The following is a 255,865-nucleotide window of genomic DNA, read 5'->3' on the forward strand; positions in this document are numbered from 1 at the left end:
CTAAACATAAGCAAACACACACGGGGGAGAAACCTTATAAATGTAATAAATGTAGTGATGTTTTCTGTCATAGTACATCTTTAATTCGACATCAAAGAACTCATTTTAGAAATGAAATCCTATCAGAGTAATGCATGTGGGGAGCTGCAGCCATAGGTCATCACTTATACCTGAACACTCAGTGGTAAGAAATTCCAGGATTGTTAATGCAAGAAAAACTTTAGGCAAAATGTTCATTTTGTTTGTACTGAGAAAAAGCATTGTTCTTGCAATTAATCCTGAAAATGTGTTCTCGTTCAGATAAAAATTTATAATGGAATTATCCCCAACATGGTTTGTTTTTAAAAACATATTTGGAAAATTATTTTTAGAAATAATTTATTACATATTTATTTATTTGCTTATAATTAAAGGTTTTTCAGGCACAAAGTTTTAGTGGGATGATGAAAATTGTTTATATATCATCTTTTATCCTTTTAGTAATTCTCATGTTATTCTTCACTGTTAAAGAAGCACCTTTATAGCAGGTTTGAGTTTTTTAAATTAACAAGTTTGTCTAATAGCCATATAAGAGAATACGTCACAGAAAAATGTGCATTATTTTCTAGTATTCATGAAATATTTTTAATGGAATATATACGTGTGTGTGTGTGTGTGTGTGTGTATAGTTTCTTGCCAAAGTGTATCATATATATACATAGTCCATTAAAAATATTCCATGAATACTGGAAATAGGTATGTGTGTATATATATACATATATTCCATTAAAATATATATACACTAAAGTGTATACACTTTAAATATAAAATATATATAAATATATATAATATAATAATATATAATATATATAAAATATATATACACTAAAGTGTATATACATATATTTTTATATATTTGTGTACATATATGGTATATGGTCCATTAAAAAATATGTCTACAAAGAAAATACTAAACTCTTCCTAAGGGAAATATTCAACCCTTCCCATTTTTTTAAAACCACAATAAGATAAGAAGTAGATATAAGTGGCGCCTGGGTGGCTCAATGGGTTAAAGCCTCTGCCTTCGGCTCAGGTCATGATCCCAGGGTCCTGGGATTGAGCCCTGCATCGGGCTCTCTGCTTAGCGGGGAGCCTGCTTCTCCCTCTCCTCTGCCTGCCTCTCTCCCCACTTGTGACCTCTGTCCGTCGAATTAAAAAAAAAAAAAAGTAAATATGAATGTTAAAATGGCAACACAAAACTTATTTAAAAATCACAGAATAATTTTGTAACTTTTCTGTTAAAGGATAAAGCCAAACAGAAAAAAGACAGTTATTAGAAAATAATAAAATTAAGGCATAAGTTATGTATTACATTACAGAAAAAGGAAACAGAATAATGATGTAAAACCAAGGAAAATAAAAGAAATGCCTCAATAAATATAAAAGTACACATCAATGAAATAGGTACAAAAATATGTTTGATGAGCCAATAGACAAACTCTAGCAAGTGGGACAATGGGAAAGAAAGGGAAAAAGCAATATCTATAAGAAAAGGAATATAAATATAAATAAAAGGAAAGTCAAATTTTCTAATTCAATGAATAACAAGCCAAATCTGTTTTGTAAAATCAATACTGAGATATATCATAGGACTTCCAAACTAGTTCAAAAGTAGAAATGTACATTAAAATAAAGAGAATTTACTTAGCAGATGATATAAAAATATTTGGCAAAGTTCTACAGGTATTTGGTGTTTTTTAAATTAGGGATAGAGGGACGCCTGGGTGGCTCAGTTGTTTGGGCAGCTGCCTTCGGCTCAGTTCATGATCCCAAGTGTCCTTGCTTGGCAGGGAGCCTGCTTCTCCCTCTGCCTCTGCCTGCCATTCTGTCTGCCTGTGCTCACTCGCTCTCCCTCTCTTTCTCTGACAAATAAATAAAATCTTAAAAAAAAATAAATTAGGGATAGAAGGAAACCTAACTTATGTTGATAAAGGATATTTATTAGAAACCTATGTAAACATTATGAATAGTCAGAAGCATTCTTATCAGAAAGAGGAGTGAGAAATGATGTTTGATGTCAGTACTATTGGCATTCCTCTGAAGGTCCCAGATAACTTAATAAGAGAAAAAATTGAGCTAGTAATATTTGAAAGAACTGACATCATTTGAGATGGTATGTTTGGTGACTAGAAAATCTAACTAGAGGGGCACCTTGGTGGCTCAGTTGGTTGAGCAGCTGTCTTCAGCTCAGGTCATGATCCCAGGATCCTGGGATAGAGTCCTGCATCAGACTCCCTGCTCAGTGGGCAGCCTGCTTCTCCCTCTCCCTCTGCCTGCCACTCTGCCTGCTTGTGCTCTCTCTCTCTTCCTCTCTGTCAAATAAATAAATAAAAAGAACATCTAATTAGAACTTGTAAGGTGGAGATATATAGTCTGTCAAGAATGTGTAAATAAAAAACTATCTTAAGTAGAAAAATAGAAAATGCGATATGAAAAGTGACAGTCACAATATTGACAAAAAATCTAAAAATACCAGGAATAAGAAAAATCCAAGAGATGTTTATAGGAGAAAAATTTCCAGAAGAACATAGAATAATGTAATAAATGAAGAAATGTATTTGAAAAATAATATAAAGATGTCGATTTGTTTAAAATTTATCTTTGATTTGTAAATTTAAATCAAATCAATGGAGTTTTAAAAAAGGAACAGTTTTATTGAGGTGTTATTCTCACACCAAAAATTTTGCTCTTTTAAAGTACAATTCAGTGGTGGTTAGTATATTCAGAGTTGCGGTACCGTCATCACTATCTAATTTCAGAACATTTCACCACCCCGTTAGCAGTAATTCCCCATTGCCCTTCTCCCTACAGCCCCTGGTCACTACTCATCTACTCTATTTTTGTGGATTTGTCTACTCTAGCCTTTTCATATCAGTTAAATAACAGAATGTGTGTCCTTTTGTGACTGGCTTCTTTCACTTAGCATTAATATTTTCAAGGTCCATCCATGTTGTAACAAGCATCAGTACTTAATTTCTTGTCATGGTGGAATAAAATTCCATCGTATGGGTCTACCAGATTTTGTTTTCCATTCATTAGTTTATGGTCGTTTCAATTGTTCCCATTTTTTGGTTATTGTGAATAATGCTGCTGTAAACACTCATGTATAAATTTTTGTATGGACGTGTTTTTAGTTTTCTTGGGTATATACCTGGAAGTGAAATTGTTGAGTCACAAGTTAACTCTATGTTTATCTTCTTGAGGAAATGTCAGATTATTTTCTAAAGCAGTTGCATCATTTTACAAGCCCACCAGAAACATGAGGGTTCTTATTTTTCCACATCCTCATCAATACTTGTTTTCTCTGTTACATGTATATTTTAATAAATTTTTCCACACACATACAATAGGTGTATTTTTCATAAATATTTTTATAAATACACATAGATATATATTTTCTTTGGAGAAATGTTTTTCCAGATCCTTTGCCCATTTTAAATTAGATTATTGTCTGTTTGTTGAATTTTAAGAGTTCTTTATACTGGATACTAAACCCTTATAAATGTAATTTGCAATTTTTTTTCTGTTCTGCAGGTTTTCTTTGATGATATTTGAAGCAGAAAAGGTCTTAATTTTTATATAGTCCAGCTTACCTATTTTTTTCTTTTATTGTTTGTCCCTTTGATGTAACCCAAAGTTGAAGAGTTAAGTGTTTTCTTCCAACAGTTTAACAGTTTTAGCGCTTACTGTTAGGTCTATGATCCATTTCGAGGTAACTTTTTTGTATATGGTATGAGGTAGGGGTCCACCATTATTCTTTGGCATGTGGATATTCAGTTATCCCAGCACCTTTGTTGAAAAGACTATTTCCCGCATTTAATTGTCTCAGCATCCCTGTCATTCAATGGGATTTTAAAATAAAATTTAGCACACTAAATATAAGTATATTTGAATAACTAAAAGAATGTTAATTAGGAGCAACAAATGGGGCTTGCCCTCCAAGCAGTTCAAATAGGAGACTGTAGGAAACAAAATAGTTGGTACACTGCAGATGAAACCATTGGATCTGGACAATAGAAAACAGAAAAATATGTGAGAATTTAGTTTATGGGAACAGTAGCATCCCAAAATGGAGAAAAAATGGACCAGTCATTAAATTATATTTTGCTTTTTGCCCCATTTTGCAGTTCTCCAAAAGGAGACTGGCCACTTGATAAAGTGTTAAAGCTTGTGTGTCTCACCTAAGCGGTCTCTTTAAAGCCATTTTTAACAGCACAAAGAGAAGTTGGTGACAAAGATCTGGAGGGTTCCAGAGCTGCTTTGGGGACTTTCTCCATCTTACTCCTCTCAAAGTGAGACCAGCGGGGGTTGAAAAGATCCCTATGGGTAGAAACCACCATCATGTGGGACTGGGGCTTTAACTGAACTCTCCCAGTGCGCCCTGGCAGGACGCCCCTGCCTGCCCACCAGCACGGCACGGGCCCAACCACCCCTGCCCCCAGAGAGGACGTGCCAGGGCCAGCATCCCAACACTGAGGGGCACAAGGAGACCAACGGAGAGGAGCGGTGGAGCCCTGCAGGCAGCACCCACCGGCTCAATTTATTTTGAGCTTACTTCGCTCTTCCACGAGCCTCATAAAGTGAAACGTTAGGGCACTGATTTTTAGAATTCTCTTCTCAAAAGAAAAACATTTATAACTACAATATTTTTCCAAACAGGGCATAAGCGGCACCCCCCACCCCAGATTTTGATATGACACATCTTCATTGTTATTTAACCGACCTGAACATTCTCTAATTTTGTTGTGATTTTTTTTTTTTAAGATTTTATTTATTTATTTGACAGAGAGGGAGAGAGATCCCCAGTAGGCAGAGAGGCAGGCAGAGACAGAGGCAGGCTCCCTGCTGAGCAGAGTCCAACGCGGGGCGTGATCCCAGGACCCTGGGATCATGACCTGAGCCTAAGGCAGAGGCTTTAACCCATGGAGCCACCCAGGTGCCCTGTGATTTCCTCTTTGATCCGGGCTCTGGCTGCCCCCTCGGGCGGCGCTGGTACCAAGCCCTGGATGACTTCATTTAAGCCCGGGAGGCCTCGAAACCGTCCCTACCTCCTGCGATCCTGCCACCAAGTGCTGGGCCTTGAGGCCCCTCGCGGTCCTCGCCAGAGCCGGATGACCCCGTGCGGGAACACACGCGCTCACCGGCACACCGCACCCTGCGGAGCCGAGCGCGGGCCCTCCTGCCGTCCTGCGCCGGTGGCCCCAGTCTCCCCTGGGTTGGAGCACGTTCGCCCCGCCTCGCGTTCTTTCCTGGATCCCCATTTTCTTCCTGGCGCCCAAGGGGTTTCTCGACTGGTCTCTTTGGCCGACTTCCAGGGCTTGGCGAGGGCCCCGTGGGAGAGAGAGACGGAAAAGAGCGGGTGGGGGGCTAACCTCGCTCAGGAAGTCTGGCGGACAACTAATTAGACCCCCGTGGGGTCGCGCTGGAAGCGGTGGCCCCACGCACGCGTGCTTTGTCTCCGCCTAGCGGCCACCAGCCTCAACTACAGCCTCCCTGGGCCGTGTCTTTAGGCAATTGTGGATTCACCCGCGGAGAAAAGGAGATTTGCCTCTCATTTTAAAATGGAGGTCCAGGGCCAGGGAGAGCTCTGCTGGCTTAGCAGTGGAGAGGGAGTCAGAATTTAGACTGTGGGGTGTGTCAGTCAGAATGGGAGGACAGATTCTTTCAATTCCCATCTCAAAAAGCTCACAAAAACATCAAGATAAAGAAAGAAAGGACAGAATAAAAATAAGAGATTAGTGATGTGTAAAATAGGAAGGTAGTAGAACTAACATTTAAGTCAGAATCATCATTCTCTGGAAAAAACGAGGAAAAATTAGACAATGACTAGTTAATGTAGTTGAGGCAAAGTGAGGAGAGAGAAGGAAACAAGAAGACACTAATGAAAAATGCCAAGGGAACTGGACCTCAGAAGCAGAACTGGCTAACTAATTTGTGGGGCCCAGTGCAGAATGAAAAGTCAGGAATCCATGTTCAAAAAAGCAGGGAGGGACGCCCGGGTGGCTCAGTCGGTTAAGCTGCTGCCTTTGGCTTGGGTCATGATCCCAGCATCCTGGGATGGAGTCTCACATCAGGCTCCTTGCTCAGCAGGGAGCCTGCTTCTCTCTGTCCCTGCCTGCCACTCTGCCTACTTGTACTCTCTCTCTCTGACAAACAAATAAATAAAATCTTCAAAAAAGCAGGGAAACTGTACCCTGAAAGGTACAACAGTAACAAACAGGTTTTTTTTTTTTCCTTCCTGTGGTCTTCATTGTCATTTATTAGCATAAATTTTCCTTTTCATCTTCCTATTGTGCAATGTTGGCTTTAAATGCAATAAATAACATTCAGTGCATATGTAGAATGACCAAAATTAAACGAGTTGGGTTTTGTAATTCATGTATGCAGATGCATTTCATTCTCCCAGAACAGTAGAATGCCACACAAAACTAACTCACTTTTCATTTCATTTCTTGACATGTGTGCATTCCACGAACACGCTCTCTGTCCAGCTTCCGGATGAGTGAGTAAGGACCACTTACCCAAAAGGATCTCCATGTCATGCTACCTTTTCTTTCCTGTCTTTGTCATAATTTTCAGCCTTAGTAAATGCAGGGATGTATCTCTAATGAAAAAGGACAAGATGCGGTTCCTTGGTGTCTTTTGTATTTCTTACACCACCACTGGCTTCTTGCTGAGAGGGAAGCGAGTTTCTCCTTGGAACAGAAAGCTCGGCCTCTCTTTGGTCGTCAGCACCTGTATTTCCTCAGTTGTCCATACAACACACTCCACCTTTCTTGAGTCTCACGGAATTCCTTCCTACTCACCGTGGGTCCACTGCGATCCTTGTTCGTGGGACATGGGGAACACCATATGCAAACGGAGAGCGAGGAATGGCAGACATACTTATTGTGCGAACATCCGCTGTCCATGCACCTGCTCCTTGTCCCAGTGGGCCTCATCCCGGGGAAACGAGCCCTGCCCAGAAGCACATGGGTTCACAGCCCCGTCCACGTGATCCGCCTGTCGGTTTACAGGTCAATCCCTGCTGCCGGAGTGCAGAGCAGAGCATGGATCAATGACCCACTGAACCAGGTGCACCGTGGGGCTCTGGGCCACGCACACACCCAGAAGCGTGAGTCTCCAGCCCGTCTGGGGCTACTTGTAGTAAATAACGCTCCCATGGGTAAAGAGCATCAGTATCGGCCTGGGCTCGCAAACTTCCAGACGGGTGGCTGCACTCACAGCCTTACCTTATGTGGTCCCTCTTAATATCACTTATACTGGAACTCAGTGGTGTAATGTTATTACACATCTTTTCTTCCAGAAACATCCATTTTCCTTAGAGTTACTTACTATTTTGTAGTTTTACTTTCCTTATGTATCTCTGTCTTAATTCGTTAAGTATGTAGTGGAAGTATAAATTGCCTTTAAATTATTTCTTTTCTTCCTCTTCTTCCTGTTTTATCTTCCTTCTCCTCCTCCTCCTTCTTTTAAACTCCGAGGTGCAATCCTGGCGCTTAAGCCCGTCTCCAGTCAGGTACTTGCTCTTGTCTGAGAACGTTCCTTTCCCGTTATTCATGGCTCTCCCCTTGCTTCTCTTGTGTACCATCCCGGGTCCACATCTTTCTTTTTCTTTGCTTCCTTCCTCATTTTGTGACTCTCTTCCTCCAGAAACTTCTCGATAAATGATTCGTGGAAGTGAATATGTTCAACTTTTCATAGGTGAAACAGTGTTGATCCTATTTCTACATTTGAGAGTTTGGCTGGATTTTGTAAACTGTTCAAAATTACATTCTCTCACGAGTGTGAAGTTATTTTGCCATCATTTCTGAGCTTCTAGGGTTTTTGTTGAGAATGCCATCTGAATTTGCGGACGGGGTCACGAGGCTGGGCTTGGAGAGGTCAACACCACGAGCCCTTGGACGGTTTTTCTAGGAGGATGGGAAGATGAGGGTTTTGAGCGGTGGAGTACAGTGATCTCGTGCCTGTTTTTATAAAACATGGTCTCTGGCCTCAGAAGAGGAGAGCAGAGAGTGCAAGGACTAATATTTTCTGGGAACCTATTGCATTCTAACACTTTCTAAACCTTTTCATGTTACCTTTGCAACAACTCTTTGAGGAAAGGGAGGCTCACAGGGGTTCACTGTAGTCAGAATTTGAATCCAAGTTTTTCTGACTCCAAAGTCACTATTATCTTTTCAATGGAAAGTTGACTCTCTGGGTAACTTGGGGCCATGTGCACATAAGTACTTGCTGAATTTTAATGAGCGGCTCTGGATTAATAATTAATTACTTAATAATTAATAACCCCAGTGGATCACTGGGATTATTGGTTTTCTGACCTAGAGGGATCCTTCATGCTGGGGTAGAAACTTGACATTAGAAATTGATTTAAAATGAAATTATTAAATTATAATTAAATTATTAAGTAAATTATAAATTATAATTAATAATAATTAATAATTAATAATCCCAATGGATCACTGGGATTATTGGTTTTCTGACCTAGAGGGAACCCTCATGCTGGGGTAGAAACCTGACATTAGAAATTGATTTTTAATTAAAAAAAGGAACTCCACCCCAAAAAAGAAAAGAAATTAGGAAAAGGTTCTGCTTTCACTTCTGCTTCTACCTTATGTGGGACGAGAACTATGGACCTCTTTTGAGGAGACTCCTCATTTCTGGATACTAAGATGGTGTGCCAGACGTGGAGAGTCACTGCTCAGATTCCCCCTCCAAGAAAGGGCTCCTGGCTGAGCTGTGAGGAGTGTGGTTAGCTGACAGCCTTCACTGCTCAGATTTGCCTCAGTTCTTGAGCTGAGGTACTGGTCTTCTTGAGGTGGCTCCGGCCAATGACCGAACATGACTGTGGTACAAAGTCCTATCTAATTTCTGCCTGACGCAGGGCTCTTCCAACATCCTTCAGAGCTTCCCACTGGGCTGACAACTTTTGTTGGATCTATGTCACCTTTTCCTAATCCTCTGTAATCCTGCCTCCTCCTTTTTCCTTTCACAGATGTTGCTCTCTGGTAAGCCTTTTACACCCCAAATCTGTCTCAGTATCTGCTTTCCAGAGGACCCAGCTGACACAGATGGTATGTTGTTAGCTCCAACCAACCTTTCATTCATAAAGGGCGTGGATATTTTTGAACTGGATTTGAGTTGGTACCAAGAGAATAAATAATCATGCTGGGTGCTAGGGACCAAAAAATACTTGCATTCTGGCACATGAATTAAATAAGCTTGTGTTTCTTCCTATTCTTGGCACTGAGAATGTTTTGATATTATATAACACGGCTTGGATGTTCCCACTGGCTTTCTCAGTGAGTGATCTGTTCAATTCATTGAAAGTATGACTGAAGACAAGGTCACTAAGTCCATTTCCAGTCAGCCAGTTTGTTTCAGTCGAGTTGCCTGGCTCTAAATGGATTGTTATCCATTCAGATATGGATTCCATAAGCCCCTTGCCCACACGCTGAGTCACAATGTAGACCAATCGTTTCTCAACCACATGGAAGACTGTATCTGGTGTATCTGGTGTTGTATCCTGTATCTGGTGTTGTGTGAGGAAGTCCTAATGTGTTCATGACCAGGTTCTTCATTTGAAGCCATGAATGAAAGGGAAGAACTTTTCCTCTTTGGTATGGAAGTACCTCCTAATTCCTTATAAGAAGAACAGTCTTTTCATATCATCCATTCAATTAGCAAATGTCCATTTACTAAGAAGAGTTGTTACATGCTCTTCACTGGGTCAGACTCTTGGCGGCTCCACCCAGATTTCTACGTTTCTGAGAAATCCGCATGTGGCTTCCCCAGTTGTAACCACCAGGCAGATGCCTCTGAGCGTCTAAAGCATTGCTTGTTCCTGTTCCATTCGTCCTTCATGTTAGAAACATCAAGCTTTAATCTTCGACAGATGAAGTCTTAAGAGTCGGGGTTCTGGGATCAGACAGTCTTAGCTTCAAATACGGGTTCTCCTACAGACTGACCGTGTGATCCTGGTCTGTTTAATTAACCTCTCTGAATCTTAGTGCATACCTCTGTAAAACAGGATAATCCCTATCATATAAAGCTCCTATGAGGATTAAATGAAAGAATATTTATAAAGCACTTATCTAATACTGAGTTATGACTCTATTTCTGACATTAAAATATTGTTTTTGTATATCAGGCTCTTGGACAGATGATATTTGTACTGTTGCCTCCTCATTGTAACTGTTTGCCTTGGTGAGTGAATTCTGGCACAATCCCATCCTTGAACAAATGTGACTTTGAACAAGACCTTCTTTCTTTGATTACCAGATTGTTCCTAAGTTTGATGAAGCCTGAAAGCCTTAAATATAAAAGTTGCTGATGCAACTTTACCGTAATATAGCAGTTTGGATTCAGGCTTCATGTTTGAAATGTGGCTATAGGATTGACTATTTGCTCTCTGGTCTTAAAAGATCGGTAGATATTTGGGGCCTAGGCAGTTCATCCCTGGAATGACTGTGACAAGAGTCAGGACCTTACTCAGCTGATCCCATAAAAGATAAGGTACAAAGACTAGCTTCCCAATACAGCGTCAGAGGCAAAAAAAAGTACCCTTAGCCCATCTGCTGTCATTGTGCTGGCTGAGACAGCCTCATCAGAGGTGCTGTTTGTCCCCTAGCAGAAGGGAAGGGGTCCACGTCTTGGGGCCCATAAGCTGGAAGGACAAGTCCATTCTCAGCTCTTTCCCCACAAAACCTTGACTTCCCAGAGACCCTCTCTCTCCCTCTCCACTGGACTGGGAAAGGACGGATGTCTATTAAAGCTTATGTTCCACTCATCTGAAGGGAAGAAATTCTGTCTCTGCTCCTGGGTTTAAGTGGTCAGTCTTTAACTGAGTCAAATCACATTTTAGTCTTTCCCCTTTTATTCCTCATCTTCATTACTATTACCTTGCAAATAAAAAAACATATATATATATATATATATATATACATATATATATGTGTATATATATATATACATATATATATGTATATATATATATATATAATTGCAAGTGTTTTCTCCCAAATTGTCTCTTTCATTCTTTTGTGACTTTTATAGAACAGAACTGTTTAATTTTGATGCTATTCTATTTATGAAATTGCTGTTTTAGGACTCATCCTTTTGGTATTGTATCTAGAAAATCTTTGCCTAACATAGGGTGACAGATATTTTCTCCTCTGTTCTGTTTGAAAAGTTTGTAGTTTTAGGTTTCCAGTTTATGTCTATGATCCATTTTGTGTTAAGTTTTGTATATGATGTAAGGATTGAAATTCATCTCACTGCATGGATAGCCAACTGTTATAGCATCATTTGTTAAAACTATCATATCCTATGACAAAAATTAGTCAGTCATTCATATAGGTGTTGCTCATGCTAATACCACACTGTCTTTCTTATGGTAGTTTTATTTAAAAATCTTGAAATAGTATATTGTTAATCTTCCAACTTGTTCATCATTTCCAAATTTGTCTTGGCTATTCTAGACCCTTTGCGTTTTCATATAAATTTAAAATCTATTTTCCAGTTTCTAGCAAAAAAAAAGTCCCTACTGTGATAGTGATGTTGCTTAAGCGAATGGAGGAGGTAATGTACACAGCCTTTGCCACCAATTCAAGGTCAAGTCTTCCATCAAGGGGCAGGAAAACCCATAGCCAACCCATAGTGGCTAAAGTTACATAGAACTCAAAATCCCAGTGCCTGGACGCTGGTTGAGCAGGAATTAGGAATAGTCACAGGGGCTGGTGTGAACTTTTTTTTTTTTTTTAAGATTTATTTATTTATTTGAGAGAAAGAGCGAGGGAGCTAGCACAGCAGGAGAAGGGAGAGAGAGAGAGAGAGAGAGAGAGAGGGAGAATCTCAAGCAGACTCTGCACTGAGCACAGAGCCTGATGTGGGGTTCTATCTCAGGACCCGGAGATCATGACCTGAGCCAAAATCAAGAGTGAGATACTTAACCGAGTGAGCCACCCAGGTGTTCCTGAAGTGCCTCTTTCAGTGGAGCTGCAGATAGAATGCCACAGTTCCTAGGTTCACTGCCTTGTGCACAGTCCCGTCCATGACACCAGCCTCTTTCTATTTTGGGGGGAAGTGCAGAAGGGGGCAAGGCGCAAGGCATAAATGAACCACGGTGTTTGACAAGCCCCAGCTGGGCGCCAAGACCCTACTCACCTGCAACACTCTTCCCACATGCCCTCTGCATCTTCTTACCCTCCCTAACTTTCAAGACCTACGCCAAGTCCCACCTTCTCCAGGAATAATTCTCTGGCCAGTATGTGCCAGACATTATGCTGAGGGTTCTACACACATCATCCCATCGAATCCCTATAGTAATCTATGAGGAATAGATTTTGAAGATTTTGAAGAATAGATTTTGAAGCCTTATGGCTTCAAAATGGCAGAGATAGGAAGGAAGCCCAGATCTACATTAACTCCAAAGCCAGGTTCTTTTTTTTTTTTAATATTTTATTTATTTATTTGACAGAGAGAGATCACAAGTAGGCAGAGAGGCAGGCAGAGAGAGAGGAGGAAGCAGGCTCCCTGCTGAGCAGAGAGCCCAATGCGGGACTCGATTCCAGGACCCTGAGATCATGACCTGAGCCGAAGGCAGTGGCTTAACCCACTGAGCCACCCAGGCGCCCCCAAAGCCAGGTTCTTAAGCCCTTTCTACCTGATACCACCTCCTCCGTGTTATCCCTTTTCTGACCTATGATGGTTTGGACTTAGTCTTGCTCAGTTGGGTTATTTCATACGCTTGTAGAATCAAGTTTTCATTGAGGAGATGAAGCATTTCCCCAACTCCATTGAAGGTTGCCTGCAGGAACAGATGACATCTTGCACTTCTCCACCTCTCTTACAAGGCCCTGTGGTCTAGTGAGGTATACACAGGGTTAAACAATTTGTCCGTTCATTGTGGGGGAAGGGGGAAACCACAGTGGTTCGGAGAATAAGGAAAAGAAATTAAAATATACTGAATACCAGAAACCATATTTCATTATTATATTTGATCCTACTTTGATGAACTCTATTTTAATGTTTCATGAAAGGTACTATCATCTTTGGTAGAGATAGTTTCTTTGCTTCTGAAATTAATAACAATGGAGCGGCATGCCCAATTCTGCACACTATGTGAGTGGTCGAATGTAGACCCCTACACACCCCTCTTCCCAGTTACAATGCGTTCCCACCACACATCATCGCCTTTCTGATTTCAAGCCAGATCCATGGTTAAATTTGGTTCCAAAAGGCAGCTCTTTTTTTTTTCCCCACTATTTTTCTTGTGTATATGTTTCCGGAAATTTAAGGCCACCAAGTAGATCTAAAAGAGATGAGACTGCCAAGTTTCAAAAGGGCAAGAACAATTCTTGGCTCCACACCAGTGAATGACAGACCATTTCACGGAGTGGGAGGAGGAAAGGTGGTGTCCCCTGGACAAAAAAAAAAAAAAAAAAAAAAAAAAAAAAACCAGATCCAGACCAGATACAAAAACAGAGGAGCTGGGGAGTGGAGCCACCATCCAGGAGAGACTCCCGCTCAGCGACTGTGGGGAAGACAGTACCATCTCCTGCCAAGATGAAGCTGCTGTTGCTGGGTCTGGGGCTGACTCTAGTCTGTGCCCATGAGGAAGGAAATGATGTTGTGAGAAGAAACTTCGATGATTCGAAGGTAAAGTTGGTAGAGTGCAGTAGCTTCGTACCTGGGGGATGGTATGGAGGAATCTGGGGCAACATGGCCATACTGGAGGGCTGGTGCTCAGACTTTCCACTAAGAGCAGTTGTCCCATGTGAAAAGATGGCAATGTTTGGGGGACCTCTCTTCTCCCTGGAGGGACAGTCGAAAGAGCCCTAGATGTGGCACTAATTGACCTTAGGTCTAATTCCATGTTCATGTCACCATCATGAGTCCCAGCCCGCAGGCCAGGGTTCACAAAGACACGTGTGTCTCTGTGGTGTTCCCTTTCCTCTTTTCTTACCCAATCATTTTATTGATTTATTGCAGATTTCTGGATATTGGTATTCCATTCTCTTGGCCTCTGATGTCAGGGAAAAGATAGAAGAAGGTGGTAGCATGAGAGTTTTTGTGAAACACATCGAAGTCCTGAGCAATTCTTCTCTGCTCTTTAACATGTATACAAAGTAAGTGTGGCCTTTTTCACTTGGGAGAGTCTCAATATGGCGTTGGACCTCTGCGTGGGGCACACAGGCATACACATATATCCCGGTTCTGTACTCAAAATCAGAGCCCATTACCTCACACTGATCCAAGACCTAGAGAACCTGGGCCTTTTATAGACTCAGAGAAAAGAATCATGACAGAAATATATGAAAGCAGGAGTAGAGGAATAAGGGGTAGAAAGTTTCAGAAGCATAAGGAGTGTGGCATAGGTTTGGAGCACAAGATTTGGAATTGGCACCCTATCTCTCCCTTGAACCTCTCTCTTACTACCTGTATGACCAAGAAACTTCATATCTTTCCACCCCGACTTTCCCTTGGGTAAAGAGGATAATAATAATTCCCTTGTGGTGTTTGGCAAGGACCATGTGAGATAATGTTTGTAGAGCACTTTTCTGAGAGGTCGGCACATGGCGAATCCGTGGCTAATTATCTAACCAGGTGTTTGTAGTAATAGTGGGAAATGGTGGCAGAAGACCAGTGATGGAAACCATTGATTCATTCTTAAAGTGTCACCTGAAGTGAAGTAATGCAAATAAAAGCTCTTTGGAAACTGCACCCCCCAAGTGTTCAACAGTTAAGTGGAATCAGAAACTCATAAGTAGAGTGTGAGAGAGCCAGTCCATCAATACTCTGGGATGTCAGCTTATTCTGTTTTACAGAGTGGATGGAAAGTGTACTGAAATTTCTCTGGTTACTGACAAAACAGAAAAGGATGGTGAATATAGTGTTGTGTGTAAGTACATGAAAACGTCTTTCTATATTCTACTTCCAAGCCCAAGAATTTACTAAACCCCAATATCTTCAGGATCTTGACCCATTCCTGATCAGTGTTTATGCACATGATATAATGGGGCCATCTGATAGACAATATCCTGAATCGGGAAGAATCTTGCATACAAAAGCCAATGCCTGGCACATTATACCATCAGATAATGAAGGCAGTTTGGTTATATATACGTCCACCAAGGAAAGAAAATTGGCAGAAAAACAAGTGGCAGGACAGCTTCTCATTCCCTGCCCAATTTCTGATGATGTCTGGTGGGCCATTGCCACAGCACATGGCTCAGCATATAGCACTGGGTATGGAAAGCCAGTGGGGCTTGTAGAGAGGACAGAGAACCAGTGTTGGCAGAGATGGTCAGGAGTGGTAGGTGAGTCTCAGGGAGGATGCTAGAGCATAAGTTGACACTTGGGTTAAATTTTTCTACCACTAGTAGTCATTGTACCAATATCCCTTGGGATGTTGCCTCATGAAGCAACGGGAGATGTAGATGAAGGCATTAGATATCACTCTCTATCTCTTCCACCATATGCACTTGAATTTGTTTTGTGGATGAGACCAGGTAAAGGGTTTCCCTTGCTTCCCATGGACCACACAAGCTCTGAGCTGTATTCTGTTTCCTCCACAGATGATGGATACAATTTATTTAGCATTGTTGAAACAGACTACACTGACTATATTATATTTCATCTTGTGAATTTCAAGGAGGAGCACACATTCCAACTGATGGAACTCTATGGTAGAGTATTTTCACACTGACACTCATCTTGGGGTGGGGAGGGAGAAGAAGGGAGGTAAGTCTGGAGACAAAGCAGTCCTCCCAATTTTATCCTGGAATGTCTTAGCTCCCCTGAAGACAGATGCTCACCTTTGGTAATCCCTCAGATTTGGTGATGGGAAAATGATAACATCTTTCATCATGCCAGAAGTATATCCTGAAGATGTCACATTCAAGACAGGTTATAACTCATCCCCAAGACTTCCACCTAGGCACCCAATCAGTGCTCTCCATTTCCCCATCCATCTGGAGCCACCCCATCACAAGCCTCAGTGACATCATATGTAAGACACAAGAATTCCTGTCACTCTTCCCACAGCTCGAGAACCAGACGTGAGTGAAGAAGTCAAGAAAAGGTTTGTGAAATATTGCCAAAAACATGGAATTGTCAAGGAAAACATACTCGACCTGACCAAAGTTGGTAAGTTTAGCTATTTTTGGTTTTCCCTTCCTAAATTCCGATGTTACTGAAGAGGAAAAAACCAAGAGAAGACAATCCCCCCAATCAGTTTCCTTTGTCTTACCCTGGGGTCAGTGTTCTCATGTGCTCTGTCTTTCCAGATCGCTGTCTCCAGGCCCAGGGGAGTGAAGAGGACCAGGACTCCAGGTTGGTGATCTCTGGTGGAGAGGGTGGCCCAGGGATGAGTGCCTTCCAGAAGCATTAGGGGTTTGTGTCTAAAGATGATAATGAAAATAATTTGGTAAGGAAGCTTATGGGGAGAGCTTGAGATGTGGAATTGGAGTGGCTGGGTTCAGGACTCATTCCTACCATGAGCTTTTGAACAAATGACCTAAAAAATACGAGGGGAACAACAATGTCTCCCCTACTGAGTTACCTCTAGGACATAATGCTGGTGAAAGACTGATGACGTGCTAAAAATGATTAAGACTTAAACATTTGAAAAGGGGGAAAGAGTAAGAGGGTGTGAGTTTCATACACATTCCTGAAGATTCGTGCTAACACCCATTCCTGTGTTCATGGTCTATCTTCCGTACCCAGAAGCCATCTCACCCTCTAATGTATGGCAAACATTTCTTCCTTCAATCTCTGCACATCTTTAACGTCTCATCTCAGACTAGAGCTGTCTGAATGCCTGCTTGTCTTGTAAGCTGGAAAATAGACTCTGAATTTTCTCTTTGGTTTCCTAGCTTAGATATATTGTGGAGCTTCGTTAAGATACTGTGGGTTGCATAAAGTCAGCCTTTATTAAAGGTAGCTATGGCTTTGCCATTATCTCTCCATTTATCTAAAACTCTTCAGTGGCAGAAACAAGCCTAGCATCCCTCTTTGCTTCCTTTCTTTGTTTCATAGATTAGTTTGGGGAAGATTAAGATGGAATCAGCAACAGAAAAAAAAAAGGCATTTACTCATTGTCCTCCCTCCCCTATTCTGGCAAATAATGTAGGTTAGAACACAGGTTGATATCTTCTTCTTCACCATTTGGCTTGATAATAAATTTTTTTTTTTTTTTTGCTCCGAATTCAATCCATGAAGTGCTTAATACATTTCTGTGTTCTCTTTTTCATCTGCTGATTTAGTGCTGAGTGAATACTTCCTCATCTGGGCTCCAGGATCTTCCCTTCCATGGTCCCCACGCCATCTAGTAACAAGTTTTGATTTCCATTATCACTTGTGGAAGAATTAGCTGTCTGCATTTTCAGGATCTTCCCTAATTGTCTAGGAAAACTCATCAACCGACCAAGAATCAAAGATTTCCTCCTAACTTCCAGCTCTCTTTGCCATACCCAGGAGAACTCTACCATGAATAAGACCTTCTTCTACCTGGGCAATAAATGATTAGCCTTGCAGTCCTGTGGTTTGTCTTTGTGTATATGAGAGACGTGGGGCTGATGACAAACAAATGGGGGGGTGACCTCTGAACCCATAGTCTTTCTCTAGCTTCTCAGAATCGTTCCTGAGTTTATCCCTCCTCTGTAGTAATTATCTGTCCCTGTGAATGCCACTTACCCTTTGATTTGTCTATTTCTTAGTGACCTGATAAGACAGCCATGCCCAGAGTTTGCCCCATCCTAGAATTCTCTTTTTCAATGGTGCTGACAGACAGATGCTGCTGACCTTGGTACCGGCTCAACATGTTTCAGGACATGTCCCCATTTCTCAGCTTCTCCATGTCATTCATTCTAGGAGATGGTCAGTGTCCTTCCATTCTCTTGGTAAAGCTCTTTCAATCACTACACTTATCTACTGTGAACATACTGAGTGAAATTCTATGAAGTGTGAGCAGTCCCTACGTTCCACAGTTTGCACTTGCTACAGTCAGGAGGCATCAAGGGGGCCAAAATGCCATCAGCCTCTTCTTTGGGGAGCTTATGAGCTTTGGGGAAAGGGAAATTAAAGATCCACCTCCACTTACAAACCTTTTGCAATAGCGTAAAGCTTAGCAAGACCTGGGTGGGGTTGTCATACAAAAGGAATGCCTTGGTCATTAAGGACATAAGGCTAATGAGGGAAGACTTTAGAGGCATGTGGCTCTCCCCACATTGTACTCTGCCTCCAGGTCAGAAGAATAAGTTAGGTTCAGACTGACTGCTCCAGACTTCAGCATTTGGTCTGCTTGGCTAAAATATGGCGAAAGGCTATGTAAAAAGTCAACTAGTCAGGGGGAGATCCCTCATTTTTTCTTTAACTGAAGGATGGTTGACACACAATGTTACAGTAGTTTCAGGTGCACCACACAGTGATGCAACAAGTCTGTCAGATGGAGTAGCCATCTCTCTGATGTCAGATCTCAAGAAAATCTAGGACCCTCGTTTCCTAAAAAGATTGATTGATTGATTGATTTAAGGGGGCAGAGCAAGAGAGAGAATCTCAAGCAGACTCCCCACTGAGCATGGAGCTCAACCTGGGGCTCGATCCCAGTACCCTGAGATCACAACCTGAGCCAAAATCAAAAGAATCAGATGTTTAACTTATTGACCCACCCAAGTGCCCCTAAGACTCCTCTTTTTTTCTTTTTTTAAGATTTTGGGGGCACCTGGATGGCTCAGTGGGTTAAGCCTCTGCCTTCAGCTCAGGTCATAGTCTCAGGGTCCTAGGATCAGGCTCTCTGCTCAGCAGGGAGCCTGCTTCCCCCTCTCTCTCTGCCTGCCACTCTGCCTACTTGTGATCTTTCTGTGTGAAATAAATAAATAAAATATTTTTTAAAAAGCTTAACTGATTAAGAAAAAAGATTTTATTTTTTTATTTATGTCAAAGAAAGAAATAAAGATTATTTAATCTTTATTTAATTTAAGAAATAAATAAATAATTTAATTAATTTAATTTAATTTAATAAATAAAGAAATAAAGATTTTATTTATGTCAAAGAAAAAAAGATTTTATTTATTTATTTGAGAGAGAGAGAGAAAGCAAGAGAGAAAGAGAGCACGAGTTGAGGGGAGGGGCAGAGGCAGACTCCCCACTTAGCAGGGAGCCTGATGCAGGGCTTGGTCCCAGGACCCTGAGATCATGACCTGAGCTAAAGGCAGATGCTTAACCGACTGAGCAACCCAGGGGCCCCATAGAACCCCCTCATTTTTAAATGTTAACACTTCAGGGATAGAACAGCTAATACCCAGAGGGGCATGGTTTAACATACCCTTGAGAACACTTAAGACATTACCAACAATAACAATACAAGGAAGGCCCCATTAATGACAAGAGATGGCTGGATAGCATCATATGACAGCCAAGAGGGAGGCACAGAAAGACCCCCTGTTGTTCTCAGGTCAAGATGGCAGCTTGAGCTCACATGAGACCTACCCTCCAACTCCAGACACTTGATGCAAATGAGCCAAGAAATGTTCAGAATACTGGAAAGCAAGGAGTGAAGATGTCTGTAGATCAGAAGCAGAGCAGTCTTTCTGGAAATGGAAGGGCAAGGCAGGGGAAGAAAGAAATGATGTGGGCAAACAAGCCAGAGCAGCAGAGCCCAGTCCTCTCGGTTCTGAGTACAGAGTTGGGTCCCTCATGCAGTGACTCATGCAGGGTTGGGAGCAAGTGTCACAGTGGCCAGCGGGGTCACAGAAGGAAGCTGACTGCCTGTGGCCTGCAAAGGAGATACCACCACCCATTTAAGAAGGAAAAAAACAGGCCCTGATATTCTGGAACCAGCCTGACTCCCACCACTAGGCTTCCGTGTTATCACAAGTTGGCCATGATGCTCACAGCTAGACCACTATTGATCCAATTAGACATCAACAACCTCATCAAACATCAACATCAGACTACGTCACTCTGAGATCATAAAAACAAGGTCATTGTGCAAATATGCCCTCTCTCTCCTAAAATGAGTGAATTCTACATGTTTATTCTCAGGTTCATGTCCTCTCCTTATGGATAAGATTTATTAAGATAACCAATCTGACTCACCCCTGCTTTCTGACTGCACCCAATCAAGAGTTTCCCCAGATCCTCCCCAAATCCTGTAGTAGGTTCTTCCTAACCCTCTCTTACCGAGATGCTCATGGTTCCCCATGGTGACGCTCTTCCTTCCTGCAATAATTAACCCAACTTGTTCAACTCCAGTATGTTCCTGGTGATCTTTGTTTGAAGAGTATTAATCTTTTTAGGACTAGAACTGGGACCTACTCCATGCATGTGCTGCCTGGAATTCTGGGAGGCACCAAGCTAAATCACAAATGCTAGGTCTGCTTTAATGCTATGCATGCTTAGGGGCTAGGACATAGGACCCTCCAAGGAGTTTGGCCTGGACAACTAGGAGGATGGAATTGCCATTTTCTCCAGTCAGCTGGAGGAACCGGTGTAGTGGGGAAGGACCTCAAGATCTCAGTTTGGGACACTTCATTAGTTGATCTACCTTGCCTGCTATTAAAAAAAAAAAAAAGAAAAGAAAAAAAGGAGGGAGAACCCTACCATAATCTATGATGAAGATAGAATTAATTTTGCCCTCCCATGAATAATCTGAAGCAAGAGTTCCAAGTGGACTGGCAATTCTGTTCTTTCTATCTTATTTCTCCAACTCTAGGACAGTTGTCTTCAGCCGAGTGGTTAAGCGGAGTTGTAGGAAGTGAGAGAAAGGAGAATGTGGTGGAAACATGGTCTTATGCCCACTGTCCTCTGTGGCCCCTGGCTCTGGGAGCTTCTGGTTCATTGCACCATCAGCCACACCCACGTTCCATTTGTCAAAGCTTGGAGAGACTACTTTGAGGATTAAAGAGTCACATGCTTTTGCTACAGGCCAGACCTAAATTTCTTTTGGCAGTGCAAATGTCTTCAAAGAGGGCTTCTGATGCGTTTAACTCTTGACTTCTCCTGAATGGATAACAAGATCCCCCAAAATCTTATGGAAGCATAGATTTAAGCCTGGAAACACCAGGATTTTCTAGATTGACATTTATGCCCTTCCCACCCCATCTCCCTTTCTTAATTTAAAGTGGTTACTTTGAGCCCATTGGAAACAAAGGATTTGGGTGCAATGGGCCGTAACACCTTCTTTGCCTGCAGGCTTGTGACCTTTTTACAGCACAGCCTTACGTCCTACTTCTGTCCTACTAAGACTTGACTGCCACTTCACAGCTGCACTTACAACTGCTTCACTTCGGGGTAAAGAAACCGTGACCTTCCCTGAGATTCTGCTTTCTCATGAGCTCCCAGAGACGCCAATGCTGTGCCACCCAAGGGGTGCCGTAACACAGGTGAAGTGAAACTATTCCTTTAACTTTCTTCGGTGCTTCTAGTCTTGGATTATGTTGCTCCACCTGGGTGCTGGAACCTCCCAGGTGTACTTCCCAACTCCCACCGAGGGATTCTCCCCCACGAGTGGTGCCTGAAACAGGTGATTCTGTGAGGGGATGAGGGCTCACACCGCCTCTTCCGCCATCTTGCTGATGTCAACCCAAGTGGGTTATTTCACCAAAAAGACATACAGAGAGAAAGGCATCATGTTTTCAAACCCATTTAAACATCTTCTATAGTATCTAATGGAATCAGGAATCCTACAAAAGATGGCGGAACCTGGCACTACCAGGAGCTATGCTACTGCTTCTTGGTACACTTTGTTCAGGAACTGGAGGTCCCAGCTCCCAGCCAAGTCCGACCAGGAATTCTCCACCATGATACTTAAATCCTAAGTTTTTTTCTTTTTTTTTTTTTAAGAATATTTATTTATTTATTTGACAGACAGAGATTACAGGTAGGAAGAGAGGCAGGCAGAGAGACAGAGGAGACAGCAGGCTCCCTGCTGAGCAGAGAGCCCGATGTGGGGCTCGATCCCAGGACCCTGGGATCATGACCTGAGCTGAAGGCAGAGGCTTTAACCCACTGAGCCACCCAGGCGCCCCAATCCTAAGGTTTTTGTTTTTGTTTTTATTTCTTATCATCCTAACTATCACCTCACTGGCCATCAACACATTTTTAGGGCCTGAAAACAAATTGAGTAAAGGAAGGGAAATAAATTTGCTGCAAAGAGCCCCAGTGAGCAATATTTCAAAGGCAGACAAGTGCGTATTAGGATTACTCAGTAGGTCATATATGCCACGTTTCCTTCCAGGAGTTAAAAATATATGCAAGGAAACTCTGCTTGGGCCTCAAAATATAGCAAGGAAAGTGTATTTGCATCCAGTGGAATAGGAGACATGTGTCCCAGGTTGATTTTCTGTTTTTGTTTTGTTTTGTTTTAAAGATTTTATTTATTTATTTCACAGACAGAGATCACCAGTAAGCAGAGAGGCAGGCAGAGAAAGAGGGGGAAGCAGGCTCCCTGCTGAGCTAAGAGCCCGATGCGGGGCTCGATCCCAGGACCCTGGGATCATGACCTGAGCGGAAGGCAGAGGCCTTAACTCACTGAGCCACCCAGGCGCCCCTGATTTTCTGTTTTGCTTAACAAGTCACCGCAGCACAAGTTTTGAAGGTCACAAGACTGACACAGGGTTCACTGAACCAACACAAAGTGAACCCCAAGTCTGCTAATTTATTCAGATCATCTTCTGTCTTTTTTTTTTTTTTTTTTTTTTTTTTTTTAGACTTTTAAAGTTTTCTCCTTAGTAATCTTCTTGTGTATTCATGGTTGGTGATTCCTATATGCTTCGACTCTCTGTTTTGGTTTTTGGTTTTTGTAACCACTAGTTGTTATCATGAGTTTTCGCTAGCTATAGAGAAATGGTATTGGTTTTCATAAGTTGATTGCTTTAGTAAGCTTGATGACAATTTTTGATTAGTTACAACAAAATCAGTTCTAATACTTTATGGATTCTGTTGGTTTTATAGGTGTATGGTCATATTATCTGCAAAGAGTGTCAATATATGTCTTCTAATCCGTTCAAGTCTCTCTCCCCTCCCCCTTTTTTCTCTCCCTGTAATGTTAGCCAGAACCTCGGGCCAATTTTAAACATTGAAACAATACTTCCTATACCAGTGGCTGGCAAACCATGGCCTGTAGGCCAAATCCTTCCATCTGCCTATTTCTGTATAGCCTGTGAGCTAAGAACATGTTAGGAACACTGATTTTCAACCCCAATTAAGCAAAATATTATCCCTCCCAAATCCATCCTTCTAACCAATAGGCCTCTGTTAAAAATAAATTGTACTCAATATTATAAGTCTCGTCAACAATGTGCTTTCTGTATTATTATGTCAGTACCTACATAATATCTTTGATTTTGCCTCTTAACCAACAAAAACTAAAGTAGTTACTCTCTGGCTCTTCAGAGAAGCAGATTGCCAGCCCCCGTTTCTATACATGGCGTCTCCCTCCCTATTATCCGTGCCGCATTTCCCCCAAGCAGACAGGCTTGTCCCTGCAGCGCGCCTTCAGTAAAATGAGCCTTCGAGCATAACACTGTGGGACAAGGGGCTATTTGCAAGCTGTCCTTTTACAGCTCTCCTTCAAATAGCAGGACTGTCTTGAGCCTGAAAGGAGGAAATTTAGATGAATGTTTCCAGAGTAAATATCAAACCAGGACACCCTGAGGTTATTTTGGGGTTTAAGGACAAGGATGAAGATTCCAAATCTCTATGCTGGGCTCAGAGGACTTGGTCATCTGTTCTTCTTGTCCCAGGACAGGACTTCGGTGCAGACTATGGTCCTGGAAGCGAGCCCATCGAGATACTCGCTGTTGTTCTTAAAAATTAACACTTCAGGGGCACCTGGGTGGCTCAGTGGGTTAAGCCGCTGCCTTCGGCTCAGGTCATGATCTCAGGGTCCTGGGATCGAGTTCCACATCGGGCTCTCTGCTCAGCAGGGAGCCTGCTTCCCTCTCTCTCTCTGCCTGCCTCTCCATCTACTTGTGATTTCTCTCTGTCAAATAAATAAAATCTTAAAAAAAAATTAACACTTCAGAAACACTGTTCTGTTGGATTCAAAAAACATATGATGGATCAGTTCGGGTTATTAGAATAATAGACAATTACTGGCTAACTTCTTGGTAAAGCCAGAGAACTGGAGTGCCCCGTGGCTCCCGAGAGCCTGGCCTGGGAGATAAGACCTGGCCAGCAGCGCAGACGCCATTAACCAGCAGCCAAGATCCCCATAGCCTGACACGATGACCTTAATTCTCCACATTTCTGTTAAGCCTGATTAGTTACGCACACCGTTTTCCTCCGACACCCCACGAGCAATCCCATCTCCGCACCCTTGCCCTTGCTGTTGCCTCTGTGTGAAATACTCGTCCCCCAGATAGCGGCCTGGCCCATTCCCTCGCCACCTTCTGGCCCCTGTGCGTCCCCCCTACAGAGGACTCCTTCAAACCCCAAGGATCAAGTAGTACTCTTTCTCCACCTTCCTTGACTGGCCTCTCCCTTTTATTTGTTTATAGCTTGGACCCCCTCCCTCAAGAGTGTAAGTACAAGGAAGCCAAGGAGTTTCTTGTGTTCACCACAGTAGCCAACACCGGCAGCATGCTTAGCACGACACAGGCTCCCCATGTTCGCTGCCTTAATAAGTAGGCTTCTCTGTCCTGCACAGGAAGGATCAGAGAACCCATCTTCTTTCTCCCTTGTCTTGCCCTAATCGTTTCAGGAGTGTCTCAGCTCAGACCAAAGAATGTGGGACCTTCAGAATTTTGCCCGTTGGTGGAATTGGAGAGATGGGAACACTGGGCTCTTGGAGGGGGACTTGGCTGTCTCGTACACACCCAAGAAGAGCAGGCCTAGCAACTGACCCCTGAGGGAGGAAGAAAGGACCGATTCATGCATGACCTGCCTCCCCACCTCCTACAACCCAGGCCAGGGTGCTACCTCACTGCCATTTCTGTCCAGGCTCCCGGGGGGCTTGAAAGAAGTTGTAGAAGTTGAGATTCAAGAAATGAGTAAAATGGTAGACAGAGACTTGGCCCGATGGAAGGACATGGATGTTTCTGAAATGTGATCCAGTCTTCAGAGTTGAATCAGGGAGACCTGAAGGCACCAGAGGTCTCTGAATCTACAGAAGAAGATGGAAGAGCAGCTTTGCAGGGTTCCGAAGAAAGGGAGGGACTGAGGGTGTGGGGAGCTGGGGGGCAGCCTTTACCCCTCCCTGACTGTCTCCCTTCCCTCAAATCAGCTTCGCTGGTTTGACTCAGATTCTTACAGCCCCTACACATATGAACCTCCACTCAGCAAAAACAAAGAGATGACTACATTAGCATCATCTTGTGTGATACTTAGGTTACTCCGCCTTTCCCCCAAACTGACAGCAGGGCCTGCAAGTCCACATTCCCTTAGGGCCAGGAAAAGATGCGCAGGAAGCATCTGTGAGCAGCCATTCTCCATTCGCATGTTTTTCATCTCAGCTCTAAAGCAAGGAATATAACAAGAATCCACGCATTTCTTCCCCATCTATAAAAGAGGGATAGTAAATAGTAACATCTAAATAGTAGATCCTTGTAAATATTAAATTAGTTAATATTGCAAAGTCTTTAGAACAGTGCCTGACACACAGTAGGCACTATCTAAAGCCTTTGCTGTTATTATTCCTTTACTACATTTCTGCAGTTTGCTAATAATTTCATTGTAATTCTCGCACACACCTCCACAATTGAGCTTCATCCATAATGTATTTTTTTAAAGATTTAATTTATTTATTTATTTGACAGAAAGATCACAAGTAGGCAGAGAGGCAGGCAGAGAGAGAGGAGTTAGAAGGCTCCCCGCTGAGCAGAGAGCCGGATGCAGCGCTCCATCCCAGGACCCTGAGATCACGACCTGAGCCGAAGGCAGAGGCTTTAACCCATTGAGCCATCCAGGCGTCCCAATCCATAATGTATTTTTATATGATGATTCTTATCAGATTTTAAGACAATGCTCACTTCATAAGACACATAAGGGAGCTTTGCACCTGAAAATAATTTGAATAGCTTCAGGGTGATCTATTCTTTAGAGTGTATCGTTTAAATTAGAGAGAACTTACCTATAAAATCCCTGCCTCATCTTCTTTGGTACCTCTTTTTCTTTACTAGTTTTCTATTTCTCTTGGGTTGTTGTTGTTTTTTGTTTTTGTTGTTTGTATTTAGATTTCATTTATTTATTTATTTTTAAAGATTTTATTTACTTATTTGACAGAGAAATAGCACAAGTAAGCAGAGCAGCAGGCAGAGGGAGAGGGAGAAGCAGGCTCTCCGCTGAGCAGGGAGCCCGACATGGGGCTCAATCCCAGGACCCTGGAATCATGACCTGAGCTGAAGGCAGCAGCTTAACCAACTGAGCCACCCAGGCACCCCTAGATTTTATTTATTTATTTGAGAGGGAGAGAGAGCAAGAGAGAGCACAAGCAGGGGAGAGAGGGAGAAGCAGGCTCCCGGCTGAGCCCGCAGGCTGACCTGGGGCCCAATCCCAGGGCTCCAGGATCGTGACCTGAACCGAAGACAGACGCTCAGCCAACTGAGCCACCCAGGTGCCCAGAGGGCTGTGATGGTTGTGCTGACCACCAAAGACAGCTGTTTCCCCTGGGCATCCTGAAACTAGATGTGGCTCTGTAACTTTCTTTGATCAGTGAAAGGCGAGGGAAGTTCCAGATGTCCCGGGGAATCTGGATTTTTCAGTCCCCCCCAGGTGATTCACAAGTACAGCCAAAGTGAAAACCGTTTGCGTAAGGACGGAAGGATCTTTAAACCAGAATCTCTAGAACTGTCGCTGCGGAGAGGGGATGCCTGGAGAGGCCCCAAACCAGGGCTTTGCCGCCGCGGGGCGTCGGTGGATTGGAGGGGAGATCGCAGATGGACCTTTTCAGATCGGCCCCGGTGCCCAGAGGAACCCAGAGAACGGCTTCCACCCCCTCACAGGCGACCTCTCCATGCCTCGGCCCGGACTTGTCTCCCTGCATTAGGGCGAGATGTACCTGGAGCGCGGCACGGCCCGCGGGCAGGTGCACCGCGCGGGAGGCCTGGCGCCGCCTGGTGGCCGGCTGCGCACATCGCAGCCACCGCCGCCGCCCCCTCGCGCGCGGCTCAGAAACAGCCCCGAGTCCGAGGGAGCCGGCTGGGTCGGGCTCGCACGGGTCCGAGGAGGATATGGGCTACTTTGGAAAGCCTCTTCCAGAAGGACTGGGGCTCACGTCGGCTTTCTCAGATGGTCTGCAAGCCGAAAACGGCAGGTCGGCGCCGAGCATGGAGCGGAAGGCCGCCCCGCAGGGATGTGGGGAGACCAGGAAGTTTGAGGCTACAGAAGGCTTAAGGGGAGGCCGGTACAGGTGCTTTTAGAACCTAGGGGTCAGGGAGCCCCCAGAGCCTTCTGGTCTCCTCCCCCGACACCCGCAGAAGTTGCAGAGTTCAGAATAAGGACCTGCAGGGCCCTTGGGCTGGGAGAACTTGTGTGGCAAGGTCACTAGTCCTGTATCCCGCATAGAAGCATTCTCCGCTTAATGTCAGGAATAAAAAATCATGTTCATGACCATCGGATGTTCTATGCGAAAAATGCTAACTGGAAAGTTATTTCCTCTTTTTAATAGGGGTGTGTGTGTGTGTGTGTGTGTGTGTGTGTGTGTGTGTTGAGGTGTAATTGTCAATCGACTGTACGTTTTTATTTTTTTATTATTTTTCATTTTTAAAAAGATTTTATTTATTTATTTGACAGAGATCACAAGCAGGCAGAGAGGCAGGCAGAGAGAGAGGAGGAAGCAGGCTCCCTGCTGAGCAGAAAGCCTGATGCACAGCTTGATCCCAGAACCATGGGATCATGACCTGAGCCTAACGCAGAGGCTTTAACCCACTGAGTCACCCAGGCGCCCCCCCCCCACCCCGCAACTGTGCATTTTTAAAGTATAGCATCTGATGAGCTTTTATGGAGATACACCACAGTCAGAATAGTGAGTATATCCCTCATGATGGAAAGTTTTCCTTGTAATTCCATGGTCTGCCTCCAGAGTTTGCATTTTCTAGAGATTTATATCAATGCTGTCATGAGTGTGTACCCTTTTTTTGTTGTTGTTTTGGTGACTTTCATCTCTCATCGTTATTCTGAGGCTTATTCATGTCGTGCTCACCAGTAGTCCATTCCTTTGTATTGCTGAATAGTGTCCTGGTTTATGGATATACTAAAAATTTTTACCCATTCATCTGCTGGCAGACAGTTGGCTATTAGAAAGAACACACAATGAATATTCCTGTACAAGTCTATCTATGGACACACCTTTTTTTTTTTTTTAAGATTTCATTTATTTGACAGAAAGAGAGATCAGAAGCAGGCAGAGAGGCAGGCAGAGAGAGAGGAGGAAGCAGGCTCCCTGCTAAGCAGAGAGCCTGATGTGGGGCTCGATCCCAGGACCCTGAGTTCATGACCCCAGCAGAAGGCAGAGGTCTAACCCACTGAACTACCCAGGCGCCCCTGGACATACCTTAAAAAAAAAAAAAAAAAGATTGTATTTATTTGACAGAGAGTGAGAGAGAGAGAAAGCAGAAGCAAGCTGAGGAGGAGGCAGAGGGAGAAGCAAACCCCCACCCCCACCCCCAGCTGAGCAGGGAGCCCCTTGCTGGGCTCAATCCCTGGACCCTGGGATCATGACAGACATTTAACTAACTGAGTCACCCAGTCATCCTTCCATATCCATTTTAAATAGGAAAAACTGTAATGTGTTACACAGAACCCCACACTTCCGAACGGTTTCCTAAAATCCAAATAAAACCCGGGAAGTGCAATGTGGAAATGGCACCAGCAACCAAAGGGTTAACAGAACTACCGGGCACAGCTGAAACTTCTTACCCCGAACTTTCTTTGCTTTGCCTTCAACTAGCCCAGACTGTCCTCCTCTCAGGAGGTGGAGTTGAGGCGTGCTGCCGGACTCCAGGGTTGGTTCCCTCTGCAATACATCTTTTCCTTGCTCTGTCCTCAGTATCTCAAAGTTTGGCTTTGCTGCCAGTTGGGCCCGCCAGCCCGGATTCAGTTACAAATGGGGCAAGTCAGCCCCGAGCTCACTGTTGGGGGTTCGGCCCCCTCAGCTTACAACAGGAGTCCCAGCAGGAGTGCAAGTAGCTGCCCAGGCTCTTTGTCCTAGGGACCGTCCCCAGGACCCCACCCTGACTCCTCACCACGGACCTTCGATGCCTACTATAACTCTTGTGGCAAAGAAACCATTTTTGGTTTCCGTGTGGACAGACATCTCTTGGTGAGAACTCTGGGAGGGCAGGTGAGTTTCTCCTTCCTCCGTTTGGTTTGGCTCTCTTAGCCTTTTTTCTTGCTCCATTAGTAAGGGGCTGGGGCACCCGGGTGGCTCAGTCGGTTAAGCAGCTCAGGTCATGATCTCAGGTGAGATCCAGCCCCATATGAGGCTCTGCATTGGGAGGGGAGCCTGCTTGAGATTCCCTCTCTCCCTCTGTGCTCCTCCAAACCCCTTTAAAATAAATAAATAACAATCCTTTAAGCAAACAAAAAAGGGTTATCTAGGAAACTATTTGGTTCAATTGGTACAGCCCCAACTTTCAGGGAGGAATAAATGATGCTCCAGAGGTACTCTGAGCTTCTTCGGTTTGCTGCTGGAGCTTCTGGTGTCTGAATAAAACCAGCCTTGTTCTGATTGAAAAATGGGAAATGACGATCAGCGCCTGCCTGCAGCACTTTGGGCTGTGTTCTCCAAAACTGTGCAATCTCTCCCCCCGCCCCAGCAATGCTTGGTAACAATATTCATCAGGCTCTAGAGGAAAATGGCCAAAAATGGATCCATAAATTATAATACCACCTTGAGATTTTTATTTTGTAAAAGGTAGGTATTTGGAAATTGGGCCTCTAAGATTTTGTTCGATCTTACTTGTGTATTTGTGTGTGGTCCCTGTATGTTGTAAATGTAAGCTGTTTTCTCTAACCTTGGGTGGTTTTGCTAAAATTGGTTTGTGCAAGAGCTCTAGGTATTCTAAACTCTGAAAGACATAAACTGACCCAGATGTTTTTCAAGTTCATGTCATCTAGGAAAATGGGCAAAGTTCATTGGTTTAATTAAAATGGACACGTCTTTAGAGTTATCAACATCTGATATAAAACATTCATTTTTGCCCGTGTTCACAAGTCAGGTAGGACCCTGTTATTCATGTTATCTCTGTTGTAAACTTTGTTGGGGGGGAGAAGGGAAAAAAACCTAGAATTTTGTGTAATGTCCTATGAAGTTTTATGGATAATCTGCTCCGTTTTCACTAGGAACTACAGTTTCTCACAGTTTGTTTTTGCTTTGAATTTGAGGATAGTTGACGCACAATGTTCCATTAGTTTCAGGTGTGCAATTTGGTGATCGACCACATTTACTAAGAGTTGGGAATTTTAATAAGGGAAACAACTCTGCAGGGGAAGCGAGACTGGTTATTTAAAGGGGTGAAAACTTAGGGCAAAATCTGAATTTAAAAAGGAAAGTTGTAGAAGGTTTGTGAGAAGGGAATCTTGAGAAAGGGATTTTTGTGTATGGTCGGGACTTAGAGTACGGAGAGGAGTAGGTCAAAAAGCTTATTATCGAAGTGAGGGACACCTGGGGAGGAGAGGGGAGGGCACGGGAGCAAGGTTAGGTAGAAGCTGAGCAGATTCTCTGAGCTTCCAAAAGCTGGGGTGCCTTTGAGAACCCTCCTGAACTGGAGCAAAAGAGCCAGACTTTGCTACCCTCTTATGAATGGTCACTGGATGGGACCACCTGGGAAGAGGCTATGACCTTGGCAAGGCAGATCTTCGGTCAAGACCATCCTTGACGGCCTCTGAGGGTTGAGAACGTCTGCTGGCGGCCTCCCCACAGCTGAGACTCGCTCGTTCCTGATGGGGGCTCTGATCAGCCCATTCTCTCGCCCACCGCCAGAACAGAACGCAGATCCAGGAGGCGCCTCGGTGTCCTTGTCTCAATGAGCCTAGATCAACATGCGAGATGACCAGGAGGAAAATAGGGACTGCATAAATTATTTTAAAAATTCGTCTTCTGGGTAGGCTGGGTGGTTCAGTTGGTTGAATGTCTGACTCTTGGGCCTGGCTCAGCAGGGAGCCTGCCTGAGGTTCTTCCCTTTGCCCTTTACCCCACTGGTGCACACTTGTGTGCTCTCCCCCCAAATTATCTTTAAAAATAAACTTTTTGGAATGAAATTTTTTTAAAAGATTTTATTTATTTGAGGGGCATCTGGGTGGCTCAGTGGGTTAAGCCTCTGCTTTTGGCTCGGGTCACGGTCTCAGGGTCCTTGCAGTCCGGTCCCAAGTCAGGCTCTCTGCTCAGCGGGGAAGCTGTTTCTCCCTCTTTCTCTGCCTGCCTCTCTGTCTACTTGTGATCTCTCTCTCTCTCAAATAAATAAATAAATAATCTTTTTAAAAAATTTTATTTATTTGAGAGAGAGCATGAGTGGAGAAAGGTCAGTGGGAGAAGCAGACTCCCTGCTCAGCAGGGAGCTAGATGTGGGACTCGATCCGGGGACTCCAGGATCATGACCTGAGCTGAAGACAGATGCTTAACCACGGAGCCACCCAGGTGCCCTAAGATTTTATTTTCTTAAATAATTTCTACACCCAGTGTGGGGATCGAACTTACAACCAATCAGGAGTCCCATGCTCTACCAACTGAGCCAACCAGGTGTCCCAACTCAACTGGTGGGTGCTTTTTTTTTTTTTTTAAGATTTAATTTATTTATTTGACAGAGAGAGAGAGATCACAAGTAGGCAGAGAAGCAGGCAGAGAGAGAGAGGGGGAAACAGGCTCCCTGCCGAGCAGAGAGCCTGATGTGGGGCCTGATCCCAGGACTAAGCTGAAGGCAGAGGCTTAACCCACCGAGCCACCCAGGTGCCCCTGGTGGGTGCCTGTTAACAGCAGATGTGCCTTGTACTACCTGAATCCTGGGAACGTGGTGTTTGTTATTAGAGACCTGGAAAACGAACCACTTGAAGGACCAACTCCCATTTCATTGGACAGGACCCTATGAGGTGCTGTGGGCCACCCATTCTTCAGGGAAACGAAAGACCCGATCCACTGGAATTTGAAGGTTGTTACCACAATATACCATACATATCTTGCCTAGTAGATGGCATCCATGTTGGACACTCAGGCTTTTGGAAGAAAGCAAAATTCATTTAGGTATTCAAGCATATTACCAATAGAGTTATCCTTCATACTCTCATGTATTTTGTCATCATGTCTAATTATGTTATTAGGTATGCTGCCTTTCTTAGTCTCATTTTTACTCTCATGCTATCTGAATCAGTCTATCAGTGTAAAATGAATAAATCTTTAAAAAAATTTTTATTTTAAAGAGGAAAGGAGTTTTATTCAAGCCGAAGTTAGGACAGCTGCCCAGATTACATAGTCTTCACAAAGAGAATGCTCTAGGGAAGCAACATTGTTGCAGGGTTATATATCTTTTTTACATAAAGAGTCACAAATCATTATGACAAAGAATATTCCAGAACATTACAGGATTTATTTTATGTTTTTAGTATGTGCAAGGCTATATGGCCTTAATTTTTTTTTTAAGATTTTATTCATTTATTTGATAGAGAGAGAGATCAGAAGTAGGCAGAGAGAGGCAGGGGGAGAGCAGGCTTCCTGCTCAGGCAGCCTGATTTGGGCCTCGATCCCAGGAGCCTGAGATCATGACTTGAGCTGAAGGCAGAGGCTTAACCCACTGAGCCACCCAGGCACCCCCTATATGGCTTTAATCTTATGGGACAAGGTTTGTTTGTTTTTGTCTTTGTTTAGGATGTTCTTTTTAAGGAAGCAGATGTACAGTGTGTCCTCAGGGCAGAAATAGAGCCCCTGCTCTGAGGTTTTGCCGACTCACTTTGACCTTGGTAAATGTTAAGGTATAGTTTCTCCGGGAGCCCAGAAGCAGCGCCTGTAAATGTCAAAGGGTGAAATTTTCCTTTATCAGAACTTACCAGGGATTTATATACTTTACTGGTCTTTGCAGAGAGCCAGTTTCTGGTTTTATTTGTTCAGCTTTTTCTAGTCTGTTAATTTCAACTTTTCCATGAAGGGAGGGGCCAAGCATAGCAGTTAATGCCACAGACTCAGAACAAGACGGCCTGGGTTTGAATTCCTCCGAGAGTTTAAGTGTGTGATGTTGAGCCAGTTTTCTTTTCTTTTTTTTTTTAATCTTCTCTGGGCTCGTTTCCTCCTCACCTGCTTCATCTGGTTTGTGTAAGGATTGATGCGTAAAGCAGCATCTAACAATTGCATCTGTTCAATGGTATTACTGTTTGTTTTTCCCCATATACTGAAATTAACATTTGGTTCATTAGAACATTTCAGTCTTTTTTTTTTTTTCTTAAAGATTTTACCTATACTTGAGAGAGGGTAAGAGAGTAGAGAGCCCAGTGTGGGGCTGGATCCCAGGCTGAGATCATGACCTGAGCTGAAGGCAGTCGCTTAACAAACTGAACCACAGGAGCCCCAGAGCATTTCAGTCTTATAAAAGACCTTTAAAGCTAATATATGCTCTCAAATTTGTCATTTTTTTGGTATGAAATTCCCTTTCTATAGATAACTTCTACTTTATTAAGTTGAACATCTGGATCAAATAGGAAATCAGGATACTCTCTCAATTCAAATTAGTAATTATTTCTTACTGTTCAGAAAAAAGCTTTGAAGTGTTAAAGAAGTAGTCGTATGTGTCCTGTTTTATGTATTACGCAGGATGTCTGTTCTCCGAGTACTTTACTACAGAACTGTTAGATTACTGTAAGTTTATTTTTGCCTCTTAAGTTCAGCATGATTGTTGAAAACCGGTCTTACCAAGTTACATTTGTGTTTTGAGTGATTTTTTTTTCTTTTTTTCTTTTACAGGTGCCTAAATGTAAGCCAAGTTTCACTATTGTATTTATTTTTTAAGAAAGGACTTTTATTCATTTCAGAGAGCGCAAGTGTGCACAAGCAGGAGGAGCAGCAGAGGAAGAGGGAGAAGCAGGCTCCCTGCTGAGCAGGGAGCCTCTTGTAGGACTCAGTCCTCAATCCTGGGATCATGACCTGAGCCGAAGGCAGAGCCTTAACATATGGAGCCACCCAGGTGCCCCTATATTTTGTATTTAAACTGCAAATTATATCTATTTAAACTGCAAATAATTACATCCCACCTATCTGCTGGGCCCGCTCCCTGTGCTGCCCCAGAGAGGTTCTCAGGCCAGCGATCAGGCCAGATGCCTGCCCTCGTCTCTCTGCCAGCTTAAGGCTTGTCTGCAGGGACTACAGGTGCTCTGGTGTATGGTTCATCGCTCAGGGCAGGAGTCCCTTTGGAGGGTGCCTGTCCTTGCTGGGGCTGCTTGCAGGGTGTGTGCGGGCACACAGTGCCAGCTGGTGGCTGTGGCTCCCACAGGTGTCTGCCTTTTGAGGACTAGCTAAGTCTCTACCAGCTCTTTTATCCTTAAAGAAGTCTCCCTTCCCCCTCCAGTGTGCTCGGAGATTAAATTCCTCCCGCCATGCTCTTTAAACTGCTACCTTGCCAGGTGTCTTTAAGGAGGAAGGCTCCGTGGCCTCCTGGCTCTTCCAGAACTAAGCCTGTAACCAAACCAGGGGCATTTGTGCACTGGATGCACCATAAGCCAAGAAAAATGGACACCAAGCTTCTACAGTGAAGACAGGCTTTTTATTGGTGTGGCCCGGCCCAGGAGAAAGTTCCCAACTCCCCAATGGCTTATAAAGCAGGGGATTTTAAAGGGTGAAAATTCAGAGTGAGAGCTGCAGGGTCTTGAGTCCCACTGATGGCTGATTAGGGACTGGGTCAGGGTAGGATTCCTTTCTGGATTATCTTGTCCCATCTGGTGCCTCCAGTCCCCTCTGGCAGTCCATTCTTCGGCTTCAGCGGCTGGTGCCGCACCACAGCTCAGGTGCCTACGTTAGTGAGTCTGGCTCCGGACTACAAAGGCGGAAGTTCCTGGGACTTGGTAAAACTCAAAGCTTCTTCTTGCAAACACAGCACCTGACATTTCTTAGGTCAGGCAGAACAGCATCCTACAGGCTGTTTGGCAGGCAACTTTGTTACTATTTTCAAAGATCTGTAAACCTTAAAAAAAAATAAATAAATAAAAATAAAAATAAATTAAAAAACTAAAAAAAAAAAAAATGGGGGCGCCTGCGTGGCTCAGTGGGTTAAGCCGCTGCTTTCGGCTCAGGTCATGATCTCAGGGTCCTGGGATCAAGCCCCGTATTGGACTCTCTGCTCAGCAGGGAGCCTGTTTCCTCCTCTCTCTCTGCCTGCCTCTCTGCCTACTTGTGATCTCTCTCTCTGTCAAATAAATTAAAAAAAAAAAATTAAAAAAAAAAAAAGACCTGCAAACTTGTCTCCGTGACTCCGTTCCCAGGCAGGTAGAGGGACAGGTCTTCGTGGTGGGGACTGCAGGGCTTCCCTCCCATTTCTCAGTGAGGAGGGACGGGGCGGGGACAGGCGGGAAGAAGGACCAGTCTAGCTCCTTTCTGCGGAAGAGCTGCTGAGGCCCAGACTGGAGGAAAGAAATGGTTTTGGTCCTGACTGTAAGCCTGGTTCGGTGTCTGGCCTAACTGTGGTGCTTCAATTCCTGATTTTGCCTAATTTCAGGAGCAGGTAAGTCACAAAAAGAATAGGCCAACGGAGAAGCTCATTTTGGTTAATCCCCAAAGCCTAGATAACCTGCCCCCATCTTGCTCCAGGGACTTGAGCAGGAATCTGTCGCTGCAACGGGCTTGTTCTCTATTCTTCTCTGGGGGACTGGTCCGCTTAGGCGGGAGAATTAATGTGAATGCGGCAGGAAGCTAATTACCTGGCATGGCCCTCTCCTTGTTCTGCCAAAATCTAACCTGAGGTCTTTCTCTGGTCCAGCACTACCCTGGGCGCAGGCATCAAATTGAATGGTTTTTTTGGGGCAGCTCATGCTTGAGCAGGTTCATGGGCCAACGTGCCTAAGGGCATAAAAAGATTTTTGATCATGTGTTCATGAGCCCTTATTCCCCACCAGGGTAAAAATGAAGATCAAGATTTCTCCTCTCGATAACGAGGCAAGGAATCCCCATTCGGAGTTGATTCCCTGGTTGTTCAATAAGAAGTTTCGTCAGGGACTAGCCCTCTAATTCCACTGGAACTGCGAACAGAAAGGGCCAACCAAGTTCCTTAATAAGTAGATCCCTCTTGTGTTTCCAACTATGGAAGGGGAGACATGGAGAAGTGCTGAGAAGTGACGGGAAGGACCTACCTTGTGACCCAGATTTTTTCCCCCCCCTCAGACGAACAGTACGGATCAACGTTAATCCCTCCTAGCCAGAGTTTAACTGTTCTGGACCTTCGGGAAGAAGTCTGTTTCATGTCTCATGACAAAGCCAGTCTTGAGAACAAGTTCAGTTAAACAGAGGTGGGCTCTCGGAGTTAGGCCTGTATTCTACAAGCAGTCCCACAATAAGAGGCATTTCTATGGAAACAAAGGAAAAATATGTGATTGGTTAGAACTGATTGTTAACCCAGTACCTGAGTGCCAAGGGCTGCCAGGGAGAAATTTCTAGATGTCAGGTGTGAAGCATCTTTAGCTGGAGTGAGGGCAGACAGTGGCAAGCTGACAGATCTTCCCCAGTCTTCAATCCGAATGCCGCCGGTGGTCCTAGTGGCCCATACAGCAACCGGCACAAAGATGGTCTAAGCGTGGGCTGTTGCGGCAATGTCTCTGACATTTACCTGAAATTGTCTAGCTCTGGTTTATAGGGCTTCCGGGAAGAGGGCGGGGGAGTCCAAGTCAAGTAGGAGAAAATTGGAAACCTTTGAGAGTCCTAGTCAGATGCTCAAGGAACCTAGAAGAATTTAGGATCCAGCCCAGTTTTAGAGGCAAACATTCAAAGGCAATGAGAATCAGAATTTAACATCCACAAAGGTAGGTTATTAAAACAGGATTTCCAGAATTACCCTCAGCCCAATTAAGACTAACTTGTTGTCAAAAGAAGCCCAGTTTTAATGTCTGGGCCAAATTATGTAAGTGCAACAGGAGTACTGACTGACCATATAAGCTTTTTAAAAATCTTCTTTGCTGGAACTTTGTGCAAGGAATTTTAGACTGAACTTTCTAAAAGTCTCTCAAGACACGTGCCCTCCGATTTTACCTGTAATAGCTATAGATTTGGTTATTTAATCTCTTAGGATCCCCCCAATATCCTGGGGCTTGAGACTGCCAGGAAGGGACTTTTTGACTCACCAGGTAAGACTTCCAGGGGCCCTGTCAACAAGGTAGCAGGTTGATAGTTATTTCCAATGGGCTTCCTTGGCTCCATAATGTCAACCCTAGTTCCTTAAGCTGTCTGGTCATGTCTGACTCTATGCTTGTCTCGCTCAAATATGACCTTCCAGTCAAAGCTTTGGTAACAGAACCAGTGGTTTCCTGTTACAAGGAAACAGAGTCTTACTGAACTTGTGAAAATAACAAATGCTATCAAAGGAGACTCAGGGAGAGTTTCTGAATTCTGGAGGGATCAGGCAGGGAGAAAGGTTTCATATTAGTTTACGAAGGAAACTTTTACCAAATTTGTGTAAGTCCTAGAAGGTTAAGAGGAAAAGCTTCCTTAAATGTGGGAGAGCAAACCTTAGAAACAATAAGGTTTTAAGTAAGAGTCCTAAAAACTATAATCTTCCTCAATTTCTCTGGCCCCCTGTTAATTCTCGTTCTGTTTAAATGAGGTTTTCCTACTAGTTCTAGAAATTTAGTTTTAGGATCTTAAAGGGATCAGAAACCTGTATGTGTCCAAAGTCCTTTCCATGGATCTCCTTGAAGCTTAGACAGTTGTAAGAGGATCAGAGTAAAATGGTGACCATGAAGACCATTCAGAGGGTCACCGTTCAAGCACTAGGGAGCGTTCATAATGCAGTTGACAAGGAATGTTTCTGTGACCCACAACATTTCAATGACAAGGACAGATCATGACCTTATACTAGGACCTGTCAAAACTTAGGGATTTCCTATAATTTCTGGAGCAGTTCTAGCATTCACCCACACAACCTAACCTAAGAGGATTTATCATCACTTACTTGACAAGGCCTCCCTTGTAATTTGACATACCGAGTAAGCCTACCCAAGACTTCATTTAGAATCTGAATTTTGGGAAGTTTGTCAAAAGTAAGATTAAACTGAAGTAACGCAAGACCTGATCAAGAAAAAACATGACTTTTTTGGAGCACATAAAAACCTTGGTTTATAAGTTGTCAAGAGTAGGCCCATCATCTAAGAACTTTGTCATTTTAACAAAAACCCAATTCTAGTTTTCTATTGCTGTATATTTTGATACTAAAATTCATTCAACTCCATCTTCTGAGGACTCAATTCTTTTCCAAAAACTTTCTATAACTTTTTTACGTTTAGATTTTGTCCCACATTTCTTTAACTGATCTGTTTTTAGGATTGCTTTTTCCTTGACAAAAATGTATTTCTATCCCTCGTGTTTTTTGTTTTTTTTTTTTTAACAAAACCACATCTTACTTTCTTTGCATAGAGTCATTTCCCTTAGTTCCAGGAGTTTTGATTATACTTATTAGAATTCTGAATTCTTAGAAACCTTAGTTTCTAGTGAAAATGTAATAAGCAATTGAACTGTTACAGCAGAATTTAGATTATGAAACAAATTTGTCAATTTCTAGAAATGTTTTTATAGTAGCTTAATAAAAGCACAAAATACATTTAACAGACCCAAATAGCTTTAGTTTCTCTGTAATAGGAAACCAAGCGCAGATAAACCTATATTTAGTATTTGATTCATTATTGATCAGAAATTAGAGATACAATTAATTTAACTTGGTTTATCACTGAACCTACCAAAACTTCAAAGTTGTAGCTTGTAAAATCTTTGGTAACCTATCTAAAAATTCTTAAAATTTACTTTTCTTAACTATGCTTAGATTACCCATAAAAATGTTTATGTTGGTCAGTCTCTCAAACTATGTATGTTTTTTTTTTTTAAGATTTTATTTATTTATTTGACAGAGAGAGATCACAAGTAGGCAGAGAGGCAGGCAGAGAGAGAGAGGAGGAAGCAGGCTCCCTGCTGAGCAGAGAGCCCAATGCGGGACTCTATCCCAGGACCCTGAGATCATGACCTAAGCCGAAGGCAGCAGCTTAACCCACTGAGCCACCCAGGCGCCCCCTATGTATGTTTTTTAAAAATACATATTCTTAGTTAAGCTTGTGAAATAAATTTGAATTTTAATCCTGATAATTTTAAAGTCATGTATTTTAATTAAACCAATGTCAAAGTAGCTTTAATATTGAATATTTCTCCAGATCACATGGACTTGAAAAACATTTATCTGAGTTATGGAATGCTCAATTCTTACATACATTTGCCTTTAAACCAATTAAACAGAGCTCTTCTTAAAAAGTTTAGTAATACCTTCTAGAAATAGAGAAAAATCCTATAACACCTGCACACCCACAAAATAAATGCAAACAAAATCTAGCCTTTGGTTCACTGATTCTTGTGGAGAGGACATTAAAGTCGCCATAAACCCCCACAACTTAAATGTATGGCTCTTAGCACCCTCTGACCAGAGTCCCAAAGCCCTTAGATACTGTTAAAGAAAACTGGAAAATTGTCTCGGGAAATAACAAAGTAGCTTCCCCAAAAGTTTGTGAAATGCTGTTCTGCTGGGAAAAAAACACAATGTGCCATGTTTGGGAGAAAAAAAATTTTTTTTGCAGAATAGTAATAGTCACAGAATAAAGAACTTCTGTCTGTCCTCTAGAGAGGACATTGCTAATGTAATCTGCTGAGAACGTCTGGCAGGGCCAGGCTGAAGCTGAAGCACCACCTCAGTCCAGTCATGCCGAAGCCAGACGGGACGTCACCAGAAGGGACAAGATGAGAAAAGGAAGTACTGCAGGTATCCTGATCCCTAATCAGCATGATCTAAGGCCCAGAGACCCTTACCCTGAACTTTCACCCTTTAAAAACCCTGCATGTGGGGTGCCTGTCCATTAAGCAAACCACTCTTGATCTTGGCTCAGGTCATGATCTCAGGGTGGTGGGATAGAGCCTACGTTGGCCTCCACACTGGGCTTGGAGCCTGCATAAGCTTCTCTCTCACTGGGTGTTGTATGCAAATGATGAATTCTTGAACTCTACCCTTGAAACTAATAATACATTCTATGTTAACTAAATTGAATTCAAATAAAGAATTAAAAAAACTGACATAGGGTATTATCTCCTTTTCTTTCCTCTTATAAAACAAATCTAATGGTAAGGCAGTGTGGTAATTTAAGGATCCACTTTCTGGCCAGCGTCCTCCTGATTCTAGACCATACTGTGGCTATGCCCTGTTGTAAAATGATTTTTCCTCTTCAGGGGTTCATAGCTAGATGGAGCCCAGTTTTGTAATGTGCAATGCAGAGGACCACAAGGGATAATGAAATCAGTTCCCCGTGGTGAACACGGGACAGAACCCAACCAGAAACCAGGGTAACCTCTCAAAAGGCTAGTCTCTTATACAATCAGAAGATGTTCCCCCAAACCAAAACCACCCCGAAGGAGTTTATAACAAATGAAAGTTTGGGTCATCACACCTGTGGTGACTTACCAGAGAGGTTTTCTTGGACAAAGGACGCCCTGTGCCTTGTTTCCCCCAAAGCCAGCCCCAAACGCCGGAGGTCCTGGACACGGGTCTGCGGAGCGCACCTCAGCCCCGCCTCTGGAGGAGCGGGGTCCGCACTTCTGCGCTTTGCCCCAGATCTGCAGCCACCAAACCACAAGCAGAAGTGTCTGTAGGGACAGAACCCGTTGTGGTTTCCAAATGTGTAACCAAACCTGAGTTCATCCACCGCTTATGCTGCCTGCCAGTAAAAACTGACCAAGAGCTTCCACCGTGAAGAAAAATGGGCTATTTACTGGTGTGGCGCCACCCAGGAAAATGAGTTAATGCTCAATGTCCCAAGCTCCCTAATGGCTTACAAGCTTTTTTTAAAATATATTATTTGTCAGAGAGAGTGTGTGCACAAGCACACAGCAGGCGGAGGGAGAAGCGGGCTCCCCCCTCAGCAGGGAGCCCGATGCGGGGCTCCATCCCAGAACCCTGGGATCATGACCTGAACTGAAGGCAGCTATTTAACCAACTGAGCCACCAGGCCTGGTGTGGGGTCTGATCCTCTTGCTTCCCTCTTGCAGTTTTAAGAGGGAAGTTTACACCAATACAGCCTACTTCGGGCAGTCAGGAGGGTCTGATCCTCTTGATTCTCCATGCTTGTGGTATCTCTCCCATTTTGGGTTAGTCTCACTAGGGGTTTGGTTCCTAACTGCACCTCCACACCCCCTGCCCTTCCCAATCATGAAGTCTGCTCTGCCCATCTTCTGGTGATTTTCAGAGTTAGTTTCACTAACTGTGGCTGTTACCTTGGTATGTCCATGGGATGACGAGGTGAGCTCAGGATCCTCCTACTCCAAGTTAAAGATGAGAAATAAAGGAATCCAAGCAGAACACTAAAGAAAGCCATCATCAAACCACAAAGTAAGAGAGCAAGAAATGAGGAACAGTTAAGAACTGCAAAAAGAACCATAAAACTGGGGAAGCTGGGTGACTCAGTTAAGTGACCAGCTCTTGGTTTTGGCTCAGGTCATGATCTTGGTGTCCTGGGATAAAGCCCCACATTGGGCTCCATGTTTAGTGGGGAGTCTGCTTGAGGAGTCTCTCATGCACTCTCTGAAATCTTAAATGACATAATGGCAATAATACACAATAATAGTTACTTTAAATATAAATGGATAAAATGCTCTAAAGACATAGGGTGTGGGCCACCTGGTTAGCTCAGTTGGTTGAGTGTCCTACTCTTCATTTCAGCTCTGGTCATGATCTTAGGGCCATGATATCAAGCCCTGGTCAGGCTCTGTTCAACACGGGGTCTGCTTGAGATTCTGTCTCTGCCTCTCCCCGATCACTCACTCTCTAAAATAATACATAGGGTGACTGAATGGATAAAAAAGTGAGACCCATCTACATGTTTCCTGTAGGACACTCACTGCAGACCTAAAGACACATGCAGGTTGCAAGAAAATGGATGTAAAAGCATTTACCAAGCAAAAGAAAGAAGAAAGCGGGGGTAGCAATATTTATATCAGACAAAATAGACTTTAAAAAACAAAGACTGTAACAACAGACCAAGAAGGACACTGCATAATGATAAAAGAGAACTATCCAAAAGAGGAAAGGTAATAACTAAGTTCTCTTGTCGATGGGAGAACCTGAATACATAGAGAAACTATTATCAGACATCAGGAAGTTGACAGTAGTAGTGGTCTTAAACACCCCATTTACATCTATGGACAGATCATCCGGACAGAATATTAACAAGGAAGCAGTGGTTTTGAATGACACATCAGACAAACCTAACAGACACTCAGAACATTCCATCCAAAAACAGTGAAATACATCCAAGCACACGTGGATGGTTCTCCAGAACAAAACACAGGTTAGGCCACAAAATACCTCTTAATTCTAGACTGAAATCCTATCATGCATTTTTTCTAATCAGAATGTTATGAAACTATAAGTCAATCATAAGAAAAAATCTGGAAAGAACACATATATAATAGGTTGAACAACATGCAACTAGACAATGAATAGGTCAACCAAGAAATCTAAGAGGAAAATACATGGAGACACATGAAAATGGAAGCACAGTGGTTCAAAAAGCTTTGGGATGCAGTAAAAGCAGTTCTAAGAGGGAAGTTTATAGCAATACAAACCTACCTCAAACAACAAGAAAAATCTCAATCTAACCTCATACTTAAAGGAGCTAGCAAAAGAGCAAAGCCCAAAGTCAACAGAAGGAAGAAAATAATAAAGAACAGAACAGGAGTGCCTGGGTGGCTCAGTCATTAAGCATCTGCCTTCAACTCGGGTCATCACTCCAGGATTCTGGTATCGAGCTCTGCATCGGGCTCCCTGCTCGGCAGGAAGCCTGCTTCTCCCTCTCCCCCTGCTTGTGTTCCGTCTCTCCCTGTGTCTCTATCAAATAAATAAATAAAATCTTAAGAAACAAAACAAAACAGAGCAGAGGGCCACCTGGGTGGCTCAGTTGGTTAAGTGTCTGCCTTCAGCTCAGGTCATGATCCCAGGGTCCTGGGATCAAGCTCCACGTCAGACTCCCTTCTCTGTGGGGAGCCTGCTTCTCCCTCTCCCTCTGCCTGCTGTTGCACCTACGTGTATTCTGTCAAATACATAAAATCATAAACATCTTTAAAAAAACAGAGCAAAAATAATAGACTTGAAAAATGAAACTGGGAGGTTAAGATAAACAGAATGGACAAATATTTAGCAAGACTTCTCAAGAAGGAAAGAGGACTCAATCAGAAATAGAGGAAAAATAACCAACAAATACATAGAATCATAAAATTATGAAAAATGCCAATAAACTGGACAACCTAGAAATAAATTCCTAGAAATATAACCACCCAAAACAATCAGGAAGAAATAGAAAATGTGAACAGACCAATTATTAGCAATGAAATTAAATAATCAAAAAAATCTCAGAAGTCCAGGACAGGTGGGTTCACAAATGAATTCTACCAAATATTTAAGAAGTTATCTATTTTTTTCAAGATATTAAAAAAAAATAAAAAAGAGGAAAGAATGCTCCCAAATACATTCCATGAGGCCATCATTACCTTGATACCAAAACCAGATAAAGATATTACAAAAAAAGAAAACTATAACCCCATCCGTCTGATAAACATAGATGCAAAAATCCTCAACAAAATATTAGCAAACAGAATCCAATAATTTATTTAAAAAAATCATTCATGGGGCACCTGGGTGGCTCAGTGGGTTAAAGCCTCTGCTTTCGGCTTAGGTCATGATCTCAGGATCATGGGATTGAGCCCTGCATTGGGCTCTCTGCTCAGCGGGGAGCCTGCTTCCTTCTTTCTCTGCCTGCTTCTCTGCTTACTTGTGATCTCCCTCTGTCAAATAAATAAATAAAATCTTTAAAAAAAATCATTCACCACAATCAAGTGGGATTTATTCCAGGGATGAAAGAGTGGGTCAATGCTTGAAAATCAACATGATATGTAAACAAGAGAAAGGATTAAAACTATATGATCACCTCATTAGACATAGAAAAAGCAGCTGCAAAATTCAACATTCATTCATGATAAAAATTCTCAAAGTACGTTTAGAGGGAACATACTTCAACATAATATAGGCCATATATGAAAAACCCACAGCTAACATCATATTCAGTGGTGATAAACAGAACTTTTCCTCTAAGATTAGGAGTAAGGCAAGGGTATCTATTCTCACCACTTTTATTCAACATAGTAGCAATTAGACAAGAAATAGAAATAAAGGAAATCTAAACTGGTAAGAAGCAAAAATTCCACTATTTGCAGATGACATGATACTATGTATAGAAAACCCTGATGACTCCACCAAGAAACTATTAGAACTGAAATGAATTCAGTAAGTTTGCAGGATACAAAAGATGCAGAAATCTGTTGAATTTCTATACAATAATGAAGTAGCAGAAATTAAGAAGACAATCCCATTTATAATTGCACCAAAAACAATACATAAAAATAAACTTAACCAAGAAGGTGAAAGACCTTTACTCAAAAAACTATAAAACACTGGTCAACAAAAGTGAAGTGGACACAGATGAAAAGATAGGTTATGTTCATGGACTGAAAGAACCAATATTGTTAAAATGTCCAAAGGACCCAAAGCAATCTACAGATCTAATGTAATCCCTATCCAAATACCAGCCATGTTTTTCATTAAGATAGAATCAATAATAAGTTTGTGTGGAACCACTAAAGACCCCCAAATAGCCAAAGCAATCTTGAGAGAGAACAACAAAGCTGGAGCTATTAAGATCCCAGATTTTAAGGTATGCTACAAAGCTGGAGTAATCAAGACAGTAAGGTACTGGCACAAAACACACATCTAGGGGGCACTTGGGTGGCTCAGTGGGTTAAGCCTCTGCCTTCAGCTCAGGTCATGATCTCAGGGTCCTGGGATCCAGCCCCGCATTGGGCTCTCTGCTCAGCAGGGAGTCTGCTTCCCCCTCTCTGTCTGCCTACTTGTGATCTCTGTCTGTCAAATAAATAAAATCTTTAAAAAACAAAAAAACAAAAAACCCATCCGTGGATCAGAATAGAAAACCCAGAAATAAACACACACACTTGTATGGCCAATCGATGACAAAGGAGGCAAGAACATACTTCAGGGAAAAGACAGTCTCTTCAACAAATGGTGCTGGGAAAACTGGACAGCTATATGCAAAAGAATGGAACTAGACCGTTTGTTACACCATGCACAAAAATAAACTCAAAATGGATTAAAGACCTAAGTGTGAGACCTAAAACCATCAAACTCCTAGAAGAAAACACAGGTAGTAATCAGCAGTAGAAACATTTTCCTAGATAAGTCTCTGCAGGCAAGCAAAAGGAAAGAAAATTAAACCCCTGTGACTACACCAAAATAGATTTTTTTTCATAGCAAAGAAAACCAATAGAGCAAGGCAACTTACTGAGTGCAAGAAAGTATTTGCAAATGATATATCCAATAAGGGATTAATATCTAAAATAAAGAACTTACACAACTCAACACCACAAAAAAAAAAAAAAATTAAAAAGTGGGCAGAGGACCTGATAAGACATTTTCCCAAAAACATACACATAGCTGAGAAACACTTGAAAAGATGCACAACATCACTCACTAATCATCAGGAAACTGCAAACCAAAACCACAATGAATACCACTTACAACGGTCAGAATGGCTAGAATCAAAAACACCAGAAACAAGTATTGGCCAGGACGTGGAGAAAAACGGAACCCTTGTGCAACTGCTTGTGGGAATGCGAACTGGCGTAGCTGCTGTGGGAAACTGGATGGAGGTTCTGCAGAAAAACCTTAATAGGATTACCATATGATCCAGTAATGCCACTACGGGGCATTTGCCTAAAGAAAACACAAACACTAATTCAAAAAGAGATATGGGCCCCTGGGTTTATTGCAGAGTTATTTACAGTAGTCGAGATACGGAAACTGCCCGTGTCCAAGCACAGATGAATGGATAGTGTGCTGCACTTTATTCCACACCATGGAATGCTGGTCATAAAAAAAAAATGAATCTTGCTATTTGCAACAACATGGTTGGACCGAGAAGGTATAATGCTAAGTGAAATAAGTCCAAGAAAGACAATTTCACCCATTGCATTTTAAGAATCAAATGAACTAAGAGGGAAGAAGAAATCCAGACTCTTACATACATACAGAGAGCTGGTGGTTGCCGGAAAGGAGGTGGGTGGGCGGGTGGGTGAAATAAAGGGAAAGAAGAGTAAGAAAGTTATTAAAATCCTTGTCTTGTTAATGCATTAACTGTATGATCCTTCCTTAAGCACCGATTTGTCCAACAGCATTCATTCCCCAACCTGTTTTTAATTTCTTTGCCTTTCATTAAGTCACTCTAAAGACTCACAACTGTGTAGGTGTTTTTTTTTTTTTCCAGGGATTTATTCATTTTGGAGAGAGGACGCAGGGGGTGGGAGAGGGGCAGAGGAGCCCCAAGCAGACTCAGCGCTGCATGGGGAGCCCGACTCGGGTCTCAATCTCAGGATCCTGAGCAGAAACCAAGAGTCAGATCCTCAACCGACTGTGCTACCCAGGCACCTCTTACTATTTTTTGAAGATTTATTTTAGAGGGAGAGAGAGTGGTTAGGGGCAGAGGGGCAGGTACAGAGAGAGACAAAGCAAGAGTGTCTCAAGCCTCCAGTGCAGAGCCTAGGGAGGGCTCGATCTCACAACCCTGAGATCATGACCTGAGCCAAAACCAAGAGTCCGGGGCTTAACCGATGGCACCACCCAGGTGCCCCACATAGCTGTGCTTTTAAATTCATGCCAGTGGTGCATTTGGAAGTAGAAGGACTCACCTGGCTCCCATTTCAGATTGCAGTCCTTACATTTCCTTTTTTTTACTGCTTATTTGGTCTTTGGTCGGATCACATTCTTCTTTTTCCTATTAAATGACAAGGTCTACAATCTTTAATCCTAGGAGTTCTGGTCCCCTTTTTAAACACACTGTATTGCTCTTTGCTGCATTTCTGTCCTAGAACTTGCGTAATAATCTAGGAGGCACAAGGAACTATTCTGAAGAGATTAACGATCCTATACATGCTGAACTTGATTACAGCAGAATTCCAGGGGAAGAAAAACCCTATTTTGTTCACTTGACTCCAGCATACCACACACGATAGGAAGTCCTACTGAACACCAAGAACAGGATACATGCCTAAATTTGTAGAATAGAAGTGCATAGGTAAGAGAAGCACATGGTTATCAGAAAGGACAGGAACAAACAGAGCAAAGCACATATTTACCAGTAGAGTTCTATATTCTAGAGGATTCTTAGATATTACCTGCATTAGAAACCTTAATCTCCACCTTCAAATTACTTCAACCTTCTCAGGTCACGCTCTCGATGTATTTAACATAGTTTCAAGCTCAATGTTACAGCAACATTTCTGGTGCTTCAAGGCAGGGTTCATGAATACATCTATAAAGCGTCTGGAGATGGTGTTGGGGAGCCGCACAATCAGCTCTGGTCTGTAGGGCTGCCTCGGTTTCTGAGGTTACTGTTAGGACTTGCAGTTACACTTGGTGTGCTGGGCGGACGATTGCCCCTGCTGCCTCTTGAAACCTCACTACAGTGAATTTAAATGGCAGAAGGAGGGGAAGTGGCATCAGAATCTCTTAAAAACAAAAGAAGGAGAGAGAAGGTAATAGCCAAAGAGGGGCAGACTCTGCACTGAGTGCAGAGCCTGACTTGGGGCTCGATCGCACAACCCCGAGATCACCACCTGAGCAGAAACCAAGAGTTGGATGCTCCAATGACTGGGCCACCCAGGAGCCCCCCCAACCTTTTTTTTTTTTTAAGATTTGAGAAAGATGGAGAAAGAAGGAGTGGGTGAACAGAAGTACAAAGGCTGTCTTAGCAAACCAGAGAAAGCTGGAAAGCCGAGAAGAATCTAGATTCTCAGTGCAGCACTCTGGAAAGGCTCCATCCAGGGGCACAAGGCACATGTGGAATGAGGGCTCTGCGGCCCCCTGTGGCATCACCTCAGCGGCAAGCCGAGAGAGGAGACGATCCAGGTTGGTACCAGGATGGGAGGAGTAGAGGCAGGGAGACCTAGCAAGGTTCTGGATGCACTTTGAAAGATACCCCACAGGATTTTCTAATGGGTGGGACACAGGCAAGAGGAGAAGGACATCTTACTAGGATTTTACCCAAGCAACAGGAAAAACGGAGTTGACATTAGCAGAAAACAAAACAAAACAAAACAAAACAAAAAACACAGGAACTATAGGTTTAGAAGAGACCAGAAGTTCCTATGTAGTCATGTTAGGTTTGAAGTGCCTACTGGACATCTCAGTGACGATGGTGAGCTGTTGTCAGTGGTCAAGAAATAAACATGCCTTCTACCCTTCTGTCTTTGCAGTCTATCTGTCACCTACACCCAAGCTAGGCTCTCTTTTCACATAACTGGTCCCAAGATATACAGAAAAGCTATTGAGGATTACCTGCTCCCTCCCCAAACAATATCCATTCTTCTTTATTTTTTCATTTGAGAAAGAGCGAGTAAGAGCACAGCAGGGGAAGGGTCAGAGGGAGCAGAGGGAGAAGGAGAAGCAGATTCCCCGCTGAGAGGGAGACCAATGTGGGGTTTGATCCCAGGACCCCAGGATCATGACCTGAGCTGAAGGCAGACACTTAACTGAGTCGCTCCGGTGCCCCTATCCACTCTTCATTTCTGTATGGTCTTGGCTTCTGGCAAGTTTTCCTATGAATAATCATAATGGCTCACTGGCATAATTAAGCCAACTGGAAACAACACCAAATCCATTCAATTTGTATTCTAAGCAACAGAATCAGAATCTGCAATACCATCAGCTCTGCTCCCAGGATTCCAGCTGAACCAAGCCCATGAAGCCATTTGTGTCCACCCTAGACAAGTGGCTCTCTCTAGAAGTTTCTGTATCTGCCTGAAGCATTAACCCAGAAGGACAGGCTGCATTACAGACACACAGATTGCCTTAGCCCCTGAGGAGCAGGCTTAGGGCGATTCTCTCATCCATAACAACCAGGCCAGAAAATTAAGGCTGACCAGGGTACCTGCCAGGACCGATGTGGTGTTGCCTTAAACACTTCAGGTCACCTCTTACGGTGTGAGCCATGGTGTTTAAGTAGAGAAAGAAGCCACAATGCCACTTCTGCAGAGGCAGCAGAATCCCAACAGAGAATACAGCATCCCTAGGAAGAGTTTTGTTTGGGGCGGCCCTCTGAACTGGGATCTATGTCAGTCAGAAAGCACAGCCTCCCAGTAGCTTCAACACAGCCTCCTAGTCAACTGGGGAGCATTCCAGTTCCCAAGTCTGTCCATTTGGAAGGTCTGAGAACAGGGTCATTTGTCCCCAGCCCTATGTGGGTCACAGTAACCACTTCATAGGACAGTCAGAGCTGTCTGGCCAAGGAAGGAAGACTCACCATGTAGTTCAGTTGCTTTCACCAGTTGAAAGACACGCCATGGGCTTTCTCAGCACAGCTGAGGGCAGTTCTGAAAGACATGTCCTTCATGCCCTTCCTCGCCACCTCTCAGCTGCATTGTTACTCTTCCTTCCCACCTCCCCACACCTCCTGTCCCCTGCCAGTAGCTATAACCACCCTTTATCCAATCTCTTACTCCTGCCCAAACTTTTCACCTGGAGTAATCATGTGAAAGATATGGACATTTTTATAAAACTTAAGAATTAAGTCGGAGTCCCCTAGGCCTCCGTCTCAGTGCAGAGGAAGCTGATCAGTACCCTGAAGTAGTATCAGGGGTGAAAAAGCCCCTGGAAGCCACAGAGGGGGTCAAGGGCTGAGGAGGCTGACCTGTAGGGAAGGGGAAGGGGAAACCTCGCTTGTGATATGGCCACACCAACTGTGGGCTGGAGTCCCAAGGCTACCATACAACAGTAGCCTCCAGGTCAAGGGCAGAGTTAGGTCCCATCAGCTGCTGATTTCAGGAGGTCTCAGAACCAGTTTTTGCGACAGACATTTAAGTGAGTGACCCGGAGAATTCGGTCAGCAACCCAATTTGTTTCCATGGCTTGGGGAGCATCCCTGATGGGTGTTCCACTTGGAAGAGTGCAGACTGCCCAAATAGCTAGGCCCTTGGCAATAGCCCACAAGTCTGAGTCCTGCCCAGTGAATGGGATGACTACATCCATTTCCAGCTCCATGGGGCTGACTCTCAGGGTGCACAGCTCCATGGACACTGACAGGTTTCAACTTATCCAAGACCTCATCAAGCCAGAGCCAGGTAGACTCTGCAGAGGGCACCATGGGATCAGTATCTTTGACTCCAGGTAGGGAGGAAAGAGGAGGAAGAAGTTTCCATAGGGACATATGTGTTTTTCCCCCAAATAAAGACAAGATACTGCTGGGGTCAGGTCACTTGTGTTTTTTAACAGATCAGGTCATTTCTTGACCAGGATCTTTGGAGCTCTTTCTCCTTGTTAGCCTTTGAGTCCAAGTTGACCAACCCCAAAACAGCAGCTGGGGGAATGAGCATCTCAAGGCCTTCATGAGTCAGTTATTCCAATTCCCTAAGACTTCCAAAATGGGTCTACTTGGTAGTCCCCCTCGTGTGGCTACAAGTCCAAAATCCCAAGGGCAACTCTAGGTGAAAACTGTCTCGCTTTGTTAGAGGCTCCAATTTGCAGAGTACAACTTCTGTCTCAGATGCTTACAGAATCAAAGGTGTTAGGGCTCCTTTTGTTGGAGGGAGGGGGTAGAAGTTAGGGCAAAGATAGGCTTTTCCTCCCTTTGAGTACCAGAGATTTGATGTCTTGAACTCACCCATATACACCTCAGAAACTATAGCTGCATCCAGTCCCCAAGTTTTTTCAGGTTTGTCAGCCATACCTGCTAACAGAAGTGTGCTAACATGAGTCAGGGCCATGGAGATGGAGATTTCTCTGACTGCCAAACCAATAAGGTATCCATGTAGTGAAAATTTGGACATCTGAAGATGGAGGTTCTTGTGCTGAATTCTGTCCCACCTACTGGTGGAAATGGCAGGGGAATTAGGGATTAGATAGTTGGACTATCAGGCTAATCCACCCTAGGATGGGGAAAGGCAAGCACATAACAATTCCTACAAAGTGGTTCTAAGAGGGAAGTTTATAGGAATACAGCCATACACCAAGAAGAGAAGTCTCAAACAACTTTACACCTAAAGGAGCTAGAAAAACAAAACCCAAATCCAGCAAAAGGAAGGAAATAAAAATTAGAGCATAAACAAATGGCTAGAAAAAAAAAAAACCAATAGAACAGATCAATGAAACCAGGAGCTGGTTCTTTGAAAAGAAGAAAATGGATAAACCTCTTGCCAGACTCACTTAAAAAAAGACCCAGTACACAAAACCACTAATGAAAGGAGAAATAACCCATACCACAGAAATACAAATAATCTTAACAACATTATGAAAACCTGTATGCCAACAAATTGAAAAACTTAGAATGGATAAATTCCTAGAGACATAAGCTACTAAAACTAAAGCACAGGTAGTAATTGCGGACATCAGCCACAGCAACATGTTTCTAGATCGGTCTCCTGAGACAAGCAAAGTAAAAGCAAAACAAGCTACTGGGACTACATCAAGACAAAATGTTTTGCACAGCAAAGGAATGGAAGAAGATATTTGCAAATGAGGTGTCTGATAAAGGGTTAGTGTCTAAGATACATAAATAACAACTACAATTCACCAGCCCCCCAAAAAACAATCTAATTAAAAGATGGGAAAAATGCATGAACATACATTTCTCCAAAGATGACCTATAGATGGCCAATAGACACATGAAAAGATCATCACTCATTGTCGAGGAGCTGCAAATCAAAAGTCTCAAGGAGACATCACCTCACACCTGTCAGAATGCCTAAAATCAAAACCATGAGGAACAGAGACACCTGGGTGGCTCTGTTGGTTAAGCATCTGACTCTTGGTTATGGCTCAGATCAGGAGATTGAGCCCCAAGTTGGGCTCCACACCAAGTCTGGAGCTCACTTGAGATTCACTCTCTCCCTTTCACTCTGCCCTTCCCACCCTGAATCCTATGTGCACATGCGCTCTCAAGAAGAATCACCCCTCCCCATGCACACAAGAAACAACAAGTGTTGGTGAGGATGTGGAGAAAAAGTATTTCTCTTGCACAGTTAGTGGAAGTGCAAAATGGTACAGCCATTGTAGAAAACTGTATGGAGTTTCCTTAAAAATTTAAAGACAGAACTACCCCATGATCCAGTAATCCCACTGGGTATTTACCTAAAGAACACAAAGACACTAAATTAAAAGTGTGCATGCACCCCTGTGTTTATTGCAAAATCATTTACAATAGCCAAGATATGGAAGTAGCCCACAATTCCTATAGTCAGATGTAGACAGAACAAAGCAAGCATAATCAGTCACCCCAAAGGATTCTGTACACAAGATCACATTAGTTTCTCTCCCAGCTGTGACCCTGAAACTCCTCCAAGTATCCTTTCCGCCTGTTTCCAAGTAAGATGGGGACGCTGGTGCCTATGTCCAACACAGCCACCATCTTGCCCCCACCCAAGGTTCCCTAGCATACTTGGATTTTATCTTAAAGTGTCTGGTGGGAGGGCTCCATGGGGAAGACTGGAGGGGAGAGACCAGCTCTGCACTGGTAAGCAAAGCCCATTACGCTTTCCAGCAGCCCATCAACTCCTCATAGCATCTCCCACTGGAAGAGGGAGCCACCACTAAAAGCACTATTGGGACTTCATGTTTCGATTCTACCTCCCACCGCTCAGTCTCATCCACAGTAGAAAGGGTCAGACTCTTAACTCACCACCACTTGGGCAAGAGACATGCCACCAGATCCTAGGGTATTTGCTTCTCCTTTCCCCTAACCTAGCCTGCAGGGTCCGTCCCTTCTTTCCCAGAAAGTTAGGTCTTAGTTGGCACCCCATGCTCACCACCAAAACTGTCAAGAACTGTGGTAAGTCTGAGACTCTACCTTCCTTACAAGCTGTCCAGTAGACCTGCCACATTCTACACGCTTCCCATCAGGCAGCATGAACTTCACAGTTGCATGGGTTCCCCTTACCCCACTCTCCAAGTCCCCTGGCAGCCACATGGAACAGACTTAGGTTGATAACTATACAGAATGCCAGTCACAGCAGGGGAACACTAGTCCCAGGAAATCACACTCACTTAAAAGGGCTAACCAAGTGTCTGATTTTAGCCATGTATCAAAATAACATTTCCTCAAGAGTATTCAGGGACTTAAAAATGAAATTCTGGCAAGATGAATATCCCTTCCAATAAAGGGACCGTGGTCTAACCTGTCCCTACTGCTCTCCCCTCCACATCTTGCTATAGACTCTAACACCAACCCTCAGGTTGGTATGGCTAAAAACCCAGAACCCTTTTTGGTTTCTACCAGCTCTGTGGTGTGGTTCTGACAAGATGGTCTCCTTGTATAGGAAATTTCATTTTTTCTTTGATGGTTTGGTGCCTTGACTTGCTCAATGCTGTCGGAGGAACCTATGAAAGCAAGTGTAGATCACAAACAGAGGGAATATTTCTTCCCCTTTCCCAGGGAATGTTCTCCTTCCCCAGCCTCCAACAGAAAGAGCCGAGAGACCTACCTTGTCCTGACATGATTTTTCTTTTCCCATTCCTTCCAAAATGAAGATTTCTTTTTCTCTTCAGAGTCCCAGTTCCCATTAGTATTAATTTCCTCAAAAATCCAGGTTTGAGGTCTTTGGAGTCTGGGGTCTGTCAGGAAAGTCTGCTGGTTTCGTGCAAGAGTAGAAGAAACAAGGTCCTGCGGGCCTGGGATCTTGGCTGGCAAATTGGGATTGGGGGATATGAAAAAGCCTCTTTGAGGTTTTAATTGGGGTCTAGACTCAGGTCTGTGTTTCACGTGTAGGTCTTGAGAAGCTCTCAGAGGATTAAGGTTGTCCTAGGATGTAAGAATTTGAAGCCAATAGAGTTAAGGAGAAAAGATATCTCTTACAAATTCTAGAGTATGGTTAATTTAAGGCTCAAGTGTAGACATCGCCCCAAGAGGGATTTTCCTGAGGAGATGAAACTTGCATGAACTATTGAGGACTGAAGTTCAGTTACGTCCGTGGAAGAACAGACCCACTGCAAATGTCAAGTCTCCCACCCCAGACTCTAAGCTCCGGCTCTCAAAGCACCGAAGCCGCGCCCCGCCCACGGAAGCCGCGCCCCGCCCACGGAGCCGCGCCCCGCCCACGGAGCCGCGCCCCGCCCACGGAAGCCGCGCCCCGCCCACGGAAGCAGCTGAAATTTACCAAGCACCGCACATCACTAGACAGGGCTCATATTCTCACACTTATGTGGAAATCTTTCCTCCTGCCACCTTTTAAAGCTGCTGGTCACCCAGATTCCTAGACTCCCTCCAGCCATTTCCCTCTGGGTTTGGAGGCAAAGCCAGGTGGTGTCTAGTCAAGGCTCCTGCTCCTCGGAGTCTTCTCAAGCACAAAGGAATCGGAATCACCTGGTTGTTTACTAGCCATACCCTGAGGGTCAGCTGCATGTGTTTTACTTTATGCCCAAGGACCCTACACCTGGGAAAGCGCCTTAGCACAGTTCCCACTGGTGGGGGATTGCTGCCCCCAGGGGTACATTGGCAGTAATTGAAGACATTTTTGGTTATGGCCACGAGGAGGGGGAGGCTACGGACATCTAGTGCGGAGAGGCCAGAGATGCTGCTAACCATCCCAAACGCAAAGGACAGCGCCTCCCCACCCGCAGTAGAGAATTATCTAGCCCCACAGATCAGTGGCGCCAAGGAGGAGAAACTTGGCAAGAGGTAGGTGTAACGCTACCCTCAGAGGAAGGTGGTGGGTGTTTAAGGCACAGACCTCCCTCATCCAGACCCATCACAGGTGCACTGAGTTTTAAGTGGTAGCCATATTAGCCTTACAGAACTATTTTTCTGACATTTTCTCTGAAGCTCCAATTTCTGCCTCCAGCAGAAAACAGTCTTTCTGATTCAAAAAAGACCTTGACCCTTTCCGTTTGAGACGGGCTCTCTTTTGGATTAATACCCCGTGCTTTTTGGATTTCTCCCTTATTTTTTTTTTTACTCCCTGAAGAGCATTCCTAGGGGGGCTTCCATACCGTTCTCGCTTTAGGGAAGAGGTATCTGGGCGACTGTCCTCAGTGCCCACTCATGCTAACTTTGAGAGGGGTCCGGCCCCCGCTGGCCTCTGTTCGTCTGGCCCATTCCTGTTGGCCTCCTTGCTGAAGGCCTTCCCAGCCCCATGGCCTCTCACTTCCCCCTCACTGCTCTCTGCTCAGCTGCCCTTCCAACAACTGGGGCCCGTCCAGGTACCCCTCTTCGCTTTACCAGAGGGTTGCTGGTCCAAATCAGTGAGGATCAGTCTCCTGCTCTCCTACGACACGCTGGGACTCTGAGGACTGCAGGGGAGAAGGTGGTCTCAACTGCCCTCTGGGCCGGCACCAGGCCTAATACCCACGACAGAGACACGTAGACACAGAGAGCAGGGCTGCTGTTCTTCCAGACCCTGGGACAAAACTTACCCATTGGAAGTCCCCCCAGCAGCCTAGGGGGAGCACAGAGGGAGTCTGTGCTCACTGATGTATGAGCTGAGAAGGCCAATTCCAAAGTCCCAGCAGGGGCCAGGCTCATTTGGTTAAGTACTGACGCCAGCTGGGTGGGGGGCAGCAGCAGCCCCTGATCCATTGCTGATTGGTTCAGGAGCCTTTTAGGAACAATCAAGAGGAAAGAGGATTCTGCCTCCTGTGTAAGATACCGGTACACCTGGGCTTAAATTGTAAGCACCTGGTGCATGAAAAAAAGTGGTGTTTTTTCCTTGTAAAGGAAAATATGTCCCTTACATATGTTAAGCCTTTTGCTGCATATCCATGACTCCTTGAGAGACAGGTAGCATGTTTTGCATGAATTAAAACTTTATGTCAGTAGTGTCACTTGTACTTTTCTTTCAGCAAGTACTTTTTCCCATTCATATCCTGGTTATAAGATGTGAATAAACAGAAATGGGTGAAATCATAATCGTAATGGAATTTTTCTTTCTTTATTGTGGTAACATACACGTCACATAAAATTTACCATCTGAACTATTTTCAAGTGGACCATTTAGTGGTACTAAATACAGTCACAATGATGTGCAACCATCACTATCCATCTGCAGAATGTTTTTCATCTTGCAATATCAAAACACTACACCCATCATAGGAGAAGAATAAATGAAACAAGATAGGATTGGGAGGGAGACAAACCATAAGTGACTCAATTTCACAAAACAAACTGAGGGTTGCTGGGGGGAGGGGGCTTGGGAGAAAGGGGGTGGGGTTATGGACATTGGGGGGGTGCGCTGTGGGGTGTGTGGACCTGGCGATTCACGGACCTGTACCCCTGGGGATAAAAATATATGTTTATAAAAAATTAAAAAATTAAAAATTAAAAAAAACACTATACCCATCATTATAAAATATTATAACTTGGAAAATTACAGAATAACAAAATATAAAGCTATAGAAAATTTAAATAATTCTTATTTATAATCCCAATATAACACACACACACACACACACACACACATATAGAAAGAGAGGACTATGAAAACAGCTTATATTCACTGTTTGCGGGCTACAAATATCGGTGGTCCTATTTTAGGCCACAAGGAAATGATTCATTAATTCTGTGCTTATAGAAAATTAAAACAGGGGCACCTGGGTGGCTCAGTGGGTTAAAGCCCCTGCCTTCGGCTCAGGTCATGATCTCAGGGTCCTGAAATCGAGCCCCGAATCGGGCTCTCTGCTCAGCGGGGAGCCTGCTTCCTCCTTTCTCTCTCTGCCTGCCTCTCTGCCTACTTGTGATCTCTCTTTCTGTCAAATAAATAAATAAAATCTTAAAAAAAAAAGAAAATTAAAACATAAAAACCTTTATTTAATCTTTTTAAAAAAATCTTTTTAAACTCTAGATGCTAAGTCACAGTGGTATTAAATGGGAAACCTTGAGACATTATAGCCTTGTTCATGCAAGTATTTTGAGAATCAGGAATTCAGTGAGACTTCCAGGTGCTAACCATGACCTATACCCATTATGCTCAGAAAGGACCGTCCTATAAATAACAGGGCTCAGAAGGGGGCTGTTGAGAGGCTGCCTATGCAAACGTCTGTAAGCTAGAACCCACTGCGAACTTCCTGCTCCTCCTGGGATGTGATCCTTCTGTTCATCAGTGGGACTAATTGCTTAAGAGAATGCACTCTGTTCTGTTGAAGGAATCAAGTATCAACCAAAAAACACTAAATCACTAAATCACTAAAGAGGACAGTGGAGAAAACAACAAAATAGAAAATCCAGATACGTAACCAAGTACATATGGGAATTTCCTATAAAATAAGGCAATATATCTGGTCATTGGGGAAGGAAAAACTTTTAATAGGTGGGGTTGCCACAACTGACTAGGCCCATTGGAAAAGAGAACACTTCAAATGGATCAGAGAGCTATATGTAAGGGGGGCAAAACCCAGGACTAAAAACAAAAAAAGAAAATATTGATAAAACTGACTGCACCAAAACATCAGAAAACTTTTGTGCGACAAAATACGCTATATGGAAAACCAAGAGACACTTAACAAACTGAGGAAAAATGTTGGTAACATATCACAAAGTGAGAATGGCCCTACTCTTCTTGAAGGCTTTTAAAATTCGAAAAGAAAATAATCAGTGACAGGGAAAAATGGGGAAGAAAGAGGAACAGATCCCAGAAGAATAAATGCAAATGACCTTCAAACAGTAAGAGATGTTCACTTAGAAGAAAAATGCAAGTTAAAATGATCCCGAGACACAATTTCTTACCCATCCAATTGGCAAAAACTCCCAGGCCAACAATCAGCTGTGTTGAGGAGGCAGAGGGCAGATGGACAGTTGCCCCCAGAAGGGGCAGGTGGTCTTGGGGGGCGGGGGGAGGGTGGGGGTGGGGGTCAGGGGCGGGGCTTTCTCCGGAAGTTCACGTAAACCAGCCCACAGGATCACTCCTAAAGTTTGTTGCAAACGTTAAAAAAAAGAAACAGATGTTCTTTTTCTCTAAAGTCGAAACAACTGGTAGAAAGGGTTTGACATTTTTCTTTTCTCGTCGCCTCCTTTAAGCCACTGGAGAAAATGTGTGTATTAAGCCTTTTCAATTATTTTCCCTGGGTTTTCTAAAATTTTCATCACTTCCCTCTAACTAAAACCGTTGCCTGATTTATGATGTTTTCCCCTGTGACCCGCCTCATTCCATTAAGAAAATCACACACTGCCAGCTGTTATTGTTAGTAACAAATCTCCAGTGATCTTTAAATATATAAGTATATTGATAAGGAGCACCAACAGGAATGTGATGTGATGGATTGAACATGGGAACACATATGAACATGGGAACATACATGAACACAGGAAAATCCACACATTAGGCATCTAACATACTGCTGCGCCTTTTGATTTCTACGTTTGAGTCACTTTTGGATGAATTACGGAGCGCTGTATGAAGATGACAAAGAGAGCCCCAATTCAATAGAGATTGGGAGGGTGGTCAAGAATATTTGTCAATGAGAGTATTTTACAAGGTACTTTGTAGTTCCCGAATGAAAACTGTTACAATGGCGACATCTGGTGGCCATCATCTTAACCAAATGACTTGATCGATAGTGGGACAATCCCAGATGTTGTGTGTCCTTGTGTGATACAGTGTAAAGTATATTGCATTACCTTTGACAAATTCTTGCCCCAAAATGTCTAACTTGAGGTTAATAGAGCCTTCAGCCCTAGTCCCCAGCTTACAGGAAATTCAAGAAATACAGGAATAGGTTAAATAGCACTACGGAGAGACAGACAATTCCAGAAGGTAGAGCATTACAAAATGAAAAGAAAAACTGGCCTATTCTCTCAAAAAGCAATATCATTGGGGAGGGGGGGTCAAAGATGTAGGGAAAAAAAGTAGGAGGACTGTTCCCAGGATACTACTCATCACTGGCTTATTACTTGAAGTTTCTGGTAAAGGTTCACTGTAGGCGATAGGGTTACGTTTTTTGGTAGATGAGGCGAGGAACTGCATGGTGCCTACATCTCACAAAATCCCAGAAAGCTACAGGACATTACCCATGAGTCTGAATTTGAAGGACCTTTTCTAAACTATCAAGTGTAAAACTATCATCACATCGAAAAGTAAAAGAGGGCGTGCAACAAACCTGAAGGGGAATAAAAGGTATTAGAGAGATGCATCAGGCAGTTCATTAATGCAAATACTTTATTTTTCTGCCTTTGGGCTGTTTGAGGTATCTTTTGGCTTTGTGAAATTTGTCATTTGTTGTGACTTATTTTCTCATTCTCAGTAAGTACTCACTTGGGTGTCTCATTTTGTTTAAGTAATTTTGAATTTTATTAAGAAGGTCCCCCAAATGATATGAGCTTCAGGCCCCATAAAATTTTGATCTGAATGTGATGTTAGACAAGGTGATCTCCCTCTGAGCCTGGCGGGGGGGAGGACTGGTGGGGCAGGGGCTGTAATGAACCTGGAGAAGTGAACAGAGGGCGAACTGTGAAAGGTCCTGGTGCTAATAGGGTTTTTTCTCCAGCAGGAAGCAGGGAGCCAAGAAGTGCCTTAGGCAAGGGAGTGACCTGATCAGGACTTCCATAAGCCCTACAGGGGAAGCTCTGGGATCAGGGAGACCTGGGGCAACCTAAAGTAAGAGTCCAGGTGAGAAAGGATGAGAACAGATTTTCAACAGCTGGGGATCCAGCCATGTGATGAGCTCTACCCAAATTTCAGGAGAGACCATGGCAAAAAGGGTTGCCTAAAATCTGATAGAATATTCCCCTTTAAAATATTTATTTAGGGGCATCTGGTTGGCTCAGTCGGTTAGGCGTCTACCTTTAGCTCTGGTCCTGATCCCAGAGTCCTGGGATCAAGCCCCACTTTTCTCTCCCTGCTCAGTGGGGAGCTTGTTTCTCCCCCGGCCTCTGTTTCTCTCTCTCTCTCTCTCTCTCTCTCTCTCTCGAATAAAGAAAATCTTTAACAGTTTTTCAATCTGGTGTTTACGCATGGATGTTTGCTTCATTTCACTTAGGGGGAATATTCTAAAGGTGGCTTACTTTAAGCCTCAGACCACATTTTGGCGTGACATCTGTCATACAACTTAGAAAAAGAAAAAAGGCGGGTTTTGGCTTTCGGCTCAGAGGAGGCAAAGGTGCAACTGTCTTCAGTCTCCCAAATCCAGGTTCATCCGACACCAGCTGCCTCCACCATACCACCTAAGTTCGACCCCAACAAGATCAAAGTCATGTACTTGAGGTGCACCAGTTGCAAATTCAAGTGCCATGTCTCCTGGCTCCGAAGACTGGCACGCTGGGTCTGGCTCCAAAAAACGTTGGTGATGACAGCTGTAGCCATGGCGAGTGGTGACTGGAAGAGTCTTGAGGATTCCAGTGAAACTGACCATTCAGAACAGACAGGCCCAGATTGAAGTGGTACCTTCTGCCTCTGCCCAGATTATCAAAGCCCTCAAGGAACCACCAAGAGACAGAAAGAAGCAGAAAAACATGAAGCACCGTGGAAATATCACTTTGGATGAGATTGGCAATATTGCCCGACAGATGCGCCACTGATCTTTAGTTAGAGAACTCTCTGGAACCATTAAAGAGGTTCTGAGAACTGCCCAGTCTTCTGGTTGCAGTGATGGCCACCACGCTGATGACATCAATAGTGGTACCATGGAAGGCCCAGCCAGCTGATCACAACGGAGAATAGTTCAATAAAGGATCATTTGACAAACAACAACAAAAAGAGCTCATAGTGCAGCTTGTAAATCAAATTTGATCACAATGTGTGCGTGCGTTTCATACAGTGGACCAGGGTCGCTGCTGCTGTGATCAGCCTGGGCCGACTCCCTATTTTATAAAATAAAAACTATCTAGAATTGTTGATTTGAAATGCCGTTTGGTTCTGAGAGTCCCCAAATCACCACTAAGCCATTTAGCATTCTTCTCAAACGGAGAGAAACAGATCTTCATTCTCTCTCTTTTTTAAGTAAGCTTTTTACCCAACATGGGACTTGAACTCACAACCCCCAGAGTCACATGCTCCACGGCCGGAGCCAGCCAGGAGCCCTGAGAAGCCGACACTCTCAATAGCCATCTTTCCCCCGCTGTCTTACAAACAAGCCTGGACTGGCAGCCGCTGTTTGAGGGGCTACAGATTATAAAACAATTGCTTTGGGGCACCTGGGTGGCTCAGTGGGTTAAAGCCTCTGCCTTTGGCTTGGGTCATGATTCCAGGATCCTGGGATCAAGCCCTGTATCGGGCTCTCTGCTCAGCAGGAAGCCTGCTTCTCTCTCTCTCTCTGCCTACTTGTGATCTCTCTCTCTGTCAAATAAATAAATAAAATCTTAAAAAACAAACAAATAAAAAACCAATTGCTTTGAGGGGATTACCCATTACCCAACAGTGTTATGTGACACTTCAATTCAGCAGCTAAACTAATAGGTCTCTGGCCTTTATTTCCCAAATGCCAGAATCCTTAAAGGTTTTGATTAGACATGAGCAAAAGAGAAAGATAAGGGACCCTTGCATAGAAAAGCTGGGGCTTTTTCTGTTGATTCTAGGTCATGTTTTTGTTTTGTTTTACTTTTTAAAGATTTTACTGATTTATTTGTCAGAGAGAGAGAGAGTGTGTGAGCTCGTACAAGCAGGGGGAGCAGCAAGCAGAGGGAGAAACAGATTTCTTGCTGAGCAAGGATCCCAATGAGGGACTCAATCCCAGGACCCTGGGATCATAACCTGAGCCAAAGGCAGATGCTTAACCTACTGAGCCATCCAGGCGTCCCTCAGGTCATGTTTTTAAACAAAAAGACCTTTATACTCATTCGCCTGTTAAAATATGAATAGAGACATTGTTCTTTTCAAATATTTGATTGGAAAGTGAGCGCTTATATTTAACAGAATTCATGATGTATAATAATACATTGCGAGACGCTTAATTATATGCCATTTTAACCATGTGGACAACATTTAGACTCATCAAAACTCTGAGAAATGTTTATATGGCCTTATATGGGGGGGAGCTCAGATCTTAACAAACATGGATTTTCTGCATACCCCCCTTCCTCTCCCACCAAATAAAGTGGATTCCCGTGGGATGTTGTCTGAAGCTGACAACAGACAATGCTCGTAGGATGCCCCTGGCTGATCAGGCTGAGCCCACTGGTCCAAGACCTCAAAAGCACGAGAGAGGCAGAGGCAGGAGTGGCCGCAGGCCAAGGAAGACAAGATCAGAACTTCACGCAAGGAGGGAGAGAGGTCTCTGTCCGTCTCCTTTTTGTACAGAGTGTCCTCATCGACAGTGGGGCATTTAATAAAACACAAGCTTATACACCAGGGGTTACGGTAGGTCGCAAACATGGTCTTAAGTCTGAAATTAGAATGTCCACATTAATATATACCTCAACATTTTGATGCTCGTTGCAAAGACAGGGCTTCTCCCTTCTCCTAGGGCTGAGGCCACTCTGGCCAACGGCAGACTTCAACGGGGTACCTTTCTCTCTTTTCCCCCCGCTGCTCCTCCTTCAGATTCCCAAGAGTAGCTCCCCGCCTCTCCGAGGTTGGAGTGCAAGGAGGGAGAAGTGAGAACGTAGGCGGATAGGACATTAGATGGCTTTGCGTTCTCTCAACTTGGCAGGTGGTTAGAGCCGACCCTTGGGATCTCCTGACTACCACTCCGGGGCTCCTTCGACTTGCTCCTTCTTGTCTTTGCCCCCACCCCCACCCAGCATCTTCCTATAATGTCCCAGCACCTTCCCTAGAAGGCCATCATTTTGGGCAGGGTTCTTGTTAATCCTGGCCGGTACGTTCTGCGACCATTTCTGAGCCCCTGGCTTTGCCCTGCCTTTTGTAGGGAACGCTTTTCCTTTGCAAGCTCACACTCCCCTGTCCCCATGGCCACTTTGGCTTTTTCAGCAATGAGTCAGACACTGGTTCCCTGGGTCCCTGACAGCAGAGAACAAGTGTTCGGATCCATCAGATGGACTGGATCCCCAAAGGAGGCCTTTGCCCTCAGTTTCTGAGAGGTGATCTCTAAGCCCTTTAGAATATTGCCCCTGACAGGATGCTTTTGTTTACCCAGGGGCCTTGGGCCACACCAGACAGTCTAATAGTGTGATTTATTTATTTTTTTAAAGATCTGATTGATTGATTTATTTGTCAGAATCAGAGAGAGAGAGCAAAAGTGGGGGAGCAGCAGGCAGAGGGAGAAGCAGGCTCCCTGCCGAGCAAGGAGCCCAGTGTAGGACTCAATCCCAGGACTCTGGAATCATGACCTGAGCCTAATGTAGATGCTTTAACCAAGTGAGACAGCCAGGTGCCCCCAACAGTGTGATTTATGAGGGGGGGTTGGGGCCACAAAGTATCCACTCGACCTCCAGAAGGCCTGGAGATGAAAATGCAGCCACATGGGCTCCCACCCCAGTCTGCATGACGGAGCTCTAAGAAAAACTCGGAACACCAAGGCCCTGGTGAGCTTCTCTGGCTGGCAATACTCCATGCATCTTGTCACATGCTTTTTCCAGAAGAGGAATGCCACCCATGTTCCCTGGGGAGAGGACCTGTGCAGGCTCTGCCCTAGGCACTATTTTCCCTTGGCTGATTGAAATCTGTAACCTTCTGTTGTAATGAAGTAGAACTGTGATTATACCTACGTTCATTGAGTTGCACAAGTCTTTTGAGTCAATTACCAAACCTGCGGTTCATCTTGGGAACTCCCCAAACTCACCATTGGGCTCAAAAGTGAGGGTCTTGCAAACGGTCTGTCTCATACTGCAAGGATCTTGCACAAACAAGATGTTCAATAAGTACTTTTTGAATCAAGGGAGAAATGAAGGAATTTCTATATCTACCAGCAGAGGAAGCCATGTCACTGACCTCACAGTAGTGTTTTCTCAAATACAGCATGATAAAGTTTTGTGTTCACATGATTTGTGTGACAAAATTCGACTTTTTAATGCTGTGGGTTCTCTTCCCAAGTCCACTTGGACTTTTCTGGTCCCATCTTAAACGTATTTCAATTACCACACTATTTCGAAGTCCAAAAACCAAGCAGTTCTTCTGCCCAAAGAGGGGGAAATAACAGCAGTGTTAGAAAGTTCTTTACAGATCACAGACAGGCTTTGAGGCTGGCCTGGAAGAGAGCTGTACCTTCTCCCAGAGCTACTTCAATGGGGACACCCAGAAGGCAGCCGGCCACAGGAGAAACTGCCCTCCATCTGTAGCTGGCAAGCACTTCATAGTGAGGACTGACCACCCCGAGAAACCTCAGGGGCAAAAAACTACCATCTGTGGAAAAAATGAGGTCTCCTGTCAGGATGAGATGTTATTTGTGATCCCAGAGAAGATAAAGCCCAGAGATGTAACTTTGAGGACTTCCTCCCTGTTCTCCTTTCTTTGGGGACATCAGGGAAGGTCCTCTGTGTCTCCTTTAGCACTTTTGACCTCAGGGACTGGTTGGTTACTTTCCACAGACACTTCAGAGCTGCCATTTCCTCCCGCAGTGTTTTCAAGAGTGAACAGCTGTGAGGCAGTTGCCATAGAATCACATGAGAGAACAGAGCGTTCGGGTGATAATGAGGCCCAGCCACGGAGAAAAGAATATCGTATTCCTGATGCCTATCAGCTTCCTGAAGATCTATGTGAGTTCTTCCAGGAGTCAACCCTGGCCTCAGAAATCACCACAGAAAGACTGGTAACATTACCCAAGACCTAGGATTACTGCCCTTTCAACTTTCAGGTCCCCAGGCAAGCGATATAGTTTTGATCAGATCTCCTCAGGTAATGCAAAATTTTACTTCAGACTCCCAGACTCTCTTTCCAAGAATCTCACTTCAATCCCAGAAGTTTAAAGTCATCTTCCATTTTCAAGCTTCCCTAGTGTGTCAGTTCTTCATTAACATAATCCATGCACTAGGTGGTGCCTCCTCACCTTTAAAGTTCTAGAAAACACTGGCTGGCACCCTCTTCTACAGTCTACAGAAGTCCAAAGCTTTCTCAGCATTCCCTACGAGTTCCCAGGGGACACATCCTCAGCGTACTTGGCTTCCAGTCTCCTGGTGGGCTGCTTTTCTCTATTCAGCTTCTTCTCCAGTTTTCGAAGAATTCCCACGTTCACAAACAATGTTAAGTGTTTTATGTATTCTCAAAAATGTGGGGCAATTCAGTCATGGAAGCAACCTCACATTGACCTTGACTTATCACCATTCTCAAAGGTATCCTTTAAACTACCAACCACACAAAACATCCCATTTGATCATACATGCCATCTCTCTCCATCCTTTCTTCACCAACCTGCCCCAACACATTTCATTCTTTCTGGCAGCAGAACAATTAATCATTCTACCTTTTGCTGTTCTTGTTCTTGAGTCATTCTCTACCAATCAACTTATCAAGACATTGTCCTAAACAAAAGACAGTTCTCTGCCTGAAAAGAATTCTTTGTAAGCAACTAAAGGGTTTTTAATTCATTTCATAAAGAACTCTTTGGGCACTAATGAGTTCAATCAACCAATCCTTGATTATCCCTGCAAACCACTCATTCATGGACATGGACACTGTTTTACACTGGGTTCTATACTGGCCTCCCTGAAGACAGACTCTGAAACAGTGAGTTAGAAGGTTTGTCGAGGAATGTTCTTGGGGGCACCCCCATGAGGAAATCATGAAGGCAGGATGGGTAGACGCAGTGGGATTGCAATGGGATTGCAATGGACGCCATAGCTCTGGAGCTGTGCTTCCTGGGAATGATATGGAAATCTGGGCAGAACGGTTCATCGTGCCATTTCCAGGAGAGCTACAGATGTGGGCCCGCAATGTCTGATATTCCCAGTGACTGCGAGCAGATGCACTGACTCTAAAGAGGGGGTCCAAGTAAATTCTATAATATCCACTGAACTTACCTATTCATCTCTCAGGTGCACCTAGGAATGACTTCTCCATAATTCTGGTTGGCTTGGTTTCCTGGGAAACTTAAAAGAGAAGGGTTAGTGAGACAAACTACAGACCCCTCCACTGCCACAGCTAAACTGAGGTCATAAATGACCGTCATCACCCCATCTCCACCTCCCATGACATACTCCCCTCACCACCTCTGTGGGTCTGTGGACTTACCTGGTGAGGTGATCCAGACCATCATTCCTAAGGTGGCTGTGCCTAAATTTACTAAGTCTTTCTCAGGTTGTGGCTACTGCCCTTGACCATTTACCATTAAAACTGGGTATGGGCATACCGAGAGGCCTACCATGGATCTTTTGAGCACCAAACATATTCTTCCCTGCCCCACTGAGTAGCAGCAGCCCTAATTACTCCTGAATTTCCTTTTTTTTCCCTGCTGATCTCTTGATACATGGGGCTGGAAGTGCCTGAGCAATTGTTGTAGCTCAAATAAAGTTCAATGGAATTTTCATAGGAAGAATCCTATGTTCCCTGATGGAAGTGGTCCCTTCTAGACCTGCAGAGCTAATGCTACAGGGATGGGAAACACACATTCCCCAAGAGGGTCACTTGGAGTGATGGTACATGGGGCCGTTTCTACTTCCATCTTTTAGTTCCCAGACCCAGGGATTCTGTACCATATCATGGTCATTGATTCAGGCTGTGGATATGGTACCTCATTCTTATGGAATGTTAACTCTAAACTGGGATCTTGGCTGGTCAAAGACTATTCTACTACTCTACCAGGCTGGTGGCTCCTAGAGGATGAAAAATTTGATAGAACTAGTGGATCCCATGACCATGCACCAACTACCATGCTTGTTTTACTGTAAAGTGGGACCCGTAGCTTTGATTCCTTGTTTATACCAAATCTGATAGGCTAAGAGTACTATATAGTTGGATTTTTGCACTTTACTAATGAGGCTGGCCATTTGCTTAACACTCTGAAGGTGAAAATTACTTCTTCCTATTTGAATTCTTGTCATTTGCTCATTGTAATAGAAGCTGTGATGCGCAATCCAGCTCGCTCTTTCAGGACTGAGATGCTAAGAGCATTGATGGCTTCCAGCTGCCTACGGGGTCCCCTATGGGAACTGGTTTCAGCTGAGAAGAGCTGCCTTGCCCAAAGTCACATGCCCTTCTCCAGAGCAGCCTGAACCCAGTGGCTGATCAATGTTGTGGGAAGGGGAACGTAAAGGCTTCGTAGGTGGGACGACTCTGAAGGATCATCCTAGCTCCCCATAAGGTCAGCTGAGGCCTTATTGCACTGCAATTGCAATAATTCACCTCCACCCTCTGACTGTCCCCCTTCTCCCCCTCCCCCATGGCCATGGTCCCCACAGCACTCCGCGATAAACCTCCCACACACTAACCTCTACCTCCGAGTCCGCTCCATAGGGAACCCAATGTAGGCACACATTTTTAAAACCCGAGAATGTTTGTCTTATTCCTAATGATTTAAAAAAAAAATGTAAAGAAAATCCCTAAATGTTATATAGATAAAATTGTTTCTCATTTCATTTTTTTTTTTTCAGAACAAGTTAAGGAAAGCTATTTTGATACGTAGGTGAGCTAGAAGAACAAAGAAGACAGATCACGCTCAGGTAAGAAGGGATAAGGGGGTAGCAACACCCATGTGCGTGTAGGGTGACGACTTGCGTGTAGGGTGACGACTTGGGGGGAGGGCGGGATGAATAGCGAGCCTCATGTGACCATCTGAGTCTAACCACCAGCTTTGCTCCTATGATCTGGGAGATTTATGTAAGAGACCTTAATAAATGTAGTTGATGCTAATTGAACATTGGGTGAGTGGTCTGTGGAGAAGGTAATGATGGGACCCCCTCCCCGTGATGTATTTGCAACAAACACTATGTAAGATGTGAATGAAAAGGTTGTATTCACACAGCATGGGCTTTCTCTGAGCTTTAGATCGGTCCCATTCTGGGCAAGTCTTATGGAAGGAGTAGTACAAATGACCTTCCCCTACAATATGACAGATTTTAGTCTAGTGACATGCACCCTAAACCTACTTTCAGCCTTGACTGCCTCTCAGTCTCCAACATAGAGAGTCTCAGAGAGTCCTGCTCCTTAGCCCAAGACCCACGTGTATTCCTCCTCCAATCCCAGACTCAATACACACACACACACACACACACACACACACACACACAGCCCTTTCCCTGGCCTTGACAGTGGCATGTGGGTGTCCTACCTGGCCAGCTCTCCCTGGTCTTCAGAAATGATTGCTCCTCTCTCATCTGTTAAAATGGGACTGTCCTCTGAAAAACAATCTTAGGGTTTTGGAGGGGCAGGGGTGGGAGGTTGGGTGAGCCTGGTGGTGGGTATTATGGAGGGCATGGATTGCATGGAGCCCTGGGTGTGGTGCATAAACAATAAATTCTGGAACACTGAAAAGAAATTTTAAAAAACTGGGGAAAACATGGGACTGTCCTCACCTACCTTCCCTACCCTGCTCTTCTGAGCTAAGATATGATATGGAAGAGACTGTTAGCCCCATCCGGGGTCACTTGCCAACTCCTGAACTGGGGGTTCCAGTGTCTGATCCCTTCTCTAAGGACAAAATTGGCACGCCGGTGTCTTGGTCCTCAGAGGTAGTAAGGTGGTAAGAGATTGAGCCCTACCTTCCTACCTCTAAAGGGAAACTGAAGCCTCAACTAAAAATGATTGAGGTCCAAAGATACCAAAATAGCACCATAGAAGCCTGGGGGTTTGGAATAAGAGGAACTGTGTGCTATCAGGGAATCAGGAGAGAATTCCCATACTGAGGGAAGAGAACCGGCAGTAGGGAACTTCTGTTTGTCCTCTGAGCCCAAACCCTGCAAAAAAGTCTAGGCTTGCACTTGCTGGTCTCCTGTATGACAGGGGGACAGAGTCCAGAATCTGATTTCAGAAAATTCTGAAGAATTTTCTCATATCCTTTGTGAAATGTGGTAAATTTGGGAAAACGTACTCATATAATATTTTCCCAAGACATGTCAGTAAAAAAGAATTTATCTTTGAGTAGTTTAAAAGCTCAAAAGTATCCAGAACCCAAGATTTTCTTCTCCCTTAGGATGCCTTCTTCCCACATAATACCTCATCTGCGTCCAGCCCGTCGCACCTTTTCCCTGTGGCCCCCTCCCTTTCAGTGAAGCCAGTGCCCCCAGTTCTTCCTCTTCCCTGTAAAATCTTGATCCCTCACTTGGGTCCTCAACATCCCAAGTCTTCAACCGGTTCCTTCCCAGGGGCTCTCTTCTTTCTGTCCCAAACCCTCCCCAATCATCATTCTTGAAGGCCAGGGACACCAGGTTGCCGAACTCCACGAGGCGCCATTGACATCACGGTGAATGTGAATGGGACCTCCTGGAGCTTAGCGAAGCGCGTAATAGAATGTGTCAACCGCGAGGGGCCCGTGAGGGTGGGGAAAGGCGAATTTCCTCTGGTCACCAGGTGGCGCTCAGGCAGTTTCCAACCACGCGATGTGACAAAGGTTCAGAGATGGACCAAGGCAATTCGGTGAGTTTCTTACCACTTTTTTAGTCAAGCAAGCTTCTAGTGCAAGGGCCCTGGGATTATAGACTCAGATTCTTTTAAAAAGAGCTTTGAGTTTGCCTATCCTCAGAGTTAAATATCTCCAGGAGAAGCAGCGTAATTCCTACCAACACAGCTCATCAGCTGTTGGGTCCTCCGTTCATGCATTCATTCTAAGAAGCATTTACTGAGCACCTATTCTGTACCAGGCACCATGCTCCATAATGAGGACTCAAGTGAGGCTAAAAAAGAAGAAAGCATGATGTCTGCACTCATGGGCCTTACAGGCACTAATCAAAAATTCAGGCAAATACCATTAAATTATAACAGCGGAAAGAACTGCACGCAGGTGAGAGGTACATGATGCTACAAGGGCATCTAATAGCCCAGGACAGGAAGTCTGAGGGAGGCTTCCTCGAGAATGGGAAGCCTCGAGGCTTCCTCCTGAATGAGCATGTGAAGGGAGAGTCGGCATTGACAAGATAAAATGCAAGTGGCATGTCATAAGCAGAGATAAAAGCATGTTCAAGGCCCCGTGGGCAGTTTGAGGAAGCAAACGAGGAAGACCACTGCGGGTGGACCACACTGTGAGCGAAGGAAAGTGTCCAGTGAGGTGTGGGGCGGGGGTGGGGGGCACAGGAGAGGGACGACGGCCAGATCCAGAGAGCCTTCCAGGCCACGATCCAGATCGGGGTCTTTATTCCAAGGATAACTGGAAATCCTTGAAAGGTAATAAGCACGGAAATGATGTGATCGTGTGGGTGCTTTACAAAAAGACCTTTGGCTGCAGCGTTGCTGTGGTACTGGAGGGGCCTCCATGATGTGGGAAATAACGTATGAGATTATTGTGGTAAGTGGAAGACACAAGCTGGTGACTTGGAGTGAGGTAGGTTTGGAAAGCTCCATTAGGAATTCTTGCCTTCGACTGAAGCAAATCTTATATCCAGTGGCCCCAGCTCATTCTTCCGGGATCACAAAGAACAAGTCAACTCCCCATCAACATGGCAGTCCTTTAAGTAGATTAAGGAATGCACTGTTCCCTTTCCCTCTACCCCATCTTGCCCTGGTCTCTTAGTCCCCCTTTCTTCCTGTTTAAAAAGCACGATTCTTCTAACAGGTCCTCAGATGTCCTGAAAAGTCACTCACCATCCCTCAATGAGCCAAGCTTCTGGAGATTATTATGAACACAAAAGATGGGACTGACATGGTAAGCCCTGATCACAGAACAGAAACAAATAGAGTTAAACCTACAACCTGGCAGCAAGATAATTATAAATTAACATCTGACTTCTCTGTCAGGCTGACAATAATAGAAATTAATAGTTATAGAGACTATGTTGAACATATTATATACATTAACTTACTTAGTCCTCATGACAACCCTTAGGATAGGCCCTAATATTATTCCCATTTTACTGATGAGAAAAATAAGGTATGAGAGACTAAAATCACATGGCCACCAACCATCAGAGCCAGGACTCAGGAACTAGCCTGACTTCAGGGTCTTTGCTCTGAACCACCACACTAACTTGCCTTCCCGGGCAAGGAAAACTATTTTCAAACTAGGAAGGGAAAAACAAATGTGATTTTTAAAAAGGAATTAAAACCCAAAATGGCTTAGGGATGAAGATAACCAGAGAATTCAGAATTATTTGATTAAATTCTAATCTAAAACCCAAATGAAAAATATTTTAAGACTCTGAAAGAAGAGTCAGATATAAACCCAAAATAACAGTCATCTTTAAGACATATTGGAAGATGGCTAGAGATGCTCAAGGAATTAAAAAGACAAATTTCCGAAGCAGAGATACGATCACTTTTGGGAAATTGACTTACTTTATATTTCTCTCCATCTTACCTCACTTCCATATTGTTATCTTTTATCATTGCCCAGGAGGTGACAAAAGGCTATTTAGAGAAGGCTTTGAAATTCTGACTCTCTTAACTAATCACCCACTCACTTTCACAAATATTTATTGACTATCTGCTACAAGCCACACAGACTGCTTGGTGCCGGAGAGACAAACAGACAGGGTTCCTAACCACATGGGACTTTCTAGTGAGTAGTAGCATTATGACATAATAACTGGAAAAATATATGCCTAATCATAAACTGAGTCATAAATTGAATGCATTATAATTATTTAAGAAATTGGTCCCAGAGAAGTTTCTAGGTTTTTGTTGAAAAGCCAAGCTGTAAATGGCTCTTTTATTAAATTATTTTAATGAAATTTACACAACAGAAAACCATATTTTAAATCTTTCAATGACTTGGAACACCTGGGTGGCTCTGTTGGTTAAGCGTCTGGCTTTGGCTCAGGTCATGATCCTGGGGTCCTGGGATCAAGTTCCACAAGAATCCAAAAGCAAGGAGCCCGCTTTTCCCTCTCCTTATGCTCTCTCTCTTTCTCTCAAATAAATAAATAAAATATTTAAAAATAAAGACGTAAAATCTTTCAATGACTTAAAAGTTTGAGCATAGTCTTATAGTCTCAAGACTATAAGATTATGCCTAAAATTAGAATAAAAATTAAGATTGTAATGTTATATTACACAAATCATTGGAATATCATTAAAAACCTTAATTTAAGAAATGAAATTGGAGCATGTGCTGTATAAGTCAATTTTTAAAACTTACTGAGATGTAAGTCATATACCATAAAATTCATCCCTTTTAACTGTACAGTGTAGTGGATTTTAATATTCACAAGGTTCTGCCACCATCACCACTAATTCCAGAGCATTTCATCACCCAAAAAAGAAACCCCACACCCATCACCACCCTTCCTATTACCATTTCCCCATAGTCCCTGGCAACCACAAATCTAGTTCCTGTCTCTATGGATTTCCCTAATCCGGATGTTCCATATAAATGGAGTCACAGGATAGGAGCACTTTTGTGTCTTACTCTGTCACTTGGGATGTTTTCAAGGTCCATCTATGTTGTAGCATGTATGAGCACTTCATTGTTTTTTATGGTGGACTAATATCTCTCGTACAGATGCACCATATTTTATCTGTTTATCTGCTCATCAGTTGATGGACTTTGGGGCCATTTCCATTTTGGGGGAGGTATTATAAATAATGCTGCTATGAACATTCATGTGCAAGTTTTTGTGTGGACACAGGTTTTCGATCTTCTTGGATCTATACCTAGGAGTAGAATTGCTGGAACATATGGTAACTCTATGTTTAACCTTTTGAAGAATCGCCAGAATGTTTTCCAATGTGGCTGCTCCATTTTCCATTCCACCAGCAATAGACAAGTAAGAATTATTATTGCCTTTTATTATTGCTATAGCCATCCTAGTGGGTGTAAAGTGATATGTCATGGTGTTTCAATTGGCATTTCCCTGATGGCTAATGATGTTGAGCATCTTTTCTTGTGCTGATTGGTCATTTGTATATGTGCTCTACAGAATTATCTGTTCAAGGGCAGGGCAGGTGCCTGAATGGCTCAGGGGGTTAAAGCCTCTGCTTTCGGCTCAGGTCATGATCCCAGGGTCCTGGGATCAAGCCCCGCATGGGGCTCTCTGCTCAGTGGGGAGCCTGCTTCCGCCTCCCTCTCTGCCTGCCTCTCTGCCAGCTTGTGATTTCTCTGTCTGTCAAATAAATAAATAAAATCTATAACCAAAAAAAAGAAAAGAAATAAATATCTGTTTGTATCCTTTGCCCATTTTTAAACTGGGTCATCTATCAATTTTTATTGAGTTATAGAAATTCTTCTTATAATCTAGATGCAAATCCCTTATGAAATACATGATTTGCAAATATTTTCTCTCATTCTGTGGGTTGTTTTTTCACATTCTTGATGTTGTTGTTCTTTTTTTTTTTTAAGATTTTATTTGAGAGAGAAAGAGATTGAGAGAACAAGTTGGGGAAGGGGCAGAGGGAGAAGCAGACTCCCTGTGGAGCAGGGACCTCCAACACGGGACTCGATCCCAGAATGCTGGGATTGTGACTGGACCCCAAGGCAGACACTTAACCAACTGAGTCACCTAGGTGCACTTGATGGCATTCTTTACAGCACAAAATTTTTTTTTTAAGATTTTATTTATTTACTCAACAGAGAGCGCATGAGTGGCAGGGAGGGGTGGAGGGAAAGGGAGAAGCAAACTCCACATGGAGCAGGGAGCCTGATGTGGGGATGGGTCCCAGGATCCTGGGATCATGACCTGAGCAGAAGGCAGATGCTTAACCAACTGAGCCACCCAGGCACCCCTACAGCACAAGTTTCTGACCTGGATGAGATCCTACTGACCAGTGAGTTTTGAGGGAAAGTAGTGGATGTCACTTGGGCTGACCATTTAATTACCAGTGTGAGAATCTCTAGAACTTTCTTTAAATGGTGACCAGCGTGTTTGAGTTGGTGGTGGTCCTGAAGAATTACAGTGAGCAGATCCCTCTTGCTAATCCATGATAGAAATATAGCCTGAGAGAGAAATAAATCTTGGACATTTTTAAACCACTGAGATTTGAGGATTATTTGTTACCACAGCATAACCCAGTCTATCCTGACTGATCCACAAGTCTTTTGCAAATCCATTAGTTGTCAGCATATTATCAAATAAGAATCATTAGACTTCTATAAATTAGATTGTTACATGAATTTAAAATCCCAATTTTATGAACTATTGAACACTTTATATTTCTTCCCATACTCAGTCAAGAATTTCATATAACCATTTCATGATATAGGAAAATGCCCTTGATGTTTGAAGTGAGAATAAAAACTTTTAAAATTTAAAGATAAAGTGCTAGAATGTTGACAGTGGTCATGTCTCTCTGTTGGATTGGATTTTTAATTTTTCTCCAGAGCCTGTCTGTATTTTAAACATTTATAATTTTATACTCGAAAAACACTCCCTTATTTAAAACATGTTTCTGCCTTAGAAATGGCATTTACATGTTTATTATTGGACGAAAATCTAGGATGAAAGATGTCAACCACTCTGGACACTTACCTCACCATCTAACATTCGTAGAAAATCATGACAAGAATGTTTACCCATAATCAACAGAAGATATATCTTCTACCACATTTAAGTGATCAGCCAAAGGACACAATTTTACATGTACGAGGATTCAGTGCAATGGTCCACACTAATTTCATAGTTTTCATTTAATTTCTGGATTTGGGAGTTAAGTAATATAATCACAAACATCGTTTGTGTCCAATGAACCACAAACTACCTTTATTCTACAAGAGCATGGACACTTCAAGATATAATATGGCTTTTATCTCCAGATGGTGCATGGATTAAGATGCTTTACCTGTCCTTCCTTGAAAAATATCATTGAAGGCAGAGGGAATACAGATACATGTAAATAAGAGTAACTCCATCAAGTCAAAGGCAAAGAGGAGAGATGCCGTCAGTGAACCAGAATGATCAAGGGACATCTGGAAAATGCTGAGGAGAGTCAGACTGAAGGCAAAATCCACAGAACAGAGAAACCCCAAAATGCAAGCTAGTTGAAAGAGGAGAGAGAGAGCACTGTTTACCCTCATAAAAGGGGAAGTCAAGAGGAAAAAAAAACTCTCACTTCAGTATTTGAGGACTCAACCTAACTAATCAAAACACTCACTTGATTTCTGGAAGGGGAAGCAGATGCACATTACTTCCTCCCTGGCCCTTCTGTGTTTCTTAGGAGTCATAACACCTCCATGTGGGAAATGCCCGGGACTGTTTCACCTCTTCCTCTAGACTGGCTCCAGCCTTTCCCACAGGGTTTGTGTCTCCCTGACATCAGAGAGTGACTGTGTCACTAACTCGATTCAGCTCATCACAGAGGTGTTTCCAGGCCTGTCTGACGCCTACGTCTCTCCACAATCTACTTCTGTTTCACGAAGCAAAATCTGACTGATAAAAACAATAGCACAAGCCAGCAAATACTGAGTCAGGGTGACTCACACACACACAAATATTTCAGGTTTAAAATAGCAGGAATGTGGCCCTTTCCCCCTTGCTTTCTATCCTCCCTGAATTACACAGCATGGTTTTTGAGATAAGACTGAAGTACTGAGGAACAGAAATTTTTAATTTTTTTTTTTAACATTATGAGGATTTGTACTTGGGGGTAGCTGGTCACGTGTTGGGTGAGGAGTGTAGCTTTGAGCCCCAATCCCTAAATTAGGGAACTTCGAGTCTCTATCAGCACCTGAAAAAGGGGAGCTTTTGCCCTAGTAAATCCCTGTGGTGAAGAGCCTGAGGGGAGGAAATGGTGCGGTAAACTTTCAGACTTTCAGCTGAGACAGTGAGAAGCTCAAGTGTGTTGAGAGTTGTTCTATCCTGACCGAGAAAAACCAACAAGAGCTGTTTGGCTGAGATGAATGGGATCCCAAAGCCTCCTTCGCCAGAAAGCTTTCCTGGCGTATTATTATATGAGGAGCAGCCAGAAGGTAATGAGACAGGAAATAAGGAAGAATGGTCTGTAGCTCCTGGCTGTACCAGTTGTAAAGAATAACTAACATTTAACTTTCTTCTCTCTAAAAATTTTGACTCATGGGTTCCCCAGACAAGAAAGATCAACATAGTACAAACAATATTTATTCACTTATTTAAGAAACACTGATTGCATACTTCTAGGTGCCAGACAATGTGTGGGGCTCGGAGACATTGATGCCAACAAGACTATGGTCCCAGCCCTCACTGATTTTGCAACCCACTTGCACCAAATATAGGAGCCAAATTGATCACCCAAACAACTGTAAAGAGGTGCCTGGGTGGCTCAGTGGGTTAAGCCTCTGCCTTCAGCTCAGGTCATGATCTCAGGGGCCCCACATCGGCCTCTCTGCTCAGCAGGGAACCTGCTTCCCCCTCTCTCTCTGCCTGCCTCTCTGCCTACTTGTGATAAATAAATAAAATCTTTAAAAAAAAAAAACTGTAAAAATCAGAACTGTGACAAGAAGAGGAGTGATATGATGTTAAGGGATCCTGTAATGGGGGAGGAGTGGAATGACTTAGCTGGAAAAGTCAGGGAATGCTTTCCTGAGGAAGTAGTTCTTGAGCTGAGACCCAAAGGATAAGTAGATGTTAGCTAAGCAAAACCAGGACGTTAGCAGGTTCTAGATAGAAGGAACAGCATGGGCAAAGGCCTGTGGTAGGAGGAGCAAAGAACATTTGAGAATTAGAAAGCCAATATGGCTGGAGTTGAAGGGAGATTAAGAAGCAACAGGAAAAAAAAGGAAGCCATAGGAAGGGAGCATGGTACAGGATGAAAGGGGGAAGTAGGTAATGAATACACATGCAAGGCTGGCAGACCACTATGGGGGGATTTGGCTTCAGAAGAGGTTGTGTATTTTGCAGTGAGAAATCTGGTTTCAGTACTGGAGAGGAATGAAAATGGGTACAGATAAACCAGTTAGTAGTTTATTATGGAGGCCAACAGGAGATGATACGTCAAAGTGCAGTGCTGCTCTGAAAATGGAAAGAAGTGAATGGATTCCAGAGACATTTAAGAGGTGAAATCAACATGCTTCAATAAGGGATTGCATAAAGAATGCTAGAGAGAGAAAGACATCAAGGATACCTTTCATCTTACAGCTTAGACATCTGGAGGGATGGATGGTGCTATCTCAGTGACAGGGAATACTGTAAGGGTCAGGGGGAGGAGAGTATGAGTTTGGTCTTATGTTGAAAAGATATGCAGTAGGTAGTTGGTGTATCTGGATTGGAGACAACTTAGTAAGTCATCTACTTATAAATGGTAGTTCAAGTCCCATATGCAGACAAGACTGTTTAGAGGAGAGACAGAGGGGGTAAGCCCATGACAAAGGCCTGAGGAATTCCAGTTTTAAAAACTGGTTAGGGTTTGAGGAGTCTCCAAAGGTGAAAGAGAAGAGTGGTCAGAGAGGACAGAGATATGCAAAGGGACTGTGGTATTACTGAAACAAGTGAATACACTCAAAGGTTTAGGGAAGAGGTTGAAATGCTCCAAGGCTGCTCAGAGTCAAGTAGGATGGTATGGGGTCACTGATGATGTTAGAAATTCCATGTCCTGACATGACAGAGCTGGAAATAAAACAGAAAATGGTAGAAGGGCTTGAAAGCCTGAAGAGAACAGCAAATGTCTGACCTGGTAATTTTAGAGAATGGAAGGCCGAGGGTTGCCTGGAGAGACAACGCAGGACCTCCAGCTGGTTCTGAGGGCTCATTTGAGATTGGAGTTAGTAAACGTCTCATTAAAATCTGCCCTGTGGTGACAGTTCTTCCAACAGTCCCTGTTACTTAAGCGCCAGCAGATAACTGGGTTCGTCCAAGGTTGATGCGCACTGAAAACACAGAAGCACCAGAGAGTCTGGTCTATTATGAAGGGTGTTGTTGAAATAATGTCCCAGGAAATCGAAGTTAAGTAGCAGAGGAAGAGAAGAGAAGGAAAAGGCTACGGTTTGGAACATCTTACTTTAGTAGAGGGGTACGTAGGTCCCGGTTAGATCAAAGAATCACGGAAGTAGAAGTAGTTGAAGCAGCAACACTGAAGAAGAGGAGCCTGTGGTCAGAGTGAGAGGTTTGATGAGGAGATCCAGGATACAGGGGGGTTTGTGGCTGAAGAAGGGGCAAGGTCACTAGAGATGAGAGGCTGTGGGTTTGACTCCATCAAATCTCTTTTGTTTGGACTTGATAGAAAACCCAAATCAAACCAGCAATTAAAAAGGCAAAAACCTGAGGAGCAGTTTAGCCCCAGCCATAGTACATGTGATGTCCTCAGGATCTGACCCCTCTTTCAGCCCCCCTCTCCTCTCCATGGGTTCCCATCTCAGGCGAGCTCTTCTCTCATGGTAACAAAACAGCTGCCAGCACCAGGCTTTCAGCCTCACCAGTCCAAGACCCGCAGAAGAGAATAATGAGCTCTTCCCTATTTCAGCCCAAATCCTGGGCCTTGTTCTTATTGGTCTCCACTTACGTCACATTTCCGTCTCTAAGCCAATCACTGTGAGCCCAAGGCACTGGCTGTGATTGGCCAGAGCTGAGTCCCATATCCCCGTTGAGTGGAGAGCGGTTCAGTGTGGTGGTGTTATCAGAGGAAGAGTTAATGTGTCCCGACCAGCAAAATCATCAGACGTCCTTCTTCTACGGTGTCGAAGACTTCTTCTACAGTGTTGAGCCGGTTATTTGAGATGCGGTTCAGGGTGGTAGCAGAGCTTAGAGTGGAGAGGAATCCTATAAAGCCAGAGTCTGCGATGAAGGGGGAGGCAAGACCAGGCATCAGCGACCTCACGTGTGACACGCAACTTGGAATGTTAGTACAGGTGCCATCTTATAACTCTGCAGCCTGAAACATCCTTGAGGGCAAAGGATTTTGCAACCCTGGTACCTGCTAGTGGGCTGGATACTCAAAGAATGCTTGCAAATAAATGGATGGATACATGGGGTGGATGGATGGGTGCATAGGTAATGAATGAACAAATGAGGCACTGAGTTTGAAAATATTTTCAACAGGAAGAGGCTCATGGCATTTGATGGAAAGTGTCCAAACGGCATTTGATGGAAAGTGTCCAATAAAGAAACTTTGTTTCATCAGCACATAGAGAGGAAGCCATTTCCAGATAGGGCCCCAAATGAACCAATGTAGAAAGGCAGATAGATAAACCAGAATGCCAACTTATTAATTTACTATAAGGAATTATTTGGAGTAGGGGCGCCTGGGTGACTCAGTTGGTTGGGTGTCTGGTTTCAGCTCAGGTCATGATCCCAAGGTCCTGGGGCGGAGCCCTATGTCGAGCTCCTTGCTCAATGGGGAGTCTGTTTGTCTCTCTGTTCCTCCCCCTGCTTGTGCTCTCTCTGTCTCTAAAATAAATAAATAAAATCTTTTTAAAAAGTATTTGGGGTAATTATTCAAATAACTAGCGCATTTCTCTCTGTGTGCACCTATATTTAGGAAGTAAAATCATAACTAGAGGATTGCTTAACGTCATGCAAGAGGACTGGGGCTGCCTCTTGCCAGTAGCGGTGGACTGGCCGCTGGAAAACCCTTCACAGACAGGGCTTAGCTGGCCACTGACAAGGCTTATCTCTGCCTCCTGGGCTCAATCTGTACATCTTCACTTTGTTCCACTGCATACTGCTGTCTCTGAGGGCATCTATTCCCCTCATTTGCAATGTCTTGCGAAAAGACCAAACTCGTCCAACAACAAAGAGCATAACACCTCCCTCATCATCATAGTCTGCTGGGCAGCTGCGAGGGTCTCTCTGGCCCTCAAGATCTGGGTCCATGGCTTAACTCCCCGAAGTCCATAGCCTGTGAAAGTCCTAAGGCAGTCCCAGATTCCAGCCAAATTCCCCGGAGGCTTGTGTTCTTGTGGTATCCTCCTCCTCCTGTGTACTTGCGACTACTGCTCAGCATTGTGTCAACCCCAACGGACACCACAGCTTCTTTACCGATTTCCACAAAGAAACTGCCCTCACGTAAGACATTCATCAGTAGACTTTTCTAAAGAACCCAAGAGGCAGGAAGCCCTCTCAGGAAGGTTTCACAGACACACAAGAGACAGCAAGCTGTTTAAACCCCCTATTAGACATTTCTATTCTTCTAAAGTCCCTCAGCCCACCCTGACTTGCGGGGGGAGGGGGGAGGTGTTCCTTTCCCGGCCCCAGTCTCACTGTCCCCCCCTCCACCTCTTTCCCTCTCCCGCCCCTCCCTCTCCAGAGCCTCAGCCAAGTTCCTCTCCTTGACTCATTCTGGGAGCTCCCACCCCCTTTCTGGAGCGGCCCCGGGCGGCTGACACTCAGGCCTAGGGATTTCACCTTCTAACTGATCCCATGCATTTCCCCAACAAACACAGTTCCTTTCTAAAATGAAGTTCGGAGCCCTCTGTTAAGAAAATGAAAGTTGTTTCCGACCTGACTGTAAAGTGCCTGGGATACACATTTGGTAAATAAATTTCCATCCACTCCTTTGCTGCTCTCCATTGTGTAATACAGGGTTGACGGACAGTAAGTTCGTCATGACTAAGGTGTTCCTGCTCCTCTCCACATTCCTGTGCCGGCTGAGAGCATACCCTCAAATAAGATCCCCTGCTGACTGTGTTTGCCACCTAGCTACAGACTTGCAAAGATCAGTGCCTAATATGGGCTCCCCAACTTACTAGCTGTGTGGTCTTATGCATATTACTTAACCTCTCTGGCCCCAGTTTCTCCAATCGTAAAATGAGGTCATAGACTAGCGGATGGACTTCTCGGGAGGACGGTGTTCATTCATTCCTGCCGAGTGCTAAGTATACAGTGAGGGCTCAGTAAATGATAGCTGCTCCTCCCCCTTTTTTTCCTTTAAGTGTTTTGCTACTCAAACAGTATGACTTCATCAATCTAAAAGATGAGCGAGTTTAACTTTTGCACTTGAACAGAGCCAACCTTGAGCTAGAGACTTAAAGTGGCAGGGCCAGTGTTCAACTTGGCTCAAGGGCATACCCTGCCAGAAGCCTAGGCCACAGAGGATGGCCAGGCACTACAGCAGCTAAAGCCTGCAGTCAGAGATGGAGGGGTTCGAGGGAACAGGATGAAAATGCAATGCAAAACAGAGTAGCCCAAACTGGGAAAGGTACTGAGGGCTCTCGGTCTAAGTTCATTTCTGGGCCAGAGGATTCGGGTCCAAGCCTGGAGGCTCCCAGGGCTGGCTAGCTAGCATCACGGTGTCCCAGCTCCCACTAGACCTGTCCTAGATCTGGTGGGAAGCTCTCCGAGGCCCCTCAAATTCCCCTAGCTTCACAACAGGGAGAACTGAGACAAGAGGGAGAATGACGTGTACCCTCTCGAGCCCACAACCCCAAGAATAGACAGACCCCTTGGTTATGTGGCCAGAATGGTCCGTACGGTTCAGGCTGTCTGTGACTCTCAGGGCCACATCTGACTGCTGGGTACCACCTTCCCCTAAAACCTCCGCATCCCCGGGAGCCTCTGCGCCTCACAGGAACAGACTGGTTCAACTGCTTTTGTTCCAGCCTCTGAAAAAACAGGGGTTAAGAATGGAGTGGGAGAGCTGGGCATGGGCTGAGTGAAAACAACCCCTCCCAAGGTGGGCCTAGGTGAGGGGGAGGTAGGAGCGGGAGGAAGAAGGAAGTGGGGAAGCTTTGAGAGGGCGACCAGGCCAGTTGCACAGGGCACATCGTACAGGGAGAGACTAGGTGGGTCTTCCTCTTTGCAGAAAGCAGACTTGTCTGGGTTGGACACAGTGCCAGGGAGAGGGACAGAAGATGGGAGCTCACCTACAGCGCACAAACCTACACAAAGTCCTTTAGCGTTGAGTCCCGTCTCCCATGAATACATGATGCATTTGGCTTTGCAACTTCTCCCTGCACAGCTGGGTCTTCTCCCTTGGGTAGCTTTGGGGTCGTGTTCATCCATGGTGCTGTGGCTATACTAGTGTTGAACTGACAAGGAGAAGGCTTGTATGTTTTGACTCTCTACCCGTGGGGGTGACCCCGAAGAGGGGTCTTGCGTCTTGGATCATTACTGTCCCTGCGCCACCCATCAGCCTGGTCCTCTTCGCAGAAGTGTGTGCTTAAAGGAGGAAACAAGGCGGCTAGGAGAGCAGAGGGTTCAGGCCAACCGAGGACAGTGGGCCCATGAGATGGAAGCACAACCGCAGAGAAAGAGAAAGGGCCCTGGGGACCTTACTCAGAAGCGGATGACCTGCTCACTCTCTTCTTCCTGGTGGGATCTACCCCCTGCCAGAGAGTTTTATCATCTGGAGGGACACCCAGGGCTGCAGGACCTCCCTGTCTCTCCCTTGGCCCCGGGGTTTGAGGCCGGGCCCTGCAGGCTGGGGCCTGCACTAGCTCCAGGCCAACCAGAGCCGCTGCACCTGCTCCCACTCCATTCTCAACCCTGGTTTTTCAGACGGTGGAACAAAAGCCGTTCAACCAGCTGCCCCCGTGAGGTACGGAAGAGTCAAAGCAGGACTCTTCTCCCAGAGGCTTCTGGCTTGGTGAAAGGGCTGAGCCTTGCTCCTCCCTGAGGTGTTGTTTGGATTCTTTGTTAGTGGTGGTAAGAACACTTAACATGGGAGGTCTAGCAAATTTTTAAGTTTACACCGTATTATTCTTGTGCGCTGTTGTACAGAGGACCTCTGGAGCTTGGTTTTTTGCTGAACTGAAAGTTGATGCCATTGATTAGTGATTCCTCAGCCTCTGGCAACCACCATTCCACTCTGATTCTTGAACTTGACTGTTTGAGATAACTCATGTAAGTGAAATCATGCACTATTTGTCTTTCTATGACTTGTTTATTTCCCTTAGCACAATGTCCTCAAAGTCCATCCATGTTGTCACCAATTGCAGGATTTCCTTCTTTTTTAAAGGCTGGATAGTATTCAAAAAAAAAATGTATATATATATATATATATAAAAAACACGTTTTGTTTATCCATTCACCTACTGATGGGCATTTCTGTTATTTCCCCATTTTGGTTATTGTGAATAATAAGAGTGAGTAGGGGCGCCGGGGTGGCTCAGTGGGTTAAGCCTCTGCCTTCAGCTCAGGGCATGATCTCAGCAGGGGGCCTGCTTCCCCCTCTTTTCTCTGCCTGCCTCTCTGCCTACTTGTGATCTCTCTGTCAAATAAATAAAATCTTGAAAAAAAAAAATATTGCAGCGAGTAGAGGACTGCCGACATCTCTTCCAGATCCTGAAAATAAACAAGTGGGACCCCATCAAACTAAAAAGCTTCTATATGGCAAAGGAAACAACGGAGTGGAAAAGCAACCTACAAAATGGGAGAAAATATTGCACACCTTACATCTGATAAGGGGTTAATCTCCAAAATACATAAGGATTTAATTGTGAGTATGTAATTGTTTTCTACAATTTAATTGTGAGAACACAAACACAAACTAGGAGCCCGACTGAAAAATGGGCTGAGGACATGAAGAGACATTTCTCCGAAGAAGACACACAGACAGCCAACAACGAGGAAAAGATGCTCAACATCACTCATCATCAGAGAAATGCGAATCAAAACCACAGTGAGATACCTACCACTCACACCTGTCAGGATGGCTATCCTATTTTTTTTTTTAAAGATTTTATTTATTTATTTATTTGAGAGAGAGACAGTGAGAGAGAGCATGAGCGAGGAGAAGGTCAGAGGGAGAAGCAGACTCCCCATGGAGCTGGGAGCCCGATGCGGGACTCGATCCCGGGACTCCGGGATCATGACCTGAGCTGAAAGCAGTCGTCCAACCAACTGAGCCACCCAGGCGCCCCATGGCTATCCTATTATTAAAAAAGAAAGAAAAAGATATCAAGATAAGAAGTATTGGTGCTGGTGTGAGAAAGTGGAACCCTTGTGCCCTGTTGGTGGGAATGCAAAATGGAAACCAGTATGGAGGTTCCTCAAAAAAAAGCTACCCGCCCCCCACCAACCCTGCAGCGATTCTACTGCTGGGGATTCATCCCAAAGAACTGAAATCAACATCTCAAAGAGATATGAGCAGTTCTCTCAAAGTCTTTGCTACCGCGCCCCTGTTCCTTTTATTTTATTTATTTATTTTTAAGATAGATTTATTTATTTATTTATTTATTTATTTGCAGACAGATTACAAGTAGGCAGAGAGGCAGGCAGAGAGAGAGGAGGAAGCAGGCTCCCCGCTGAGAAGAGAGCCCAATGCGGGGCTCAATCCAGGGACTCTGGGATCATGACCTGAGCCAAAGGCAGAGGCTTTAACCCACTGAGCCACCCAGGCGGCCCTACCCCCACCCCGTTGCTTTTAAATCTAACCAAAAAAAACCTCCCCACCCCCTGCCCCACCGCACCCCACCGCACCCCACAGCCCCTCGCCCAGACCTGCCCGCCCCGGATAACTGAATTTCGCTCCCTGCCGGGGCGTCTCGGCCCTGGCCAGAACACGCTTGGGGAAGGCGCCCGCACCCCGCGAGAAGCCGGGGCATGCCTAGCTGGGGGGGCCATCGGGCCATCGTCAGGCGGCCGCGCAAGCCAGAGCAGCGTGACACGACGACCCGGGGGCGGTGACGCTGGGGGCCGAAACGGGGCGGTGCGCTCCCGGGCGCCTGGCTTCCTGGGCTGTCGCCAGCCCGGCTGGGCGGGCGGAGGCGGGGGCCGGGCGCGGCCTTTTAAGGCCGGGAGGAGTGGCCGGGCCCGGGGGTCAGCCGCGCAGGGCCGGCCACTGTCACAGGCGTCCCGCGCTCCGGCTTGGTCCCGTCCTGCGCGCACCCGGCCGCACGGCGCACACTCGCGCTCTGGGACCACATCCCGCCCCTCTCCGAGAGTCCTCATGGGGCCCGAGGCGGCCTGCCCAGGGAGGGGCCTCCTGTCTGGCCTCCAGGTGAGGACCTGGATCGAACCCGTGGTGGCTTCCACGCAGGTGGCCGCCTCCCTCTACGAGGCGGGGCTGCTCCTCGTGGTGAAGGCGTCCTTTGGAGCCGGGGCCTCCTCCAACCACAGCACCAGCCCGTCGCCCCGGGACGCCCTGGAGGACCAGCAGCAGAGGGCCATCTCCAATTTCTACATCATCTACAACCTCGTGGTGGGCTTGACGCCGCTGCTGTCTGCCTACGGGCTGGGCTGGCTCAGTGACCGCTACCACCGCAAGATCTCCATCTGCGTGTCCCTGCTGGGCTTCCTGCTCTCCCGCCTTGGGCTGTTGCTCAAGGTGCTGCTGGACTGGCCGGTGGAGGTGCTGTACGGGTCAGCGGCGATAAATGGGCTATGCGGTGGCTTCTCGGCCTTCTGGTCCGGTGTCATGGCCCTGGGCTCCCTGGGCTCCCCCGAGGGTCGCCGCTCTGTGCGCCTCATCCTCATCGACCTGATCCTGGGCGTGGCAGGATTCTGCGGGAGCATGGCCTCTGGGCATCTCTTCAAACAGATGCCTGGGCACTCCGGGCAGGGCCTGGTGCTGACCGCCTGCAGCGTGAGCTGGGCTGCTTTTGCGCTTTTCTACAGCCTCTTGGTCCTGAAGGTCCCTGAGTCGGTGGCCAGACCCAGCAGGGCGCTCCCCGTGGTGGACACAGTATCTGGCACGGTTGGCACCTACCGTGCCCTGGATCCTGATCAGTTAGACAAGCAGAGTGTGGTGGGGCACCCTCCAGCCCCTGGGAAGGCACAACCCCCAAGGACTATCATTGCCCTGCTCTTTGTGGGTGCCGTCGTATATGACCTGGCTGTGGTGGGCACCGTGGACGTGATGCCCCTTTTCATGCTAAGGGAGCCTCTCAGTTGGAACCAAGTGCAGGTGGGCTATGGCATGGCTGCAGGCTACACCGTCTTCATCACCAGCTTCCTGGGTGTCCTGGTCTTCTCCCGCTGCTTCCAGGACACCACCATGATCATGATCGGTATGGTGTCTTTTGGGTCAGGAGCCCTCCTCTTGGCGTTTGTGAAAGAGACATACATGTTCTACATTGGTGAGTCCGGCTTTCCTGGGGAGGCAGGACAAGGAAAATGTAGACCCCTAGGGTCATGGGGCTGACATGGTGTGGTGTGGCGTGGTGTGGCATGGTGTGGTCTAGGTGTCCCAGCTCAGCACCAGGGATGGGACCTACTATCTTACGAAGGGAGACAGGATTACATGCGGTTGAGTTAATGTAGTTGCACTGTATTGTGTTATCTGTGTTGCCCACTGAAAGGTTATTGGAGCCGTGCCCGTGGCTCTAGGTCAGGGGAGGGTCAGTCAGTGGTGTCTGCAGTCAGTAGGGAAGGTTTTGGGTTGGCCTTAGGAGAAGGGGTTAGATTTTTTCTCTTCAGTTTTAAAGGGACAAAACATTGAAGTAATCAGGCTGGAAAGATCCCTTCATTAAAATCATTTCAGGCCAAGCATGGGCTGTTTAAAAATGGATTAAAAACTCTCCATAAATGCCTTTCACAACCAATGTAATAAATTCTCTCAAAGAAGTAGAATGAAGTTTCCATCTGAGGACCACAGGCAGAGAGCTCTAGATCCAGGCTCTAATCGAACTTTCTACAATGATAGAATTCTTCTGACATCTGTGCTGTCCAATATGGTAGCCACTGGCCATGTGTGGCTCTTGAGCACTTGGAATGTGGCTAGCACCACTAAAGAACAGAATTTTCAATTTGATTTTAATTTATTTATATAGTCACTTGTGGCTAGTGGTTGACATATTAGAAAAAACAACTTTAGACAGTCACCACAGGCTGTCCCTTGGCTGAGGGCCCATGTTTCCGAAAACACCTAACAAAATGGCAACTTCGGCCTGGCCGGCTCCCAGTTAGACAGGCTGCGTGCAGAGGCCAGAGTACCTGTCTCCCTTCCTACCACCTCTGCCTCTCCTTTCCTCTCTCCACACACTCACACACCTAAACACACACCACACTGGGATTATGGATAAGGAAGGAAGGGTGCGTGGCAGCTGTGTAACGTGGCACACATTCCTGGGTGCACTTTGCCAAAGCTCCTGCAACTGTCTCCCAGAAGGGGTTGTGAGTGGTGACAGAAGACACCTCTGTCCCGGCGACAAGGTGAAGAGTCCTGAGTCACTCAGTGACATCAGCTCCACTTCCCTAGATGCCACTTAAATCTGCCAGTGAAGACAGCCTCACTATCCATCCCCGTGCCAGCTGTGCCCTGCCACCTCGCAAATGGGTCTGTGGCATCAATGGCACCGTCAGAGCTCAGGGACTCGGCCTGCCTGGGAGGGGGGCGGGCATTGGTCCACTAGTGGAGAAACCACTAGATCCAGGGCAAGCCCATGCGGTCTGTGGGGAAGGGGAGATTCCTGGTAAGGCTTTTTGCTTTCTTCTGATTTACTCCTTGGCCAAGGCAGGGCACATGAGGAGTGTTCTTGTGTGATTCCCTTCCAGCTCGAGCTGTCATGCTGTTCGCGCTCATCCCCATCACAACCATCCGATCAGCAATGTCCAAACTCATCAAGGGCTCCTCTTACGGTACGTTAAAGAAATCTCTCTGAAATTCTCTGCCCAGCCCATTTCAGAGCTGCTTGGGTTGAAGCACAGGGTTCAGACTTACAGAAGGTCTACGAGAGAGTTCCAGAAGCTGCCTTCAATACACTAGGGACACTCTGGGGTCCGTCCAGGGCAGAGGGGGTGAAAACAGGAGGATGGGAAAGAGTCAGAAAGTCAGTCACTGAAAAGCCACAGTCAGGGGAGGAGGCTACTATCTGTGGGTTGCGGAAAGATCCAGCTGGATAGAGGCAGGAGTCCTGGCGGAGTGAGCTGAGACTGAGAGGGAGTTCTGGGAAGGACGCAGAGCCTCCTGAGAGCTCCCTGGAGACTCAGCTAGTGGGTAACAAGGAAGGGACAGTAGCACATCTTCTTGGTAACCCCTGTCCCTTCCACAGGAAAGGTGTTCGTCATCCTGCAGCTGTCCCTGACTCTGACCGGGGTGGTGACCTCCACAGTCTACAACAAGATCTATCAACTCACCATGGAAAAGTTTGTTGGCACCTGTTTTGCTCTCTCCTCCTTTCTCTCCTTCCTGGCCATCATCCCAATTGGGTAAGACAGGAGCAGTGACTGTGGTTTGGGCTGAGGCCCTGGGGCACATGTCAGGGCCCGCTGGACCCCCTCCAGCCTATTAGCATAAAGAATTATTTATTTGCAGCCTTTAGGCAGTGGGTTCTGGGTCGGCTCTCCCACAAAGAAAAAGTCCTCCTGTTCCTCAGGAGGAATCTGGCAATGTGGGAAACCCCCAAAGTCCTGAATAATGAACAGACAGCCACAAGCAGCTGGCATACTTCCTGGCAGTGTGGTAATTCACTTTGTTTATGAAAGCCTCATAGACTTCCTTGTAATCAGAGGCTGGGATTAGAAACCCTTGTGAACCACTTCCACCCCTTTTGTTTAGGTCCTTTTAGATGAGAACCATCCTGCCTCACTTCTGGGTATTCTTGGCATGCCCTCCAAAGGCTTGACAACTGGCGGTCTCTGGGCTCAGCCACTTCCCCACCTGCCCCAACACTCTCACATGCCACTGGACTGTGGGAGCTCCCTAGAGGACTTAGGCAATTCCTTTGATCTCTCTGGGAGAGTTGTCTCATTGGTCAAATAAGAGCAATCAAGTCAGAAAAATAACAGGCAGGAAGACCACTGGAGAAGCCAAAGAGAGGAACTCCACTCCCAGGGTAAGACCACCAGCTTTGGACATCACCAAAACAGACCAAAATGGTCTCTGACCAGCCCTCTCTCATGCAAGTCACCAGAGCAAGCCACACTGCAAGCCATATATGCAATTGTCAATTTTCTAGTAATGTTTAAAAATGATAACAGGTAAAATTAATTTTAGTAACACATTTAATTTGACTCAATATATCCAAAATATCACTCTAATATCTAGTCAATTTACAAAAGTATCAGTGAGTTTTGGTTTTTTTAAGTCTTTGAATTCCAGATGTATGTTATGCTGATGGCGCATCTCAGTTTGGACTCCATTTGCACATGTTTCAAGTGCTCAGGGGCTTGTGCAATAGTGGCTACTCCATTAGCACAGTCTTGGATGGTTTAAGCCCATTTACCCCTTCTCATTCAGTGAGGTCCTCTCGTGCTTGTATCAATCCCACCACAGGAGAAAGGAATACAGTAAATATATCCACACTAAGGGGCAAGGGATTTGATAAGGATTTGCATTTTAGGGGACCTGCCTGTTAGCACAGAGAGCTCTATGCATCAGTAATGGTGGCATTACAGACAGCCCAATAGAAACCAATCGAGGGCAGCCTGGAAGAAGCAGGAAGTAGATGGCAGTAAGGCCTTGTGAGAATTCTCACATCGTAATATACGCCCCTGCCTACACAGGTTGATGCACTTTTTTTCTTTTTTAAATTTATTTATTTGACAGAGAGAGAGAGAGAAAACACAAGTAGGGGGAGCAGCAGGCAGAGAGAGAGAGGGAGAAGCAGCCTCCTTGCTGAGTGGGGAGCCCAATGTGGGGCTTGATCCAAGGACTTTGGGATCATGACTTGAGCCCAAGGCAGATGCTCAACCAACTGAGCCACCCAGGCACCCCAAGGCTGAGCCTCTTGAGCCATCAATCATGAAGGCTCTTTGCTCGACTTCATGGTTGAGAAAAGAAAGATGGGCCAATGAGAAAAGAAGGAAGGGAGGGTGGAGGGAGGGAGGGACAGCGGGACAGAGGGAGGGACGGACGAGGGAAGGCCTTTTCCTGGGCCCTATTTTTATGTGAGTCCTGGCTGAATGGGTTGGGCTCAGCTAGACCTTAGCATGCAATGCCAATTTCCCAGCTGTTTGCCCAAGTAAGTGATAGATTAGTAGCTGTGCCACTTGGAAGTCACCCAGTCCTATTTGGGAGATGGGCGAAATAGTCTCCTTAACCTAAATAAACAAACAAAGGAAAACAGAACAAAAGAAAACAAGCCTGAGTAGTTAATGTGTGGCATAGTTAGATAAATGGACCAATGAAAGCCATGAGAAAATACAGTAGTTGGTTCCTTTCTACTGTTTCGCTGCTTCTTGTGTGTACTGAGTGGGATGCTGGTCTTGTGTAAGAGACTTCTACGCAAAGAAGGAGGTGGGCTTCTCTTGACCTCTCACCCCAGGACACTATGTAATGTGTGCTTGGATTTGGTCAGACTTTCCATGCACGGTGTCTTCCTTAGGCCCTGAAGGGTCTTCGTGATTTTCTATCACAGATGCAGGGACAGGATCTTGAATCTATCAAGTAAGTACCTGAGTGCTTATGTGAATGAGGCACTGAAGTAGTTGATCATTATTTCTCTCTCACAGTCATGTACCAGTAAAGAGACACATGAGAAAATAAAGCCTCATTGGCTATATGCTAGAATCACCTAGAAAGCTTTAAAAGTCTCTGGATCCTACCCCCAGAGATTCCGACTCAGTCGATCTGGAGTGCAGCCTGGGCACAGGACTTTTTAAAAGCTCTCCAGATGATTTGAATATACAACCAAGATTGAGAACTCTGGTACAAGTGTTTCCATTACCTTTCCCTTCCATGGAGTCCCTGAATGAACAAGATCTTGAAAAATTCTTACAGTTAGAAGAGGCCAAGGCGGTACCATCAATCAATCAAGTGAGAGCACCGGGGGGAAAAAACAGTAGAACTTTCCAACCACAGAGAGAAAAGCTACATTCTAACGACATAGAAGCCCAGGAAGGCATGTGAGAGCAGGGAACAGAGGAGGCAGCAGAGGGCAAAACCCTGGAGGAATGGTCTCTGGGCCAGAGCTGCCAACAGCCTGCTTGCCAGAAGGGACTGTGTCCCCGGCCCTTTCTGGTCCCAAAGTGAGTCCGTTTCACATTACTGTTGAGAACCGGCCTTCTCTTACTTGCTCTTCTTACATGCAATTGGGAGACGTTAAAGGAGTAACTCTCTGCCCGTCTGTGACCTACTCGCCACTTGATTCTTCTCTGCCCTCCCCACCCTTTTTAAATTAATAGTAACAATAGCAAACATGTAAATAGCCCTTATCATGGGCCAGCTACTACTTAAAATATTGTATATATTTAATGAATTTAATCTTCCCCCAAAGTTCTTGGAGGTCATTACTATTGCTATTTTTGCAAATAAGGAGATAGACACTCTAGGGTGTTCTGTAACTTACCAAATGTCCACAGCCAAAAAGTGGCAGAGATAAGGGTTGAATCCAGGCTGTCTCTGACCCACCACAGGGCACTGCTTCTTAGAGGAGTCACCAGTGTCAGGGTGCCACCTGTCCCGTTCTCCTTAGAGAGCTCCCTCCCCGCGAGAGCGAGCTGCTCTCTCCTGAATGCTTACTGAACTGACATGTGATCTACCACCCAATCTCTCCTCAACCTCCATTGGCTTCATGGTCAGCTTCTGCAAAGGCTGGTGTGCCCCTGCTGCGTCCTCATCTCCCACCTATCTGAGGCCCCCCTCGACCACCAGAGCTCTTCTCGTCAAGGCCACTAACGACTCTTCAAGGCTGAAGCCACTGGACTCCCTGCGGTCCTCACCCCACATGATTTCCTCACGGTCCCCACACCACTGGTCTCTCTCCACTGTCATTGGGCGTTCTCAACACCTTGTTGCTTCTTCCTGACAAACCACCAAATGGAAGATTCTTTAGGGCTCTTCTCTGGGTTCTCACTTCATATTCTCTCTCTAAGCAAACTGAAGTACTTTCAAAACTTCGAATTACCATCTAAGTTTCCAAAATTGGGTTCTTGATGCCTTCCTACGTCTGCTCCCTCTCCAGTCTGTCCTACCTCACTAAAAGGCACTGCCACTCTCTCAGGAAGAGAAACCCAAGTCACCAATGTCCTCCCTCCTCTCTACCTCCCCTTACTGCGAATCCATCAGACCTCATTGACTCCATCTTCAAAATAAGCCTATATTTCATCCTTTTCTTTTTATTGCTACTGCTACCACCCCGAGGCCTGAGCACTTGAAAAATTGGATTAGCCTCTGAACCGTTACCCCCATGTCCACTCTTGTGCCCACCCCATCCTCCCTCTACCAGGTGCCCAGAGCAATTTCCCTCAAGTGTTTAAACAGATCATGTCATCTCCTGCTCAAAGTTCTGCATTTGGCTTTCACTGCTGTTAGGATACAACCTGAATGTCTTTCCATGGACCACAAGGCCCCACAGAGTCCGGGCTTGCCAACCTCCCTGGTGCCTGCTGCTGCTGTTTACCACCCTCCCCGACCCCATGCGTCAGCCCCAGTGGTTGCCCCTTGTGTCCTCCTCCCTTCTGCACCGTGTCTCCTTCTTAACCCAACTGGCTATGGTCTTAACCCATTCTTAACCTAAATTAGGTCTTTCTATCATATGCTCCCAAAGCTTCCTGTACTTTCCTTCATAGCATGACAGCTGATGAATAGTGATTGCCTTTTCATAAGCCTGCTCACTGGATGGTAGGCTGCCTGAGGGCAGGAACCACGGCTTTCTGGCTCAGCATGGATAGTCTGTGTCCAGCAGAGAGCCTGGCATGTAAAGAGTACTCAAAAAGGATCTAAAGCATCCTCTGTTGGAAGGGTGTGGCCCCTACTGGCCAGCATGGTGAACCTCCAACCCCCAGAGCTGCCTCTTGGCTGACCTGAAGGCAGGGCTGGCCATCCCATCGGGTCTGCGTGGTCAGGTCTCTGCAGGATTCAGCTGGAGTCAGGACTGCAGCCAGGCATTCACGGCGTTGTGGGTAGCTGCCTCCACTGCTGGGCTTTCCTGCTGGCTTAGTAATACAATGAGTTTTGTTTCAAGTACAGTAAGTGCTTCTCCCTGTGGATCCCTGTGGCTTATGGAAGATGGAAAGTCAGAGTTTTGGGAAGAGCTCACGAAGCTCTCCCTTAGAAGGTTTGGATTCTCATTCATACCCCACGCAGCAGCTCCAGGAGCTGGCCATCAGCCAGGAAGAGCTGTGCTCTAACTTAGACTCTGAGGCTCCTAGGGCTCAAACACAGGAAAGACCGAGGACCCCAGAGGTGGAAGGACAGGCCAAAGTACAGGCCGAAGTACAGGCCAAAGTTCACATAGATCCAAGACTTGGCCTCAGATCTCCTAATTCCTATGCATCCCCTTAGCTACAAATATTTGCAAACACCATAATGAGGATTTGTGGAAGGGGGCTATGGAAAGGCAGAAGATGAGATAGCCAATTCTGCTTGCGATTAGCCAGTCTTGACCTTGAAATACACGTGGGAGGTCATCATCAGGCAGAAGTGAGATGGAGAGAGATTCTGGGAAAAGGAAAGTGTAGACGTAAAGGTCTTGAGATGTCTTAGGACTGGAATGGGCCTGGAGTGGGAGAAGTTTCCTCCCGCCATCTCCCAACTCCAGACAGCCTCCTGGGCATGAGGGACAGAGCCTCTCAGGTGGCTGTTGGTGGGGAGGAAAAGGCACACCCTTTGCCTCATTCCAGTTGTTGGCTTGTAATTCTGTATTGTCAATTCTTACAGCATCGTGGCCTATAAACAAGCCTCATTGTTGCAATATGGTGACATCACGGAGACATGATGGTGCTGACCTACGGGAGCTGTGAGGACCAGCAACAGCGGGACCCCTTTGAAGGCAAAGGAAGGAACTGAGTGCTGGTGACCAAGGCAACCCACCACCCCCAAACCCCGAGTTCAAGCCAGAGTTGGCCTCCGAATGACCCGCTCTGGCTCTGGGGTCCCTGGTGGGTGGGGGAATTTTCTTGGTGATAGAAAAACTTTCTCAGTTTTTCTTGGTGATAGAAAAACTTTCTCAGTTTTCAGATGTCCCTGCTAAACAGAGATTGGGTTCAGGGCTCAGGAGAGTGTGAACATTCAAAGGTTATATGTAGGCTGCATACACAGTCACGCCAGATGCACCCAGGGCTTCAGATGGCAGCGCCCTTTCTTCCAGGAGCTGTCACCAGGGCTCCAAGGTATGGCTAACCAGTCACCCAGGCGCTGCGCTGGGAGGCCCACATGAGAACTCCAACCAAAGCACACATTTTCAATAGCCTAAGGGGAACACAGAGGGGATGTTTTATAAGAACTCCCAATGTTTTAGGAGATTTGGGGCTCCGGCTCTTGGATTCAGGGTGGTTTTATTGTTGTTGGTACTGTTGCTTTTAAGAAGCGAATATCAAAAGACTTTCTTTAGTGGAATATTATATTGAATATTTCCAGTCAACAGTACTCCCTCCAGTGGGTGGTGTGAAGGGAGAGGGGAGAGGAGATGTGCTAAGAGTCATTTTATGTCAAGGTACCTATTTTTATAGGCTATTTTACTTACATAGAGAAAAGCAGACTCACTTCCCAATAAAATGGACATTTATTGTATGTGTGTGAATCGCTCTGCTCTGGTCAGTCTCCCTCTATAACTACAGGCATGGCATTCTCATACTGGGGTCAAACTTGAAGCTACAGAATATATTTAAAGCTCCAAGAATTTGGGCTCAGAGAGTCTGCATCTCTGATCCCTTGCAGGGAAAAAAAACTAAACTTTCTGGCACGTGTCCTGAGGTCCTAGAACCAGGGTCCTAGAACCAGGGTCCTAGAAGCTAGAACCCGAGATATGGCAAGAATGTGATTGTTCCTGTCCCAGAGCCCATGTCTAGCAGGTGCAGCAGATAAGAGTCTCCAGCAACAATGTATCCTACAACACATGCTAACCTAAGGAAGCAAATAATCCAGATTTAGGAAAGCACGGAAGGCTTCTCAGAAGTGGCACATGGTAAGACTGGAAGGATAAGGAGTTACGGAGGCCAGAAGTTAAGGGCCAGTCCAGGCAGAAGGAATCACAGCTGGAAGGCCTGAAGGTGAAAAATCCTGGGATAGAGGAATTCAATATAAGGAGAAAGGGAGGGGGCAGATACCAAAGGAACAGGATCAAGACACGAGACTGGAGAGGTAAGGAGGAACAACACACAAATAGAGCCTTAAAAAAAAAAGTTTTTCTTCCAAGTTATGGGGCTAGCTGGTGGAGGATTTCAGGCAGGAGCACGAACTGGGGGAGGAAGGAGCAGAAGGAGCGAGCACTACTTGCAGAAAGGAGGCAAGAGCGGAGATGCAGAAATCCAGGTGATGGACGATGGAGGACTGATGCTGGAGAAGGAGCTACAAGGATCGAGAAAAGTGAGGGACTCAGAGAGATCCTTGGGTGCTGGTAGTCAACGGGAGTGGGGGATGGATGAACCGCAGAGGGTGAGGCAGATGGAGGCAAGAATGCTCAGATTCGGGGTTCAGGCAACTAGGAAGAAGGCAGAGCCTCTCACTGAGACAGGCAACATGGATGGAGGAGGGGGGATGGGAAGAGGACTTCAAGGCCACGCTGACCTCTCTAAACTCTCACAGTCATGCTCCTTGCCCTGGACTCCTTCCCTCGTGTCCCAGCCTGATTGGCTCCCCGACCTGGATGAATCTCATTGTTGGCTGCTCCATTCCTGCTCCTGAAAAACTGGCTTGCAACATCCAGAAAACATTTCTTTACGTGCCCACACTCATCCTTGCTGTGAGCTTGTGGCTTTTATTTTAAAATTTTTATTGTGTTATGTGAGTCACCATACAATACCTCGTTAGTTTTTGATGCAGTGTTCCATGATTCACTGTTTGTGTAGAACACCCAGTGCTCCCTGCAATACATGCCCTCCTTAATACCCATCACTGGGCTCATTCATTCCCCCCACCCCCTCCTCTTGAAAATCCTCAGTTTGTTTCTTGGAGTCCACAGTCTCACATGATTCATTCCCCCCGCTTCACTTTCCCTTTCCTTCTCCTAATGTCCTCCATGTTACTCCTTATGCTCCACAAGTAAGTGCAACCATATCATAATTGACTTTCTCTGCTTGACTTATTTCACTCAGCATAATCTCTTCCAGTCTTGTCCACGTTGATAAAAAATTGGGTATTCATCCTTTCTGATGGTGGAGTAATATTCCATTGTGTATATATACCTTATCTTCTTTATCTATTCATCTGTTGAAGGGCATCTCGGCCCTTTCCACAGTTTGGCTATTGTGTACATTGCTGCTATGAACACTAGGATACATATGGCCCTTCTTTTCACTACCTCTGTATCTTTGGGGTAAATACCCAGTAGTGCAATTGCAGGGTTATAGGGTAGCTCTATTTTTAATTTTTTTCAGGAATCTCCACACTGTTTTCCAAAGTGGCTGCACCAACTTGCATTCCCACCAACAGCATTAGAGAGTTCCTCTTTCACCAAAACCTCTCCAACATTTGTTGTTTCCTGCCTTGTTAATTTTGACCATTGTAACTGGAATAAGGTGGCATCTCAATGTGCTTTTGATTTGAATTTCCCTGATGGCTAATGATGAACACTTTTTCATGTGTCTGCTAGCCATTTCTATGTCTTCATTGAAGAAGTGTCTGTTCATGTCTTCTGCCCATTTTTTGACTGGGTTATCTGTTTTTTTGGGTGCTGAACTTGAGAAGTTCTTTATAGATCTTGGATATCACCCCTTGGTCTGTAGTGTTATTTGCGAATATCTTCTCCCATTCGGTATCTTGCGGCTTTAACCAGAGCTGGGCTCTCCAAACCCAGCACTGGCTCCTTTTCAGCCCCACCCACCTGTTACCAACACAGCAGTTTTTGGACATTTGCCCCAGGTCACCAATTCCTCTAAAGGATATTCTAACCCCTTTGATGTTCTCAAAGTGTTGCTTCTGGACCAGCAGCATTAACACCCCTAAGGAACCTGTTAGAGATACAAATTCTTGGGCTCTACCCAAACCAAACTCTAGAGGTAGAGGTAGGGTCCAACAACTGGTGTTTTTCACAAGTCCTCAAGTTTATGAACCAATATTCTTATCTTTGGGCCATTTTCTCCTTAAGAACTTCGCCCTTGCCCTCCTCCTCCTCTCCCTGCATCCTTAATTCCTGAGGCCCAGAAAGCCCTGCCCTTCGTACTCCCCCCAAGTAACCTAGTCTACTCCCAGGGCTACCAGAATGTTCCTTCCAACAACTGGCCAACACCTCCACTTAGATTTCCTTAAACAAAAGTCCAAACCAAATTCTTCTCCCTCTCCACCATCTGAGTTCACTCCAACCTTTATATTTTTCTCCTGATTGTTTTCTTCCATCAGTGAATGGCATCACCTCCCAGCTCCCAGGCTGGAAACCACATCATCTCTGAGCCCCTCCCCTCACCACAGAAATCTCTTAAATCCCTCTCTATTCCTACCACCTCTTGCCACTTTTATGACCTATTCCCACCTATTCCCTAGGGCTTCAGTCTGACCACAGTCCTCCAGCATACTATCTCCAGCAATTTCTTAAAGCAATTACAAGAAATACACACACACCCCTTTAATTTTCAACTAACAAAGCAAATGGGAATGATTATTATGGGACTACTTGATATTTAAGTTGGCCATACTCATACAAATAATAGAAGAGTTTTCCCATAAGAGCTGTCAAATAGTAAGTGCTAGCAGATACTTAGGTGCTTTGCAGACTTTATTGCTAGTCCTATCGGCAACTCTTCTGGGAAAGCAGGTCTTCATTTCAAAGGCCAAAATACTAACATTCAGAGAGATCTGAGATATGATCCCAAACCTCTCTTATCCCACCTTGCCGCCTCATTTTGGTATGACTGCAGTCTTGTATTGTCAGTTTAAGTCCATTTCTGGTGGGCTGCGGTCATTAGGTATAAGATGGACTGAGGATTCTGGTCTCTCTTTGAAACACACTAACACTCTAACGAACCACAGACGATTCTTCTTGCCTTACAGATTTAAAACAAACAAACAAACAAACAAAGAACCATCATGGCAGGGGTGCCTGGGTGGCTCAGTTGGTTAAAAGTGTGACTCGATTTCAGCTCAGGTCATGAACTCAGTCATGGGATTGAGCCAGCCCTGCCTGCCTGCCCATCAATCACCATGGTTACACACAGATAGCAGGTAGTTTCTTCATCTCTCCAACCTGTAAGATGCAGGAGAAGGTAAACTGAGGATAAGTCTATAGGGATGTGAAGAAGAATTAAAATAGTTTAATTACATATTTTTCCTGTAGCTCTGCATATCCTGATTCCTGCAGGCACACTCCTTATCTCTGTAGAGAAAATAAGAAAACATAATACAAGGCACACATGTTTTCCTGGTGTACAAAGTGGTATGAATGACAACAGGACTCAAGGTAAAGAAAGCATCTTTCATAGGTTTATTGGTCCATTACTTTAAGTTAATTGAGGAAAAGAAACCTCTTAAATTTACAAGCTAACAGTTTATCAAGCAATACAAATTCTTTTGTTTACCTCAAAATGTAATACTAATTTCATAGTAAACAATGGACAGAATTTTTTATACACAGATATATGAAAAAAGTGGACAAAAACCTCGTGCCAGCATCAAAAATGCAACAAAAACTTTATTTTTCTTTTTACAATCTCTGGGTTCCATAACAAAGGAAAAAAAAAAAAGGTGACATTCTTTTTAAAATTTGGTAGCTTCATGAAACAGAGACTTTGACCTGGAAATAAATCACTTTCTCATCTACACACATTCTTGAGCACTTTTTTTTTTTTCACAGCTTTTGATTTGGCTTATTGGCAGCATGGAGAGAAGAGAAAAACATTTATACAGAGGACTTTATCAATACCTCGGGGTGGGGGGGTTCTGTTAAATTTTTAAAGAATGATTTCTAAAAATAAGAAATACAGTCCATCCTTTGGACATGACCTAATAAGTAAAAGTTTTGAATTTCTTTTTCAACAGTTAAAATACAAGTTAGAAAGTTTGCTGGCAGTTTATTGTGTGGGAAGATATCAGGTGGACATCAGCTCTCAATGCATTCCCAACGCACAGACACCAAGGGGATCAAGCACACGGACGTACAGTGGACAGGGCGTCTACTGGACAGGACCAAAACCTCAGGAGTGTCCCGGTGAATGGTGCTGACTGTGAAGAGCTGCTGGTTTGTTGTTCCACGAAAGCCCAGCTGACACACGTGTCCTTGGATCACACCGAGCCACCTTTTGTTTGCAACCTCCTCTGCCCCCTGCTTCCGCACTGGGAAAACAGCCATCCCCCTTTCATCCTTCCAGTACCACTGTGACTGCAGGGCTGGTCTGAGACTGTGAACCACCCGTCGAGCAGAGGTGTGGACGGGTGTCACCTGCTTTGACCTGGCCCACAGGGAGCCCGGGATCACCTGGGGAGAGAGGCGGCACAGTCGGGGGGAGAGTATGTGTGTGTGTAATACTCAGTCACCGGCATTCATGGGGAAAGCTCTGCAGAAACGGACTAACGTACACGAGGCGACACAGTAGGGCTTAGGTTTTTGGCATTTCAACCTGTGGAGAATTTCTATCTAAAACACACTGATCTGAGGCCCTCCTCCCACCCCCACACACCGGTTTCCTGGTTATCTTTTTAAAAGCTGTTCTGCAGAATCGGGGTAAACCATTAATACTGTCACAATCTAGAGTTCTTTGTGTCTCTGTGATTTGTCGATGCCGGATACCATATATCCTCTACAATCAAGAGGGTGCCAAAAGGCACTGAGTTCATCTTTCACACTTTAAAACAAACAAACGAACAAACAAAATGGTTTAGTGGTCCCTGTGTTTCCTTACATTATCAAAAATATCATTTGGCAATAGCAACACTTAGCTTTCTCTTCCCAAAAGGCAGCCCTATTCATGAACCTCACTTTCTTCTTAAGGAGGGCTGAGGATGGGCTATGTTAGGCCTCTAGTATTAAGCTCAACAACCAATTATGTGTCTAAAAACTCCTTGTACCCAGAATCTAAAACACATGAGTTGAAGAATAAGGCATATGAAAAGGTGTTGATCATTCTCAAAAAGCAGAGTTAGGCTTTCAACAGTCTGTGGCATTTTTAAAAGTCTGGGTTTGTTGATTTTCCAGTGCTAACTACAAAGAATGTTTCTGACTCAAATACCTTATTGGCTTTCTTAAAGTTATTTTTTCCAAAGCACGCACTTACAGGCTACCTAGAGTAATAAAAACTACCCAGATGACTTATTTTTGCTGCCACACAGAAAGGGTTAGACAGTCATATCCAGAATGCATTTCAAACACACATGATTAAGGGACAATAGTCAAACTCCCTGCGACAACAGGCCGTCCTCCGCCTTTTCTAATGCGGACAGCCCTGCACACATCCTCCTCTGGGCAGCTGGAGGGAGACCATCCTTAAAACAGAAAGCTAACCACCTACTGGGTGAACTGATGAAAAGAATCAGGTTTTTGGTTTATTTGCTAAATCGAAAAACCACGAGGAAGCGGAAAACAACTCCAATACACCCAGCTCTATAGGTCCGTCGGGCGCAGGGGATGACATTTTCCTCAGATCTATGGACAAATGCCACCTGTCATCTGAATGGAGAAAACACAAGAGGGCCTGTCCAATCTGTCACCATCTTGAGAACTCCTGAAAGTGAGAAGGCAAACCCAAATTCCCAAAACATCCTGTAAGCGGGGATCACCAAAGCAAGTACCAGCCTTAGAAGACTGCCCAGCTTCCATGGGCCTTTCAAGCAGGAGTCTGGGAAGGCAGGCGGCAGGCCTGCTATGCCGGGCCCTGACCAGAGGTGGCCCACCTTCTGAGCAGAGGCGTTCTTTAGGGCAGCCAGAGGAGAATCCAGTTCTAACCTATTCGGAGACCCACAGACACGAGGCTGATATGGACCTGGGGGGCTATGATGGGTCCCACTCTCTAGCTCTCTCTCGGGACAGAGTCTCAAGAAGGACTACTCTCATTCCAATGAATGGTTTCAGAACAAAGCCAGGGCCCGGATTTCAGTGCTGTGAACAGCAGGGCCCAGGCCCTCAGACTCTGGATGTATCCTGGGCTGACACCGGCCGTCCCAAGAGAGAAACCCCACTTCCATATGCCCACCCAGCCACCACACCCTCTTCTCAAGGAGGACTTCCTACCATTTCAACACAAAGGTGGCCTCGCAAGAGTATTTAAAGACCTCGCGAGGAAGGTGACTGACAAAACAATTCCGCAACACGCAGCACACACACTCCAGCTGTGGCTGACATCTGGCAGGAAGACAAAGTTCCATGACATTCACCACGAACCCCTGGAGTTGGATCTGTTACTGTTACTCACCTAAAGACAGGTGTCTGGGGAGTTCAATGAGCGGCACAGTGATACGAGCCAATCCTTTCCATAATTGCACTTAACTGAGGTCATCGGGAATCATAACTAAGTCTTAGAGGACAAAACCCAACCCCAAACGTGGCTGTGTAACATGTTCCCTCCTTGTTCGGGAAGAACCATGGTTCTTTGCTTTGGGCAGAGTAGCCTAGAATCTTCTTGTGGATCCAGCACAGGAGGTGGCGGCCAGGGTCCACGCCTGCCACGAAGCACACTTGGCGGCTTCAACACCTGCCTCTCCAAAACCTGCTCAGTGTCTGGGAATTCTCTCTTCTGCCTGAGCCTGGATTTTTAACCTGGATGAACGCACCTTTCACTTCCCACATACGGGGGACAGTGGACAGGGATCACTTTCCATTCTGTGGCCATGTGCTCAAGATTCAAAACCTGTCCCAGTCTGTCTGCCTGAGGTCAAGCGTGTCCTCGAGCAAAAGCCCCCTGGACAGAAATCTGAGAGAGGAGGCAGTGAGCTCTGCCGCACGACTGTGGAGCCAGGCAGGATGGGGTGAGGAAGCCTCCAGGAGGCAGTCTTTGGCACGGAAATCTCTGAGTCACTTCTCACCGGGAATCACCTTTGTGCCCACCAGGAGGAAGGGGCAAATGGCCCGGACCGGTGACCCTCGGGGGCTGAGCCTCCCTCACTGCCCACCGTGCCTTCTGTCTAGGCCAGCCTCCTCGCCTCATGTGACGGCAGCCTGAAGAGGAAGGGGCGAGGGTTCCTTCCTGGGGAACAAGTGTCTCTGCAGGGAAGTCTGTACTGTGCCCTGGTTCTCCCAGCTCTGCTGTCAATGCTCCTGCTCTCCCTGGTGTCTTAAAGCACAGAAACATCGTAAGGGGCACAAAGAGAGAAAGACAAATCCCAGGATGCCTGCTTCCCCCGAGCTCGTCTTCTGCCTCCAGTGGGGTAAGGAATGACTGTGTTTCCCCCACTCCTTTTCCATGTGTCCCAGCGAGGAACCCAAAGACTTTTTGGAATGGCTGCCTTCCTTCCCAACTAACCTTTACACAGGAATGCTCCCGGGCTTTGGCAACTAAGCAGCAGGTGAGGTTCTGGTCTTCCAGTAACTCTTTCCCCTGTTCTTTCCAAGCACTCGTTATGCTGGACAACATTTTTAAAGCACACATTCCACAAGGCAAGGCCTGGCACATTCCTGCAGATGAGCACTTGCTGCTAAGGTCAGTCTAGTGCCTTCCATGAAATAGCAAGAGAGGACCCTCAACCCTTTATTAGATACACAACCCTGTTCTACCAGCAAAGTGTCAGGCTGGACCCAGACATCCAGACCTGCACTAACGTGATGGTGTAGAGGTAGTGTGAAACACTGACTCGCCACTCTGGGTAGAGAGCCCGTCCTTACCGTTCTGCTTCAAGGGATCATTTCTAACTGTACCAAACTGAAAATCTGCACTGCAGGCTTTTGGGGATGCCACGAGTGGGTCTGACAGCGCAGGCAAGTACCAAATGATATGAGACTTCTCATTTTAAACTGTGACTTATTTGAACACGATGAAACAGAACTGAACGGTTCTGTGCCATCCTTCTGCCGGGCCACTGATGTCACTATGGCAGCTGTCCAAGGTCAACGCGGCAGGTGGACGCGGGACGGAGCACTGAGCACATGCTGCACGGAGCTCCGGATCTGCAGGTTAGCCAGCGTCTGCACCAATGTCTCAACACAGCTTGCCTCTATGAGGCTCATACTTAGACTTTTGGAGGGGCTGAGCCACAGAACACAAGGGAACCTAGGTAGCTTCATTTCAGGAGAAAACAAAATGAGTTAGAAGATAGATCCTCTGGTTGTAGTGTGAAGTGAAGATGGGAGATGCCGCAGGCAGTCGCCAGGAGCTTGGCTCCTCGAACGGAGGAGAGTCTAGCTTATCTAGAAGCAAAGACATCTCTGTTACGCTAGTCCTCTCCAAGCCCCATGCGGTTACGGACTTCCACTCCTGACCCGGGACATCATCAAGGGTTAAAGCACTTCATGTAGAACATTCACATTGAGTTTACAAAATCTTGACCGTGTCACGACAGCGCTGACGGCCTCTCAGCAAAAGTCTGCGCAAACATTCAGTGGACGCGGCAGGGAACACTAAATGGGGACTTTCGGGTGAGGTGAAGGCAGACGGCACGGGGCAGGTGTGGGAATGAGGCCTGCTGCAACCCTGCCGATCCCCGCTCCCGGGGAGCTGCTCAGACTTCCGGCCACATGGATTCCCCATGACGGGCCTAATCTCTACTCTGACGGCGTTTTACAAGCCAAAAAACAACATCGAAGAACTTCACAGAGAAAAATGCACCTTTTTTTTTTTTCCATCTTACACAAAACCAAGTTTCCGATCTACTGCATTCTGGTGCGAGAAACAAGTCTGGGGAGCACGGCCCCCCTCGGCTTCCCGAGGTGGTGTGCAAGGCCAAGGAAGCCAGCTTGCTCACTCCAGCACAGACACTGACGGAGACTGTCCTGAGGGACCCGGGAGCCAGAAAACGGCTGTCGTTTATCACGAGTGGCTGGCGGGCCACGCTCACGCTACAGGCCACGGTCCATTAGGGAAGGGCTTTCCACGGAGCTGCCAATGCTTCCGCCTCAGCTGTGATGACTCAGTAGCCCACAGGGTCCATCCTGGAGTCACCCTGTGTCCACAGAACACAGGGGCTGCCTTCTGTTCACGCCTTCCTCATGTCCTCGAAAAGCAAAAGCCGGGCTCTCTCCCAGCACAGGCAACGCTGCAGGCCCCCCAGACAGGAGCCTCCGTGATGAGATGTCGGAATGTCAGCCAGGCTGGCCAGCTGTACGTCTTCTCAGCTGTTCCATTTTGTCGGCTCCTTTGAGCCACAGAGGTAAGCTTCTTCTGCTGAGGGATGACGCCAGCCCTGCGGACTCCACCAAGGAATAAATACTAATGGAAAACCAGCGGTGGATGAACAGGGAGAGGCGGGCAGGGGAAGAAATACACAAAGGAGAGATGCTTCTGTGGCTGTTTTCTCAGTGCCGGGCCTCTGGCACGACAGGGGCGTTCCGGGACGCCATGCCCTGTGTAGGTCGAAGAGTCTCTGTCCCAGGAGGGAACTTACTTGGCATCTTGCTTCTCCTGCAGTAGTGGAATGATCGACTCCCATGCCGTGAGGCACTGCAATGACAACACACACAGACACCGTATCAGCACCAGCGTCAGGACCAGGCGCTTTATTCTCTGTTCATCTTACCAGGTTCCTCTGCCTTCTGTACTGGCTAAGGAACGTACGTATGCCATGTCCGACGTCTACACGTACTATCCATCGCTATTAGAAACTGGGGCAGGTGACAGGTGTCTGCTTTGAATACGACATCCCCATCTCTACGGAAGACAGCCTATGTGCAGTGTCCCTAGAGCTCACGGCTGGTGAGCAGAAATGTTCTCACTGGAAGACAGTCTTTTCCTTCCAAAAGCAGAAAAGGTAATAGGCTCCAAGTCTTCCGTGTGGCGGGCCGTCCTCAGCCAGGTTAAAGACATTGCTCCAGGTGTGGGCAGGACTGACTTGCGGAGGACGCAAATCATATGGGCACAGCCCAGCCCCTGATTCAGAGGGGGTGGGAACCCCGCTCCTTACTGATCTGTTTTGATTGTATGGGCCACTCCTGGATCCCAAAAGGGAAAATGGCAGCTGACGGGGGGGGGGGGGGACCTCTATTCATTGAGTTTCATTGGGTCCAAATGCCATGATGTGTTTTACATTCACTACTGCTGGTCCTAACAATTCTATGAAGTAGAAATATCACTTATACACACACACACTTCACAGATGGAGAGAATGAGACCCAGAGAGGTTATATAACTTGCCTAAGATACGTAGCTATAAAGTGACAGAGCTGGTAAGTCGCAAAAAAAAATACATTCTTTTCCCTACCCCAATCCCCCTTCATTCCAGATTCTTGTGAAAGGCCAGTGTCTGTATGCCCTGAACTTAGAGATGGATACTGTCCTCTAGGAGCACCCTCCTCAGTGAAATGGTCCTCCCTTCAAGCCATCTCTTGCACGAAGGGCAGACCAGAAGAACCACACAAGGCCTTCCTAGCAGCTCAGGGTGAAGCAGGCCTTTGCAGTGAGTCATCTGGGGAGGAGCTCTGAGCAGGCAGGAGGGAGAGGCATTCTTTGGTCAAGCTGGGGAGCAGGGTGGTGAAACTGCTCCACATCTCCTTCCATCCCACCACGTGGGCTTGGACCCTGCCCTCCACAACAAAGGCTGGGAAGCTTCTAGGAGCTTGCTTGCACTGAGAGACCCCATGCAGGGTCCATGGCACCCTGGGCCCTGCTCTGTCCCTAGGCCATCATCTCAGATCTAGAAAGGCCCTTCTATGTCAGTGGGACCAAGGCCACGTCAGATTTCTTTCCAGTCTTCAAATGCTCAAACTTCCTCCCACCCCAAGACCCTTGCATATGTGTTCCCTTGGCCTGGGATACTTTTTCTCCAAGCCTTTGTCTCTGGGACCCAGGTTAAACGTTGTTTCCTCAGATTGGCCCTCCCTGCCCACTCCACTTGCCTCCTTCCATCCCTGACCTGAACTGTGCCCCTAGTATTTTCGCCCCAGGTTTCCCGTGCTTTCCCTCTAGAGCATGAATCTTACTCTGAAGGGACAGGATTTCTGGGTTAACGTGTATCTGCCACTGTGCAGAGGGCTCCTTAATGGCAGGAGGCCTGCTGTTTTGTTTAGCAGCGTATCCCCAGGCCCTGGTGCACGGCAGGGACACAGCAGGTAATATTCAATGTATGTGGCAGCCCTGAGACAAGGCCCCTATTCGTGGTATCTGGGAAGACATAAGCTCTGGGTTTGAGTTCTGGGGCCGGGGCCTAGGGAGTGCTGGGATCAGTCATGGGGAGGAGCGATAGACACATCCCAGCACGTGGGCTTCCGTGCAGTGGGAGGGCTGTTGGACAGCAGAGGGAAGGGGAGGGGATGAGGGAAGGTAGAACCACTTACGGACTATATACCGAGTGGCACATACGGTCTAGGGACTCGGGGATGCATCGTTTCACTGTGTCTCCACAATCTGTTTTACGGGGAAGAGGGAGGCACAGAGAGCCGCCCTGCTTAAGGCACAACCCGTGGAGGAATGAAGCCTTGGCTTTGCACGGAGGGATCTCTCTATCTTTGGGGGAGTCATGACTGGTCCCAAAGATGCACGTCCCCTGACTACCACACCAACAATGTGTGTGAGTGGGAGCTTTCAGACTTGTGGCCTCAGCAGAACCCAGTCTGACCCTAATTCAGTCACTCAAGCTGTGTCACCTGTGGCAGTCTTAAAAACTTACTGAGCCTCTGTTTCTTCAGCTTCATATGGAGAGTCAGAAAACCTTCTTCACAACATATGGGAGGGGGTTAAATTTAAGGAGGTGACATATGCACAGCATCTAGCTTAGGGTCAGCAGACACAGCAGGGGCTCTACAGAAATGGTCCTAGGGAACAGAGACCGGCACCTTCCCCTCTCCCTCTCGAACACTCCTTCCAAAGGCCTGGCCAGTATGGCTATTCTGTGGCTGTTCTCCCTAGTTCTCCTCCAAAGAAAAATGTAGACACGAAGCCTTCAGAAGATATGGATTCTTCTAGCCTGGGATAAGGACTTGTTTCTGGAATTGCAGTGGGACTAGCTGAGTTAATGTTTACCCCACATGGTTTCACGTCTACAGATACTTATGGAATTGTGACTGGGCCATGTTTCATCTCTCACTTTAGGTTTTCAAGGAATCTTAGGATTTCTCAGCGGAAACGATCTGGGTTTAGCTAGGCCAGAAGCAAAACCTGATCGAGGAGACTTTGCCGGAGTTTGATGAGTGCCCTCCGTGGGTTGTGTGTGTGTGTGTGTGTGTGTGTGTGTGTGTGAGAGAGAGAGAGAGACAGAAGGACAAGGCAGGGGTACAACTCTACCAATCAAAGGGATTCTGGAAAAAAAAAACCCTGTTTTTAAAGTTTTCCTTTGTAATCCTACATACTTTGGGGGAAGCTATTTATAAATAGTATTTTGAAGTCTTAAAAACAACCGAATAGTATTTTGATAATACTGTTCTATGGCACTACGAGAGTGAGGAACCCCTGTATGTAGAACCACACAGCAGCCTGGGGTTACCTCAAAGCCTCCTTACCTGGAACAAGCCCAAAGGCAAGTCTCGGACTCTGGGAAGCAGCTGGCCGCCAGGCCCAAAGGGCACAGCAGAGAAAAGTGCCGCTTCCACAAGTGCCACGTGCTTCCAAACCCAGCACCCCAACTTGCACAGCGGGGGCAGCCTCCCCCGCAACGTGACCTGCACAGTGAGCGGGTGGTCACTAAGACCAGACACACAAAATCAGGGAAGCAGGTGGGGCTGGCTGGCCCTCGCAAAAGGCTCCAGCTACTCCGAGGGCTTCCTCCACGGGAGGCCTGGGGTCTTGCCGGCACGCTCCGTACCTTCTCATAATACTGGATGTTCTTGTCTGCCATTCCCATGAGCAGCTGCCGGAAGTCCTGCCTCTTGTTGTTCTGCCATCTCTCCATGTCGGCTTTCAGGTCTGCATTGAAACACTCCATCCGGTCCTGACATTTCTCAACGTCCGCAGGCACCTGGGAGGGGGAAGTGGAAAGGGGGACTCAGGATGTGGAACTGGCGACCCCATTCCTCAAGCTCCCTTGTGAAAGGCCAAATCCCTACATGCAACGCTGTGAAAACAGCCCCTCCACGGGGGGGCATTTAACTGAAGGAAGGGCCTTGGGTTTTCAGGACTAAAAGTGCTATCCTGACCCAACTCTCCAAACCCACCCAAGCACAACAGAGACTCATGGGGGAAACACCCCCCTATTTACAAATAGGGAGAGGAAACCCTGCACTTCAGAGTCATAGACGTTTGGTTCCTCCTTTTTCCCCATCTGTATGTAAAAATGTGTGTAAATTCTGCAAACATACAGTAGCATTTGGCAGTGCCCCTGCCATTCTCCTCAGTCCGATAAGTGAAACCAGAAAAGGTTTCCCCACATCACAGGAACTACTCCATCACCTGTGACATTTGATAACAGCTACCGTCATTAATCACACAATTAACTACACACATAAGACTATCAGCCCACTTCTTCCTCTGAACCCCACATCACAAATCAACTTGAGACCGATTTACGCAACCCCAGGTTGCAGATAATCAAAAATCATGAGTTTAGGTTAGGGAATTCTGAGGAAATGGAAGGAAAATCATTTACGTGTGTCAAAAGAATCTGAAATACGAAGATGAAGAAAAATACAGTGGGCTATTTCAAGTTTTTCCCTTCTTTTTAAGATTTTATTTATTTGACACAGAGAGAGTGAGAGAGACAGCAGAAGAAGCAGGGGGAGCACTGGGCAGAGGGAGAAGCAGACTCCCCGCTGGGCAAGGAGTCTGACATGGGGCTTGATCCCAGGACCCTGAGATCATGACCTGAGCCGAAGGCAGATGCTTCACCAACTAACCCATCCAAGTGCCCCTCAAGGTTTTCCTAAAGAAGTTTAGAAGACTTTCTCAAAAATGGAACTCTGTCACAGTCAGAGGACCTTATGGCTTACCCGGGTCCCCAGAGCACAAAGCTGGCTCCTCTCCTCACTCAAGAGCTCCACAGGGCCCTGCAGGTGCCCCAGGGGTGGACGAGCCTAAAACCGGGTCAAACACCCACATGCCAGGTGCTTCGTGACAACAAATGAGGACTTGAGTGTTCTGAGTGCCAGCATCTATGATCACAAATGGCTTCAAGCCATGGGTTGCCATCAGGGGTCAATCTCTACCCACCAGGGAAGTCTCTCCCCAAGCCTCATGGGTAAGGGGAGGACCCAGAGAAGTCAATAAAGGGAGGGCCAAGGCTGTGGGAGCCCCACACGTTTGGGGCTTCCAGAAGTGCCGAGGGCCCCCCAGGTCCTATGCAGACGGCTGCGGGATGCAGAGCAGGGAAGTGAGCAGCCTGGGGCTGGGGCGTCACAGGCCTGGCCGGGGTCTGAAACTGGGTGAGGCAGGAGGAGCTGGACAGAAAGCCAGACGGAGGCATCCTGGGCAATTTTTAAAAAAGGAACTTTCCTTCAAAGAGGGAGGAAAGCCTTTTCCAAAGCACCTAGCCTCTGGAAGAAGAAAGAGGACCTGACTTTTTCTTCTGACGTCCTGACCGCAGTCACTTCTGCCCTCCCCCGCTGCCTCACCCATCGCTGTTGTCCAACTCAGGGGAAACCGAAGAACCGGTGCAGCCCCACCCGCCCCCGCCCTCGCCCCTCCAGAGCCTTCCCCACAAACACGCAGGGAACCAGCCTCCGTGGAGGCCTCACTCCCCAGCAGACACCGTCCAGCTCCCTTACTCCTCTCCCAGCCACTGCTCATTTTAGCACCGGGTGCAAGTTCCCTGGAGCAACTTCCCTTTTGCTTAACAAAAGCGCTGTGGCCAGCAGGAAAAGCAAAGCTCTGAAAAGAGAACTGCATCAAGGCCCAGGGAGAAGAGGAAGTCCAGGGCCTGTGATCCAAAGGGTCCAGCTCCTGGGTCTGTTCTGAAGACAGGAACTCTGGGGGACCCACAAAAATGAAGAGTCAAAACCACAGCCCTGGATTTTATGATGGCCGGAGCCTCACTGGGGAAACATCGGTAACCCGTGATCTTCACACCGCAGTCTGTGCTTGGCACAGAGGGAGACCGCGGGGCTTCGGGGTCAGGCGGCCGGTCTTATCTCAGGCTGCTGCCGACAGTCTAGCTGGGAAGAAGTGAGCAGGGCTGCGCGCTCTGAGGAGAGGGTACCGGTACTCTCGCCTCACTCTGAGCCCGGTGGTAAGCACGCGGCGGGGGGAGCTGGAGGGCAAGTCCAGCTTGGAGGAGGGATCGCGCCTCCTGAAGAAAGACCACTCAGGCCGCGGTGCCTGAGTGGCTCGGTCAGGTGGGTGTCTGACTCTTGATTTCAGCTCAAGTTGTGATCTCAGGGTTGTGAGATCAAGGCCTGGGTGGGCTCCGTGCTGAGCAGAGAGTCTGCTTGAGGTTCTCTCTCTCCTTCTGCCCCTCCCCCTGCTCTTGCACACGTGCTCTTATGCTCTCAAATAAATACATCTTTAAAAAAAAAAATAAAAGAAACACCACTGAGGCAGCCGACAAGGGGAGGGCTCTCTGGAGTGACAGCACATGCAAGTGAGAGAGGAGAGGCTGTATCTGGACCCACCTCAGGAATCCTCACAGGCCACAGTGCCCACGGTGGACAGACAGAGAACCCCGGCCAGCAAGATGGCAGGGGGCAGAGGGAGACAGTAAGGAGATGAGAAACCTGGGTTCTTGAGTCCAGGTTTTCACAGTTCCACTTAACATGTGCTCCCCTTTGGGAAATTAGAAAAGCCTTGTGCTTCCTATAACTATACAGAAAGCTCTAGAGCCAGATTTCCAGAGTTGAAATACCACATCTATAACCACCTCGATGGGTGACCTGGGGCCTCTCCAGCCGCAGCTTCCATTTCTGGATAACACCAACCACCTCCTAAGGTTGTTATGAGGCTAAACAAGATATTATATATAAAATATTTAGTGTCTGGCATAGATTAAATGCTCCACAAATATTTCAACATTTCGATCAGCGTCAATATTATAAATTGCTGCTCAGAAAAGATAATCTGCCACGTGCACAGCACACCCCAGTCAAGAACAAATGTTATGAACTTCATTCCATGTCATATAAAAAGTTTACCCCCCCCCCAAATATAAAATACTATTAAATACATTTGTTCAAACTTTCCACCACTCTTCACCCAGGCTACCTCACCCTGAGATTTCACCAGAGATCAGAGATGAGTCAAAACCAAAATATATTGGCATGAGATCACCCGGGCACCGTGGAACCGGGGTGGTGGCTCTAACAGCATGAGGTAGAGGAAAGATCAGGCCAGGCTGGTGGAGACAGTCCTGACAGATGTGGCAACAAGCTGCATGTGAGAAATAAGATACAGGAAGTCAGAGGGGAGCCCGAAGTCTGTAGTCTGGGTGGCCAGAGGGGCGGCAGCACATTGGAGGGCTCAGGATAAAGGTCGGGTGCACAGACCAGAGAAAGGGGCCTGCTACAGCCATGGGAAGGGGGAGCCCCCCCTCCACAGAAGAGACAGAGACAACTCAACAGCAACCTGATTTAATATAAGTAAAGGATTTGAACAGACGTTTATGCAGAGAAGATCTATGAATGGCCAGTGGGCATAGGAAAAGGTGCTCCATGTCACCAATCACTAGAGAAATGCAATTCAAAACCCCAGTGAGAACCACTGCACATCCATTAAGATGGCTACCGACAGTGACGAGGACAACAACAAAATGACAACAAAGGCAGAAGCGACTCAAGTGTCTGTCCACGGATGGACGGGTAAACAAAAAGGGGTATGTACATACGGTGGGGTGTAATTCAGCTTTCAAGAGGAAGGAAATGCTGACACAAGCTACAATACAGATGAACCTTGAGGACATCAGGCTAAGCGAAATTAGGCAGTTACCAAAAGACAAATATTATATGACTCTACTTCTAAGAGGTAGTAGTCAGACCTACAGAGACAGAAAGCACAACAGTGGTTGCCAGGGGCCTGGGAGAGAGAAAATGGGGATGTGTTTCACGGCTACAGTCTCAGTTCCCCAAGATGAAAAGAGTTTTGGAGCTCCATTGCACAACACTGTGGATTTACTTAACACTACTGAACTGTAAGCTGAAGAACAGTGAAGGTGGTAATTTTGTTTATGTGTGTTCTGCCATGATTCAAAATTTTTTAATATATGGGGAAATCACAGAGGAGGTTGGGGGTGGTGGTTGAAGGTTAGAATTCATGGAGAAGCCTAAACGTGTAGGGTTAGTACAGGGATCAGCAGAGGTGGCTCAGAAAGATGAGCACAGAAGCAGGAAGTGAGTCAGGGTAGGCGGAGCCACAGAAACACGTGGATTAGGAGGAGGAGAGGTTAGGGGTTAGGAGGAGGAGAGGGGGAAGGGCTAAAAGGAAGAGATGAAGAGGAAGTGGGAATTGGGATGAGCCTTCCGAAGAGACCAGCTGAAGATTCCCAACTTAATGAAGAGGAAGGTGACTGGCATTCTTCTCACTTTTGTCTCTTTCTGGATGGTGTCCTTGTGACAATCGGTTCACTGACCAGGAACATCCAGCTTCGCTCAGCTCAATGTTTTAATTTTTTGACCGAGGTGTCGTTAGAGTTGTGGTATCTTGTGTCTGAAGGATGTTGAGATAGAATTACTCAATGCTAGGCTATCACTTATCACAAGACACCAACAAGAAACTACCAGGTGGGCCCTCAAAAGACAACATTTCTAAATAGAGGCAAGGTTGTATTTTCCACAATGGCTCCCTTCTCTCTCATGAGAATTTCCATTACAGAATATGGGTTGTTGGAGCGATGGGAGAAGGGTAATGTGGGATGAGCTTAAGCACTTTTGTGTGTTGGGGAGCAGGGTGGGAAGCAAATTCGCTCAACACTCATTTAAAAAATGAGCTCTGCCATGTACCAGGCATTTCTAGGCCCTACAATATAAATACCTAAATTTCTTTCTTGGAGTTAGGCTGGAGTTATCACATTATCTGCTCCCTTGATGACAGTAGGTTAATAAAGTCCCTAAATATTATATAAGGCAGACATGATCCCAAGGCTTGGGGGAAGAGAGAAGGTTCTGGCTGTATGGGACAGGTCTCAGGACCAATGACAAAACCAGTTCAAGATGGTAGTCTTCTCAGCCATGTGTGCTGAGGGAAAGGTGGGGCAGAGCTTCCTCACTGGTGCGGTGTGAATAAACAGTATCGATCCCCAGCTGGTCACCTCATTTCAAGCAATCTGTCCTGTCTATCCAGGTGTACTATACAAATATTTTCATTTTCTACGTGAGTCAGAGATGAAAAAAAGTTGAGAAAACACTGAGACAGGGTAAAGATCAATAAGAGGCTACTGAACTGGGCAAATAGGAAGGTACTGGTACCCTGAAAGAATGCTTTAAACACACACACACACACACACAGAGAAACAAATTTCAGAGAAGGGCCAGTAAGGAGGAAGAAGTGAGTGCCCAAGCCAGGCAGAGGACAGGCGCACTGAGAACAGAGGAGCCATGAGCTCACCTCCCTGATGACTGGAAGGAGCTCAGAGACACAGAGATGAAGACCCAAGAGAAGGTCTAATTCTCTCCCCCAGCCCCACTAGTTCAATCTACACACACTTACAATAGCCGGAACCTCTACCTCAATGGAGCAAGGCTTGCTGGGAGCCCCAGAGTGGGGATAAAGGGTTCTAACATCGGAACCAGACACATCCAAGAACCAAGTCCAGTTCCACGCCTTGTTAGCTTTGTCTCGTATACTGCGTAATTCCCCTGAGCCCGGACGCCTCATCTGTACAATGCGAATAAGGACATTATAGAAGGTGTTGCAGGAACAACATAAGGAAGGTGACAGGGTCCTGCCATTTCTTGGCTGGTGTGACCGCTGGCTTTCTACCCCAGGCTAGGATGGCAGCCACCGTGGAGAGAATGGGGAGACATCAGGCACGTCTCTCTTCACTCATCTGACGTGTCTGAAAATGACAGATGACTTCACAAAACTCTTGGGTCTGTAGAAGCTCCACATGAAGAAGTCTCCTTGCCCCCATCTCGCTTTAGAACGAGAGTTCTTGCTCCCGGCCACATTCCCCGGCCCAGAACGGTCACTATGCTGGGTGTTCAAAGAGCTCTGCAAGGTCCATGGTCTTCAAGGTGTGTGCAAGCGACCCCGAGTTCCAGTCCCCTTCCCTACCTCTGCTCAGTCAAGGAAGCAACAGCTCAGTACATCCTGTTCTCTGCTCCTACCCTTTTCCACGTGACGCACCTTCTCACCTCCAAGACAACACTACGTGTTTCCAGCAGCTTCTTCACCTGCCGGACCTACGACAAGGCCACTTATGGGTCAGGGCTTAAAACAGCATGCTTCCCCAACCCCCCCACTTCTTTTTATTGTTTGAAGATAACTGTAAGATTTTTGTATTCTCCCTTGGCACCCCTCCTTTGTTCTTTCTGGAATCACACGAATAGATTAGCACTGAAAAGAGCCCATCACAGAATGGAGTAAAATGTGCAACTTCCCTCCATGGTTTACTCTTACTGTTCAGGTTAGTGTGTGAGCTCCCAGCCAGTTTTAAATGCAATTCCTCATTGTGTCTAGTAACAGCTCTGATACCCGCTCTGGATTCCAGTGGGGGGGGGGGGGGCGGGATTCACATGTGAAGATTTACATGAGTCTGGGGCCCTGACAAGCGCAACGTAAGGCAGCCCACTAAATGCCTGTCACTGCTCTGACCTCAAAGTTCAAACGAGACAAGCCAAGTCCGCATAATCCGAAGGTCCCCTCACTGGAGAAGAAACCCCCTCAGGCTCTGCTGACTTTTCTCAACCCTAAAAACAAAACGAAACTTTGAATTCTGTGATCCTCTCGGCCCATCCCTGCACATGGCCTCGCCACAGTCAGCAGCGGGGGCCACAGGACACCTATCCTTCCTCCTCACATGGCCTCTCTGGTGTGAAATTCATAGAGGAGGCTGTGGAGACCCACAAGGCCATTTCTTTCTGCTGGGTTTTGGAGAAGTGATCGGACTCTGATACCACTTCCCGGCTTCACAGAAACCAACTTTCCCTCTCTCTTTAGAGCAACTCTGCAAGACTTCAGCCTCAAAACAAGGCAAGCCCCTAGGCTTGCTAAGACCCTCAGATGTTGTTAACGTGCCCAGAGCCCTGTGAAAACCGCCCGTCTTCAGGTAAGAATCCTTTCCTTCCTGGCATCCCTGGGACCAACCTGTGAGCAATCTTTTTTTTTTTTTTTTTTTTTTTTTTAGAAATTTTATTTCTTTGACAGAAAGAGAGCAACAAGTAGAGGGAGAGGGAGAAGCAGGGTCTCTGTTGAGCCAGGGAGCCCGACCTGGTGCTCGATCCCAGGACCCTGGGATCACGACCTGAGCCGAAGGCAGCTGCTTCACCAACTGAGCCACCCGGGTGCCCCATCGAACCTGTGAGCAGTCTTGTTCCTGCTCTCGTCATGGACAGCAGGGCCCACTGGGTCTTTGGGGTAAGAATCCGTGCTGACCCACTTCCTGACACCCTGCCTTCTCTTGCCAATAGCAGCTCTCAGCAGAGCTCAAAACCAGACAAAACAACAAAACACAGCAAACATTCACCTGCTGATGGGCTGCAGTGGAGGATAGGCATTCGGGAGGGCTGGGAAGGGGAAACTTTAGAACACAAGGTCATCATGCCCAAACAATAGAGTGAAAGAAAAAAAAAAAGAATTAAGCAAAAATTTAAAAAAAAAAAAAAAGCCATAAGGGCAACAGACCAGGAAAAAACAAAGTTCGCAGTCAGCATTCCTCCTGGAGACAGGCGGAGCTGGAATGGGAAGCCGAGGCCCCTCCACAGAGCCTGTTTCTACATCAGACACTATGCTGACCTTCACAGCAGGAAGCCTACAAGGACTAATGAGCAAACCAGTCCAGGCTGGAGGACAGAGCTGGTATTTGAACCCAGGGCTGTCTAGGTCTAAATCCTCTCTCTTTCAACCAAACCCTTACTCACTGGGGAAGACCACCAACGGAGCCCTCCGCTGCCCCCCAACGTAGTTGCTGTCCCAGATTCAAAACTGGTGGCACAATTTCTGCCACTCCCACCAGGAGATAACACTCACTGGTGCACCAGCAACTGAGAGCCCGTTTGGTTAATTACCACCATCTAACTACGGGCAAAATTAACATGGGCATGGCTCAGCACCCCACCAGAGAGCGGGAAGACCAAGACTGCCTCCCCACAGTGTGCTGAGAGAATGTAAGCATGTTCAGACGTCCTGGTTAGTCTCCCTGGCTGGGAAGAAACCCTTCCCCCTCTTCTAAGAACTCCTGTGGTCAAGGGAGGGTGTCTTATGGGTGATGCTTTAGGAAGGTGGAAACAGCAGCAGCAAGAAGATTTCAACACCCAGGGGTCACCCAGGCCGGCAGGGAGCATACAGCAACGAGGCAGGAGCCCAGCAGCTTGGCTGGGTGGAACGTGGGAGCCAGAAACCACTGTTGCCTCGGCTCCATCTGCTCCCAGGTGGTGCGACCTTAGGCAGCCAGCACGCCACGGCACAGTCCGCATTCCACTTGGCCTATCAGTCATAACCTTCAGCTCCTGTCTTTACAAAGGAACTGTTCCGTACAGAGCAGAACACATATTAAATGACAAACCAGCCTCCAAGAAAGCTTGTATTCGGTGCTGAGCAGGGATGAATGCTGACGGAACACCTTTTATTTATTTAAATTTTTTAAAAAAGATTTTATTTATCTATTTGTCAGAGAGAGAGTCAGAGGTCACAAGTAGGCAGAGAGGCAGGCAGAGACAGAGGAGGAAGCAGGGTCCTTGCTGAGCAGAGAGCCCGATGCGGGGCTTGAACCCAGGACCCTGGGATCATGACCTGAGCCAAAAGCAGAGGCTTAACCTACTGAGCCACCCAGGTGCCTGCAACACCTTTTAAATACAAGATCTTCATCTCCCCAACTAGGTCAGCTGCAGAACTTGCTGTCTCTCCCTTCCTCCCTCACCAGGAAAAGTGACTTGTTATCTATGTCGGAAAGCGAAATTGTTAGAATGAAATTTCATAGGGTGCATCGGTGGCTTGGTGTCTTAAGCATCCGACTCTTAATCTTAAGGGCATGAGTTCAAGCCCAGCATGAAGCCTACTAAAAAAGAAAGAAAGTTCAAAATATACAAACACAGTATTTCATGTCATTCCTTTAAATGGCAAAGTGTTCCAGAATATCCCAGGAATGGCTCAGAACTAGTCGAGGGAACAGGCAGCTGGAGGACAGGGTGTGGCTGGTCCCCACGGGCCCCTCATTACACACAGGACAGAAGCAGGCCAACCTGTGGTGAGAGGAACGGATGAGAGGTGCCTGGCCTTCTGGCCATGTCGCGGTGGCACGCACCAGGCCGGTGACAAGAGTCCCTGTCCCTATCACCTGACTCTCCATCAGCTGTACCTTCACTGTCGTGTGGGTCACTACGGGTGACACATGAACCAGTGCAACAAACGTGGATTATAGGCCTGCTGCACACTGGGTAAAGACCCTGGGTACCCACAGAGCTAGGCAATTTACCCAGCTGCTCTGTGGCTCATTCCCCACCCACGAAATGGGGAAAGAACAATGCCTTCCCCCTGGGCCACAGATGGCTATTGTGGTGATCATGGGAGGCAATATCTATGTGTGTGAGTCTGACTCTCTCACACACACACACACACACACACACTATATGGAGTCAAGGTGTGCCATTTTTGAGGTGTGGGTTACAAATTTCCAAAGCTGGTTCCTTGCCAGGTGCGTCTCAGCACAGCTGTACCAGCAGCCGGAACCAAGCAGAGGGAGACAAACTGTTCTGCTGCCAATCCATTTCTCTGAACCGTGCACCCCTGCGATTTAGCTTTCTTTTTTTAAATCTTTTCAATAACATTCCCTCCCCCCACCTCTTCTCTGAAAACAAACACACCTTCCAGTTATACCTTCCAAATACAAGTTTTCCAAAGACTACCCAAAAAGGAGCACAGTAACACAGGGGCACTGTTCCGAAGTCAGAAGCTGCAACATTTACTAACTTCGAGATCTTGGGCCGTGGTTTGCTCATCTCTCAAAGTGCATGACTGTTGTACGGAATCAGTGAGATACTGTCAACAGTTTCATGCCCAACCTGAATGCTGGCTGTTATTAATCTTGTTTTTCTCTTGTTTTATCCCAGGAAGAAAAAGGCAACAAATGGCAGAGGGCAACACAAGGGATGTGTGTGTTTACCTCGGGATCCTTTGTCTGGACACAGAGCCCTTAAATACACTCAGTCAGTGCTTTTTAGACTGTGGGAAAGGATCACTATCTGTTGGCTTTTCTCCCCCAGTATGACAAAGTCGTAGACCTACTATGTGTGACTCGTAAGCAGTTCGCTCCACATGAGCTAGCTGGACAACACTCCCGCTGCGGGTTCAACAACTATCAACCTGCTATCAAACCGCTGACCCTCAGCTTCTACACCTTTCTTGTCATGGGTCGGTAACCGTGGATGAGTCAGCAGACCACACTTCTGAGAACAGTGATCTAGACTGCTCTTCCCCCTTTCTCCTCAACCCCATTTTACAGAGTGAGGAACTGCCCCTGCATGGCAAAGCTGAAAGTCAAAACAAAACCAGAAAAAAACCAAACAAACAAAAACCCCAAAAAACAAAAAACAAACCAACCCAACCCTGAGGAAACAGCAGAAAACCCCACGTACACGTTAGAAAGTTCCAGAAAAATGACATCAAAGAGAACAAATGGAGGACAGTCACAGCACAAACACAGCTCAGCTGGGCCTGACCACCTGAGCTGCACGGATCTAGGGACAAGACATCACTTGGCACCAGCGGGGCAGCTGCGGCTGCAGCCCCGAGGGCCCAGCCCTCCCGGGGAGCCTCCCTGACCTTGGGGCGGTCTTCCTTCCTCAGAGCCACAGCTTCCAGTTTGGCTTCGTACTCCGCTTGCACTTGGTCCCTCTTCTTCAGGACGCTCTGCGGGACGAGAGAGGGGAAGTGTGTCACACTGAGTTCGCAAAGGAGCCTCCCAGCCCCCAGGCAGTTGCTTCTCTGCCCCATTCCTCCCCAGGTCATGGCACACCCAGGCCCCGCCACCTGCTCCCAGGACAGTCCAGCTGCCGTGTGACACATGACATGGACTCTGGGGGAAGCAGGGGTGGAAGACGGGTGGCACCGTCCTCCGAGCTTTCTAGCACAGTAACTCAGCCTGGTGCTGGAGGTGACGGATGCTCTGGGTGAGGACAAGCAGGGGAACAGAACCACCGCAGCCACACTGATGAGAGGACTCGGCTGTGCTGGAATGTGAGGCTTGGCAGGGGACAGCGCAGGCCGTTCTCTGGACCGTTCGTGGAAAAGTCTAAGTCAGGAGAGTTCTTGACTCTGGTTCACAGAGTTGATCCTGGTGGGCTGATTTGCTCCATGATCTGTGAGCTGCGCATCTGTCCCCCTGCTCTGGACCAGGCATCCAAAGAGCAAAGAGTTACCCCGCACCGGCATCTCAGGGGTTCCACCACGGGAAGAGGTGTAGACACAGCGCAAAGGTGCATCTATGCACAAGTCCAGAATCCCCAGAACCACACAGTGAGCCTGCGAGGGGCAGTGGTACCTGAGCTCAAACAGAGCCAGCCTCGGCAGGGCTCGGGCGAGGCGAGCCAAGCTCCCAGGACACAAAATTGAAGGAGATAATCACTCTCGGACCCCTGTAAGGTTGGTACCTGAGCCTGAGCGCCTCCCTAAATCTGTGCTCTGGGTGCCTCCCTTGCCCCCACCTGCTGCCGGCTCCACCACGGAGACCCCACTAGGTAGGACAGAAAAGAATGCAATCCACGGTCTAGGAAAGCATCTGTCTTATCAACAGTTTCTTTTTTCTCCTTTTAATAGAAGAAGCATGAATGGCAAATTGAAAGTGGTAAGAATTTTCCTTCCCGCTAACTCAGAAGTCACAAAGCGCTGCGAAAGCTTCTAATCTCAGGCTTTTCCCACACAGTATGGAATCAGGCAGGAAAGGAGTTTTGGCTCCTTGGCTAAGCAGGGGCCACCTTGTGTCCCTGACGTGCTAAAAAGGGAGAAGTGGCTGAGCAGTTGAGTGCACTTGGGGGGAACCTTCTACTGCAATGGGTTAACGCTGGGAACCTCAAGCCTTCCTCTGAGGTAAGTATTTCCTTTGAGAAGTGTTTTACCCTGTGAAGAATGTGAGGAAAAAACCTGTAATAGAGCAGCTTTTGTTTGCCACTTGTCTTTTTCCCGGATGCTTTGAAGCTCCCCCCGAACCCACTCCTCAAGCATTGAGTAGCAAAGTCTCACAGTTGTTCAACAGGACTCTCTGCTCTGATGGAAACGTCCCATCATCCGCACTTAATCCAGGAGGCGTCAGTCCCACCCGCTGATTGAACTCCTGCAGCGGGCTGGCGTGACTGAGGAACTGGACTTAAACTTTTGCTTAACTAATTTGAATTTAAACTTAAATAGCTGCCTATGGCTAGTGGCTGCCATACTGGACAGCACACAGATACATAAAGTAAAAACAAAAAAGTCAGGGGTCCCCTCTGGATTTCATAGAACCCAGAAAATTGTGTAAATCCACTAGTCTGGTACGAGCAGGAGTAAAAATCGTAATCTCTACCTAAACACACGATGCTATCCAAACAGACCCAGACATGATTCTCCAGGGTACAACGGAACAGCAAGGAGGGGCTGACGAATGAAACCCTTGTCACTGCCGTGGGCTCTCATCACGGGACACCTCATATCTTACTGGAAAAGGCACAGACCCAGACTAGGCATGGGTTGGGTTGTCCAGGTGATGCTGTCAGTGTAACCAAAGCTAGAAGTGCTCTCCAAGCAATGCTTTGGATCCTAGTCAGTACAGTGTGGGGCTTCCTGTCCCTTGTTCTGCTCCAGGACTCTCTGCCCTGGGTGCCAAGGGCCCCAGGAGGGGAGGGATGGCTAGAGCTCCACACAGCTAGAACAGATCAGATGCATCTCTTCTCCCTATCCTACAGCAGGCGAAGGGGCCCCAGGATTCAGCTACACTCCCTCCCCTAGTTAGCATGGCCCTCCCTGGCCCAGAGGAGAGGTTGGCTTCTGACTCCTTAGCCACTGCTACCCCCATTGTCCCCTGAAGCGGCCAGAATGCTGCCTTCTCATGCTGCTGCTGGAGGATTCGCACCACCATCCCCTACCTTGCCGGACAGCAGAAAAGACTCACAAGGAGCCTGAAGAAGTAAACGGATATTATCCCCATTTTATAGACAAGAACACTAAGGTACAGTGGAGAGGCCTGGTTGAGGCCACTCTGCTAACCTCATAGCGGTGACTTGGGCATTTCCTGCCGCATTCCAGGAAGGCGCGTAGTTCCCCAGTCCGAGTGGAAGCCCAGCCCCACTGCAGATTGGGAAACAGGTTTTGAATCGAGCTAAACCAAGACTACCGTCCTTGTTAAAAGCATCTTTGCACACAGCAGGTGATGATCTGAATGGACCAGCCTTGTAGCCCCAAACAACACAGGTTCTGTCAATAAAACGGGTCAAACCAGCCTATGGTTGACGGGGCCTGAGCTTGAGACAACAAAGGGACCCGGTCAGCAGCTACAGAGAGGTCCCTCCACCCCCGCGTGACAAGCAAAAGCTAGCCATCTCCTGAGCGGCTCCCAAAACCCTGTAGGGTCTCTGATGCTGGTGGAGAATGTATATGTGCTGCCAAAGCGAGCACAAGAATGTAAATCAAAAGGCAAAGCGTGGGGAGATACTTTCCTAGCTCCTTTGCGACCCTCTGCCACTTCCCCGTCAAGCCAGCCTCCCCCTGTCTCTGCCCTGCCTTTATGTGCCTCCGTTCAGAACCCCGGTGCCGGGGATCCAACAGAGAACAGAACACACATAACACTTGCTTTCATGGAGCTTACGTTCTAGAAAGGAGGCAGATATCGCAAAGGAAAATATATTAATGTATGGGGAATATAGCTGTGTGGGATGCTGAGTGGAAGAGGAGAAAGAAAACAGGACAGGAGGATATAAAGGGCCAAGGGTTTGGGGGAAGCGGAATTGTACCTAAAGCAGCCAGGAAGGGTCTCGATGAGAAGATGGTTTTAATTAGACGTGAAATATATTTTTCTCATATGCTGTGCTTTTTTTTTTTTAAATGTAGAGAGGAAGAATGACCCCATTTCCTTAACAAATAAATTGCAGAGATGGGGAGGGATTTTTTTAAATACTTAAGAAACATATCAAGTGAAGTATGGATTTATATGGGTCACGATTTCAAAAAATACCTATAAAAACAGTATCTGAGACAACTGGGGACAGGGATGGTAACTGGATATTTTAGGTGCAATAATAATGTGGTTCTTCTTTGTTTTAAACAACACTTGTACTTTAGAGCTATGTACTAAATATTTTTGTATGAAGTGATCTGATGCCTGAGATTTGCTTTAAAATAACCCAGGGCGTGGGGGTTGGAAGCAGGTGGGAGCAGAGCTAGAGCAGGGTGGACCCTGAGTGGGTAACTGCTGGAGCCAGCTGATGGGTGCATGGGGGGCTGTGATACCTCCACTCTACTTTTGGATGTTTCCATAATAAAAAGTTAAACAATGGAAACATAATACTGGTCATCCAAACTGTTAATAACAAGCTAATAATAACCACTGAACTACAATGACACCAGCATGTGGAAGTTAAATCACAGATACGTGTTCCGTAGTTTGGCTTTCAATCTCTGTACTGGCTTTCTTCCAAGAAAATACCACAATAGTCAGAATCAACTGGAAGCCTCAACATTCCCTCTCCAGCCCCGGAGCTCATGCTCACGTCTTCCACCAGTGAGACTATATGCTCACAAACTTACAGGATGAGGAAGAGATAGCTGCCAAGATAGCCCCCAGTGCGAAAGGTCAGCAGCTACCAAAAAGCCATCTTGAGTCTGGAAGGTTTTTAAGAGTCAAATCTTTTTTGTAAGAGAGACAATATGACACAGGCTTGAAGAAGCAGATGAGAGGAGCAGGAACAGCTCATCCATGTGTAGAAGACTGTAGAACAGAATGGTTCCTCTTCTGATATGCCAGGGGCTTATCCCAAGGGGGATTCATGGAGAATTCTGAGTGTTCAGTAACAAAGATGCTCAGACAGGAATAAAAATCAAATACCCAACATAGCACTGTGGCTGGTTTGGGAGTGGCCCCCTATGCCGGTATCTCCCTGTAGACAGGAACATGAGTCTGACCTTGGTCCTGATGACATAATTTCTGATTAAATGATTGAACTCAGATTGTCCCTTTCGACATGAGCTTTTTACACCTTCGTTCTATTGAAAATGGACCACCTATGAGTTAAATGTTTTAGGGCGATGTGGGTAATATTAAAACCACACATTTCCCTCTAGTTCAAAAAGATACTTATCACAGAAAATCTGGAAAATAAAGAAAAACATAAAAGAGAGGTGAAATCTCATCTTCCAGGCACAACCAGTACACCTTATGTCTTCTATTTTTTTCTCTTGAGTAGACTTCTTTGATGTTTCCCATTTCTGTGTCTCCCCTTCCTGGCAGTCTGTTATTTAGATGTTGGATACTGAGATCTGATCCTCTCATTTTCATATTTTTTTTCTCTCAAATTCTCTATCTTTTTGTCTCACTGTACAAGTGATTCCCTTATCTTTTTCTTCTCTTTTAATTTTTTTTCATTTCTATCATGGTTTTAATTGCCATGATCTCTTTCTGGATACAAAAAAAAGTCTTCTTTTATGGTTGTGACATCTCTTTCTGAAGATATTAATGATTTTTTTTTCCTGGAGATTTTCTTCTCCCTTAAGGATGTTTCACTGAGTATATGCTTTTCTTTTTTTTTTAACTTAATATTCATATTAAAATCTTCTCTTAAATATTCAGAGACTTTGTCTGCCCACTCATCCAAGGAAACAGTAAAAAAACTGATTGAAAGCTCTCCATACATCGAGGGCTTGTTGACAATTCTCTACAGGGATCCTGTTGGTCCTTTCATTGAGGATCCTTTCCCCATTATCAGTATCTTCAAGTCTCATCTCTTGGCCTGTTTAGATGCTTATAGAAAAGGCTCTTCTGACCCTTACAGAGAAGATATAAGGCTGAGAGCCGAGCAGAGAAAGATGACTGGGAGTCTCCGCATTTGGTCATCTTTTACTTAGCATCCTGACTTTAGGATTTTAGCCCCCTGCCTCAACTGTGCCTAGGGTCCCTCTGTCCAGAGACCTTCTGTTTTACTCCTCCAGAGAATAAGCCTCTAGTTCTGCCAGAGGACAGAAGGGACAGTGGCCTCTGTGTGAGGAGGGAAGTCAGAACTGGAAGCTCTAACTTCTTCGTAAGTAGATTCCTGACTCATCTTCCTCTTCAGCTCTCTCTCGACCCCATCCCAGAGGCACTTGGTGCTGCCAATTCTCCACATTTCTGAAGGGTCCCACAGTGTAAACCAGGTGGTCTCTGAGTTCTTTCCCCCAGAGTCAGCCTCAAAGGCAGTTTTTGAGTCACCTACGTTGCTTATCACCTCTTGGTTTGCTTTCCAGTCTCCACTGTACTGCCACTATTTCTTCTCCTCCTGCTCTTTATCTTTGCAGGTGTAGACTTCAAACAAATGACCAAACAAACCACTCTAGTGTCATCTTGGTGCGTTTCACGAAAAAGTTTATATATCTAGTCTGCCACCAAGAGAATCTCAGACTGCTAATTTTTATATATTTGTCTAACTTTTTTAAAAACATTTGAGATCATGTACATGTCTATATCCTGCTTCTTCATTTTTCCAGAAATTATGTCCTCAATCTATTAAGTACTTTTGTTTAGAAAAGACGACCTTTTTTTCCTCCCCCCGACTCAATCTTCCAGAAAATTTCTGATTCGGGGGCTCCTGGCTGGCTCTGTAGGTTAAGCATCTGCCTTCGGCTCAGGTCTTGATCTCAGGGTCCTAGGACTGAGCCCTGAGTCGGGCTCCCTGCTCTGTGGGGAGTTTGCTTCTCCCTCTCCCTCTGTTCCTCTACCCTCCACCCCATGTTCACTCTCTCTCTCAAATAAATAAATAAATAAATAAATAAATAAATAAATAAATAAATAAATCTTTAAAAAAAAGAAAGAAGAAATAAAATCTGTTTTTGTTTCCAAAGAAACTAGACGTGGCCAACCTGAAGCTTAGTCATTCGACTCCTTAGCTCCACCGTGTGGCTCACGGGGGAAAGGTGGGCAGGCTGGGAAAAAAGTGGCAAATAACTGACATCTGGAAAAAGCTATCTGGGAACACTGTTCAAAGTATCTCCAACTCAAAGAGAAACTACGTTGTTGTTTTGTTTGTTTGCTTGTTTGTTTGTTTGTTTTGAAACAAAGTCTTTAAAACCAGACTTCTGCATCCACATCTCACACCTCTAACCACAATCACCAATGACCTCCGCATTATTAAATACAACAGTCACTGTGGACCATGTTCCTTTTAAAAACATTTCTCTTGGCTTCCTCTACTTTCTTCCTCCTGCTACACGACCAGTCCTTCTGAGTTTCCTCTTCCGCTTGTTCTTCCTCCTAGTTAGGTCGTAGGCCACTCGATATGGTCATGCCCCTGAGCCAGGCTGGTTACCCGGATCTCCTCTCACTAGACGGTCCACTCCCCTCCCACGGAGTTAAACGCCATCTATATGCAAACAACTCCCAAATTTCTGTTCCCGCTCGGAACTAAACTCATAACCAGCTGCCATGGCAGCTCTACTTTAATGACCAGCAGGCATTTTTGAACTCAGTACGGCCAGAAAAACTGAATCCCAACTGACCAAACTGCTCTTCCCCGAACTTCCCCATCCTAATGAAAGCACTGTCCAGCCAGTCACTGAAGCCAGAAACCCAGGAGCCATCACCAATCCCTCCTTTTCTGACTTCCCATTAATATGGCAGCAAGTCTGACTGGCCCTTCATCCAAAATCTACCCTAATCCACCACTGCAGCCCAAGCTCTACCACACAGTTATCTGCCACGTGGCTCCCTATGACGGTCTCCCTAAAGTCTCCCTGCCTCCACTCTCGAGCCCTGTGACCCGTTCTCCACCTGGCTGTGGCACCAGCCGTCTTCTTAAAGTGAAAACCGTATCTTGTCATTCCCCTACATAAACCTGAATGTCTTCCCTTTTGTGTTCCTAAGACTAAAACCCAGACTCATACCAACCGTGGCCTTTAAGACGCTACTACTATGCTGTGTCCACGCCCCGACCTATCTCTCTGAGCTCGCCTCTTCCAGTTTGCTCCCTTGCTTGCTGAACTCCACTCACACAGGCACCTTTCTTTACTTTTTTTTTTTTTATTAACATATAATGTATTATTAGCCCCATAGGTACAGGTCTGTGAATCCAAAGGCACCTTTCTTGATCTGCAAAGACACCAAGCTCATTTCTGCTTTAGAACCTTGGCACTGGCGCTTCCCTATGCCTTGCTCTGATCCTTGCACAGATAACGCCTATATGTTTTTCAAGTCTCCAAGCCACCTCCTCTGTGTGGCTTCTCCTTACCACCCTCTTTTGACTCAACCCAGCCTTGTCATTCAGCAAAACCTCTGAGATAAGCATGCTCCTAGACTCATAAGTAAACCCATCTCTTGAAAAATTACAAGATATGGGATATCCAGTAGTTATATTTCTGTTAATGTTTCAAATTGGCCACATGTCAAATTCAACTAAATATTTGCTAACCACCTTCTATGAATAAAGCAGTGTGGGAAATAAGGTGGTCCTACTCTAACCTTCTTAAAGCTTCTCCTACTGGTGTCCTGGTCATAATGATGCCAGTACCCAAAAGGCATTCCCTGAAATCTGTAAGGATTCTAAGATGTTCTCTCCCAGCCCATCACTATCTTAATTATTTCTTCCTCACACATAGTCTGTAGAAAGTGAAATCCCATATAAGGGCTCACATGTACATGTCTTCAGGGTGTTTAACTTGAGTTCTGGGCCCGAGGGTAACTTTGGTACCTCTCTCTGTCACACACTGTTCACCCTCTCTCCCTGGCATCTTTGAAATACATGACCTCGGTCATCTTTCTAGTACAAGCTGTCCTCATTTGTTCACCAAACACGGTCCATGTGTCCCACATGGCCCGATAACACCCTGCTTTTTCCGTGCTTTCTTTCTGCCTCCAAAGCGAACAGAGTGTACCCAGCCACAAGTGCACTTAAAGGGAGACAATTTGAGACTCCGCCTCGAAAAACAGGCACTGATCCGGTTTGCTCTTTAGCCAAGAGTAAAGACACAGGTACAAGGTGCCACTCATTCAAACTAGGGCCAACAGAGAAAAGATTTATTGATGGGGCTCTATTTCTTCATCTATGCAATGAACAAGACAGATATGATGATCTAGATCTAGGAGATGAAGTCACTGGCAAGACCTTTTCAAACTCAGAGATGGCTTCGATGATCTCCAGCATTTTCTCCATACAGGGCTCCGCTGACCCACAACTACTTCAAATTCCTAAGGCGCAGGCCTCTCATTTCAAACAATGAGGATAAATACTCACTTTGGTCCACTCAAGGCCATCATAATGGAGTAGACTGATAAAACGTCACCACACCAAACCCTCCCCACCAAAACAAAACCAGAAGGACTTGCTCAGTTAGAAAGACCATGCCATAGTTGATACTGAACATGTCACAGGCAGGCCTTCAGCAAGCTTTCTACCTTATATTTTGTTTTCATAATGAAGAGCAAAGTCAATCCCACCTATCCCCCAAAACAGAAAGGTATTTTGGAAATGGAACTGTACGACTCTCTCAGAGGAATACAATTCAGCTAAGAATTCTTACAGAGCAGCAATATCACAAGACAAAGGCCGGGGAACCACTTAAGACCCCTATCCCCTGGTGTCTTTAGACCTGGCCACACAGACCTCAACCGTCATTAGGGATTTGAAATAGCTGAACGTCAGTCTAGACTTGCATGGAGAAAATACTTGAGATCATGAACCCAGGCGGTCCTGGCTTTGTCATCAAGTCACTCCTGTCTTACCCAGACCACTCTGCAAAGACATTTTCCCTTTGGAAAGAATAGGAGTGGGCAGACCTCGTTTCTTTCTAACCATGCTCAGCCCTGCACACCAATGGGGCAGAGCTAGGGTTTCAGAGATCGCCAGTCAACACTTCCTCCTTCCTATGCCCTTCCCAGAAGATACTGTATACACTCCCATTCTCCCAGCCTGATTAACCTGATTAATGTTTATTCAGGCTTAGGGAACAAGAAACTCAATACATACGCCTCACAAAGGGGTGAAGAAAGAGAATAAACAAACAAGTGTTTCTCTGATGTAGACTTCAGTTACTCACATACACTTATGCCTCACTATAGAATAATATTTTAGTAAAGATGCCAGTTAGCTAAATGACAATTAGCTAAATGACAATTTCAAATCCTGCTTCAAGTCCAAATATGTATTAAGTACTAACATACCTGCCACATGTAAGAACAAAGTAATTGTATTGTAATATCCCAGGACTGTGTATGCATCAGATTTTCAGTCTGGCAAGGTTAAGAGAGCATTTTGAATGAAGTCTGTGTCTATACAAGAGATCAATTCAAAGACACCCCAGGAATTGTAAAATTTTATTTTTGTTCACAAAAATAGATACTATTACAACTTTATAAGTAAACCAAAATATTCTGGCTCATTTTAAGCAAGTTAGGATGCCTTTTTTGGAGATGCAATTGACAGACAACATTATATTAGCTTCAGGTATACAAAATAAAGATTCATATATATCTTGTGAAATGATCACCGTAAGACAAGTTAACATCCATCACCACACATGGCTATAAATTTTTCTTTGATAAGAACTTTAAGATCTACTCTCCCAGCAACTTTAGAATATATAATGTAGTATTAACTATAGTCACCATGCTGTGCACGGCATCCCATGACTTACTTATTACTGATAACCGGAAGTTCATACCTTTTGACTCCCCTCACCCATTCCCCCTACCCCTAACCCCAGAATGCCTTTCTACACTTGTTTCAGCCACAGAATTAAATATGCCACGTGTGGGTCTCATTAAAAAGCAAAACAAAACAAATAAACCCAATGCAATAGAGGAAAATGAGTAGGAAATTTGTGACAATCAGGAGTTGTGGTTTTCAGCTTCAGTTCCAATAATTACCAATAAAACTGCCTTAGGCTAATGATGTCACCTGTGAGTTTTATCCTTATCATCACCATAACTACCATCATTTCTACCTTACAGATAAGGAAATTCATACCATTGCCCAGACCATTGTGAGATCCAGACCCAAGCCTGTCTTTGAAAGTATTTTATTTTCAGCTCTATAGAGTACACATGAGACAATGATTCATTCTAGCAGGAAAATTTTCCATTGTCCACAACTTAACATGTATCAAGAGCCTTAAAAGGTTCATACCCGGTGAAACAAAATGGAACACAGGTAATGGGTATATGGGAATTGGTCATATTATTCTCTCTGCTTCTATTGTATGTTTGAAATTTTCCATAAGGGTTTTTTTTATTTTTTATAACTAGTTGATTCATTACTTTTTACTCCTTAAGGTGTAGAATATTTTCATATTGCCATGATTTTTCTGGTTTTCCATTTTTATAACCCAAAGTTCTCTGAGGAGTTTCTCTCAAGAAATTCTTGTCAATCCTTACCCCGATCCTTCTAAAAGGGGTGCCTTAGATCTGCTCCCAAAATAGAACAATAAATCAGAGGTCTCCTTTGGGAAACAGGAAGGGGGCTACTTGGGATGTTCAACACAGTGCAACATAATCTTTTCTGTTGGTCAGGAAGCCTGACACTTTTCTCTCACGGGTGTCACACTGTAAGAGTCCCTGAAGCTGTCCTCTCAAACAGGTCTAAGGGCAGGCTCGGGTAGTTTCTAGTGCAGGCATTAAAGCATCTGATACCATCCTTACTCTGCATTTAGAATGTGGGGTTGGAAATCATTTGTCCTCACAGTGCCTATCTTTTCTTGTCCATTGCTGCTAGATCAAAGCCATCCTGATTCTTATTCACTGTACATCTCCTCCATCTCCCTCTTTCTTTAAAAGCTTTTAAAATCGTATAACTTTCATTCTAAAATTATACAGTGATACGCGGTGGATTGGCTCTCTTCATTACTTTTGCAGGGCAATCAACATGTCTTTTCATTTTATTTTATTTTTTAAAGGATTTTATTTATTTATTTGAAAGAGAGAGAACGAGAGACAGAGAGAGAGCACGAGAAGGGGGAGGGTCAGAGGGAGAAGCAGACTTCCTACTGAGCAGGGAGCCCAATGCAGGACTTGATCCTGAGACTCCAGGATCGTGACCTGAGCCGAAGGCAGTCACTTAACCAAATGAGCCACCCAGAAGCCCAGCATGTCTTTTTAAATGAAAACCCACATCTTTCAGCTCTGGATGATTTTTTTGTATTATCTCTTTCATAAGTTCTTCCGTCAGTCTTTTTTCTTCTCTCAGGAACTCTGGTCAGACAGATGCTGAACCTTCAAGAGTAAGCCTCTATACCTCTTACCAGTCTTTCACATTTTCAGTATGTTTGCATTTTTGTTCTACTTTCCAACTATTTGGTTTCCTTTTTTTACTTTCCAAGATTTCCTCAACCTCATCTTCCAACTTTTCTCTTCAATTTCATCTCAGCCAATCAGATTTTAACTTCCAAGAGCTCTAATTATCCAAATGTTCTTTTTTCACAGTATCCTGGTCTTGTTTAGTAGATGTTTTACCTCCATGAACTCTTAGCGAACATTAGGAGTTTCCTCCACACTATTTTTCTTCAATTATTTCTCATACTTGGTTCACCGTGTGCTCTATTTATATGCCTATGAGGTGAGTCCACATGTATGATCCTTCCCACCCTGGAAGAAGGAAACCTGTACCACGTGCCAATAGGCAACAATAAATTTTTTTCTGGAAGTGACTAAAACAAGGAACGTACCTAAGTGCACAAGAAGTGAGCCAGCTTACCTTCATAGAGTCAGAGTATAAAATATATTCCCTGAGCACAGGTAGGAAGTCTTCTGTCATGTCGTCTGTCAGCTCTTCCAAGGCTGTGGAGCAGTTGCCAATGCAAGCTGACACCCCCTCCAGGGGCTCGGCCAGCTCCCCCTCTAATGCACTCCACGTGGAGTACACAGGCCCATATTCTCGCAGCTCTACAAGGTACTCTATAAAAGGAGAAGAGAAACTAATTAAGACTTGGTGGGTAATTAAAACAATCCCTGGTATTACTGACTCAGTAAGAACTGTAGCCAAGAGCTCTCTAGAGCAAGATGTTATTTCCATGGTCAGTCACTCACCAAAGCATGCTCTCTTTTAAACACAACATTGTTTATAATTTTTTTTAATCTCTATAAACCCAGCATTTTCTGGTTTCTGATGTTATGAAACATCACCTGACTTCACCCCATAATGGGAATGCCATGCTTTTGGATAATGGGGACCACAGTGCCTTCTGGGGGAAGTGGGAGGAGCTATATCCACTGCATATCTTCAAAAATACCCACTCACCTACTCATACAGCACAGGAAACCAGGGCAAATGTTGATTTATTTCCCCTCCAAAAAAAATCTAGCCCACATTTGTCACCAGGATTTCTTTTTTTTTTTTTTTTAATATTTTATTTATTTGTCAAGAAAGAGAGACAGGGAGAGAGCACACAGGGGGAGTGGCAGGCAGAGGCAGAAGCAGGCTCCCCGCAGAGCAAGGAGCCCGATATGAGACCCGATCCCAAGACTCTGGGATCATGACGAGAGCTGAAAATAGATATAGCCAACTGAGTCACCCAGGCATCCCATCACCAGGATTCTTGCCATTACAAAAAACACGCTGTTGCCATTTTTTAGTAACCAATGGATGGCAACTACGGGAGAATCCCTTTGGGTATGTTTCACATCTTGTGCCAGCAGGATCATTGACATTGTTCCTGTTTCTCTGGCCTACATGTGTGTAAGAAGACGAAAGGCCCTAATGTTCTGGGATACAGAAAAGCAGGGGACCACAAGAGGGGTGGGGAGGGAGTGGTGGCAACAATCCAGAAGGTTCTAGAAAGGTCTCATAACTCCCCAGGTCAGGAAGAGTAGGTCTGAAATGAAGCAGGGGTGGGGCAGGGTGAGTCAATTGCAAGTTGAAGTCTCAAAAGAACCACCACTTTGGCAGACACGGGTCTCTACACTTTTAAACCATCTTTCTGCCAGAAAAGGTACCAAAATTTGTTTTTTAAATTATTATTCCTATGAATGATGGGAAGTTGACTCAATGTCTTCACTTTGAAAGCTAAAGTTGAGAGAGAGAGAAGGGAAATGCTTCGGGGCTGAGAAGCAGCTGTATGCCATGCGGAAAGCAAACACAAGGCTGGCGAGCAGGGCGAAGGAGGGAGCATAAAATTATCCTCTGGTCACGATGAACCCCTCCCCACCTTGTGCTCGTGTATTAGTTTTGTAAGCATGGCCTCATTCTGTCAGGCCAGTGTTTCTGCGGTTGGATTCTGCTGAGCCGAGGGGAATGCCATTTCTGCACACATGCTCCCTGGGCGTGATCAGTGTCTGTACAAAGGCTCACCTATTTCTTCTTTGATGATCCTCTGAGCTATCCGGTCGATGGTTCCCAGTTTGAGCGCAAATGTATCTAAGTAGTCGCCAATAGCTGCGAACTCAAGAGGTCGACTCCTCAGCTTGTAGCCTCCGGTGACATGCTTGACAGACTCGCCCACTCTGGTCAGCAGGGCCATTCCCTGCTTCTTGTAGGCGTTCAGGTCCTAAGGAGGACACATGAACAGACAGTCTCAAGGGGCTCCATCACTCCCACAGCCAGGACTTGGTCAAACCAACTGCTTTGGGTGGTTTCTTCTTGGAAGTGGTAGATTCCGAAAACAGAAGCTGAGTCAGAGGACTAACCATGTACACCACCATCCTCTCCCCTCGCGGTCGGAAACAACAAAAGCACACCTGAACCCTTTCTCCAGAGCCGGACTCCTACCTTTCTAATCTGGCTCACTCACCTGAGTGCATTCTCCTGCACACTCAACACTAAATCTAAAATGATGCTTTAAAGCCTCTGACTGGGAGAGAAAAAAAAAAGAAGAAGAAGAAGTCCCTTACTCTCATACAAAATATCCTAAGTTATCTTTAGGAGGAACATTCTAGAGCTGAAGTTCATTCCATTCATTTATTTATATCCCAAGCAAAACCATACAAAGGAAGGAGGGAGAAGAGGGCAGGAAGCAGGAAACAGTGACAGAAAATGCAAGGCAAGAAAACCCAAGGCAGGGAGAGGTGCTGAAAACAACACAGCACTTTATCCTGAACGTCTTGGTCAGGGCACGCTCGGGAAATCTGCTGAGCTACACGATCCATTGTACCTAAATTTAAAATGTGTATCAGTCTGCCAGGTCAAATGAACGTCCTCCTGTCCTCCAACTCCAGGAGGAAGCTACGGCACCTTCGCGTTGTTCGACATCACCTCCTTAACAGGGCCTTCAAAAGTGGTTCTACAGAAGATCGGGCGTCTGCTCCTTATATCCACCCTCAACACACACAGAACAGGAATTCCTGGTCCGAGCAGAGCACGTCTACAGACAGATAAGGGAACGAGGCACAAGGCCATTGCTTTCTGGTCACCTTGTCTGGTTTAGGGATGGAGCTGAGAAGAGGGAATCACGCTTAACCCAGATGACTGGCAGCCCCCTCCCATCTGACGGCCATAATCACAGGCTCTGGTCTCCACAAGTGTCTGAAGGGTAGACCACTCCTGATTTCACTTCCTCCTTCCTTAGGCAGCCGAGGCCTTCACTTTGACTTTTGATTCCACTCTTTCCTAGCTACACCTCGCTGACAAGCAAGGCCCCTGCCCATCAACCATTCCTTCTCCTGCCTGTATCTTCAACGTCTAATCCTTCAGTGGTGATACATACCCAGGGCTCACCCAGCTTCACAACAGCAGCAATTTCCTCCGGCTCCCCTCCTCCATTTCTCTTCTTCCTTTCAAAGTCGGGCTACCTGGCCTGAGAGAATGTTCTAAAGATTCCATCTCCCCTTCTAGCTTCATGTACCCTAGACAAGCAAACGTCCCTGTAGACACCTGCCTTTCACAAGACGGTAACAGAAGCCTTGCCATTACTGGCACTGCTTCCACAGTGTTGTCTGGAGCACGGCTAGATCCAAACGGCCTCACTGGACCGCAGAGGCTCTCAAGTAGAGGCTGACAAGAGAACCTCCCCGTTAACCAAGTCGATACTCTGAATGGAGTTACTTGGTATCCCTCTCTCACTGCTGCACCCTTTCTGCCAAAGATGAAAACACTGATCTGAACGCAGGCGGTACTGAGCGTCCCCCCACCTCTCCCAGCATTACTGGCTTCTTCCAAAGACACTCCTGGTTTGTGATAACATCAGGTTATCGTGAGAAGGAGGAATGCTTCTGCCTTCACTGTGGCAGAATACGTCAAGGCCTCACCTAAGAACAGGACCATGTTACTCAAGGGGTGTTAGAAGATGGGGAGCCCGGGGAGGGGGAGATGGGGAGCTCCGGTGGTATCACAGAGCACAGGAGACCACCACGTTTCAGTTTCACAAGATGAGAAAGTTCTGGAGATTAGTTGTGAATATACTGAATATTAGTTGTGAATATCTTAAAATGGTTAGAATGGTAAATTTTTTACGTATTTTACCACAATCTAAAGGAAAAAAGAAAAAGATGGGGTTATTTAGTACACTCAGTTGAGCAAATAATACTGAACTAGGCTAGGATTTGTTCTGTGTTAGAGCGAACACCCCAGCACTCACTCACAGGAAGTTGGACTGTGGTTAAGACACTGAAGGACATTTTTTTTTTAATCATTTATATGGCCTACAGATAAATACCACACCACACACACACACACACACACACACACACACACACACTTTTCCTCTCTACCCATCACATAGATTCCTAATGACCTGGGGCCTACCAGGTCTACAGCCTGAACCATGCATGAGGCTCGCTGGAAAATCGGATGGATTTTACTCTGCGTTAAGAACTGTATCTGAGGATCTGCTCACCAGGAAATACTTATTTTGAAACAGAACACGAGTTTGATGTTGTTGGGGGGCGGGAATGGGCCTCTAGGAAAAAAGAGATGAATGGGAAGGTCATTGGTGGGGCTTAAAAAAAATGTCAATGGTGGTTTAAAAAAAATACTAAAGGACTTCACCATGTGGTTTCCATTGTCTGGAGAACGATACCCTCCCTAAAATCTTTAACGTCAGCTGATAGTATCTGCAAATATTTCTCAATTTTGCCATTCTGAAAAAAGAAAACTGGGAGGTCCTCGAGCCTCAACACCCTTGCCAACACGGAACAGAGCACCCATGGCCCAAGGATAGTAATGTGATTCACAAAGGTAAACAGACGTGGCTACAAGGAGCTGGCATGAGAGTCTGGGCTTGAGATCCCATTTCTGCAGACACTTAGGGCAGAGCACCTCTGACTTCCTGCCTGTTCTGCCAAACCTGGAGTGCACAGAGAAGCCAGGGAATGACCAACGTGGGTGTGAACACACAGAACCTGGCAACTGTGTGGGACCCAAACGTTTCTCTGCAAATGCTTGGAAAATGCCCACCCAATAGGAACGTGGCCATGGGCAAGTAGCTGAGCTCGTCGTGGTGGGGCTGTCTAATACAGAGGGGAAGTGTGGCTTCCAAAGCCATACAGACCCAACCTCAAAGCCTAGTGATGCCCCTTGAATATGTACCGACTCCTTGAACTTCAGTTTCCTCATCTGTAAAATGAGGTTACAAGTCAGCTCTCACAGGGTTCCTGGAAGAACATCCTTACCAAACCACTCACTAGATGTTCTTTCGCTCTGTTCCTTCGGCCCACTGTTGGTCAGAGTGGTCTCAATGCGTCAAGAGTTTAAGGAAACACTTACCCCTCCTTCTGGTGAGTGGGAATACTCTGTCTTCCCCTGCTGCTACAAAGGGGTGCTTCTCCTGAATGCTACACATGGAAACCATGCTGATGCAAATGAACACCAAAACACAGAACAATTCAATGACACCCATTGTAGTGGGCCATTCATGAAGGTGGTCTGTGAGAGATCAAAGTAGCTTCCGAGAAAGCCCAAAGAATCCTAATTTGGGGGAAGAATATGAACAATTCTGTTCTTACCTTAGCAGTAAGGAAAACATTGAAGTGTTCATTGAAAGAAAGCACGGGATGGTCTGTAATTCTTTTTAGGAATTTATCCAAAGCTTTTCTTCTGGTCTCCACAAACTCTTCTGAAAAACGATCTACAACACCTTTCACCACAAACTTCTCAGGAAGCGGCTACAAAGATAGGAAGAAAAACATTGAGTACTTGATACGACAGTGGAAAGAAAAGCCACAGGCTAGCAAACAATTCTGTCCAAGAACAGACTCCCTATTCGGTTAGAATTTTACTTCGTCATCAGTATAAACCATCCTGAAACATATAGGTGGAGTAAATCACAGCTACCCTTCTCAGCTTTATAATAACCCAAGAAGTAAAATGCTAGGGACCCTAGTCAGTTTTCTGACCCCCTGGTCAGAAAACAGTCAGTCAATGTGTATCCAGTAAATCCAATATTGCTCCCTTTGGCAGCACATATACTAAAGTTGGAACAAAACAGGGATTAGCATGACTCCCGCACAAGGACGAGTGTAAATCCTAAGGTCCAGCTATCTGTACATTGCTTAAGGCACACGTGGTATAATGAGAAAGTCAAGGCCAGAAAGACAGTCTAGGGAAAGAAGGCAGACAACATTAGCCACACAAAAATGCATTTAAATAGATTCACATTCCAACCCCAGCTCAAGGGGTGAAAGAACTTGGTGTATGGAGGAAGAAGTATATTGGGCAAACCTACGTATCTAAAAAATACCTTTTCCAAGCCACCTTTTGTCTAGGTTTACACTCAAAAGTTCTTAAGAATGTAATTTCCTTTGCTCCCTTACTCAAACAAATGTCTCCGTAATGTTGGCTTCAAGGCAATACTGCAGGCAATTTAAAACTACCTGGTTACTAAGGGATCTTTGAGCTTTGACCTATTTCCATAGTAGCTTCATTAAATGCTTGATTAAAAGGCCTTCCTCATTACTACCACCAGAGACAGAGAGAGAGATTACTAGTGTGTAATTTGAACATGTTTGGTGATGAAATATTAAAAGAACATTTACATTAAAAATTGGGCAAACAATTGGTATATATTTTTCCAAAGATCTACAAATGGCCAACGAGCACCTGAAAAAATGTTCAACGTCATGAGTCATTAGGGAACTACAAACACAAACCACAGTGAGATACCAGTCCACACCCATGAGGGTGGTCAGAATAAGGGGGGAAGAAAGAAACAAAAACAAAACAAAGAACAGAACAAGTATAAGTGAGGATGAAACAAGGTTTAAGGCCACAACCTCCTTCTGCCCCATATTCTGGTAAGAAAGAGGTCTGTTTCTTTAATTTTTTTTAAGATTTTTATTCATTTATTTGAGAGAGAGAGAAAGAGAGAGAGAGCAGGGGCAGAGGGAGAGGGAGAAGCAGGCTCCCTGCTGAACTGGCAGCCCAATGTGGGGCTCTATCCCAGGACCCTGGGATCATGACCGGAGCCAAATGTAGACGTGTAACTGAATGAGCCACCCAGGGGCCCTGGTTCGTTGCCTTTAAATTATAAACCTTCAAGCGCACACACATGCACACTAAAACAGACGCAGGGACATCACCAACCCGAAGAAGTGGAATCCTAAGGTATGTGGAGTGGAGAAATCAAGAAGCGATCCCAACCTAGAACCCGTTCAAAGATTTGGAGACTGGCTCTATCAACAGCCCTGGAACGAAGCACTTGGAAGAGCTCTGGAAAGTCAGGACGTTTTCCATCTCCAGAAGAGAGACCGTGGGTTCACTCTTTCTCCTTCTGACAAGCTGTCTGTCTTCGGTCAAGTTCTTCAATCTCCTGGTACCTCAGTTTCTTCTTCGTTTGCAAAAAATAGGTAACAACAGTGCCAGCTTGTCAGGGTTGTCACGAGTATTAATTTAGCTACAAGACTGAACATGCTTCACATAATTCCTGCCACGGAGGAGCACCAACAAAAGTTCGGAGAGGGGTCTTTGCTGTTGGAGGGGCAGCAGCTTCGGGAACTACTAATCTTTGGGGATGGCCACGTCCAGTTCCATCTTGAGATGGTGGCAGGGCACAGAGAAGAAGCTACACTGACAGGTTTGTTGTTGTTGTTTTTTAACCAGATCGGAGTTCCAGAGGGCATGGTGGAAAGGTATGGAAATGAAGAAAGAGAGGGGAGCAGAGTCAGGCATAAGATTACAGAGCCCCATGGAGACAACACGTCCAACTTAAGATGGCTGGCAGAGCTTACATCTGGGGAGAATATTAGAAACGGGTCCTGGGTCAGATGCACAGGGCCATCCAGACCAGTGTTCTGGCCCAGTCAAAAGCACCAGGGAATCTGTCTTAATAGGGTATGGTTGTTCTTTAGGATGACTTCTTTGTTCTCAACAGTTCTCCCATTCCCTTAGGAATTCTTCTTAAACCCTCACTTAACCCCAACCTTTCACGCAAAGCACAGCACCATTTCTCCGACAGAGGAGCCAGGTGTAAGGGCATCACATACACATTTCCTGACCATTTTGCTTCCTCCACAGAAACCCATCTCCTCTCCATTTCACAGGTCCCTGTGGACAACAATCCCCACCCCCAACACACCACGAGGCTAACTCTTCTGTGTCTTTGCCCCATTAATTCACTCGCAAGCACGTGCTCTCATCAATTAATCATACCTTCTTTTCCCTGTATTTTCAACATTTCCTCCTCACCCGGCTCTGTTCCTGAGTCTACAAATACATAGCTGGTTCTCTTTCTACCCAAAAATAATAAATTCAAATATCCCTTGACCTTACATCTTCTTCTCCACTCTCCTTTGGGGCTCACTCAACCTTCCTGAAAGAATCATTTGTCTTAACTTCTACTCCTTCCATCCATGTCTCAACCCCCAACCTGCCTCCGCCCCGGAACAAAGCTGTCTTTGGTTCTGCCTTCGGATGCTGCATTTCTCTGCCTTGTCCCTACCCACTGCAGACCATTCTTTTAAAGACGGCCGATGGCTTTCTAATGACCAAATCCAGTGGATGTTTTCCTGCTCTTCACTTCATGAGTCCTGGGGAGCACGCTCTGGTTTGCTTATGCTGAACAGGTCTTGGGAGGAAAGCGTAATGAGCAAATAAGTGGCGAGGTGCGCCTCATTTAACAGAACAGATAATCTCCTGAAATAGTTATTCGTTCTTCAGGCTTAGTACATTGAACTTGAAGTTTAATGAATCAGAGAAGCTGGCTATTTAAAGGAACCCCGGGGTGAATCCTTCTACAAACAGAATTTCCTTCTAAGCATTATTATGCCCAAATGTACATGGCTTCGGAAATTTGTTTTTTCTTATTTTGAGCCTTAAAGGGGACACGCCTCCTCTCAGTGTCACCTTTATAATTACCTTCTGGTTTCTTAATGCATAGGAATCTGGGTTGCTGATGAAATCAGGGCCTCTCTGGACTGTGACTGAGCTGTTGCAAGTGAAGGGCTCAACACAGCTCCAAGCACATGGCAGACGCCACACGCGTGCCAGCTGTTTTTATGACCCTGTAAACACCGAGAACGGAAGGCAGAAAGGGAGTGGACCAAAGGGTAGAATTTCCATACATCTTTGAGGCCAAAATGTTTTTTTAAAAACCCTCTGGGATCCATACCTTTTCACACCCACTAGGATGGCTATAAAAGAGGGAAAAAAAAAAAAAAAAGAAGAAGTACGTGGAGAAATTGGAAACATCTTCCATGGTTGGTGAGAATGTAAAATGGTGTGGTCTCTGTGAAAAACAGCTTGGTTGCTCCTTAAAAAATTAAGTGTACGGGGCGCCTGGGTGGCTCAGTGGGTTGAGCCTCTGCCTTCGGCCCAGGTCATGATCTCAGGGTCCTGGGATCGAGCCCCGCATCGGGCTCTCTGCTCAGCAGGGAGCCTGCTTCCCTCTCTCTCTCTCTGCCTGCCTCTCCGCCTACTTGTGATCTCTCTCTCTCTCAAATAAATAAATTAATTAAATTAAATAAAAATTAAGTGTAAGATTAGCATAGGATCCAGAATTCCATTCCTTGGCATGCAGCCCAAATAACTGAAAGCAAGTGTTCAAACGAAGACTCGTACAATTAACAAGACTTGTACAAGAAGACTCGTACAATCAAGTGCAAATAGCATGATTTATAATAGTTGGGTGGGGGAAATGGGGAATGAGAAGTGACTGCTTCATGAGTATGGGATTCTCCTGTGGGGGATGAACATATTCTGGAATCACATAAGGGTGCTGACTGAAAAACATCGTGAATGCACTAAAAGCCACAGAGTTGTACACTTCTTAAAATGGTGAATTTTACATTATTCAAATTTTACCTCAATTAAAAAAAAAAAAAGCTGTGGTGACGGAAGCAAAAGTCAGAGAGGAGAGATGACTCTGTGCTGCCAGCTTTGAAGATGGTGGAAGGGGCCATGAGCCAAGGAAAGTGGGAGCCTCTAGAAGCAGGAAAAGTCAAGGAACCAAGTCCCCCCGGAGCTTCTGTGAGGAATGCAGCACAGGGATATTAATCCACAGAGACCAATTCTGGACTCCTGACCTCCAGAATATAAGGTGATAAACTTCTGTCTGGACTCCTGGCCTCCAGAATATAAGGTGATGAAAATCACTTTTTTTTTTTTTTAAAGATTTTATTTATTTACTTGACAGAGAGAGATCACAAGTAGACAGAGAGGCAGGCAGAGAGAGAGAGAGGGAAGCAGGTTCCCTGCTGAGCAGAGAGCCCGATGCGGGCCTCGATCCCAGGACCCTGAGATCATGACCTGAGCCGAAGGCAGCGGCTTAACCCACTGAGCCACCCAGGCGCCCGAAAATCACTTTTTAAAAAGAAAAAATCTTACCCGGTATGAGGGTGTGGATAAGGACAGAGATGAAACAAGACTGGCCACTGGGGCTAAATGTTGGAATTGGGCGGCGAGTACGTGGCGGGGGGGGCTCATTGCACTGAATCACTCTACTTCAGTATTTCTGACATTTTCCATTATGAAAAGATTTTTTAAAAAACTATACACGCATGTATATCTTGGAACCTACAAAAAATCCCATTTGTGGGGCACCTGGGTGGCTCAGCTAAGTATCTGCCTTCGGCTCAGGTCATGATCCTGGAGTCCCCTGGATGGAGCCCCACATTTGGCTCCCTGCTCAGTGGGGAGGCTGCGCCTCCCTCTCCCTCTGCCCCATCCCACTTGTGTTCTCTCTCTCTCTCTCTCAAATAAATGAATAAAATCTTTAAAAAATATATTTTAAAAGAATCCTACTTGCAAAGCATATAATAACCTATTAAATATTTCAAGGTTTAACCTTACAAAATATTTACATTTTTATAGCACTTGATACTTTGGTCAAGCACTTTCATATGTATTATATTTCATAATAGTTTAAAAGAAAATATCTTATAATCTGTGAAACAAAAGCATACTTCCTGTAGATTGTCATGGAAAGCTACTATTTTGGAGTGTGAAATCTGCACAAAGATTTCCATTGCTCAATCTTGAAATGATCCAACTTCCTCTTGTCAGCATTTAAACTGCTGCTTTAACAAATATCAATTTGCAATTAATTGCAAATTCCAGTTAAACAAATATTCAGCAACATGCCCACTACATGACAGAAAACTATTTTTCCTATCCTTATCAAACAAACAGAGAATACGGCTCCTAAGAAAAAATAACAAATAAATAAAAGAGCATTACACTTAAAAACCTCCTCTCCATAAAAACCACCATCAAGCCCAGTTTAATTTGAAGTACTTCAAAGTTCAATCAGTGTTCAACTACTTATTAACTTACCTACTGGTAAGCTAAAAGCATGTATATGCTTTTTTTTTTTAACAGTACAAAAAAAGGAGGAACCAACTAGAAAATGAAGTTAGAGTTTTAACTAATTATTTCATATTAAGACAAACAGCTGTTGCATTACAAATTTCTTATTAATTCCTATGAGCTTACCACTACCCAAAACAAACTGGGTAGATAGGAAATGCATCCTTCCAACAAAGCTTCCTTCATAAAACCTGAAGCAAACAGTAAATTTCCAAGTGCAATTAAACACCGAAGAGTTTAATAAATGTATTTGCTTCATCTCCAAAATCTACATGTGCCCATCAAATCACAAAGCATATCTACTGTTGTAATGAGGTGTGCCCCAGTAAAAGAAGTAGTGTTAAAACCAACCTCTGGGTTCATAATGAAGAGTTGGCTCCAAATATTCGAGGATGAAGTGATATGAGCATTTCTGCTTTTCAAATTACAGAGCGATGAAGCAATGTAAAAAGAAAAAATATATATATGCCGCAGCACCAGAAAAGATCAAACAGGCCAGAATCTGTTAAAGGTGCAAGGCAGAAAAGACTGAACTGAGAGAAAAGTCAAGCCATACTGACCATCTCGTGATTCTGTTCAGGCGAAGGAAAGGGTGGTCTAGGAAGTCAGGGGCTGGGTTTCCCCGGGACCACCCCAGAAGCTTCCCAAGTTCGGAGCCACAGGGGCTGGAAATAGGCCTCAGGACGGCCCATCGGGAGAGGAAAATGAAAGAATGTGGGTTCCTTCCCGGAACCACAGTCTGGCTGACTGTTCACTTAGGACTTCACATGGTTCCACTGAAGCCCAGGTAAGAGGGGCGCTTCATTCCACACTCCTAACACAGCAGCAGAATCTGAAAGCTCAGGAATCCTCACATATTTTTAACCACAGCTGACTTGAGTTGGCAAAAGCCTGATGACGGCTATTAAAGAGGGCACAGATTGCATGGAGCACTGGGTGTTATAATGCAAACAATGAATCACGGAACACAACATCAAAAACTAATGATACACTGTGTGGTGACTAACATAACATAAACAAACACAATGAAATAGGAATCCATTCTCCCAAATGTTCCAACTAATTCAAAAGACTCTAAAGTTCATCTTGAAAAATAGAACATGTGCCAATAGCCAGAAAAGCTCTGGAAACAGAGTATATTGGCAGGTGGAGATGGAGATGGGGACCTTACAACCGGATGTTGAAATGTTCTGTGAAGTTACAGTCATTCAAATCATGTAGGAAGGGCACCAGATTAGAAAGACGGATGAACCAAGGGTTCAGGGGCAGTTCAGGAATACACAAGTCTAACGCATGATTCGGTCTGATGCCCAAACCATGGTAAAGATGACTGATCACTCATAAGTGGTTCTGCGACAACTTACCACCTGAAAAAAGTATGGTCCTCCCATCTCACATCAGAACAAATGCTAGATTTAAATATAAAAAATACAGGTCAACTTCCTTTGCAGATATGGAGTTTTTACAAAGCAAAACAAAACAAGACAAAACAAAACAAGAGAAAACAAGAGGTAAATCATAAAAGAAACACCAATGTCCAGTAAGCTCAGGGGAAGACATTCGGCCTCCCTGGTTAAAGAAAGGAAAGCTTATTGTACAAAAATGAACTCAAAATGGATGAAAGGCTGAAATGTGTGGGCTAAAACTGTATAAAAATTTTAGAAGAGGGGCACTTGGCTGGTTCAGTTGGTGGAACGAGCAACTCTTGATCTCAGGGTCATGAATTCAAGCCCCATGTTGGGTGTAGAGATTACTTGAAAACAAAATGTTAAAAAAAAAAAATTTAGGGGACGCTTGGGTGGCGCAGCGGGTTAAAGCCTCTGCCTTCGGCTCAGGTGATGATCCCAAGGTCCTGGGATCGAGCCCCGCATCGGGCTCTCTGCTCAGCGGGGAACCTGCTTCCCCCTCTCACTCTGCCTGCCTCTCTGCCTACTTGTGATCTGTCTCTCTGTCAAATAAATAAATAAAATCTTTAAAAAAAAATTTAGAAGAAAGCACAGGTGTAAATCTTCATGACCTAGAACTAGGTGATGATTTATGAGATAGGACACCTTTAAGCACAAGCAGAGAAAGAAACAAAAGATAAACTGGAATTCATCAGAACTAAAAATCTTTGTACTTCCAAGAGATACCATCAAGAAAGTAATGAGACAACTCATTAACTGGGAGGAAATTTTTTGCAAGTCGTATCTCTAGTAAGGGATTTACATTTAAATTATATAAAGATCTAATAACAAAAATACAACCCAGTGTAAAGGATCTGAAGAGATAGTTCTCCAAGGAAGATGACAGATGGCCAACAAGCATGTAAAAAAATGCTCATCATTATTAGCTGTCAGGGGAATGCAAATCGAAACCACAGTGAGATACTACTTCACACCCACTGGGATGGTTATAATCAAAGATGTAGATAATCACAGTGTTGATAAAGACATGAAGAAACTGGAACCCTCATACCCTGTCAGTGGGAAGGTAAAATGATGTGGCCACTTTGGAAAACAGCCTGGCAGTTTCTCACAAGGTTAAATAAACAGGTACATACAATCTGTCAATGATACTACTGGGTGTACATGCTCAAGAAAAAATGAGAACATAGGACCATGCAAAGATTTGCAGGTAGTTGTTCATAGTCACATTACTCCTAACAGCCAGTAGGTGAAAACAATTCAAACGTCCATTAAATGCGAGCAGATAGACCAAAAAAGGGTACATCCATACAACGTGATATTATCTAACAAGAAAAAGGAACGGAAGTACTGACACGTGCCACAACAGGAATTAATCTTGACACACTGTGCCAAGTGAAAAAAAACCCAATCACAAAAGACTATATAGTGTAGGACTCTACTTTATATGAAATGTCCAGAATAGGAAAATTTATAGAGACAGAAAGATCAGTGGTTGCCAGGCGCTGAAAAAGACAGAAAGTTTGGAAATGACAAGCAAAGAGTGGGAGGTTACTTCTGGAGGTGAGAAAAGGTTCTAAAATTGATTGTGCTGATGGCTGCACAACTCTCTATACTAAATATATTAAATACTTACATAAACATATATATTATATACTTACATACTAAATATATATATACTGATATAGTATATACTAATATACTAAATACTGACACTAAAGATAGGAAAAGTGCTTGACTTGTGTATTTTAAATGGACAAACTGTGCGGTGAATGAATTATATCTTAATAAAGCTATTTTTTTAATAAAGAAATGAAAATGTAAACAATAATTATGTTGCATGTCTACTAGGTCTCCACCTGAAAATAAACTTTCCACACAAGGGTCCCTTGTCCATCTCATGACCCCTGAGCTCCCCAAGAGTACACACCAGGCCTAGTATGAAGACTAACACAGAGTCAATGCTTACTGACAGATAGATACTTTCTAGCCAAGTTGCTTTAGAATAATTTCTAAAGGAGAAAAAAAAGTTTTTTCCACTTTCACTTTCATACTGAGTTAGAGATGCTCTCCTAATGTTAAATCTCTCTCCACCCCAAACACGTACCAATAATTTATTAGATAAGTTTATGTCTCCACTTGCTTCTAGAATACATTCCTACTCACTGCTTCCATCCTGACCGTAGGAAACCATACTTAAAGCTATTCTGGATCACTCCGCGACATTCCGAAGCCTTCCATCCTCTTTCAGAGCTGGTTTCGGTGTCCATGCGCAAGCACAACCAGCAGGTGTCGCTGTCGAACCAAACTTCAAACACACTAGCTGCCAGCAGGTGGAGCGTAATCCCCCCTTGTGCACAGTGCCGGCTAGTAAGTGTAAACAACTTCCTTCCACACAGTACAGCACGGAACAGGAGTGAAGAGTGACTGTACACTGGAGAAACCCAACAAGCATTACATCAAATAAGGTGATCCAGGTTAACATCAACAGTGATAAATACTGTTGACAGCATGAACCTTTCTTATGATGTGATGAGAACGGCACTTTTCCTCCCAAAACACAGGACTCCAGTTTAATCATGAGAAAAACATCAGACAAATCTCAACTGAGAGACAGTCTACAAAATGCCTGACGAGTACTCCTCGAAACTGCCCATCACCGAAAACGAGGAAAGGCTGAGAAACTATCACGACCAGTAAGGAGACGTGCAAGGTGACACCCTAGATGGGACCCTTGAACAGGAAGAGAACATTAGGCAAAACGGAGGAAATCTGAATAAAGGACTTGTAGTCAACAGTAAGGAGTCACTGCTGGTTTGTTAACTGTGACAAATGTGCCACACTAACGTAAAATGTCAAGCAAAACCAGGTGCAGGGTATACGAGAATTCACTGCGCTACCTTCGCAGTAATTCTGGGAATCTGAAACTGTTCTCAAATAAAAAGCCTATTTAAAAAAAAAATTCACTAGCTGCCAATGTCGCCAAATTGCGATTCCATTTTAAGAAACCATTCCGACTGTTTCAAGATGAGTTTCTTCCCTCCGGGAAAGAATGCCATCATAGGCAAACCCCGTCATTTCTACCATGGTATATTCACCCTCTTCCAACTGTGGGAGAGGAGCACTGGGAGACGCATTCGTAACACAAAGACTGGCAAGTGCTAAGAAGTTATTCAGCCAAGGTTTTTACTGAAAGATTAGAGCCCCTCTGAAGAGTTTTATGGCCTAAACTGCACTAATGCCCCCAAAACCCAAAGAAACATCTGGGGTATAAAATGGTTATTATTTCTACTGGGGGGAAAAAAAGTCTGAAAAGCATTCAATATGTATGTTGGTTTAAGTAGTCTTTTACATTTTATTTGCTCTAGTTCTGTTTTTGGTTGTTGTTGTTTTTTTTTTTTAATAATGTGTAGATAGGAGCAATAGAAAAATATTATGCTGCTTCAATAAATGGAGTTAGATGGCTTTTGGTTTTTTAAGTGAAAAACTGGGGTTGGGTGGGTTGTGCGCTAGGTTCCTGCTCCCTGAATCAGCCATGTCTAAAGAAAGCCCCGCCAGCTGTAATCTGAGGCATCGCTGTTCACCTGGTGGCAGCCACCCAACCCTCAAGAACTGCGTCTAGAAGGGTGAAACAGTCTTTAAGGAGGCAGCAAATAAGAATTAGGACTCTCCCGACCTCAAAAAAAACTGTCACAATGAAAGTGAAAACCTACCCCACACCGCTCAAGAAACCAGCATGATCAGAGCAAACCAGAAACCAAAACCCCAAGGGTGAGACAGGTTAGACAGCATCCATGAGAATGTTTCACGTGCGTTTGGTGGGAAAATGCGATATATAGTGTCAGGCAGAGTCTGCCCCTCATGGAAGGGGCGAGAGCTGAGCGAACATCCTCGGGAGAGACGACGCAGGTAAACAGAGGAACAAGCTCTCATGACTTAGTACCTACGGGAATGAGATGAGTAGGCTGGGACTCCTCCAGTTTGTTCCTCAGCCAGTCAAAATCCTGGTACCTTCGACGGACAGAATACTCTGGCAGGTCAAACTCCACCCGCGTACTCTGCAAATAAGAAGAATGGAACAAAATAAGCATAAGGGAATAGTAGCATCTCTTGGCAGAAAGGAAGGAAAAAAGCTGTCTTTGAGTAACCAAACTGGGCAAGAACACACCTTCCTTCCACCAAAACAGCAGCCAAAAGACATCTATTACCAACATAAAATGATGAGTCCAGGCCCCCAGGGCCCAGCTCAGAAGTCAAGGATGTAGAATGGAAATGTTGAGGGTTTCGGTTTTTTGGGTTTTTTGTTTTGTTTTTTTCTACCCTTAGGAAATGGAATTCAACTATCCCTCAGAATGTGTTTAGAAACATTTGATTCATTTCCTCCAGGCTTAACTTTGAGGATTTCTTTTAGCAGAAAAATTCCACTGAGGATATTGCTACTGAATCCCAATCCAGGTATCTTTTAAAAGAAATTAAGTCTCCACCTTCTGCTACATATGCTGCCAAGTTTTACCAATAGGCAGAGGGGAAATAAAAAGAGCTAAGAGAGCACCTGCTCGTTTAGGAGTCAAATTGGATGAACACAGAGAAGGATTTGCCTCATTGGCCATATTCTGGCAGAACTATAACCTTGGAAGTACACTGTATTTCAGGGGACAAGAAAAAAAAAATCTAGAAGGAAATAATGCCAAAATGTTACTGTACTACAGAAATATATTAGACTCTTCCCTTTTCTTTTTCCCCCATCTCTCATGCATTTAATATTTTACATCAATCATCCGTTTTCTTGAATTACAGTTTTCTGAAATGTGATTGTAGCACTTTGATAATGAAAACCAATGTTAAATCAAATGAAATTAATTTATGCCAAGACAAGATTTTTACATATTAATTTGCCCAAACTAAAAGTATGTTACAGCTAAATCGTTTTTTCCTGTAAGGGTAGAGACTGCATGACAGTCATAGCTCTTGGAAATGAAAGGTCAAAATAACAATGGTTCAAGCTACGTTTTATGAATTTATTCTTTCAGGCCAAAAGTCCATTTTAATCCATGACACCAAGAAAATCTTAAAAACATATGAACAAGAGTCATTCATCAAGGAAAAGCTGTGAGCAGCTTCGGCACTGAAAATTACGATTTCATCTCCCCAAAACCTGAGCTCACAGAGTCCAAGCAAAATTTGGAAGTTAAAGAACTCGGTCTTGGACTCAACCTCAGTTAACTCTTCCTGCATCTCTTCTCCTTTAGAGCCAGGTACAACCTGCCCCTATGATAGAGGGTACGAGTGGGAAGAAGTGAGGACATCCATTCAACCTAAGTATTTGTGATTTATGAGAAGAACCTCCCGCCAAAGGAATGAGCATTACAGAACTGGGGGGGGGGGGGTTGGAGAAAGAATGTTTCAATTCAAAAAACAAATCATGGCAGATGAATTTTCATGCATGAGGGAGATATAAATTTGAAGGGCACTCCTCCCAGGGCTGGGTGAGGAGAAGCCCATGCGGGATCAGTCCCAGCACCTACCAGATTCCTGAGACACGAAGCCTCCTAGAGCCTAGGTTTTCTCAGCAGCAAGAAGAAGGCTGGAAGGACATTCTTCAAAACCACACAGAGCCCCGCGACAGGCTCTGGCTGAGGACCTGCCAGTGGTGACGTGCCCACGAAAGGTCAACTTTAATGTGAGACAAATGCATTCATTTTCACTGTAAATGCCCTGACCAAGGGCTCCCCTTTCTGCCTTCTTCATGTTACGTGATATCAGCTGATCACTTCTCTTTATTATGCTTTTGCAGATCCACTTCGTCAATTATAGTTCATGTAACATTTCTAACGTGAAATCGGTATGTGTAACTACGAAGAGCGGGAGGATTAAATACAATACGAAGAGCGGGAGGATTAAATACAAGGTTTGTTTCTGCTGTAAGCCACTTATTTTGGGGGAACTGGCTCTTCCTCCCCCCTTCGACTTTTTCAGGTCAGACATACTTATTTTAAAACTTCAGGAAAGGGGCACCTGGGCGGCTCAGTCGGTTAAGAATGTGACTCTTGGGGCGCCTGGGTGGCTCAGTGGGTTAAGCTGCTGCCTTCGGCTCAGGTCATGATCTCAGGGTCCTGGGATCGAGCCCCACATCGGGCTCTCTGCTCAGCAGGGAGCCTGCTTCCTCCTCTCTCTCTCTCTCTGCCTGCCTCTCCGACTACTTGTGATTTCTCTCTGTCAAATAAATAAATAAAATCTTTAAAAAAAAAAAAAGAACGTGACTCTTGGTTTCACCAAAGGTCATGATCTCAGGGTCATGATCTCCGGGTCGTGGGATCTAGCCCTGCATGGGGCTCTAAGCTTGGTGCAGAGTCGGCTCCAGTCTCGTCTCCCTCTCCTTCTCCCTCTGCCCCGCCCATCCCGACTGGTGCATGTGCTCTCCTTTCTCTCCAATAAATAAATAAGTAAAATCTTAAAAAAAAAAAAAAAAAACCTTCAGAAATAATAAAGGAATAAAAAATACAGATGAGTCATAATCACTCTAAATTGAGAAAAAACACTATGAATACTATGTTTACACCTTTCCGTATTTTTTTCTATGTATATCCATTCCTTTGCTCATATTTTCTAAGTCTCTAACAGCTCTTAAATATCTTTCTGTCAGTAATTCATATCTACATGATCATTTTTAACACATATATAGTATTCCACCGGGTGGATAAACAACAAAACCAAATCCTCACTTAAGTTGTTGTCCATCTTTCAACCAATAAACAATGCTGTGCAAACATCATTGGGCATCTGTTTGATAAAAATCAAACTCCTAAAGATGGAATTACTGGATAAAAGATAAAAGTGTGTGTGTTTTACAAAATTCCCAATCTTTATAATTTATTAATGGCTTTCATTTCTTCTTTTTGAGAGAGAGAGCACACACACACACATTAGTGGGGGGTGGTGGTGGCAAGAGGGAGAGAGAGAGTGAGAGATGAGAAAGAGAATCTCAAGCAGGCTCCATGCCCAGCACAGACCCCAAAAGGTCTGAGCTCCATCCCACAACCCAAACCAAAATCAGGAGTCAGATGTCAGATGTCTAACTGACTAAGCCACCCAGGTGCTCAAGGATACATGTATTTTGTTAACAACCTGTTTCCAGAAATATACCAACTTATATTCTTATCACATATTCTCATCACCAGTGATTATCTTTGATGGACTTGTAACTGAAAAATAATATGTCATCTTTGTTTTGTTTCTACAGGGATTGAACATCCTTTAAAATATTTGTTAGCTATAGATTTTTCTTCTTTTGTGATGGGTCTCTTTTTTAAATTGTCTTTTCATGGTCTTTAAAAGTCTTTTTCATTTGTGAAGGTTCTTTATAGCCATTTATCTATCATAATTACCAAAGAGTTTTCCAGGTATATAATTTTTTAATTCAGCCATTCTCCGCCCCCCACCCCGCCTTTTTTTTTTTTTTTTTTTTTTTTTGGTGTCATGGATAAGAAGCTGTCCCCCTTGCAAGCTTTTAAAAATATTCACCTGTGTTCTCTCCTTTATTTATCATTTATTTGCTTATATCTTTAATTACCGCTCTTCTACTTCTAGGGATCTGCCATTAGAAAATACTTTTTAAACTGTGGCAAAGATATCTGTATAATGATGTTCACTGCAATGCTATTTAAAATAGCAAAGGAATCAAAGCAATCTAAATCTTCAACAATAAAAACAGGTAACTTGTGATATATTTATTCCATGGTAATCTTGTCATAAGACATCTTTTTTTTTTTTTTAAGATTTTTCCTTATTTGACACAGAGAGAGAGAGAGCAGGTAGAGAGAGAAAGGAGGAGGAGACTACCCGCCCAGCAAGAAACTGGGCTCAGGGCCCCATCCCAGGACCCTGGGATCATGACCTGAGCTGAAGGCTGATGCTTAACTGACTGAGACACCCAGGAGCCCCATAAGGCATCTTTATAACAAATATGCTTTGATATACTTTTAAGAGAAAACAGCAAGACTTGAAATTAATGACACATATAATTTCATTAATGTTAAAAATGTGGATATAAAAGGTTAAGAAAAATCTAGAACTCATAATGACAACTATCCTCTTTACACTTATTCTTATTTTCAAATTTTCTACCATTCTCACAAAATACTTTCATAGTTACACAAAAAATTGTTTATTTTTAAAAGCTCCTTTACAGACACAATGGATTAAATAAAAATTTGTTTGGAAAGCAATATGGAAAAAAAAAATCATGAACCATGAAGGATGCTCATACTCTTCGGCCGAACATTGGTTTCGTTTACTTTTACCACAATTTGTTCTAGAAGAGATACTGAGACACATGAAATAAGATTAAATGACATAAATTAGAAGTAGGTGAGAAAGATCAAGAAAAAACAAGGACAGAGAGAAAAAGCAGAGCCAGGAATGAGGCTAGCAAAAGACACTCACCATAGAATTCTGCACACTTGCTAAAACTGGGCCACAGACATTACCGTGAATTTCTAGAGAGAACCCCAGTCAGTTACAAGACTCACAGTACTCATAAAATATGCAGGCCAATAAAACTCCAACTATGGGGACACCTGGGTGGCTCAGTGGGTTAAGCCGCTGCCTTCGGCTCAGGTCATGATCTCAGGGTCCTGGGATCGAGTTCCCCATCGAGCTCTCTGCTCAGCGGGGAGCCTGCTTCCCTCTCTCTCTCTCTGCCTGCCTCTCTGTCTACTTGTGATCTCTCTCTGTCAAATAAATAAATAAAATATTTAAAAAAAACTCCAACTATGAGTCTGTAGTAAATTTTTCCTCTGTGAAATTCAGGGTCTAACTGAGTAAGGATAATAAAGCAAAGCTCTATTTTCTATTAACAATAAAAAGAGAAAAGTGCACACCCACAATTCCATAATCAGAGACAATCACTACACTGTTTTGTCCTGGGTCCTTCCACACCATGATCCATAATCCAGAATGCCCCACAAGATCACAAGGTCATAAGTACACACGAAGTCAGATCTACAAACTGGTAACTGAGCACAAGAGCCGTAACGAAGAATATCCATTTTTGCCATTGTTCCATATGAGTATCTCCTTTGGGTAAATTCAGCACTTCAGAAGACCTAGCACAGAGCCACAGTGCAATCAATCAGCCAGCAGAGCACCTGTCAGTTGGGTTGCACCCTAATTCCCCAGAAGCTGATGTGCCTAACTTCTGTGGCCTGGAGCCCTTCCAAGGAATTTCCATTCAATCTAAAATTTACGACCAGTCCACTCTAGAGAGATTTGGTCTTCATCAGAAGTGCCAACTGAATCCTATGAGTCGGAGTGACCACCCCTTTCTCTGCAAAGGGACCTTCTTTTCCCTTGTCAAATCTTAGCCAGCTATTCTCATTCTGCTTCAGAACACTGCTACCCTACGAGAACACCTGAGAATAATGACCAGGGAGGCTTCTGGTCTCTCCTCATGCCCCTGTGGGCTTCCTTTCTCGGAGCTTTACACCAAGCCTTCCAGAACACCCATTCTGTAATTAGTTAATTCCTGTAGTTCTTCGGATTCTGAAAGCTTCCTCTCCCCTGGAGTCTCAAGCCTCTCCGCTGTCCCGGCAGGTAGAAAGCTGCTCCTTTTCTCATGTCTCACCAACTCCGCCCTGCCCTCCAAGACCAAGAGTCCCTGTTGGTACCCGGCTCACTCTGCCCTGCCGCTCACCTCCACGCCTCCACGGCCCCATGAAAACCCTTCTGAGACTCATGCCATCAAGACACCTCTATCTCTGTCCCTCACACACCTGTCATCTACTGACACCCCACCACTTTCCTGAGTCCCAGAGGATTCCGGTGCCAAAGGGGCTTCCTCTCCAAAGCCCCTCCATAGCCCGGGTGCCCTCGAGATCTATGTGTTCACACCCACAACACCCACCTCCGAGCCATCACTCCCACCGCCTCCCCTCAGACAGTCATCGGCAGAGAGCCAGACCTCCCTCTCTCCAACCAGCACCTCCTGTGTCTCAGACTCTCCCGCTTCCCAAGACCCCTGGTTTTTCAGCCTCTTGGGACCTACAGTTCCTTGGCACTCTGTCCAGTTCTGTCTTTACTTCCTTCCTTATTCAGCATCAATTCCATAACCCATCACTTCCACCTCGCGTTTGCCAACATCCTAAACGTCCCCTCCCCTGCCGTCCACACAACTGGCAGAAATGCAGTCATGCACTGCCTGCTTTACCAGCCCCGGGTGTGTGAGCACACTCCTGGAGGAAAAACAAAACAGGCAAACACACTGACTGACACACCAGAATCGCCCACTGGGCCTTCCACAGCACCAGGCGTCAACTCTGTCCATCCTTTTCCGCACCGGTTACTGCAGAGCCTGCAGAAGTTTTGAAAACCTCCCAGCTTTGCTTCGAAACCTCCTGTTCGCTCTGAGCGGAAGACCTCATCATCAATTCCTAGAGAAAACGGCATCGAGAAGCACAGAACCCTCAACTTCCTGCTACAGAGAACAAAACAGAGCAAAACAAAACTTCCCCTCTTCCTCTAGAAACAATGGAAGAAGTGCACCTCCCCCTTCGTGGGCTCCTGCTCCCTCCCCGGCTCAGGCTGCTCCTTCCCCGGCTCAGCGGCTTCCATCCTCCTCTCCAGCCCCACCTCGGCTTCCATCCTCCTCTCCAGCCCCACCTCAACGTCTCCCTCTCTAGCAACACGGGCCTCTGGGCATTCGCACAAGTCCCGTCCATCCTTAAAACCAAACAAAATTGCCCCTCAACAACCCAAACCCACACTTTCTCTAGCTCCTGTTCTCACTTCACTACCAAGCCATCAACACTCGTGCCTTGTCTTTCTGCCACAGCACACCGGCTTCTGCCCACCTCTCCAGGGAGTGTGCCCGCCAGCCACCCACAACCCTCTTGTCATCAAATCTAAACGTTCGCTTTGTAACCCTTATGTACCCTTGACCTCTGAGTGGTCTTTTGCCTCTGTGGACCACGGAGGCAATCTAAAAAGAGGAGACAGTTGGAGCATTAAGACTTGGGATCACTAGGAGATGGGGTGGGAGACAGGAAGGAGGACGGCTCCTAAAGGCTGGGTAGGAGACCGAGCGCAGTGCTGGGGCAAGCGGGGCAGAGCCATCCCGCTCTTGAAAATCATGCCTTGTTGGAAGTACAGCACAGACAGATCTGGACTCAAGTCCTAGGTCTGCCACGTATCAGCAGCATATCCTGGAGTAACCTTCTCAGTTTCCTCATCTGCAAAGGAAAAGTGCCACCAGTACCCGCCTCACTGATTATGAGGACGAACTGACAATATGTTTAAAGCACTCAGCACAAAATAAACTGATGGCTCATGCACAGAGCAGAACGCTGTTGTGGTCTGAGAAGACAACAGCACAACTGGGCTCCGTGCTCAGTGGGGAGTCTGCTTGAGGTCCTCTCTCTCCCTCGGCCCCTCCCACCCCCCCCCCCACTCTCTCTCAAGTAAATAAATCTTAAGAAAGAAAGAAAGAAAGAAAGACAGACAGACAGACATAATAGTGTGCTTGCTGGCATTTACTAGCCCAGAAAGACGCCCAACACATGAAGGGAATGGGCAGCATACAAAATACTCATTTCTGTAAATGGACAGAGACAAACAGTTCAGAAATTTATAAATGATTATTTCTGGCTGGTGAGCTTATAGGTATTCTTTTATTGTTTCAGCTTCCTTGGGTTTTCTAGTTTCTCTGCAATAAGCACATATTACTTATATAAAGAAAAAAGTTTCTATGACCAAAAAGTACAAGCAGATGGTAAGTCATCAGTAATTAGTTATTATGATGAAAGCACTTTCTAGGAGCCTGCAGAGAAAGGAGCCAGGATCCACATGCATTGAGAAGGCCAGGCTGGTTCCCCACCACTGCAGAGGAAAGGCACCCATGACTTAGATTTGGGTGGAGAATGCTTTAAGCTCATTTTAGTTCAGGGAAAAGCAGCTCTGTACTTTGTCCAGCTTTGGTCATCAGAAATGTGAATTAGGACAGGGGAATCAGAGCTCAAAGTAATCAACTATTTGTACTACCTCGTCCTGTGACCATGAACTTCGCTAGAGAACCACAGCAGAAGCGGAAACCCGGGGGAAGATTGGTGTGAGACCCTGTGTTCCCGTGTGTCCTCTCCCTCTCATCCCCACACCCCACAGGCTACGTTGCGACATGGGGCATAGCTATGCTTTAATGCAGTGTTTACAAAGAAGATTCCAAATGCACCACCAAGGGTTTAAACCTGGTGTTGCTACCTGCAACGGGGAAAGAAAGGGACTCTGGTTTGAGATAGAATTGACAGTAAGAAGTAAAACTTAATTCTGCAAAAAGTTCACCAAGAGGTGGTGGCATCATAGCCGAAGGAAACGTGGAACTGGAAGTTGGAAGAGTTCTGACTTACAGGATATCGACCCCAGGAAAAAGGGACAGAAACAAAAACACCAAGGGAAAAGAGTGAGGAAAGAAGGAAAGAGAGGCGGCACAGGAGAGCGCAAGAGTCAGTCCCCTGTGAATGGAGAACTGAGGTCCTGCAGGATTAGCCTTGCGGGAGGTGGGGGAGGTTGGCTACAGGGCAGTGGAGTCAGGCAGGGGGCAACATGTGTAGGAGAGCTAGTGCTGCTGTGCCAGGGACGCAGTGACCTTGTCCTTCAGCAGTTTAGAGCGTAAGTTCAAGAAAAACAGGTTTTCCATTTCGCTGACTACAGGGTAAAAAATAAGTTGACCCTGGGGGTTGGGGTGATGGGGAAGGACTGGAAATAGTTCATGGGAATACATACATCAACCTAGAACCTCTGAAGATTTAACATACCTCTAAGCACCTAGCCGAATCCCTGGGAAACAGCAGGCACCCAGCGGCCCGGGGGACGGGGGAAGACTGCGTGCACGCATGTGCGTGTGCACACATACAGAGACAAGTTTTCAAATGTGAACCAGGTGCAGAAAGGACAGGGCAGGAATATCAAAGAAATATCTGAGAAAGGCTTATTTGTCCACAGAGAAAAGATATTGTATATGGGACGCCTGGGTGGCTCAGTAAATTAAGCTGTCATGTAAGATGAAAGCCATCATGCCTTAGCTCAGGTCATGATTCCAGGATCCTGGGATCGTGTCCTGCATTGGGTTCCTGGCTCACCAGGAAGCCTGCCTCTGCCTGCTGCTCCCCCCGCTTGTGCTCTCTCTCTCTCTGACAAATAACTAAATAAAATCTTTTTTAAAAAATCTTTAAAATCTTTAAAAAAGGGGCACCTGGGTGGCTCAGTGGGTTAAAGCCTCTGCCTTCAGCTCAGGTCATGATCCCAGGGTCCTGGAATCGAGCCCCACATCGGGCTCTCTGCTCAGCAGGGAGTCTGCTTCCTCTTCTCTCTCTGCCTGCCTCTCTGCCTACTTGTGATCTCTGTCTGTCAAATAAATAAACAAAATCTTTTTTTAAAAAATCTTTTTAAAAAAACCTTTAAAAAAAATGGAATTAGGTTTAAGAGTATGGGTTTGAAAATAAAAATGTTGAATTGACAGTCCTAAATATTAAGATTAGAATCCTGGTTACCAACTCTGTAACCATGAGCAATTTACTTAAAGTTTCTGCTTCAGTTTCCTCGTCTCTAAAATTGTAACTACAAGGTTACAGTTGAGGGTCACTGTGAACATTAAGCCAGTCAATCTCAGCCCCCTGCCCACTACCCGCATGGCCCATAGCAGAAAGGCAACCAATCTTCATTCCCATCCTTCTCTTACACCCCTCCCGCTATGATCCACTCCAATTACACCAAATTACAACCATGGTCCCACCAGACATTTAGGATGATACAAAGATTCATTCGTAAATTTCAATAATAAAGTGATACAAACAGCCTAAAAAGTATCATGACCAAAAATAAGTGAAGGTAGCAGGATTAAATGCTCTACTTGAAAGACTATAGTCACAACTTCTCTGTCATTTCAAAGCAAAAAATTCACATCAAATCCTTTTCATCTGAATACATTTGATCTCTCAAAAAGCCACACCCACCATTGGAAGGAAGGTGAACACAGTCCTACAAAGGGAGGGAGAAAGGAAGGCAGGAATCATGACAGCAGGTCTCCAGTTCACCAAGACCATTCCACAGGGGCAGAAGATAATGAAGGGACCTACTTTGGTGGTGATCCTATAAGTAATGTAGGTCTCCATCGTACAGACATGCTTCTTGGGATCGTCAACGGTGACAAAGAGATCTCTGGTCTCACCATCGAGGTCATCATCAAGCTGAAGTCTGTTGAGAAGGGAAGACGAAGAAGCGGGACTCGAAGTACCTGCAGGAGTGCCACCATTGGGCAAAATGAGATCCTGAAAGAAGAAGAGAGTCACCTTACAATTAAATGAAAACACATTATCGGAAGAACATCAGCAAAACATCAGCTCATGTAGCCAAACCAAGAAACACCTCTACATACAAAAGGCAACAACCAAAGAAATTGAGCCTCTCCTCACTAAGTGTTTCTTGGATGAACAGGTCTTCTGGGACCGAGGGAAATAAACTCTGGGAGTTTGCCGACCTATCCTCCAGCGAGCACTGGAGGAACCCCAGCCCAGGGACACAGGACCTACCAGCCCCCGCCATCGTCAGACTTTGCCAGGAGCACACCACAAGGGCATTCCTTCTCACCCTTTCTCAAGACCACCACCGTCCCAGGGAAACAGTAACAGATGTGAACCGTCTTAAATACTCGGTACATTTAAAAATTCAATCAACCATCACCAAGAGACAAGTAAACATTACATGCCTCCTGAAAGAAGTTTGTGCCACCACCTAAAAAGCATGCCTGCCAACAACTGGATCTGAATCCTGAACAAATCTCTATGACCCAATACCACAGTCATAGGAAATACAGAGGAGGGAGGGAGATGTTAGACCACACTATAAGGGTGCAAATGGCAGAAGCCACACTGTGTGAAATTAAAGAGAACCACAGACCCAGTTTCTTCAATAAGTGAAATGCAAGGAGAGGAAAAAAAAAAAAAAATGGAGGAGCACCTAGAGATGCTATGCAATTCGGGGGATCTATCAACGACTGTAGTGGATCCCAATTAAAACAAAGTGTTAACAGGTTTTGTGATATTCAGGGAAATGTGAATATTGATCAGTTATTTGAGGATATTAAGGAATTACCGGGCATGATAACAGAAGTACAATGGTTTTACAAAGCCTTCATCTTTTTGGAATACATGCTAAAATATTCATGGATGAAATGATAGGACGTGTGGTATTTGCTTCAAAATAATGAAGGATAGGTAAACAGGGATATAAATGATACAAAATATGCCTCAAAGTTGATTACTACTGAAGCTGGGACTTGCAGGTTCACGACACAGTTCCCTCCTCTTCGTATATGTGTAAATCTGTCCGCAATACAAAAGCTTTAAAAGGTGGGGGGGAGGGGGGTATAAATGCCAGAAGAAAAAGAGAAGGAACATTTTTTTAAATTATGGAGCTCTTTCTGTCTAGGCCATAGGAGGAAGGCACTTGATTAAGTTATGTTCCTATAATATCCAAAAAAGATTCAGTCTCATGTTTTTTGGTTTTTAGGTTTAGTAATAGACAAAGCCTTGTCTAGCAGTAGATGTGAATGCATCTGAATGTCACCATAGATTCATCAGGAGGCAAAGACAGGAATAAGGCAAGAAAGTGACACGACACCACAGAAGAGGACTTGGAAACATTCTTGACCTGTTGGTCAGTGGATCACAGGTCAGGGGCAGGGAGATGCTTTCCTTGAATTCTCTCTTCTTGTATGTAGGTTGTATTTGACTTAGCCCTCAGATAAGGGAACACAGAGGAAACGAGAGGTCAACCAGCAGTCCCATCCACGAGCTCTATGATCGTGGGACGTCTGGGAAAAGGGCAGTGACAAGGCAGCGGGAAGTATGGGCTGGAGTCAAGGGCAATGTCACCCAACTCAGTGGATGATGGTAAGTAAACAGATAAGGCACCTTCCTTTGTTTCCATTTCTACTGACTAGAGAATTTAATAACATACGTATTTACACAACATCAAAAATATTTCTGTAATTACTGAACAGATACCATTTTCACAGAAGATACTTGCGGGACTAGACCCCACTCCCCACCTCTCCTCAGCCCAGGAGCTTGTCAAAGCCCACGGCAGCAGCTCTCAGTGTGGACACGACTGCGGAGTCAAGCAGCTGCTGATCTGACCGCTCTGTCGGCAGAGAGACACCACCAGGCGCGCACAGTCCCTACCCCCGTGTCTGCGGATCCGAAAAGGACCTCTTCTCCGGAACTCTGTGATAACCATCATATCTCCTTGTTTCAGTAAGTAATACTGAAGCACTGACCTCGGGGGCAAGGCACCGCATGAGGAACCGCAGGGCCCCCCTTGCTGACATTTCATCAACACCCGCCACAGAGAGACTCCAGCGATGGCAGCACATCGCACAAGAGAAAGAAAGAACTCAGAATCTTCAGTCAGATAAGCCACCATGGGCTCTGACAGCAGCTTTCCTCCATCTGGCCTCAAAGGATCCTACCAGCCTTGTTTCTCATGGCTTCAGTTCCAGAACCCACCACACCATTTTGGACCCCTCACTGTTGCTGGCGAAATCACACCTCTTGCTTACGTGGCGGTCTCCGAGCATCTCACTGGCATCTTTCAAATGCCCCCCACCCCGGAATACGGGTCTTTCCTTCATCTGTCCCCTGACAGAATTAGTCAATCTTCTTAAAACTTTGAAGATACTTCCCCTGAAGCAGCTTTCACAGTTTTAAATCATTTATTTACATATGTAACATCCACAAACACCGCTGAGTCCCCAACAACTATGACTGCTATGACTGTGCCTTGTTTACCTGTGTGGGTGGCTGGGTGGGTGTGCACCTGTCTGTGTGTGCCGTCTGTCTCTGCAGGTCTCCCTGTGAATCCAAGCCAACTCGCCTGACCTTTGCTCTGGGGCCCTCTGCCAACAACTTTCCAAAAACAGCTCACACAAAGGTCCGAGATGTCTCTGCCAGACAGTGGGAAGTTAGCCTGTTCTCAAGTCACTTCACGGGAGGTGAGGAGATGGGGGAGGGGAGGGGAGAGTCAGTCAAACAGATCTTACCACACTGAGGATTCTTTCCTCTTAGGACTGTGTGACCAGGCAAACATTCACACCCTTACTATTGGGTGTTTCATGGGCCAACATATAAGCATGTACAAATAGCCAATGACCTACAAATGTCTACAATTTCCTAAAACTGGACCCTGCCAGCCGGGCTTTCCATGGCACAAGTGTACACAACGCTTCCACGTTCTCATTTCTTCACAGCTCTTGCAGCTCATGATGTTAGCAAGACACATAACATCTCTACGGAGAAGGAGGCAGACCAGAAGGTCAGGTATCGCGTCCCAGTGAAGCTTGGCATCGTTACGCTAAGAACTGAACCCAGGTTTCTAGCGCCGGGTTCAGGTTCTTAGCAAGCTGAATGCCTTCAGTGTGGCTTTTCCAACCCAACAGCGCCCTGTATCTCCAATATCTGGCCATAAATCCTTCTGGGTAAATATGAAGCTTCTGATTTTAAAGCCAATCAGGGAAAGCTAACATTTCCCTGAGGATCTTAGTACAAGTTATGCCCCCAAGTGACTCCCCCCTCAAGATACAGGCCCCATGAGAAGGAAACACGGAGGGAAAATAGGAGAAACACAGGAGGAAAAGGACAGGGTCTGAGTCCTCTAGCAGCAGGTGTGCTAAACGAAGAGACCTAAGTTCTTGAGCAGGTACTGTGGAAAGGCAGCACCTTTCTGACCAGCATGAATCAGAGGATGTAAGAACCGAGAATCCTTGGCGCAACACAAAAGCCTCCTGCTTCATTTTCGCTGCCCTACAGTCAGACTTCCACCCTGCAGCCAGAGAGCTCTTTGAAAAATCAAAGCATGCCACTCCCCTGCTCAAAACTCTCAAAGACAACCAATCACATTCGGAATGAAACCCAAACTCCCTCCCAAAACCCGAGAGGGCCAACGGGGCCTCATATTCTCCCTGACCTCATCACTGCCATTCTCCCCTAGCTCATCCCACTCCGGATACAGGGCTTGGCCCTTTTAGACCTCAGGGCTCCCCTGTTTGCTGCCACTCTCCCTGGATCACTCCTCTCCCCCCACATTCCCATGTGGTTATAGCTTCTCTTTTCAAACAGGTTCTGTTCAAATGACACAGACTCAGGGAGGCCTTCTCAGCCCACAAAATCGAAAACTATCTCTGCACCCCTCTATCACTTTCCAGTCCTTTCCCTGACTTTATGTTAGTCACAGACTATCATTATCTAAAAACTTATTATGTGTTGACTGACGGTCGGACAAGAGCAGAGACTTTCATCTCATTCACTCCTTGATTCACTGGCCCATCGTAGGTACTCAGGAAGTACCTGATGAATTACCGAGTCTTAGAAATGATCCAGCTCAACCCCTTGCCAATAGAAGGGACCCAGTAACTGTCTGCTGAAGGACAAGGAAACTGAGCCTAGCAACGACTAGGCAGTTCTGAAGCCCAGTTCCACTATTTACAAGTAGTGTGACTTCTGCAAGCTTCTTAATCTCTCCATGCCCTAGTTTCCTCATTTACAAAATGGATATAGTGGGATTGAGTTAGTTAGGGTATGGAAGCAGTTGGAACAGTGCCTGGAACAGAGTGTGGGCTACACCACTACTAACATACTTAAAAAAAAAAAAAAAAGTGAGATCAACCTTTCTTCAAGTATGCATCCCCCTAGAGTCCATGCAGCTGGTTCAGAGTAGACACTTAATAAATGCTGCTGAAAAAAATTGTATCAAGAGTCATAGTTGGCGAGGCACCTGGGTGGCTCAGTGGGTTAAGCCTCTGCCTTCGGCTCAGGTCATGATCTCAGGGTCCTGGGATCGAGTACCACATCGGGCTCTCTGCTCAGCAGGGAGCCTGCTTCCTCCTCTCTCTCTGCCTGCCTCTCCACCTACTTATGATCTCTGTCAAATAAATAAATAAATAAAATCTTAAAAAAAAAGAAAGTCATAGTTGGTGCCTCACATACACTTTCCTTAATGACTTCACAGTAGGTACAGTACCCCTTGAGGAAATTACAAACTACATAGCTGACAAATAAATGAAAAGTCCTCATTGCTCCAAAATATCAATTCTCACTTAAGCAGGTTTCAGTTATAAGTGAATTTCTTCCCCCCCCCACCCCTTTCTACTTAGGAAGGGAAACACATACATAAGGTGCTTCAGAAACCCCCCTGGTTCAAAGAATGTCAGCTATAAGATCTACCATTGTAGTCAGCCAGTCATGAGATAGACTAGTAAATTAACATAAGTCAATGGCACAACTATATTACATTAAACATAGGGTTTATGGAAAGAAAGTGGTATACATTAGGAGCCAGTACGGTCAAGAAACCTACTCTTAACTCTACAGAAAAAAAACTGATGGTCACCGGAGGGGAGGTGGGTGGGGGATGGGCAAAACAGGTGATGGGGATTAAGGAGGGCACTTGTGATGAGCACAGGGTGACTAAAATAAAAACTTAAAAAAAAAAAAAGTCATGCTTAAGTACTCTAACTTCTCTTTTTGATAATATTAGAGGAATGTGGGCAACATGATGATCTAGTTTCACAAGAGCTTGACATAAAAGACGTCCTTAAACTGAAGGGGAGAAAGCACGTATGGTACCTGACTTGTCTCCATTTCCTGTCCCCCACACCCCACCGCCCCGCCAAGCACACAGGAGATGCTTGAAGAATGAATACGTCCTATACAAACTGAACAGAACACTCTTGACTATTGACTTTGCTGTAAAGCTGAACTTAAGCCCACTTTAGAGAATACAGTCAAAGGGAAAATCCTGAAATGTTCCGTTCAAAGATGCTCATAACAGAGCAAAGAATGCAGAGTAAACCCTGGAAAAATCCCAAGGGCTCAATAACCAGGAAATGATCGTGTTTACATTCATAGGAATGTTACACGCTCATTTAAACATTACAAATCTAGACTCCTAGATAAACTCCATGAGCTGGCCACATGCACTTTTGCTTCCTCCCTCTTTCCATTCTCCAGATACTAACTTAACAACCCAAAGAATGAAAAAGAGAGAGGCGGGGGGGCGGAGAAAAAGCAAAGCAGTGTCTGAAATCAGACCAGACTGGAAACCAGGCAGAATGCCATCCAAATGCCAAAACTTCCAAAGGTTTTCTACTGGATCTAACTGGGACACAACTGAGGAAAGAACTAGGAGGTACCTTTTAACCCATGTCCCTGAAGTCACTTAAGGTTATCAAGGTTACCGAAGAAGCAGAAAACGCCCTGAAGCCCTCGCCTATACTCTAACTTGAAAGTGCTTCTTTTGGGGGGATGGGTAAGTGAAGGATCAGCAGTGGGGCAGAGAAGGACCACCAGTGTGGCTGGCTGCTGCGGGCAAGGAGAAGCCCTGCACAGGCAGAGAGTCCACATGAGGACCACCAGTACAGCGAGGCCTACCTTCACGGCTTCCTCTTTCCCTGAAGGGGAGAGACACAAATGCAAGTCAAAGGTCAGAGGAACACGAAGGCAGCTGGAGAGCTGCCCTGGGAGGGTCCACCAAGCACACGGCAGGCAAGACTACGAACTGAAGGAGACAGGCTCTCCTGAGATGGGGAGAACACCGGAAACAAGAGGGAAGCCACGCTCCACTCCATCCAGACCCAGAGAGAGAGGAAGCAAAAAGTCCAGAGCAACTAACCAGGATCCTGGCTTTTTTTCTTCTCTTTTCCCCACTGACAGATCACTCAGTTTACCTGTCAGCTGATCACTTGACTCAACCTCAGATCCGAGAAGACCATTCTAACATCATGGAGAAAGAGAGGGGATCCAACGGTTCACTTGTTCTGATAGGAGGCAAAGGGTAGGCCTGCATTACCTCATCAGACACAAAAAAACCTAAAAACACACCCAGCCTCTGTTAACTCACCATTCAGACCCAAGAAGACCAAAACATGAAGAAAGTAGCACAGTCGTCAGGAGCAGATAAATATATGTACTTGAAAAAGATTTATCCCACGAAATAGAGCCCTTTGGGCCACATCTACTTTGTGTTCCCATTTAAAAAAAAAAAAGTCAAAACTAGAATAGGGAATAAAAAAGTTAAAAGTATAAATTGAAAATGGAAAAAAGTAAAAAGTACAAGCTTCCTAAAAGACGAGTTAGATAAAGTAACTTAGGAAAGCTGATCAATACAGAAGGGACAGCGGGGGGAGAGGGAGTAAACAATATTTAAATTTTACCTCTATGTATGGTTATAAACTATATGGACATGCCAAGAATAACTATGCCAATAACTAGGACGTCTATATGAGATAGAAGCCTTTCTAAGAAAATACATGGCCAAAACGAAATTTACTTAAGGCAGAAAATCTAAATAAATAACCACAGAACTGTTGTCAGAGAACTTTTAGCGAAAAGTAAGCAAAGCCCCATGGTGGGTACAGCTGAGCTCCAGTGAACACCAAGGAGTAAGTGCGTCCTCTAAGACACATAAAAGACACACAAAAAATAACCTTTTAAATCATTTTATGAGAATGAACTATATCTGATATCCAAATATTAGGACAGAAAAAGAAATTAGATATAAGTGTAAACATTATCAATAAATAACAGCAATTGGTATATTAAAAGAATTTTTTAAAAGAAGAATATACCAGGATCAAGTCAAATATGTTCAAGGAAATCAAGAATAATTTAACATTAGGAAATGTATTAATGCAACTTACCACATTAAATGATTATATAATCATTGTTGGATATAATCATGTCCTTGTACAACTACTAAAAGGCTTATTGGTATCATTCGTTGGTAATGAATTGGTATCAGCTGTTCCATTAAAATCCCTAAGTAAGTGGCACCTGGGTGGCTCAGTTGTTAAGAGTCTGCCTTTGGCTCAGGTCATGATCCCAGGGTCCTAGGATAAAGCCCTGCATCAGGCTCCCTGCTCAGCAGGAAGCCTGCTTCTCCCTTTCCTACTCCCCCTGCTTGTGTTCCCTCTCTCTCGCAGTCTCTCTCTGTCAAATAAATAAATAAAATCTTAAAAAAAAATCTCTAAGTAAAATTAAGAAATAAAAGTAAAGCTCCTAAAGGGCATGGGGGTGGCTCAGTTGGATGAGCATCTGACTATTGGTTTTGGCTCAGGTCATGATCTCAGGGTTATGAGATTGAGCCCTGCATTGGGCTTGGCTCCCAGAGCCTGGCTTGGCTCCCAGCATAGGGTCTGTGGGGGACCCACCCTCCCTTTCTCCCTCTCTCTCTCTCAAATAAATTATCTTTAAAAAACCTTTAAAAAGGTGCACCGGGGGGGACGCCTGGGTGGCTCAGTTGGTTAAGCAGCTGCCTTCGGCTCAGGTCATGATCCCAGCGTCCTGGGATCGAGTCCCACATCGGGCTCTTTGCTCCGCAGGGAGCCTGCTTCTCCCTCTGACTCTGCCTTCCACTCTGTCTGCCTGTGCTCGTGCTCGCTCGCTCTCTGACAAATAAATAAATAAAATCTTAAAAAAAAAAAAAAAAAAGTGCACCTGGGTGGCTCAGTGGTTAAGCCTCTGCCTTTGGCTCAGGTCATGATCTCAGCATCCCGGGATCGAGCCCCGAATCAGGCTCTCTGCTCAGCGGGGAGCCTGCTTCCCTCCCCTCTCTCCCTGCCTCTCTGCCTACTTGTGATTTCTCTTTCTCTGTCAAATAAATAAATAAAATCTTTAAAAAAAACCTTTAAAAAAAGTATAAAGTTCCTAAGAAATGAAACTTTTTTGCAGTTGCATTTCTACACACTAATAATGAAGTTTCAGAAAGAAAAATTAAGGAAACAATCTCATTTACAATTATACCAAAAATAATGAAATACCTAGGGATAAACTTAACCAAGGGGGTAAAAGATCTGTACTCTGAAAACTAGAAAACACTGATGAAAGAAACTGAAGATCGACACAGATGGAAAAATATTCCATGCTCATGAACTGGAAGAACAAATACTGTTAAAATGCCCATACGACCCAAAGCAACCTATAAAATTCCTAGAAAAATACCAACAGTATTTTTCAGAGAACTAGAACAAATAATCCTAAAATTTGCATGGAACCACAAAGACCCCAAACAGCCAAATCTATCTTGAAGAACAAAACTGGAGGTATCACGATCCCAGATTTCAAGATGTATGACAAAGCCATAGTTATCAAAGCAGTATGCTACTGGCACAAAAACAGATCACATCGGTGGATCAGAATAGAGAGCCCAGAAATAAACCCATGATTATATGGTCAATTAATCTATGACCAGGGAGGCAAGAATATGCAACAGGAAAATGACAGTCTCTTCAACAAATGGTTTGGAAGAACTGGAGAGCTACATGCAAAAGAACAAAACTGGACCAATTTCTTATATAATACATAAAAATAAACTCAAGATGAATTTCCTAGAAGAATTTCCAAAACCATGAATTTCCTAGAAGAAAACATAGGCAGTAATCTCTTTAACATCAGTCATAGAAACATTTTTATAGAAAGGTCTCCTTTGGCAAGGGAAACAAAAGCAAAACTAAACTACTGGGACTACACCAAAATAAAAACACTTTGGCACAGCAAAAGAAACCATCAACAAAACAAAAAGATAACCCACCAAATGGGAGAAGATAGTTGGAAATGATATATCTGATAAGGGGTTAATACCCAAAATATACAAGTCAACACCAAATATAATAATAATAACAATAATCCAAAACAAAAATGGGCAGAAGACATGAACAGACAGAAGACACACACATGGTCGACAGGTGCGTGAAAAGAGAATTCACCGTCATTCATCATCAGGGAAATGCAATTCAAAACCGTAATGAAATAATCACTTCATACCTGTCAGAATGGTTAAACTTGGGGTGCCTGGGTGGCTCAGTCGGTTGGGCATCTGCCCTTGGCTCAGGTCACAATCTCAGGGCTCCTTGCTCAGCTGGGAGCCTGCTTCTCCCTCCACCTCTACCTGCTGCTCTCCCTGCTTGTGCTCTCTGTCAAACAGATCAATAAAATCTTAAAAAAAAAGAGTGGCTAAACTAAAAAAACAGAAGAACCAACAAGTGTTGGCGAGGATGTGGAGAAAGGAACCCTGTGCACTGTTGATGGGAATGCAAATTGGCACAGCCACTGTGCAAAGTAGTACGAAGGGTCCCCAAAAATTAAAAATAGAATCACCATATGACCCAGTAATTCCACTACTGAATATTTACCCGAAGAGTATGAAAACACTAATTCACAAAGTTATGTGCACCCCAATGTTTATAGCAGCATTATCTATAATAGCCCAGATACGGAAGCAACCCCAGGGTCCACCTATAGATGAATGGATACAGAAGATGTGGTAGACATATACAATGGAAATACTCCTCAGCCATGAGAAAGAACGAGATCTGGCCATCTACAACAACATGGACGGATTCAGAAGGTATAATGCTGAATGAAATAAGTCGGTCAGAAAAAGACAACTACCATATGGTTGCACTCCTATGTGGAATTTAAGAAATAAAACAAATGAGCAAATAAGAGGAGAGACACACAACAACCAGACTCTTTTTTTTTTTTTTTTTTTTGACAGAGGGAGAGATCACAAAGTAGGCAGAGCAGCAGGCAGAGAGAGAGAGGTGGGAAGCAGGCTCCCTGCTGAGCAGAGAGAGCCTGGCTCGATGCCAGGACCCTGAGATCATGACCTGAGCCGAAGGCAGAGGCTTTAACCCACTGAGCCACCCAGGCGCCCCAAACACCAAACTCTTAATTACAGAGAACAAACTGATGGTTACCAGAAGGAAAGGTGGGTGGCTGAGTGGGTGGGTGATACAGATGAAGGGGATCAAGAGTGCACTAATTGTGATGAGCACCAAGTAATCACTGTAGTGTACACCTGAAACTAACAGAACATTGTATGTTAACTTCACTGGAATTTTTTAAATTAAAAAAAAAAAACAATACGACTCCCATGGCAGACTTTTCCGGGAACCAGGCTAGATACGACAAGACTTCTGAAGAGAATGTCGGGGGAGAGGCACACAACACACAAGTAAAGTTCCTAAATATTTTAAAGGGTTTAAATCAGAAAACATCAACAGTGAACCTTGAAAACATTATGTGAAAGAAGTCAGGCAGCACAGACCGCATGTATCATTCCATTCATAGGAAATGTCCAGAAGAGGCAAATCCAGAGACACAAATGAGATTTTTGGTTGCCAGGGACTTGAGGGAAGGGAGAACAGGGAGTGACTGCTCAAGGGGTATGGGGCTTCTTTCTGGGGTGACAAAAATATTCTGGAATGAGATAGTAATGATGTGTACACAGTTATGTGGATATACTAAAACCACTCAACTGTATAGTTAAGATGTGTCTGGATAACTCTACAGGGGGGAAAAAGAAGATCAGTTTCTGTGGCTTAAAGTTTTCTATAAAATGGTGATTTTTAGGATAAGTGAATTAGATCGCAATAGTTGTGTTTTTTTTTTTTTTGAAAAGCAGCAAACAATGTGACACAGGAAATTCAGAAACAAGATCCTGATACCTAATATCACCCCATCATTCAGACTGTGGAAGACTCCAGCTAATGCAAAGACACACATACAGCAGCACTCCCAGCACTGACATACTCAAGAACACTTGAAAACACACAGTGATGCATCACATCACTCCCTGGAGAGAGAGGTCAGTTTCCCTAATTATCCCCCCAAGTTATCTAAAATTGAAATACACATAATAGGGAGAAAATGTACTTAAAACATTTGAAAATGATCGGTCTGAACCGATGCAACTAAATAATGTTCAGGGACCAAGGAAAGGACACAAACTATATGGGGGATGGCATTATCATCTGCAGTTGTTAACTTCCTTCCTTTAAGAGGATTATACATTCTTACTATTGCCAAGTGACCATGCACAGGGGGGCACAGCCCCCACCCCTCCGCCTTTTGGCTGGGCAATGTGACTTGCTCCACCCAATGGCATGCGAGTGAATATGACACACACACCAGATGGGAGCAGACACTGCAACCTTGTCACCAGCTCTCCTGTTCCAACGGGGGCTGTCCCAAGGGGGGCTGCGCCTTCAGAATGGAATCCTGGTGGACAAGAGCTGTAGCAACTGACTCACAGCCACTGGCACATACCGTGACCTAGAAATTAATTCCGTTGCAAACCTTTGAATTTTCAGAGCTATTATCACACAAAGGCTGACTAAAACATGTAATTATAAAAATGTCTACATAATTTTTTACATCTAGATAGGAAACAGTGATATCAACAATAGAAAACTTTAAGCCACAGAAATTGATTTTTTTTTTCCCCCTGTAGAGTTATTCAAACACATCTTAACTCTATTTCCTGAGTCCCAGGACCCTATTTGCTTATGAGCAGGAAGGCTCAATCCTCCTTCCCTCCTATCTTGGCCCTGGGATCCCTATCACAAATATTGTCCCAAGCCTCCAAGGTTGCCTGCACAAGTATCTCCAAGCTCCCAAGGCCCACCAGCCCATGGTTTCTAGGTTAACATCCTCTCTGAACTTCTTACCTTTTCCTACACTGGATTCTGGACCATTTCTTATGAGGTAAAGAAACCATCTGTTTCAAAGCTTTATTTGTAGACTAACAAAGTTGTTTAGAAACTGAAAATATTTCCCTAGATTTTCTATTGGAAAACCTGTCCTTCAAGTAATATCCCCCTATGGACTTGATGCAAAAGAAGACCTCAGCAGAGCACAAATAAAGTCAAAATGAAGGAGCCCAAGTTCACATTCTTTGGCTAAGATCCCAATGTCTATTACTGGCTTTTTCTAAGACTCTCCAGACTAGCAATCACCTCACCAGACATTCTTGTGATTCTTGGGAGCAAAGATTTTTCTCCCATTCTCAAATGAATTTAAATAGGATCCTGTTCTCAGGATGATACTCTGTTTGAACCACACACTGAGCCCCTAATACACATTAGCCCCACGTGCTAATGTGGAGCTACTGAACAGAACAGAGCTACCAAACAAAGTGCTACCAAACACTTGAAAATTGTGTTTAAGAGACTCCGTCTAGCTGGGCATATAGGCATGAAAACCTCTACAGGGCAAGGCAATATGAGCTGTAACAGCATTCCACGCAGAATGAAGGAGGGGAGCAAAGGATGCTGGGGCAACCTGAGAAGAATGACTCAATTTGCCAACAGGAGAAACAAGGCTGTGGGACAGCCTGGCACGTAAAGGAGGAGAGGTATTTTCAAACACTTGTCCCTAACTGAATGATTCCTAAGACTCACAACACAAAGGTTCTGCCTCTATGGCTACTCAGGTCTGTGCAGGCCATCTGGAGGATTCAAAAGTTCAGGGAGACAGCTGTCTAAAACACAGATTAAACCCCCCCAAAAAGCACATATTCAAAGAAAATGTGACCCTACTTAAAAACTTACTCTTTTTTTGCCTCCCACCCCTGACCCACTGTGTCGACTGAAAACTAAATAAAGGCATTCCTCCACTGATATTTCTGCACCAAAATCACACGAGGGTCTGGGGCATAAAGCCTCTGAGACCACCCGAGTTGTCTGTGTCAGAAAGAAGGCTTAGAAGTGGCATGCATGGTCACTCAAGTGAAAATGTGCAGAATTCAGGTCTTTGGTTTCCATTCTAAAGCCGTGTTACATAACCTCGGTGCTCCTCCTGTGCATCCCATAAGAAGGTAAGTGATGGAGAAGACCAGCAGAAAAAAAGACCAGTTGAGAGAAAGCTTATATTGTGATTGGTAATCAACAGAGGATAAGTGAAGTTTCATAAAGATCATGAAGTTAACCTGAGGACCCTCTACCGCAGGTCCTCCTCTCTATGCTCTTCCTACCCTAACCCACTCCACCCACTCTGATCTGTAACAGAAGAGGCAAAGAAGGGAGATGTAGGCCTAGAGTCCAAATGACTCGCTTGAATTCTGCCTTTGCGCTTCTCCAGGCCTGGGGTTAGGCACCCAATCTCTCTGAGCCCCCATTTTCCCATCTAGGACATGGAGGGCATATAGATGAAAGAAAACACATAATGTGCCTAGTACAATCCCTTAATAAATGTTAGTTCTTTCCCACCCTTCACCTAACACCTCCTAACTGTACCATTCATTCATTTTAAAACCTGGTTCTAAGGGCACCTGGCTGGCTCAGTCGGTAGAGCATTGCAACTCTCCATCTGAAGGTTCTGGGATGGAATCCCACATTTGATGTAGAGATTACTTAAAAATAAAATCTTAAGGGCGCCTGGGTGGCTCAGTGGGTTAAGCCGCTGCCTTCGGCTCAGGTCATGATCTCAGGGTCCTGGGATCGAGTCCCACATCGGGCTCTCTGCTCAGCAGGGAGTCTGCTTCCTCCTCTCTCTCTCTGCCTGCCTCTCTGCCTACTTATAATCTCTCTGTGTCAAATAAATAAATAAAATCTTAAAAAAAAATAAAATAAAATAAAATAAAATCTTAAAATCAATGCACAAAAATCATTTGCATTTCTATACACCAACAGTAAGAGAGAAGAAAGAGAAATTAAGGAGTCGATCCCATTTATAACTGCACCCAAACCCATAAGATACCTAGGAATAAAGCTAACCAAAGAATCTGTACTCCAGAAAACTATAAAGTACTCATGAAAGAAATTGAGGAAGACACAAAGTAATGGAAAAATATTCCATGCTCATGGACTGGAAGAACAACTGTTGTGAAAGTGTCCATGCTACTTAAAGCAATCTACACATCTAATGCAATCCCTATCAAAATACCATCAGTGTTTTTCAAAAAAATGAACAAATAATCCTAAAATTTATATGGAACCAGAAAAGACCCCAAATAGTCAGAGGAATGTTGAAAAAGAAAACCAAAGCTGGTGGCATCATAAGTCCAGACGTCAAGCTCTATAAGAAAGCTATATTCATTAAGACAGTATGGTACTGGCACAAAAACAGACACAGAGATCAATGGAACAGAATAGAGAGCCCAGAAATAGACCCTCAACTCTATGGTCAACTAATCTTCTACAAAGTAGGAAAGAATGTCCAATGGAAAAAAAGACAGTCTACTCAACAAATGGTGTTGGGAAAACTGGACAGCCACATGCAGAAGAATTAAACTAGACCATTTCCTTATACCACACACAAAAATAGACTCAAAATGAATGAAAGACTTCAATGTGAGGCAGGAATCCACCAAAATCCTTGAGGAGAACACAGGAGCAACCTCTTCAACCTCAACCGCAGCAACTTCTTCCTAGAAACATTGCCAAAGGCAAGGGAAGCAAGGGCAAAAATGAACTATTGGGACTTCATCAAAATAAGAAGTTTTTGTACAACAAACGAAACAGTCAGCAAAACCAAAAGACAACTGACAGAATGGGAGAAGATATTTGCAAACGACATACCAGATAAAGGGCTAGTATCCAAAATCTATAAAGAACTTATCAAACTCAACACCCAAAGAACAAATAATCCATTCAAGAAATGGGCAGAGGACATAAACAGACATTTCTGCAAAGAAGACATCCAGACAGCCAATAGACACATGAAAAAGTGCTCAATATCATACAGCATCAGGGAAATACAAATCAAAACCACAATGAGATACCTTGTCACACTAGTCAGAATGGCTAAAATAAACAAGTCAGGAAATAACAGATGTTGGCAAGGATGCAGAGAAAGGGGAACCCTCCTACACTGTTGGTGGGAATGCAAGCTGGTGCAGTCACTCTGGAAAACAGCATGGAGGTTCCTCAAAAAGTTGAAAATAGAGCTACCTATGAACTAGCAATCACACTACTGGGTATTTACCCTAAAGATACAAATGTAGTAATCTAAAGGGACATGTGCACCCGAATGTTTATTGCAGCAATGTCCACAATAGCCAAACTATGGAAAAACCTAGATGTCAATCAACAGATAGATGGATAAAGAAGATGTGGTATATATAAACAATGGAATACTATGCAGCCATCAAAAAACGAAATCTTGCCATTTGCAATGATGTGGATGGAACTAGAGAGTATTATGCTAAGCAAAATAAGTCAATCAGAGAAAGACAATTATCATATGATCTCTCTGATATGAGGAATTTGAGGGGGGATGGGGTAAGTAGGCAAAAAATGAAACAAGATGGGATTGGGAGGGAGACAATATTAAGAGACTCAATCTCTGGAAACAAAATTATGGTTACTGGGGGGTCATGGGGGAGGGATAGGGCAGCTGGGTGATGGACATTGGGGAGGGTATGTGCTATGGTGAGTGCTGTGAATTATGTAAGACTGATGATTCACAGACCTGTTCCCCTGGGGCAAATAATATATGTTAATTTTAATTAATTAAATCAAATAAAATCTTAAAAAAAGAAAAGCCTGGTTCTAATCTCCATGGTCTTGTGCACCATCTGACACAATACTGTGTATATGGAATGCACTCCATATTCAATAAAACAAGTTAAATTTTAAAGAAGGGGCATTTCTGGTTTTCAGAACAAGGACCTGGAGGAAACAGTATACTATACAAAGCTGGATATTTACTAGGGGACCAAATACATGTTGATGAAACACCATCCCCGAGCAAAGATTTTCAAGGGCAACAACCTTTAAATGAAGAAAGAACAAGGCAGGACTCAACCACCAACGGCAAGTGCCAAGGGGCTATGTGGGGTCCATGCCGGCAGCCCACAGCATTCGGCTGTGCTTAAGAAGCCTTGTACCTTGAGGCATCTGGCTGGCTCAGACGATAGAGCATGCAACTCTTGATCTTTGGGTTGTAGAGTGGGTATAGAGATTACTTAAATAATAAAAATGTGGGCAACCCTCTCGGGTCCCCTCCATCTTTGGGAGCTTTACACTACTGCACAATCAACTTTGTTTTGCTGCCTGCCAAAAAAATAATGATAAAACTTTTTTTTAAAAAGTCTTTAGGGGCACCTCAGGAACACAGTCAGTTAAGCATCCAACTCTTGATTTTGGCTCAGGTCATGATCTCAGGGTCATGAGATCAAGCCCCATATTGGGCTCTGCACTGAGCACAGAACCTGTCTGAGATTCTCTCTTCCCCTCTCTCAGCCCCTCTCTACTCCTGTTCTCTCCCCCAACGCCAATAAATAAGTAAATAAATAAATAAATAAAATCTACTTTAAAAAAAAAAAAACTTGCACATTTAATAAGACTAAAGGTATCCTTGCTTCAAAAATTAAAGTTTGCCATTCCTCTGTAACAGGGACTCTTTCTCAGGAAACCACGAGACCCACGTGCCAAAAATCATGTGCCAATTTTGTGTGTGCACATAGGAATTTGAATCTTCCTTCAGAGAGAACCTACCATTTTTAGAGTCCCCAAAATACCCAAGGGGAAATAAGTTAAGCACTATAGATTCTAAACTTGCCAAATTAGAAAGAGGAAACAGAAGTACATTTCAACTTCCATGAGCTCCCCAAGTTCAAACCATCCTCTTACAGAGCACCCCCACAGGCCATGATGTGTGACACATATACCCTCTGTTTGAGGGCTGAGATGTCCTTAAAACCTTCAACCCAAACCTAAAACAAACCCAAGATGAGGAAATGCGTTAAATTAGGAAGAAAATTGTGACCATATTCAAAGAGGTCACACTTGCTCAAAAAAACTTTCTCCTTGGGGGAGCCTGGGTGGCTCAGTCATTAGGCGTCTCCCTTCGGCTCAGGTCATGTTCCCAGGGTCCGGGGATCGAGCCCCATATCGGGCCCCTTGCTCAGCGGGAAGCCTGCTTCTTCCTCTCTCGCTCCCCCTGCTTGCATCCCCTCTCTCGCTGTCTCTCTCTGTCCATGTCAAATAAATAAATAAGAGTTTCTCCTTGTAAGGGATGCATAGACAGTATTCTGTCAATACTACTCTTGGTTCAGGAATCCGTACCTTATCACAAAGGAGCTAAAAATGTTTTTCCTCCCCTCCCCCACAAAAAACTTTTTTCTGTAGAACTCTCCAAAACCTGAGATGAGGCTTCCCCCCCAGCATCGTTTTGAGAAGGCCACAGTGTACCCAGCTCTCACCCCACAGTGCAGATGCATTTCCAGGCTTGAGGGCCACCTGGCTACTGGGTAGCTCCAGAGCTGATTCCCACATTTCCACTGACGTAACTCAGACTGGACGTGGGGGATTTTATTCCCAAGGTTAATGGACTCACTGGCAAAGAAAAAGGCACTAGATAACCGAGATTCTGACCACAGTCTCAACAGTAAAAGAAAAAGCAGGAATAGGACCTCCTAATCCAAAGCAGGTCAAAAGAGTTTTGCAACTAAGTAACCAGGCGAGGAAAGTAGGAAAAAAAGACAGCAAGGAGGGACACAGGAGAAAAGAGCTCTGACACTGGTCAGTCTGGCCCTCCAGACATTCTGAGCTCAGAGGCAGACATGAGCCCTGTGAATAAAGCCAAGTGGAGGGATTTCAGACCAGGTTCAGGCAGCGGAGGGACAGAGACAGAGGAAGGGAAAAAGTCAAGGAATGAGTGAGGAAAAAATGACCTTACCCATCTGTCAACAAGAAGGAGGCATCCCCACGGCAGGCACCGCAGCGGCTATGGGATATGGGCCTGCATAGGGAGACACGGAGGCTTGTCTTGAAGCAGCCCACATACAAGAGATCTATAAATCTTTCTTATCGTGAAATTTACGCTTCACATATGCTAGAGAAGAACACCCACTGTCCAAAGTGAAGATCATTACGTTGTTGTCGTTGTTGTTGTTGTTGTTAAGGTTGCCGGGGGATGCTCACAGACCAAGGGAGGGCTCCCCTATCTTCAAAGCCACTCCTAGGAATAGCTGCTGTTTGACAAAACTTAGCTAAAGATTATATTCCTCTTACATACATAATTAAATTTTTTTTAAAGATTTTATTTATTCATTTGACACAGAGAGATCACAAGTAGGCAGAGAGGTAGGCAGAGAGAGAGAGAGGAGGAAGCAGGCTCCCCGCGGAGCAGAGAACCCGATGCGGGACTCGATCCCAGGACCCTGAGATCATGACCTGAGCCGAAGGCAAGCGGCTTAACCCACTGAGCCACCCAGGCGCCCCATAATTAAATTTTTTTTTAAGATTTTATTTATTTGACAGACAGAGATCACAAGTAGGCAAAGAAGCAGGCAGAGAGAGAGGAGGAAGCAGGCTCCCTGCTGAGCAGAGAGCTTGATGTGGGGCTCGATCCCAGAACCCTGGGATCATGACCTGAGCCGAAGGCAGAGGCTTTAACCCACTGAGCCACCCAGGTGCCCCCATAATTAAATGTTTTAAGCGGCTTTCTTCAAGTAGTAAAAAACACGTGCTTGTCTCTAAGAGACGGCAGGAGGAATGGGACTAAATAATTATCACTTTCTATTTTTTCTATAGACCAAAAGAGAGATGTTTTCCAACACACAGGAGAGTTAAGTAGCCTAATTACCAGGGTACTATCCTCCTCCAAACCATGAATTAGAGGATGTAGAAAGAAAAATCCACTCATTCATGTATCTGTCCCAACAAACACGGAGCTCCCGCTGAGTGCCAGGTACCATCCCAGATGCGGAGGAAAGCGAGCCGGCAAGAGCCGACTTGAGGGATCGAGTGTTAGGGTGGAGTATGGGGTGTGGCACAGACCCAGGACAAACAGTAACATGATCTAATGTGTGAAACACATGACAGAGCAGAAACCTGCAGTGCCTGAGTCCCAGGGAAAGCGAGAGTAACTGGCCGCTGAGGAAGGCTCCAGAGAGGACGGTCAGACGGGCTTTGTAGGACGGCAGAGCGCCTGGCTTGAAACTCCAGTTCTCCTCATAGCTATATGGTTGCAAGGAAACCGGTTAAATTCACCCCCGGCATAAGTCAAGCAGAGAAAGACAACTATCATATGATCTCCCTGATATGAGGAAGTGGTGATGCAACATGGGGGCTTAAGTGGGTAGGAGAAGAATCAATGAAACAAGATGGGATTGGGAGGGAGACAAACCATAAGTGACTCTTAATCTCACAAAACAAACTGAGGGTTGCTGGGGGGAGGGGGTTTGGGAGAAGGGGGTGGGATTATGGACACTGGGGAGGGTATGTGCTTTGGTGAGTGCTGTGAAGTGTGTAAACCTGGTGATTCACAGACCTGTACCCCTGGGGATAAAAACATATGTTTATAAAAAATAAAAAATTAAAAAAAAAATATTAGCTACCAAAAAAAAAAAAAAAAAAAAAAATTCACCCCCGGCATGCAATGGAAAACCAAGGACCACCCGTCCAGGTGTGGTCCAGGCTGTACGGAGAGTACTGGGCATGGCTGTATAAACAGTGGGGAAGAGCCACTTAACAGAAGAGAAACACCTTCTGGCGTGGAACGCTGCGTCAGCAACCCTGCCCCAGGCTGAGGTGCACAGAGACAGCTGCAGACTATCCTCGTGGACAGGACGTGGACGTGAGCCGTCTGGGGGAGCCGTAGGCAGGAACCAGGGCCTGGAGGGCAGACTGGCCCCAGACTCTGCGGGATCTTGAATCACACGCTTAAGAATCTGAGGGGAACCCCGTGGGCAGCGCCTAAGCTTTTAAGCAGGAAAGTGGCAATCAAGTGTTAAGTTTCACCAAAAAAGACCTCAGAAGAAGCACACGGAATAAATAAGGAGGGCAAGAAATAACAAACAGGGAGGAGTCAGTTCGGAGGCTACTGTAATTGTCCAGACACACTCTCCCTTCCGAATGGGACCTGAACCAGGTGGTAGATGCCTGGGAAAGGAAAGGGAAGCACAGATGACAAGTGTCACCAACACTAAGGTCAGAGACATTCTGAGGAATGCTTCCTAGGCAGAAAATAACAGTGTGGCCATACCGGGTCATGTTTCAAACACAGGCAAATTACAGGGTATTAGAAATTGCTGCAGTTCCAGCAAAATCAAGTAAACCCAAGTTCAACAGCCCTGTGTGCTGTCTTTAAATCCATGGAGCCCATCCTTAGGACGAGAGGACAGGTCCCATCAAAATGACTGTGTTCAGCCAAGACTCAGACCCAGGTCACCAGGTACCTGACATTCTCACCCCCGTGGGAGCTGCTTCCCTGGGGGGATTCCTCCCACTCACCTTCAGTCACCTGCTTTGATGATACCTAACCCAAGTCAGTTTTCCACCGTCCCAAGCCAGCACCCCTTACTGTGGGGACTCCCCTGGGAACATTACACCAGCATCCATTTAAGGAGGCCCAATGGACCAACAGCCCCCAGCTGTCAGCACAGCCTGGCTCCGATGCCTAGCCAGAGGGCGCTTCTCGGGTCACCGAAGTCACTCCAGGCAGAGAGCAAAAGATGGCCAGCTGATCACCCTGCAGGCCTGGGCTGGGAGGTGACTCGGAAACAGAACACAACCCCCTAACAGAAAGCAAACTCTTAGGACGGAGAAAGATTACAGGACTCAGGGACAAGAGCCATGCTCCTCACAGCCATCTACACGTGTGTCTAAGTCAACGGGAGGGAAGGTAAACAAATGGAATGTCTTAAGCTTATACTCTCTGCCAGGCATTAGGCAAGCCTATGTCTCATTTAACCCTTAAAATAACTCAGGGGTGGGGGAGGAGGAGAAGAGGTGAGCTTTACTACCCCTGTTTTCCTACTAAGAGAACAGGCCCAGGGAGGTTAGAGGATGGGCCCAAGGTCCCTCAGCCAGGAACAAGCAGAGGCACAGCCCCAGGAATCCAGAGCAGAGGCTAAGAGCCCTCCACTACCTGTCCCCTTGCCACAGAGTTCACTCAATAGGCACCTCCTGGACAAGGGACCCCCATGACCCCACACATGTCTGCATCCGCACCAGCATCTGGGGGTAAGCAATCTTTCCTGATCCACCAGTTCAGAGAAATAAATCAAGCCACTTCTCTCAAAGGAGAGACCCAACATAAAGGACCAAACCCATTAACAACAGCTCCATTTGGCTGTCATCAATCCTCCATGGACACTAGAAAAATAAAGCAAGACCCCACCATACTGTCTGCACTTAGAACTAGACCTGAGTGATTAGATACCATTGTGCATGGACACACCTGGCTTGAACTCTGAGGGCTAATGCAGGGAATAGGGGCTTCTCATCCCCAGAGAACTCCTGGATAACATAGATCCTGCCCAAATAGGTTAGTGATTCACCCTGTCTTTTCTGAAATTGACAGAATAGATCTGAATTAATCCATGGTAACTATGGAACTTCAAATAATGAAGAAAGAAGAGACTGTCCAATTAGGGCTGGTGGAGAATTTGCTTAACCATCTAGAAAATAATTAAGTTATAGGCTTCTCTACCATCACGTCCAAAAATAAATATCAAGAATAAATATCCAAAAAAGGTAATAATATAGGACAATTTATATCGGGTCTAGCAACCGTTTTTTGTAAAGGACCAGAGAGTAAACATTTCCAGCTCTGCAGGCCATTGTGTCTGCTGCAGTCTCTTAAGTCGGCTGTTGTAGGGAAAAAGCAGCCATGGGCAGGAGATAAATAAATGAATGCAGCTTCATTCCAGGAAAATTTTATTTGGACGTGGAAATTTGAATGTCATGAATTTTGAGGTATCAAGAAATATATAAATCTTCTCTTTCCCCCCAGCACTTAAAAATGTAAAAACAGGGGCACCTGGGTGGCTCAGTCATTAAGCATCTGCCTTTGGCTCAGGTCATGATCCCAGAGTCCTGGGATAGAGCCCTGCATCAGGCTCCCTGCTCAGCAGGAAGCCTGCTTCGTCCTCTCCCACTCCCCCTGCTTGTGTTCCCTTTCTTGCTGTGTGTCTCTCTCTGTGTCAAATAAATAAATAAATAAATATATATATATATATATATATATATATATATTTTTTTTTTTTTTTTTTTTTTTTAATGTAAAAAGAGAGGCGCCTGGGTGGCTCAGTGGGTTAAAGCCTTCCGTCTTCGGCTCAGGTTGTTCATCCGGCCAATGCCCATTTGGGCTTCAAGACTCAGATACAAAAATATCCCTGGTAAGATGTCTTCCTTCTCAACCGACCTCTCCAACTCCAGCCCGCCAGCACTTGCCCAGTATGGGGGTAGATATCCCCCACCAGCTGCCATCGGGCCCCGGTGCCTAGCCTTTCATGACACTTAGCATGTATACCACCACTGCCTACTTACCTAGCTGCTTCTGCCACTGAACCCTAAGGGGCAAGGAGCTATGGATCCAGTATCAGCTAAGGACCCGATATTGGCTGTCTGTACCTCAGCATCGTGCCTGTGGCAATTCATGTCCCACATGCTTATCGGCAATGTCACCTGGCTACTTCCCCATCAAGGGCTGGAGTCTATCAAGCCACCCTGTTGAATCAAGATGGTTCTCTAACCAAAGAACAGGGCAGAAGTGATGCCACATTTCCTGTCTCCTGGAACACTCACTCTTGGGATGCGTCTACCAGCAACCCATCTGCCATGCTTTGAGCGGCCCAAGCCACACAGAGATGGCTCTATACAACTGCCAGCCACCAGCGTGGTCTCTTTGGCCTCCAGCCTTGCCTGAGCCCTCGAATGACCGTAGGAGAGACCTCAAGCGAGAACCACACAGCTGAGAACAGGCAAGTCACAGGACAGCAAGAGGTAAGAACAATTGTGTGTTTGATCCTACTTCGTTTTGGGGTGGGGTTGTTTTTTTTTTTTAAGATTTATTATTTATTTATTTATTTGACAGGGGCGGGGGGCGCCACAAGTAGGCAGAGAGGCAGGCAGAGAGTGAGGGGGAAGCAGTCTGCCTGCTGAGCAGAGAGCCCGATGTGGGGCTCAATCCCAGGATCGAGATCATGGCCTGAGCCAAAGGCAGAGGCTTAACCCACTGAGCCACCCAGGTGCCCCTGGGGTGGTTTTCCAAGCAGCAGTGCATAACCGGAATGCTATCTGCCTGGTACACAGGAGGCACAAAAATGGAAAAACAGACTCAGTCAGCGCTGACATGATGCATGACACACAGCAAACAATTCAGTAGCTGCTGCTATTATTAAAATGTGGATAGAGAGCACACAAGGAGGGAAACTCGTCAAAGAGGCTGTCGCATCCCTGCCAGGGAAACGGCACGAGGAACACTAAGTCCACGACAGGGGTGAGCTGAGCCCTGAATCTGATGCCCGGCTCACTCAAATCCCAAGGAAATGACAAAAGAAACATAAAAACAGAGTAAGCCCATTTGAAAAGGCACAAAAGAGGGACAGAGGCCACCAGTCAAAAAAATTTTGAGAAATTTCTGGAAAAGGTACAGCAGACAGAATCAAACCGACAGAAAAAAAAAAATCAAATTTAGCCAGAGTTGAAAAATCAAAATCAAAATAGGCCCCAGGGGGACATGGTGGATGCGAGGAGAGATGGGATTAGCTGCACAGGCCCTGGGGAAGAAAACCCAAATCAGAAAGGACAGCGACTGAGAGCAGAAGCAGGCCCGAGACGGTTACTGGGTGATGAAGTGTGACTTGAATAAAGCAAAGAGGAAGCATATTTCGGGATCAACTGTGAAATCCTCCATCTGTACGGCAACTCTGTTCCTACTTCCTCAATTAAGAACAGTCCATCCAGCCTGTTGTCCTTTCTCAGCCACCCGCCCCGACAGGAAGCCCACCCAGAGTAATTCCAAGTATCTCTTCTCCATTCTCTCCTGACCTCCTTCCATCGCTAGCCCCATCGCTGCAGTCAGGACGAAGAACACAGTCTCCAAACACGGCTTGCGCGTGCATATGTATGTGTTTATACAGACATGCATATATGACGACACACGTACGCACGTCGGCAGTGGCACAAGAACCGGTCTCCTTGCCAGAGGCCACAGCGTGTGCCTCTCCCAGAAGGCAGGAGCCACAGGGCCCCACGTGAGCAGACTAGGAACGCAGCATGCTCTCCACCGCCGGAGGCCAGTTCCTGCCCTAAGTCAATGTCATCGCCATGGACATCACATTCGGAGAGCGGGTCCAGACACGAGGGCTAACACAAAGAGAAGTGAGATTAATTTTAAATTAAACAGAAAAGTAGAAATATGGGAATGGAATGAAAGAAAAAAAATAAAGCCATCATTCAGAAGATTCAATCAAAGAAGTCTCCCATTAGAGTGAAAATACAGTGGGACAGAATGAGCCAAGGAAAAGTGAAGTCCCAAAAAGGATAGTCTAAAATCCGTATAGTTCTTTCCACCTAAAAAGGGGAATGAAGAACGAAAAGGATATGGACAAAGCAGTAAAATTGCAAGGGCTTCAAGGGGAAATACCTAAGAAAAATAAACCTCTAGCAGGCTAGTGAAATTTCTAAATTTAAGAAGAAAAATCTAGAAACATGTGGAAGATTAGGTAAAGAAAAAAAAAAAAGAATCACCAGCACTGACTTATTTGGGAGTCTAAGTGCTAAACTCACTGAACCGGAACTCTATACAATCATTAAAAGAGGAGCAAGGAGGGAGAGAAAGAACTTTCTGCCCCAATATGGACAAACCTCCAAGATCTATGGCTAAGGGTAAAGCAAGGTACAAGACACTGGTAAGGAACACTACCGTCTGAGTTTTTGAAAAAGATGAGATGTATGCATTTTCGTATTTATGCATAACATAGACCTCTAGAAAGTTTCTCCAGAAACTGGTAACATTAGTTGGGAAAGGAACTTCCCTCTGGGAAGGGAAACCTGCTGACAGAGTAAGGGAGGTGATGGGCAAAAGGAAGACTTTATCACCAGATAAAATTTTGTGTCTTCTGAATTTTCTGCCATTTGAATGTACCGCCTACACACAGAGAAAAATCTCAAGTTCAGTCTCTCTCTCACACACACACATAAATTTAAAGTAAAAAGACAAACCACAGGATGGAAGAAAATGCAATACATCTATCTGACAAGGACCTGAATCCAGATATATATAAAGAGCTCAGTAAGAATATATATGGTGTGTGTCTGTGTGTGTGTGTGTGTGTGTGTGTGTGTAGGTGTACAAATACACAGAGGAATATTAGCCTTAAAAATGGAAATCCTGCCATGTGCAACAACATGAGTAAGCCGGAAGGACATCATGCTAAGTGAATTAAGCCTGCCGCAGAAGAACAAATACTACATGATCCCACTTATATGAGAAATCCAAAATAGTTCATCTCATAGTGAAATGGTGATTGCCAGGGGATGGGGGAGGGGGAAAGAGGGAGGCATTAGGTACAAAGGGTACAAAGCTACAATTATGCAACATGAATAGATTCTAGAGAACTAGGGGTATCTGGGTGGCTCAGCTGGTTAAGCATTCAACTCTTGATCTTGGCTCAGGTCATGATCTCAGGATCCTGAGATCAAGTCCCGTGACGGACTCCCTGCTAGCACGGTCTGCTTGTCCTTCTCCCTCTGCTCCTCTCCCACCCCAACCTGCCCACACGTGCTCTCTCTCTCTCTCTCTCACAAATAAATAAAATCTTTTTAAAAAAGAATAAAGTACAGTATGGTTGCCTACAGTGAACAATACCGTATAATATACTTAAAAATCTGCTAAGAGGGGCACCTGGGTGGCTCAGTGGGTTAAAGCCTCTGCCTTCAGCTCAGGTCATGATCCCAGGGTCCTGGGATCAAGACCCACATCAGGCTCTCTGCTCAGCAGGGAGCCTGTTTCCCCCTCTCTCTCTGCCTACCTCTCTGCCTACTTGTGATCTCTGTCTGCCAAATAAATAAATAAAATCTTTTTTAAAAAATGTGCTAAGAGGGTAGATCTTATGTTAAATGTTCTTAACCATGAATAATAATAGTATTAGTAATAATAATACAAAGAGGTGGGAAGAAACTTGGAGGTGATGGATAATTTGGGGCACAGATTCTGGTGATGGTTTCATAGGTTATGCTTAACTCCAAACTCACTAAGTTGTATACATTTAGTATGCCCAGTTTGTCTAGGCCAATCATACCTCTATAAAGTGATTTTTTAAAAGAATATGTAAATAATTCTCCGTGTGTGTGTGTGTGTGTGTGTGTGTGTGTGTGTGTATGTGTAATCGCAATAATAAGGAAAACAGCCCAGTACAAATAGGCACAAGCTTTGAAGATACCTCACAAAAGACCCATACATGGCCAATAAGCATGTGAAAAGAGGCTCAATGTTATTGTTAATCAGGCAAAAACAAAGTAGGGCCACAGTGAGACACCCTACACATTCACTTGAATTGATGTGAGGAAAAGGCTGACAAGACCAACTCTGGGGAGAGATGGGGAGCTACTGGAACTCTGCTATCAGGTATCAACCAAACAGAAACGAAAACACGCCAACCAAAGACATGAGTGTTCACAGCAGTTTTGTTTGTGTCTTGTGTCCACTCCATCTAAGCTATAGAGGATACCGGCACAGAATTATTCACAGTATTCCTTTATGATCCTTTGTTATTTCTGTTAGTTCAGCAGGAATATCGACTCTTCCATTTCTGATTTTAATGATTTGAATCGTCTCTTTCCCTTGATCAATTCAGCTAAAGGTCTGTCAGTTTGGTCGATTTTTTTCTCGAAGAACCAAGACTTCAGTTCCATTAGTTTTCTTTACTGTTTTTCTATCCTCTAGTCATTCCATGGATTTCCCCTCTAATCTTTATTATTTCCTTCCTCTGCTTACTGCAGGTTTATTTTGCTCTTCTTTTTCCAGTGTAGCAGCTTAATTTTTAAGAGCCCCAAACTAAAAAAAAAAAAAAAAAGAAGCCCCAAACTAGAAACAACCTACATGTCCACTGATGAATGAATAAATAAATTGTGGTATACTCACTCAATGGCATACTAACCAGTAATAAAAAAGAACAAGCTACAGATAGAACAATGTCATGAAGATCGCTGAGTGAAAGAAGGCGGACACAAAAGAGTATATATTTTACGGGGCACCTGGGTGGCTCAGTGAGTTGAGCCTCTGCCTTCTGCTCAGGTCATAATCCCAGACCTGCATCAGGCTCTCTGCTCAGAGGGAGCTGGCTTCCCCCTCTGTCTGCCTACTTGTGATCTCTCTCTCTCTCTGTCAAATAAATAAAATCTTAAAAAAAAAAAAAAGAGTGTATATATTTTATGCTTCCAATTATACAGAATTCTAGACAATGCAAACTAACATAGTGACAGAAAGCATATCAGTAGTCACCTAGGGCCAAGAGTGGAGGAAGGGATGAAGTATAAATGGGCACAGGAAAACCTGTGGAGGTGACATTCAAATCTAATGAATCACACACTTAAATGACAATTATTTTATATAAATTACACCCTCGAAGTTGATTTTCAACTTAACCTTCTTTTTTTTTTTTTTAAGATTTTACTAACTTATTTGAGAGAGAGAGAAAGAGAAAACACAACTCAGGGCAGGGGACAGAGTAAGAGGGAAAAGCAGGCTCCCTGCAGAGCGGAGAACCCAAGGCTGGGCTTAGTTCCAGGACCCTGGCCGGGATCATGACCTGAGCCAAAGGTTCAACTGAGCCACCCAGGCACCCCTAAACATGCCTTAATCTTCTTAAATGTTTTTAAAGTTTAAAAAGAAGACAGTGGAGCAACTTCTATGAATGTCTTAAGGGGAAAAATGCCAAACTACCAATCAGAAAAGAATAATGTATACCACTTAGGGGATGGTATATAATTCATGCCATCCAGGGTTTTTCAACTTAAGTCACTCATAGACATAAAGCAGCACCCTGAAAAATAAATCAGAATAAAGCTTTGTTCAAGAAAGAAGACACTCATTTAATGGGAAGCTGATGTCACTGCACAATGCAATTAAGAAAAGAGTTAATAAAATAGAAGAGGCATTAATTTTAGAAAAGGATTGATCACAATCAAGAACTCAAATTCAGGATAATTTCAACCAAACCTAGAAAGGGAAGTAAAAGCAAGTCCAAAGTCTTTCCTTGTTCTGGAGAAAATCAAAGTTACTAATTAAATTGTGCCTAGAGTAGAAAAATACAATTGTAAACATTAGTCAAATAGAAACAGGAAATAGAACTTGGGAAGAAAATAAAATTGAACAAAGCAAACTTCATCGATCCAATGAAACTCAGGAAATGGAGAAAAGGGAGAAAAAAAAGGGTAGAGTTAACAGAAAATAGTAAACCTAAAATTCGATATAAAATATTAGCAAACTAGGGGCGCCTGGGTGGCTCAGACAGTTAAGCATCTGCCTTTGGCTCAGGTCATGATCCCAGGGACCCAGGATCGAGCCCCATGCCGTGTCGGGCTCCCTACTCAGCTCAGGTTCCCTGCTCATCAGGAAGCCTGCTTCTCCCTCTCCCACTCCCCTTGCCTGTGTTCCCTTCTTTTTCTTCTTCTTTTTTTTTTTTTTTAAGATTTTATTTATTTCTTTGACAGAGAGAGACACAGTGAGAAAGGGAACACAAGCGGGGGAGCGGGAGAGAGAGAAGCAGCCTTCCCGCTGAGTAGGGAGCCCCAACATGAAATGGGGCTCGATCCCAGGACCCTGGGACTGTGACCTGAGCTGAAGGCAGATGCCTAATGACTGAGCCACCCAGGCGTCCTTGTTTGTGTTCCCTTCTCTTGCTGAGTCTCTCTCTGACAAATAAATAAATAAAATCTTAAAAAAAAAAATTAGCAAACTAAATCCCGAATCAAGTAGAATTTACCCTAAGTATAAATGTCAATACGGTTCAGTATTAAGAATCAACTAATTGTATTAATTAATGCAGAAAAATCAAATAATCATTTCTATAAATGCTAAGAAGGCATTTTATTAAATCCAAATTCCATTCCTGATTTTTTTAAATAGTAAGCTATGAATTTAAAAGTTTTCTTGATAAGAAGCCAAGAGCAAACATTACATCTAGTGAAAAAAAAAATGGTATCTAGTGAGAAAATAGTCAATACATTCCTCCAACAAGTAACAACATAGGCATGCCCTCACTATTTAAGAATATCCATTGGTCCTGGTCCAATGCAATAAAATGAAAAAAAAATTTTTTTGAAAGGGAACAAAGAATTGCTAAATATATTAATCCCTTTTTTCCTAAGTAGACAATAAAGTGAAACATAATTTGAAATGTGTTAGGAATTCAGTAAGGTGGTTAGATGCAAGATAAAATTACAAAAATCAATAGCTTTCCTACATACTGGCAATAAGCTATAAAATATCTGCAATAATTTTGATTTTAGACCTTTATCTTTTAAGACTGGGATAAGAGAAGAGAAACAGGAACCTGGAAAGCCCTGAAGCACATTAGCCTGTCCAAAGAGGATTTGGCTACAAGCACCTAGAACGGTGCCAGGCACTAGATAAATATTTGATGAATAAGTGAATGGAATATGAACTTCCTGATTAAGTCTGGTTCTTCTCATCTATTTCCTCTGGGAGGGAATTCTGTTTTCTTACCAGCTGAAATAAACCTTTCTTCTCAAGGTATATAGCTCACGTACCAAAAAGATTCCTCTTCTGCTTCATGTTGAATGAGCCAAGAGTAATTCACTTAGGCCAAACAAAATGAAAATCAAATAAAAAGATGAAATGAAAATGCCTGCCATAATCAGTTCATGGTAATAATCGGATCAACGGTAATGTAGATGTAACATTGGGAATATGTATTGTGGGTTATTTATTTGTTAAAGGTTTCTACAGTTTGGCCTTGAACTCATACTTATAGAAAATAATCCTAGAGAGGACTCAAGATTTTCTTTACCACAATTTATGTACTCTTCTGAAGAATTAGGTCAACTTTCTCTTCCTTTTTTCTGTTGTTTTATAAAAATCCTTTACCATACAACCTTGCTGTTCTAGAAACTAGCATTTTTCCTCCCTGTCATCTTCTATTTTCTGGGTATTTATACCCCAAGGTGCACCTATCTTTACTGTCAGTATCTATCAAAAACAGGCAAAGAATATTTTTTATAGTCATCTAAAACATGTTTCCCATCTCAGTTATACAAATTAGCTCTGAGAATAGCTTTGAGGCCTACTATGCATAATCTCATTAAGTTATCAGAACGTTATGAGGTTGGTACCACTGTTATTCCCATTTATTGATAGGGTAACAGAGGTTCAGGGCAGGCAAGTGACTTGCCAGGACTCCCTTGACAGACTCCAAAGGCTTCATTCTTTCTACTCGGCTGCACCTGCTATGAACCAACGTTACTCTAATCTCTTCAATGAAAATTCTAAATGTCTTTACATGGTGTACCTCCTTGGTTTGGAAGCAGAGGTAGCACATAAACTTTATTCACTTAGCTGCCAATAACACTATTTCTCAGGATTAACAGATCCTCTTTACCCATTTACTGCAAACTCATAAGAATATAGACAGATGTTTCCTTGATTCATGTATAAATCAAGAGCAAGACTTTCCTATCAGCCTCATCATAATTTAACCACAAAGAAAGCTTAAAATGGATAGTACTGTGTTTTTGTTTTAAATTAGGTAACGAACACACCAAGGTCAAAACTTGAAAACATATTCACATACATGATGTCTGTAAAATGTAAACATTGCTTCTACAATTTATAATCGTGGAACACCCCATTACGTCTTCAGTAAATGTGGCCCTTTCCATTCACACTCAGCAATGGACACGGCAAAGTCCAAGAGAATAAGAATGACTTAAGAAAAACAAAATAAACAATAATAACAACAAAAAACAGTGGCTACCTTGTTCTTCAGAAGCCCCTGAAAGTGGAGATTTGATCATTTTGCTCAAACCATGGCCCTTGAGACATGCTTAGAAATTGCAGATATTCAGTTAGCCCCGAATTTGGCTCTCATTCTATTGAGAAGTCCACACAGTCTAGTCTATCATACTCTATACGATACTTTCCAGGTTGCTCAGAAAGTTTCACAGAGAGCTAAAGCAATGTGTCAAGCCTCCCCAAGAGAAGCTGTTACACCAGGACCATCAAGTCAACTCAGTTGCATCAACTTACCAAGAGGTGTCAGTCTCATCACTACCATAACCACCTCCCGGTCCAACTTTTTCCATTTGCAATTGTTAGGAAGTTGGCCACCCCTCTCTCTATGAAGCTGTAATGAAGCCCAGGTAACCATGCACCAGGATAAAGACTGTGATCAGGCGAACGGGGAAGGAAAAGAGCTAACGTCACTAGACTGAAAACACCCCCTCCTCTTTCACCAACAGAGGCAATGTCCAGGGCAGCCCATTTGCCAAGGAAGATAGAGGCAGGAGCATGAAATGGGAGTCCTGGAAGTCTGGACAACCAAACAATGGTTGACTTGGACCAGGAGAGAAAAGACTTGCTTATGAACGCAGGGAGGAAAAAAAAAAGATAGTTCAAAAAACTGGTGGAAAAATGGGCAAAGATCACTCTGAGCCAATATTCACCTGTATTTGATCGGAATAGATTAAAAACTACCAGAAGAGCATTACCTCTTTTATCCCCTCAGTTAACAGCTTAGCCTTCTCCCTTTCAGGTTTCGAGCAGTTGTGATTCAGTTTTCAAGCAGGGACAACATACACTTCTACTCAACAGAACTATGAGGGAGAGCCTCTTTTTTTGTTTGTTTGAAATCCAATCAGGGTCAGTCAGAGGCTGGTTAGTCAGATTTTTCCTTTTTAATCAGTATCAACTATTATTAACCAAATTGGGAAGAGAGTAGGAGGGTGCTTTCGCATTTGGTCAAATAACCTCCAGGGGCAGAAGACTATACTCTCAAAGGGTCAGGAAATGACCCTTCGAAGAGGGAAAGTTGGATCCTTCCAAGGCTAGCGTACACATTTCCACCTAGGCTCTTGAAAACACAAAAATGACAGACCGCACACAGTTTGTATGTACCTTTTTTCTTTTTATCTAAAATATCCAGCCATTGTTGCATATCACTGTGTATAAGGCTGCCTATTCCCTTTAACACTGCATTTTATAAATGACCACAGTTTACAACGAGCTCCCTACTGATGAATATTTGGACTCTTTCTTATCTATTGCTATTAGAAATAATATCGCAACAAATATTCTTATATATACATCATTTAGCCCATGTCCATTTACTGAGTCAACAAATATCTAAGTACCTAACCCATCCGAGACTTTGTTCATGCCTGAAATTATAGCAATAAGCAAAGCAGACTGAGTCCCTGCGCTAACACTATGGCGCAGTGTAAGAGACATATGTGTGTGAAGGCAAACTCCCACCAGGTGAACCCGAGAATTCTTCTAAGGCAATTGATCTCAACCTTGGCGGCACATCAGAACTATCTACAAAAATCTTTTTTAAAAACACTAGTCTCGGGTGCCTGGGTGGCTCAGTGGGTTAAGCCTCTACCCTCAGCCCAGGTCATGATCTCAGGGTCCTGGGATCGAGTCCCACATCGGGCTCTCTGCTCGGCAGGGAGCCTGATTTCTCCTCTCTCTCTCTCTCTGCTTTCCTCTCTGCCTACTTGTGATCTCTCTGTGTCGAATAAATAAATAAAATCTTTAAAAAAAAAAAAAAAACACTAGTCTCAGGGCCATCCTAGATTCATTCAATCTAGGATCGAATTTCTTGAGGTGGGGCTCCAGCATCAGTAACATCTAGGAAGTCCTCCAATGATGTGAAAGCTTAGTCAAGCCTGATAATCTTGTTTGAAGACAGTGCTTCTCAATTTTTAATGTGCACACAAATGAGTTAGGGATAATGTCAAAATGCAGATTCTGAGTCAGTAGGTCTGGAATTCAGCTTGAGACTCCACCTTCCCAAAGAGCTCCTAGGCAATGTCAATGCCACTGGTCCACAGAACACACTCTGAGTAACAAGGTTCCACAGCCATAGTGGGAGACACTACAGTAACACAAACACATAAAAGGTGGGCAAGCAAAAACTCACACAGCCTGCCAGGTACCTTGTGGGTAAATTCATTTGGGCAGGGTAGAACTAACTCCCTAGGAGAGGGCCAGAGAGGCAAATATGTAGATGAATACAGAAGGCATGGGACTGCACCATCACTGCATAAGCACTGGGAGGTCGCTGCAGGCCTCTGGAGATGGGAATGACACACAGACATATACAGGGTGGTGTTTTCAGGAAGGGAAACTCTGGCTACAGTGGTCAGAAAAGAGCAGACTGAGTAAAAGCTGGGAAACAAGACAGATCATCAGACACCTTCATTAGGGCAAGGACATGGACAATGGAAATGAAAAGAGGGAAACAGTGATGTTGCCTGCAGGAATGAGATAGGAGGAGGAGAGGCCAAGAAAGCTATGATTTTAAATACTCTCCCCATAGATTGATCTTAAGGGTGCTAAAATCAAGTATCAGAGAAACACTTGGGAAGGTACATTTGAAGCCAGACCCTGAAGGTGTGGGAATCCTACGCCTTGGGGCAGGTGTGAGTCCATCTGGGGATGGTGTGTAAGGAACTAGCGAAGGGTGAGGACCCTGGCTGGTGGGTCCACAGTGAGAGCTAGAAGGGAAAAGAGGCAGGTCCAGAGAGGCAGGGGGCAGAGACCAGGGGAGGATGCAGAGAGCACAGAATCCATTCATTCTGTAGGTATTGATTAAGCCTCTGCTTCATGCCAGGCACTGGGCTAGGGAAATACAGCAATGAACGGTAGGAGCCCCTGAGACTAAAAAGAAAAGAGAGTGAAGAAAATCAGGGGAGGCTGGTTAGTGTCACAAGTCACAGAAAATGAGCACCAGACCAAGCAGTCTGGAAACTTGGGTCCTAGGCTCAGCTCCACAAGGAGCTAGCTGGGTGACCTGGGTCTGACAAATGGCTTCTCTCATAGGGCCCCAGATGCAAGTGAAAACAAGAGGGTCTTAGGGTGGATGCCCTCCCAGGTCTCTGCAGCTCTAAAGGCCTGAGCTCCACAGTGCGAAAAGAGCCGTTGCAGGTCTCTGCAGTGGTGAGGGGTAAGGGCAGAGCTGGACCGTGGACCCTAATGCCCAGGCGAGAGCAGGCAGATGGCGAGGCAGATGGAGGCCTTGCAAAAAGACTGCTCCTCTGAGGAGCCTGGCGGGGCTGGGGAGAGTGAGCGGGCAGGAGCCAGAAAGCCTTGGGAAACTTCCTGACAAGGGAGACTGGTGTGGTGAGGACAAAGGCTGCAAAAATCGAGAAAGTGGACGGAGAAAAGAGACCTGAGCTAAGACACAGGAGAGATGGGCTTCATTCCCCCTCGGCATGTAGATGCACCTTGTAGTGGAAACCCGAGGTTCAGTGACTAAGGTGCGCAAGTGCTCAGAGATCGGGGAGGCTTGGAGGAGAAAGCCAGGTCTCGAGCAGTGGTGGTGGCGAGGAAGAGCAGGCTCTCAAGTCAGACAGACCCAAGTTCAAGTACCTGCCCCACTCTCCTCTAGCTCAGCATCTTGAACCAAGTAACTACTCCCAGAGCCTATGTTTCCCCAGCTGTCAAAGGGGAACACGACAGGAACTACACCATAGGGGAGCGCACGGGGAAGATCCAGCAAGGATCCTCAACAGCTGGCGCTCTGCAGATGTCAGCAGCGATTGTGCCCCCCCCCCACTTTTATCTCTGGGCGAAGGCAAGGATAACTGGGGGAGCACAGAGGCTGGGCACCCTCTGCGGGGGAGAGACCCGAACAAAAGGGGAAAGAAAGTAAAAGCAACGGTTGGGGAAATGAAAAGCAGTCCAAAGCACACATTAACCATGAAAACCTGAGCAGGAGGGGAGTTTACATTAAGTTCTTCTAGAAACAGGAAATGTTAGAATGTTGACAGGCGATGAAGTCGCAAGAATCACGGTCAACCCAGACCGGAGAAGCCAGTCCCAGGAAGCCAGACTCATCACAAGCATACCCAAGATCCAACAGTCCTCACCCAGAACACCAAGAAGGACAAGAGGTGATTTTAACAGGACCTGGCCATCAATACCTCTAAAGGGTATACTCAGGGCCAGCTCCGTGGGTCTGTGATCTGTGCTCACACAGGATCCTGTGCTCAGAAGGTTTCCACACTGGGCTGAATGCTCTGCTGTCACCATCTTGGAATTCTTAATAAAATCTTAACAAGGGGACAAGGATTTCAATTTTGCACTGGGTCCCACAAATACATAGTCAATCTTGGATACACTGCTAAAGAACATTCACTGGATTAACAAGGGCATAATAAAATCTATGGGCTGGGGGCGCCTGGGTGGCTCAGTGGGTTAAAGCTTCTGCCTTCGGCTCAGGTCATGATCCCAGGGTCCTGGGATCGAGCCCCGCATTGGGCTGTCTGCTCCGCGGAGAGCCTGCTTCCTCCTCTCTCTCTCTCTGCCTGCCTCTCTGCCTACTTGTGATCTCTGCCTGTCAAATAAATAAATAAAATCTTTTAAAAAAATAAATAAATAAAGTAAAATCTACAGGCTGAAAGACAGTAAAAAGAGTTCCCTATTATTATCAGACCAGAAAACAATTACTCAAATTCTCACTGAAATCCCAACGTTGACCATTAATATCAAGGACAAAATCTGTAACAGGTAACTCAATGCCTCCTTGAAATATGCTTTACTCTAGAATTTCTTTAACTCAAAAGAAATCACTCTAACTGCCCTCACGGCATTCTGTGCAACCCCTACCGCAATCCTTCACTGCACCTCCTCTGTCTCCTCTCCTGGGCCTTGACCGCCTGAAGGTAAGGTCATCATGTCCATCTATGTATCCTCAAGGTAAGGCACACAATAGGCCCGTATAAATCTTTAAGAAAAATGAACAAAAAGTCCATGTGCCTTCAAACTGCTGATGCAAGTCATGAAATAAACAAGATTTGCTTGACTGGACAGCACAGAGAAAGGCTGCTATATTGCATTTTTTGCAGCATAAATGCTGATGCCAGCAGGATGACAACAACCTCAGTTCCTTAGAACACATCTCTGCCCTCACTAAATAGTCCTGAAGAAAGTCTGTCTTCCGTTTTTGCAGTAAAACAGCTATTCTACAAGCATGTCTATTCTAATTACGGACCCGTCCCAGGCTAATGTCATTTCCAGAATTTAGATATCTTGATTCCCAAGGAACAGGCCTTACGCAGCACATAGAACAGAGAAGTCACTCAAACATTCGCAGGATACATTCATCTATAGCACTTCAACTATTAATATGATTTATTGATTTTAGGAAGAAATTAGCTTTAAAAGTATATACATCCTCAACAGGGAAAGGACAGTCTTTTCAACAAATGGTGTGCTGGGAAAACTAGAAATCCACATGCAAAAGAATGAAGTGGAAGCCTTGTCTTACACCATATACAAAAGTTAAGTCACAGGACACCTGAGTGGCTTAGCTGGTTAAGTGTCTGCCTTCAGCTCAGGTCATGATCCCAGGGTCCTAGGACTGAGTTCCGAATTCTCCCTCTGCCTGCCATACCCCCTGCTGGTGCTCACCCTCCCCCCCCACCTCTCTCTCACAAATAAATAAATAAAAACTTTTTTTAAAAAATTAACTCAAAGTGGATTAAAGACCCAAACCTAAGACCCCAAACTATAAAACTCCTAGAAGAAACATACGAGAAAATTTTCATGCCATTGACTTAGCAATGACTTCTCGGATAAAACACTAAAAACCCTGGCAACAAAAGCAAAAATAGATAAATGGGACTACAGCACACTTTAAAAATTTGTGCAAAAGACACAAAGGCAACCTATGGAATGGGAGACAATACCTACAAATTGTGTATCTGATCAGGGTTAATATCCAGAATATAAAAATTAACTCCTACAACTGAGCAACAAAAAAATCAAATAATCTGATAAAAAATTAGCAAAGGACTTAAACAGACATCTCTCAAAAAAAGATATTCAAATGGCCAAAAAGTGCAGGAAAAGACACTCAACTGCACCAGTCATCAGAGAAATATAAATCAAATGTTGTATCCATTAGGATGGCCACTTTTGTCAAAAGAATAGAAAATAGCTGGCACCTGGGTGGCCCAGTTGGTTAAGTGTCTGACTCTTTATTTCAGCTCTGGTCATGATCTCAGGGTTGTGAGATTGAGCCCCATCTTGGGTTCCATGCTGGCCATTAAGATTCTCTCTCTCCCTCTGCCTCCCACACCCCTCACTCTCCCTCTCTAAAAAAGACTAAATTAAAATAAATCAAAAATTAAAAAATAAAAGCTTTCAAAAAAAGAACAGACAATTTCAAGTATTAGTGAAAATGTGGAGAAATTAGAAACCCTGTGTACTTTTGGTGGGATTATAAAATGGTACACCCACTACAGAAAACAGGATGAAAGTACCTTAAAAATTAAAAACAGAATTACCATATCCCACTTCTGGGTTTATACTTCAAAACAAAAACAAAAAAAATTAAAACAGGATCACAAAAGACGTATCTGTACATCCATGAAGCATTATATACAATAACTAAAAGGTAGAAGCAAACTAAATGTCCACCAGAAGATGAATGGATAAAGAAAATATGATCTATCCATACAAAGGAATATTATTCAGTCTTTAAAAAGAAGAAAATCCTCTCACATGCTACAACATGGATGAGCCCTGAGGTCCTTATTCTAAGAAAAGAAGACAGTTACAGAGACAAATACTATACAATTCTATTTATATAAGGTATCTAAAGGAGAGGTATCATATTTATAAAGACAGAAAATAGAATGGTGATTACCAGGTGTTGGGGGGGAAGGGAGTGTCTGCTAATGGGTAGGATGAGTTATCTTTGGAGTGATGAACATTCTAGACCTGGAAACTGGTGACAGTTGCACAACCTTGTGAATAAATTAAAACCACACACAGTATATGCTTTTATTTTTTATTTTTATTTTTTTTTTTTTAAAGATTTTATTTATTTATTTGACAGAGAGAAATTACAAGTACACTGAGAGGCAGGCAGAGAGAGAGAGAGAAGGAAGCAGGCTCCCTGCTGAGCAGAGAGCCCGATGCGGGACTCGATCCCAGGACCCTGAGATCATGACCTGAGCCGAAGGCAGCGGCTTAACCCACTGAGCCACCCAGGCGCCCCCAGTATATGCTTTTAAAAAGTGGATTTGAGGGGCACCTGGGTGGCTCAGCGGAGTAGGCCTCTGCCTTCGGCTCAGGTCATGATCTCAGGGTCCTGGGATCGAGCCCCACGTTGGGCTCTCTGAACGGAAGGGAGCCTGCTCCCCCCCCCCCCGCCCGCCTGCTGTTCTGTCTACTTGTGATCTCTCTCTCTCTGTGTAAATAAATAAAATCTTTAAAATTTAAAAAAAAAGTGGATTTGATGGTATGTGATTTATATCTCAATTTTTCTTTTAAAAGGCAACTACACCTGAGGCACCTGGGTGGCACAGTCGGCTAAGCATCAGACTCTTGGTTTTGGCCCAGGTTGTGACCTCAGGGTTGTGAGATCAAGCCCCAAGTCAGCTCCGTGCTCAGTGGGGAGGGAGTCTGTTTGAGATTCTCTCTCTCCTTCTGCCCCTCCCTCTGCCTGCATGTTCTCTTTCTAAAATAAATAAATAATTTAAAAATAAAAATAAAATAAAAAATTAAAAGTCTTTAAAAATCTATAGTTTAATTTTTGACCTGTTTCTCCCAAAATTTGTTTTATTCTTGCCATGATGATTCAGCCAGTCACTAAAACCTGTGACCCAAGAGTCTCCCTTGCAAGTAATCTCTTAGTGTTTGCCTAACACACACAGCTCAGAGCTGCTCCAGAACCCTGAAGCTGGAAGGAGGGCTGACCTACTCTTTCAGACTCCCTCCCCAGCCACCCCCAAGCCATGGTTGAACCTCTGGGCCCAGTTGACTGGTCTCAGGCAGGGTACAGGACCCAAGCCCCGGCTCCCCGAGATTCCTCCCTGTGTAAGAGATTTACTCCCTCTCCGGAGGCAGGGCTATAAAATGGGAGGGCTAGGACCTGCCAGCTGCCCACTCCCTCCCTCACTGATAAAACTGCTCTGGAGCATGAAACTGACCTGCAGGAACATTCAGACCCCTGCTTCCAGCTCAATCAAGGGTTCAAGGTAGCCTGTTGATGGGTTCGCCCTTTTTTGCTTAAGTTAGTGAGAGCCTGATTTCTATCATTTGCAAACAAAACTCCAGAGCACCACACTCCCTGAAGTCAGGGAGTCAAAACTCCACTAAAACTGCAACCTTCTGCTCCAACAGTCTTCTCCCTGGACTCCTGGCCTCTTGATTCCACCCACCCTGTCCAAGCTAGGGGCTCAGTCACGGTGACCTAACAAGTATGGCCCTGCACCTTCCCTGCTTGAAATCCAACTGGCCTCCCAGTCGTGTGGCACAGAGCCCTCGCCGTCTGCCAATCCAGACCTCCACCTGCCCACTACCTCCCTCTCCAGCCACACGACTCCGCCGCCCTCCCTGGGCCATGCCTGCGACCAGATACCACCCAGCTTCGGCACGTGCTGGTTTTTCTGCTCCCGTTACTTTTCTTCGCTCTGTCCATTTGTAAAACGTCTACTTCTCCATTCTCCACCTCAAACATCATTTCCTTGGGAAAAGCCACCGTTCTCCTAAGCACGGTCACTCCCTACTTCTATCCCGGTACCTCACTCTCATAATAACTGTGGCAGAGACAGCCGGCGCCCGCCCGTGTCCCCTCGCCCTGACCACCTCAGGGCCCACTGGCCTGACTTCCAGCTGCCAGCGCCGGCACTTGCTGGCCTGACTGCTTCCCCTGAGCTGCCCACCCACAGGGCAGACCGGAAAATGCTTGCGGGTTCAATGGCCAACACGCCATCCATGGAGTGCGCAACCAGTGGCTGATAAAGGCTGCCATTCGAAGACCCCCGCCTCACCCCGGGTGTGGACAACCCAGGTGTGTGTGTTCTGCACAGGCTCCGAGGGGAGGACACTGGTTCGGTGACTTATCTTTTTCTGGTGCCTTCCCTTGCCTGCCTCACTTCCCTTCATCCCTCCAGCAAACTCCTAGCGGTTAAACTCTCTCTCAGGGTCGATGTCCCAGGCCATACAAACACCCGCATTTGCACAGCACTGACCGTCTGCCCGACGCTGTTACTGCGGAACGGCGTAAAGATAACCCAGCATTTAGGTGTGGGGACACTGAGGTTAGGAAACCTGCCCAAGGCCCCAGAGCTAGTAGATACGGTTCACATTTTTCACATTCTACTGGAACCATCTTTTTGCCATGTCTCCACAAGACCAAAGACCACCTGAGGAGGGGTTCCTTTTTATTTTAATCTTCCTCAGTGCCCTCAGCATCCAGCAGAGCCAGGCCTACGAGGGCTTGCTCGGGACAGAAAGGTTTTCAAGGTGCCTGCTCTCTGCTCCCCGGGCACAAGGTGTGTTTTTTTCGCCTTGGGGCCTTCGCTCCAGCAGGAGTCCTGAGACGCCGCCCCTCCTCACAGCCCTCCGGCCCCAGTCCGCACACCCTCCTGCCAGACAGACACACACGCGCGCGCGCGCACACACACACACACACACACACGCGCGCGCACGCACACACACACACACACACACACACACGCGACAGCCGCCCGACTGCTGCTGTGGCGGCCAAAGAGAGGAATTCTGTGGGGTGAGCGACGCGAGACCACATGAAACCCCCCCATGCCTCATAAACAACCCGAGTCCCTCACACACCAGCGGGTGCGCCTCTGCCGCGCTGTCCTGCGTTTTCACGCAAAACATCTGTCCGCTTCCCTGTAACCTCCACTAAAACTCAAGTCTCCCCGATGCTAAACGTCTTCCCTCAACCCTGTTCTTCCCTCCGGCCGCCACCCTTCCCGTGACCAGTGCCACACCCCTGCTTCCCACACGCCTGTCAGCTCGCACCTCAGGGACCACACCTCAGAAACCGCCATGTTGGCCGTCCCCCTCGGGCTGGAGGTCCCGGGGCTGGGCGATCGTATGCTGAGGAAGAGTTTCCTGGAAGCGGCTTCTGGGCTAAGCCTTGAACTCTGAGGAGGCTTCCGAAGGTGGGGCTCAGACCCCTCCGTCCTGACTCCTGTCCTCAAACCGCACCCTAATGGTCTTCGTGCTCGCGCGCGCTCTGTGAGGGCAGCCAGGTGTCCCCACTCTACCAAAATGAGGCATCTTGACATTTTCTCATCTTCCGTCCTGCAGGCCACCACTCCGGCCGAAGCCAGGCCAACACCTGCCTAGGGGCTCGTCACTGCTGGCCTCCAATGTCCCCAGCGCAGACTGTGCCATCCGCCACTCCGAACCCCTCGAGGGCCGACTCCTGCCTTAAGAACAAGAGCTGACCTCCATGTCAGCGCGCTCAAAGCAGTCTGGGGGCTGCCCGCTCCTCACTAATCCCCACCCCCAGGCCCTCAAAACCCACCCCAACACACGACTCCACTTGATCCCACTCCAGCGGGCACAGGCCTTTCCCATCTCGGGAGCTGTGCTCAGGCTTCTCCCTCAGCCTGTGGTGCTTTCCCCGCCTCGCACCTGAAAGGCCCCTCAGACTTCCAGGACTGGTGAAAACACCCCCTCCGCCGCCTCAGCTGGCTGCAGACGTGCGCCCCGACAGTGGCGCTGACCGACAGGAACGAAGCCCCCCTCTTCAACAGTCCCAAAGTAAAACTCAACTCTCACTTCACCTTTTAAGGTCAACGTATCTCTCAGTCAATATATATTTTTTTAAGTGTCAAGTGACAAAACCCAACTGAAAAGAATGTCAGTAAAAGGGAATTCACAATCTCCTGTAACTAAGCAGCAGCGCTGGCTTCGGACATCACCGGCACAGGCGGGTCCAGGATTCGAGGGAGCCACGGGGCCTGCCCCCCCTTTCTCTCCCGGCTCTCCTCTCCTGTCCGGCCTCTTCGTGAGCCCCTCTCCACATCGCCGCAAACACAGGTGCACAATCTTACAGGCAGAGACACCCTTCCCCCAGCGGCCATCCGAGCAAATCTAACGAAGACTGTTAGGCTCTCCTAGAGTCACACGTCCTCCAAGGAAGCTATTTTGGCCAACGGAAGATGCTGATGAAAGACCAGAAGACAGGATGAGCAGAGGAGCCGGGGAGCTTCTGTCTCTGCCCGGAGTCTTCTGCTCTGGTTCAAAGAGCATCCCCGGCAGCAGCTGCTTCCTCTCCTGGCCTCTCCTCCTCAGGGGACCCACCCTTGTGGAGCCGCCCTGCCATGCTTCTAGTTCCAACGGAAGCTCAGAAGGGTTGTAACATCACCTCGTCTTGCTGACCCTCCGGCCCTGAGGGTGACAGCAGTTTCCTGCTGTTGCTGCTCTGTTAATCTCACCATCTTCTGCTTGACTTCTCGTGCCTTCCATTGCCTATGTAACTAACTCCCTGCATTACAGCCTTTCGGTTTGAGATACCTCAGAGGTTTTTCACCCTGACGGGCCCACGACTGATACAGACGTAGACAAAGAACAGGCAGAAATGCCAAAGGAGATATGAAGAGTACAGCCCCTAGGAGTAACCGACGTCACCACCTCCCATTTATTAAAGGCTCCCCACGTATCAGGCACTACTCTAAGTGCAGACTCCCCAGAGCCTCACGTTGACCCCATGCCAGAGCTGCTCCTGTTGTCCCCTCTTTACAGATGAGGAAACTGAGGCTCAGAGAGGTTAAATAATTTGCTGTCGCAAAGCCTGTAGGTAGGCAGCGCTGGGATTCAAACAGCCAGCCAGGCTCCACCGCCTGGAAGCAGAAAGTGCTTCCAGAAGGAGGGTGCTCGACAGCATCAAGGGCTGGAGGAAGAGGAGGTCAGGCTAGCCCAGGACGGTGAAGTGGCTACTGGATTTTGCAAGAAGGAAGTCACGAGTAAAGTCAGAAACCAGACAGCAGTGGGCTGAGGCCTGAGCGAGGAAGACAAGAAGGGCCCACGGTGCCTTCAAAAAGTTGCACTGGGAGGAGTCACAAAAGAGATCCTGAGACGGGGAAGAAGAAAGCCTCACAGCAGAGTTTCTTCACTCCTCGTTTGTTTTACAAGTGAGAGGTGACCTGCGCGTGTTTGCGTACTGATGTAATGAGCCAGGGGAGAGGGAGCGTGAGGACACAGGAACGAATGAGGGTGACGAACAGAGCAAAGGTCTCTGAGAGGCCAGACAGGGCGGGCCACGCGGTCGCAGAGAGGCCTAGAATCCTGTCTGTCTTCTCATCAGCAGAACGGGAGGGCGGAGGAGAAGGACGGAAGGTGTGAGCGACAGAGAGAAGCTTCGGGTCGGCCGCGGGGGCCTCTGTGGAAGGGACGGAGTGCCCAGCACGGCTGGGGCCCCAGCTGGGGTTGGTTCCCATGAACTGACCCCAGCAGCGATTCGCAGGCTGTGTTCGCACCCCAGGTGTAGGCGAAAGACCTGAACCCGCGGAATGATCCAGGCTGGGTGCCGGGACACGGAAGGAGGCGAGAGGAGCCGTGCACGGGGAAGGAGCGAGGCGAGCGGAAGCAGTCAGCCAACAGGTGCAGTCGGTCCTTGCTGATTGGGAGCGGGGAAGGCAAGAGAAGATGGTGTCTCATGGCACTGACTCAAAGCCCAAATCATTCCGGGTATTCGAACGCAAGGGTGTGGCCGGCAGAGGGCAGCTGAACTGAAAAAGAGGTCAAGGTGTGTGGAAATAAAGTCAAGGAACCAACAGTTTTGAAGGTTTAAACAGGGTCTTTTAATATTTTATTTATTTAATTGACAGGCAGAGATCACAAGCAGGCAGAGAGGCAGGTAGAGAGAGAGGAGGGGAAGCAGACTCCCTGAACAGGGTCTCTTGAGGGGAGGGTATTATTTGAGAAGACAGTGAGTTGAGGGCTAGGGATTTTTTTTTATTATTATTTTTATTTATTTATTTGAAAGAGAGGCGGAGGAGAAGCAGCCTCCCCATGGAGCAGGGAGCCCGACGCGGGGCTCAATCCCAGGACCCTGGGCTCAGGACCTGAGCCGAAGGCAGAGGCTTAACCATCTGAGCCACTTAGGCTCCCCAAGGTCTAGAGATTTTAATGAGTTAGAAACAACATGGAAGTCCTGTAAAATGGACATTTGTTTCTGCTTGTCCCCCATTCCTTCATTCCTCCTTCTATTAGCAGCGTCCTGATTCTGCTTTGGAAACCACCTCCATCCTCCCCCAGCTCACACAGGGCTCCTAAGATACTAACAATATTCTCTCAAGCTGGGGGATAGGAGGAACAGGAGTATTTTTTGTTCTTTAAACTGTATAGATACATTTTATCCTTTAAACATTCTATGTACTTTATATGTACATTTCACCATTCAAATGCACAGACCTACAAAACACTTCCTTTCTCCATGCTCCAAAGATAAGGATCTGCGTCAGGTCTGGGCAATCAGTTAACAAAGCCTGGTTCCAGTGCCTGACCCAATTGAGGCTCCCGAGACACCAGCCCAGGGCTTTGGCTGGGGCTATCAGGAAAGAGGTACTCTCTTTCTGCTGAAATTGTGAGGCTTATTTGTAGAACATATCCCTTTGCTAGCCTGAGAATAAAACTAACACAGAAGAAAGAGCCAAGAGACGGAGAGTGACAGATTTCCGATATCATTTGAATACCTAGCTCCAGCCACTTCTGAAGCCAAACTATCTGGGGCTTTTCAAAGATTTATTTTTTCTTTTGCCAGTCTGCATTTGGTGTATGGCCTTTTAACTAAAAGGAAATGAATTTCAGTGCAATAGCCAAATAAAGGGCTCTCAATTCAACAGCCTGCGTGACCTTTTTCAATATGTAAGTCAGATCAAGTCCTCCTTCCACTCAAGACCCTGATTGTGGCCTCAAAGCAAAGGCCAACATTCTCAGGGTGCCCTATGAGACCCTCCATGGTCTGACCCTCCCCTCTCTGCTGTACGTCAACAACTCTCCATTGTCCACTCTGCCCCAGCCACGGTGGCCTCTGCGCTCTTCCACAACACACCAGGCAGATGCCTGTGAGCCTCCAGCTGGACACTCCTCCAGACATCCACTTGCTAACTCCCTCCCTCACCTCCTCCACGTCTCTAAAATCTCCAGTTCTCAGGAAGGCCTATCCAAATCTTCCTCCCACAGCCAGTGATCGTGAGCCCCCTGCCCAACCTACTTCTTCTCCCTCCCATAGTATGTATTATATAACATAGGACATACTCACTGAGAAGTACCCAGAGAGGGCAGGGGTCTTCAACTGGCTGACTCCGCTCAAGTTCCTGCAACAGTGCCTGTCTCCTGGTAGGCCCTCAAATAAGTGACTGACCAATAAAATGACATGGGCCTCCGGGGAAAAGAGCTTGGCTTGTAAAGGGCAGTGGGGAGAAGGGGACACCGACCCCCATCTCCTGATCCTGATATAAGCGGAGTAGGGCACGGAAAGACACCTCCACTCCGAAGACTCTGGGAGGAGCCATCACTGAAAAGGACAAAGGAAGTAGGTGGAAGAGTTGAGTGGAGAGGTTGAGGATGTGGGAAGGGGTGTTAACCACAGCTGGGCCTAGAGTGGGCTCAGTGTATGAGTGTTGGGAGGGACACAGAAGCTTGGAGGCTGAGCCAGGGGAGAAGTAGCCCAGAGTGGTTTGCAGAGGAAAGAGAGACAAGAGTCAGGCCTAGTGGTTTGTTTACATTTTAGGTGGAGATGAAGGATGTAGTGATAGAGGACCTGGTGAGGCATGGAAAGAGTTAGTCCTAGCAACCCTTGGAAGATCGGAAGGATTCTCCCATGACTCCAAGGTTTGAATGATTTTAGAAGTTAGTGGATGAAAAGCCATCATATTTGGTTGTTGTTTCCATCTCCCACAAGCATCACAGACACCACCCAGAAGTGTCTGCCGGACAAAACCATGAGGCTTCCCCATTCTTGGCAACATCCTGGGCCCACAGAAAGCAATTCCCCTCCGTATAATACAACAACCCTGTGCCATGAGCAGCCTGTCAAACCCTCATTCTCCAAGCCCAGAACAGACTCTGAACCAGGCATCCAGGGTCACAACTCCACTGTCCAAAAAGACGAGAAAACAGGTTTCTTTTCAAAGACAGATCACAAGCACTCAGCTTTCCTACCTGTCCTCCAATGACCCCCATGCTGCCGGGGCAAGAGAAAGAGGCCAAAGTGAAGGCTTCCTTCTACTGGTCCTGACTCACCTCAGTTGAATGCTAGCTTCTCTCTACAGAAATTTCCCCACAGTCACTAAAACACATGTGCATGCCAAGATTCAAGGAAAATGTTACTTCCAGTCAGGGAAAGAAATTACATTATTTAACCTCTAAGGAAAAGTGGCTTACTATAAATCAGGCCCTTGGGAGTGATGTCATTTTGATGCTTCTTACAGCTGCAAGGAGACTTATTAAATATTCAATAATTAATAATAACAGCTTCAAGATGGTCTTTCTCACATGACTGTCCCTGTAAAGAAAGCCAGCAGTAATTAGACCTGGGCCTGACTTCCCGCCCACCAACAAGCTCTTAGTGGTACAAGGCATTTGTCCTGCCAGTATTTATTAGGAAAATGCCCATATTTCTGAGACAGGTATCTGCCAAGAATGGATCATTAAGCCAATGTGTAAATCACTGGGGACACCTGGCTGGCTCAGTCAGAAGAGCATATGACTCCTGATCTCAGCATCATGACTTGAGCCCCACACTGGGTATAGCAATTACTAAAAATAAGGGTAACAGTAGCAATAATAATATTAATAATAAATACAAATTATTAAAAAAAAATAAAATGGGGCGCCTGGGTGGCTCAGTGGATTAAGCCACTGCCTTCGGCTCAGGTCATGATCTCAGGGTCCTAGGATCGAGCCCCGCATGGGGCTCTCTGCTCAGCGGGGAGCCTGCTTCCCTCTCTCTCTCTGCCTGCCTCTCAGCCTACTTGTGAGCTCTCTCTCTGTCATATAAATAAAATCTTTTTAATAAATAAATAAAATAGCCATCAGCGGCAACCAGCATTCAAGATGGCTCCCATATTTATACCACCTGGTATTCATACCCTCTTCCCACTTTGTACTAGCATTGGTCTGTGTGACAAACAGAATATGGCAGAATTATGTCACTTCCAAAATTAGCTTATACAAGAGTATAGCTTGAGTCCTGGGATCTCTTGCTCTCTTGGACCACTTGTTCTGGGGGAAAGCTAGCTGCCATGTCAAGCAGCCCAATAAAGAGGAGCTAAAGCCTGCCAACAGCTGAGTGAGCGAGCTTGGAAGCAAATCCTCCCCAAACCCAGCCTTCAGATGACCCAAGCTCTGGTCAACACCTTGACTGCCACCTCAGTAGAGACCTGAGGACAGAACCACCCAGCCTAGCTGCTCCTAGATGACACTACTGATCCCCACACACTATTTTCAGTACTAAATTTTGGAGTAATTTGTTACACAGCCATAGGTAATAAATTCAGTATCCTGAGAAGGAAATCAGAAGGTTCAACTTCGGTCCCTGTCCTACATGCCTGTAGGAACAATTTCTCAGTCTAGAAGAAAGCAACAAATTATTTATCCAGTCACTCAACAATTGCTTATTGAATGCCAAGTATGTACAAGGTATTTCCAAGCAACACAACCCTTCATATAGTGTATCATCTATAAAATAAAGAGAAATAATCACAAACGCCAACACACCGACCTCAAACTGCTCAATCCATTGGTTTCATTCGCTTTTTAAGTCCTTTTGCTCTACTCTTCACTCCTGGCTTTCATAAACTCTTTAAGGTACACCAAGTTCTCCTCCATATCTATCTTGAGTCCTCCGTGCACTAATACACTCATTTTTACTGTACCACATGCCCTCCAATCTATGGGGTAAAGAATTAGGTCGTCCGATCCCATTTAACATTGGGATTAGGAGAAATTCATTTAGTATTTTACCAGGAAGAGGGAATCCTGATCACAAGTGTTAAGACCAATTCTAATTTCTGCAATTAGTGAGTAGGTGGCCACAGCAGGGCTGACAGAATCACAGCTCAAGCTCTGGTCACAGCTGAAATGGGGGGAGGGGAGGAATGCCGCCCCTTAACCCTTCGCGGGACTCTGCGGTCTCTCAAAGCATCACCAGAATCATGCTGCTCTAAGAAAATCAGGAGCCTCCTCCGGCACAAAGAAGGTCAAAGGGCGAGCTTTCTTCCCATCAACCACAAAAGGGGCCTCTGCCAAAGCTAACCAGTGTGGAGGGCCGTCAGAGGTGAACCGAGCCCCAGACGGAAAACCACAGCAAGACTCTCCCCTCGCCGGCTGGGGTCTGAGTCAGGTGACTCCACAGGGCACACAGCAAACCTAAACAAAGATCACTCCCCACATGACAGAGCGTGGGTTAAATGACTCTGGCAGTAACACCAAGGCTGCCAGTCCTACCACGGAAAACCATTAACTCTTGCTCCTTTGCAGTCCCAGGAAAGTGGGGAGCTACAAGTTACCCAGCAGCTCAGCCTTCGGGGATGCTCCTGGAGGAACCTGGGACCCCCCCATCCCAGGACACAGGCGCAGGGCACCGCACACCCGCCAGCGGCCCCAACACGCGGGCAGGACCCCTCCCCACCAGCTGTCACTGGCGCCCGCGCCCCGTCAGAGTCGGGCATGCCCGCCCCCTCCGGCCGCTCTCCGCGCCGCTACGACCCCGCGGGGGCGGCAGGGAGGGACGCTTTTTCCAAAGGCTCTGGAGCCCAGGGCACGCCCGCCCCCGGGCAGGGGCGCCAGGGTAGGCGCGGCCCGGCGCCCAGAGGGAGCTGCGGGTCCACCATCCCCCGCGAGAGCGAAATGCGCCTCCCGGTCCCCAGCCCCGTGCGCCCCACCTTGTCGCCGAAGCTGCGGGCCATCAGCAGGTCCGGGCTGGGCGTGCTGTCGCCGCCCACGGCCTCCTCGCTGCTGGAGCCGGCCAGCGGGTGCGGCATGTCGAGCAGGGAGTGGGGCCCGGTGGACGGCAGGCCCTTGGGGGGCCCGCCCGACATGGCGCGCACGGCTCGGGACGCGCCGCCGCCGCTTCCTCTTGTGCCCGCCGCGGCGGGCTCCCCCAGCGCCCGCGCCCAGGCCCCGCTCGGCCGCGGTCGGTCGGAGGCCCTGCACCGGCCGGGCGGGGAGCCGCCGCCGCCACCCGCTGGCTTGTCTCTGGCCGCACGGGGCCGGGCCGGGCCGGGCTGCGCTGGGCTGCGCTGGGCTGCGCTGGGCTGTGCGGGGCTGGGCTGCTCCGCACCGCGTACCCCCTCTCCGCGCCCGAGCCCGCCGCGGTTCGCTCGCACCTCGGCCGGGGGCGCCCAGCCCGCTCCGCCACGCCGCCCAGCCCGCTGGCGGCCCCGCCCCCGCGGCGCCTCGGCCGGCCCCCGAGGGGGGAGGAGGCGGGAGGGGAGGGGGACGGGGAGGCGCGCCCGAAGCCCCGCCCCCGCCCGCCGCCCCGGAGGAAGTGCGCGCGGAGCCCTCGGCCGCTGTCCTCCGCGTGGCCGGCCTTGCCTGCGAGAGGCCGCCCTGGGGGGCGCCGCGCCTCGTCCCCAGACAAATGTTTAACGGAAATCAGTGGTGGAAAAAGACGTTGGAGCATCCTGTTCCATTCCACCTGCGTTTACCAAGGCGTCCGCGGCCGCCACGCGCGGGCATGGGGGCTTTGGGGCCCGCACGTGAGTCGGGATCTTCTGGCCTCGAAGATAACCCAGAATGGAAGGATTTGCGCCGCGCATTATAAGAATGGCATAAAAGCCTCTGAGACGCAGAGGAGCTGGAGGACATGGGGTGGGGAACCTAGAACGGAATTCAAGGAGGCAGGGGGAGGTTTCTTCCCAGGCGCGCCGAGATTCCCAGGCCATCTTGCTTCTGCAGTGGAGCTCGCTGTGTATAAGGCTAACCTCAATGAGCCTCAGAAAAGACAGGGAGCGCTACACATGATGTATGATTCAAACTCACACCTTCACCCTGCTGCCCTTTGGGAGAACTGTATTTTTCCTGCGTCTGTGCTTCCTTTCCAGGCCTTTGGCTGAGCTGAATTCTCATATTTATTTGTTAGAGTGGAGATAGTCAAGGCGTTACGTGACCTCTTGGGGGTGGCAATTCACCTCCTTTTCCCACCTTACCTGGTTCTCCAGCTTTTTTTCTTAGGGCCAGGTCAGTAGAGGGCATCAGTCCGCACAAGAAAGAAGGGCTTCTAGCAAAATAAAGGGCAGGGTGGCTCACTGTGAGGGTGTAATTTTCCTGTCGATTTCCAACCTCTTTAGGTCTGTCCAGTTACACCTGACAAATTTTGAAGTTGGAATTCACCGTGTTCTCTGCCACACCTTTATGGCCAAAACAAGTTATACTTCAGCAGGAGGAGAATGCAGAGAGTTGAACGTGATTCAAAATATCGCTCAGAGACCCACTGAGCTTCAAAGACCTTACCTTATTTCCCCTGGTGTAATTCCCTGGGCCTTAGTCCTCAAGTAATCATCTCTCTCCCCGACGTGGGTCTGCCTTGGTAGGGGAAATCAGGATTCAGAGGGCACTGGCAACTATTTTAAATGCTGCCTCTGTCTACCTCACAAGAATGTCAAAGTCTGGTCCTCCTAGAGGTGGGTAAAATTAATACTTTTATATTCAAGGGTTGCTTAAGACTACTACGGACCCTATGAACTGTTCTAATTAGCATCAAAATAAATAGCATGGCTATAAGGAGAATCAGTGTTCTATAGATGGATAACACAGGTGTCTCTTACTGGATAGTGCTATTTATTTTAACAAGCTGGCCACTTTAACCTAACAGCTTACTTTATGAAGACTCCACTCAGCTTTCTCCTCAGGTCACCAGGGAAGAGTGAAAAAAGAGCCACATTTGGACTCCTGCCAGTCACTACAAGTGTGTGACCATGAGCAAGTTACCTAACCTTCACGAACCCATTTCCTAACCTAGAAAGGAGGAGGGAGCAGGTAATAACAGCTGCATTGGTGGTGGTTGTGGAACAGCATTTTCAGTAATTAAGGAGCAAAATGCTCGTGTAGAAGAGACATTCCCTAAATGTTCATTCCCTTCCTCTCCATCAGGTTTTCTCTGCTGTTGTTATAAAATGATAATCCTAGAGTGTTCATAACTGAATGTACTACAACTCCAAACTCCTCTATTTGTTTGGGTCAGACTTGGGCCATTTTTCTGTGCTCCTACCAAAAACAAACAGCCCCCAGAAAACCAGAGTTCCTAAAAGGCCATATGAAAGAGTTTATTCTTTATTTTCCGGTTTCCTGGTTGGTCAGTGGCATCTGGCCACAATGATCCAGTGGGTAGTCATCAAAACTGAAGAAAGTGAACTTCTATGGAAAACATTTTGGTATGAAGTTTCCACCATTCAAATTTAGCCCAGGACTGCCTACTCACACTCACCACTTCCTGTTGCATTTCAGTGTTCCTTGTGGTGGGAAATTGTCCCTGAAATAACGTTAAGTGTCCTAGAGTATGTAACTATGGCTCCACTGAAAGTTTTCAGAGCAACATGGTAGGAAGGAAGAAACGTGAAGTTTGTATATCTGACAAGAAGGTTGTAGTGTTTGTCGGAATTTCCGGAGGGAAGCTTGGATCTCTATGGCTGAGCTGTGAGGAAGAATGAACTGGATGAGACGTGCCTGGGGATACCGGGGAGATGCCACCAGGACCTAAGAACACAGGATGGGGTGGGCTTTCCATGAGCACCCAGACTGCGGACCTCAGAACAAAGCAGAGTCCCAACAAAGCGTTCCCTCTTTCTCTCCCCTGGTACAGCATGTGCTTAGGCCTTATTCATGTTTGTGTTAGCTGCTTATCCTCTCCTGGTTTTTTAATACAATCGTAGCTTTATTTTATATGGCATCCCAAAGCCTGCCTCAGAATAACACCACCACTTCTGAAGTGGACGGCTGAGGAGGACAAAGGAGGTTTTCAAAGAGCTTTCAGAGTGACATGTAGAAAGCCACAGAAGGCTGTCTCAAACAAGAGGGGCCACTGAGAAGACACCATCGCCAACACAGGCAAAATTGTGTGGACAGTTTAATTCAGCCAGTGATGTCCCAGGAAAAAGCGAGGGCCAGCAGGTCCACTTGAGGCCAGGATCTGAAGAGTTTTGCAAACAAGAAATTGGACCTTGCCCCAGAATAGGAGAGAGGCTTGTGGGTAGTGATAGGATCACTTTATACTTCCATATCAAAACGCCTGGCCTCAAAAGCATACAGACCCCTCTGGCAGTGGATAATGCAACACAGACTGTGGAGTCGGTGCCTCAGATCCACCTGTGAATTTGTCAAAAGGCAAATTTTTGGACCCCACCCAAGAGACTCCAGGCCCAGCCTGGAATCGACATTTTTCCACAAACCCCGGGGTGACACAGATACTGGTCTATACGCTGTACTCCCAGAGATACTCTCTGAGCTCCACCCCTCGCTCTAAACCGTAAGATGACATTCCAAACCACCTTTGGCAAACAGCATTCTTAAAATGCTTGCTTTGGAGAAATTTCCTGTTTGCTGAAAAGTTTAAAAGACAAATTTCTCTTACAAAATTCTATCACAGGGACCTTCTGCCCTAACGGTCTATGGTTCCTTTTCTGGAGCATCTACCAGGCACTTAAAACTGGGGAGAAGAGCGTAGATGAACAAAACCATCTGTTGACAGATTGATTTCATAGCTCTGTGACATGCCTCCCCATGGAGTGGGTATTTTTCAGAGCACCCCCCCCCCCCCCGCAAAGTTCTCTGAATGGGCCTGCAACCTCCGAGGAACTGGACTTCATCTGACCCTAGCAATGTCATCCACCACCTTCACAAGCAGTACCTGCTACCCGGCCTTCTTCACAAGCAGGCTCTGGGGGGCAGGGGTTGCGTAAACTTCTACAGAGGCTACCGGTAGACAGTGTGAGCTGGAGAAGAAACCGAACTGACCAGTCCTGGCATTGAGTCTCATTAGCCCTGAAAGGAAGGAAAACCTATTTTCTGACTGTGTACTCCAGGATAGTTTTTGGTTTCATCACCGGGCATGCCCCTTAAAAGGCCATCTAGAAGGTAAACACCCAGACATCCTATGACCCAGGAGTTCCACTCCCAGAACACAACAGAAATGCATGTGTGTATTCATCAAAAGATGGATTTGAGACTTTCCACAGCGGCGCTCTTTGGAAGAGCCGACACTAAAAACAATTTACCTGTCAACAGTGGTATAGTCACTCAAGGGAATGTTAGAGGGCAAGGACAGTGGAGGAACGGAATGGTGAGTGAATCTCACGAACACAGGTTTTTAAAAAATCCCTATGACGAGGTGCCTGGGTGGCTCAGTTGGTTAAGCGGCTGCCTTCGGCTCGGGTCATGATTCCAGGGTCCTGGGATGGAGCCCCGCATCGGGGTCCCTGCTCAGCGGAGAGCCTGCTTCTCTCTCTCCCTCTGCCTGCCGCTCTACTTACTTGTGCTCTCTCTCTCTAGCTCTCTGTCAAATAAATAAAATATATATTTTTTAAATCCCTATGCCTTAGGGAGATGGAGAGGAGATGGGAATTGAGGGAAATTGGAAGGGGAGGTGAACCATGAGAGACTATGGACTCTGAAAAATAATCTGAGGGCGGGGGGTGGGAGGCTGGGGAAGCCAGGTGGAGGGTATTAAGGAGGGCACTGGATGCAAAAACAATGAATTCTGTTATGCTAAAAAGAAATTTTAAAAAAATATATCCCTATGCCTAAGGTGGGGAAGGGGGGCAGCGGGGAAGAGTTTGGGGAGGCACTAAACTCATGACCCCGAGATCCAGAGCTAATGTTTTACTGACAGAGCCATCCAGGTGCCCCTCACATACACAATGCTGAATGAAAGAAGCCTATCTATCAAATAAATAAATACAATCTTTTAAAAAAAAAAAAAAACAGATACAAAAGAGTGTCTACTCGGGGTGCCTGGGTGGCTCAGTCAGTCCAGCGTCCCACTCTTGATCTCAGCTCAGGTCTTGATCTCAGGCTCATGAGTTCAAGCCCTGTCTTGGGTTCCACGTTGGGCACAGAGCCTACGTAAAAAAAAGAGCATCGACTTTATGACTGCCAGTTGTCTGAAGTTCAAAACCAGGCACAACTGAAGTGCAGTCGTAGAAGTCAGAATAGTGCGACCTTCACGGGGGTTTCTGGAGGACTGATAATGTTTCTTGACCTGGGAGCTGGTTCACACAATGCATTCAGGATTTCTAAGCCTTTATGTTAGGCTTCAGTCCAAGTATGTACTATTCAGTCCAAGTAATGTATTAAAAAAAGGCAATGATTGGGGCGCCTGGGTGGCTCAGAGGGTTAAGCCGCTGCCTTCGGCTCAGGTCATGATCTCAGGGTCCTGGGATCGAGTCCCACATCGGGCTCTCTGCTCAGCAGGGAGCCTGCTTCCCTCTCTCTCTCTCACTGCCTGCCTCTCCATCTACTTGTGATCTCTCTCTGTCAAATAAATAAATAAAATCTTAAAAAAAAATAAAATAAAATAAAAAATAAAAAATAAAAAAATAAAAAAAGGCAATGAGTCTATGCCCCTCGCTTCATAAATGAGGAAGTTGAGGCCCAGAGATATTAAGTAACCTGTTCAAGGGCAATCAGCCTGTCCTACTGTTAAGTGCTTCCGTCCATTTAGACGCCCAGTGCTTCACATGTGGGCTTGGGCAATGCTGGTTTAAGTAAAAGGTAAAGGAGCGAGGACCGAAGGAAGAAAAAAGAGTGGAGTCAGCAGCTGCTATTTACCGACCAGTTGCCTGCTGGTTGCCCTGTTTCCCTTCCTCCCTCCGCACGCAGGCTTGTGAGGGCGGCATGCCCGGAGCTGCTACAGCCATCTTGTGGCCGTGAGCAGGGACATCCCCACTACTCGGGCATCCCTGAGCCGTGGCGCCGGGAGCCAGACTTCTTCAGTAAAAAGTCAGCCTCCCTCGGGTTCCAGGCAGTTGAACTGGGATCCCTGGGACATGCAGCTGAACTCATCCGGAGGGATTCCGGAGAGGCAATCGAGCAGGCAGGAGAGGGTCTCAGAAGAAAGGCCCCTCCTGTGGGCAGCAACGTCCCTCCGTGGCATGCATTCTCAAAGGGGGCAATACTGTCCCCAAAAGGGGTAAAAACTAGTTCTTGGGGTCACAGTAGGGGAAACAAGTCTTAGAGATTACAGTGGTTTATGGATCTATCTCCAAAGTGAACCCAGCAACATTTTATTCCTTAATTTTTTGTGTTTAGGCAAATGGAAACTGATTTCATTTTTCCCCCTTAGGGGCAGTGATGAGGAAAAAAGGTTGAGAAACACTGCTCTCTCAAGCAGAAAACACTGTAAAACAGAAGAGGAGTAGAGAGTTTCTGGCTTCCAAAGGCAGAGGTCCTGGGCTTTCCCAAAGCCTCAGAATTCCACCAGCTCTTCCCAGACCCTTGGCTCAGGCTTGCCACTGTGATAAGTCTAGCCAGGCCTGCTCCTCCCAGGTCCTCCTGTGCTTTGTGACCCAGGTGATAAAGGCACATGCAGGCCCACAGTCTCGTCCTTGTTACACAGAGGAAGGAGTCTGCAGACAGGAGGCCTCATCTTTCTGCAGGACCTTTGGGCAGCCTAGCAAGATGGTGCGGGGGGCACAGCCAAGAAATTACACTCAGCACCCACACGGTTGGCCCAGGTGAGGTGACTTGCTAAAGGCAGGGCTTCCCCCACATGGCCATCGAGATAAGGTAATGATCATGTAGATATGGCAGGTTCTCTGACCGGCAGAGCAGGAGGCGTGGTCTTCCCATTTGGGGCCTCTTGTGATGTGGCAGGCAGCCCCCTGTCACCACCGACTCATGAAGAGAACAGCAGATTCAGGAAGCCGTGCTCACCACACACCCATTAGTCTGGTTCCCTCTGTTTACTGGGACAGTACCCTTTGAGTTGAGGGCAATACATGGAAGCTTCTAGAAGTTTTATCTTGTTGACGTGCTCACTTTTTCCAAAATCAAACCCAGACGCTTGAACGATTTCTTAAACCACATTGCCCTACCCTAGGATGAAGGTTCATTCAACTTCCAATTTCCAGTGCGTGTGTTGTATCTTGTCTCCTCTAAGTCAGTATCCCTGTGAGGTCATCAGTCTTCCCAATCCTCATTCATTTGCGTCTCGTCAGCAAGTCAAAGCCAACCCACGTTCTTCCCAGGAAAAGCCACACATCCAGTCCCTCAGAGTTGCCTCTTAGGAGGTTATTGATGCTACAGGTAAAGTAATTTAACAGTGAAATGAGAGCAGAGCTGTAGCTTCACTTTGAACAGGAGATTTCTGTACAGTCTGAGGGTAAAGGTCTGCTCTGGATTTCAGTCTCCCATCAGCACCAGCACTACCCAGAACACCCTAGAAAGTTAATAAAGGGGTACGTGGCCAGTGCTGTCTGGGGATCAGGAAACTTTAAGGCAATACCAGAAACTAAATCACGCCTCTGCTCTCTTCATTAAAAAAAAAAACCTACACAATCATAATTTGATATATTAACATAATTACTAATAGAATAGTATTTTTAAGCTACTCTCATCTGAACAGCTCCTATAATTTTCCTGGAGTAGAGAGGATGACTTTCATATTTGATAAAATCGCTGCTGATGGTTTTCTATCATATGGGCAAGAGAGGCTACAGTGTCCACTCTTCCGGCTGACACCCAGGGGGCCTTAAGCTAGTTGGGCTGGAAGGGTGATAAAAGGACTATCTCTAACCCACAACTTCAGACAGAAGTCCTGAAACTGTGTTGAGGTGAGTAAAATGAGAAGCCAAGATAAAAAAACCAGGGTAAGGGGTCTGAATTGGTCACTAAAGCAAGGGGGGAGTGGTAAAAGCAATTGTCAATGGTGAAGAAGAGAACCAGGGTTCAAGAACCAAGAACAATAACCCTCTTGGAGGTCTTGAGCAGCATCTTGGGGCAGGAGGGGATAAGGGATATCATTGTAACCCATTGAACTTGCTGGGATAGGAAGCTTGGAGTGGCCAGACCAACCAGAATCAGCTGTCCTGGGAGGCTTCTCTGAGCTGCGTGGAGAATTTGAACAAAAGAAATGACTTTTCAAAATTCGTTTCTGATCCACCCACAAAATTTGTTCAAATTAAGCACTAGCTTCTAGAGGCACCAACTCTTTGGGAAAGCAGGATGCTTTCTTGGCCTAGATATACTCCTTCAGGAAGGATGTGGCTAGCAAAAATAGTTCCCCGTCCATTTTAATTTTTAAAAAATTAGAATACTTTTAGGTTTACAGAACAGTTGCAAAGACAGTAGGAGAGTTTTCACATATTCCTCACCCAGTGTCTTCTATTGTTAACACTTTATATCATTACAATACATTTGTCGGAAGGAAACCTTGGCATATTGCTATTAACTAAGTAAATGGTATATGTTATTGGATGGTGTTAGTTCTTTCCTTAGTGTTCTTTTTCTGTTACAGAATCTTAACCAGGACACCTCATTACGTTTTGTAGTCATGTCTCTTAGCCTCTTCTGGTTTGTGGCAGTTTCTCAGACTTTCCTTATTTATGATGCCCTTGCTGGTTTTGAAAAATATCAACCAGGCATTTTATAGAATGCCCCTCAATTTGGGTTTGTCTGTTGTTTTTCTCGTGGTTAGACTGGGATGATTGGTTTTGGGGAGGAAGACCACAAAAGTAAAGTCCTGATCTCATCATAACATACCAAAGGTACACACTATCAACATGATTTGTCACCATGATGTTAACCTTGATGACCTGGCCCAAGTAGTGTTTGTCAGGTTTCTTCACCCTGGTTACTCCTTCTTACCCACCACCCCCACTCCACTACCCCCTGCCACCCAATCCTGTACTCTCTGGAAACACACTGCTAAGTGCAATTTGGCTCCTTTCTGACCTTTGAGGTTAGGACCCCATTTTCAACTCTTTATTTGAAAGACAAATTTACGTGGTCCATCACACGAGAGCCATGCTCTCCCCTAAGCAACCACACACGGGAAGATCAAGACTTCACCTCTTGGGAATGTTCTTCGTCTGTGCTCGTGCTCTTTGTTCCTGGCCCTCAAGGGTTTATCTTCCCTCCAAGCCTGTTGAAAGAGAAACTTCTCTCCCATTAGATACACTAATCCCTTCCCAAAAATCAGTCAACAAGACAAGGAAAAGACTGAGAATACATTCCAGATGAAGTGAAGACATAAATGTAAAAATAAAATAGTAAAAAATAAAATAAAACAGCAGAATGTTTAAGAACCTTAGAGAGAGTAGAGACCTTAAGCCAGACAGGAAACTGGAAACTTGTGCATATTTGACTATAAGAAAATTAAGAAAATTTGATACTAAAAATACTGTATGTCAAAAGATAAATTGTGATGGAGAGGGGTTGGTAAAGAATATAGGATTTCTTTTGGGGGTGGTTAAATGTTTTAAAATTGATTTTGGAGCTGGTTGCACACCCCTGTGGACATGGAAAGAACCACTGAATTGTATACTTCAAATGGGTGAAGTCATGGATATGTTAATTAGCTTGACGGTGATAATCACAATGTATGCAGATATCAAAATATCACATTGTACACCTTAAGTATATGCAAATTTTCTTAGATTTATTTACTTATTTTAGAGAGCACACACACATGAGAGTCAGGGGAGGGGCAGAGGGAGAGAACCCTGAGCAGACACCCTGCTGTGTGCAGAGCCCAGTGCAATCGATCATGATCCAAGCCCAAACCAAGAGTCAGGCACTCAACTGACTGAGCCACCCAGGCACCCCTTAAATATACACAATTTTTGTCACTTATACCTCAGTAAAGCTGAAAAAAGAGAATATTAATCAATCAATGGGTGAGTTGTATAGTATATGAATTAGATTTCTCTAAAGCTGTTACCAAAAAAAGACAAAGGGTAATCTAGAGAAAATGATCTGTAACAAATATCCTTGAATGCAGCCCCTAGAAATTAATAAGAAACAATTAAAAAAATGGACAAAAGAGGGATGCCTAGCTGGCTCAGTCTGTAGTGTGTGTGACTCTTAATATTGGGGGTCATGAGTTCAAGCCTTACATTGGACATAGAGCTTACTTTTTTGGGGGGAAAGGGTGGGGGAAGGGAAGGGTAGAGGGAGACAGGGATTGATAATCTTAAACAGGCTCCATGATCAGCACAGAGCCGAAGGTGGAGGTGGGGCTCACTCTCAGGACTCTGAGATCATGACCTGAGCTGAAATCAAGAGTCAGATGCTCAACTGACTGAGTGAGCCACCCAGGTGCCCCTGGAGTACTTAAAAAAAATTTTTTTTAATGGACAAATGAATGTAGATAGTTAGGGATGCCTGGGTGGCTCAGTTGGTTGGACAACTGCCTTTGGCTCGGGTCATGATCCCGAGGTCATGACCTGAGCCAAAGTCAAGAATGGAAGCTAACTGGCTAAGCCATCCAGGCACCCCTACAATACTATTTTTCATAGTCTTTGGATGCATAATTCTTAAGCACTTTTTTGTAAGACAACTATTTTATAGCACTGTTTTCTACAGAAAGAACAGAAAGATATTGAAGCCTTTCCTCTAGCAGGGCTGTTTGAAATTTGCATTTTTATTACTGAATAATTTAGAAAAGTTTCTTCAACCCCAAATTCATTGTTGATAATATGCTAAGATCCAACCTGATACACTGGCAGGCGTAAAATACATGGCTTACCACCAAACACACCTGCTGTTTGTAGTGCTGTTACAGAGTTTTAACCTACAGACAGGAATGACTGTGTTTCAGGTGAGTCCCAGGTGAGTTTATACTGAGGGTATCCCTGGTGGAAGAGAAACACTTGCTTAGAATTCTATAACTTGGATGAGGAGAAGAATTTTCTACAAGCCACTCCAAGGTCATACAACCCAAGGGAAAGTGTGAAGGGAGAGAAACTTGGAGTGAAAGGGCACAGTTGTCTTAAATGGTTGTGGATAAAGGAACCTATTTTTTCAAGTATCACAAAAATACAGACCCCTGTGAGCACATTGTTAAGCTTCTCTCAAGGCCTGGGGTGGGGGGGTGTGTAGCAGTGTAGGGGCACCTGATGAAGCAGAGAGCCCTGAAACAAGCTCCGTGTGAAATCTGCCTCTGTGTCCACTGCTATTAAGGGTACAGGGAGCCAATCAGGTGCCCTCAGTTTCGGCACAACCAGTTTCGCTACCAAAATAAAAGCACTAGTCCCTAAGGATATTATGTGCAAAGATATTTACTGCAGCACTGTTTGCTGAGACACAAAGAGTGGAAGCAACCTACATATACATCAGTAGGGGAAAGGCTGAACAAATTACAGTACAATCACACTATATTATGTAGTAATAAAAAATTAAAGTTTTATGTATCAGAAGGTCTATGATAGGGGCTCCTGGGTCGCTCAGTGAGTAAGCCTCTGCCTTTGGCTCAGGTCACAATCCCAGGGTCCTGGATCGAGTCCCGCAGTCGGATCCCTGCTAGGTGGACAGTCTGCTTCTCCCTCTACTCCTCTCCCTCTCCAGAAGCTCTCATGCTTCCTCTCTCAAATAAAATCTTTTAAAAAAGGTCTATGATACATTAAATTTTAAAAAGTAAGTGGTAAAATAACATGGATAGTGGGATCACTGTATATGAATGTTATGTATATATACATATATGAATGTATGTGTGTATAGGTTTATATGAGAATAACAAAAAAATATGAGAGGATATGCACCAGACGGTTAAGGTTTTTATCTTGCGGTGAGGGTGCAGCAGGGCAAGAGTAGACCAGATTCACATTTTCTTTCTAGAACTTCATATTGTTTCCCTTTACAAATTACAAAAAGCATTTATTTCCTTTGCAATTTAAAAATTCTAATAAGGAGCAATTTTTAAATCAAAGCATGAAATATCTGAGTTAAACATATTTACAATACTTTCTACTTCTTTTCCAAGGCTAAGCAATATTCTCTGTATAAGTCAACCTTTTACTTAACCTTTCTCTACTCGTAAAGTTATATAACTACAAGAATTTTAAGATATCTCCATTATATCCCAATTAACAGCACTTAAAAAAAAATCTCTTATGACAGGTATCACTTTTTTTTTTATTTTTATTTTAAGTAATCTCCACACCCACCATGGGGCTCAAACTTACAACCCCAAGATCAAGAATCACATGCTCTACCGACTCAGCCCGCCAGGTGCTGCAGGTATCACTTTTTTTTTTTTTTTTAAAGTAAGCTGCATGCCCAGCATGAAGCCCAAAATGGAGCTTGAGCTCACGACCTTTAGATCAAGACCTGAGCAGAGATCAAGAGTCGGATGCTTAACTGACTGAGCCACCCAGGTCCCTCCAACCTGGTATCACTTTCTATTTCAAATTATATTTTTATGCTACACAGCAGCAACAAAGATAAATTCAGGCACAGCCCCAGACCTCCACCTTATAGCTAGGCCCCACCCCTCTCCTCCACTTCATGACGTACTCTGTTCTATCCTCACTTTTACCAGATGCATCTTGGGACATGTGTTAACCAGCAAGACTGAATCCATATTGTATAATCTGATGTACTCTACAGAGGCATTTCCAATTTTAGAGAAAATTTTGATTTTACTTATTAGAATTTTTTTTAAGATTATTTATTTGACAGAGAAAGAGAGACCGCGAAAACACAAGCAGGGGAAGTGGGAGAGAGAGAAGCAGGCTTCCTGCTGAGCAGGGAGCCCAATGCAGGACTCGATCCCAGGACCCCAGGATCATGACCTGACCTAAAGGCAGATGCTCAACTGACTGAGCAACCCAGGCGCCCCTAGAATTTCTTTTAACACTTCAGACATATGTATCTCTTTGCTACTAATTGTACATATAATGTCAAATTTAACCAGAACTGGTATGTTCTCAGCATCTCATTTTGATGATCTTAAAAGTTTTTTTTTTAATATCCTGAATACTATATATGTATAAAATATAAGAGTGTATTCTGAATTGTCTGGGTGACCATTGTTTAGCTGAGTAATGAAATAGATATCAGTTCCCACATTGATACTTAAGATTGAGAAACTACCAGATATTTCAACTTTAATTTCCTTATGTCAGTGACAAATGTAACACATGCAAATTTGTGCCTGGTCAGGCACATCTGAGCATTTGGGAGGCCCAGGGCCACGGCACAGATGCAGGCCCCATGTGTCTAAATATTTATAAGCTATAAACCAAGCTAATAAATGCGTATAAATCTATGGCTTTGAAATGACTGAAGGTTGGCTAAATATCAAAGAAAACTAACTTTAGTAATTTTCACGTCTGGGTAGTCTGTGGATATTTGATATGAGCAATAAAATAGATACACACACATAGCTCATAAACTTATCCTTGCCTTCATAGCAGCAAAATAATTATTTATATTATGAGATAAATAAGATTTTTTTTTAAGATTTTATTTATTTATTTGACAGAGAGAGAGATCACAAGTAGTCAGAGAGGCAAAACAGAGAGAGAGGAGGAAGCAGACTTCCCATGGAGCAGAGAGCCTGATGTGGGGCTCGATCCCAGGACCCTGCATGCATGACCTGAGCCGAAGGCAGAGGCTTTAACCCACTGAGCCACCCAGGCGCCCCAAGATAAATAAGATTTTTTACATGAATTGTGTACCATCAACAGGGTTAATAGATAAACCCAGACATGCTTAAAAATTGAAGAGTTTGAGCAAAAACTTCAAATTGGGAACAGAGCCAAACTGTGACTCCACCAACAGGAGCTGAGGAGAAACTTTTAAAAAGGAAAGACAGAAGCCAAGCAGGGAAATTATTGACTGGCTATAGTTTAAAGTTTAGACGGTTCTTTGTGATTGGTTGTCCTGAGGTTTCAATTTCATTACCCTGAAGCATGCACAGGCTTAAATCACATTAGAGCTACCCCAGTCTAATGGCCTTCTTGTTTAATTAATTTAACAACAGTTGATGTCGAATTAGACAAACTAAATTTTCTCTAGTGATTGTAGTTCTTCGTTTTGTTTTGTTTTTTGTTTTTTCTTAATTTCAGTGTGGAGGAAATATACTCTCTGGCAAGGAGACAACTGAAATTGCCAATTCTTTTTTTTTTTTTTAAGATTTTATTTATTTATCTGATGGAGATCACAAGTAGGCAGAGAGGCAGGCAGAGAGAGAGGGGGAAGCAGGCTCTCCGCTGACCAGAGAGCCCGATGTGGGGCTCGATCCCAGAACACTGGGATCATGACCTGAGCCAAAGGCAGAGGCTCAACCCACTGACCACCCAGGCGCCCCTAAATTCTTAAAATATTTAGATACAGAAATGAATCACAAATTTTACATATCATTAAAACATTGAAATGGGGGTGCATGATAAATTATCACAGAATATTAGAATAATTTTAATCTTGTCACAATTACCACTCATATTGAAATGTTTGCCATCTCTTAAAGCAATCTCTAGAGTCATACAGTAAATGAGTATTATGCTTCACTCAACATATGTAAACTGACATATACACAAACATAAAATGAATAGCAATTGTTTAATATTGCGTAAATGTTCTTCAGCCACCAGTATCGCTGTTGTGAACACTACAGTTAATTCATGAGCAACTCCAGAATCACAAATAAGAGCCAAAAGAAAAGCAAGAAAATGCAAAATTCAGCACCAAAGACAAATCAGTGTTGGTTATGCAAGAATTTATAGAATTCACATCTGATCTGAGACACAGTATTTGGAGTTAGGTGTTTGTCTTATCTAAGTACTTCTGCTGATCATTTTAGTCCCTGCACTAAAATGCTGCATTTTATCTCTCAAGTCCCTGCATTTCTGGCCTTGAGAGATAACAGAAAAAAATATACGTTGGTCTCGGCCCCCTCTTCCACCTCATTCTTGGCACAGAGCTCCTGAAACCCTTGTAAATTCCTAAATGATAAGCACACAAGGGCAACTCTGTTCTAAAATGTGGTCTTTGACCCTGGCTCTCAATACAAGCTCCTAACCCCCTTGGAATTTCCTAGGTGACAGGAGTGTCTTTTGTTCTAATGAGATGACTGGGTGGGCTCCGATGGCTCTAGGAAAGGGGGCAGGGAGCTTGGAATTTTCTTCCGAGAAAGGAGAGGGCCTGGAAATGGAGTTAATGATCGATCTGCTTCAGGGAGGAAGCCGCCATAAAATTTGCCAATTGTACAGGGTTTGGAAAACTTCCAGGTTGGTGAACACATCTACATAGTAGGAGGGTGACCCAACCCTGCTCCATGGGAAAGAAGCTCCTGAGCTTGGGACCCTCCCCGGAGTTCACGGTATGTATCTCCTCATCTAGTTGTTCATCTGTATCCTTTATCCTATCCTTTAATAAACCAGTAAGCGAAAGTAAGGGTTTCCCTGACCTCTGTGAGCTGTACTACGGAATAATCAAACTCAAGGGGGAGGAGCCTCCAATTTGTAGGCAAGTTGGACAGACGTTGTGGGTAAGCTGAGGACCTTCTCCTTGCGACTGGCCTCTGAAGCAGAGGGGAGGGAGAGCAGTCCCGTGGGACGGAGCCCTTTACCTGTGGGATCTGTATTCTCTATATTATCTCCAAGAAGACGGTATCAGAATTGGTTACATTGCAGACACCCTGCTGGTGTGGGAGCTGCGTGGTGTGGGAGACACACGCTCCCACTAGGTGTCGGAAGTGCTGTGACAGTGGTGGCCGTGTGAGAGCACAGGAACCACACAAGAAGACTGGGTTTATCCCAACTCAGACCTGAAAGGGCATAACCCATAACTCTTCACAACTTTCTGCCTCAGCCACCTTTTGATTCAAGAGCATCAGGCAGGGGGCACCCAGCTGGCACAGTTGGAGAAGCATGTGGCTCTTGATCTCGGGGTGGTGAGTTTGAGCCCCACATTGGGTGTAGAGATTCCTTAAATAAATTTTTAAAACTTCATTTAAAAAAAAATAGGGCAAGAGATACGAAGTGTTTCCATGAGGCCTGAATAGTGTTAGCCATAGCAGCAGATGTCCGAAGTTCTAGGCTGTGACCAGCCAGTTGCTGACCGCCAGATCTCAAGGCACAGAGGTTTCCATCTGCTCTTGAATAGATGTGTGCATGTTGTGTGTACACGTGTGTGTTACACAGAATCCTCTAAGACATGGGGGCAGAAGCCCCTCCAGCCTGGGTCTGAGGGTAGGCCTGGACTCAATGAAAGTCAAATGACCTTACATCACGCTACAGAGGGGAAGAGTTCATGTCCTTTTGTTACCAAAACCCATGTTTGGCTGCTCACAGCTTGAAAGCCAGTACTCAAGGGACAAGTGCTGATTGGAAAGGAAAGTTTGCTTTATTCAGGAAGCTGGCAACCTGAGAAGATGGTGGACTAGTGGCCAAAGACCCTTTCCCAAAGTCTCGGACCAAGCAAGCGTTCTTAAGGGGGAGGCAGGAGGAAGTGGGTAGGGTCGACATGCAGGGGAAGCATTCTCAACATGATCTCTTGCAGATTTGCTGGCATTGAGGAAGGCCATTCCCTAGTGTGGTCAAGCCTGATCTTCTGGGACCACCTGGCTCCTTGTTTCCCCAGGGTCAGGGCTCTGTTGAGGTCTCAAAGAAGCTATCATTAGTTGAGCTAAGCTAGAAAGCACTGGTTAATGAGTTAGACATATGGAGTCTTTCAGCTGCTTGGAACACAGCTCCGTTTGAATGAAGAAAACTGATGGGAGAGGCGAGCGAGCCCAGAGAAATGCACACTGTTGTTAAGAGCATCATCTTCACGCTGTCAGCAGAGATTCGAGTCTGCCAAAACATCCACTGTCACATAAAAGGTAATGGATTGATTGAAGTGTATTGGTTTTGTAGTTTTGTTTGTGTTGAAGTCATAAACCTGATTTCTAAATGATTGTTAATTTTTATTTTTTATTTTTTTTAAGATTTTATTTATTTATTTGACAGATCACAAGTAGGCAGAGAGGCAGGCAGAGAGAGAGGAGGAAGCAGGATCCCCGCTGAGCAGAGCCAAAGGCAGAGGCCTTAACACACTGGGTCACCCAGGTGCCCCAATAATTCTTAATTTTGAGAAATACCATATTTACTTTGAAAGTCTTGCAAAGGCACAGGACTCTGACCGATTTATGGGTGTTAAGAGATTACTGAAAAATCATCATTCCTGTTGCCGATTAGGTATTAGATGGTTGATACTGAACAGGAAGCTTCCTTTAAAACAATGGGAAAATACCCGTAAGGGATGACACTTGTAACTCTTCTAACAGGCTCATGTCAGTGCAACATTGTCCTGTCTGATTGGTCTTGTATCATCCACACTGCCCAGCACAGTGATTTGCATGTAGAAAGCACTCAGTGAAACGTTCAGATACTTATGGAAAAAAGGCAAACTGCAAAAGGTCATATGCACTTTTACCAAGTTGTAAAATAATGTCTTAGAGATACAATGTAGTAGATAAGATATGTCTTAGGGATACTATGTAGTAGAAACTTAAAGTTCTGTATTGGAGCAATGAAAACTACATTCAGAGGGTGCCTGGATGCGTCTGCATTCAGCTCAGGTCATGATCCCAGCGTCCTGGGACCAAGCCCCATATCAGGCTCCCTGCTTGGCAAGGAGTCTCCTTCTCCCTCTGCCCTTACCTCTACTTGTGCTCTCTCTCTTTAATAAATGAATTAGATCTTTTAAAAAAGAAAAAACGAAGGAAGGCTTACCTCAGAGGTAGCTTACCTCAGAGGTAGAGAGAGGAAAACAGGATGGGAAGGGTGACTGGGATGACTGAAATATATTTGAAGCATTTCATTTTTTAGGCTAAGTGGTATGTTCCAGGGTGTCTATTATATTATGAGCTACATATTTTTAGAAGCCTGAACACAGGTAATTAATATGTAACCCAGATATTATCAACAATAGCCAAACTATGGAAAGAGCCCAAGTGTCCATCAACTGATGAATAGATAAAGAAGATGTGGTACATTTATAGTAACTAAATATATATATATATGCCACACACACTGGCATGTTACTCAGCCATCAAAAAAAATATATATGAAATCTTACCATTTGCAATTACATGGATGGAGCTAGGGTGTATTATGCTAAGCGAAATAAGTCAGTCAGAGAAAGACAAATACCATATGATCTCACTCATATGCAGAATTTAGGAAACAAAATACATGAACATGTGGGAAGGGGAAAAAAGGAGAAAGGAGGAGGCAAACCATAAGAGACTCTTAATGAGAACAAACAGGGTTGACGGAGGGAGGTGGGTAGGGATGGGCTCGATGGGTGATGGGGATTAGGGAGGGCACTTGTTACGAGGAGCCCTGAGTGTTGTAAGTGTAAGTGATAAATCACTGAATTCTACTCCTGAAGCCAAAAGAAAAAAAAGAAAATGAAAGAAAGAAAGAAACTTAAGCTGAGATATCTTTTTCCTTTGATAAAGTTTTTATAAAGTGAAGGTGATATTTTCCTAACAAAGCATGTGAAGATTCTCGTCTTATTCAGATACACACTAAAATAATAATAGTAATAAATAATTAAATAAATAAAATGCAACCTAGACAAAAAAGGCTCTCCGGTATTTGTTCTCAGGGATTCTCGCATATGCTTCAAGGGGCCAGGAATAACACTGTATTATCTTCCTGCGGGGGCTGTAACAAGTGACCACAAACGTGGTGCCTTAAAAAAAAACCAACAGATGGGGCACCTGGGTGGCTCAGTGGGTTAAGCCTCTGCCTTCGGCTCAGGTCATGGTCTCAGGGTTCTGGGATCGAGTCCCGCATCGGGCTCTCTGCTCGGCAGGGAGCCTGCTTCCTCCTCTCTCTCTCTCTCTGCCTTCCTCTCTGCCTACTTGTGATCTCTCTCTGTCAAATAAATAAAATCTTAAAAAAAAAAACAAAAAAAACCCCAGAAAATTAGGGATGTCTGGGTGGCTGAGTCAGTTAAGCATCTGCCTTTGGCTCAGGATATGACCCCAGTGTCCTGGGACTGAGCCCTACATCAAGCTCCTTGCTCAGCAGGGAACCTACTTCTCCCTCTCCCTCTGCTCTTGCCATGCTTGTTCTCTCCCTCAATCTCTCTCTCCCTCTCTCTTTCTATCAAATAAATAAATAAAATCTTTAAAAAAAAACAAAAATGAAATTGATCCTTTCACAGTTTTGGAGGCCAAAATTCAAAATCAGTTTGTGTTGAAATCAAGGCCACGCTCCACCCGCAGGAGGGGAGAAGGTCCCTTGCTTCTGAAACTGGAGATGCCACCCCCCCCGCAGACACCGCCCTAAGGACATAGGGCTCCGGGCTGCCTCTGACCAGAGTCACAGAGCCCTGAGTTACTGAGAAAGGAACCTGTAAAACAGCCTCAAGAAATAACATAGAGTTGCCTCCCAAAAAGCCTGTGGGCTGCTGATCTGCCCAAGATAACAGACACAATGTGCTGTGCTTACAAGAAAAAAATAACAGCTTGCAGTTCAATAACAGTCACAGGACGTAGAACCTTCGCCTGCATGGTCTGGAGCAGACACTGCACACAGTCTGCGGCAAATGTCTGGCAGAGTCAGGCCCCTGATGCGGGACGACCGCCTTGCTGCAGTCACACTGAAACCAGACAGGGAGTCAGCAGAGGGGACCAGAAGATCAAGAAAGGAATTATTACAGCCGGTCAAATTCCTAATTAATCAGCATGATCATGATTAATCAGCATGATCCACGACCTGATTCCCTAAGTCTGAAGTTCCACCCTTTGAAAACCATTGCTCATAAGCCACCTGGGAATTCAGGACTCTGAGCAGCAGTTCCCCCTTCTGGGCGGTGCCACACCAGCACACACAGCCCTGCTTGCATCGATGCAAGGGCTCGGGGTCAGATTTTTCACTGGCTTGCCATGTCCTCGGCAGATGACCTCTTGTTTGGTTGGGTTATACTTCTTCTAGCACAGTCTTCTCTTCTGCTTATGTCAAAGCACGCGTGCTCCCTCTCTGTCTCGTGGGCTCCATGTCCAACATGGGGCTTGAATCACGACCCTGAGATCAAGAGTCCCATGCTCTACCAACTGAGCCAGCCACACACCCCTCCCTGCCTCTCTCTTATAAGGACACTTGTGATTGCACTTAGGGGTCACCAGGACAATCCCAGAAAACCTCCCCATCTCAAAATTCCTAATCTCACCTGTAAAGTCCCCTTTTTTCATGTAAAGTAATACTGACAGGTTCCAGGGAGTAGGACCTGACCGCAAATAACTTTACCTTTAGTCACAGTAGGAATGCAGTTCATTCCTAAGGTTGGGTTTGAATAAAATTGGCCCAAGAATAGTAAATTAAAGGTACTAATTAATTAAAAAGGAATTTTAAGAACGCTGGGAGATTTGGAACATATAGCATGGGGCTGGTATTTTATCATTAATGATCTCCAATCAGAGCCCTTCAGGCAATTTATTAAATTTTCAAAGGGCACCAAGCCTCGAGGAGCTGTTAATAATGCTACTGTAATAGTTTAAGACAAGCACACACCTTGAACTTTGATGGAAGAGTAAAGCTGAAGGTCACTAATTCTCATATTAGCTACATTCAGTAAGAGCCCACAAAGCATCCTTTAGGAACTTTCAAAACAGTGAAAAAGCAAAAATGGTGTTCTGGCCTGCATTCTCATGTTAGAGAAAAGGAGAGATCATTCTGTTTGTATCTTCATTAAATGTTTGTTGAATAAATGAACCAAAGTGCACATCTTGGCTTCTATAGGTCAACTGGTGGGTGTGTCTGCCTAGCACACTGGTAGAAACCTGGAAGATACCAAAAGGTACTGGAAACCTGGACCCTTAGAGGTGACCAGCTTAGAAGTAGATGACACCAAGCCTTATTCTGCTCACGCTGTCATGCTCCATGAGGAGCCAATGCAATTTTGCGAGTTGCCCGCTGAAAACAACAGGGTTCGACTTATGTAAAGGGACAGACCCGGGGTGCCTGGATGGTTCAGTCAGTTAAGCATCTGCCTTCAGCTCCAGTCATGATCCCAGGATTCTGGGATGGAGTCCCACATTGGGCTTCTTGCTAAATGGGGAGTCTACTGCTCCCCCTGCTTGTGCTCTCTCTCTCTCTCTTTCTCTCAGACAAATAAAATCTTTAAAAAAAAAAAAAATAAAGGGACAAAGCAGTGATAAAAATAACACTCTTACTTTTTAAAGTCAACAAATCTGTTAAAACATTCCCAAACTAATTGTGCCCCTTCTCGTGGTCCTCTTCTCCTTGCCCCACCGGAGGAGGTACCCCTTGATCTCCCTCCATGGGGAAGGAGGCAGAAAGACCTAACCCCTTGGTGTCCGCCCGAAAACTGTGGACTGGACCTGACTGCACGTGGGGCTACAATCTGCACCAGCTGGTGGCTGTGACCATGCCACACACTATTATCCTTGGCCGTGGGTATAAATGCAAAGGGTAGCCTCACCTACTCATTGACTTTGTTAAAAAGAAACAGACTCGGGGCACCTGGGTGGCTCAGTGGGTTAAAGCCTCTGCCTTTGGCTCGGGTCATGATCTCAGGGTGCTGGGATCGGGCCCCGCATCGGGCTCTCTGCTCGGCGGGGAGCCTGCTTCCCCCCCCCCCCACCGCCTCTGCCTACCTCTCTGCCTACTTGTAATCTGTCTCTGTCAAAGAAATAAATAAAATCTTTAAAAAAAAAAAAAAAGAAAAAGAAACAGACTCAAAATGGATTCACTTGGGTGCCTGGGTGGCTCAGTGGGTTAAGCCTCTGTCTTCGGCTCAGGTCATGGTCTCAGGGTCCTGGGATAGAGGCCCCCCCCACATCGGGCTCTCTGCTCAGCGGGGAGCCTTCTTCCTCCTCTCTCTCTCTCTGCCTGCCTCTGTGCCTACTTGTGATCTCTCTCTGTCAAACAAATAAATAAAAATCTTTAAAAAAAAATAGATTCACTTATGTTAAGTCTCACTGAGACTTAATACCTACACAGCTTCTCCCACGGGTGAAATTTTAGACCAATCTGTCCGGAATTTTCCTGAACAGCACTGGGGAAGAGACCTGCAGGGTAAGGCCCCCACGCCCTTTCCCTCTAAGGGAAGGTGACCTTGCCTGAAACAATCCTTTCTTTTCTTTTGCTGATGGATTCCCTGTGCTGACCTGTTTCTGCCTATACCAGCCTTGCACTTCGGGCAGGTCCTAAAGCAGCCTTCTATTCACCAGCCAATGAGAGGGTAGAGTGTGTGTCCTTTACCAGCTATTTGTAAACAGAAAGTGGTGGCATCTTGGATTATTTCATTTCTCAAAGCCTCAATGTCTCCACATCTTTCTTTATTTATTTTTTTAATTTACTTCTTTGAGAGAGAGACAGACAGACAGCAAGAGTGGGCATGAGTGGGAGGAGGGGCAGAGAGAGAATCAAGCAGACTCCCTGCTGAGTGCGGAGCCGACCCAGGACTCCATCGCCCGCCCAGAGATTATGATCCACATGGAAATCAAGAGTTTGACACTTAATCGACTGAATCACCCAGGCGCCCCGTATCTCTACATCTTTAAAGCTGAAAGATGATCATTGTACCCTTCTTAGAGTTTAGTCTTAAGACAACAGAAGTAGAGTGCTAGTGTTATAGTAAAGATCCCATAAAGGATACCAATTACTTCTAAAGTTTCTAGAGGTTTCATTTCATGGTATGTAAATTCCCCTTAAATCATCAGACTATCTGTCTAACTTTTTAACTGAAACCCACTCTCCTTCAAGGGTGTCTTCTCCGAGATTCCTAAAAGGTGGAAAATGCTCGAGTCCAACCATACAGATCATGGTACAGAGCGCTATTATTACTCCTTTCCACAGATGAGGAAATTGAACAATTGAAAAGTAATTGAAGAGTGTTAACTCAGTAAGTGGCAGAGCCAGGATCTTAATCCAGAGTCTGGTTCTAGAGGTCGCTCTCTCAACGAGTGGGCAATTCTACCCCTTTTTTTTGTAGCTTAGAATCTCCTGAAATAACTTTACCCCATTTTATGTTAAAGGATCTGAAATAAGAATTTTTTTTAAAAGCATATAGTTTTAGTAGCCAGCTTCTAGGATGGTCCCTGCTTTGGACTGAATGTTTGTGTCCCTAGAGCCCAAAATCCATCTGTTGAAATCCTTGTCGCCAGCATGCCGTTACTTGGAGGCGGGGCTTTGTGGAGGCGTGTAGGTCATAAGGGCAAAGCCCTCATAAAGGGGATTAGTGTCCCTATAAAAGAGACCTCAGAGAGCTCCTTTACTCCTACTGTTAGAGCAGGCGGTTACTTAGGCTTTGACAGGATGCCTGGAGGACAGCAAAGAGGGAGTCACAGCCCATTATCAGGAAAGCCAGAGACCTGTCTTGGCAGCATTCCAAAAACAAAGCCACGGGAAGCTGGATTAAACCAGACAAGCCCAAAATAAAGGAGGCCAGAGACCCTGACCAAGTAAAGGCACAAAACCCTGGGAAATCCTTTCCCCAAGTAATAAATACTCCACCCTCCTAGTTAACAACTGTCTGTAAGAGACCCAAACCCCTGGCGCAGCTCTCTCTGAAGCTCTCTGGCTCTCACATTTTGAGAGTGTACTTTTGCCACCCCCCCTTTTTAAAAAGATGTATTTATTTATCTGAGAAAGAGAGAGAGTGAGCAGGGGGAGAAGCAGAGGGAGAGGGAGACAAGCAGACTTCCCACTAAGTGAAGAGCCTGACTTGGGGCTCAATCCCAGGACCCTGAGATCATGAGCTGAGCTGAAATCAAGAGTCAGCTGCTTAACTGACTGAGCCTCCCAGGTGTCCCCCCCCCCTTTTTTTTTTAAAGATTTATTTATTTAAGAGCATACTCTCACTTTAATAAACTCTTCACTTACACTGCTCAACCACTGTGCCTGGTTGGTCCTTGAATGTCTGGTCAGTCTCTTGCAGGAGACCAAGAGCCTCCAATGAGGCTCCCCCCCCCACACCCTGGGGGAATGAGCTGGGTGGAGGCCTCAGGGCCCAAGGTCTCCCCAGTCCACCGGGCAATGCTGCTACCATATAGGGATACTGCAAAAAGACAGATGTCTATGAATGGGAAGGCAGGCCCTCACCAGAGCCAGATCATGCTGCTGCTTTGATCTCAAACTTCCCAGCCTCCAGAACTGGGAGAAATAAAATCATCCTTTAGAAGCCACCTAGTCTATGGTATTCTGAGTCCCCAGTGATCCCAATTCCCTGTATGCTTTGCAGTCCCTTCTGCAATGGATCAGGGTCCGTCTGTGAGCAACAGTATATGGCAGAAGAATGCTATGTCACTCCTAAGATTGGGTGATAAAAGACGCTGTGGCTTCTGTCTTGGTCACTCGTTCTCCCTCTTGTATCACGTGCTCCAACTGTGAGTCGTCCATGTCATGACCAACCCCATGGCAGGGCCCACAGGTTGAGGCACTGAGGCCTCTTGTCCTTAGCCACGTGAGTGAACTTGCAGGCGGACCCTTCTGTCCAACTGAGCTTTCAAATGATTACAATCCCAGCTCGGATCTTGGCTGCAACCTTACGAAAGACCCTAAACCAGAACCACCCCGCCATGCTGCCTACATTCCAGTCCCTCCGAAACTGTAAGAGAATGTAGATTAGTTGTGAGAAACTGTCAAGTTTGGGGGCGCCTGGGTGGCTCAATTGGTTAAGTGTCTGACTCTTTGTTTTGGCCCAGGTCATAATCTCAGGGTCCTGAGATCCAGCCCTGTGCTGGGTTCTGTGCTCAGTGGGGAGCCTGTTTGGGGTTCTGTCTCTCCCTTTCCTTCTGCCTCACCGCCCCCCTCACATAAATAAATAAGTAAATAAATCTTTTTAAAAATTGCCAAGTTTGGAGGTAATTTGTTACAAGCAGTAGATAATTAATATGGCAATTGTCTCAAACTTCTACACACTTTATTTTAAAGGCTGTCTAGCCTAATGCATTTTCCATAAATATTTAATCACAAAATAGCAAAAGAGAGTTAAGGAGGCTCCAACTGGAAGCTGGGAGCTATTCTCAACTCTCTACTTCGATAGTAAAGGCCCATAATAAGCATAATGCCTTTGTAGACTGCTACAGGGCCTTTCCTTATCAATCAGCAGAGTCACAGGATTGCCATATGCCTTCCTTTGGCCTTGGACTTTTTCCTAGTTGATGTGGAGGATCTGTGTATTCATCAGCTGATCTATGACCACATAACAAGATGGGCAGGAAAATGTGGCCACAATCCCCACCAGCCATCTCCAGAACTCCCTTCATCTTGTCAAACTGAAACTCTATAACCCATTACACAACCACTCTCCATGCTCCCTTTCTCCCCGGCCCTTGGCAAACACCATTCTACTTTGTATGATTTGGGCTACTTTAAGTACCTTAGATAAGTGGAATCACATAGTATTTGCCCTTTGCCACTGGTATATTTCACTTGGCATAACATCCTTAAGGTTCATGCATGCTATATAGCATATATCAGAACTACCTTCTATTTTAAGGCTGAATAATATTATAGTGTATGTATTTACCATATCTTGTTTATCTATTCATCTTATCCATGGTCTTGGGTTGCTTCCACCTCCTGGCTACTGTGAATAGTGCTGCTATGAATACAGGTGTGCAGATATGTCTTTGAGGCCCTGATTTCAATTATCTGTGCATACATCCAGAAATGGAATTGCTAAACCATATTGTAATTCTATTTTTAATTTTTTCAAGTAACCATCATGCTGTTTTCCACAATAGTTGTACCATTTTATATTCCCACCAACAGTGCACAAGTTTCAATTTCTCTGACATTTATTATTTTATTTTCTGCTTTTTATAGTAGCCATCCAATGGATGTGAAGTGGTTATTCATTTAATTTTTATTTCCTTTTTACAGATGACAGAACTGAAGCATTGAAATGTTAAACAAGGGCTCACAACCATTAAGTGTTAGAGCCAGGATTTGAACCCAAGTAAACTGACCCACTATGAACTGATATGTCTAAATTCTATGAGGCAGAAGTTCCAAAACTCTCAAGGAGAAGACAGAGGAAGTTCAAGAGCTAAGACCCACCAAGTAAAGGGCAAAAAAAAAAAAAAAAAAAAAAAAAAAAAATTAGAAGCAAATTAAATTTATCTTTCTCCTGATCATGTTCTCCCAATGCTTGGAGGCTGAATTTGCCAGGAAATTACAAAGTACTGTTCTGGAGATAGAACTCTTTTTTGCTGTTGTTGCTTTCACCATAAATGAGCTTCTTTCAGAATGTCCATTGGACATAGACTGGTAACAGACACATGAAAAGATGCTCAACATCACTCATCATCTGGGAAATACAAATCAAAACTATAAACTTATACCAGTCAGGATGGCTAAAATTAACAGAGGAAACAACAGATGTTGGGAGAATGAGAAAGGAGAACCCTCTTGCACTGTTGGGGAGAATGCAAGCTGGTGCAGCCACGCTGGAGAACAGTATGGAGGTTCCTCAGAAAGTAAAAAATAGGACGACTTATGACCTAGCAATCGCATTACTAGGTATTTACCCAAAGGATACAAAAATACTGATTCAAAGGGACCCATGCACCCTGATGTTTACAACAGCATTATCAACACTAGCAAAATTAGGGAAAGAGCCCAAATATCCATTGACTGATGAACGGATAAAGAAGTTGTGGTATATATACACAAAATAATATCGGTCATAAAAAAAAATGAAATCCTGCCAGCTGCAATAACATGGATGAAGCTACAGTTTATTATACTAAGCAAAATAAGTCAGTCAGAGAAAGACAAAGACCATATGATTTCACACATATGTGAAATTTAAGAAACAGATGAACATGGGAGGGGGCAGGGAGAGAGGCAAACCAGAAAACAGTCTTAACTACAGAGAACAAACTGAGGGCTGCTGGAGGGAGGCGAGTGGGGGATGGGCCAAATGGGGGACAGGCATTAAGGAGGGCACTTGTGATGAGCCCTGCATGTTGTATGTAAGTGATGAATCCTAAATCCTACACTTGAAACTAATACTACCCTGTATGTTAACTGGAATTTAAATAAAACATTTTTTAAAAACAAAGAAATCAGACTTAGGAGCTTTCTTATGCCTTGGTTTCTGTATTGTCTAGTCAGACCACCTTAAACCAAAATAATTTCATTAAGGTTTTGTCAGTCATATACATCCCAGTTGTCTTTTCAGTCAGCCCAGGGTTCAAAAACGCCTCCCCCTTTTTGGTAAATATTTTGTTTTATTATTATTATTTTTTTTTAAAGTAATCTCTACACCCAACATGGGACTCAAACTCATGACCTGCAGATCAAGAGTCACATGCTCTTTCAACTGAGTCGACCAGGCGCCCCTCAGGAAGGCCTCTTAATTGAAAAGCAGCCCTGGCCAACTCTCAGAAGGCTCAAGTATTATACTTTATATCTGTATTAAAGATGTCAACAAGACCTGGCCTCAAAGGAATTCCTTCCTGCAGAGTAGAGACAACGTGTGGGATCTAAGAATGTGGGCCTTAGCATCTGGCAAACATTCACTCCTCTGAAACTCAGCTTGCCACTTGACCTAAAGTAATTCAACATTTCTGAGCTTCATAGGTGAATATGTAAATATACATCATACATACATCAGGAAATGACAGGACCGGAGCTGATGCACAAGAACCTAGCGTGCAGAAGCCACTCAATAAATGCTTGGTAGTGTTATGACTTCAGTCCTAGATCCGTGCACAACAAAATTGTGCATTACAAACATTTACCACTGAGCAAATACCGATTGTTAAGAACATATGTTCAAATTCTAGAAAATGTGCGTAACCGGGGTTACCGACCACAGAACAGGTGACGCACACCAGTACACGGTTACCTTTCAATGTAAATACGTCGATCCAACGCACGAGAATCACGCAGCAGTGAACCCACCAGAAGGGTCTTCGTGTATTGAGATGTGACACAGCCATTTCTTGAACACATGATCGCACAGTAGCAAACATTTCTGCACGTTTTGTGCTTTTCTTATGTAATTACACGAACTATTAAAACAAAAACAAAAACAAATCCCTGGGATTTGAGGATGTGTGTGGGTGCACAACCCCAGATGGTTGTTCAATCTCGAAAGGCTGCCCAGCCTGTGAAGTTTGGCCCTCCCCTCATCCCAGGGGAAGTGCATTCCTATCGTCTCAGGCCCCGCGGGGCTGGAGACTTTTCTCTAAACCATAATGGCCTTGAAAAAAGGGTAATTCGCGGTGCTAGGGACCCGGCTAGTGTCGGCACCGCCCCTGCCCGCATAGTCAGCGGCCAGCGTCTCCACGCCCCGCCTGGGCCCGCCCCGCCTGGGCCCGCCCCTCCTGGGCCCGCCCTACCCGGGCTCCGCCCCCAACAGCACAGCCTGCATCTCCCATGCGCCTCTTCGGCTGCCACTCTTCGGAAAGGAAGTGGCCTTATGCACGGGGCTGTAGTTAAAACACGGATCGCTGCGGGCAGCTGCCGCTGGACGCATGCGGGAGGCGGAACTTCCGCTCCCTTCGGTGTACGTCAGGCAGGAGGCGGAAGCGCAGCGGGGGCGGGAAGGTTGTAGAGGCGCAAGTTGGGCTCTGTTTGCAGGTCTCTAAGTGGTCGCGCCCCCTTTGAGAGAGCGATCGGACGGCAAGGAGGGTCCTGGGTGCTCTCTTGGCCCTGGTAAGTAGGAACGCCTGACGGCGGCGGGGGAGGGAAGTGTGTGGTCCCGGCGCTGATCTGCTGCTGCTGTCTTTGTTGCCATAGGGTAGCCGCCTCCCCACCTTCCTCACTTCCCTTTCTCGGGATGCTGTCGGCCGCAGCCCCCGCCCAGCCTGCGCTCCACGCCCTCCTGCAAGGACCCTTTGAGAAGCAGGTGCCGCCCTGTCACATCCCTGCTTTACGTTTCCTTTCACTAGATGGCCCTCTCTCCTCTTCTCCCAACCGGCTTGGCTCGCCCTGCGCTTCTGCAGGAGCACCTAAGGATATTTTGTTAAAAACCGGAATCTGTTTGCCAGCCCTTGTACTTTTCCCGGGTTCCCCTAAGGCATCCCTCATCACGCCAATAGAATCAGTTCCTCTCTGCTTCCGGAGCGCTGTTGGCGCCTTTTAAAGAGCGCGTTTGTTAAACTCTTCATTCAGTAGGGTTGTTTGAATGAGAGTATATTTTCCCGCTGGAACTCTGTGTCCCTTGAGGGGTAGGGTCTTGCTCATTTGCGATCTCCCCAAGGCCTGATACAAAACCCACAAAGTTGGGAAACTAACAGCCCAAAGTATTCTTACTAGCTTTGTGGCTTTGGGCACGGATCTCCCCATCTATAAAGTGGTGATAAATAAAAGAATTTCAAGCATCTTACACAGTGTATGGTGCCAAGTATGTACTTAATGAATTCTAGGCGCGTTTTCCTTTTTAGCTTTCAGTATACAGAGTAGTTGCTGGATATATTTTTTAAGTGAATAAAGAAGGACCATAGAGGAATTTTTGTTTGTTTGTTTTCCTGTCTAGCACTGATTGTATTGATGCTATCAGTTGGTTGATACATTGTATCAATAGTGTTTGGTAAATACAATGTAACGTAATACATTGTAATATTAAAGACAGCAATGTTAAATGTTGGTATCTGCAAGAGTAAACATTGAACTTTAATGCTATGCTAAATGTTGGTTTATCTGCAAGAGTAAACATTGAACTTTAATGTTCTAATTAAATACTTAATTAAATACTAATTAATTGAACACTTAATTAAATACTAATTAATTAAATACTTGAGGGACTTGCAGAATTTAAATTTGTGATTTAAGTCTGTACACTTTTCAGATGCATATTTCTGAAGAGGTAAAAAAACCTGAAAACGTTTCATTGTAGGGAGGCTAGCTGTTCCTGACAACTTTTAGTTTGTTACTAAAGTATGGTATATTTTATATATGTATACACATAATTTTCTACAGGGGACTGTAAAGTGCTGACCAGTTGCCACTGAGCATAGCTGAAACAAAATAGGAAGATATGGCAGCAAACCCTTCAGGACAAGGTAATGCATGCTGGAACTTGTTATTACCAGGAACTTTTCCCTCGTTTAATAAACATGTTTTAATAGAAAGTTAGGATAGGGCAGTTACTGTAGTCAGAATAAAAAATTAATAGCAAAGTAAAAATCCTATATTTGAAGTAAGTCCAACATTGTATCAGATATATAATATTCTTAATAGCTATTAATCCTATTTTTTAACTTGTGTTAAAATTATTCACACTGGAGGATATGTGCTATGGTGAGTCCTGCGAAGTGTGCAAGCCTGACGATTCACAGACTTGTACCCCTGGGGCAAATAATACATTATATGTTAATAAAAAATTGAAATTATTCACACCCGGGGTGCCTCAGTGGCTCAGATGGTTAAGCATCTGCCTTCAACTCAGATGATGATTGCAGGGTTCCTAGGGTTGAACTCCACATCAGGCTCCCTGCTCAGCGGGGAGTCTGCTTCTCCCTCTCCTTCTGCCCCTTCCCCCTGCTTGTGCTCTCTCTCTCTCTTGCTCTACTCTCTCTCTCTCTCAGATAAATAAGTAAAATTCTTTAAAAAAAAAAAAAAAAAGGCACCCCCAGGAGGCTCAGTTGGTTAACCTGCTTTCAGCTCAGGTCATGATCCCGGGGTCCTGAGATGGAATCCCACTTCAGGCTCTTTGCTCAGCTCTGAGCCTGCTTCTCCCTCTGCCCCTCCCCCTACTCATGTGCACAGCCTCTCTCTCTCTCTCTCTGACAGATAAATAAAATATTAAAAACAATAAAATAAAATAAAAAGATTATCCACACTGTAAGTCTTAGGCCCTCCTCTGACATCTGTGTTCTTTTCTACTTGAAATCAGAACCACTTTTAAAGAGATTATATTGGGTGCCTGGGTGGCTCAGTGGGTTAAAGCCTCTGCTTTCGCCTCGGGTTGTGATCCCGGGGTCCTGGGATCGAGTCCTGAGTCGGGCTCTCTGCTCAGCGGGGAGACTCCTTCCCTTCCTCTCTCTCTTTCTGCCTGCCTCTCTGCCTACTTGTGATCTCTGTCTGTGAAATAAATAAATAACATCTTTAAAAAAATAAAGAGGTTATATTGTCACCAGGCAATATTCATGCCTTTATCTTCATTTGCTCTATAAACTTTGATACATATCACCTCTGTTTAGAAGCTCTCTAAAGCATATCAGGTCAGAAACATCCTAGAGAAGTTTTTATTTAAAAATAAGTTTTATGGGACACTGAAAAAAATAAATTTAAAAAGTAAGTTTTAAAAAGTAAAATTTAATCTTCAGAAAGTATTAAATCTCACTTGGTAAGTTACGTCCTGTTTCAAAACTTGAAGCAAACCTCTATTTCCTTTCCCTATCAATTCTAAACTCGTTTGACCCATATTTTTTTATTACTTATCTCTGTCCTGATTTTTTTACCTTAGTTTTGTCTCGCTTAAACTTCATATAAATGTAGTCATGCAGTGTGTACTTGTTTGTATCCAGCTTCTCACTAAACTCACTAAACTGTGAGTTTCATCCGTGTTGTGCCATGTGTTGGTAGTTTATTGTTTCTTGGGGAGTAGTGCTCTACTGTATGTATTCACCACCATTTTTAAAAACTTCATTCTCTGGTTGTCTCAGTGTTGGCCATTGTGAATACAGCTGCTTTGAATATTTGTTTGTAAGTCTTTTTGTAGATATTTGGATTAATAGCTGAGTACATTGTTAATGTTTTGAAAAACTGCCAAACCTTTTCCCAGACTGGCTGTACTAATTTATATGCCCTCTGGCAATATGTGAAAATTCTGGGTGCTCTGTGTGTAGTGTTATAGGTTGTCTTAATTTTAGCCATTTCAATGGCAAAGTGACATCTCATTATAGTATTAACTTGCATTTCCCTGTTGACAAATGTTGAACTCTTTTTTTTTTTACCTACTGGCCATTGTAAATCTTTTTTCTTTTTTAACTTAAGTCTTTTGCTCTTTTTTTTTTTAAATTGGTTTATTTTTATCATTAAGTTTTCCTTTTTTATAGAGTCTAGATACAGGTCTTTTGTCACTGCTAATTGCATCGTCTGGATCCTCTTGGAGTTGTTTTCTTTCCTTTTTTTTTTTTTTTTTTAAAGATTATTTATTTATTTGACAGATCACAAGTAGGCAGAGGCAGGCTGAGAGAGAGAGGAAGAAGCAGTCCCCCACTGAGCAGAGAGCCCAATGCCGGCTCCACCCCAGGACCCTGTAATCATGACCTGAGCCAAAGGCAGAGGCTTTAACCCACTGAGCCACCCAGGCACCCCTTGGAGTTGTTTTCTATTGACTGCATTTTATTTATTTGTTTATTTATTTATTTATTAGTGTGGGTCACCTTTTTCTTGCTATACTTAGTGTTCGATTACTGGATAGTGGATATTACTAATATATTGTAGAAACTCTGGATTCTTTTGTATTGCTCTGAAATGTGGTTTCTGTTCTAGCAAATGCAAGCCTCAACTCACATTGCAAACTCTCGTCTTCCTTGTGTTGGGCTCTAGCTGAAATCTCTGCTCAGTCTTTTCAGCTTCCAGTTGCTGCTTTATTGCTGGATCCCCCGGGGGTCTCCATGTGTAGTTTTTGCAGGAAACAGAAATGCTGGGTGGATTGTGTAGGCACGTTTTGGACTTTACTCCTTCTGCCTTTCCCTTTTGGGTTTCTCCCCTCATTTTCTGGCTCCTCTGCCAGCCCTGAACTGTCCTCTGACAACTCAGAGCCAGTAAGGTGAGGCCATCCGAACTCTTTGTGGATCGAACAAAATGTCGCAAATTCCCAAACTCAGGAGTTGAGGTTTCTCCCTCAACTGATTTTGGTCAGTCTCTACTGCTTTCTAGTTGTCTTATCTAGTTATCTTCTAGTTATCTAGTCTTTACTATTTTCTAGTTATCTTAATTTGTAAGATGAATTTTTCATCTTTTGTCCAAAATTTATAATTATACTGTGACAGGGTTTTTCTAACCAACTACTCTGCTACTACTGGAAGTTGGAAGTCTGCTGTTTCATTATATGTAAATCTGTTTTAGTATATTTGTTGGATTTAGGGCACACTAAAGGTTCATGAGCTTTATAGAAATATAGTATTGTGAAAAGTGAGCTGTGGTGATCATTGTAACTAGCTAATACCATTCTGTTCTTTCAAATAACCCTGTGTGATTTGTGTGCTCTGTGGATTAATCACAGGTCAACATTTGCTTCTGATCTTTGATCTGTTCTTTTTGTGAAGTTATCAGATGAAAAAGAATTTAATTTGAACCAAAATGAAAACAAAGAGACATCTATTTTAGAGTGAAAATATGCTGCTAAAAATCACACAATGCAGTCCAGATGAAAATAAATTTTAAATTATCTATCTGTTTTAATAGCACAATAATTGAGATTTACAATTTGCTCGGGGTTTTTTTTTTGTTTTTTTTTTTTTGTTTTTTAGCATTTGCAATAAAATGCAGTCTTTTTTAGGGTTGTCTTTGATTGGTCCATAAATATATCTGCTGTGAAACATCCTCCAATCTAAATAGAAGTGAATTGAGATTAGCCTTTGGCTTCTGTTCTTTTGTCAGTGATTTTTTTTTCTTTTTCTTTTTTTTTTTTTTTTTTGGTGTCTTGAGCTGCTGTTAGGCACCAGCAGAGGGAGTCCATATCATGCTCTATAGAGTCCCAGTAAAAAATTTAAAATTCTAATTTGTTTGGCTCTGTCACATTTTGCTTTCTATATTAAATTATTTCCGTACCCTTCATATGTATAGGAACTACTTAATACAGAGATTGAATGCCAGGTGCCATAATTATCTTAAAACAATAGCTGAAAGGACCATGACTTGAAAAAGAAATCCTGATCTGTACACTGCAATTTGTTACGATCCCTGGTGAGGAGACAGAATCCCATTGTGTTCACTGAGCCCCACTAGCAGATCTAACAGTGTGTCATACTGTGGTAGCAATCAGGACTGCTAAATTTCATAAGCTCTTGGCACAGTCACTGAAGTCTCCTCCTTATCATCCATCGTAGTATGGAACATTTGGTTGGTTCTTAATAACTACCTGCTTGATAAGTAACATTTTGAGAGTTTTAATATGTAGAGGCAGATTCTCAAACTGGAATTTGGCCAACGTACTATGTAAAGAATCTTTCATTACTTGTAAATATCAAGGTCCTATGATCGTGTGGTGGCACCTGATTTCAGACACAGAAATCTAGTGAAATACTGAGTAAGAAATGTGAATTATTTTCTTTGATTCTTTTATTTTCTAGTGATCTTAAAATGTTTGCAGGAATAACTCTAAGTCCTGCAGATCAGGTGGTAGGAACTTTTGACTTGGGCCATTCTGGATGCTCTTAGGTGTGATTTCAGGGTACTGTGTAGGAGTGGGATGGCATAGTTCTTGGAGGTGTCTTGCTTGGCCTCGGGGCCCAAATCTAAGTCTTACCCCAGGCCATCTATGGTGCAAAAGAAAAGCAAGGTATGCTACCTCTCAATTAAGATGTAAATTAAATGTAAATTAAAATTTATGCTATGCATAAAAATAATTTAAAACTCTCGGGGCGCCTGGGTGGCTCAGTGGGTTAAGCCGCTGCCTTCGGCTCAGGTCATGATCTCAGGGTCCTGGGATCGAGTCCCACATCGGGCTCTCTGCTCAGCAGGGAGCCTGCTTCCTCCTCTCTCTCTCTCTCTCTGCCTGCCTCTCTGCCTACTTGTGATCTCTCTCTGTCAAATAAATAAATAAAAAATCTTTAAAAAAAAAAAAATAAAAAAAAAAATAAAACTCTTGTATTTGTACTTTTTTTAAAGATTGCAAAGATGATGCAATTTACAGTAGATTTTTAAAGCTAGATTTCCTTTTGTTTCATATTTAGCTGTAGAGGCAGAGTGCTGTATTTTTCTGGTGTGCTAGGAATGATCTGTAGGCCCCAGGCTGAATTAGGAATGAAACTGAGTTGAGGCAGAATATGTTGTAAAGCATCTTCGGATCCTTGTGTATCGTTGGGAGAAGGCTTGAGATCCCCCGGCCCACTGAGACTGGCCTGGGAGGCCTGTCATGTGAGTGTAACCCTAGAAAGCTGCCTGCTCATCAGCTGTATTCTTTGTAATGAAAAACTATTCACTGAAAGTGAGTTGGCACAATGGGGCGGAGAAGAGTCTAGTGATGTTAACTAACAGTGATAGTGATAGCTAGCACTTACCACATGGCACACTGTATGCTAGATATTATACTTTGATTTTCTGTACTTCATGTAACCACCGTTCAAAGTTGTTACTATTGTTTCCACTGGTCCTGACTCCCGAGATAATTTCCCAATATGAAGTAGTAATTGGTAGTACTGATATGAGAAGTCAGATTGATTCTCTGCCCCAGTACCCTGTTCATTGTTTTTTCATACTGCACTTTAGCTGAGGGATTAGAACATTATAATTATGGGGTGCCTGGGTGGCTCAGTCGTTAAGCATCTGCCTTCGGCTCAGGTCATGACTGCAGGGTTCTGGGATTGATAGGACGCCTGTATCGGACTCCCTGCTGTGCTGGAAGCCTGTCTCCCTAGCCCACTCCCCCTGCTTATGTTTCCTCTCTTGCTGTCTCTTTCTCTGTCAAATAAATATATAAACTTTAAAAAAAAAAAAAAAGTTAAAAAAAAAAGAACATTCTAATTATAGCATCTAAGAGAAAAATTGGCAGCTCCAGAATAGAGGCAAAAGACTTCTAAATCTTTGTATTTCTTCTGCATCTGTTATTAAGCAGAAAATCTTTGCAATGAAATGGACCTGGGAGTTTATCTGTAAGAGGAAAAGAAAAGTGAGTGATGAGGACAGGTTGGTTCGAGCAGAAGATAACTCATCTTATTTAGCCAGTCCTGCAGAAGGGAAACCTTAAATGGGTAGAGAGTGTGGCAGCGGCTTACACAAGGACTAAGTCCTTGAGCTCTGAGAGAACTTGAAAACAGGGAGGTCACCTGACCAGACATTAGGGTTCATTCCTTTCCTTTGATATGTATTTTCAGTAAATTCCAAAAAGTAGCTAAGAGTTAAATAATTTTTTTCAAGATTTTATTTATTTATTTATTTATTTATTTATTTATTTATTTGCGAGAGCATGAGCAGAGGGGCATAGGGAGAAGCAGACTCCCTTCTGAGCAGGAAGCCCGACATGGAGCTTAGTCCCAGGACCCTGAGATCATGACCTGAGCTGAAGGCAGAGGCTTAACCCACTGAGCTACCCAGGGTCCCCAAGTTGAATAATTTTTCAGTCTCTCCAGATACAAGAAGTGTTTGCCATTAACAAGATACCAGAAAGACTAATTATTGGTACTATTCAACTCACATTAACTTAGTAATGTTATATGCTTTTATTCTGCTAAGACAGACATCAGACAGTCTCCCCTGAATGAGGTTTGAGCTTTAACCACTGAACACATTACATATATTGTTGGGTAGTGTGGTAGGCTAAACGATCCCCTCCTCACCACCACCGCCAAAGATGCTCACCTCGTAATCCCCACGACTATGTTATACCTTCTCTGGCAAAAAGAACTTTGCACATGTGACTAAGGTTAAGGGCCTTGAGATGGGAAGATTATCCTGGATTATCCAGGTGGGCCCATTTTGATCACAGGAGGCCTGCAAAGCAAATTTTCTCCCTAGCTATGGTCAGAGAGATACAGTGTTGCTGGTTTAAAGGCAGAGAAAGGGTACCATGATCTAAGGAACTCGGGCAGCTTCTAGAAACTGGGAAAGGCAAGGAAACAGATTCTTCTCCAGAAGCTCCAGAAAGAAATGCAGCCCTTGATTTTAGCCAAGCAAGACCACTGAACTACAGAACTGTTAAGATAATAGATTTGTGTTGTTTTAAGAGACTAGCAAGTTTGTAGTAATTTTTTACAGCAGCAATAGAGAAGTAGAAATAATTCACCACTTAACTATATGAGCCAAAAATCTAGGAGCCATCCACAACCCCTTCTTCACCACTCCTTACTTCATATTCACCCTGCCAAGTCTGTTGATTGAACTTCCTGAATAGCTCTTGGATCTGTTCCTATCTTTCCATTTCCCTGGCGGGTAACAACTTTTGTCATCTCTAGGTTGTTCTACTATCATAGTCTCCTGTTTCCTCTTGCCTAGCCTGTTCTCAACACTGTAGCTACAGTGCTCTTGTGATAGGGGAAAGTGTTACTTCCCTGCCTCAACGAACTTACTTATTTGTCCTAGTGATTTCAGTTCAGGCATTACTTTCTCTGGAAGCCTTCACTGCTCCCCCTACTCCCAGACTAGGTCAGATTTATTCAACGTTGATTCCCACAGTAGTGGATTGTTATAAATGCTTATGGAATTTTCTTTCTTTATTTCATACCACTCATCTTAGATTCTAAGTATACATTCATTGCTGTAATTATTTGATCATTTCTACCCTCACTGGACTGTTTGGGAACCAGGAGAGCTAGAATCATGTCCAGCTTTGGCTTATCATGTGTATCCTTAGAACCTATCCTAGTGCCTGTATATGATGAATACACAATAAATATATGTTGATTCAGTAAATAACTTAAAACATGGTAAACTAATAGTGTCACAGTGACTTTTCTTTAATACTAAACAGGTATCTTAAGTATGACACGTTGAATTAATATATAGTTGTGACAAATATATAGCCTGTAGGATAACCACTTGAAAGGATTTGAATATTTTAGAACAGTTTTCATTCTTTAGCTTTAGATTTTTTTTCCAATAAGAAGAATTCCAGTTAGTGCTTATTTAAGTGTGGTAGAGCTATTCATGTAAAGTGATTTTCAGCTGTTAGGTTTTAAATGCAGTTTGATGTGATGCCAGTTCCTCAGGAATCTTTTTAGTGACAAAAAAATGTGTGGGAGTTATATGTTTCTATGAATGGATGAAGAAACGAAAATATATATGATTGTGAATGGAGATGGGGTTACAATTCTAAAAGTAGAAGTATTTTAGAGTGTGCTGCTTTATTCTCAGGTAATCTTATTAGGAAAAAGGTTAACTATAAAGGAATATTAAGTACTGTACGTGAGATATATCTTTAACACCTTCATGCTTCTGAGAATGTAAAAGTTATGTGTAGCTATGATATATGTAAAAGAATGTAAAAGTCAAATGTTAAATTATGGCAAGAGAGATTAAAAAAAAAAACTTGTGTAGTGAGTGTAATAAAAAAAATTAAATGTTATGTATTGATGTCCTAGTTAGAGTTCGTTTGTATAAACCCTGAAGGTGGGAGAATCTTACTGTAGAATATTACGCTTCAGCAGAGTTGCGCAGCGGAAGCGTGCTGGGCCCATAGAATATTACGCTTCGTATAAACAGATAGATTATCTAGTTTGTGCCTTAAGTTTCAAATTCGAAAGCTATTATTTTCTAAGTGCTGTCTGTCAACATTTATATACTTTCATAACGTAAACGTTTTGTGCGAAACAGACATGTAGAGTAATAATATATTTTTTAAAAAATCAAGAGGGAAGCATAGATTTCAGGAGCATTAGACAAGATCAGAAGATAAACGCCCGGAAGACCTGACCATACCCTTTCTCTGTAAAGTAGCTTTTGTGGCTCTCAGCTGTCTGTAGATATACATTTAAGGTCTGGAATATTATGCAAAAGATAATTTTGTGTGGTTAGACTGAGGAAAAGGAGTTGAGAAGGGAGGTTATTTTTGAGACATTCAGGACATGAAATTCCTATGACTCTGTGATTGGGTAGATGTGGGTAGTAAGGGGGAGGGGTTATAAGGATAAAACTTGGGTTTCTGGGTGGGAGTATGGGGCAGTAAATGAGAAACAGAGACAGGCGTCATCCCATCTTTACCAGGGAGGCAAGGCATGGGCTAGCCCACTCCGGTGACCCCTTGTTTAAATACTTCAATGAGTTCTTTAAAGTCCAAGCGGATGTCATGCGTGGAGAAAAATACTCATCACTGCTCATAATTTAATTAATGATATATTAAACCTACACTCATCTAATAAAGTAACTTCTAAAATAAAAATTTTTAAACATTTAGAATTGATTATAAGCTTATTTTGTTAAATTCTCTGTAACAGTTTAAATTAGAATTAAATTAATGATTATGTAATACTTTGTAATGATTGCAAAATTAGTACAGTTAAATCTATATAAAAATATTAATCCATAGGCTTAATTAATTAATTTATTCTTTCTGTACTTGTTTTTTATGTCTTCTGGGGTTATAATAATCTTCCCAGATTCTTATTTTTGTCCTTTCCCAGGATTATAGTAATCTTTCTATACCTTCCTAGGGTTACAGTAATCTTACCACTACCAAAACAAAACAAAATTTCAGGTAAGTCAAGATTTAGTGTTTTTTGATAAGTTTGATTCTCAGCCAAAACACAAGATTTGGCTATGCCTTTAAAGATGATTTAAAAGCTGTGCTGGTGTGCATTGGGTCCCTTCTATCATTAAACTTGACCTGCTGAGTTAGTGGGATTTCTTTAAGCTCATGGCTACCTCATAGATTTTTAGTTTCTTGCAACCTGGAGTTAGCCCCTAAATGAAATACTTCTGTGTTCTGTTTTCATTATGAATTGCCCTTTTCTGGTAGCTTTACTGCCAAGATTTAATGCATTTCATCTCCCAAGAGGTCAGGGAGCATTAGGTCTTACAGTTAGCTCTCTTTAAGAATTTCACTAACTCATCCAGTTAGGACTCACCGTCTCTGCTTGGTCTCTGTGACATGGCTGCTCATCACCACTGGGGCTCCTTTTAAATGGCGTGTGTGTGCTTGTGCGTGTGCAAGTGCACGTGTGTGAGAACCTGTGCTGAATCCACCTCTCTTGTTCTTGATCCCACACCTGCTTTTTCTGGAAGTGTTTGGCTTAGCCCCAGTTTCCTGTATCTACCCCTTCCTCCGTGTACCTAAACAAAAAATATACAGCTGTACTTTATAAACATACACTTAATAGGAGAAATAAATCCCTAAATGTTAACACTAACCTAATTATTAATTGTAATTATTACAACTGACCTAATTGTTAATGATAATAATTATTATTTTCACCCTTCTTTACAACTATATTTTTATGTTTTAACTTTCCCTTTTGTATCTTCTTATGGAGTCATGGCTTATCATTGACTCAGTTTGTTCCATTTAGCTATAATTATTATTCTCTTTTTAATGTTCCAATTGTGACATCCTGGCTAACCTCAGGTTCACTTCTTTCTTCTTTTTTTTTTTTTAAAGCATTTTATTTATTGATTGATAGGGAGGGAAAGGGCATGAATGGGGGGAATGGCAGAGGGAGAGGGAAGAACAGACTCCCCACTAAACAGGGAGCCCAATATGGGACTTCATCCCAGGACCCCGAGATCACGGACCTGAGCTGAAGCAGACGCTTAACCGACTGAGCCACTCAGGTGCCTGACTTCTTCGTTCTTTCAGCACTACCCTGGATATTTAAAACCAAACCAAACAAAACCTCCATGCTTTCTGACAAGTTGTTCCAGGCACATTTGTTTTCTTTTCTTTTCCTTTTTTTTTCTTGCACTAAAACATGCAACTAGTACTTTCCCTACAAAGTTCCTTTTCACAGAGGATAGACATTTAAAAAAAAAAATAGGAAAGCTTCAACGCATTGAAAAGCTCAGTTGTGCTTGTATTTGTCTGAACATTATTTTTTTTTTAATTTTTTTTTTAAGATTTTATTTATTTGCTTGACAGAGAGAGATCACAAGTAGGCATAGAAGCAGGCAGAGAGAGAGAGAGGAGGAAGCAGGCTCCCTGCTGAGTAGAGTGCCAGATGTGGGACTCGATCACAGGACCCTGAGATCATGACCTGAGCCGAAGGCAGCAGCTTAACCCACTGAGCCACCCAGGCGCCCCCCCGTCTGAACATTATTGATCAGATTATCTTCATGTAGTCTTTTTAATGATTTGTACATACAATTTCTATGTATATACATTTTTTTTACTGATCGTGACCCTAAAATATTATTTGTGAACAAATTAATCTTGAGAGAAAGCTTATTTCTGTAAACAGCACATCAGTACTTCTGAGTGTGGTTATGTATTTTGCTCATCACATATTTAGACACTATCAGATTTCAAATCTCTAGTACCTCTAAATTCCTACAAAGATGGAACTACATAATTATCTTCTAAGAACACATTAGCCTCTTCTGAGAAGTCTTCCTTTTGTATCTTCTTATGGAGTCATGGCTTATCATTGACTCAGTCTTGTCCTATAGTTAGGAATATACCTCGTGCTGTAACTTGCTTTATATACATGCATCTTCGTATATACAAATGGGAGAGTGCTGCTTTCCCTTGGAAAGCATTCTTCATTTGACAGAGAACTCACTTTGGGCTTCATTTCCCAGCCTTTTATCTTTCCATGTGCTTTCTTTTAAATTAGGGATCAAACTCAAATGCCCACAGGCATATATACAAATCTCATAAGGACTGTAATAAGGTAGAGAGTGCCCGGTGTCTTTTTAATGTGGTAAAATAGTGATGATTATTTCTTTGTTCTGGTTAATTTTTACCATGGGGGTATCCAGATCCCTTGTTGCTGGTGCTTGAGATATTTCAAGAGAAGCAAGAAATCTGAGGATTTTCTTGACATTCTTTCAATGTTTACATGTTGGCATTTAAGTCAGATTTTATTTAGTTAATTAATGTTAGAGAGAGCACATGGCGGGGGGGGGGGGGTGGAGGGAGAGAATCTCAAGCAAACTCCCCACTGAGCGAGATGCCAAACATGTTGGGCTCGGTCTCATGACCCTGAGATCATGACCTGAGCTCCCGTCGAGAGGATGCTTCACCAGCTGAGCCACCCAGGTGCCCCTAATTCAGATTTTAAAACCTAGTTGGTTGCTGCTCCTGGGCCAGGATTTTGCACCCTCTGCTCTAGACCTTATGAAATTTGAAGATCAAAATCAAGCCCAGTATTAAGTACTTGATAAAGAATACACACTTTTGTGTCCCATCTGTTATGCTCCATTTCTTTCTCAGAACTCCTGTGTAGTCAGTTGCACTTCTTTGACTTGTTCCTTGAAAGACTGTGTCATTGCTGAATGAAAGCAATTGGGAAAAAGAAATATTGTTTGGATCTGAGCATGTCTGGTGCTGTTTTCCTCCTGAAAATCTTGGTGGTTACAGTTCTGTGCTGGTAAAGTCGCTGGGAAGCAGTAGGAAAATGGTGTAACCATCTAGGGGAACTACTCTCTAGTGGGTTCATTATCTTGTTAGAGAATAGAGTTTGCTTGCTGGGTGTTTAGACGGCCTGGGTTTAGAAAAATAGATCTAAAATGTTTTTATCTCTCTCTCTCCTCCCCCACCCTTTTTTAGGTTTTCAAAACAAAAACAGAGTTGCAATCTTGGCAGAACTGGACAAAGAGAAGAGAAAATTACTAATGCAAAACCAATCCTCAACTAATCATCCTGGGGCGAGGTATTGAAGAATAATGTGTTTTTTATATTCAGTGATATCAAAAAGATCTTGGACAAAAATACTTCAAGTTGGTCGGCAGATGTTTATCTCTGTAACATTGCAATTTACATGTTATGCATGTTTCTTGAAAAAAATTAGACAAATTGGTTAGATCTTAACTATTTCATTTCTAACTGGAATACTTAATGGTCCCCAGAGTACTGTTTAAAAAAGAAAAGGGTTTGTATGGTTTTTGTTTGTTGCTGAAATTGTCAGCATCCCACTTTTTAAGCAGTCTGCAAAGCAGGGAAAATACAGGTGGCTTCATCTCTTTTTTTTTTTTTTTTAAGATTTTTCTTTATTTATTAATTTGACAGAAATCACAAGTAGATGGAGAGGCAGCCAGAGAGAGGGAGAGAGAGAGGGAAGCAGGCTCCCTGCCGAGCAGAGAGCCCGATGCGGGACTCGATCCCAGGACCCTGAGATCATGACCTGAGCCGAAGGCAGCGGCTTAACCCACTGAGCCACCCAGGCGCCCCAAGGTGGCTTCATCTTTATTGAGTTCAGTTTCTGCCTTCTTCCATCGCCTGTAGCCACTGCCCTTGCCTTGCCCCTCGTTTTCAGCCAGACCTCCTGGAAGTGCTGTCCATCCTTATCTTTACTTTCTCACTTACTGACTCCACAGCATACTCCATTCTGACTTGAGAGCCCCTCTCTCCCTTCCTAAGAAGAGGTGCCCACCTCAGTCACGTGCAAGCTGATGGTAGCCAAATCTGGTCGAATGAGGGCCTTCTCTTATTAGACATCTTAGCGTTGACACCACTGGTCACTCCGTCCTTCTTAAAATACTCCATTTCCTCAGCTTCCACTGGCTCAGTGTCACATGGTCTTGGTTTCTTTTGCAGACATGTCTCCACTGCCTGTCTCATGAATGTCCATGCTCCTGAGTTCGGGCCCACAGCCAGTTTCCTGTCTCTGCAGAGCTTTTAACTGGGCAGGTGCCTCCACTTGCGCACCCTGTTATTTATGTGCTGATAACTTTTGTCTAGTCTTTCTCCCGACTCCCAAACTGCCTCTTGGGTAGCCCCACCTCGATGTCCCTTAGGCATTTCAAACTTCGTGTGTCCCAGGCTGAGCTCCTCTTCCCTTCCTGTGCTCTCCCGAACCACTTACTGTTCTTGGGTTTCTTGTCTTGGTGAGTGGCACTGATCTACTAGTTATCAGTGTCAGAAGTGTGGACTTCATTTATTCCCTTTCGTGTCCATTTCCAAGCAGTTGCCATTCCCTTACGTGAATAGGTGGAAACATGTCTCAGATCTGCCTGTTTTTCTTCATGGCTACTGATGCCACCCTCGTCCTGGCCACTCTCATTTCTTGCCTCCTTGGCGATGGCTGCTTCCTCCGTGAGTTTCCCGTCATCTTCAGTCCTCCTGAATATATTTATAGTTGTGTCAGTTAGAATGTTTTAATCTGGAAGTAACAGGAACCAAGAAAGTCGGCGTACACATGAGGACGTATGTTTCGCAGGAGCGTGAAGAGCTGGCATTCCAGATCGGCTTCGTGCAGTGGCTGACAGTGTGAGCCACTCCCCGGCCTTCCTTTCTGCCTTTCTCTGTGGGCCAGTAGCTCCCTAATGGTCCAGATATGACCGCCATAGTCTCAGCTTCACATTATGCTGAGCCACCTATAGAGGCCAAAGCCAGAAAGATGCCTGTCCTACCTTCCTTTTGTAAGAGTCTCAGAAGCCTTCTTGCAGACTGCCCAGCAAGTCTAGTTGCCCAGAATTGTGTCTCTTTCCCCTGCGTAAACCAGAAACCAGCAAGAAGAACGGCCTTGTCTTACAGCCGTCCGAGTTCATTCCCTGAGGGGTGAGCCTGGCCAGCCCTGAAGCGAGGGACCACCAGTAACGGAAGGAAGTTTGGATTCCATGAGCAAGGAGGTAGGGAGACGAACAGCCGTTGAGGAGGAGACCAGCACAGTCAGCTTAGCAGTGGTCTTTCGGAGTCCTTGTGTGGTACTTGTCATCATGTCACTCCTCTGTATTAAACTCTCTGGCAGCCTCTCTTCACTGTGAGGATAAGGTCTACATTTCTTAATTTATTTCGCAAGCCTTTGATACCCTGGCACCTGCCTTTCTCTCCCGTGTCATTTTCGGCCAACCCACTTCACCCCTTTTCAACCCTGACCTCCAGTCCTGTTGAGACGTTCATTTCTTCAGACACACCAAGGTCTTCCGCCCCGGGCTTTTCGCATGCTGTACCTTCTGCTTCAAAGTGCTTCCCTCTTCATCATAAATGTAACCTGTGATAGACTGGAGTACCTCAAAGCAGTTTGAAAGTAGGGGACCGTAGATCATCCTAAAGAATAACCAAAAATAGGTAATTTGAAGCTCCAGTAAATAATGGGCTTTCTTCATATAAATTAATATAAACAGTGGGAGAAAGAAAAAAAAAAAAGACTTATTCTGGAAGGCCTTTTTTTTTTTTTTTAATCGCTGTGAAGAATGTATAATGAGGGCGCCTGGGTGGCTCAGTGGGTTAAGCCGCTGCCTTCGGCTCAGGTCATGATCTCAGGGTCCTGGGATCGAGTCCCGCATCGGGCTCTCTGCTCGGCAGGGAGTCTGCTTCCTCCTCTCTCTCTCTCTGCCTGCCTCTCTGCCTACTTGTGGTCTCTCTCTGTAAAATAAATAAATAAAATCTTTAAAAAAAAAAAAAGAATGTATAATGAAAAATGTGATTCAGAAGTAGGAAGTACTTAAACAGCAGATAACTAAGATTCCCATTTTAGCATCGCACTCTCGAGACCCTCTCTTAATAAGGACTTCCGGGATCATGCCGAGCAGCAGCATATCGCAGCCCAGCAGAAGGCAGCTTTGCAGGTGAGCAAAGGGTAACTGACATTCTTGTCTCATGGGAGAATTCCTGGGTCTTGGAAGCCAGCACAATTCCTATTTTGTATTTTGGTGGAGTGACATCAATAAAAATGTTCCGCACATCACTGCAGTGGTTTTCTGATGATCAGTCATGCCCAAGGGATTTGAAGGACCAATACAGCAGTTATGAAAGTATCTTTTATGGTTTTGACATGGTCATGATTGATTCGGTGCTGTACCTGGCAAGGGATGCTCGCCTACAGTTTAGGATATTTGGATGGACAGAATGATCTTAAAGCTGAACTGGCTAGTTTAATAGTACATACATATTTTTTTTCAAATTTGTCATGCTGTTATACCCCTGGATAATCTTACCGGTTTATTGTTGTTTGGATTCTCTTGTTAATGGTCAGCATACCTGTTAACTCAGGAAGTGCTTAAAGCCTCACTCTTACCATAGGAATGTGATCATCTATCAGTTTAAAAAAAAAAAATACTGTTCTTCATAGGAATAAACAGTTTTAGTATTACAGTGATCTTGGATAGTTTGACTAACATTCCCAGAGAGCTTGAACAAGCCATCATTACCTATGCTTTTAAACCTTAGAGCCTCAGAATTGGAAGAGACGAAAGATCATCTCACTTAAGGCAACCTAAAAACAGTTTTTCTTTCTCTAGTGACAGAGGGGGGTCCTGGTGGTCTTCTGTTACTTACATTTCAACATTCTCTACAAAATGTTTGGATCTTAATCACCAGTAATCCGCTCCCTTGCCCACCCTCCTCTCTTTCTCAAGCTCCTACTTTGTTGATCAAAGGCAAATTTGGGGGATCTTTGTTGCAAGTTTTCCCCACTCCAAGGAACAAAGTAATTCATGTCTTTAACTCATTATTGACTTTAGAGAATCACGGGAGACAGAGTGATCTGATAAATGAGTGCCTGGTGCAGCTTGTTAATAGAAATTCTTTATTACTGTTCATCTCCTGTATATTTAAACAAAATTAGCAGCGGCAGAACTGATTTTTAAAGTAAATTTGGTCTTAAACACTCGGAAAGGACAAGTAGTTTTAATGCCTTGCTTGGAAAATTGTGATTTCTAATAGTTTAATTGCTTTTTTTTTCTTTCTTTTGGTAACTCTTCCCTAGCATGCACACGCACACTCATCTGGATACTTCATAACTCAAGACTCTGCCTTTGGGAACCTCATTCTTCCTGTTTTACCTCGCCTTGACCCAGAGTGAAGAAAAGATTTGTCAAAAGTGACTATAATATCAGATGCCAAAGCTACTCTCATTTAGTGCTATACGAACTGTGACTTTCAGAATTTTGGTGAACTTCTATACTTTTTTGCTCCTTTAAAAGAAAGGCATGTATATGTCGAAGCAGAAAAGGAGGGTCACCAGGAGGATGAGAGTTTTGGAAGCCGTATTATCTAAGGAACTGATGATGCTACTTGTGACTGTTTTGGAACACAGTTTGATTTTTGAACCCAAATCAGACTCTGAATTGGATGGTCACATAAATTCACCCCCCACCCCCAACTAGGTGGATTGAATATATCATTGTCCGCAGTAGACTTTCATGAATAGTACTTAACTTTAAAGAAATGAGGGTGCTTTTAAAAATGTGAACCAGTAGGCTTAAATGATTTACATTCATATTTGCTGTTTATAGAATTGCTATCAGTGTGCCTTCTGTGTTTATAGTCAACTTGTCATTCTTAAATATTCTTTAACTCGTGACTAACTCCTTTATTCTCCATTTTCAAAGAAAATCTAAGAGTAAGTTACCAACCAGTCTTTAACATCTTTTATAAACCTATGCTACTATAAATTATGTGACTAAATGTGATTAAAAACAATGATAAGAAATGTGATTTAAAAATTCGTACGTCCTCTTATTATTTAGTGTTAGTACACGTATGGTGTGCCCACATTTTATTGTCCATTTTTGTTCTAATTAAAAACAGATGTGGGGCACCTGGGTGGCTCAGTGGATTAAAGCCTCTGCCTTCGGCCCAGGTCGTGGTCTCAGGGTCCTGGGATGGAGCCCCGAATCGGGCTCTCTGCTCAGCGGGGAGCCTGCTTCTCTCTCTCTCTCTTTCTCTCTGCCTGCCTCTCTACCTACTTTTGATCTTTGTCTGTCAAATAAATAAATAAAATCTTTTTAAAAAAATAAAAACAGATACAAATTGAGCCCCTTTTTAATTACTTTAAGGAGTTAGGTTAAGCAAGTTTCTCAATAGGACACAGAATCGGGAGTGCTTATTTAAGTATGCAGTCCCTCCTACCTTACCCCAGTCCTAGAGAATGAGAATCTCTAATTCAAAACAAAGTCTGAAAAACCTGGGTAAGGAATTCAATTTTCCTTATATCTCTCTGTCTGCCTATCTATCTCACAGATATATAAACTCATAGATTTCTTTGTTCTAAAACTTAGCTAACATTAGCTAAAATCTACATTTTTTTGACCTGTAAAAGGGTTGAAATTATATTTTATACTATGTCACAGATATAGTACTTTATATAACTACTTGTAATTGACCTCAAATTAGCCTTGAGTCCCCATCATCTCCGGTGGTAGGATAAAATTTAAACTTAAAATTCCAGTTTGGGTCAATATTTAATTGAAGTTCATCTCCCTTTTCAAAGAGTTTCTTTCCTTCCTTCCCTAGATATTTGCACCAACTGCACAGCCCGAGGTTAACCCAAACTAATTAAAGCAGGAGTGGAGAATTCTAGACTTGGCCGTGCCATTTAGATTCTTTCTCTTGAGAATTTGAACTGATTTTCTGCATTTGGGTGAGGTGACAGCCATTGCCATTTTAAGTGTCACTTTCATAGCAAAGGTGTCCTTACCCCCTGGGGCTGAGGAGGTCCCCAGGGGCCTCTGGCTCCTGTCCCGCCTCAGGTCCCTCTAGCGCTTCCTTGGGCCTTCTACAGTGGCCCTCACTTTCTTGAATTATTTGGACGGTGTCTCTTCTATGCAGCACATGGTTCTATATCTATCTACTGATGCCGAGGAGATAAACGATTGGGATTGTATACTTTTTATACTATTAAAACCTCTACCTAATGTGTGACTTTTATGACCTAGGTAAAGAGGTCTTTTTTTCCAGTGATATCTTTTCTAATCTCTTAGCCTTTTAAATAGATACTGTTAAATCCTGCAGTCCTGGCTAGGAAGCCCTTCCTCCCGCCCCTCTGCTGTGAGTCCCTTACAAATTCCGGTCAGTTCCACACGTGCTTGTGCGTACACACTCTGTAAAGCACCGGGGTATGGAGGGGGGCGAGGAAGGGTGAGAAAGAGGAGACCTGCTCTGAAGGAGGTCACGGTGGAGAAGGGCCTGTTGTGGGACAGCAGAAATGGCCAAGGAAGGCCGAGTGCAGCACGCCACAGAAGAGGCCCCCACAGCACTCCCCAGTCTAGATGGGCCTGGAAGTACCGGTAGGGTTTCACCTGGAAGGGCAGGAAGAGCTGCTGCAGTCAAAGGTCTTGGTCTCACAATCAAAGAGAAGGAGGGACTAAGACCATTGGTAGGACTGCAGAGCTGACTGGAAAAGCAGCGCACTAGTCAGAAGCCCCGAGCGGAAGCTTCGGTGTCGCTGCCCCCTGACTGGAGGGGAATGGGGGTAACTCATTTCACCTCTCTTGGGCATGTCAGTCTGTCTTGCCTGTAAGGTCGGAGCAGCACACAGCCTGTTTTATAAATTGTCTAGACCGGTATTTCTCAAAGTGCACGCCTCAGCTTGTTACTGAAATGAGAAGCCAACCTAATGGTTGAATGGAGTGGGACCAGAAATTTTTTTTTTTTTTGAAAAATAGGAAGCATGAGAGTTCCATGGGATATTGTAATAGGTTTTGTTTCATGAATATTCTGTTTCAGTGTGTTTGTCTTTTACTTATTTTCTTTGTTGTATGTTGTACCAGTACATAAGGTCTTTGAGGCCATGATTTGTGTTTCTTCCCCCTTCCTTTTTGTTCACGACTGTATTCTGCTTAGACTAGTATTTGGCATATGGAAGGTGACC

At 44.9% G+C, this 255,865-nt stretch overlaps 4 protein-coding genes and 3 long non-coding RNA genes across 11 annotated transcripts; 4 read left to right on the forward strand and 3 right to left on the reverse strand.

Moving 5' to 3' along the window:
* Positions 1 to 13,511: 13,511 nt before the first annotated feature.
* LCN9 (lipocalin 9) lies at positions 13,512 to 17,579 on the forward strand. The gene is made up of 7 exons (XM_032308091.1): positions 13,512 to 13,701; positions 14,035 to 14,171; positions 14,871 to 14,944; positions 15,621 to 15,731; positions 16,090 to 16,191; positions 16,332 to 16,377; positions 17,310 to 17,579. Exons 1-7 carry the CDS (start codon positions 13,609 to 13,611, stop codon positions 17,317 to 17,319), a joined length of 573 nt encoding a protein of 190 aa, XP_032163982.1. The 5' UTR covers positions 13,512 to 13,608; the 3' UTR covers positions 17,320 to 17,579.
* A 15,190-nt stretch (positions 17,580 to 32,769) lies between these two features.
* On the reverse strand, positions 32,770 to 40,767 carry LOC116571087. 3 transcript variants are annotated; one of them, XR_004277704.1, is made up of 4 exons: positions 40,653 to 40,767; positions 36,573 to 36,702; positions 35,875 to 36,013; positions 32,770 to 32,978 (listed from the first exon to the last, which is right to left on the reverse strand). It is a non-coding gene; the product is annotated as an uncharacterized LOC116571087 (long non-coding RNA). The 3 variants fall into 3 exon arrangements; XR_004277705.1 differs by lacking the exon at positions 32,770 to 32,978 and adding an exon at positions 35,429 to 35,577; XR_004277703.1 differs by lacking the exon at positions 32,770 to 32,978 and having other exon boundaries at positions 35,429 to 36,013.
* Positions 40,768 to 84,762: 43,995 nt separating this feature from the next.
* On the forward strand, positions 84,763 to 93,775 carry SLC46A2 (solute carrier family 46 member 2). The gene is made up of 4 exons (XM_032308269.1): positions 84,763 to 86,051; positions 87,469 to 87,552; positions 87,966 to 88,122; positions 93,515 to 93,775. Exons 1-4 carry the CDS (start codon positions 84,923 to 84,925, stop codon positions 93,570 to 93,572), a joined length of 1,428 nt encoding a protein of 475 aa, XP_032164160.1. The 5' UTR covers positions 84,763 to 84,922; the 3' UTR covers positions 93,573 to 93,775.
* A 4,421-nt stretch (positions 93,776 to 98,196) lies between these two features.
* On the reverse strand, positions 98,197 to 207,042 carry SNX30 (sorting nexin family member 30). Of its 2 annotated transcripts, none has more exons than XM_032308948.1 (9): positions 206,541 to 207,042; positions 157,204 to 157,395; positions 147,028 to 147,138; positions 135,881 to 136,039; positions 132,294 to 132,489; positions 130,701 to 130,900; positions 118,630 to 118,716; positions 107,600 to 107,752; positions 98,197 to 104,307 (listed from the first exon to the last, which is right to left on the reverse strand). In XM_032308948.1, the coding sequence occupies exons 1-9, from the start codon at positions 206,694 to 206,696 to the stop codon at positions 104,248 to 104,250; spliced, it is 1,314 nt and encodes a 437-aa protein (XP_032164839.1). In that variant the 5' UTR covers positions 206,697 to 207,042; the 3' UTR covers positions 98,197 to 104,247. The 2 variants fall into 2 exon arrangements, with proteins under 2 accessions (XP_032164839.1, XP_032164840.1); XM_032308949.1 differs by lacking the exon at positions 206,541 to 207,042 and adding an exon at positions 159,405 to 161,761.
* Positions 207,043 to 218,854: 11,812 nt separating this feature from the next.
* On the reverse strand, positions 218,855 to 220,237 carry LOC116571130. The gene is made up of 3 exons (XR_004277728.1): positions 220,219 to 220,237; positions 219,503 to 219,507; positions 218,855 to 218,949 (listed from the first exon to the last, which is right to left on the reverse strand). It is a non-coding gene; the product is annotated as an uncharacterized LOC116571130 (long non-coding RNA).
* Positions 220,238 to 235,059: 14,822 nt separating this feature from the next.
* Positions 235,060 to 253,813, forward strand: INIP (INTS3 and NABP interacting protein). Of its 2 annotated transcripts, none has more exons than XM_032307667.1 (5): positions 235,060 to 235,226; positions 236,493 to 236,575; positions 248,881 to 248,983; positions 251,750 to 251,840; positions 252,980 to 253,813. In XM_032307667.1, exons 2-5 carry the CDS (start codon positions 236,551 to 236,553, stop codon positions 253,073 to 253,075), a joined length of 315 nt encoding a protein of 104 aa, XP_032163558.1. In that variant the 5' UTR covers positions 235,060 to 235,226; positions 236,493 to 236,550; the 3' UTR covers positions 253,076 to 253,813. The 2 variants fall into 2 exon arrangements, with proteins under 2 accessions (XP_032163558.1, XP_032163559.1); XM_032307668.1 differs by lacking the exon at positions 235,060 to 235,226 and adding an exon at positions 245,831 to 245,874.
* LOC116570484 lies at positions 248,991 to 250,653 on the forward strand. The gene is made up of 2 exons (XR_004277442.1): positions 248,991 to 249,280; positions 249,505 to 250,653. It is a non-coding gene; the product is annotated as an uncharacterized LOC116570484 (long non-coding RNA).
* Positions 253,814 to 255,865: the final 2,052 nt, after the last annotated feature.

Source organism: Mustela erminea, chromosome 12 (assembly GCF_009829155.1).
Source record: "Mustela erminea isolate mMusErm1 chromosome 12, mMusErm1.Pri, whole genome shotgun sequence".
Lineage (NCBI taxonomy): Eukaryota > Metazoa > Chordata > Mammalia > Carnivora > Mustelidae > Mustela > Mustela erminea.

Bases quoted from the DNA above. Each gene is read 5' to 3' on its own strand.
- LCN9 (XM_032308091.1), top strand. From the start codon at position 13,609: ATGAAGCTGCTGTTGCTGGGTCTGGGGCTGACTCTAGTCTGTGCCCAT. The intron at 14,945-15,620 runs GTAAGTACATGA...TTTCCTCCACAG, and splicing joins TGGTGAATATAGTGTTGTGT to ATGATGGATACAATTTATTT. The intron at 15,732-16,089 runs GTAGAGTATTTT...CTCTTCCCACAG, and splicing joins CCAACTGATGGAACTCTATG to CTCGAGAACCAGACGTGAGT.
- SLC46A2 (XM_032308269.1), top strand. From the start codon at position 84,923: ATGGGGCCCGAGGCGGCCTGCCCAGGGAGGGGCCTCCTGTCTGGCCTC. The intron at 86,052-87,468 runs GTGAGTCCGGCT...ATTCCCTTCCAG, and splicing joins GACATACATGTTCTACATTG to CTCGAGCTGTCATGCTGTTC. The intron at 87,553-87,965 runs GTACGTTAAAGA...TCCCTTCCACAG, and splicing joins CATCAAGGGCTCCTCTTACG to GAAAGGTGTTCGTCATCCTG.
- SNX30 (XM_032308948.1), bottom strand. From the start codon at position 206,696: ATGTCGGGCGGGCCCCCCAAGGGCCTGCCGTCCACCGGGCCCCACTCC. The intron at 136,040-147,027 runs GTAGGTACTAAG...CTATCTTTGTAG, and splicing joins AGCCTACTCATCTCATTCCC to CCGCTTCCTGAGAAGTTTGT. The intron at 118,717-130,700 runs GTAAGCTGGCTC...CTCGTCCCGCAG, and splicing joins TATACTCTGACTCTATGAAG to AGCGTCCTGAAGAAGAGGGA.
- INIP (XM_032307667.1), top strand. From the start codon at position 236,551: ATGGCAGCAAACCCTTCAGGACAAG. The intron at 236,576-248,880 runs GTAATGCATGCT...ACCCTTTTTTAG, and splicing joins AGCAAACCCTTCAGGACAAG to GTTTTCAAAACAAAAACAGA. The intron at 251,841-252,979 runs GTGAGCAAAGGG...ACTCTTCCCTAG, and splicing joins AGCAGAAGGCAGCTTTGCAG to CATGCACACGCACACTCATC.